This window comes from Medicago truncatula, chromosome 7 (genome assembly GCF_003473485.1).
Source record: "Medicago truncatula cultivar Jemalong A17 chromosome 7, MtrunA17r5.0-ANR, whole genome shotgun sequence".
Taxonomy (NCBI): Eukaryota; Viridiplantae; Streptophyta; class Magnoliopsida; order Fabales; family Fabaceae; genus Medicago; species Medicago truncatula.
The window spans coordinates 47484832-47773189 of NC_053048.1; the positions used below are offsets into that span (position 1 = coordinate 47484832).

A 288358-nucleotide genomic window follows, 5' to 3' on the forward strand; every position below is an offset into this window, starting at 1 on the left:
TGAAATCGTATTTGGTTGGTTCAATTTTTGAAAGGGTTGATAAGGGGAAGAGCAAATATGAAATTTGTCTTTTGTTTTGTCCAAATGACAGTGGTACACACTCATGAGATGAGAAAGAATAACATGAAACAATAACATATACCAAAGTAAGAAGTTAAAAAGAATAAATGCAATAAACAAGTAAATATGGTGCAAAGGCACTGCACTCTCTTGGAGAGTGGACAAGTCAAGCGACGATTCAATACGAATATAAGACTACCTTTGATAATAAATAAATCAGTGACGGTTCACCCAATAATCCAAAAGAGCAACAAACTCTAAATTTTCACTTCTTGTGTAATGGGATCAAACCCAATAAGGATATGCAATCACAAACTAAGTTCTTCTATTCATAACACTTGCAAAATCATCCCTAAAGAGCAATTAAGAATATAAATGCTCAAATACACATTAAAAAAAAAGTTATAATCAACCTCCTCGTTGGGATCTTTATTTCATTTGTGACTTCACTTGGATTATTTAGCCTCAGCCCTCAAGCGTTGCTTCTTTTATATTAGACTTGGGTGAAAGTAAAGCCTCCAAAATTTTGAGCCTTGTCTTTATCATAGACTTCTGCAAATATTTAAGAGGCGTGGCATCTTCAGACATTGAGTTTCATTTGGGCTTCGTTGATCTCCGTCAAAATCCTAATAGAGCTTAAAGTCGCCATTTGCTTCTTACTATATAACTTCTGTATTTTTTAGTTTCTTAGAAAAACAACTTTTGTAGATTTTAATTAGTATTGGCTTTGAATATATGATAAATGTAAATTAAAAAAAAAAATGAGGTGTATTTAAACCTAAATTCACTATCATAACTAGACGTATCAATTAGCAAAAAGAACACTAGTGCAGAAAATATTTTTTAAATCAGGTGAATTTGACTTTTTAAATCGGGTGACCATCCGACTTATAGGTGGCCGATTTAAAAAACTGTCTTTGTTTTTAAGTCTTCCCCCTTTACCCGATTTAAAATAGTTTAATTTAAATCGGTTGAACCCATCTAAAACATTTTAATTTAAATCGGATAAACCCACTTAAAAGGGTGAACAAGGGCATAAAAAATCTAGATTTTAAATCTGTTCAACCCATTTAAAATCTCTTTTTTTTTTTAAACACGATTATGGTGCAGAATTTAATATAATAACCAAAAATTTCATAAACTTAACAACTAATATGAAATATCATATGAGCAAATTTCATATCAGATCTGTCATTGTTACAATATCAAACAAATCCAAAGTTACAATATCATAAAATTAAACAAAAGCTAAACATTGTTTCAAAGCATAGTTATTGACATAATTAAATTACATCAACTCTTTCCAAAATCAAACTTGCACAGCGTTCTTGAACTTTTGTCATTTCATCATCAGTAAACGGAGTTTTGTCTCCAAAAATCTAGAAAAAAAAAAAAAAGTTAAGATAACATATTAGAATATGGAATTAACTTTAAAAAAATATTAAGAAACACAAATGGTTGTAATATTTAGTTACACACCATATTAAAGGAGGCAGATTGTAGATAACTAGGAGAATGGGCCATGAACTATGGTTACTACTTAAGTTTTCAAACGGATTCATTCCATCTGTAGCAAGTCCAAGCCTAAGGTTTCTTTTCTCTTTCCCGAATTCTGGATATAAATCATCAATTTTCTTCCATTGCAAAGAATCAGCCGGATGACGAAGATACCCATCATGTTTCCTCTCATCTGAATGCCATATTAAATTTTTTGCATCACTTGCATTAGCAAACAATCAAGTCTTGGAATTATTGGTAGATACCATAACACCTTCGCAGGAGGACACTTTGAGCTATCATCACAATCGAAATAATTGTCCTTCACTTTGTAGCGTGATAGCCCACACTTAGGACACTTCTTCAACGTTTCAAACTCATTTCGGTACAATATACAATCATTTGGGCAAGCATGTATTTTCTTATAGTCCATACCCATCAGACACAATATCTTCTTAGCCGCATAGTTACGATTGGGCAATGTGTTACCTTCTGGCAGCATTTCTTTCAACAGCTCAAGCAATTCAGTGAAGCTTTTATCTATCCATCCATGTCTTGCTTTCAAGTTGAACAATCTCAGCACCGCAGCCAGCAGTGACATGTTTGTGCACCCCGGATACAAAGGCTCTTCTTTGTCACGACACAAATTGTCATACACATGCGCTTGTTGAAAAGACTCTTGGCCGATATCACAAATCATGTCCTCTAGCCGATAACCATTCATATAAACATCGACTTTCTTTCTTTTTGACCCACCTGTATTGTTTACCGACTCACCATGCCATATCCATTTGGTATAATTTTGGCAAATCCCATCACAAATAAGATGCTCTATTATTAGCTCGAAATGGAATGGGCCTCCGTTGAAACATTTAACACAAGGACAATTAAACCTTCCATTATTCTCAGGAAGTTTTTCAAAAGCAAATTGTATAAACTCTGTCACTCTTTTCCTATACTCTTCACTAGCGCGGTTAGCACTCATCCAACTACGATCCATAACTACTGACTGAAATAACCTACGACCACAAAAACTACATTAAGGTGCTTACTTGGACTAACATAGTTAAAGAGCAGATAGTGAAGGTATTCACTATGTTCTATGAAAGGAGAGGAGACAAAAAGTTAAGAATAGCTAGTAAAGAGCAGTTTTATGTGAAAGTGACTCAAATAAGTCAATGGTGCAGCAACTCACATCAGACTAATATTTGTAATTTTATATACCCAAAAATGCTTGAGTGGAATGCTAGATAGGCTTGATGGCTACTTACAATTATAAAATTACCAAATCATCATAAATGATGGCAGGACTTGTGCACAACACAAGCTAAAATGTTAGAATGTTACACTTTGCTTCACATAGACATGTATGTCAATTTCTCTTGTTTTAGGGTTATGCAGAACTTAACCTTTAGATTGAAGATATGTCGGTGTCCGACATGAAGACAAAACTAGTATAAGTAATTACATTGAATTACTTTTATTTTCTCGAATTATTATTAATGTCGACATGTCAATATCGGTGTTGAATTCGGTGTTTGTGTCTACAGTATCAATGTTCCATAAGTTATGATTCATGCTTGTTTCACTCTAACATTATTCTCTGATGAACCACACTAACTTGACAGTACGAAATGGCAGTTAGCACTGAAAACAAACTACAGCTATGATTGAGAAGGATTGGGTGGTTTGGTGGTTTCACGATGGAGAAGGATTTGGATTTGGTGGTTCACGATTGAAAGGGAAAAGGGAAAGTGAAAAGGGAAAAGTGGAAAAAGGGATAATGAAATGTGAATTTTTTTTAGGAGGGGCACTTGGCGCTTTACATTTGGTTTGGAACTTTGAATTTTGATAAATAGTTTTTAAATGGGGTGAAACAATTTAATATCATTAGAAGTTAAAAATTTCCATTACACCCAGCTTTTTAAGTCATGTGGATAGCAACTCATTTAAAATCCTAGATTTAATAAGTGTTTTTTGTACTAGTGGAAGGAATTAAATATTATTTAAAAAGTTAAAAATGTACTATTTACTTTTGAATTTTTTGTTTTTGTTTTTGTTTTTTGTTTTTTTGGTTTACTATTAATAACAAAACAGTTACCTTTACTTCAAAAGAAAAAAAGATACCTTATTTTCAAATTTTAAAATGTATATAATATACTAAAAAAAGGAGTAAATATTAGTATTTTTTGCAATTTTTTTTTAAAGAATAACATAAATAAATAAAGATGATAGTTTTATAATGAATGGTAAAAAATAAAAATAAAAATATCTTAGAAAACAAATTGGCCCTTGGGTACTTCAAAACTGTTCTTCCAGATTAAGCTAAAAAGTTAAAAATGAGACGTATATGGGCATATAGTTATGGAAGCATTAATGTCACAAACCAACACATCCACGTCGATACCTCACAACTTATTGCTGTGTCGATGGTGACGGTTTCAATATCAACAATAAGCTCTTTATTTTTCTTTCAAAAGAAAAACTTCATACACTCATTTTTTTTAAAAAAAAAATTGGTATTCTTTGTATGTATAACAGTAGATACTAGTCCATCAAGCCTTCTAGCACCTTAATAGACGGCAAATTCTTTTTAAAAGTTAATCGATCTCAAACTTTGGTTAATCTATCTCATTTTCTATCACACGACTAAACTATCACATCAATCACATTATGGGTGTGCACAAGAATTTCCTTTCAATATTGTCAAAAAATATGAAAATATGAAATAATGAAATTTATACTCAACGGTATTTTGCCTCTTGGTTATGCCTTTGACCATGTAGTTATGTTTCTTCCGTGAACTTGCATACATTAGTCCCCACTCCTTAAAACCCCATCTTCTTTTTTCATTTTCTTTCTTTCCACCTTATAAATCACCCAATAATCTTAGTATTTTCTTCTTATACTTCTACTAGTTTTTAGTTAAAAACCCTCAAGAAATTTGTGCATGTCATACATGGATCTAAGACCCTCCATCTTCACCACCAATTGTTTCTTTCTCTTTCTCATACTCACTCTCCCATATTTCTCTAGAGGTTTGTCACCGAATTTTACAAACCCTCTTTCCAATTTTCACCACTCTCATAAATTGTATAATATGTGTGTATGTATGCTTGTTTATAATTTATATTACTCGTATATCATTAGATTTATATAGTACACTATCATTATTACTTTTTTCTACAATATTATTGATTTGTTTCTTGGTGTTATGTTTTTAAATTTGAGGGGGATCAGAAGCATTGGATACAGAAATTTATGAGATCGATTATAGAGGTCCTGAGACTCACTCGTTTGTGCCTCCACCTGATCATTCCCATGGTAAGCCTCATTCAGCTCATGACAAGAGCTCTGCAGCTGCAACAAAAGCTACGGGTTTTACGGGTATTGATCATGCTACCATGAAACAAAAGGTACGATTTGAATTAAATGAACTCCTCATTAGTTCATTATCATCACAGGATCTAGGAGATTTTATTTCGTATAAAATATCAAGGGATCAATTGTGATGTGCAATTTTACTTCGAGTACTTGGTGGTTAGATGTATTGTTCATAAACACACACATATATCTAAAACATGTCGCATAGTTGTATATTTGTAACTCTTACTTCAATGAAACTAAAAAAAGGCTTTCAGATTTATAACCAAGTGATTGATTTCAAGTTGTTAGTTAAAAACGAATCATCAACATCCAAAATCGAACAATTGGAGGGTTAAAGAAGAAAGAAAAATTCTCACTATTGCAAACAAAAAAGTAATAAAAATTCTAGATTTCTTTTGTGCAATGGAGAAAATTCTTACTACATACTTGTAGAAATTTAGGAATTGAAATCAATTTTAAATAGAGCATCAGACATAGCTTTTACTGTTTATGGACAAATGGAAGAGTTTTGGTACAATATTTGTTTTCTTAACTAATGAGTTAGTGATTATTTTTGTTAATCAAATCATTATTTGTGTAAACTCTTATATACTTTAAGAAAAATCATTTCTTATTGAAACCATCATTCATTGTCTATACATTAAACTAATTTTCTATATCTTTGGTACAATATTTGTAACTCAAAGTTTGATCCGATTACCAACAGAAGTTGGGACAAATGATTGAATATTTTGTTCTGCATTAAATGTGATTTGAGTTCAAATTCGAAGTTGTTTTTAATGAATTATACGTAAATTTCATCATGTATATGTTTGTCAATATTAATGGTTATCTCTAGCCTTTCATAGTTTCTCTAGGTAAATAATTCTATGAATTTAAATTCTTTTCAGTTGAAGACATTGGAAGCACTAGTGTAGTGGTATCATGGAGTCTTAAATTAAGCTTTCTCAAATTATTTGTTTGGTCTTTGAATTTTAAACCAAATGATTATAAGTAAACAAAGATCCAATGTTGGGGCTCATTTGCTTGGTCTTTTTTAAAATTGAACTCTTTGGGCTAGAAAGTTTAATTTAACATGCACTATTTTTGCTCAAATGTATTTTATTGTTAACGTTAATTGTTAATGCTTATGTGTTGCAGGTTAAGAAATTCCATGGATGAAAAGCTTTACAAGTGACCTAAGATTTTGTGTTGGTTTATGTATAATCTTTATGATCATACAATATATGAGATTTGGTGTATATTTACGTGTAAAACTATTTTTTTTTTCTCTCGATATAGCTTAATGGAGTGATTGTAACCTTTTATCATGATCCCTTTTTCTTTTTGTGGCAATTTTTTATCATGATCTTCTCTCGTAGCTAGGTTCAATTTTTATTCTATAATATTCCTTTTTTTACCTTTTCAATTTTAGTCCTCGTAGGATTTTATTTGTTTTTCATTTTCAAGCATAGAGGAAATTGTTTTTATCCCTTGTTATTTTTGTTTGACACATTGCAACATTATAGTTTATGTTGGAATTAGTCCATACAGTATATATTCCGTATAAAATAAAATCAATATTCTTCACACAATATATGTACCAACTAAAATAAATTAACGTATAATTCATTAAGAATCATTTTGAATTTGAACTCAAATCACATCTAATGCAAAAGGGCATATGAGCAAGTTAATTTTTTTGTTTTTTATTTGTAGGGTTAAATATGTTTTTCGTCCTCATAAAATTAGCGAATTTTGATTTTCGCCCCTATAAAAAAAAATCCATCGTTTTCGTCCCTACTTAATTTTTAGATTACTGTTTTCGTCCCTCCCGTTAAGTCAACTAACGGAATGCCACCTAAGCATTAAATAAATAAAAAATCTATTTTTTATTTTTAATAAAAGAAACATAAATTGAAAAAAAAAAATCTGATTTTTCAATTTTTTTCGTTTTTAATAGTGAATCTGGAATTGGACAGGCCTGGAACAGGGTTACAGCCCAGATTTGCTAGATTTTATGTGTGCTTTGATGGATGCAAAAAGGCTATAAAAATAGTTGCAGACCATTCATAGGTAGATTTTTTAACCAAAGAAACAGGTAAATTTTTTATTCTCTTCAAATAAATGTATTTCACATACCAAATGAATGTTACATAATAAACTTGTTTGTATGAATAATTAGAGGAGATCTAAGGGTCCTGCTATGAAGTTGCTGCTGAAGTTTCAGTTCCGAAACCTGCTGAAACATCACTTCAATTTTATCAATTTATGTTTCTTTTATTAAAAAAAAACATTAGATAATTTTTTTATATTTAATGTTGACGTGGCATGCTTAGGTGGCATTCCATCAGTCAACAGTTAGTTGACTTAACGGGAGAGACGAAAACAGTAACGAAAAAATTGAGACGAAAACGGTAGATTTGTTTTTATAGGGGTGAAAAACAAAATTGGTTAATTTTACGAGGACGACCTTATTTCTAAAAATGAGCAACGATATCTTAAGGAGGAAGGTAGAGGAATGGGGTTGTTTTGACATGTTGACGCGCTCGAAATAGAAATAGAAATAAAATAAAAGATAGTAATAATTAATTTTCGACACACCGACATCTCTTTTCACCGAAATTTCTCATATCTCTCTCTTCTCCAATATTATATTTTGTTGGTGAAAGTTCTTTCATTCTTTGAATCAATCCATCAATCATCAATGGCGGAAGAGAAGAAACTGAATCACGAACAAGAGGCAAATCCTCTTCTCAAACAACAACCACCTCAACAACCTCCAAAAGCTGAACAAACAACCGAGCAGCAGGATCGTTATCTTGGATGGACTGCCGATGGGCTTCCGATTAGCCATGGAAGCGTCATGGGTCAGCCCATTCCTCGTTCTCCTTGGAATTCCTCCGCCTGCGCTTGTCTTGGCCAAAACGATCATTTCTGCAGCAGCGATCTTGAAGTTTGTATGTCCCTTTCTTTTATTTTATTTTGTTTATATGATTTTGTCACTTGATAAAATTGGGGGGTTTTTGAGGAAAATTTTAGGGTTCAATTTTTCATGTTCTAAGAATACATCCCCTTTGTAAGGACAATAATTCAAAGATTGTTTCTTTCTTTCAATTCAGCTGCAAAGATATTACCTAGAGTTTTTTGTTGATTTGAATTTGGATTATATGTTTATTATGTGCAGCTTAACCTTATTATGTTCTGGATTTTGACTCTGTAAGGATTAAGGACCATAACCCTAAACCAAACGATTTTATAATGTTCATTATACCAAAGGTGAATCCTATTATGGATCACCTTTGTACGTGGTCCACCATGGACAATACATAAAATTATGACTTTTCTCATATTTACGGCTAAGATGCCGACTTGATTGATGTCGGTTCAATGCACGCCACATATTTATTTTCCCATGTTTTGAACAAACTGGTATCAATTAGGTCATTATTTCAATCGTAAAAATGAGAAAAACCATTAACATCTGCTACCAAGAGACGACATCGTTCATCATTGGAGTTTTAATCATTTTTTAGGTACTAGTCCACCTTGGACTGCTTATGAAGGTGTTCCATATTAGAATTTCTCTATATCAAAATAACATTTGTTGGTTTTTATATTTTATTGGGGAAATTGATGAAAGAAAATGGGTGTTATTAGTATGAATCGAAGGTGCTTTGGATATTGAACCCCTTACTTTATTTGACATGATTTCGATATGGATCCCTAAAACATTTATCCGCTTTTACTTATGCTTGAGCTGGATATGTACTAGGTCTTCTTGGGAGTGTGGCTCCTTGTGTGCTGTATGGAAGCAATATGGAGAGACTTCATTCTAATCCTGGGACATTTGGCAATCACTGTTTGCATTATTCTGGACTGTATGTGATTGGGAATTCATGTTTTGGTTGGAATTGTCTTGCACCCTGGCTTTCATATCATAGCCGTACTGAAATTCGTCGCAGGTTCAATTTAGAGGTTAGTTACTGTTTTATTATTTGCCTCTTATTATGTCATGAAACCTATTGTGATTTGTGATGGGGCTTGAGGAAGAATTGTAGCTGACAAGAAGCCCTGAGTGGTAGGGGTGGTCAAAATATGGTTCAAGTAAGATAACCAATCGAATGAACCAAAGTGTAAACTTGTTCGCTCGAACCTAATCCAACTAGTTTCATTACAACATTAACCGAACCAAACCAGTTCTTCAGTTTGGTGCACTGATTTTTAAATGTCATGAACTGAACTATTTTTCAAACTTTTTTTCTGAACATGATCCCGAACTATTTCACTGAACAGTCTGTTTTTCAAACTGTTTCTCAGTTGTATAGTTATAGTTTTCAAATTGTATTTACACTGTTCACTGAATTGTATTATAATGAAGTTTAGGCTCTCAAACTGATTTCAAACTAATAGCTCGGTTCCCAGACTGTGGTCAAAAGTTTGATTATTTTATAATGCAGTGCGGTTCAGTTCAAAATGATTTTTTGAATGCCCGTACTGAGTGGGCAAGGTATTTCCATGACCGTCAGTAACTAACTGTCATAAAAATACCACGGTGATAAATTGGGGGAAATTCTGTGGTAACATGTAAGCTACAAGGAAATGCGAAATAAAAAAGCTGTATAGAGGGCAGGCAAGTAAGCGGTGTCTAAGGAGTAGCATATAGAGGGTAGGTAAGTAAGTGGTGTCTAAGGAGTAGAGTACAGAGGTCAAGGCCTTCAGAATGCCCTATGCTACTATACATTTCTCCCTTCAGTTCAGTATTCTAATTGATTGCAATCCATCTATATGGCTGCTGTTGTCACACATTCGTTTTTTTTTTTTTGAACGGCGTCACACATTCATTTTTATAGGGAAATATTACAGCACATGTACTTATGTCTTTTGGTATTTGATCTGGTCCAGATCCTCTCAAAATGTTAAAAATGTGATAATATGAATACCTTGTTATTGTTGTTTTCTTGACTTCGTTTAAATTGATCAACCCTTGTACTTTAAACCTCTTCATATATAAATTTAACAATAAATCATTGACACTAGCAGCAGACATGCTGTATATCACACAACTAGACACTCGCCAACATGCAAATTCGGTCTTCTACTATGTTAAGCTGGAACATTTGAATTCCTCACATTATTTGTTGTCTTATCTTTTTAAAATATCATAATCCAAATTTTTTCATATGCATAACTGTTTATAAAATGATTTCGGACTTGAAATATTTTTTTGGTAATTTGTTCAGAAGTATGTTGTTAATCTTGTCCAAGTAGTTCCATTACAACGGATATCATATATCAACTGTGGTGAACCTGTACTGAGTCATTTTAGTTTGTGTTCTGTATTGAGAGTAATCTTAATCTGTAGTCTTCTCCATGAAGATATTTTTGTCTGTATTTTTTATGGATTACCATGAAAATAGTCCTATCATTGGGATATTTTTTATCTAAATTTTGTTCAGGCTAAATTCAAGTGTATTCACCATCAACTTTGTATTTGCTTAAATATTTAGTTAGTGTGTCCCAATGTAATTCATAGATGAAAAGGTATACAATTAAATTCCAGATTAGTGGAGAAATGAGATTTGCCTTTCTATCCCCCCCCCCAAAATAAATAAATAAATAATCTGTCTCGGTCCACATTATACTCTTTAAATATGAGAAGGATAATCAATTATTTTATTAACTATTTGTGATCCTTGAAAATCAGGGAAGTTGTGAGGCACTTAATAGGTCATGTGGGTGCTGCGGAAGCTATTTGGAAAATGAGGAGCAGCGTGAACATTATGAGTTGGCATGTGACTTTGCAACTCATGTCTTCTGTCATGTCTGTGCTCTTTGTCAAGAAGGTCGTGAGCTCCGCCGTAGAGTGCCTCATCCTGGCTTCAATGCGCAACCAGTATTGGTTATGATTCCCCCAGGAGAGCAGACCATGGGTCGTGGGGCTTGAAGAAAATTCTTCCTCGTCTTGGAGGTGCTATTCTTGTGTATGTTACTGTTGCCTCTATATGATTTGACGTTGTTGAACCGTCATTTGCTCCCTTTTTTCTCTCCTGATCTTGCTGAAAAGTGCATCATGGTTCTTTGGATTTGGTATAAATAAGAACATATAAAACATCATTATATTTTCAGTTTGTTTCCCTACTGTTCTGTATTATATGTATTTGTTTATTGTGGTCTATGCGTAATCATTTGGTTCAATAAACTGAATGAATCAAAATTTATTATTAAGGGCATGGTTCCTGTATGGTTATGTACTTGTGCTTAGTTTTTTCAGAATTAAAAGGAGTATAACGTGAACCATAGCCAGCTGCTTAAACAATAAGAATGATATTTGCATCGCAAATGCATTTAGCACCTGTTTTATTATAGAACAAGTTGTCTCCGGCCCCTTGTTTTATGACTAGTTTTTTAATTGGAATTCAGCTCACTGCTAGAGATTTGACTTCATTTGATCATTCAGTTGACATTTGTTTGAAAGGTTAATTTGGCTAAAGTCAGTACTTCTCCATATCTTGGGATATAGGTTGACTCCATAGTTAGGGTGCTGGAGTTAAAAGATCGAGTGATAAGAAGATTTTGGGTTCGATCTCTAGTCTAACATAAGAGTATCCGCAATTTAACCCTCCTTTGGATTATGTGGTACACATCACTAATTTATAAATTTCTTATATTAGGATTTATTACCTCAATTTTTTACTAAATAAATTACACCAATTAATTTATATTATTATATTTCAATAATATTTGTCCATTAAAAGTAATAATAAGCTAGACCCGGAAAATGTAAATATATGACGATCCTTCTTTAATAGGCAATAATCACCTTTCTATACAGGCGTCATAATTTTTGGCACCACAACGAAAGTATCTATTTTTTAGCTTGGCATTAAACATGGAAATGATCTACTACTAATATTTGCCATTCAAAAGTTTTCTTCCATCTTCTCATGTTTTTTATGGGGCAATTTTGTCTTACAGTTTTTTCTTTTTTAAGTCGATCAAATTTCTCTATCTTTGGTATTTAACTAATTTAATTAAGTCCTCTTTCAAAACTAATTTATTTAAGTCCAAATTTGTTGTTGGCTAAATGGTTAAAATGCAACCATCATCCAAATGGTTGTATTAAACAAATTGGTTTGTCATTGTCATTCATATAATTCTTTACCCGACAGTCTATCAGTCATTTTTTTTTAAGGTAGAGTTAGTTTATCAGTCACGGAAACAGATAAAACGTACGAGTTATCATGGTAAATAGTAAATTGAAAGATATGGGATCTGCTATCTGCAGAGATGAAAAATTGTAAGTGCGCAGATATACACTCCTCTGATTTCGAAAATAAGAAAAATAGTTTACATCGTTCAGTATCTTTTATTATGTATTGAATAAACTATCTTTCATTAGAACGTGTTTTAAGAGAACAAAAATTAGTTCTTGGAATCTTATATTCTTTTTTTTTTTTTTAGATAGACGAAATGGCAAAGCCATTATAAACTCACACACACAAGTGGAGGTACCGGGGTTCGAACCCCGGTCATGGCATCCGGCCTAACAATATCGGCATTTTTTGCCAGTTGAGCTAGGACTTCTAGATATAACAAAACTTTCTCTGTCCCTAAAAATCGGATGATTAAGTGTATGTTTGAATCCACTTTTTGATGACTCAATTGATTCTAAAAGCGTAAAATTAATATTAACCAAGAAAAGTGGCTTAATTATGATACGATGATAATAAAATTTCGAAGAGATTGCATTTCACATAGTTTAGTTTAATTTGCCAACATTATGTTCTTCATCCAAACATTAGGTAAGCATAATCAATTAGGAAGCAAAATGAAGATTTAAACCACGAAATATTATTGCTAAAGTACTAATTAATATAGCTAAACTTTCTGTCAATACAATAACACACAGGACGAAAACATGAAAGTTAACTTAAACAGAACATAGAATGTTTAAAAAGTACAAGGTAATCCACATTCCGTAGAACATTTGAGTACATTGCCCCTACTCTCCAGGTGCAGAGACTCCTTGCTTCAGTCTCTCTTTTTTCATCTTCTTTTTTGAGATTGGCTTCTTTTTTCTAGGAGGGAGGGCCTTCTGTGCATAAACATAAAGCGCATAATTTCCAATGAGGAATGTCAACAGCAGCCCACCAATAACCAGGAGAACTACTAAGCCTGGGTTGAACCCTTGAGATCCAGCTTTCTAAATATTTCCCAAGATCAACAACAACAAAACTTGAATAAGGTCATATCAGAAAACACAAAGCAATTAAAATAGACATGTTAACAAAGCACATACACAGACACGGGGCATGGCACTGACCTTGACACGCACGCTAACACAATAATAATTTAAGAAAATCACTTAATTCAATATAATTATGTGTCCGTGTCAGACAGCGCATGTCCTGCACAGAGAAACACACCTAATTCAAGGAGTTTATGTGCTTTATTCACCACCATTTACAACCAACCAACCATATATACTAATTAAGAAGATAGAAATGAGATAAAGAATGAAATGATGAAGAATGAGATATAAAAAAAGAAGAGTACCATGCGATCAAAGGAAGGAGGGATTTTATCACCGAATTCAAATTCATCGGCCATGGTTGAAGATGTGAGTGATTGTGCAAAATCTACAAATAAAAACGAATCCAAAGTTTGCACCACGGTTTGTTTTAAATAGGTTGATTGTTACAAATAGTCACCAGTCAATATCCACTAACACGTACAATTCTACTGCTATTGGTTGTTTTTCATTTTCGTGACGCCGAAATCAATTACACGTCAGCTCTCGAAAATCAAATATATAATATACACGTCACTTTTCACTTTTTCTTACTTTTGCTTCTCATAAAATAAAGGTCAACTAGTCTAGAAGTTCTAGCTTCTTAACTAGTAAATGTCAAAATTACAATGTCGAACGTCATAACTCGAGTTCGAATCTGAGACCTCATAGTTATGTGCGAGTTTAATTTCAGTGGATTATCACTTCATCTAAGACAATAAAATAAAGGTCAACTAAAAGTGTTAATGTGATTTGACAGTACCCATACGAGTTTAAAATAGTTATTTTTCGATAGTTTTATGATGAACACTAACATATCCGTCTTTTTTGACAATCCGAACTTAACAAATATCTGAAAGAAACAAGAAAGACAAACAATGTCATGCAAAACATATCCGTCAATGACTTTGGCGTTATCCACGTTGCAGATCCGGAGACATAGTTATTCCGGAGACTTAAATAAATATAATCATATGTGTATGCATTTGTACTCTGTCGTTTTATTAACATGGACGTTGCGAGTCTGTTCACATATTCATCATTTTTGTTTTTAGGAAATTTGCATTATATCGATGTACCCTATCAATTTGAATGAATGAATATAATTTATTTTTGTCTATAAAAAAAATATATCTGTCTTTTCGATGTTATTAATAAAGATGATATAAATTATAAGGTTAAATATATTTTTGATTTTTATAAATATGTCAACTTTTTTATTTTAGTTCATCTAAAAAATTTCTTCAACTTTTAGTCTTTTAAAAGTTTTTCATCTTCACTTTGGTCTCTCATTTAAAGTATATATATAATTCATATTTTTGAATAATATTTCGCAATATTTTTTATAATATTATAGTAATCTCTAAAATAAAATTAGAATTTTTGTACATGAATTAAATATGAATTTTTATATATTTTGCTGTTAAAAATTCATATTAATTTATATTTTGTTAAAAGAATTTATTTTTTTAAAAAAAGATTTTTATAATAATATACTACATATTTCTACACAATTTCATTAAAAAATAAAAAATTTAACTTAAAATTTGAGACAAAAGTAATTATTGAAAATTTTATAGGAATATAAGTTGAAGGAAAATTTTAGAGAGACTAAAACAAAAAGTTAGTATATCTATAGGGACCAAAACCTTATTTAACCCTAAATTATATTAACAGAAAATGATTCGATATTTGGAGGAAAAAAATTAGGTTTAAATTTAGCTTGATCATACAATTTTTTTTTTGTAGTGGCCGGGGTTCGAACTCCGAACTTTGCATATTTTATACATTGTTCCTACCAAGTGAGCTAAGCCCACGAGGACAATAATAAAAGCTTTTGTAATACATATAAGAGATAATAACTCAATGTATTTAATTATTACTAGCGAAAAAACGGGCACCCACATGTCTGTCTTTCCATTATTTTTTATTGTGATAACGCGTGTTGAATATCAATGATGTTTTATAGAAATTTTGTGTGTAAATTACAAATGATATTTTTATATAATTTTTTTGATAATGATTAAAATTACAAGTATAGATATCTTTAGTAAAAAAAAAAAGGCTTAAACGTACTTTTTACCCCCTAAGTTTACAAAAGTTGCAATTTTTGCCCCCTTTTAAAAAAATGACAAAAGTGATCCCTCATGTTTAGCTCCTTTTGTAAAATTTCAATTTTAGCCTGGTCAACACCATGTGGCACCTCACTTGAGTAAGTTGGATGCCACGTGTGTATTTTTTAAATTAAAAAATATACAGCTGACAACTTTTTATGCTGAGTGGCTTGACACATGGCGTTGACCAGGTCAAAATTGGAGTTTTGCAAAATGGGCTAAACATGAAGGGCCACTTTTGCCATTTTTTTTAAAAGGGGGCTAAAATTGCAACTTTTGCAAACATAGGAGGTAAAAATGTGTTTAAGCCAATAAAAAATATTGATATTTGAGACTTTCAAAACGTAATAAACTCAACAAATATTTATCTTTTTCAATGACAAATAATATAAAATATATAATAAAAAATTCTTATCTTTTTTAATAACACCAACAATATAACATTATTATACAATAACAAAAAAGCCAGCACAAAATATCCCTAAAATGGACTATTTTCCTTGTATTTTTCTTATATATAGTATATAGGGTTAATTAAGGAAATGATCCCTATAAATATTCAGAATTTTGTTTTTTGTCCCTACAAAATAAAATAACACTTTTCAGTCCTTGTAAAAAATTTCATCAACAATTTTAGTCCCTGTAAAATGTTTCATCAACATTTTTAGTCCTTGTAAAAATTTTACGTCAACATTTTTGGTCCTTAAGATGCTAAAGGAAAATGTGGGACTAAAAAGTGTGATTTTATTTTAAAACAATAATCGCGAAATTTTGAAAGGGTAAAATAGGAAATCTGGTGACCCTCCTAATAACCCCCAAATCAAGTAATCGCAAAACCTAAAAAGAAATCTGTGATTGCTGCTTCTCCGGCTCGTCCCAAGTTTGATCTCAGGTACCTGGAAGATGGTAGTTAGTAAAAGAAGAAGAGGATTGCTGAATGGAGAGCCAATGGAATTTTTCAAAGAAGGGATTTGGTTGATGATGATTTTTCAAAGATGGTAGTTAGTAAAACAGGATGAAAACATGAAAGTTAACTTAAGACACAGCAAAACATAGAATTCTTCAAATATTTTTGTATTAATAGCATGTTAAATCAACAAATGAATGTTAATTTAGTTTGTAAGAAGTTGACTCATTCGTAAGTTATGAGTTCTTATTGTAAATGTTCGTTGAGTCTTGATGTTTGCTCTGACCTTAGGAGCCTAATTCACCTAAACTTTTCTTTAAAAAAAAAATAGTACACCTAAATCCTACAAGTTTACTAAAACTATATAGGAATGTGTTGTTATCAAACGGGTGGTGGTGCAGTTGGGTAACGCGTAGGTCTTATAGCTTCTTAGGTATACCAAACTCTTCCCTAAAAAAAAAAGGTATACCAAACTCTCCTCATATTTGGCTAGTAGCATTCAAAACTGTGATGAAGATACCAATTGTATTTCAATTTTTTGTTGGGTAAAAGGTAATGGCTGTATAAGATCCAAAAAGAAAAATAAAAAATATGATTCTCGAGATAAAATTGTTGAATTAATATGAGTACTTGGTTGAAATTGGGTTCGTATACGATAGCAATGTGGCAATAGTAAAGTAGTTGAATGCCTCAAGGGTGAAGGGTCGGGCTGGGACAATTTGCAATAGCAGAGACACTGTGTGACTGAAACGTTATGGTGCTACCCGCATCAATTTTTTGGTGCAAGGAAATTCATTTATGCTTTCAGGTAGTGTGGTTGGCCTATCTTTAGGTCATTTGAAAAGAACGTAATTAAAGAATTTTGAACAACAAAATTTCGAGGTACCATCAAACTTTGGAATAGTATTAAGCTTCACTTATGGTGGTGGTTAAAGGCGAATAAGCCGTGATCGACTTTTGCTTTTCACTTTTGGTGCTCTTCACCGTCACTTTGTATAGGGTATACCACAACTTTGTAATTGTGCTTCTTGCTTTTATCATCTCTATTATTTTGACTCATTGTATTGTTTTCCTTTAAGGCACATCTTGTGCGTAATGGGGAGGGTTTTGAATATATATATTTTTTACTTTTGACTTCTTAAAAAAAAAAAATCATGTTGTTGAGGTAAATGAAGGCAGGGTATTCAGCATTAGCATGATACCAGGACTGGGTCTGAGAATCTTGCATGTATATGCCAGCTATGGTTTTTGGTTGATACAAAGGTTAATAGTTTATGAAAGGGGGGAGGATGGTACGAGTTGTTGTTTGATGCAGGAAGAAGAAAGTAGTACTAGTAGCATATGGTGGCATTCAAAACAAAAAGTACTAGTAGTATATGGATCTGCTATGAACATAATATCTTCATTTGATTATAAGAGTAGTTTGGTGTAAGGGTTGATTTTGGATCACAATATTTGCTGATGAATGCTGCAGAATGGTTTGCCTAAGTATAAAATTTTGGGGTGTGTGTTGATGATGGTTACAATTTGTGTGAGTTCATTAGTATGGCAGATTATGTGCACTGGAGGAGTGGGTCCTGGAAGGGTGTTGTACAAGCTGAAAGCATAAGCCAGTCTGTTTTGTGCAGAATCTGCAAGTCTGGTTGAACCAAATTCATTCATATTTTTGCATAACAATCACAGAATATATCTTTGCTCATTTTGCAGCAGGATATATGAAAAAATGGATTTTATTTAAAGTTGAAAATGAGCTACTGTAAGAAAGGGGGTCTAAGAAAAATGATTAACTAAACTGCCAAATAACCTGTCTCAAATATATTGCTAAAGTACTAATTAATATAGCTAAACTTTCTGTCAATAAAACACTTGATGGAAACATGAAAGTTAACTCAAGACACCACAGAACCAGAATTCTTGAAAAAGTACAAGGTAATCCACATTCAACAGAACATTTGAGTACAGTGCCTCTACTCTCCAGGTGCAGAGACTCCTTGCTTCAGCCTCTCCTTTTTCATCTTCTTTTTTGAGACTGGCTTCTTTTTTCTGGGAGGGAGGGCCTTCTGTGCATAGACGTAGACCGCATAATTTCCAATGAGAAATGTCAACAGCAACCCACCAATAACGAGGAGAACAATCAAGTCTGGGTTGAACCCTTGAGATCCAGCATTCTAAACATTTCCCCAAGAGCAACAAAAAAAAAGCACTTAAATAAGGTCATATAAGAGAGCAAAAAGATATTGTAAAAACAATAAAAAATATAATTTCCAAAGGAAAATTGACATGTAAATGTAATTAACCACCACTCACAATCATCCATGTATACAAATAGTAATATGAATTGCAGAGCAAATAAAGAATGGCTACAATGTGCAAGAGCAATCTTCTTAATCAATCAGAGATTCTTTGAAACAAAGGAGAGAAACGGTTATTCCCATTATATTCAAAGTAGAATACTTGGATTTGCAGGACGACCCACAATTCACAAGACTTGTTTCATGATCATGCAAAAGGGACTGAACCACAAATCATGATTCTTTCACTATTTACTTTCTAGAGCATCTTCTGTGTATTCCTATCTTTGATCCTTAGTGTGTGTACAATTTTTTTCCATCACAGACTTATTTGAGAATGACAACATCACAGGTTTTTGATTTACCGAGACAGCAATGTAACAAAAACCTTAAAGTGTCTAATAAATCAAAACAAGCAGACAAGTATCATTAAATTGTTTTTGCATTACAATTGACGAGTAATGCAAAAACAGGTACAGTGGTTTAATGAACATTCACAGAATATTATGATATACTTACATGTCCATTAGACCAGCCGGTATCCTAGATTGGAGTACCGAACCTTCACTTCATCGGAAAGTGCAAAACTGATGGGGGTCCCGATGCCATGCAGTGTTGGTCTTTCAGTTATGATAATGTCCACCAGAAAACGAGATAAGCTATCACAATTATTCAGCCCAATCTTTTGAAGTTTGGTACAGCTTTTCACCAGATAAATAACTCCAACATCAGATATCGAATTACACGCATTAAGCAAGACTACTTTGAGGGCAGGGCAGCAATCCGATATGAACATGAGGGCTTCATCATTAAAAGCAGTGCCCGATATATTCAACTGTTGTAGTTTCAGAACTACAAACCCAATATGAAATGATGTTATGCTAGTATTTGAGATATCCAACCTCCTTATCTCCCTGCACAAACGTAAAACATCCCCAATAACTTGATCTGATATACCAGTGCACCTACTCAGATCAAGATGGTGTAAATTTCTGAAAATGGATGCAATCCTGATGAGCATTACTTCTCCATTTAAAAATTTTTGATGAGATAAACTTAAAGATTGGAGACGAGTGTTGTTGTCAGGACAGAGGAGCAATTGTTCTGGGAAAGTTTCACTGCCTTCGCCAACTTTAGTATCACCCATATATAACTCGGACAAAGAACGGCAAGTGGTGATGAGTATGTAAACAGCATAATCGGTGAGTTTAGAACAAGAAGTGAGGTTAATAGAAATGATATCAGTAACTAAATCAGCTAAAGTCTCAATCTGTTCGTCATGGATATACCAGGGAGCACCGGAAAGGTCCAAATGGCGGATTTGACGCCGCCGAGATAAGAAGTCGGACAAACCATGATAAGTGTATCCCAAGCAAAAGTGTGTGCAACGGGAGTACCTTGATAGATGAGAGGAACTGATTCGAAATATTGCACGAAAAGAGCTTTATCGTAGTTAGAGAATTCAAAAAATATGGCTGCGGAATATTTGGTTGGGAGAGACCGGTGTCGGATAAAACCAAAGACTTCACCCTAGGTGGTGCATCAGGGAAAGAAAATGAGTTAAAGATTATCCCATGTGTGATGTTGGGGCAATTACAAATGAAGACTTCTTCTAAGTTGTGTCTCCAATTGTAGAGTAAATTGTGAAACAGATTATCACTGATGTAGGAATGCGAGGAGAGATTGATTTCTCTCATCCTCGGTGTAGAGAGGGAGAGATTGATCAAAGCCTTAGCGGTGTTGGGATGAGCACCATCAACGAAGAGATTAGGGTGACCTAAATCAAGGACTTCAAGCATCTGAAATGACCGACTTATTGCACTGATGTCTTGTCTAGACATACTACCAACATTAGAGCACACTAGTGAAGTGAGAAATGGAATCGAATTCCCAAAAGCCATCAACCCCGCTCTAGGGATGGTGGGTCGGTCAGAAAGAACCAAAGACCTCAGCTATTGTAGATTTTGACTAGGTTCTTGTGCTAGAAGTGTCAGAGTCTGGTCCAGGTCACCCAAAACGTTGCTGAATTTTAAACACACAATGTTGTGAAACCTTTGCACAATCTGAGGCAGATCCGGAAACATCGGAGCAATAATGTATGGCGAGATAGGGATTTGAAAAGATACAGAATACAATTCTTTGGACAACATCAACAGATGCCTTAAATCATCTCCAGGATGATCATACTAGAATCTCTAGTAAACACAAGAACAAACTAGAATCTACAACTACAAAACCCTTATAAATAGCTTACGCGGTAGGAAACCCTTATAATTTAGACCCTCAAATTGTCTACTTGACACATAATCTTATTTCTGCCACATACACAAAATATCCTATGTGTACCACTCCTCGCCCATTCTCACTGTCTCTCCCACCCTCAAACTGTATTTCACTTTCACATAGAGAGTAAGGGTTTGCAGAAAAATTTTCCTTCTTCTGATTCCCAACCTTCCCTGTTCCCCTCTTCTCTTCTAATCCCTAATCCATATGGTTGCCTAATTTTCATGTTTTCTGAAGAAGAAATTTTCACAAGTTGGAATCCAATATTCTCAAATTTATTCTCTTCTCCCTCTTTTCCAATCCCAATTACTTTTCTAATCCCTGACTTTACCCTTTTCCCGTCTATTACAATTTCAAAAAACATGCCACACGCTTCCCCCTCACATGATCTCCAACCTAAAGTTACACACACATACACTAAAAGGGCGCAGAACATGTCAAAAATCAGCTCATAAATGACACTAAAATAAGAAGCTTACTACCAAAATTTACAGAACCAAATTTAGACAATGATCATGCCAAAAGATAAAAACTTATTCCATTGGGCCAAAATTATGACAGTTATCATCAATTGTCAAAATTATGATACTGTTGTATATACTTATTTTGGCAATCAACTATTTCTATACACGTATAAGCAACAAATTAACAAAAATGAAACAATTGAAAAAACTAAGTTTAACAATGCAATGAGTAAAAATCAGCTCAGAGATCCCATTGACAAGGAAATCTTAAAACATACACACACACACACACAGACAAAATGAGAAGCACGTAGTAATTTAGAAACTCTAGTAAACACATGAACAAACTAGAATCTACAACTACAAAACCCTTATATGAAACAAACGCGGTACGGAAAGGAAAAAGAAAACCATAAGTTTATCACCGTTTCCGGTGGCCGACGATTCAATATAGTAGCTGCTTCGTTTTTGTTGTTTTAGACTTTGTTTGCGAGTTTTGAGGGAAAGAAAAAGAAAGGCTAAGGAGGGGAAGGGAAGGAAAGGGAACACCAACAAGGAAAGGAGAGAAAACCTTCCTCTAGTACAAAAATCCTAGATATAGGGACATTATACTCCCTCCGTCCTTTAATACATGATACAGTTGACTTCATTATTCCAATGCTAGAAAAAATCATGAAAATTTGATATTTTCAAAATACTCATCGAGACGAATCTAACGATATCTTATATGATATTATTTATCTATGTATATTAGCTGAAAAATATGGTCAAAGTAAGCTAAGTCAAAATTACAAATTTTCAAATAAATCATCTATTGCGGAACGGAAGGAGTAATAAATATCAATATAATCCAATTAATTACCCTACTTAATGTAAAAAAGAGAGATCAAACCTAAAAATAGAGTGTTATAGTAAATGTTTTTAACACTATTAGGTGATCAAATATATATAAAAGCTGAGGAATATGCTTTTTCTATAAACCAATAGAAAAGTAAAAATATTGAAGATTTGTTCTAATTACATCTTATGAACTTTGGGTTACACCTTGATTTGATGAAAATTTTCTTCACCTCTTTTTGAATTTTCAACCATGCAATGAACTTTTAATGGAAGCTAATTTGTACTTCAATCTTTAACCTTTCGTCAAATTGGTTCACATTCAATTGATTTTTGCGAGAGAGGTGAATAGTAAGATTAATTTAGGAATGAAAATATAGTATTTGTATAGTTGTTATAAGATTAAGGACTATTTTGGTATTATAATAATTATAATAAAACTTTAAGTGTGACAAAACATTTTAGGAGTGTAAACTAGAAGAAAAAAAATTAAAAAGTGAGTGCAAATGACCTACTCGAAATCAAACAAACAAAGCAGCTTTAAAGAATATATAAAAATAATTAGTCTGAGAAATACAACTAAGATAGTTATAGGAACATTAGATGTGTTTATGCACACTTATCCGTACTTACAATAAAATGATCATTTCTCCATCTTCTCTTTAACCTTTCATAATCTCCAAGCTTTATTTTCCATAAAATTGCTAAAGGAAGAGCATTATTGCCTCTATTTATCCATCTCTCTCTTCTCTTTTACTCATAAATTCATTGTTCTCTATTATTTAATCCTGATCATTTATATAGACGCAAAGGGAAGAAGAACATTCATGCCACTTTCCTCGTGATTTCATCGATCTCTTTTTTTTTTAGTGAAATATCAGTAATTAAATAACTAATTATTTGATTAATTTAGGCTTAATTATTTAATTAAAACATGGTTTTTTGAAAAGAGGTCGTAATAAGCTGTTTTGAATAAGTTGTTTTTTGAAAAGAGGTCGTAATAAGCTGTTTTGCATAAATAAGTTGGTTTGAATAAGTTGTTTTTTAAAAAAGAGGTCGTAATAAGCTGTTTTGTATAAATAAGTTGTTTTGAATAAGCGGTTTTTGAAAATGAGGTCGTAATAAGCAGTTTTGGATAAATAAGTTGTTTTTGAAAAAGATGTCGTAATAAGCTGTTTTGTATAAATAAGTTGTTTTGAATAAGCGGTTTTTGAAAATGAGGTCGTAATAATCTGTTTTGTATAAATAAGTTGTTTTTGAAAAAGATTGTAATAATTCAGTAATGTCTAAAATTGGAATTTTGAATTATTATAAGGGCAAAATTGTCAATTTGTATGTTTAACCCTCCAAACCCCCCCCCCCAATTTGGGGGAACTTTAAAATTTGACAAATGAAGCCCTTCAAAACCTCCCAAAACCTTTCCCTTGTTTTGTTAAAACTCGCAAACAAGGGTTTACCACTCCATAAGTCTTTCCTTCTCTTCCCTTCCCCTCCAAAATCCAACTCGCAAACAAAGCCTTAGAGTGTGTTTGGATGGGAAAATGTTTTGAGGGAATTTAAATACTTTGGGATGAATTTCATTGTTTGGATAATAATTTGAAGCATTTTCAAAATGATGGAAATTTATGAAGTATTTTGTTCAAGTTAAATTTAAAGAATTTCAAATGACACCTAAAAGCTAAGAATTTCAAATTTCTTCATTGTTGTTATTTTTCATATTTTGCATTTTGGTCCTCAATCCAAAAATTTCAAATTGACCCCAAAAAATTTCCAAAAAATTGCAAATTGGTCCCTCAATTTTTTCAAAAATTATAATTTAACCCCTCAAATTTTTGAAATTTGCATTTTGACCCCTAATTTCAATTTTCAAATTTGGCCCAAAAAAATTTAAATTTATAAAAGTTGCCCAAAAATGATGACAATGAATTTTTTTATTACTTCATCCAAACAAAAGAATTGAGAAATGAAATAATTTAATTGAATCATTTAAATTCTTTAAAATTTCTCAATTACCTCATCCAAACACACTCTTAGGATTTTAGTTCTTACAATGATACTAAAGAAATGGAATGGGGTTTTAGTTCGAGTAAATAGTCAATTTCCCCCCTGAAATTGTAAGTTTCATCGATTACCCCCCTGAAATTAACAAAACTTCAATTACCCCCCTGAAATTTCACAACGTTAGTCAATTTACCCCCTCTGTCAAATTTTTCTGTTAGTGAACATGACGTTTTGCAAATACCCCCCTGAAGTTTTGCACTTATGTGCAAAATGCCCCCCAAACTTAAAAATTTATATTATTTTTTTCTTAAAAAGAAACAATTAATAGTTAAATATTAAAACTAACTATTAATTTTGAAATTTGGGAAAACTACATGCATATATACATCAAAATAGGCTCCAAAATGGGGGAAAATATGTATTTTTTAAAGTGACAATAATGGGATGATTTGTGGATTAATATTGGGGGTTATGTAGTTTAAATGGTTTGAGCAAATTGTTGAAGGAGTTGGAGGAGTTAAAAGACTAAGATGGTGAAGGAGAAAATATAAATTTAAATCTGATTATTAATTTGTTTATAAACCTCTAAAAATAATAATTTGTCTATTAGAAATAACCATTATTGTCACTTTAAAAATACACATTTTTTCCTATTTTCATGTATATATGTATGTAGTTTTTCCAAACTCCAAAATTAATAGTTAGCTTTAATATTTAACTATTAATTGTTTGTTTTTAAGAAAAAAGTAATATAAATTTTTAAGTTTGGAGGGCATTTTGCACATAAGTGCAAAACTTCAGGGGTATTTGCAAAACGTAATGTTCACTAACAGAAAAATTTGACGGAGGGGGTAAATTGACTAACGTTGTGAAATTTCAGGGGGGTAATTGAAGTTTTGTTAATTTCAGGAAGGTAATTGATAAAACTTATAATTTCAGGAGAAAAATTGACTATTTACTCGTTTTAATTCTTACAACGAAACTAAAGAAATGGAATGGGCTTTCTGTATTTGTGGTTTTCTTTTTCCATTATACTGACTTTGAATTGACCATTTTACGTCGTTCGGGTATTATTATTAATCAAATATGTACATTGTAATTTTATTGATTAATAATAACTTTGTACATTTGTTTTCTAAATTATGTAGAACTAGCTTTCACGTTTTCTTTATTGTGCATGTAAGTTATGTACTTGAGTTTTGATTGAAATTATTAGTTAAATCTTCTTGACTTTAAAATGGTAATAAATCATGTTTATCTTATATGTTACTCTCCATATCATTGGAGTTACCTGTGTACTTTTTTTAAGTCGAGGTTATATCGAAGATTGTGTGCAGAGAATTGGAGATGCATAATATTCGTTCAATTCAAGTGGTGCATATAGTATTCATTCAGTTCAAGTGGTTGTTGATTAAACAAAATATTTCTTGTAATAAAATGATGAGTTTAGCGGTGCTACATTTTTTGTGTAAAATAGTTTTGCATACATTCCATGAGTTTTTTTTTTTTTATAAATAAAATTAGAAGTGATACTCTATTAAAATGATACGTTTACATCTCAATTATATTGGCACCCTAATGTACCACCTACAACATCTCATAAAGTGAAAAATATACAAGGGTGGGGGGGCATAAATCAAACGCACCAAATTATCTAATTGAACTGAGTAGTTCGTGAGTTTGTATCGGGTTTCAAACTATGTCTATTTAAGTCAACTACAATCTATCATGTTTCAATCAAATTGCATAGTTTTATATATTTGCATCATATTTGTTTATTTTGATTACCCAATAACCACCCCTTATTTGTTTTTGTTTTGATTTGCATCATATTGTTTTGGAAGGTGTTTAAAAAAAGTATGATCATTTTCGTGAGTTGGTCAAAATGGAAGGATCAAAAGTGTAATTAAACCAAAAACTTAAATATAACCAACCACTTGAAAATTCTTCTTTTTTCTTGACGGTGGAATTTCTTCCCTAGTTGAGATCACAATAAGGACCCTTCATCCTCTCCCTTTTTTTTTTTTTTTTTTCTCTTATGAAACTTCATCCAACTTCTTTTTTGTAAAGAGCAAGCACATGGATTAATTGATTTTGAAATGTGAAGTAAAAATAATGTTTGTCATGGTCTCCTGGAAAATGTTTCCGATAATAAATTTACAAATTCCATTGTTGAATCCTTGAACTTGAAGAGACAAGGTTGGGATGTTAAAGTTGGAAGAGGAACAATTTTTTTAAGTTAAAATCCAAATAATATTAACAATAAATAATTAAATCGGTAGCAAGTTAATGAGAAGAAAAAGTAGATGAGATGGCAAGTTATAATTTGAGTGTGTTAGAGGGTGTGACCCTATCATTCCTCTTTTAAAGATACTACACATTCGCAAATGATGCATATAACTCATCATTAAATACCATGCATCAGCTACAAATGGAAAATTTGAACATATTAAAGTGAACTATTTTGTTTTTGTCACGTGATAAATACTCCCTTGAATATTTGCTTTCCCCTGTCGAACATCATTGGTGAATACTCTCGTTCTATCTTGAAAAAATAGATATCAAGTCTCACTGTAATAATCTCCAATTTCTTCACCAACTTCCATTCATCCACAATCATATGACCCTAGATCAATAATTCAACAATATAACTTTTAAGAGACGGCCAAAAAAAATCCATAAATAGTTAAATACACATTGCTACTCATAGATTTATTTATTGGTTTTTTCTAGATTACCTTTGAAGAATGGTGGATAATTTACCAACCAACCAATGAAAATGAGCAATTTATTGGTGGGGTCAAGATAGTTCATGGATACCACTTAAAAATGTGTTTATGTGGCTAATGTGTATTGGTTGGGGTAAATTACCCACCATTCTTCCATGGGTACCTTAGTTGTCACCTTATTTATTATTAATGACTTACCCGGTATTATGGCTCACAAGTTCATCAATCCAAAAATGCCTCCCAAACATTTTCTGTCGTTCCTCAGAACTGCTGCCAACAATCTGCAAACCAAGTTGAACAGCACATTAAGACTATCTTATTAACCTCTGCACAGTTTTATTTCTCTTTCTCAATAACCACATCTAAATATCGAGCACGTGTAAATCAGTGAAATTGGATCATCACTTTTCTATCAATGTAAAAATGTTACTAGTTTATGATAAAACTACAGCTACAAATAAACTTAAAACAGACATTAGTCAATTCTTTTCTTTCTTTTTCAACATCACAATCACAGGCATAAAGGTGTTTTAAATCCATATCTCAAATTCCCTTTATTGGGGTATACTTTTGTGAGTTCAGAGAAGTTTGGTATGTAAAATCCAATTTTAACTCAAGCACATGCATACCTTAATGACTACTTGCTGCCCTTTCTTCGCTTTATCAACCGGTTTAAGGTTATTCTCAATGGAGGCAATGCGGCCAATATCAATGTTCTTTTGTGAAGGAATACAAATTGGATTGCCAATCTGTCAAGCAGACAATATCAGTGCAAGTTTAAAGAAACCAAACAAATTTTGTGCATTTCACACATAACATGACCCTCATCACGACGACCTTATAACCAAAACAGACATCCAAGACGGAACAGTCTGATACATAAGAACACAAAGCATAAAACAGAATGGAAATAAACGTACCCCAAGGCCCAAAAATATAGAATTGCAAATTCCTGTCACTTCAAAATGCCTTGAAGGACATCTACTCCCAAAACAATGGGATCCTTATGGTTGAAGACAAAATTTGGCTTGATCTTGAGAACGCAGGCCTCATCAGCAGAATCTTTCTTTTGCGCCTCCTTAATGTTGTTCATGTAAGTCTTAAATCGATCAAATAGATGATGCATTTTATCGGAGATGAAAATTTTGACACCCAATTTGTGTGCAAGTTGCCAAGCTCCAGGGGTGACCATGGCAGGAAACGCCAACACAACAGCATACTCTGGTTTCTTTTCAAGCATTGCACTGGCCTTCTCCACATCCTTCTTATGAACAGGACCTATGTTTACAGCACTAACAGGAATATTGACTTGTGGAGTTTTCATAATCTTGAGAATTGCTTCCAATGAGTGAAAGTTACATGTTGGAGTCCAAATCATCATTAGGCTTGAGCACAGGTGGACGAATATCATGTTTAAATCTCTGCAATAACAAGAAATGTTATGAAATATGAAGCATTGAATAATAATAATAAGTGGGGAAAAAAGGGCTAACCTGCACAGCTTGTTGACTGTAGGTAAACTTGTGAATAATGGTGTATTGGATCCACTTAAACAATAGAAATAACATATCCGGGATTCCTTCACCACTGAAATATGAAATAGAAAGAATTAATTAAGCAGATATAAATATGGTATAATAATACATACAAATCATTTATTGCACTTGTGGGCACAATGCTGAATGTTTGTCCTCCTCCAATAGTTATGTTTTTATAATACAAATCAGTATTTAGCCCGTGTGTCTTGAACTGAGAAACAACCTTAGAGACCCTGGTATGAAAGTCATCTTGAACACCCTTAGACTGCTGCATCAATGCTTTACGAAATGGAGCATTGGGACATGTTTTCCAGTGATGAATCATGTCGACCATATTCAAGGCAACAATGAATTGTTTGTTGGTAGTTTTTAATAGATTGAGTGAGTCTGGGTGTAAGCCATCATCATGATCATGCATAATGTCAACAACCAAAATAGCAATATCACATAGATATGAACCCCTAATTGGTGCGTTATCAACAACCAGCATACGTCTTTCAGCATCACCAGCAGGAAAATGTGTTGTTGATGATGGAATATGGGGAAGATTGTCTTTACCTCGAATACAACCGAGAAGCATGGTTTTGCCAGTGTATGCATCACCTATGATGCAGGAAACAGGTTTCCGATAACTAGGCGGCGGCGGCTTAACAGTATCACCTGGAAAGAAACATTCAAAGCATCAATCAAAATTCAAGCATAATAATAATCAATCGATTTTAGTTATCATTACCTTCATTCATCTTCTTCTTCGATGCGATTAGGGTTTCTTTTGATCGGACCCTTCTTGTGTTTGTATCTATAGTGATCAATAGAATGTAGCAGATTGTACCCAGTACAATTTGTATAAAATTCAAAGTGCAAAAAGTTGCAATAAAAAGTAAGCAAAACATATATAAAATAGACTTAATTACATTTTTGTCCTCTATCTATTTAATTGGTATCTTGATCCTCTAACTAAAATTTAATTTATTTGAGTTCTGTAAGTTTTTCATTGTTACTACATTTAGTCCTTTCTGTTAGTTTTCAAATAAACACGTTAGGATTTGTGTTATGTGGGTGTCTGACCTCCTGTTTCACACATACATATGAATCATAACACTTACCAATAATATCAGTCACTATTTAATTCTAATACTTTAACAAGGCATATGACTAAAATTACTAATAAATAAAGTTAGAGGACCCACATAACACAAACTCTAACGTTTATTTGAATAAAACTAACATAAATGACTAAATATAGTAACGGTGAGAAACTTAGAGGACCAAAAAGATAATTTAGCCTATAAAATATCAAGCATAATTTGTGTTGAACTATCTTTAAGTTTGTGAGAATTTAAATTACAAAAAAAATAAAAAAATAATTAGGAGATGTTATGTTGTATTTGGATGTTCATACATTTTGGAACACTTCTTTATACACAACATTGGTTGTATTATCGATGCAATCCCCATTTTCATCTGTTATGAGTATTTTCAACCTCTTCTTTGATGTGACCCTCGAAACTGCTACGTACAATTGACCATGAGAAAAGATTGATTGCGGATCATATACATTGTAAATGTAGTAGACAAAAATAAAAATATTAATATTATAATTTGAACTTATAATTTTAATGCAAAAATAAACATATTCTTTAAACACTGCATTCGAGGTACTATCGATGCAATTACCATCTTGATCTATTAGCAATATGTCGAGGAACTATCTTAATATACATAGGTTACCATTGGAAATATCATAGAATGGACAACTTCCCCCATGAACCTTGTGCCTCATGGTGGGCACCATCATGACAAAAATAACTTATACCATTAATGCAATTTTCGCTTTAAAAATTTGATTTGTATTATTGGTGGGGTTGATTGTGCGAATTATAGTGCTGCTCTTTTATGTGCAAGTCAGTTCTTAATTTCAATCTACCATCTATAATTTATAGCACAACATCTTTATTAGTAGTTCCACTTTTATGTGCAAGTCAGTTCTTAATTTCAATCTACCATCTATAATTTATAGCACAACATCTTTATTAGTAGTTCCAGCTATTTCTTATATGATGATTAACTCATAGATTATTGCACTATTTTTGTATCATATACAATGTAAATGTAGTAGGGAAAAGCAAAATTACATTGTATAGTTCCAACTTAATATTCAAATGTCATAACTTTAAATTCAATAGTAATTGAAGTTTTTCGTGTCTACGCATTTCGGAAAATTTCTTTAAACACTACATTCGAAGAACCATCAATGCAAACACCATCTTTATCTATTAGCAAAGTTTTCAGACCATTTCTTAATATAGCCCTTGATATTGCTACATAAAGTTGACCTTGTGAGAACATTGGTTGTACATAAAGTTGACCATGTGAGAACATTGGTTGTGGAAGGTATATACCAACTTGTTGTAGTGACTGCGTTTGACTTTTGTTAATGGCTGTGGAAGGTATATGAAACTGTCTACATTGAATTTAAAAGAAATTCTTGTAACGGATGGTGTCAAAGATAGTATAGGAACATATCGCCCAACCTTTTGTTAAAGGCCTAGTTCATATTTCATACCCTTGGCCGAAGCATGTCCAACATTTCATACACTAAATATATAATGTAGTCACATTTCCATTAATTGATAAGAAATTGCAGGTATATAATTAGATAAAGAAAGCATCAAAATTGTAACATCTAAGAGAGAACAGAATAAGCAGAAAAACATTGTTAACTAACTAAAAGACAGACACAAAAAACTTGCCATTAAGTCTATGATTTCTCAAAAATATAACATGATCTCTTTTGCCACCTGCTAGAAGTTTTCACAGAGTGAAAATCAAATTAATGTATATTTTCAGAATTAGAATAATAAATATTGCAAGACAGCCACAGGCCCAGACCACACATAGTAGTAAAACTGGTACAGAATCACACCATAACAGAAATGCAGGCGGTGAACTGCATAACAGGAACTCCCAAACAGCCGAGACAAACCCCCACAAAAGACCACAGAACCTACCCTATTTGAATACAAACTTTGGGATTCCAACACCTTATATCAATTATCAATATATGCCCTATGTGAAGGCTATATTTGTGTGATCAAAAACACTTAATGTGAAATCTTACTTCAACATCAACAAATCCAAGATGTAATTATGCCATTTTTTCCTATATCTGCCATTTGTTGAAAGAAAAATGATTAACTAAACCACCAAATAACCTGTCCCAAATATGTTGCTAAAGTACTAATTAATATAGCTAAACTTTCTGTCAATAAAACACAGGATGGAAACATGAAAGTACTTAAGACACCACAGAACCAGAATTCTTTAAAAAGTACAAGGTAATCCACATTCAACAGAACATTTGAGTAAAATGCCTTTACTCTCCAGGTGCAGAGACTCCTTGCTTCAGCCTCTCCTTTTTCATCTTCTTTTTCGAGACTGGTTTCTTTTTTCTAGGAGGGAGGGCCTTCTGTGCATAAACGTAGAGCGCGTAATTTCCAATGAGAAATGTCAACAGCAACCCACCAATAACCAGGAGAACAATCAAGCCTGGGTTGAACCCTTGAGATCCAGCATTCTAAACATTTCCCCAAGAGCAACAAAAAAAAAGCACTTAAATAAGGTCATATAACAGAGCAAAAAGCAATAAAAAAATATTTCCAAAGGAAAATTGACATGTAAATGTAATTAACCACCACTCACAATCATCCATGTATACAAATAGTAATATGAATTGCAGAGCAGATAAAGAATGGCTGCAATGTGCAAGTGCAATCTTCTTAATCAACCAGAGAAACTTTGAAACAAAGGAGAGAAGTGGTTTTTCCCATTATATTCAAAGTAGAATCTCTGATTTGCAGGATGATCGACAATTCACAAAACTTGTTTTCTTAATTTGAGAGTGTTTTTGTGGAGACATACAAAAGGGACTGTGAACCATAAATCAGGATTCTTTCACTATTTACTTTCTAGAGCATCTTCTGTGTATTCATATCTTTGATCCTTAACACGTGTACAATACAATCTTGTGTACAATCTTCCAACACAGACTTATTTGAGAATAACAATAAGGGTTACAAATAACATCAATATGGAAAATGCATTTTGATGATAAAACCTTGATGGCATCGGTAAACTTAGCTCAAAAATGAATTTTATGAATAAAAAAATACAAACTTTCAGTATTAATATTCCATTCTGTAGTATCACCATTATCATCATGATCTAAAATCTAAATCATAGATTAGATCAACATTAAACAGCAATGCATTAAATAAAAGTTATATTTTTACAGAGACAGCAATGTAACAAAAACCTTAAAAGTGTCTAATAAATCAAAACAAGCAGATAAATGTGAAATTAACCTTAACCTAAATGTGAATAAAAAAAAATCCTAATTTAATTATGAATAGATCCACAAGTAAGGCGTATATAACTGAAAAACCCAGTGATGGATCTTCATCTGGAAGGTAAAAAATTAAGCAAATTTGATGATGATTGAAAGTATGAAAGAGCAAAGGACATAGAATATGACAAAGGGGCATGCAAGGGTTGATCCATGAATATTTAAGATCTGAAAAAATAAATAATGAAGAATGTGGGAATTGAAGGAAAATTGATTTGAAGAAAATCGGATCTAAGAAGAGGAGAGAAGAATACCGGGGGAACTTTATCGGCCATGGTTGACGCGGAGAAGCTTCAAGCTATGGTTGTTGTGACAAAGAGAAAAAATAAACGCAGACTTGAATCCGAGAGAGAAAGGTTTGAAACGAGATCAATATGCACCAACAATAACTTATTATTTATTTCATTTTTTGGCTAATTTTATTTATTTATAATTTATCTATTATTGTGTATATTTGTATGGGATAATTTTATTTTTACTTTAATTAAAAACTATCTCAATCGTCCACAAGTCCTAGTTCAATTGGCAAAAATGCCAAAATTGTTAGGCCGAACACCATGACCGGGGTTCGAACTCTCGTACCTCTACTTGTGTGTGTGAGTTTATAATAGCTTTGTCATTTCGTCTATCTACAAAAAAAAAACAAGACTATCGCAATCTAACCCCATGAGCTCAGCTCAGCTGGTAGGGACAATACATAATATATACAAAGTTTGAGATTCAAACCCTATCCATCACAAAAAAAGACTATCAACATATTGAGTCAAAGGGTCTTTTGGTCATTTTAATTTTATAGAGGTCTAAACCCCGACCACCATAAAAAATGACTATCCACATCTCATTTTAATTCTTCAGTGGTGTTTCAATCATTAAAATCTAATTTTGAAAAAGTGATATAGGATCAATCTTTTGCAAAGTTAACAATTTAGATATTCATATCTATGACTGAAATAAACTTGTTGTGAGCTTTTTTTTTTAATTACTATGCATCACACTGTCATACCCCAAATTTGGACCATTTGAAATCTTTTTTGTCCACATTTTTTAATAGTTCAGATTCTTTTTTATTCGTTTTTTACCTTTTAAAACTCGTGTTTTTCGTCATTAATCATTTAAAAAAAACTTTCATCTTGCATTTAAGTCCTCGCTTGCATTTTCTACAACATTTAAAATCACTCCATTTGCATTTTTATAAACGCATTTTATAATCCTTTTAGTCATAACAGGCAAGTCATTTTAAAACGGCTAATTGTATGTTAAAAGGCGTATTTTATTAATCATTTCAACCGAAATTTCGGCAGGGAGGATACTTTGAAGTACCTCATGTCAGATTTCGAAGGGACTTTTTATTTTCTTTTTTTTAGGTTAGTTTGTTTATTATTTTTTTATTTTATTTTTTTAAAAAAAAAACAAAGAAGTGAAAGTCACGTGAGTGACTTCCTTCCTTTTCTTTTCTTTTCTTTTTATTTTTATTTATTTATTTTATGCATTTTGTTTTTATTTTATTTATTTATTTATTTATTTGTTAAAATCTTTTTCTCCAAGTCTCAGCTGCAGGGGCATTTTGGTCATTAATATGTACCAGAGCCAACCCTAGTTTGTCTCTATAAATACACTGTCAATCATTGGGAAATGGGTCCGAAAATCACTGTTCACGTCAGAAAATCAGCAGCAATTCACAAACCCTAATTTTCCACTTTTCCAACCCTTTTTCAAATCAAGCCCAAAAATTACAAAGAAAAGAGTATGAGTTTAGGAAGAACATTCATAGGTTCATAGGAAAATCCAGTAACACCAAAACTTTACTAAAACCTCAAAACTATTCATATAACCACACAAATCACAAACAAGCAAACCGAACCAGAACAGCAAGCAGGCCGAACCGGAGCAGAAGCGAACCGGACCAGCAAGGGGGCCGAACCGGAAGGAAAGCGGAACCGGACCGGAAAAGGGAGCAGAAACGAACCGGAAGGAAGGAAGGGGACCAGAAAAAGAGGTAAAAATTTCACATTTTCATTTGTAGATCTAGGATTTTTGGTGCATGTTTTCGAAATTTTGAGCTTGGATTCGAGTAGAGGAAGGGAAGAGGAGTATTTTGATGTAAAAAAATTTCAAAAAAAAGGCAAAAAAAACTCCGGCGCGGCGGCGCTCCGGCCGACCACCGCGCCGGAGCAGCTCCGGCCGCCCCTCTTCATCTTCTCCGGTCGCGTGTTTCTTTGAAGGAGGGGAGAGCTTCTCTCTCTAAGTTTAACTTAGAGAGAGAAGTGTTTTAGTTTTATGTTATTTTTTTGTTAAAATTGCTTTTATAGTGCTTTCTTTTTTTGCTGGATCATACGTGCGCGTATTCATAATCTTACGATGTTCCATCGCGTTAGTAGCCATCAGATCTGGATCGTTCCTTGATCTGACGGCTACCGTATGATCTGTTTTTAAATCAAGTGTGTGTTTTTTCTGCGTGAGTGTGGTGTGGCTTCTGTTTGGACCGTCAGATCGTTGATCTGACGGTCACTGTGTTTTCAGTTTAATCCCTTTGTTTCTATGTTGTTTTTGTGACCCTTGGATCGTTGGATCCAATGGCTGTGATGAATCCAGTGACTGAATCTGGACCATTGATTTAATCCAATGGTCCAGAATTAATCCTGCTGAGCCAATATTTTTTATTCCTTATTTTTAATTGTCTTTATTTTAAATACTATTTTTACTTTTTTTGACATTTTGTGCTTAGAAAAAAATTCCAAAAAATATTGTTCTCATCATTTTAATTTTCTCTAATTGTAAAAATTCATCCTACTTGTTTTCTTTTAAAAAATTTCTTGTTCATTTCATTACTTGCTTTTAATCTCTATATGATGATTTTAATTGTTGCTTGACTTAAATTCTTGCTTATTATTTCTTATGTCTTATTCATCATAATATTTCTTGTGATTACTAACTATTTAATTTTTGTCTTGAATCATAGCATGCACATTTAATTTTCCCATCATTTTATTTTGTCATTGACTTAGTGTGTATAAATAGGAAATTGATGTAATTTTATTTATTGCATTTTTTTATTTTGGCATAAAGGCCTTAGGGTTGTATTTAGGAATTGATGTAATAATGTAGGTAACACAAGCACCGACACTACCACATTTTATTTACCGCTTTCCGTTAGTTTTTTACGACGTTACGTTAGTTTTCACCGTTAGTTTAGAAAAATCATTTTCTCAAAAAAAAACTAAATATGCGAAACTTCAAAAATCATTTTCTTAATAACATTTTCCCTTTATTTTCTTAATCAAATTCTCAATCAATTTTAATTCAACTTCAATCATTTTCAAAATTTAAAATCAATCAACCTCACTCATTTCTTTTATCTCATGCCTTGAGGCCTCTTTCTCTTCTTAAAACCATTTTCAAAAAAATCTTAAAATCAACCTAGCCCACCAAAGAAATTTTTGAGTGGAACTACGTCGGTTTTGATCCCTTTCCCAAAAGGGTACGTAGGCAGAGGACTTGTCCTTCCAAATCAAATAAAAATAACCAAAAACATACTTCTTCTCCCTCCATTCTTTCACTTAGATTTTTAGGTAATAATTTTTCAAGTAAGCAAATGAATTTAGCACAAGATAATCTAGGTAAGCGGTTCCTTCGGAGTACCGAAGTCGTTTAGGGTGCTTAACACCTTCCCTATTCGAAACCAACCCCCGAATCCAAAGTCTCGATAAGGGTTTTTACTCATTTTTTCCCTTCCCACGAATAAAAATTGAGAGTTCAAAGATTGACGATTCAAATCAATCAATGGTTTGATATCCGAAAATCGAGGAGCACACACACCTTGCAATTTTTTCGCCTTTCTTGTTGCTACAGAAATGAAGTCAGAACTTCATTAGCTATTAGCTAAGGTTAATTCAAAATAAAAATAGAAGTTTTTATAAGGGTTTAAATGTTTGGGGCCCTTATAAGGGTTTCTCTCTGTATGAGGTCAAGGCTGCAGTGTGGGACTGTGATAATTATAAATATTCGGGCTCTAATGGTATTATTTTTGGCTTCATTAAAGATTTTTGGGATATTTTGTGTGATCATGTTATGCGTTTTATTGGTGAATTTCATAGGAATGGGAGGCTTACCAAAGGAATCAATAGCACTTTCATTGCTCTTATTCCTAAGGTTAAGAGCCCGCAGGCTAAATGATTTTTGTCTGATCTCTTTGGTGGAAAGTATGTATAAAATTCTTGCGAAGGTTTTGGCTAATCGTCTTCGTTATGTTATTGGGATGGTTATATCAGATTCTCAATCCACTTTTGTTAAAGGTCGTCAAATTCTTGATGGTATTTTGGTGGCAAATGAGGTTGTCGACGACGCCCACAGATGTAAAAAGGAATTGCTTCTTTTCAAAGTAGATTTTGAGGAGGCTTATGATATTGTAGACTGGAGTTATTTAGATGAGGTGATGTACAAGATGGGGTTCCCAGTTCTTTGACAGAAATAGATAAAAGAATGCATAGGTACGGCTACGACATCAATGTTGGTTAATGGGTCCCCAACAGATGAGTTTCCTTTGAAAAGGGGGTGCAAGGCGATCCGCATTCCCCTTTCCTTTTTCTCTTGGCTGCAGAGGCCTTCAATATTTTAACGAGGTCTATGTCCAAAAATTGCTTCTTTCATGGTTATAAGGTGGGCTCGGCTAACCCAACAGTCGTTTCTCACTTACAATTTGCGGATGATACATTAATTATAGTTGAGAAATTGTGGGCCAACGTTCGAGCGATGCGAGCTGCTCTCAGTCTGTTTGAAGCTATATCCGGGTTGAAAGTGAATTTCACAAAGAGTCAGTTGATTGGTGTTAATGTTCGCGAGTCTTGGTTAATCGAGGTAGCATTGGTTTTGAAATGTAAGGTTGGAAATCTTCCTTTTGTGTATTTGGGGATGTCTATTGGTGGGGATGCGCGTCGTTTGTCTTTTTGGGAACCACTGATTAGGCGGATCAAAACTAGATTGCCAGGGTGGAAAGCTAAACATTTATCTTTTGGTGGTCATTTGGTTTTGTTGAAATCTGTCATGTCATCTATCCCTGTTTATGCTCTTTCTTTCTTCAAGACTCCTTCAAGTATTGTCTCCTCTATTGAATCTATTTTAAAATGTTTTTTTTTTTTGCGAGGGGAGTGACAACCACAAAAAAGTAACTTGGGTTGATTGGAATTTTGTTTGTTTGAGTAAGGAGGTTGGTGGTTATGGGGTGAGGAGAATTAGGGAGTTTAATAGTGCATTATTAGGGAAGTGGTGTTGGCAGTTGTTGATTGAAAAGGAGAGTTTGTGGTATAGGGTGTTATCGGCGAGATATAACGAGGAGGGAGGCAGGTTGTTGGATGGTGGGAGGTCAACCTCGGCTTGGTGGCGTGTTATTGCTACCTTGCAGAGGGAGGAGTGGTTTAACTCATGTCGGGAGATTGGTGGGGAATGGGAAAGAAATATTCTTTTGGTCAGATGTTTGGGTTGGTGGGGTGTCTTTTAGGGAAAGGTTTAACAGATTGTTTGAGTTGGCGGTGGACAAATGGGTGTCTGTGTTCGATATGTGTCAGTTGGGGTGGGGTGAGAATGGTGAGGCGTGGAAGTGGAGGAGGAGGTTGTTTGCATGGGAGGAGGAGAAGGTGGGGGAACTTTGTTTATTACTTCAAAATGTAACTTTGCAGGTTGAAAAGGAGGACATATGGCTTTGAAATTTGGAAAAATCTAATGTGTTCTCTGTTCGTAGTGCTTACGATTTTCTGTCTGCTCAGCCTAATGCAGTAGCCCCTATAGGTGTCAATATGTTGTTGCAAAAAAGTATCCCTCTAAAGGTTGTGGTATTTGCTTGGCGTCTGTTTCGGAATATATTACCAACCAAAGATAATTTGTTTCGTCGTAACGTTTTAGATAATAATTATTGTCTGTGTGCTTCTGGATACGGCTCTCTGAAAACTGCTAATCATTTATTCATTCATTGTTCGCTATTTGGATTAGTGTGGAATGGTATTCTTCATTGGGTTGACCTTCTTATGGTGGCTCCGTTCGATGTCTCAGATCATTATACTCAGTTCATTTTTGGTGGCGGAGGATCTCAGAAGCGGAAGACATTGTTAGACGTCATTTGGTTTTCTATAGTTTGGAAAATATGGAAAGAAAGAAATAACATAATTTTCAAGGACAAAGATTGATCGATTATGCGTATAGTGGACAAAATAAAGTCTCTTTCCTTTTCGTGGTTGAAGGAGAAACTTGTTCAATTCTCTTTCTGTGCTCTTTTTGTTGTTTTTTTCTTTTCCCGATTTATAAATATTGTACAGAATGTTTGTTCTTCATCTGCACTCCTTGTGCTAAGAAAAACTTTTTAATATTGATAATATATTCTATTTTAGCTTCTTAAAAAAAAAAAAAGAGTTTAAAATCATTAGAGTCACCTTTAAACGTACATAAATATTTTCTCCATCCATTTACCTAGAGCTGTCAAAACGGGCGGCCCGGCCCTAGCGGACTTCGGGCTTTAGCGGGCCGGACCAAAAAGCCCGGTTGACAAAACGGGCTTGAAATATACTACCCGAGTCCGGCCCTACACGGGCCGCGGGCTAAACGGGCGGGCCCGTATTAATTTTTTTTTATATTTTTTTTTTTAAAAAAAAGTACTATAAAACACTGCTATAATTTTTTTATAAATAATATTTTTAATATGTTTAAATAATGTCTAGCACAAAAGTAAATTGTAATCATTTTCGTACAAACGTCGTAAACTAAAACGACGAGGAAAATGATTTTAAATAAATTAGATATGTTATGGTTATAGATATTTATATATTCGATCTTTAAAACTATAAATAACGAAATGAATAAATATAATTTTATATTACATTTATATTTGTGTTAATTCATTGAATTTTCACTTTTGTTTTTTACTTTGATAATCAACTAAGTAAATAATTATTTGAAAAATATATATAATTTATAGAATTTTTTTTTGTTATACGGGCTAACGGGCTACCCGCGGGCCATTCGGGCTAGCCCTAACGGGTATTGTAACGCCCTAATTATTTATTTAATTAATTTTATACTATGTGGAGCATATATATATATTATTATATATGATGTTGGTGTTTTATGTGGAGTATATGCATGTATTTATATATATGTGATTTTTGGGTGATTTATATGGTGTATCATTTTATTATATGGTTTATTTAATAATAATTAGAATAAGTATGAAATATTAGTTATTTTGGAGTTAGGGGAGTTATTTAATATTTATTAAAATTAATGGGGAGTTAATGGAAATATTAGGGAGTTAAGTTAGAGGGAAGTTGGGAAATAGATGTCAGAAGCAGTTTACGTGAAACCAAGCCAAGGGAGAGAAAACCAGGAACAAGAGAGGAGAACCAAGAGTTGATCATTGCTGTGCATTTCTTCTTCAATTTCTAAGGTAAGGGTGAGGTTTACTTCAATAGTATAGATTTTAAAGTCTGATTTGAGTTTAACAGGTTTTTGGAGTGAAATTGAGGAATTGGGTTTTAATTGAATTTATGGTTTTTGGAGTAGATATTGCTGTTCTGAAGTTAGAATTTGGTTTTGGGTGCATAGAAACATTCATTTCTCATCTGTAAACTGATTTGGGGAGTGATTGGAAGGAAAATGGGATTTTTGGGAAAAACCAGTTTTCTGCCCGTACAGAAGTTCATCGCTCGCCTCGCGAGTAGCTGTGCTCGCCATGGCGAGTGAGCAACTTCATCGCTCGCCTTGCGAGCAGTCCAACTCGCCATGGCGAGTAAGCCCAGATAAAAGTTGATTTTTGAAAAGTTGTTATAAGATGTTTTGGGAATGGTTTAAGGTACCTAGATGATAATAAAGATGAATGGTGGAAGTTTTAGGTTAAAAAGATGAATAGGGAGCTTAGAATTGGAGTTTGAGTGAGAAAATAGCATTTTTTTCCCGAGAGCACCTAATTTTCACTCGCCTCGAGTTCGCCTTGAACTCGCCATGGCGAGCTAGTGTTTTTGTGAACTCGCCATGGTGAGCAGATGTGCTCGCGAGGCGAGCTACTCAGTTCCTGAATGTTGAATTTCGTGCTTGAATGGTAGTACCTTAATGTTGTTGTGTTGAGCATAGTTTCATGTAATTATGCATTATTGTGGTTGTGTTGATTGCTGGATTGATGATTGCTGATGATGAATGAAATGTATGCAAAGTATCGAATCATACATGTTGTTTAAGTTGAGTCACATGGAGTTGCATTGCATGGTCAGTTGTATGTAGATATACACAAGTAGGTCCATTGCATATGCATAAAACAGCGGTGAGGGCTTCGGTCCTGGAGTACTAGTTGCTCAACAGCGGTGAGGGCTTCGGTCCTGATGAATGCTTTAACCATTCAAAAGCGGTGAGGGCCTCGGTCCTGATTGGTACCACATGCATTATTGCATTTCATTTAAGAAGTCTAAGATGGTGTCTTAGCAGTGGTCATGTCATTTGCATGAGTCTTAGTGGATATTCAGTTGTTATCTGATAAAATGGTTCTGGTGTTGAATATGTGATATATATATATATATATTATACTCATTGTGATTATGGTGTGTTGTTGATGTTGTTGTTGCTTGTGGCTTATACCTATATATGTCTACAAGATAATGTGTTGTTGCTTAGAGTGTTAGATTCAATTGATGATTTTTAATATCTATATTTATTGTTGTGAATCTCACCCCTTCTGCTTGAAAACGTTGCCCTTCCTATGGGTAACTTGCAGGTGATCCTGAGTAGTTGGTGGTGGCTCAAAGTCGTGTCTAGGGCTCTGATACGTGGGATGAGATTTATCTTTATTGTTATTGTTGCTTTTCCTTTCCATGTATCAAATTTTGGAACTTGTGGTGTGGAGCCTTTTATTGTCTTTTGAACAATGTTGATGAACTATGCTAAGGCCTTTAATGCCGTAGGATGTTGTTGGATTGAAAACTATTCCGCTGCTATGTTTTCATATTTTATCAAGTGGATTGATTAAATAGTTCTATTTTCTATTTAAGAATTTTGAATTTGCAATGTAGCATGCCCGTTTGGTGAAATACTCTGATGTTTATATGCTATTTAATTGCTTTTGGGTAACGGGGTGTTACAGGTACCGGGCTTTTAAGGGTCGGGCTAAAAAGCCCTATTAAAATTCGGGCTCAATATTTTAGGCCCAAGCCCTATATTTATTCGGGCTAAACGGGCCGACCCATACGGACCGGCCCGTTTTGACAGCTCTACATTTACCTATATACATGCACAATCAAAGCTTTGAAAGTTTAAAACATACTCTCTTGTCAATAACTTATTTGATATTTTATGTCCAAGGTTAATAAGTTTTTTGTCCCTTAAAATTTAATGAATTTTGATTTTAATCTCTAAAAAAATTGACATTTCATCCTCCCAAAAATTTTCTTTTAATTTTTGTTCCTAGTGGACATATATATATATATTTTTTTCAAATAATGGACATAATTTTAACATGTCCTTGACATTTCTAAAACATAATATGAGCATATAAGTGTTGGACATAATAATCCTTCAAAAAAAAAAATGTTGGACATAATAAATAAACATAACTTAGAAACATTATGAACGTAAAATACTTATAACATTGATATCAATATGAACATAAATTAGATTTTTGACACGTACTTCGTTCGGGTTTATTATAAAGGAATTGACATGCGAATAATAAAATGCAATATATAATTGGTAACAGTGAAAAAAATAAATTGTAAGTTCACGTCTTTCCATTTGCAAAGCTCTAAATATCAAAATATACGATTTTTGTGTTGTGTGTGAAATTGTTACACGGTTTATGTTTTTTTTTTTTTTTAGAGAAACACGTTTAGGGCTTGGTATATATAACCAAGTTTACATAGAAATTATGGTGGCCGAGTTTGCATGAAAATTAGGGTATTCTGTTTGTAAACGTATTAAATAAGTGTAGAAAATATTGTCAAACAAAAAAAAAAGACAACATGATAGGAATGAAATAAAGACATGAAATTGGTTTTTTAAAAAAAAAGTGTACAAAATATTGATAAAAAAAAAGGCATGAAATTAGTGCGATGAATTTTTCTAGTATTGTGTACAAAATATTGTTAAAAAAAAAAAAGACAAGAGGATATGAATGAAATTTGTGCAATCCATTTTTTTAGTATCAAATAAGTGTACAAAATATTTCCTTAAAAAAGAAGGTGTACAAAAAATTGTCAAAAAAATAATAATAAAAAAAAGTATAAAATAGAAGGCATCAAATGTGATCATTAAGAAAGTGATCATTATTTGCTCATAGTTTTTAGAACAAATGTGCAATATCAAATAAGTGTAGAAAATTACTTAAGAGAATATGAATAAAATTGGTGCTTTTTAGATGTAATTTGTTAGGTTAAATAATTGCAAACCTAATAAAGCAAATAAACTGAAAAAATTAGCTTAAATTAATATAGTTAACCAAATTAATAAATAAGTATAAGTATATAAGTTCACCCCCTCTTTCTCGCCGGCCACCGTAAGCTTCTCACTCTTGGCTTTCATTTTCATGTTTCACTTTCAGACTTGTTTTCTTTCTTCTCACTTACGATATTATATTGTAAAGTTTCCATTTTTGTAACAATCTCATTGTTTCTTTATTCATATTTTCATTTACTTCTCTTAAATTATGGTTACTATTTCTCAAATCATTCATCATTTGCATTTCATTTGAGATTTTGTGTACTAACTTCCTGTCACTGAATTTATGAGTTAATATATTCATTTTCTCATATTTGATTGCATGCTAAGTGTTTGATGAAATGCCAATTTGGCGGAAAAAAAAAATTCTTGTAAGTTAAATGCTAAAATACTTCGGTCGTGTTTGGATAAAACACTTGATTTGAATTTGAAGCTTCTTATAGCATAAGCATTTATCATATAAGCGGTTATGAATAAACTATATGCCTGTTTTGATTGGCTTATTTTAGCTTATATACTAGCATAATGTTTGTGAGACTGTTTGAGAGAACTTATGAAAAAATCTTATGTTTTTAGCTTATGTTCATAAACTCCAACATAGTTTACGAAAAAACTTATAGCTTGTGCGAAAATAGATTAACATTATTTTAACTTTTGTTATAGAAATAGTTTATAAATGAGTGTTTATTATGATAAGCACCTATGCTATAAGATGACAATTAAGTTGTTTAGCAAACAAGGCTTATTTCTGTTACTCAAAATAAATAAAGTCAAATTATTTTTTGTATAAGATATAAGCTGTTTTATTCAGCTATAAGATTTTATGAAAATAAGCTTGAAATGGCTTAAGAACATGTCATAAGCTCTCCCAAACTGTGTCACAAATGCCTATGCGTAGATAAGCTCAAATAAGCAAATTCAAATAGGCCCTTATTAAGTGTTTGCTTCGGCGGTCATTTCGGTTTCACCTCGTGTTTTGACTAGATACTACAACTAATGGCTATAGTTTCACTGCATGTTTAAGATTTCAAATAGAGTCAGTTTCGATAAACCTTTCTAAAAGCACTTATGCATGAAGAAATATTAAGAGAATCTCATGATAATCATGAGTCCATCAATGCCTTATGTGGAAGAGGTCTAACATCCAATCATTTCTGAGAGTATATTAGGAATGGAAGCTGCAAGTGATTTTTTCCCTTTGAATCCCGATAGTGAAAAAGATTGCTACAACCTATTTGGGAAACCTTGATATGTTTTGAATGAGTAGGAATATCATTGTGCAGTGGATTCAAAAGGACTTTGTTTACTTTACTATTAATTTGCTTCTTCCATTGTCTTATTTTCAGTTTATCATTTTGAAGTTTATCATTTTGAATTGGATTTGAATTTACTCCATTCACTGGCACTTGGTCCCACTACCAACTCCTATCCCATTCACGGAGAATCTTTCTCCGGCGAATCTCCACCACTCAATCTCTCGCTGGAAAAATCCTGACGAACCGAGCCGCCGCATAATCAATACTTTCACCTCATCGCTGCCTCATCTTCAACCTCACTGTAGTCGCGCATCATGCTTCTGCATTTTAAAGCATTTCTAACCTCATCATTCTCACAGAGAGGAATCTTGAAGCAAATGCGTTCGGTGCGAACACTGTGTTCGCACCGAGAGGATTCAGAAATGAAAGATTTAGTTGATTACATTGATTCATTGAAGAATTACGAGAAATATGGTGTTCCTACTGGAGCAGGCACTGATTCGAATGATGGATTTGATCTTGGTAGAATGAGACGGTTATTGGATCGGTTTGGTAATCCTCACTCAAAGTTCAAGGTTCAAATTCTCATTCTCACTCTATTTATCATATAAGCTATGAAACATAGACACATATGCCGGATACAACACTGACACTGCTAATAATTTGATAAAATGAATTAATTAAATGTAATCACATGAATCAACGATGCACGTCGGATACTAGACACGTCTTAGATCAGAAGTGTTGGTGCGACATAATTCATAAGCTGTTTTGAGCTTATTTTCATAAGTTATCCAGGATAGCTTATGAACACAGCTTATAGCTTATATGAAAATAATTTAACTTTATTTTATCTTTTGCTATAGAAATAGCGCTTGTGCTAATAGTTGTAAAGAAGCTGTTTATTGAAACAAGTCCTAAGTGAGAGATAGATGTAAACTGTTACGGTATCTATATTTTGATGTCAAAATAACACAATGTATTTTATTAGCATTTTAAAAAAATTTATGTGATAAAAGAGTCTTGTATATTCAATAAGAATTTTATGTAATCTAAATAACCAGTGGATTTATTCAGTTAGGACAACTATGATTTTTTTAAACTGGGAGTACAAAATTTTAGTTGGGAAATTATATAATCTAAATAAAAATGATAAAGATTTTGTAGTATTAAAAAACTTTCGAATTTTGAAGGGTTGTTTTCTAAAGTGGATTTATTGGATTCTGTTGGCTTTTTAGTGATTAAAAGTGTAATCCTATCACATTGGAATCCTTGATATTGCGGGGGATCAAGATCAAATTTAGTCTCAAACATAGTCACATTGTAGTCTTGAAGAAATCGAAAGCCCTGATAACATGGTCTTGATCTCTGTTGCAGACCTTTATTTAGAACCTTTACTGCTACCAGTGAAACAGTTTGTGGTTTAGTCCTTTGCAGTAATCCACAAGATTGAGCCTCACTCAATATGCCATTAGCGTCTTTCTCATTAGCCTTGGGGGTTCCTTTAAGGGTCATGAATTTGTAGTACTTTGATGTTATGCAGTTGAAGTAAGTAAGTGATAAATAATAAGTGTTTCAGTTTCTGGCAATTGTAGGCCGTTCATATTGCCGGGACTGAAGGTTATTCTGTTGGTTATTCTGAGGACTGAAGGTTATTCTGTTGGTTGTTATTCTAGGTAAAGGTTCTTTATTATTTTAGTTGTTTTTTAATGTTTACTGTTATATAAGTGCAACAGCGTCAGCTTGTAACTTCGTCTACAATCCATAGTTTTTTTACGATTGATGATAGGATCTAATATGTACACATAGGCCCACTTAGAGGGAGAGTTAGTTACATGAGAGAGAGAGAAAGTGAGTTGGTTATATAAAGGAATGAGAATAGAGAGTGAGGATTATCTTAGAAACCTTAGGGTTTAGGCAGAGAGAGAAATGTCTCTTCTCTTGTTCCATCCTGGTTGCTGATTTCTCTTGCTCTTAGGAGTTGTATCCTCTGGAATTGGAATGACTTCATTAGCTCTTATCATTCCACCACGATTTATTTGTGTTGAATATTCACCAACACTCTGAAAATTTTCATTCACCATTGACATATAACCATTAAATGGTGGTGTTTGAGATGGATATCCCATCATAGATCTATGATATGGATTAAAGTTGTTTGGAAAAGAGGATGGGTGATTGAAATTTGATGCAAAACCAAAATTAGGCATGTTTTGAGGATGTTGATTGGGAAATTGATTTGGATTTTGAGGATTTGGGTTGGGAAATTGATTTGGGTTTTGAAGATGTTGGTTGGGAAATTGATTTGGGTGTTGATAATTGTTGGAATTTTGATAGCTAAATGGGTAATCAGAAGAATTTTGGGTGTTAAATTGATTATTATTGGGATCCATTTCACTAAATAAAGACTAAAACTTCAAAAGAAATGCTAATTATAAGATTAAGAGAGTGAAAAATATGGTTTTTTTTTTTCTGTGTCCAAATCAAATGATCCAAGTCTCTATTTATTGAGTAAAAAAAATTACGAATTTTGGTGAAAAAAATAAAAATAAAAAAATTCATTTGCAATGAAATAATTGAGTCCAAATTATTAAGAAGATAAAAATCCAGCCAGCCAATCAGATTGCACCACGTGTCCTGCATTATCCAAAAAACATTTATCTCTCTGCGTCTGCCTGTCTGCGACGCGCCCTGTCGGCGCGTGTGCTGCACGCGCTCTGCCTGGCAAATGGAAACGCGCCGCGTGGCCCCCTCGGTCAGATTTTCAACTAGTTGAAACCATTCATCATCTCTTTCCTCTTCCTTCATTTTCAACAAGGCTTTGCAATGGTTTCAACCTATTGAAAATCATTTTCAATAGGCCATTGGAGATGGTCTTAAACAAGAGTAACAAGCTTACACCAAGGGTTAAAAGTTTAATTGATGAATCAAGTAAGTTCTTAAGCCCTTCTTTGGTAATAAGGTTGGCTACGCTTACTATAAATCTTGTCATGAAACACAAATGGAAAGATGGGAACCCCTTGATGAGTGGGATTAGGCAATAAGTGATACTTTTGGAAGTTTTTAAATACTTCAGGATAATGTTTGATACTGTTATGATTTTAAGTTTGGAAGTTCTCCCTAGTTTTTTATCACCATGTGATGATTCATTGGTGCTGCCAATTGGGGAAAAGATGCATGTATACATGGGATTTTTTTGATGATGAGAGTGCTTTTAGGGAAACTACATTGATTGAGAAAGATAGAAAATATGAGCATGTTTCTCAGACACGAGCTTGTATTCAGATTGGAGCAAAATTACATGACCTTGTGTGGAATGCATTGTTGTGTGGGTATGAAATTAAATTACACTCTGTACCTTCTTTCAACATGATATTCTGGTGTTCATCCTTTTTTATGAGCCAACAAGACTCAAGAGAATTCAGTTTTTCTATGGTAGTTGCTGTTAATGAAATTTGTTGGATAATGTTCTTCACTTTGAATGGATTGCTCAACTTTGTATTTGATAGAGGCAAGTTTTGTTGCAAAGGAAAGATGTTGCAGCAAGGGATGCATATTTCAGCCTTGAAGCTCTTAAATATTTTAGTGATCACATGCTCTTCCATTCCACATTATCTCAGTGATTATTTGCTCTTCATGCATGGACTAGACTTTCAATGGACTCCATTGAGTTCAACAGTATAAAGCAAGCAATTGGGAATTATTTTTTCTCTGCCTTGAGGACAAGGCAGATTTTAAGGGGGTGGCATTGATAGGATCTAATATGTACACATAGGCCCACTTAGAGGGAGAGTTAGTTACATGAGAGAGAGAGAGAAAGTGAGTTGGTTATATAAAGGAATGAGAATAGAGAGTGAGGATTATCTTTGATCATTTTGTTCGGTTAGAAACCTTAGGGTTTAGGCAGAGAGAGAAATGTCTCTTCTCTGAGGAGCTTTTGCTCTGGGGTACAGGGGTTTTCTTCTGTAATACATCTATTTTCAATTCAATAATACAATTTATTTCTGTGTTAATTCGGGTTTCTATCAATGATATATCATTGACGACAGGCTTTATTTTCTCGAGCAGTCCGCATATTCAGACCATCAGGGAACGCATTCTAGGAAGATCTGGCGATCCTGTTTCAGCGAAATTGTTAAACAATCTCTTTCATAGGATCAAGCAGGATCTTGACCAAGCAATTAAAGAGGAAAACGGTTGCATAAGCCATTTTGAGGTATTGAACTGTTGAAAATTGCTATCAAATTGCTGTGCTAACTTAAGGAGTTACTGTGCTGAGATTTTGTTGAAAATTTGGGAGTGAATGCACATTGATTAGGAATATGTTAAGCGTAGACAATGTAAGTGAATAGGATTATTGTTATAATGTCGTTGCAACTTAAATCACTTACGGAGATGTTTCAATTTCAGGTTTTCACTGCCATGGCATTCATCTTGTTTGCAGATGAGAAAGTTGACATTGCGGTTATTGAGGTTAGTTATATATTTTACTTCATCCAACAACTTCTTGTTACAAACTTCATATCAAATAATTCTGCTGATAGTACTGCTGTTATCGCTCTCACCAAGAGAATCTTGAGTTGAATTTCACTTTTCCTTGCTCCAGCGAGTGCATTGGGGCTTGGTTGAGGTTGTTAGCATTGGTCTAATAGAGATCTGAACTAGCTGTGTAGGCAAAATGGAAAGGAGGGGGGATGAAAAGAAACGAATAATCTATCTATCTATTATTATTATTATTTATTAAATTAAATTAAACCAGACCCTCAAATTGTCTTGGTGCCATCTCATCAACTGTCTTTCCACATAAGCTTGGTTTTGCCATGTCAAGAAAAATCCTATGTGTCTACTTTGAAAAATCTTAAATGACAAATAGTAGCAAATTTCATGAAAATGTAAGCCTATTTCCTAACCCAAAAAAAAAAAAATCTATACCTATTTCCTTACCGTTATTCATCTTTCAATAACAACTCATTCTCCTTAAATGCTCAAAGTTACGTTTCATCAGTTTTGCATACCCCACAATAATGATACCGTTACTCAATTTATTCATTTGGTGGACAATTGGCTCCTAGCCTCTTACGTTGATAGGTTTATGATAAAAAGCAATGAAAATCAAGAAACCAAAAATATAAAATTCTACACTACTTCTCCTAATCTGAGCCTTCTGCAGTTAATTAAAAGAGCAATGATATTTGAACAACCATGTGCTAACAACTTCTATGACAACCTCCTTTTTCTCTCTTCTCATTGGTCAAAAACAATAGAGAGAGAAAAAGGAAGAGAGAGAGTAAAAATATAATGTAAGTATGAGAGAGAAAGTTGTCTAAAAGTTGTCAAAAAATAGTTGTACAAATATCATTTCTCTAATTAAAATCACCAATGACATGGTGCAGCTAATATGCATCACACTACAAGAAACCAATCACATCAAGAAAATGACATTATAATTCAAGTGATCTCTAACTCTCTCATGGTTAAGCTTTCTGCAAGGTATCACCTTCACCTTATAAGATTGTTTCAATCTTCAAAATTTGGACGAAGGGAAGCCTTGGAGGATTTTTGGTCTATATGGTTATTGGTTATGGCATCAAAGAGAATTTATCTTTACATTAAAAAATGTTGGTTATGGCATCAAAGCGAATTTATAGTCACATTAAAAAAAAACCAATTTATCTTGAAGTTTCTTAGGGCCTTGAGGCGGTTTGGCAGTGTTGTTGAGTAAGAGATAGCTAATATATACTCTTTGGGAGGACTTTCATCTCATCTCATTATAAGGTACATGGATTACACTTAGGATTTTCTATTCACTGCAATTAGAAATTTACACAATTCACCAAAAAAGGGAAGTTTTTTTTTTTTTTTTTTTTACACATACATAGGACTTGAGTAGTTTTCGTATATTGTTTTTCACACTCAATCCTACGAGTTGAAATATAAACAGGTCCAACTGATTTATATATGGGTTCAACATAAATCCTAGGGATTATATGTATTTCAACCAATAAAATTCACTATGTTTTACCATCAAATTTAGCTGTGTTTTGATATTATGATATTTGAGCTATGTTATTTGGACACACAAAAACCAACACCTCTTTGAGCTTAACAGAGCTTGCTACTATTATAGATTGTGACTATATTTAAGATTAATGTAAACTTATTCTCTACCAAACTTACATTTTCTATTTATTATATTCTCCACCAAACTTACATTTTCTATTTATATATCATCATGATCATTTCATAATTCTTAAATAAGTTAATAAAAGCATATATTCACACGTGCAACCGCACAATTCGCGGGTTAGCATCTAGTGTTGATGAATAGAGACTCTGAATTTGGCTATTATGCAGAGATGCAGGATCAGGGAGTGAATTCCCTTACAACATATGGTCCTTAAAAAAAAGTAACTGAGTTAACTGACATTTATTCCAACCTGTTCCTGATCTTTTCAATGCTGCTACATAAACTCTTAACTCCTAACTAACTACTGCCAAAACCAATTTTATTTACTGACTAACTCGTTAGCCGTCTTAGTGCTTATTCCTTTGTGTACCGATGTTAAAAACCTTATTTTATTATGGACAGGCTGGGTTAGGAGGTGCACGAGATGCAACAAATATTATATCAAGCTCTGGACTTGCTGCAGCAGTCATAACAACTGTAGGTGAGGAACACTTGGCAGCTCTCGGGGGTTCGTTGGAATCTATTGCAATGGCAAAGGCTGGAATTATAAAACAAGGTTGCCCAGTTAGGTGTATCTCTTTGTAGATTTGCAGATCTCATATTCATGTTATTGTGATATGCTGAAATTGACATGGTATATCCATTTGTCTTGGTCATGAATGAATTTTCATAACTACAAGAACTTTCCGAGTGAATTGGCATGTAGATCCATTTTCTCTGGTAAACAAGTTCCATCCAATTCTTATCTACACAAAACTAGCAGTTTTTGTTCTAAAGCCAATAATGATCAATGTAAAATATTTTTTTTTCTTCTAATCTTTAGTCCTGTGGCATTTTTTAATGTTGTGACAGCAACGAAACATTTTTCAAGGATGAAGTCAAACATTTCCTTTTTTGTATTGTTTATATGTAATCTATAAATACAGATTTCGAAGTTCATTTATTGTACAAGCAGAAAAGTAGAAAACCAAAATGAAAATTAAGTGTTCTTTTTTATTTGTTGTATTTGTAAATTACTTTGAAGGAGGTTCATTTTCACCTCTATGTTTTACTGACTAAAATATACATTTCAGTTGGTGTTAGGTGGGCCGTTTCTCCCTCATATTGAGTACATTATTCGAGAAAAAGCAGTGAACATGGATTCCCCTGTAGTATCCGCATCTGACTCTGGGAATAACTTAGCAGTCAAAAGTTTCAGCATACTCAATGGCAAGCCTTGTCAAATTTGTGATATAGAAATACAAACTGTCAAAGACTTGAAACTGGTAAGAGCTTGTGCTCTATAGCTTTCAGTGTTTGTTCAGTTTAGCTAATGCAGTGTAGGCCACTGAAGATTGGCATCTTGGCAATATGATGTGCAATTTTGTAGTTAGCATTCTTCAAATTTGATGTAGTTGGGTGCAAGACATCTTTTGTCTCCATCTAGACCACATTTCTGGGAAATTCATTCTTAGGGATGAAGTTTGTTGGAAAGATTTAACAGTCATGTTTTGTGCCATTAATTCTTTTTGAGAATAATAAACCATATTTGTTACAAAATTTTATTTTCATATTTGATTCAAGTGAATTATTCTCAGGATTATAATCAACCTTTGCCAGAAATACAATTAAATAAAGACGTCAAGGCGAAATTTGTGTGTTTACCAATAAATGAAGATAATATTGAAGTTGCAGTTGTTGTGTCTTGTATTGCCAAGACTTCCAGGCTATGCAGTGCTTATATGTGTTTCGGCACTCTTATCCTTTAAGCTTGCTTTTAGTAGTGAAATCCAAACATATTTAACATAACATCAGAGCTGGTTTTGCAGGCAATGGACCCTGATCCACGCTGTGCGTGTGGGTAGGTATTGAAGTTGCATTTGTTTACCATATTGTTAAGGTTCTAAGGCTGTGAAATGCTGATATGTGCTTGAGCATGAGATCGAAGCATATTTTATAAATAATATAAAAACTTGACAACATATTTTCCTGTTTGCACAGGGAAGTTTTATTTCAACATTAAAGTTTTATTCCTACAAAAGAATGTGGTCAATGAAATTTTATTTTTTATTGACAAATTCTTAACTCTTATGCAGAACATGGAAACTTTTATTTGTTGCTCAATTTTCCCAATGATGTAAAAACATTCTTAATAATACCAAATATCATAACATATTGATAATGTTCTACCATTAAAGCTTTTATTAGGTAATAGTCCACTTGAATGTGATAATCTACAACAAAATTAGGGAGTTCAAAATTATAACAGATTAATAGAGAACTTTTTGAGCTTCAAGTGTCACGGTATCACAAAGAAGTGCAGCCCCCCCCCACCCCACCCACTACCACTTTGCTGTGCTAGTTAACTAATTTTCAATCTTTATTTTATTTTTTACCATGGGAAAGTTTATGAGCAATTCACTAAGTATAGCTATTCACGCAGTCCTGTAAGTTGCATGATTTGAAGCTGCAAATGCCTGGTGCTCACCAACTTCAAAATGCAGCAACTGCTACTTGTGTGACACTCTGTCTTCGTAATTTAGGTACACATTTTCTAACTTATGCTTGGCCTTTGACTTTTCTTTTCTTATGAATATAATATATTGCCGTTCTAGTTCAGAAGCTATAAATCACGTACTCACTTACAAACACAGGACGCAACACGACACGAGGTCACCGGTAATGTAAAAACATAGGACACGGCTGTATATATATATATATTAATAAAATTAATTTATGACCATGATTTATACAAAGTCTAAGACGAGAAGCATAATTTATGTTTATTTAAACTCGGTACTTTCAATCAACAAAAAAAAGACTGAAACACAAACCGAGTACTTTCAATTATGAAAAATATTCTAAAACAAAATGAAAAAAATTATATCCTAGTCACTCCACATTGAGAAAATCAGCCTCTAAGCCTAGCTCATCTAAAACAAGTCAGCAACTTCAGGAAATCCACTATCATCTAATGATCCAAACTCATCTCCAACGACATCCCACATTTTAGTTTCCTCTTGATGATATTAGAGAGTGCTCCTTGATAGAAGTTGAGTTGAAGGTTACTACACACATATACTAAAGTTTCCGCTCTATGTGGTGCCATCTTGTTTCTCTTCAAAGAATAGATGAATGAATATGTGTTCCAATTTCTTTCACAACATGAAGATGAAAAAGGTTGTGCAGTGCAACCTTTTCAACCAATCACCAAGTTTTTGGATCCATCTTATCTTTATCGACAATAGGATCAAGATTGTCAAAACCTTCTCTTCCTTCTGAGAAGCTTGCAAACTCTACATTCATTTTCCTCCTTTCATCAACATCAAGAAACAACCTTCTAAAACATTTTTCTCTTTCCTCAGTGAGTTCAATGTCTTCATGTGAAGGGACTCTACTAGTATCTTCACTTAGCCATTATGTATTATAATACTTCCAATAAAAATATATCTATAAATTTATGTAATCCAAAAGAAGATGTAAAGTTAAAAAGTATCAATTTGAAACTTAATAACCTTGGATTTAAAGAATGAGATGTGCTCCTCTTAGTCTTGTGGTCAATTAATATAGCATGCACTACCTGATGAAAGAGTTGACTCTTGAATATTTGATATTCGTTCATGCTTGTATATGACCTTCCTGTCATCTCCATTCATTGAATCCCACATTTCGTAGAGTAGGTGAAGACATGAAGCTTATTTGTCTTTAGATGAAGACATGAAGACATTGAATCCCACAATTTTGTTCATCTTCATGTTGTGAAAGAAATTAGTGCACATATTCATTTTTCCATTCTTTGATGAGAAACATGATTGCACCACATAGAGCGGAAGCTTTGGTATATTTACATAGTAACCTTCGACTTCTATCAAAGAACACTCCCCAATACCATCAAGAAGAAACTAAAATGTGGGATATCGTTGGAGATGAGTTTGGATGATAGTGGATTTCTTGACTTGTCTTTAGATGAGCTAGGCTTAGAGGCTGATTTTCTCAATGTGGAGTGACTAGGATATGATTTTATCATTTTGTTTTAAAATATTTTTTGTAATTCAAAGTACTCAGTTTGTTTTGGTCGATTTTTGTCTTTTTTTTAGTTGATTGAAAGAACTGAGTTTAAATAAATGTAAATTTTGCTTCTCATGTTAGTCTCTTTATAAATTGTGCTCATAAATTGCTTAATTATATATATATATATATATATATATAGCCGTGTCCTATGTTTTTTACATTAAAAGTGTCCCCATGTCTGTGCTTCATAGGTGTATTCTATTATGCGTGGTATAACGCCTCTTGCATTTTTGTGCATACATTGCTTAAGTATTTTCTATCTCTCCTACTCATTTATTTTTGTAGCTTTCCTCTTGGTCTCAGTCATTTTGACCCTAACCATGACAAATGAAATAAAAGTCTCGTATTGTGTTACACAACATCATTAGTTAGAAACAAATAGATAATTGTAGACAGAGATAAGTAAAGAGGGTAGATAAGGGCACAAAGTATATAAATAATAGAAAAAGGGAAGCAGAGGGTGGCCAGTCTTTTGAGTGGAATTGCAGCCTTTGGACCTTGGGTTATATACCTCCAAAGTTTTGCATTGTTATGTAATCAACCAATTTATATTGCAAGTCTCAATTTTCTTGCTTTGGTAATAACCATCAATATAAATTGTTTATTGGATGATTAGGATGGAGAATTTCTGATGAATCTATAAGGTGTGGGTTAGAGCGTACATACCTCCTTGGAAGGAGTCAGCTCCTAAAATCTGAAGAAGCCAAGGCCTTGGGACTTTCTGGAGCAACAATACTGCTTGATTTGATGAAGGTTGACTGCTCTTCTCTTTTTATTACCATGGGATAACCTGATGATTTGATTTTGTTTAAAAAAATTGGGTTCATTTGCTTTGGAAATTTTTCTAGAAATCCTCTAATTTTTTTAAAGGAAAGATATACATGAAAATATGATAATTCTCTGTTGCAGACTGGACACATTGTTAATATTTCATATTGCTCTCACTTGTGAAAAAAAGGGCCACCAAGATCATGCTCTGGGTGTGATTAATTTCACGTCAGTCAGTCCTTTCAATTTCCATATAAAAATAAGTACACTCCACTTGAAACACATGATTTTTGCTGGTTTGCAATTTAATCATTTTTAAACGAGTCAAATTATTTAATGAAACATGCTAAAGCAGTAGTTTAAACAAAATATGTAAAAGATTTATGAAACATGCCAAATTAAATGGAATTTGATTGTAAAATCATGAACAATATGGTGCAAATTCAAGTGTAACCTGTTTGACAGTTTATGTTTATAAGCACCATAGTTATGATTATGTCTATTCATTCTGTAGCCCACACCAAAGAATCTGCCAAAGCACTGATGAATACAATAAAGATGGCGTCTCCCAAAGCTCGATTAGCTTTTGTTGTTGCAATGGCGTCTGACAAAGACCATGCAGGTTTTGCTAGAGAGATTCTCTCAGGTAAAACTATGCTAATCTGATGTGGTAATTGAATGAAAAATAAAATATCATGTAATCATATTAACTATAGTTTCATAAACTTTGTTGAATGAGGGAATAAAATGTCAACTTGATTTAATTCATTTAGACTTCTAATTTCAGCCTGCCTATAATGCCTTTATTGGTAAAATGATTTAAACTATTAATTCAAAATAAATTAGCATAGATATGTCGAGCTAGTTTAAAATTGTAATTTCATTCAATTTACTCTCCAATTACAATTTATAATTTCGTTTTTTTTTTTTTTTGTTTATTTGAAATTCACTCATTTTATAGAAGTCAAATTACTTGATGCAATATGTAGGCTTTTGTTTAGCTGAACATATAAAACTAGTGTAAATTGCACTCCTAAAACTCTAAATCTGTTGCGGCATTTGTTCAGATGCATATGTGAAGACTGTTATTTTGACTGAAGCTGCTATTGCTGGAGCTGTAACTCGAACAGCACCAGCTTCTTTGTTGAGAGATTCTTGGATTAAAGCTTCTGAAGAGCTTGGCACTGACATTTGTCATGATGGAATGACAGAATACAGAGAATTATTCAAGGAACAGCCAGTAAGCTCAGAAAGCAATTTGACCGATGGTAAGACCATATTGGCTACTGAGTCTTCTTTAAAGGATTGCTTGAGAATGGCAAATGAGATTCTAAACAGAAGAAGAGATGAAAAGGGTGTTATTGTCATCACTGGATCACTGCATATTGTATCCTCAGTCTTAGCTTCTCTTGCTGAATAATAGTATGCTTTTACATAGTGTATGATGTGATCACCATTCAATAGCAATGTACTTATTAAGTCTAGAATGGACATTTATATTTAATAGGAACAGTATGAGGCTTATCTAGTATTTGATTATCAAACCAATGTTTTGTACAATTGGATCGGAAATTATATTTGTATACGTATCATCGGAAACCAGGTTAGGTGGCATTTAGGGAAAATAATCTCTAAACATTCAAGCCCCACTCTCCTTGCGGTGCCGTGCTGCTAGGCTTTATCCCTATTAGGTTCCAGCCGTATAGTGTCATAATCATCCTTTGTTAGTGCCTATTCTTCCCTTGTGTGACTGCCTTCTTTCTCTTTTGTTTTGGTCGTTTTGTAGCTTGGCATCAATGAGTGTCTTATTTTGTCGGTACCGTATTTTGAGCAAAAGAGCTTATTGTGGATATTATCAAATTCAACATTCTTTACGTTTACAATAGACTTGTTGTCAACATATGGTTGATTTGGTCATTTCAAAGACCACCTACCTATAGTTGAAATGGGCAAACATCTACAACACTTTTTTTCCTTGGAGGATAGATGTAACTAAAGACCGTTGATATTTCATTATTCTTTATCATTGATCATTGTTGAGGCAAAATTCCTAATTAATTTTAAAAGATAACGAACCTTGATGATTAAAGAATTAATAAACTTTGATTAATTTTTTGGTATTTAAATTGTGTTCTTTAGTGTTTAACTAAAACAGGAGTAAAGTATAAATCAATTTAAGAAGCAAGCAATCAAAGGACATTAAGAATTTTGAACTTAATCAGAGTTCAGAAAGTTGGACATAGTTCATGTTGTTTTTATGGTTATCAAGAATAAGCTCATAAATTCATGAATATTATCAAGAACATGCAAGACTTGCGTGACATAAATAAAAACTCAGTAAAGTACATTGACTTAGATCAATCAAGGAATAAAAGCATTTATTTGATTAAAGTCAAAAAGACATCTTCAGTGTTCATTCAAGATTTATGAACGAATGAAGTGCAAAATATTAGGAATATTCCATCAAGAATATCATTCTAGATGTTATACACACTGCACTTCAATGATGTTTCATTATTAGGATTTGATTACATCAAATGGTAGTCTTACAAATTATCCTAAGTGAAACAAATGAACATTATGAAGTTCAGAAAGTTCATTTTCAGCACGTGCTTTCAATCTGACACAGACAAGTACAATTGGTGAAAACTAAAAGCAAAAGCAAAAAGCAAGCTCAAGTGTGCCTCAATGAGAATTAGACACGCAAGAGGTTAGGTGATGTACAAGGATCATAAAATCCCCTAAAGCATGGGCATGAAATGACAATTCCACTTTTCTCTTTCCTGCACAAGTTCCAAGACCAGATCTGGAAAGACTTTTGTCCAACAACATTCTAAAGTATGTACGAAGAGCATTACTCATGGACAAGCCCATAAATTCATCTGATACTCATAGGATGAACCCATAAACATATCTGATATTCGTCCATATGAACCCAGAAACATTATCCTAATGAACACAACAACATTCTGATGAACCCAAAAACATTCTTAAGTTCAGAATGTTGATCAGGACTTTCAAGCAAAAGTTGCTGAGTCCCAGGACACGTGGCACAAGGCTATTGGACACGTCCTAACAACTACAAGAGATCCATAAACTCTATAAAAGGAGAGGAAGGCTCTGCATTGGAGCACACAACTAACAAGCATACTTAAACAACTTATTAAAAGTGTTTAAAGCTTCATAGCAGCAATGATTTTACAAATCAACTCTAAAGATTCCTAAAATCTCTTAGAGTGTGAATCAAACTTCTCTTATCTTTTTAAAGATAATCTTCTTCATCTCTTCTTCTTCATCTTGTCCTAATTCTTTCAAACTTCTAAATCAATTGTAAGAGAAAAATATCATCTAACTTTAAAGGTATTAAAGTGTAGGTTGAGTAGAAAGTTGTAAAGTCTTGTGTGACTTAGCAAAAAAAGTTGGGAGCAGGGGCGGATTTACCACCCAGCTAGCCTGGGCACACGCCCGGGCTCAACCCACACTCAGGGGCGGATCTCCTTAGGGACCTATGAGAGCCATGACATCCCCTAGATTTCCTATATATACGATATTAGGCATAGATATATCACAAATTTCCTGCCTATTTTTAACATTTCTAGTATAATTTTTATAGTTTATTCAAAAAAATCACTAGCCTATTAATCACTCATTGTTTTTTAATGAAACTGTTTAATTTATATTACAAATTATTTTGGCCTCAACAAATTATTTTGGCAAGTTATGTTTCATCTCTCTTATTTTAAATTGTACTTTTATCTACAAAATGACAAGTCTATTTTATTTTGATTTATGACTATTTATATATTGTGGCACATGTGAATTTGAGGTCAAAATTTTGCCTAGGCTCGATAAAATTTATGGCTCCGCCACTGGTTGGGAGCCTGCTGAGGCATAGAGAATACATATTGTAATTGTTCCAAGGGAACAAGGTTGTTCGGTGCTAGAGTTGAGAGGTTATCTCAAGCAACATCATAGTGGAAATTCTCACAAGATTGTGAGGAGTGGTATTGAATTTTGGGGTCTAACACATCCTTACAGAACCGACTTGTGAGGTAAGGAGTGTCTCCTCTTTATAAGGGAACAAGGTTGTTCGGTGCAGGAATTGAGAGGTTATCTCAAGCATCATAGTGGAAATTCTCACAAGATTGTGAGGAGTGGTATTGAAATTTGGGGCCTAACTCATCCTTACAAAACCGGCTTGTGAGGTGAGGAGTGCCTCCTCTTTATAAACTCTCATCTATCTGATGTGGCCAATACACCCCCGTCTCGCCCAACACTCTTTGGACTTGGTGCGCGAATAGGTTTAGGCAACCCTTGAATTTTCACAAGATTGTTCGGTGCAGGAATTGAGAAGTTATCTCAAGCATCATAGTGGAAATTCTTACAGGATTGTGAGGGGTGGTGAAATTAGGGGCCTAACTCATCCTTACAAAACCGGCTTGTGAGGTGAGGAGTGTCTCCTCTTTATAAAGTCTCATCAAGAGTCTCATTTATTCGATGTGGGACTTGGTTTTTTCTCAATACACCTCCGTCACACCCAACACTCTTTGGGCTTGGTGCGTGAATAGGTTTAGGCGGCCCTTGAATTCGACAAGCGTTGATACCATATTGAAATTTGGGGCATAACTCATCCTTACAAATCCGACTTGTGAGGTGAGGAGTGTCTCCTCTTTATAAACTCTCATCAAGAGTCTCATCTATCCGATGTGGGACTTGAGCTTTTCCAAATAAGTGAATTAGCCCATATTAGATGAACCACTATAAATTTTATGTGTTCTTCTTCTCTTCCTTATATTCTTTACGTTCAGTAAACACAACACACACAATCATTTACATTTAGTATATTGTTTTTTTTACACTAACACTTCATAACATTATGAATTCAGTTTTCAATTTAATCATTCCAAATTTCAATTTAAGAATTACTCTTTAAAGTACAATACATGATTAAAATTTAAAAGGGTCACAATTCAAACCCCCATTTCTTATGACTATTATATCTACTTTAACCATATGTATGTAGAAGAATTTAGTTTGGTTGATAGGATTAAAAGTTTGGTTTGTTAACGTACTTTTGACTTCTAAATTTTTTTATGTAAATTGATGTATTTAACTTTCAAAATGTAAATGATTAGTGTTCCAGATCATACTCCCTCCGTCCCAAATTGTATATCGCTTTGGAAAAAAAATTTGTCTCAAATTATATGTCGCTTTACAATACCAATGAATATTAATGTTATTTTTCCTATTATATCCTTAACTATTAATTACTCTCTCTTCTTTCAATTATTACATTTATCTTTTCCATACCATTTATTAAGGATAATTTTGTAAAACAACTCATAATTTCTCTTCCCCACACAATATTAATTATATTTCTTAATACGTGTGAAATGGCCAAAACGTCATACAATTTGGGACGGAGGGAGTAATAAATTGGAATCTTGTTGTTTCAAAATTTTAATGAAGCTTAATTTAGAGTTTTTCTATTTACACCCCATGTTTTTCTGGTTACACCCAAATTTTCTTAAAAAAAATTATAATACCAAAATTGCCCTTTTATATAAATTTTCTTAAAACCCTAATTTTATTCATTGTCAGTGAGTTTCACCCTCTTTCACCCCCACAAAGCGATCGATCAAACAATTTGATGTTCAATATCAATCTCCATGAAAATTAAAGAGTGAATCAAAATATTTTTCATCCATACTCAATTGGATATAAGTAAGTGAATTTCTTCTTCTATTTGCTAGTTTCAATTTTTTTCCTTCAACTGCACTGATGCACTGTACCATTACGGTTTTAATTTACATTGGCAAGGTTAACTTAAACTCAATTTAAGTAGGTTCATGTAAACTCAGTTTACATGAACCTACTTAAACTGAGTTTACATGAACCTACTTAAACTGAGTTAACATGAACCTACTTAAACTGAGTTTTACATGAACATACTTAAACTGAGTTTACATGAACCTACTTAAATTGAGTTTACATGAACCTACTTAAACTAAGTTTACAAAATCGCAGAACTGTGAATCGCAGAACAAGGAAAACACAAAATCAGAACTGAGAACCCATAACAAGACAAACACAATCGATTGAAGAACAACACTTGCTAACCTGATTTGCTTCGAATTTTCTTTGAAATCATGAATGGACGTGAGAAAGTATGGTTTTGAAAATCTTCGCAGAACACAATCGATCGATTGGAGAATTATGGTTTTGGAAGAAGGGTTTTGGGGTGTAACCAAAATGAAGGAATAGGCTTTTTGAAAATCAAATTTTATGAAAGGGCAATCTTGTCATTTTGGGGTGCAACCATGATTAACTAGGGTGCAAGTAGAAAAACTCCTTAATTTATTGAAGAAAAAAAAAGTTAGGTGGCCCTTAAATGAGTACAATATGTGATATATACAATATTGTCGGTCCTAATTCACAAACTAAGGTTGTGTCTATGTCAGGTTCACATCAAAACAAAATAAATATTTAGTAAGTAGATTAGATTTTATTTATTTAGTTATTTATCATAAATCCTTTTTATATATAATGTTTTTTTGTATAAATATAGAATATATTTTTATTTATTCCCGTGAGCTTAGTTCAGTTGGTATGGATATTGTATTTTATTTTTATATACAGAGGTTGTGGTTCGAACCCCGGACACTCCACTTCGCCACAATTAAATTGTGTGAGCTCTAGTTATTAGGCTACTTGACAAAAAAAAATTAGATTTTTATTCTTTCACAAACTTATTCGAGCGAATTTTTTAATGGTGTAAATTAAAAGAAAATTGATGAGTTTTTAGTGTCGATAGAAAAGTATCATTTGATATATATATTATTGGACGAAACAAATGTATGAAATGGGCATTTGGTCTAGTTGTATGATTCTCGCTTAAGGTGCGAGAGGTCCCGAGTTCAATTCTCGGAATGCCCCATTTTTGATACCTCAAACATGTCTTTTTTTTTTCTTTTTTTTCTTCTTTTTCTTCTTTTACTTATTTATTACATTTAGTCAATCAATTTTTAAAGTCATAATTTCTTATAACTATAAATTTGGAATAAGAAACTTTACCACCTATGTTTTTTAGTAACTTAACAGTTAACACCACCAATTGAACTGCCTTCTAAATACTTAATAAGCATATAACTTAGTACTATTTAATTAGTATAAATTGACATCGTGAATAAACTTCATTTAAAATCCACGAATAAACTTATACCTATCTCCAATCATACTTTGCTAGTATATAATATTCTTATGAGTTTAACATATATACGATGTTAATGTAAAAAGTTGTGCACATGTATTAAATGATGTATTATTACAATCATTTAATAAGTAAAAAACACAAGATTTATCGTACCTCATTAATTGATGTGGTAACGCATCATTGGATGCATGCACAAATTTTTTATAAACTATATGACATATGTAATGTAGACATCATTAAGATATCAGTCTAGGTATTTTGAAAAATAATATCATAACATAATTTTTAGATGTACGTACGGTTATTAAACTATATGACATATGTAATGTAGACATAATTTGGTGTTCTATGAATTTAACTCAATTGGTAGGGACATTACATTATATATGTAGGGGTTTAAGTTTCAAACCTTAAATTTCCAACTTATTCACTTTAATATATGAATTTTTAACCACTAAACTATTTGACAAAAAATAAATAAACCTAATTAGGTAGTGGAAAAAAACATAATTTGATTAGCACAGATGATAGGTTTCTGTATACAAACAACCAAATATAATGAAGCGGTTATTGACATATTTACTTCCTTTAGAAAATAAATTGTTTGAGTGAACTCGAACTTGAATCCTTTTTTTTTTAGCAAACCCAAACTTGAATCCTAGTTAAAATGATTATTGACTATATTTATTTACTGATCAAATTTTAGATTATCAAAAGCTTGGAGGATTGAGACAACAAAATAATTATAACTTACAATATTTAAATTTTTATAATGTATTACTACAAAAGGACATCATAATAAGATGGTATACGAACCAACGCACATGAAGGCCAAAAAAATAGAACGTGAGTGATTTGGATAAGTAAGAAAAAAGAAGATGCAAGTTAATATTTACGATAAGAATTCATTTAGATGCTAAATGAATTAATTTGAGTAATATAAAAATAAAAAATGAAGCATTTTAGTATGTCGTGCAATAATAACGAAAATATTAGTCGTGCATTAAATCTTTTCCCTAACTACAGAATGTATACCGATTCTATCATAAAATTGAATTTTTTTTGTTTCTTAAGCAAGATCATAATGTGATGTGGTTCCAACCTAACATATATTTTAGAGATTAAATCTTTTTCATTATAAGGTTGAGCAGGTACAAGATGAAATTCAAAAAGTAAAATAGTTATGAATAGAAAGAAAAAAAAAACCTTAATACGAACAGTGTTACAAAACAATAATACAAAAAAATGCATAAAAAATAGAAAATTTGACCAATCAGATTAGAACTAACCATACACATAAAAAACACATGGTTATTATTTAAAAGAGTTAAATACTGCCACATAGAATTATTGTTTCTTGTCAACCTTATCTCTCTTGACAATAAACATTTTCTTACAAGAAAATGTACTTTCCTTTTTTTTTTTTTAAGGAAGAAAATGTACTTTCATGAAAGCCTATGTACTTTCCTTTTTCCTAGAGTTTCAATACTTCCTGGTTTGAACTCTTTCAAGAATATATTTTTTTTTTTGGTAACTTTCAAGAATAGATTTAATAGTTTAAACATATCAATTAGCTAACCATGAATTTTTCAAAGTTGAATCAAAATATTGTGAGAAAGTAAGAAGCACAGAATTTCTTTTAAAATGTTTTTAGACAACAAAATTTAAAACTCATTTTGCAAAAGTAAAACATACGAGCACTTAAACCTACTCGGTTCTCGTGAGTATAGCTCAGCTGGTAGGGACAAATGCATAATATATGCAAGATCCGCGACCACCATAAAAAAAATATAAAAAAAAACCTACTCATATAGTTGATCTTAACTTTAGTTTCTTTTGTTATTAAAAATAGAAGCAAACCAGATCCGTTTCAAATTCACAATGATTTCTAGGCTTCACTAAATTAAGATCGAAGCCAAACAAATACATTGACATGCAGTAGCATTCTTGTTACACCATTTCCAAAAGCCAGTCTGTTTCCTCAATTTGAAGGACGTCCAAATATATGTACAAATGAGATCAATAAATACTATAAATACTATAGTATAAATTATTTATCCTTCTTATCCTCAGGCAAAGCAGAAGATTTGCAGATAGGACATAGTTTCTTCATAGATAACCACTTTTTGATGCAGCTTACATGGTAGTCATGTCCACAAGTTTTAAGTGTCCCAACATCGTCCATGTTCTTGTACTCTTCCTGTAATTGTCAACAAAAACTAGTAAGCACCTGGTTAATGCCATCCAAATACAATAAAATAAATCATTATGAATGTAGGGAAAACATACCAGACAGATCACACAGCTTCCTTCATCCTGACATTGGTCAGATGAACAATATATTGTTTCTGTCACACACTTGGAAAGAACATCCTCAGACAATCCTGTGTTCACTTGGCCAATCCTCTCCCCAAGTGCAAGTAGTTCCTAAAGAAACCGATCATCAAAATAATTAGGATGTAAATAATGCTAATTGTAACACAGGAAAGAATAATAGATTAATAGCTACCTCATAGCTCATGTTATCAATGTCCATCCTCATTTCTCTGTGCTGATCAAGCACATTCCTAGAACCATATAGTGAGGCACGCTCAACAATCATAAAACCCTGAAAACCCAAAATAAATGAATACATTTTGAGCCAATAGAAGTAAGGCCAGAAATAACAAATTTGCAGCTCGTGATGGATAGTGCAAAAAAAATACTACAGTGGAAGTAATTTGCTGAAATTTTGCAAATAAAACAAGCATTCAAGGCTAACTATATGGTGCACACACAAACACATGAGAGCAGGTGTTCCAACTGTCAAGTATTAACAGATGTATCATTCCTTTAATACTGACAAACAAAATTAGAGTTCTCTGATATACTGACCGGTACCTCAGAGGATGATAATCTTGCATGGAGAGCAGCCTGATCAGCCAGTGATCTATATCTTTCACTAGAAATTCTTGACCTTCCATTTCTGTCACTGTTCCGCCAGCCAACAGTGTTCAATGGCCTTGGATGTCTAGAAGGGTAACCTTCAGCTACCATGGGCAACCCATTATCTGAAGGTGTCGCTTGACCCAAGCGCAAGCTTGAAGAAGCCCTATAAGCTGGAGTGGATCTCTGAGAGTAATTACTTCGAGTTCCCCTAGCAGTCTGAGTTAAATTTTGAAAACTTTGAGCAGTAGTAGGGTTTCTGCTTGTGCCAAAATCATGATGGAAGCTTCCAACATCTACAGTAGCATTACTAGCAGCGGCAGCAGCAGCAGCATTTCCAACAGGGAAGTGACTTGTCTCAAGACCAAAAGTACTAGCATCTGTATTGTAAGAAAGATTGTTTAGACATACAAGTGAGGACAATTTAATGTTTATGTTTCGATTCTAAGACATTAACCACAAACTAACCTGGTAATAACACTCTTCCATTAGCAGGAGTTACGTTCATTTGGCTCCAATCCCTTGTCAGAGAGGTGGAAACCTGAGAAAGATCCGCCAAGCTAGAATGGCTGACTGGTGGGACAGTAGGATACGAGTTGTGTGAATGGCTACTTGATAAATGGGTCCTACACAGGTTGGATTCCAAATCAAGTGAAGAACGGCTCCTAACATTCCTTACAGAACTCTCACCCTTCATTGAGAGACCAGCACCTCTGAATGTGGGTGCCATAGCAGCATGATCCCAAGGCATATATTGAGGATCCATATTTGGTTTCTCTGGCCATGATTCTGGAGGTATCGGAAGATCACTTGAAGTCCCAGCATTGAAATACCCACTTGAACTGCCTCTCTCATAGACTGAAGGAATTCCAGGGCTCTTCCTCTTGTGATGCGCTCGTCCACTCCCCATTGTAAGATCAATAAAACCACTATCAACATGAAATGCTTGTCTGTCATAATTGGAAGAAGAAGGCTGGTGTACAAAGTTTTCAGATACTGCAAAGAAAGGTCCAGCACTAGACGAATGCATAAAATGATCATTAGTAGAAGTGCCCGATGTGTCCAATTGATGAGGAGGTGGTACTTCAATATTGGGGCCTGAGGATGCATATCCATTTGACCTTGTGTTGGCGTTCCAATGAGAAGGGAAATAAATGTTATCTATAGACATATTTTCCACAGGATAAATAAAAGAACCATTTTCTGAAGAGCTGGTCCCACCTGCAATGGATGTTCGTTCAATAAGTAATATGGTTTGTTGCAAGCAATGCAGTTATTTGCAACGGAAAAACGGCTAATGAAACAAAATCGAAGTGAAAACAAAGCATTTAAATTTAACATTACCATGGTTCACATGATGTTGATCAGTCAGCATATTATTCCAATTCGGGTCAGCCTCGCCCTCAAACATTGGAGATGCATTGAATAAGTGTCTATGCCCCATAATTGCACTTGCAACCCCCAATAGTAAAAAATAGTGTAATTGAGTCAGATATGCAAATAATTCAACCTACAACGCAAAAAAGCATTCAACAATTCAATATTAAAAAACAACTAATAATCCACAAAATTTTATAAGATGCCAGAGCTTCACAATGGGTACAGCTTATGAAGAAAAAGAAACTGCTATTAAATACTCAATTGAATCTAAACTATTATGATTCCAACATACTCTATTGGTCCTGTTCGGCCCTGCATTATCAGTGATACATACCAACATACTCTTTTGACTAGATAAGTAAAAAATAGTACACGAGCTTTATGAATATTACGATTTAGGTGATATGTTTAATTGGCCAACAAACAGTTCAATGCTACCATTCAAAGGACATTGACACTATCAAAAATTGCATGCAAAATGAAGATTTAAATAAGCTTGGTGAGTTAAAATGTCATCAATATGCATGAATGAAAATAGAAGCATAAACAACAGCTACAACAATTCGACCAAAGAGGATAATCACCACAGGCAATTATTTGTGGAAGATCAAAGGAATTCGCAACCAATCTACTAACTAGACCGTAAACACTAAACACTAGCCACTCAAGTCTCCTTAATAATAATGGATAATCATCAGCCCAAATAAGTCACTAACTTGAAGCCAATATACTCAGGCCCTATTTCCACTGATACAGAAAGAGCAGCTTCTAGTCTAAGGCAAGAAAACAGAGGAGGGAAATGTGAACAACAAGAAAGAAATATGACATTGTTGAGATTTAAATTATATGATGGATCCTCACTCTAAGTTTTTAATAATGGAAGCATGAATTCAGATTTGACTTAATAAAAAGAGGAGGGATTGGAAAATAGGATGACTAACGCATCAGATATTACCTGGCTAGGTTTACCAAGTGTTAGAAGGTGTTAGCATTTTATAACCATTTCCTGCATCCGAACAAGATAATTAATTGTGCAGAGGCCACAAGCAAAGAGTGGGGAAACACTCATATCTGTGCCTTCTAATCTAATCAGTAAACAAGACAAGACCAAAGAACCACACACACATTAAGTAAATTCCAGAGACCAGCAAAAAAAATACAAATAGTTCAAGACAAAAACCTTTTTGTATAAAATAGGAGGAAAAAATACAGTGTAATAGGCTTTGAGAACAAAAAAGAAATATTTCCCCTTTGAAAAAGACATGTATATTTGGAAGAAAAGGAAAATGTAGGAAATGCATTGATAAAGGCATACAGAACAGAGTACGAAAAAGCGGCTTACTTCTAGACAAAATGTTGACAGGAGAAATATTAACATAGAAAACTTACATTGATGCGATAGCAGATCAAATAATAGCATTAATATGGACTAGGATCATCTCCAACAAAAAAAAAAATAGAGTGACAGGAGAGAGAAGATTGAGGTAAAATGAGGTGATTAGGAGAGAAAATAATTGAGAGAGAGAGAGATAGAAAACAGATGTTGTAGGAGGGATATATAGAAATTGTGGGAGAGGATCCAAATCTACATTAATGTATAGTAAGTTAAAATAAAAATAAAACATCTCATTATTTTATAAGCCGAAGATTCAGAACCCAGCTTTCTTTGAGAAAGGAGAGAAGGCTTCACAGAATTCCTTACCCTTAATATGCCCAGATAATTCTAAATAAACTTATTCACAAAAGGTGGGTCAAATTAAAGCAAATGTATGTGTTATAGATTCTGATTTGTTTATATGCCAAAAACAATAATCTTGAGCATTTTGACATACTCAAAAATAAGTCATTCCAAACATACTGACAACTCACTTAGCCATGAAGCTTTATCAGATCATTAGTTATTGAAAACGGGGAACTTAAGAAAATAATACAGATTGACGGGCTTTTCCTTAACATAAATTAAATTCAGTTTCAGATTTCTCTAAGAACCAAACACTAAATAGTTCAAAAAATCAAGTTAGAGATTAAATCATTGTATGATTTCAAATTATAAAGGTTTTGTATATGACATTTTCTTTCTAGTAAATACATTCCTACACATTCTTGTGCATATTGGCTTTACACTAAAATGATGGAAAAGCTTCAAAGAAAGTAGTATGGCTTTCTCCTTGTGGAAATTTTTCCTTTTACCAGAAAATTAACGATTAAAACATGTTGCCCATATCCAAGTCTAATCAATTTTCTTCATAATCAAACACAAGTTTGTGTCCTCATAAGACCCTCCATTGTCCCCCACAATAAGGCAAGAAGTTTAAATTAGGATATGTACGCTTGAACATTGAAGTAAGATATTATGCATCCCTCATCTGCAATCTGGTTAGACTACCAAAACCTTGACACTAGTTTCACTTCATTCCACAACCTCCAGAAATCATAAGTGAAGATTATGACCAGCTCATGACAGCTTGCATGTCAGCAAACTTAAAGGTCCAAGTCCAAAATATAGCATCATCCAGCACAAAACAAATCCCAACCACTGGATGTTGAATTATTGGAGAACTAACTGTTAGCACTAGCAGAATCAGAAACTGCACCAACAAAAAGGGCAGTTAATGTTAAGAGTGGAGGCACAGTCCTACAGCAGTCACCATCAATGGTATGTACTAAAGGTTCAAATTACCAATCTGCATAGCCGTAGTGCATACTTGTCTACTGCGAATGCTACATGACAATCATACAGGGTAAAGCTAAACTCATTATACCCAACCCCACTAAGAAGCGCCATCTCCAGAGCAGATCCCAAACTAAGAACAATACGAATTTGACTAGAGCATTAACAAGTCACGGGGCAGATATTACTACTGAGGTTTGCCAACATCCATATCTTAGAACCTTAAAGCACATACTAGAACAATGATATGTATAAAGTTCCACGGCCCTCCTTAAAATTCCTGTAACAGCCCAAATCAACATCTCGCATCACTAGACATTGGTAGTCACTAGTCAGCATACCTATAGCCACGGTATCTCCAGCATAATTACTAGGGCATCTCATGCCAAACAAGAATCCGATCACAGAAGATGGATGTATCTTGGATGACAAATATCTAAAGGACACAACCCAGATGAACGGGGCCTATACAATCTTCCAACTAACAGAGATTCTTTGGTACAATACTCTTTCTTCATCCTATATGAAAAGTGGGCTCACCACTCCTTAATTGCGGCATATCATCATGCTAATAAATCCTGAGAAAATAGAACATGCCAATATCATCACTTATGAGTTCTAAGGATTTCCCCATTAAACTAAGATTCAAATGGACCTACAACACCATCTGTAATTCAGACAATGTAATGGAATGGGCCAAATGAAGAAAAGACCACCCGGTCCCATAACCCGCACAACGCAAATGCGAAGGCAAAACCATTTTTTGCAAATGACAACAATAATAAACTTTTAATGCGTAAACCCAAAGGAGGGTGCAAATTATTAGAACTTTTTTAAATTTTCTATCAGATATAAGAATAAATTATATTACAAAAGGCAGGGAAGAGAGGAAATGAAGTTAGAATTTCCAATTAACTCGCATCTCACCAGTGGATGTAGATGTGATATGTACAACACACCAACAGCAACAAGAAACCTGCATGATAAAAAAAAAACCATCTAAACCTAATTGATTCTAAGAATACCTAATAAATAACTATTATTTTTGATATACAACTGGTATAAAATATCAAACCATGGACAAAAATACAGAGTAAAAATCATGAACTATGATATAAACACAGACCAAAATAATATTTTCCCATTCCATATACGAGTCAATTGATGAATTTCTAACGAAGAGTTAGTATATGAAGTATAAACTGCATAAAATGAACATCATGTACATTCTGTAGCGTAAACGACATTAATAATTAATTGTTTTTCCACTTCTCTGACAAAGAGATATCAAGTAAAAAGCTTTATGTGCTGTCCTTCCATCACATAGCAAAATCAGCCAAAATTGGGTGATTCACAGCAAAATATATCAACACTTAAAAACAAAATCAGCACCCAATTAGCAATTGTAATGGGGCAGGAAAATATATAAAGACTTAAACAACCCACTACCACAATGAGATTCCTTTATGAACAAATAAACAAGCACACCAAACATACATATAAAGATGGCATCAAAACGATGTCTTTGTAGCACCGACACCTCTGATCAAAGGCGTGTCAGATGTAATTGTATTCCAATAGTTCATTTTCTCAAATTATTAACGGTTTCGACATGTAAGTGTGTTTCAGCTATAATAAAAATAAAAATAAATAATAATAATAAACGATTAGATTTCCTGGGAAATCCAAAAATCTCAATCAACCAAACAAGCAATCGGAGGGTCAGTAACATCATCAATTCACAAAAATATTAAAAAAAATAAAAAAGGTGAAAACGGTGATTGATTATGCAGATGAAACAATATAATCGAAAATCTGAAAGTGATCAAGATATGCATACCAAAAAACAAAGAAACAGAAAACGATGATCGTCGAGAATATAGAATAATTGATAGAATAGAATAGAATCAGAAAGATAAAGGTGACTTACGAATCGGTGAAGAAGCGGAAGCGGTTGAGTAACGATCTGGAACACGCAACGCAAGAAGAAGGTGAGAAGGGTTTGTTTGATTTATTTGAAGAATAAGAAGAAGAAGAAGAAGGAGACAATGTAATAAAGCGGTTGCTATAAAACATAAACAAATAACCCAACAAGAAGAGGATGTGATATGACAAAGAAAATATAATTGAAATTTTTATTGCATTGCACGGCCCGATTCACCGGTTACCGATTTAATGCGTTAACTGCTCCTTCAATTTTCAAACTTCCTTTTTCTTCTTTCTTATGGGATTTCATTGCATAAAAGTATCAAATCTTATTTATTAATATAAATATAATCAATTTTCTAAATATATTCTTTACTTTTTATCATTACTCCTAAAATATATTGGAATCAATAATAATAATTTAGCATCATGGTTGATCGATCAAGATTAGAGAAACAATATTAAATAATATCTTAATTTGGCGGTTCGAAATCGGATCATAGACGTGCAACAACGTTAAAATTTATAAGGAGGGTTTGTTGCCTTTTGGGTTCCACGAGCCTCGAAGGATAAGATTTTCCGCGTGGATCATATTTGTTTTATGCAAAATAACATCTTAATGTAGTAAGTCATTATTATATCAACAACAATATAATCATCATTTGAAATATACGTGATAAAACTTTCTTTTTTTGAAAAATTGTTAAGTGAACAAAAATTCATCTTTAAAGTAAATACATGGAAAATCAGGATTCAAACGCCAAACTTTATATATATATACACACACGTTGTCTCTAAAAACTGAGCATATGTATGATAAAACTTTAACTTATAAAAAAAAATTATATTCTAATATTTTAACACACACATAAATATAATATTATATACCTTGTTAAAAAAAATACTCGTATATTCTACTAAAAACTTGTCAAAGAAATATCATTTTAGTAGAATATCTATAGAAAAATACACATATTTGTAATATATATATATATATATATATATATATATATATATATATATAAAATAATAATAACAATTACTTGTAAAAAAATACTCAATTCCACTTTTATTTTTTAACAAAATATTCGACTAAAAAAAGTAGTAAGCCATCATATTGGTAAAGATTAAAGAAAAAATTTATAGTTCATCATAAAATATCGTTTTATGCAGATTTACCATAGAATATCTCAATTTAATGAATCGCCATGATCTTATCATCAACACAAACCACTTTATTCACAAGCCCGTCAAAACCCATGGGCGGATGCATTGCATGGTCATGTGTGGCTAAAGCCACGCATCAACTTCCCAATTTTATTTTATTTTAAATAAATAAAGCACGTATCTATATCAAAATATTTTTTCTTTTCACGTGAAACAAATAAGTGCAACACATTTATTATGGTTTATAAGTTTTTTAAAGTTAGCTTTTCTCCCGTGGGTAGCAATTGCAAATGTTAAACATATTTTTTTAGCTATAAAAGTTACGAATAGTCAACTATATGACAAAATAAGTTATCAGTGGCTAAATGACAGTTTTGTAATTTATACAGAAAGAAATGTTCTTTTAAAAGTTAGTACCACTGTTATTTTACCTCATTTTCAACAAATGGATATGAGACAATTTTTATTGTAATTGTATTGTATGAGACGTTATTTTATTTACATATAGTTTGCATTATTTAAAAAAAAATTAAACACGCATACACCGAATGATGTCTAAATTCGTCCCTGCCAAAACCATAGTTTTAGACTTATATTCTATGAGTAGTGATATTTGAACAACCATTTCATACAACTTTTTGTGACAACTTCTTTTTTCTCTCTTTTTATTGGTTAAAAATAATGATGAGAAAAAAAAAGATAATAAGAGAAAAATAATGTGAGTATGAGAAATAAAGTTATTAAAAAGTTGTCATAAAGTGGATGTACAAGTATCATTTCTCATATTCTATTATCATATCTCAATAGTTAAAATCTTATATTGGATTGGATCTAAGTTGGGTTTTGCAATCAAATCATCATGATTTGACAGGAGAAAAATCATATGGGCTTTGACCCTCTTTTTATCCAAAAGAAGAAAGAAAAAATTCACTATTTTACCTTTATAAAAAAAATATAACATAAAAAATGGAATTGGTCTCTTATTTTAAAATTTGATAATTTTGGTCCCCCATCATATTTTTAATTGATAAAAGATAATGTGATAAGCTTTAAATATCGTATGAAGATGAGAAAATGTCAACATTGATGAAATCTAAAGAAAATTCTATTAAAAACTTTATTTAAAACATGTTATATCATCATATTTTAGATAAAATATTAAACATAGGAAACCAAAACAAACAAATTTTATAATAGAGAGACCAATTTTACAAAACGATAAAAATAGGAAAAACAAAACTGTAATTAAGTTTTTTTTTTTTTTTTGAAAAAGCTAATAATGCCAAATTGGACCACTAGAGGAGAAATGAAACATTTGACAAAAAAAAATTGTGAAATATCAAAATGGATATTTCACCACCACAATGGAAAATGAGAAATTTCATGGAGGAGAGTAAAGGTGCATTATTCTTTAGCCCGCATCGCGGGATACCATATGATACTACGCGCCAGCGGGCTCGACAGTTTTGGTGTTCCTTAGATGCGTGTGTTGACTCTATACCTCAAAAACATAAATTTGTTACGTGTTTCATATGATGATTCAACGCATGCATGTGTGCAAGAAATTTATTTGTATACATGTTTTTGAAGTGATTCGACTTTTAAGTTGTTACAATTCTTCATCTATTAATTGAAGTAGTTAAGTTAAAGTGGTTAACAACATTTATCTAGACAAATTGTTTCAGCAGCATGCATTAGTTCGTGATTTGCATGCACATTTTGCTGAAGCTTTTTTTTTTTTTTTTTTTTTTAATTTTCATAGTCTTTTAATCATATTCAAGATATTGCATTTAAGAGAAATAGAGAAGAAATAGAGAAAAGAGAAATAAGGGAGAGAGAGTATAATAACAGAGAAAGACAAGAGAAATATAGTAGATTTGAGGTATTGTTTGGTTTAAGAGAAAGAGAAGAGAGAAGTGTTGATGATTATTGAAAGTACTAAAATATCCTTTTATTATAAACCCATCAAGCTCATTTTTTTTTAATATATATATATATAGTTTAAATTTAAATCCATCAATTTCAAGTAATTATTTGATTTGAGAATTTAAAATATAGTCAAATTAATTAAATTATTCAAACTGCATTAGGTAATTTATTTTATTTAAAAAATAATGAATTTATTAAAAGCTAAATTAACATATGAACTACCAAGAACAAAATTCGGTTGAGAACAATTTTTTTAGAAAACTGAGAAGTGGGTCCGAGGGTATTAATGGAAATTGAGCTTTTCTCTTAGCATTTTTCAGATTTCTTCGCACCTCAGAGAAGAAAAGCAAAAGTGGTAGATCCCACCATAATTCTATCTCTCTTCTATATTTCTTGGCATACCAAACAAGAGAAGTTGGGTCTCTCTCCAATTTCTCTCTTGGCAATCTCTCTCTCCCCTATTTATCTGATACCAAACAGAGTGTAAAAGTAAATATATATCTCGAGTGAAACTGCACCTCAGGTTCTAGGGATCATTCTATTTAAGTTTTATTTTGAGTTAAATGTTGAAATGAAGATACATTTTTCATCACACGTTGAATATCTATATACGCACGCATACATTCTTAATCACATAATGTTGCAATCGATGATTTTTTCATTGCAGTTTTTATTTTAGTTTAGTACGTGGCCCCTTTCCCTCACAATGAATAACACGTTCTTTGGCTGAAATTAAAACGAAAATTATTAGAGCCATGGCATGTCGACACATTACTTTGTCTCTTATTCGGATTTTTTCAAAGTACTGTTTAAATTCGGTGAGGTGTTGAACTTTCTCTTTTTCTTCTTTAATTCCCTCTCTAGATAATAATAGGAAGAAGAAAAAAAAAAAGAAGCAAGTTCTTGACTTTCAGATGGATAAAAAACAAAATCAAAAGGGCAATAAAGGTAGAATGGTAAATAATTGAAGAATGTACGTACAATGCACTAAGAGGAAAAAGATAGATGAAGTTAAAGGAAAAGGGACATAAGCGTGGACAATGGACCTAACTCACCAATAAAAGTCCAATGCGTAACAAGAGCATATGCATTGGATTAGGCTTTGGCTAATGCCCCCAATTTGACAATATTTATTATATATATATATGCAGCATAAATTCACTTGCTAGGTCCCCCACTTACTTTGATCCTTTGTGAATTCACAATGCACTTAATTATTGGTACACCGATTAGACTATATTTCACACAAAGAGGTGATGTATTTTGACCACATATAGTATCAACGAAGCATCTTATAAACATCAAAAGATGCATGTTTCAATTCTTTATCATCAACTTAAAAGAAACATCAATTAGACCATCACTTATTTTGGACTGTTGTTAAATAATGCTAAAAGCAACGACCATTTTGTTAATAGTCTTTAATTACTATTTTGTTTTCTTTTTTGTTCATAAACAAAGTGATAACACAGTTGAAACTGACACACAACTCCAAAATTTTAAGTTTGAATTTAGATAAATGTGTTTAAGCTAGCAATTTCAATATTATCATTTAAACTAAGTTTTAGGAACAATTACTGTTTTAATTTCTAGATGATGAGAATTGACGAATGCTATTTTATTTAACAATTTCACAATTGTCCATCTAGAAATATAGCTAGTGAAATCACTTAAATAATCCACTATTCTTTGTCCTCTTACCATTGTGTTATTCCACTTTTTTTCTTTCAAAAAGACAAATGTTTTATATTCGGGGGATACAAATACAATGCCTCTATCATCCCCTTACGTCGAGTGATTGGTGAGGCAATAAAAATGAGCGGATTCCAATTCTTCGGGACTAGTTTTCCTTATCCTCTTACCATTGTGTTAATCGTGTTGAAATCCTTCTCATTTATAAAAATAAACAGGGGAAATGTTAACTTGTGCGCTTGGGGCATAAATTAAGAAGCTAAATATGGAACTTTTATTTTGAAAATTATGCATTTAATATCTTAAAAGTTTTAAAAATTATATTTTCAATCTCTATTTTAAATAAATAGAGATTATTATTATCAAAGAGATAAACACAAAAAATAGGTAGTGGATACCCGTTAAATGAGTTTCAATATTATTAATTATTTTTAATATTTTTTGTCTTTATCTCTCCAAACAAAAGAAATAGAAAATAGTTAAATGGAAAGGATCCTAACTCGTGTTAATCACTTTCTTTCGTGAATTTTATATGTCATACCTTAGAGTTGATATGGTTTTTAGTTATGGGAGGCCGCACCAAAGACTAAGTATGATGTGGTTTTTAATTAAAAACATCTTTATTTATGTCCTTCAGCGTTCCTTCCATTTGAGAATATAAGGATATTTTTTTATAAAATAAAATAATAATTAATGATGATGAGATTCACTTAATGATAGAATCCACAACCTAATTTTTTGTGTATCTCCTTCTAAATGACAACCTCCATTTATTTCTATTAATGGAGAGTATTCTGACTCGTCAAAACATAGAAATAAACCAGGTCGACTCACAACACTTTCTAACTTAAACTGCATTGAAGTTTAGTAGTATCATGGGTTAGAATTCACAACCTATTTTTTGTGTGTATCTCTTTCTAAATGATATCCTCCACTTAATTTTATAAATAGAGAGAATTCTGACTCGTCAAAAATATATTGATACAAATAAATCAGGTCGACTCGCAACACTTTTTAACTTGAACTGCATTTGAATTTGGATGAATGTGTCTAATATAATAGTTTTAATGTTATCAATTGAGCTAGGTTTCAAAGATAAATGATTTAATTCTTTGATATAATAAAAATTGTAAAGTGCGTTGAAAATGTGTTGACAACCTTTTCTTAAAATTTTACAAAAAATTAAAAACATTTTTCTATAAATTTCTTTAAGAATGTTAGACGGTACCCCAAGATATTGATTAAGCAAGCAAAACAAATAATTTTTTTTATAAAAAATGGTGTAATTACTACTTAATCAAAAAGTTAAAACTTATATTTTTATGACAAATTTTCTATTTATAAATTCTTTAATCATTACCCAGAAACACGGATTAGCAAGACATTTTCTTTAAATATTGAGATCTCTTTTTCTCGATCAACGAAGAGAAAGGCGATAGAGTTGCTATGAGTTGTGATTCAAGTGGATGTCTTTCTTCTTGGAAAAACACCGGTGTTGTGCGATGTGTTAGAGAATCCAATGCAAGTGCATGGTTGTGCGACATTTCACGATCAAATTGTTAAGCGGTGTGATTACTTGTAATAACAGATAGCTTGCGCATCATGTTATCTTGCCATTCCATAAAACTTTACTATGTTATCTTACTCTATAGTCTATATGATTCTAATCCTTGCTAATAGTTAGTTACAGTTAGTTAAGATTATATGCAGCTATATATAACTATGTTGTAACAAATTCTTTTCAGTTGAATGAATCTAGAGATTTTCTCTCACTTATTTTCTCTTTTTTCTTCATTAAACTTATGCATTTTCTCTGATTCCACCAAGGATACGGTGAAGTTTATGACAAATAACTTTGGAGTGTTTAGTTTTTTTGAATCAAAAGGGATGAAAGGAGCATCACCCAAATTCATCAAGCAAAAAGAAAGAACTACATACAATAAAATGGGGCTAAGCCTTTGTTTGGTTCAACTTCTTGTTGCCTTAAAAGCACTCTTTAGTAATCTCAATTCTCAAGAGTGAAATCGAGCAATTCCAACATATTTGATTTAACTTCTTAAAATCTATTCTCATCCTCAAAAATAATTTCGATTCAAACTATAGTTCCTAACTATTGAGTTAACCGATCAATTATGCATTAAATTTTGTAATTTGGTTGTTACAATCCATTATTTTCCGTGAGTATTGTTAACGAGTGCCCCCGATGCACTTTTTAAGCAATCTGAAATAAGAATTTATTCTTTAAGAAAGTCAAATATTTCAATTTTCAATGCATTAATTACACAAATTACCATAAAAACTTACTATTTAAAACTCTTAAAAGAGTGCCCCGGAAACGGTCATTAACATTTCCCATTTTTCTTTAGTGTCCTTCATCAATTCCTTTCCTTTAATTTCATACCAACATACCATTATTTTTTTCTCCATAAATCCAACCATTTTCCTCCCTAATCTCTTACTCCTAAATTTTATTAGGTTGCAACAACTTAACCCTAGAAATTTGGCTCCAAAATTGCAGCATTAAATGCTAAGTGAGATAATCCTAAAAAAAAATTGGCTCTAAAGTGTTTGGAAATTTGAATTTCAAATTATTTTATTCGAACAAACCTACTAGCATTTACCAATATATATTATTAATAACAATGATATTTTCCAAAGCAAAAATTTAACAACAAAAAATTGACCCTAAATCATATAGAGGAGTCATAAAAAGTGATCTATTATCTCTTATTTTGTTTTGCATCGCCGAGGAGGTTCTGCAGAAGTATATATCTCTTTGTTGATATCCTAATGGGACCTAGAGGCACGATGATATACCTAATCAAGTTTTTTTTTCTTCTTCTAATGATATAGGCAACAGAGAAGAAGGATGGTTGCAGCAGTGAAGGTTTCTGCCGACATGGTTTAATTTTTTCACAGGTAATATTTACATTCCTTCTTCTCATTCGGTTTACACGTTCTCCTAATTTATTATTGTACATGTTTCAATTTTATTCTGCATTTGATTATTTTTTTGGGTTATTTTTTTTATTAAAGTGGTGATTATTTTGTCTTTCAAGGTTCAGATTAAAAAAATTGGAAAAATCAACGGAGGTTAGGATTTGTGAGTTTGATATGTAATTTTGTGTTTGATAATATATGGAGGAATTGATAGAGATATCTGAGAAAGGAAGTTACAAGGGCAATTAGAGACTCTTTTTCTTTGTTGTGATTGTTGCTACTTCCTCTTCCGATGTTGGCATCACCGCCCTTGTTGCCATTATCAATCTCTCCAATTTATCCGGCCGTGACAGGTATATCTAGCCGCGAAAATTATGATTCAACTACTTAAGTCTGTTAAAAAACATTATACTTTGTGGAAGTGTTATTTCTCTTTCAATCTGTTTCTATAACTATGCTGAAAAAAACATTTTGAATATTACTTTTCTTCATTAAAATGGAAATCCTTTATATCTTTTGTTGTGATTGTAGCTAAGTTGTAACAAGCATTTTGGCTATCTGAGGTGAGAGATAAATTTATCCCCATATTTTGAAGTTGATTATCTAAAATCTAAATGTATGCAGTCATCATAACTACTAATTGTTATACAGTTTAAAAATGATTGTAATCACCATGGATCTCTTTTGACGTTTTAACTAATCAAATGATAGTGTGAATGAATCTTTCTTACGCACTTATGGAACATACAAAGCAAATTTTTCATTGGTCTTTGCCCAATCATATACAGATGTTAATGTGAATAAAGTTTGCTTGATTTAAAATTATGGTGCTTATTTTTAATGTCTTTGTAACAGCTTAACTATAACCTTATGCATTATTAACATTCCCTTTTAGTTCATTAATATATTATTATGTTTCCTTGCTAATAACCTTAAAATAAGGCTTTCAGCCATTTCACTCCTTTAGATTGCGCGTTAAAAAAAAATGCAGATTTCTATATTTTCGTATTTCCTTGCTAATAGCCTTAAAATAAGGCTTTCAGCCAGCTTACAATTAGATTGTAGGTTTTTAAAAAATTACGTTTATATCTGCTTCTATGCGTTTTAAAATGACTAATATTATTCCCATTTGTTTTTTCACAAAGGCTGACAAGATTCATGCTACCGTAAGAAAGTCTCTGGTGATAAGTTATTGCAGTATATAATGGGCCATGACATGTCAACGCCAACTATCTTAATGCAGTATGCAAGCAACGGAAATACTTGGGTATAGATTGATCTGAGTTAGTTTATATTGTTTATTATTTATAAAAAAAAAAAAAAAGGTTTTCATACCAATGATCATGTGTCATTTTGTTGGAAAGGTATGATGGGAGTTTCAAATTCCTTTTTTGGAACAAATTTGATCATTAACGTGGATTATCCTGAATTTGCTGATTACAAATCTAAGTAAGAACTTAAAATTATGTCTTTAGATTTTCATATTTTTATAACAAATGATTTGCATGTATTTTCTGATGGATGTTTTTCTATATTCTATTAGGATGCAAAATGCAGAAATTCGTGTGACACATGATGTTAGTAGTATATCTGGACATAATTTTGTTCCTTTGAGCAATGATTTTCTCAACACTAGGAGGGATGTAGATTGAGGACCTTATTGAAGCTAACGAGGTTTGTGTTGGAGGTTTTAGTTTTTTTGACAGTTTAGGTTTCGTCTGATTGCATATTGATAATAAAATTAAATTTGAAAGGATGACTAAGTCCAACTTTGTGTTGCTTTTACAAGCCATCTGGTTTAACAATAGAATCGGAGTAATGAAGCACAATATTAAGGTGATAGTTTCCGCTAATGTAAAATGGCTTGGAGCAAGATAATAACGCAATGAACATGGTAGCTTAATGTCGGAGATGGAAAGAAGACTGAGTTTTGATGAAGTAAAAGCCTTACAAAAGAGCTTTAAGTTGAACAAGCTAGATCAAACGTGATATTAGAGATTTTGATGTTTTTAAGTTTGAGTATAGTAATATCAATCACTTTGATTGCACAAATAAATAACCCATTTGAAATCCTTTTTATTTTCTTCGAGGAAACCCACTTGAAATGCATTAGTTATGTGATAATCTGTAACTACATTTACATATAACTTTTTTTTTGCATTTCATTATAATTAGATAGCATTGTAAAAAAAAATATAGATAGCTAAACAATAAACACATTAAACCAATAGAACTAAATGCTAATGTGATTTAGCTTATGTTTTGTCCATCTGTCTCTAATTATAAGCTTTTTTTTTATTATAAATTGCATACTTAAATATAAGTTCCTATTTTTTTTAAACGTAATATGTGTTTTGATTTTTTTCTCTTCAAACATACCTGTTGATAGTAATATAAATTTATCTTTGATGAAGGGAACAATTGTTCATGGTACCCATGTAAATGCTAGAATAAGGGTAATTGAAGCACCTATCCATATATTAATACACTTACAACAAATATGATCGATCAAGTCTGATAAGATTATTTTTTTTATTTGATTATTTCACACATTAAAAAAGAATGGTAAATTTTGTCAAAAAATTGCAAAATTAAAGAAAGTGAATGGTAAATTTTGAAATGATTTTAGCTCATAAGACCCGTGCGGCGCACGGGTTATCAATCTAGTACACTTTAAATTAGTTTTGTAATGATATTTTAGTACTATATTACACTATAAATTCTATTATCCATTATCTATTTATTTGTAATTAACTATGTCCATTATATTGTAAAACAAAACTATGTACATTTTAATAATTATACATTCAAAAACAATTTTGATCAAAATAATCCAAACATAAATCAATTTTGTTTAACTAAATGTTAACAAGAATCAATTTTATCCACAACAAAACCAAAAAGAAATAAATAAGTCAGGCAATCTAAATCTGTTCCTAGATTGTCAATTCTATATGCACACCGAATTTGTTCCTAGATTGTCAATTCTATCTGCACAAACCTTTTCTATGTGTGAGTAACCAAGAATCTCATCTCATCTCATTTTTTTTTTAATCGGCAAATATTATTAAATGTCATCCCCGCAAGACGCAAGGTATGGACGAAACAAGATACACGAAACAAAATACAAATGATGCTACATATAGACGGTACACCATAACCACCTAAAAACACCCCTGGAGATAAACCCACCAAAACACATTACCACCTAAAACAGACTCCAAAAAAATCAAGCACGGTAAACACGGTATCCACCACCGCCTATCATCACTACTCACCACAAAGAACACCCTCAAAATAAAACTTTCATCTCATATTTCTAATTAGAAGTAAGCAACTTTGCCATCTATTTATTACATTAAGAAAACTACAAATATTGATTATGCATAGCAAAGTGGCCAAACATAATAAAATGTGTTCTGACAATCAACATGTTTTTATACCATTTGTTTTTGACACTTTCGGCTTCATAGCATCAGAGGTTGTTGACCTTCTACATAGAGTCCAAAGGGTTATGCATAACAATGCTATGTCTCCTAGATCCATGAATGTTGTGTTTATGAGGATTGATTTTGCCATCCAAAAATGTCTAACATCGCAGCTTGTTGCCCGCTTGCCTCCTATTCATGTGTAAGTAAAATATTGATGGTAAAAAAATAAAATTTGAAGGTCAATGATACAAGTTGTGAATCAGTTTCCAACCATACAATTAATTCAGCAAATAAAACATTTTCAAGTCTTGTTCTGAGTAGGGATGGGAATAGGCCAGACCAGACTATTTTGTTAAATAGAGAAGGCATAGACTTTTTTTTAAGCCTATTTAGCTTAAAAGGTCAGGCCACGGGTCTCTCAAAAAGCCTCTTAAGCCTATTAGGCCGACCTATTTATTTAAATAACATGAATAATATTATTTATTATTATATTAAATTTTATACTTTGAATTAAAATATAAATTTGTAAACCTTTTCAATAATTTAAGCTTTATTAGTATACATTATTTTTTTAAATATATAAATGTATTATTATAAACTAAAATAGAAATATGATACAATAAATAGTCGAATTTCCTAAACCTCGTGTTGATTATCAAAAGAGAGTTTAATTTAATTGAACTATTAGTTCGTTAGTCCATTTAAACTTAGATCACATTGCTTATTTAAAGATGTTCATAAAATATAGGCTTTTAAACATGTTAACAGACCGTATCAAGCTTTTAGAAGACCAGACTCGGACCTAAAAAGTAGGCCTATGACAGGCCGCAGACCAGACCAGGCTTTAAGAAAATATGGTAGACCAGACTTAGACCTTGCAAAGCCTAACTCGGCCTAGCCTATTTCCATCCCTAGTTCTGAGCAAAACATCTGGCACAAATACCATTTGCATTCCTAAAAATTCCACCAACAACATATTTACTCTGATCATCTCTAAATCGAAGAATTCCATAAGGCTTATTTAATAATATGAGCTCTGGCAGGGTGTATGTTCATTTTACAAGCTTTCATGACAATGAACTCATAAATGCTAACCGCAAAGAACTTCTTTATGTTGTTGTTGTATAGTTGTACATTTTTAGGTTATGATGATATTCATATGAGGTTTCTGCTACAGTTTAACATTGACTCATTTTTGATGAAACACGTAAAGTTGATTCTCACTTTTTAACTGTTATTTTTTTCCTTCTCTCAATATGTATGAGTAAAAAATCGAATTCACGACTATTTGCTTAAAGAGTCTAAACCCCTTCCAACTTTGGTAAAAATTAAAATAGTGTACACTCCAAATAGTGTATATTAATTAAAATTAAAAATAAAATAAATAACACAAGAAAGAAAATAGAATACGTTGAGAGATGGTTGGTATTGTTACCGTCGACAGTTGTTCCTTCGATGAGGCTGGACGATGTTTCTATGTTGATAGTAACAACAATGACGACGTTATCAACCTCTACGCACTCATCTCTTACTGTTAGAGGATCGCATTTCGATCCCAAAGTAACAACAACAGCATGAGCGTTATCGAAATTCTAACCCGAGTCGATACCATTTGTAAAAAATACGACAGATACGACGTCGTTAAACATAACGATGCCAATGTCTCCGCCGACGACGCATTCGCCAAACTCTACGCCATTTTCGACGCCAACATCGAGGCCGCGCTACAGGTCTTCAATTTAATTTTCATTCTACACTAACTGATTTGATGAGAATTTTTTATTTTGAGTTTCTTCTGAAATTTTGTGTAGAAAGCAGAAACTGCTTCAAAGGAGAAAAATAGGGCTTCAACTGTAGCGATTAATGCTGAAATTCGTCGTACTAAGGCTAGGTTACTGGAAGAGATTCCCAAGTTGCAGAGGTTGGCTGTAAAAAAGGTTGCTTTTTTTGGTTTCTATGATCGCTGTTAGTGTTTTGTTTCATTTTTATTTGGGGGGTGGTCTATTAATTTTCTGGGATTTGTCATTTGAGTGTTTTTAATTTTGGGTATTGTAATGATGAATTGAATTCATTATATTTACATATGACATATGTCTTAGTCCATGTTTGGTTCCACTTTTGTAGGAGCAGAGCTGGTGTAGAATTGATTCTAACTTGAAGCTAGCTATAGTATTACAGAATTGATTTTTACACTCACTTTTAGATGTATGTATCCAAATTCCAAACATAAATCACTTTACCTTCAACTCACATTTAGCCAAAATTGGTTAAACAGAATCAATTCAATCAAAAGCAATTTTTGTCCCCACAAAATCAAACACACACTTAGTGTATGTTTGGTTTGACTATATCACCATGGTTTTGACAAAAGTTACACTACAAAACTTTAACAAAATCACAATGCCACCTTGATTTGTGATTTTTTCGTTAAATTTCGTTTTCGATCCTAACATGCACTTAGTTCCGATGTCCGATTGATTGAATTTGCAAATTATTGAAATGCAATTGTGATTATGAGTTGTTAATAGTCTTGCACCTGCTAATGTCAACTGATTTACCCTATTAAATAAAGGCTTAAATATGGAAATGGTCCCTGCAAATATCTGGCGTTTTTGTTTTAGTCCCTGCAAATATAGAATATTTGGTTTTGGTCCTTGGTATTTTGTTTTAATCCTTGTAAAATCATTTCATATTAAAATTGGTCCCTATAATATTCATTTTAGTTCTCATTTTGAGGGACTAAAATTAAATATTCTACATATTACAAGGACCAAATCGAATATGAATCAATTTTACAAGGACTAAAACAAAACACCAAGGACCAAAACCAAATTTTTTATATTTGCAGGGACTAAAACCAAAAAAATATTTTTACAGGGACTAAAACCAAAATGTCAGATATTTGCAAAGACTATTTTCATATTTAAGCCTTAAATAAATCTAGCTAGTAACATGTTATCAGAAAAGATCTTTCGTTCAATCTGCTTTGACTGGGAATGGGGCAGATTTGTTGTTGTTTCTGTATGCGGTTCTGAACCTTCTGATTATTTTTCAAAAACTGTTGACATGTGTTATTATCTCAATACCTTGATTGATTGTCCCTGGCTCCCTGCACAATTGGTAACTTGGTGGCATACAATACAAGTGTTTAGAAATAATGACATTATTATACATCTCTTTAATTGGTACTCTGGATTCACAGGTAAAGGGGCTTTCGTTGCAAGAATTTTCCACTCGTAATGATTTGGTTCTTTCATTGCCGGAGAGAATCCAAGCAATCCCAGATGGCACTCCTGCTGCACCCAAACAAACTGGAGGTTGGGGAGCTTCTGCCACACGTCCTGAAATTAAATTTGATTCAGGTAATTGAAATTTTCCAAGTCTAACATACAGGTATAATAGTTCATGAAAGTGATGCTTTGTAATTGACTGTTTCTATTCATTTCTGTGTATTGTTTCAATCACAGATGGCCGACTGGATGATGGATACTTTGAACCAACCAAAGAATCAAGTCAGTTTAGGCAGGAGTATGAAATGCGTAAAATGAAACAGGCAAGTCGCTTTTGGAAGTTGTAACCAGAGAACTTTTATCTTTTGCATGATGTTATATGTAGAATGTTAACTTGGACATCATTTCAAATCTAATTATATGAATCTTTTAGGATGAAGGTTTGGATGTGATTGCAGAAGGATTGGATACTTTGAAAAACATGGCACACGATATGAACGAGGTCAGATTGCCTATTGTGTTTGTCTTTCATCCTTTGCGTGTGTGATATATTTATTTGAATGTTTAAGTTTGTCAAATGCAGGAATTTGATAGGCAAGTTCCACTGATGGATGAGATTGATACTAAGGTGAGATTCCTGTAAATTGAAGACTCTGGAAACACTAAAATTGAAGTTCTCAAAACTCTGTAAATAGGAAGCTGAAGTTAACACAATGCTATTATTTTTTGTTTTATATAGGTAGACAAGGCATCTTCTGACCTTAAGAATACCAACGTTAGACTTAAAGACACAGTTACCCAGGTTACTAACTCATTCAGTCCTAGATTTCCATCAATTTCTGGTTGCATTAGTGGTCAATTTCTTGTTGAATCTTATATGATCTTTTGTTTTCATCCAGCTTCGATCCAGTCGAAACTTTTGTATTGATATTGTTTTGTTGATTATAATTTTGGGAATCGCTGCCTATTTGTACAAGTAAGGCTTCTTTATCTCTTGTAGAACTCAAGAATATGCCAAAACTCTGTCGAATTCTAGTCCAGTTATTCTGTAACTGCCACATGTCTCTCTTTTTCTGCTTGAATATTAGAAATGTAGGTGTTGACTAATATGCTAAAGTCTGAAAAACTAAAGGTCCATGTTTAACTGTTTTTTCCCCTATGAAGACTTTAAAATGTCAAATTTCATTTGGTAGCTTTAATAAGCTGCACCGGAAGTTAGAAATTAGGTGAGTGGTTAATCAAAAAAAAGCATGAGGTCTTTACTAGGTTGGCTACAAAGTACAGACAGATAAAAAAGCTTAATGAGAGGGATTATAATTCTTCTGACATGTTATCGTTTCATATAATCTATGCATCCCCCATGCCTTCTTTCGCGCGTATTCTCTCTTTTAAATACAGTATGAATCAATTTTCAATAAATTTATTGAAACATTGTGTCCTGTTGTACTTGAAAATTGAAATAAGGATGCTATTGCCAATTTAAGGTATTGTTTTTAAACTTATGGAATGGTAGCTTTTTGTCTCTTTATGGTGACATACTAGCATGTTTTAGATGGTGCATACTATTACTTTTTTTTCATTTCTGTTTTGTTCAGGTGATGCTTACTATTATCAGTCATGTATATTTCGTTTTTGCTTCAAGAGATATACGAATATCATTCTGATTTTGCTGTGCTTTTGTTGCAGTGTGCTAAAATGATACGACATACAAGACTATTGTATTTATTCTATTGGTATACGTGTGTTTCTTGTATTTTGTTGAGAATATTCTGTCATATATTTTTTAAAATATATTGGTGTGAATTTTTCCTTCCACTTGAGAGATTCCATCTGTCCTTTATGAACAGACTATATATGCCCTTATGTTACGTGTCATATTATCATATAGTTGCGGGTATTCTTTTCTGGGATTTATCGAGATTTATTCTGGCTCTTTTGCAACCCATCTTTATATGGAATCTACATTCAATGGCCTTGAGAACATCTTAATTTATCTATTTTTATTAGGAACAAAGCAGAGACGGGGCAATAAAAATTAGTCTGCCTAGAAATTATCTAGCTAAAAACAAGACTAGATAAGAAAATGTAGAATCTCTTAATATACAAGTAACTTTTTGTGATTGTTTTGGGCACGCAATATTTGTTTTTGACTTTAAAATAGGTGATCTGATCCATCGTACCTTTCTATGTGAAAACAACTCTGTCCAAAAAAACTTTGGAAGTATATTTTTGGATGGGACAAGAACTAAATTTTCGTTCTAAAGTACATTTTTGGACGACACAAAAACTGAGCTTTTTCATATGTGATTTTAGGGTTGAAAAAGTTTATGATTCCTAGCTTGTCCACTTAAAATACACATTAACCAAGTTTGCAGGGGTATGCCAGGTTGCTGCTAAATTCTATCCAATTCCCATATAAGATATTCCTGATATATATAACCCCTTCAAGATACAAACATGAAACAATGCTGCAATTTCTTTTCAAGTATATCTTCAGACCCCTCAAGATACCAACATAAAACTCTGTGTGTATCTTTGCTTTAGAAGGCTGGGACATGGTAGTTTTCGATTCCAATTCCAAGGCATTGTTTGAACTATGTTAACTTACATTCCAAGTTACAAGTATATAACATTCCCAAATCCTAAACCCTCACTGCAATGCAACTCTGGATGCTTTCAGTGCAGTTGATTTTCAGTACTTTCAAATAACTTTTTATTAGTCACGTAAAATAAAAAGAAAGCAATAACTACTTAAATCTTCATAAATCAATTTTAAAGGTATAATACATATATACAATCAACAATTCAGTTCCACTATGATGGCCCTTTATTCTTCAAATTGTATCTCACATATACCTATACACATATTGAAATAATACCCTATTCTTTCAGCTATGTACTACTACTATGTCCTGTAAAGAATAATCACACAGCACACCAATTCTTCCTTATTTACATATAGAATTAACTTTCCATCTAGCACATGAGCTCTACAGGTTCTATATATGCACACAAATAACCATGTAAGTGTACTCCTAAGTTACTTATGTATATCCAGTGAAGGTTAAGCTATTAAGCTCTTGAGGTTGTATAATTGAAGTCCACTGATCAAAGCTGTAGAAATTATATCCTTTGCTTAAATCTTTTTCAAGACTTTGCTTCCTACCATCAACTTCTCTGCTTAAACTTTTATTGAGGACATCATAAAAGTCCATGGCAACATTATCTTCGACAGCTTTTCTCTTCAGTGGTTTATTAAACAATCCCTCAGTTGTAGCTGATAAGAACTGTGCTCCTATCACGTTTAAGTCGTCATCATAAGATGAAGCTTGTATATTTACATTGTCTGAGGTCATACCAATGGAATTAGGAAGAGCACTCTTAGAAGCCAAAATATAAGGTAACATTGGATATTCATTCTGTACATAGTTTTTGACTGGTTCAGGATTAGAGTTCACAGTCATTTGCTGAAATTGACTAGTTGATTCATAGCTAAGTTCATTTGAATCTTCCCAACTGCTTCTTGGGCTGCCCATTTTTTGTCGAACACGACATAGCACCCACTCATCTAGCTGAAGCAAAAGAAGGAAAATAAAATAAAATTGTCAAATACCAAAACTTCATATTAACATGCCAGCTTAAAAACCACAATTTTTTTTTAAACTATGTCGTACTAAATCTTCAGTTTAAAGGCGTGTCCGATGTTCGACGTGTGTCAGTGTCGAACACCAACACATGTAGTTACATTTAATTTCTTTTGGTTTTCAAATTATTGAGATGTCAGTGTCGTGTTTGGTTTTTTGTTAGTGCTTCATATATTTAAAAAGATGAAAAATTGAACTCATGGAATTGACCTACTCTCATAGAGCCACTATGATTGGAATTTGAGATCATCGAATCATGCAACCTATATTCATGCATGATCCACTCAGTTTTAGATCCTTTTGGTGGACGTCCCTTATAGAACACAAGAGCTTTCTTCACTCCAATGCTTTTCAACCCACATGAAGTAAGAATAGGTTTGTCAGTTCCAGTTGCTTTCCAATAACCTACACCAGCTGCTCTATTAGGCCTCAATCCTTTGGGATACTTTCTGTCCCTTGGAGTAAAGAAATACCATTCTTCCTCACCAAACAAAGCCTTACCTGTTAAAATGAAAAGCTTCCATTCCTTTAATTAACATTCCTTCAAAATAATAAGAATGAAAAGAATACTAGCATAAAATTAGTGAAGTTGTTAAAGACAGACTTGGAAGCTCCCACGGATTGTACTTGTAAAGATTTATTTCTGCTATGAATGAAGCAGGAAGAGGAGATGAAGTCACTTTGTTTCTTAGATAGTGAACAATGAGTTCTTCATCAGAAGGGTGGAATCTAAATCCAGGAGGGAGTTGAATTTCTGAATGAGGATTTTTGTCCATGAAGATGAAGGTAGAATGTCGACGTAGGAAACTAGGAAATTTATTGTTCAGTTGCCGATATTATCGACCAAAATGGTTGTAAGCTTGAAATCACTGTGCATAGGTTATATATATATGAGTGTGCTGTTTGATCATGCAGATAAGGACAATTATCTTCTAATATAATACTAGGTTGGTGGTAGGTGCATCAGTGTGAAAACAGATGAGGAAAACAACCTTTTTGTCCCATGTTATATGACAACATTCTTCAAAGGATATTTTTAATCAGCATGATTACTTTGAAATTTAGGCAAAAGATTGAGTCTTGTGGTGACCAAAATCAGGTTATATTACAGGATATACAGCTCGGTTTCAAATCAGAACGACCAAGTTTGTCAGTTTTATGCATTAAACTATCAAATATTTCTAAATCAAAATGCTTATCTGCTTCAAGTTGCAAGCAATATAGTTTCATTTCAAAATTAAAATATATGATGGTGGGTCAGAACTTCATATAATTGTAGATTCGTAGGACTCTCTGGGCATATGAAATGGGTGGCGCAGAGTTCATGTAGAATGATATAGGGCCTGTTTGCATCGACTTACTTGAGCTTATCTACTAATATAAATACTTGTGAGATTGTTTGAGAGAGCATACAGGCTTATGACATATCCCTAAGTTATTTTCAGCTTATTTCTATAATCTCTCCAGTATAGCTCAATTATCCCCTCATATCCAAATATATTGACTAGCTAAAGAGGCTTATACTTGGTTCTAATTTTTGAAACACTTTTCATTTGGAGTTGCTAGAATTAAGGAGAAACATATGCAGATGAAACTATAATGATCTGTCAACTTGTGATTTTATTAAGACAAGATAATTCCAAGCTGTATTTAATCAGAAAACAATTATACAAGATTTTTTAGGCAAATGTGTGAAATTGTTTGAGCAGATCATTGGTGGCTTGGTCTGAAAACTCTTGAACTTCTAAAATCTTAAGCAATTTACAGTAACATGTAGCAAAAGCATAAAGTCCTACAAGGGAAAAGTGAGGACTTAGAGCAATTAGTTAAGAATAATGACAATTGAGATTCAAGACAACTTAACTTATTATTATATGCATACATATAGTCATGATTTCAATGGTTGATTTTCTAATCCTTGCTATAACTTCTCATATTTTCATGTAAAATGAATCTATTACTTTAGTAGAATCAGATCCAAAAATAAAATGTATAACTCTTCCAAGGGATAGAGCAATATTTTGGTAGCTTCATCCCTTGAGTTACCAGCTGGTGTACTCTCTCCGGTCTCAAATATAAGACAAAAATCTACATATTTGGCCTAAATATAGTGTTAATTTTTGCAATTTCCCACCCTTTCCTTACTATCAGACTTTGTAATAGTAGACTGTTCACTATATTCATTCCTAAAATAAGATAAATGTTATGTCCCTTCAAACTTATGAAATCAGATTGTTGTAACTCAATCTTTATTGGCTTCAGATTTCGGTTTCAAGATGAACTTTTTCTAATCAAAACCAGCTTTGATAGTTATAGTTCTAAAAAATTTAGTGCATTAAATTCTGGTTACCTTTTATATAGTAGTAGGATTATTGATACATAATAGAACTTTGAAACGGTAAATCTTAGAATAGCCAATCTGGCTCTAAATAGATAAATAAATGTACAAGAACATAGCATTTGATCATAAGGTTCGGTCAATCGTGTATACTTCTCTCACAATAGCGTGACCATTGAGTCAAGTTGTGTTTAAATATTACGATCCAGATTACAAGTTTATCCCTAAATCATAGTTTTGAGGGTTCCACTATGCTCATTGCAATTTTAGGTCCACTATGCTTGTGCATCTGCATACTTATCAATGAATATGAGCCATACTCATTAGTTACGGGCCGGTTACACCGAAGTAGAACTCAGTTATAAAAGGGTTACAAAAAATGTACTCAAGGAAAACTTCAGACATATAGCTTAGGGCGTGTGTATACCTGCGAGGACTTGCAAGGTTACATCAGAAAAAATAATATAGAGGTACCGAATTGAAAGAAAAAATGGGCATGTCGGAGAAGGATGTGCTTGTATTTGCTGTTATTCCTATCGTATAGTTGATGATAGTTCCATCCATTGCACAAAACTCCAAGAAATGGAACATGAATGAAAGCTGAATAAGCATAATAAGACCAACTTGATTCTGTAATTTGGCTTCTTCTTCTTGTAATTAATCAATTTAACTCAATGTCTCAATTTATGTTCTCCTCTTATTGGACAGGCTGTTTTCACACTATATGCCCCCATATAATTCAATCAATGAACATGATTATGATCATTGTGGTCAGCATTATGATTAATTATATTGATTATTGTTGCTATATTGTTAGTATTATTTTTTAGCAAATATTGTTAGTATTATTATTGTTATTATGGTTTATGGAAATCTTGCGTGTGAAATGGGAATTAATTAGAATTCAAAATGTTCAAACCGAGGCTTCAATTTGTTTGGTATAACCAAAGGCATCGAGTTCTACACCCGGTTATGAACAATTTATGTAACATACAAAATACTCCATCGTGTGCTATATATAAACAAATAAAAATTTAAGAAAAACCAAGACGTTTTATGTAGTCAAATATATACCATAAATTAAAAACTGTTTTGGCAGGTACCCTGCTACTTCTTTGGATATTTTTGTGAAAAAAAATCCTTAAACGTATCCATTTTCATGGAGTGGATGGTTTTTTCGTTTAAATAAAAACACACTAAAATATAGCTATAAAAGAAATTTAAATAGCAGTATACTTTTTTGAAGGAAGATAATATACTTAAAAGTCATCCTATATTTTTTTTATATCAATTGATAATAAAAATTCATGGACGGATGCAAAAAATTTAGCTTGTGGAGGCGCATTTTTTTTCTTTTCTTTTTCAATAGACATTTTATGCAAAATATATATACACATAAGCAATAAAATAATGACATCATTGTTATTAAGTAAAATATTGGAGATTACAAAAAGTTTGGCATTGTCCTTTTCAAAAAAAAAAAGTATAGCACTGTATAACTAAAAATACCTAACATCTATGAATTATAACTGTTCTCTACTTAGTTCATATTTTAAAAGTGTTGTAATATATTTTTTTCCTCTTGATTTTCAACACTATCAAACATATTCTTCATGTATGTGATCAGACAGTCATTCAAAAGTTTATGCTCATGGACACTAAATTTCTTACAAAATTCAATAGAGAGAACCTCTCAAAAAAATTCAATATAGAAACATTTTATAACCTCGTGGTCATCGATAATTGATTATATAGACAACATAGATTGACCACGTACCAAGCCAAGAGAATAATTTAAACATGACAATCAACCAAACCAATTTAAATATAGTTCAAAACTACTCAATAATTGGTTTGTTAAATTTATTTCATAAATTAAATGATGTTAATTTGAGTTAAAAATTAAGTCCATTAATTAAATAACTTTAACTTAAACTATATGTAATCGACTTGTTTGATTTGAGTTGACTCAATCATATGTATATGCCAGGGGCTTTTGGAGTGTGAGGCACTGCCGTTCCTATGAAATTATGAAATAGGAGGCTCGGTTCTATTTTTAAAATAGATTCGAGTAAAATAAAAACGCTTTTTTTTTTTGTGTGTAGCTAAGCTTCATTAAAAAGTCAGAATCAAAAGAACTTTTAAAATGAAACAAAATAAAATAAAATAAAGTGAAAGAGAGGTGAAATTTACCTAACGGTGTCATTTGAAATGTCACTCCTACGTCGTAGGAAAGGGGAAAACGAATAGTTTATGCGAAAAAGTTGTGATTCTTTCAATAAAATAGCTTTTTAAATTGACTGATTAAGTAATTATACAAATTGATGGTGGTTTGATAGCATCAAATTTATGTCAAAAAAGTAGAACTAGAGTTTAGAAAAAACTCATACGCGTACCGAATAAAAAAAAAACGTAACATGTAATTTTTTAATTTAAGTGGGGGTGGGTATTATATTTTTTTTGGCTTAATTGCTATTTTCGTCCCTCAACTAATTAATTAGTATCGCTTTGGTCCCTTAATTAAAATTTGTTCTGTTTTGGTATTTTAAGTTAATTTTCGTTACACAATTTGGCCCCTTCCATTAATATATTAACTTCAAATGTCTTAAGTGGGCCAAGATTTAGGTGGTCCACCGTAAATCATATTAAAAAATTTAATTTTAACCATTTGATGTTTTTTCTTAAAAGAGGGTCGTTGGATCATGAAAGCCTATTTTATCTTATAGGAAATCATCACCAACTAATTTTTTTCTCATTTCTTCATCTTCTTCCTTTCTCATCTTCATCATAATAATGGAATGATGGATGGAGGGAGAGACACGCCCAACCCATCAATTTTTTCCCACCCTCTTTTGTGTGATCAAGGATTTTTGTTTGTTGAATGAGATGTTTTGAAGGTTATGAAAGAGAAAGAGAAAGAGAAAAAGAAAGGGATCGACAGACAGAGAAGGGAAATTGGAAAGGGTAGGGAAGTTGTTTGTTTGATGAAATTTTTTTTTTTCTTCATAAATCCTATGAAGATGATGAAGAACACAAAGAAAGAAGCCAAATTTCCGGGTTATTTTTGCCACGTGAGCTTTTATTAACGGAAGTGTTAATTATTTGACAGAATGGATTTATTTGGCAAACAGAGCAAAAAGTGAGGGACTAAAACGCCTGTTTTTATTAATTATGGGACCAAAATAAAAACATGAAATTGTTTAGGGGACCAAACGATCTAATAAGCCAAAATTAAAAAACCAGAAATTTTAAATTCAACAAAAATGGTTCATCTTCCTCCCTCCCTCATATTCTTCATCATCTTTACTAGACAAATTAAAAACACATTAAATCAAAAATTTAAAATTCAAATTATGTTTTTAAAAACCCAATCTTCATGTCTTCTTCTCTCAAAAAACCATTATTTCGATGCCCATTTATGAATTTCCATCTTGGATCTTTGCTTCTTCCTTCATCATGTTTTTGCAGCAAATCCCTAAATCATTCAACACCTAATATTCAAGCAAAAGTGCAGTAATTCTCTCCTAACTCTTTTTCTCTGATTGTCCTTCACCAAAAAATCATATCATTCCAATTCTTTTATCCCAACTCTTCTTCCTCTTCCATTCATCAATTCCATATTCAATGAAGAAAAAAGATGATGGATGTTAAGAAGAAACACGGAGATCCACTCCTAATTCTAATTCCAAAATGCTTGCTACAGTAAATTGAAATTCTCCTTCTAAACTGTCAGCTATGACGAGGATCTCGGAAATGTGTTGTGTTGATTCATGGATTCAATTGTTGTTGTTGTTGATTCATGGATTCAATCAATTTCATTTGGGTTTGAGGATTTTCTTATGGATTTAATCAATTGTTGTTTGTTGCTGGATTTCATTGAGGGAAACAACGCTCAATGTTCCTACGATGAAGGTTTGGATTTATGAAGATTTATGCATAATTTTAACTCAATGTTTTGTGTTGTTGTTAGAAGATTTATGGGTATGATGATATTATGTGTTTCTGTTAAAGGTAGTGATGAGAGGGTGAAGATGATGTAGTGATTTAAGAAGAAAACGCTAGGTTGTATTTTTACTAGTTTTATGAGGAAGGTTTTTGTTTGGTTACATGAGAAAAGTTGTATGATGAATTAGGTTTTAATGAAGATGATGAAGATGTGGAAAAAAAATATAAAATTTTCAGATCCAATGAAATAATGACACGTGTATAGCATTTAATATTTTTTATTACACCCTAACGTTTTTGAATTAAATTTAACGAAAAGGACCAAAATATATAACGGAGATAAACTTAAAATACCAAAACGGAACGTATTTTAATTAAGGGACCAAAGCGATACTAAATAAATAATTAAGGGACTAAAATAACAATTAAACCTTTTTTTTAGGCCCATAATTTTTTGAGGCTCGGTTCGGTAGAGCCTCTTGCACTCCCCAGGGTCCAGCCCTGGTGTGAGGTGAGAGGCTAGTGAATTGTGAGAGTGAGCGAGTGTTCATTAGAGCAAGAAAAATAAACTGTGAGAAAACAATGTAGTGCTGTACAAAAGTATTACTATATATAGCCTTAGACAGGTAAGTGATGTAATGTAACGATTTATTTAACATCACTGGGATTGATTCCTATTTACCCAATTGATATCGATTGGGTCACCCGCTAAATCCGTCCAACGTTATATACCTCATATCGGAAATTTTACTCTATACCCCTATATATTTACCTTCAACATTACAAATTACAAAGAATTCAAGTTTTACCCTTTTATCATTTAATTTTTTAAACCTTAATTTTCACCCTCACTTTCATCTTTTGCGAGTTCAGAGTTCACCCCTACATCACTTTTTTTTTCTTTCCGGAATACTCCAAAAAACAGTTCCTTTTGGCATTATTTTTCACAAAACTTATGTTTATTTCTCCCTAGAATAAAATTGGGGTGATGTTTAGCATGGGAAAGGAAAATTGTTTCCCATGATGGGAAAATCTATCCAGGACCATAGATATAATAATATTTTATTTCAATAGTTGAGATTTTTTACCGATTAATGGCAATAACTTTTTGTTCGCAACCAAAAAACAAAAATAGGACCCCACCAATTCATTAAATAACATTATGTCATTTGTTTGCAGCATTAGGCTCTTGACAATAATTATGGGTTAGTAAGCACCAATTAGCCCATTTTAACTACTCCCTCCGTCCCTATATATAACCCCTTTTATCTTTTTCACATTTCTTAAGAAAAGTTGTTAATGTAATTAATATGTCTATTTTGTGTGTTAATATTACCAAATTATCATTTCTTTGTATATGTGTGTTAAATTTGACTTTTCATATTTCAAGATAAGTTAGCAGTATTAATTAGGGGTATGTTTAGGAAAAAATAATAAATGCGTCTAGTAATTTTAAAAGGGGTTTATATTTAGGAACAATTTTTTTTGTCAAATGGGAGGTTATATATAGGGACGGAGGGAGTATCCTTAAAAAAAAATAAAAAAAATATAGGGACGGAGGGAGTAATTTGGTTCTTCCTATTTTTTACTTTATTATTGAATATTAATTATGCACGACATCTTAAAAAAATTATGATCAAATTAAATATTTTTTTTGAAAGATGATTAGATTAAAAATATTAAAAGCAATAATGCACGGCACAAAATGATTTAGTTTTACCCTTAAAAAATGATAATTTATTTTTATGAGAATAATATGAAAATTAAATTAGGAAAATGTTTATGAATGTTCTTCGAACATTGGTTAAAATTTTAAAACAGGTAAGTTTACATTAAAAAATGGTATAATTATTGATAAAACGAAAGTACAATCTTGTATTTTCAAGATAAATTTTTTTATTAAAGGTAAACCAAAAAAAAAAAATTTATTAAATGATTCTTTAACTAATGTCCGATATTCGTTAGCAAGATCTATTAAATTAAATATTAAAATAAGATAAGTAATATTTATTAAAGAGCTGTAAATTTTGATGACATTATGTCGTTATATACTATTAACTTGTATGTTTCCTTAAAAAAAACAAAAAAACTTGTATGTTGTGAGTTTGTTCGTAGATTCATTATCTACGCTTTTTACGATGTTAAATGATGTACTATATCAATTTGAATGAATTAATATCATTTTATTTTTGTAAAAAAAAATAACTAAGAATATTTTGTTCCATTTTTTAAATTAAAAATTAACACATGACAATTAAATAGATACAACACAACATTAATAAAAACTTACAATACATTAGAAAGGACTTTGGTCCACTGATTAATATACATACAACACGATAGAACTAGATTAACATTAACAACAAGGAACAAAAATATAGTTTGATAACAAAACAATTAAATCTTGTCATAAAAAACAATTAAATATTTATTTTGTCGGATTAAAATTATTCACGATTTTATTTTGTTTGAAAGAAGAAGCTTTGCTGTTTTTCTTCTTTCTTCACCATCCAGCTTCAAACGTTGTTGTTGTTGATAAAAGGGGTGAACTAGCAAAGCACAAACAATAGTAAAATATGAAAGTCAGATTTTTATTTTGTTTTGAGTTAACCTGCCACGTGTCCTTAAAAAGTGGAAGTTTCCCATTATGGGAAAAACATGCCTTTCCCAGGCTAAACGTTACCTAAAATTGGACAACTCTTGGTATTGTTTTCGGTGTGACTTGTGAGAACATCTACGTACGGAAACCACAAATAGCACATTTCTGGAATTGCAGTTAGATAAGAGAGTCTGATAAAAAAGTAATTGGTCGAATCATGGTGGACAGATTCCAAAAACAAAAACAAATTATAGTTTTTTTTAAAGCAATAAATCGAAATTAAATATTATAATTTTCCGATGAACAACAAATTGAACCCGAAAAATCCAGTCAGAGATTTCTATGTATCACATCGAAATAGAGATCTCTGAACCCACCGATCTGAAATTTCTAAGCCAACCGATCGAATCTGAAAAGCCCAGTATGAGTTTTCGAACAAACAGAATTAACCTGAAAGAAGGATATGAATTTTTCGAATGAAACGGTGAATTGGAAACCATGCTTGAGCGTTTCCGAACACAAAACTTAACCGGTAACGATTGTTTGCATTTTCCGGCAACAAAAGACACACGGGGAAAGTTTGTTTCAAGCTTTAAGAGAAAAAATGATTAATCAGCTTTCTAATATGTTTATATAGGAAGGTATAATAGGAAGTTTGTGTAAAATGTAGGGGTGAAAGTATAAGTGTATGGGTACAAGGTAAAATTTCCCCTCATATCTTCCATAATTTCTTACTGTTTTCGCCGGTTCCTTACTGTTTTCGCCGGTTTGGATCGGGTGAGACCCATTTGTCCACCTATGTCCATACCATAGTTAAAGATTACTTAGCTTTTAGAACCAACAGAAGAAAATAACTTAGTTTCGAAAATGTATGCACCAACGACCGTATTTATATGTCTAATATGCGTACATTTTTTCCATCACAAGTAACAACATATCTTGTCAAAAAAAAAAAAAGTAACAACATATATTGACTTTTTCTTTAATTTTCCAGCCTCAACCCAACCGCCACTTCTAAATTGTATGGTTAATATGTGGACCACATACTCAGAAGCATGTTTAATTTTCTTCCACATATGATTAAATATAAATAGAGTAGTGTTTATAGATACGCACATCCTCATCGACTTGGCCCTTTTATAGACCAGTTGACTTTCATTGCAACAAAGTAGGTGAGGATGAGCTTTTAGCCTTTTACCATAAACTAATATGCACATATAAACGAGTTACGATCCTCTCCAAATAAATATAGCTAGCTAGCACGTTAATTATTGTTAAATTATAGGAGGATCAGTGACCATCCTTCCTTAGCTTGATGTCCATTTTAAAATCTACAGTATTATAATCCTATTTTGGCTGTGTTGATGTTCAACAACTAGCTTAGTTAGATTTCTAAGATACTCACCTAATGGGAATTTAAACATTAATTCAGCTCAATATTGACCGACCTATTACGTAATAGACAATTCAACTGTTTTTGTCTTCAACTATTTGGAGCTTCTCACGATCTAATCTAGACTTGATGGTATTTTTCTTCATCCCTATGCTTACTTCCCACACATTTACAAACCCAACTACTTTATGCTCACAAATAAATAATTATATGTTTTTAATGTACAAAAGTTCTGTCTCAAATTATAACTTGTTTTGCAAAAAAATAATAATCACATATTATAAATTATTTACAATATCAATCAAACAATAGTGTTATTTTTCTATTATAGACCTAAATATTTAATAGTCCCTCTTCTTTCAATTCTTTGATTTATATTTCTCATACCATCATTGAAGGGTAATTTTATTAAATAATGCATAATTTCTCTTTCTCATATAAAATTAATTACATTTTTAATTAATTTGTGTGAAATAGTCGGAACAATTTATAATTTGGGGAGGATGAAGTACTTGATTTGCATTACACTTCCTTGTAAAGAAATGAATTTGAAAACCAAGTGATGCATTAAAAAAATAAATTATATGTTTAATTGCAATTTCTTTTGATAGATGAAATGATAGCAACCATTGAAAACTCTCTCACACACACATATAAGTCGAGGAGCGGGGTTCGAACTTCCATTGTGGTATTCGACTTAGGAAATGTAGGTTTAATTGTAATTTTAGTCCACATATTTTCACATTTTGTGGATTTGGCTCTCCTATTTTGAAATCTGACAATTTTGGTTCCTTCGTCATATTTTTTAACTAAAAAAAATTAGTGACGTGATATATTTAAAATGAAGTGGTATATATGATGATGAAAAAATATCAGCATTGATGAAATCATAAAACAATTTCCTAAAAAACACTTCATTTAAAACATGTCATATCACCATATTTTAAACCAAATATTTGATGAAAGGGTCAAACCTTTGAAATTTTAAAACAGGGAGATCAATTTCATAAAATGGTGAAAATATGGAGATTAGAATTGAAAAATGTATTAAAATAACAAAAAAGAGAAACAAACTTGGAGGATTAGGCTAAAACAAAAAAAAATAGCATTACAAAATCAACCACCTCATTAAGAATTCTTAAGCCGAAAAACTTACTGGGTTAAAATGAAATTAAACTAGGGATTTGGTAGTTCAACCGGTTTGAGTTAAAGATTAAAAAGTTGAAAATTCAAGATTCAAGTTATGATAAAGAGAAAAAAATTAACATAACAATCAACACACTAATATTTTTCATTAAAAAAAAGTGAGGGAAAGAGTGTGGTAAATTAAATGAAGTAGATTGACAAAATCTAAAACTTAAAACTAGACAATAGAAAAAATAAATAAATCTTATACTTATAGACGGAGTAATGATTAGTTTTGAAATATAAAATCAAACATTTTATAGCGATAGTGTTATTAGATTTTTTTTATGAGAAATAAATTTTATTTATATATTTCACAATAGAAATGATATTTGTACGAATAATTTTTGGAACAATTTTTAACTCTTTTTTTGGGAGAAAAATAATAGCAATAAAGAAGGTGAAAAAAATAAGAATACAAGAGACATAATTGTTCCAAAAATTATATTTATACAAATATTAGAAAAATTTGTGCAAAAACAAGAGTAAAAAGACATTTTTAGTACAAAAATGTAGTCTCATGATCTCAAAGATTTTGGGATGAATTAGGACAGTGAAGCAAGGACCCACAGAGTTCAATTTTGGGACCCTGACGAAGACTATGACAGAGACAGAGTATCACGGACGGTCCTATCAGTCTTGCATTGGGAAAAGATTGGTCCACCATAACACTGTCACTGTGTGTGCATGAATGCTCCTCTGACGCTGACCTACAATCTGTTACAGTGTCTCGCATGCTAAAAAGGAACCTTCACTGTAATTATGGCTTAATCATTCAATACTAGCTTATAAAGGCAAGTAGCTTTTCTGTTACCCCTCGTATTCAAGAACACCGTCGTTGTTTTAACCTTTTTATGTACAAACAGTGCTGGTACTACTATTCACTTTTCAACGTGTACACATGACCATTGATGCAACTTTATTTACTTCTTCGAGTTTGGTGTATAGATAGACCAAATTTAATAAAAGTTCATGTAGAAGAGGAAGTTTTGTTTGGGCACATATCCGACACCTCAATTTTGGGAACATACTTACATAAAACTAACAAAATTAAATAAAAAGTATTTAATTATATCAATTGATATATTATAATTTTATTTTCTATTAACTTTTTATTGCTTTTGTGTGTGTGCCCAAAATTGAGGTGTTAGGTTTGTGCCCAACCAAGACTTTCTCCTCTTAGAAATTGTGGTTGGGTCTAACACAATCCCACAAAATCGGTTTGTGAGGTGAAGATTGTCCCTTCTTATAAACACATTGTCTAGCCATGTCCTATCCGATGTGGGACTCTTAACACACCCCTCACGACCAGCACTATTGGGCTTGGTTCGTGGACATAAATGGTGGGTGGTTCGATAACGAAAACCTGATAGCAGGTGGCCCAACTCCCACATTGGTTAGGAGTTGGCCTGACAATTTGTTTATAAGTGAGGGCAATCCTCACCTCATAAGCCGATTTTGTGGGGTTGTGTTAGGCCCAACCACAATTTCTAATATGGTATTAGAGCCTCTTCACGAATCTTTGGGGCAACTGTTATCAGGTTTCCGTTATCGGGCCACCCGTCATTTATGTTCACGCTTCAGATGTGCAATCCAGAGCGTGAGGGGTGTGTTAAGAGTCCCACATTGGTTAGGAGTTGGCCTGACAATTTGTTTATAAGTGGGGGAAATCCACACCTCACAAGCCAGTTTTGTGAGGTTGTGTTAGGCCCAACCATGATTTCTAATAATAACAAATGCCATAGGTACGGAGTAAAATATGAAAATAACAAATTTTTAAATAAAATTTCTAATTTTGTTTTGTTAACAATGTCTTAAGACACTCTTCCTTTTTATATTTAATTAAGGAAAATGCTAATTTATGTTCTAAAAGCAAATGCTAACAAATTACTCATGTGGCGCAAATGTTGGGGTGGGATGAGGGAGAGGAGGCTTGGAAGTGGAGAAGGAGATTACGAGCTTGGGAGAGGGAGCAGTTAGTGTAATGCATGTTGTTATTACTGACTGTTGTGTTGCAGTTTAACATTAATGATGTCTGGTCCAGGTCACTTGATTCAGTAGCAGGATATACAGTTAGAGGGGCTTATCATTCACTTCTGACTGAGATGACTGTCACGCCTAATGCACCATCAGTATCTACACATGTTATTTGGAGGAAAGACGTCTCGTTTAAGGTTTCAGTCTTTGCTTGGAGGCTTTTTCGTGATAGATTGCCCACATATCAACTTTTGGAAAATATTAATCTCCTTTCCTTTTCATGGTTTAAAGCTTATTTTGTTTCCTTGTATTATAAATTCCATGAATGGTGTCAGAGCCCTTTTATTGTTTGGGTAATGGTTAACTGTTTTTTGTGGTTCGTATACTTTGCACGATGAAACATTGATGTAATTATTTTCTATTTCTTCGACACACCTTGTGCTGGATGGGTAGTCTTGTAAGTTTAATATATTCCATTCTGATTTCTTAAATTTTTTTATTATATTTTTAAGATTTTTTAACTTATGTGCTTGGAGCTTGTTTAAAAAAAAAAAAACTTATGTGCTTGGAGGAGCATAAGTTCAACAAGACCCATTAATTAATTAAGTCTTTGAATTTTTTTCAAAGTAGTACTAGCTAGTTGGAGTTTGTGCTCTACGTGTAACGAAATGCAGAGGGGTAATGTGTGTTGTCTTGGACTTGGTTGGTTGTATTTGTTCTGAGAAAATTTCTCGTAAATTTGTGTGTCTGCAAAAGAGAGAGAATGTGTGTCTTTGTGGTGGCCCATTCAAAATTTATGGCTGAGGCTGACAGTTCCCTTTGAGGATACCATTAAGCAACACCACCAAAAAAATACTTCCTCCTTTTATCACAAGAACAATCACCACTGTTATGAAAAGTATTTGGAGTAAATTTTTTATTAGAGTTATGTTACAATTATTAATTGATATCATATGATAAAAACATAATATATAATATACAATGATATCATATGATAAAAACATAATATACAATGTTCAATAGTACTTTCCGTAAAAAAAAAGTTCAATAGTACTTTAAATATATGCATTTCTGTAAAGAAATTATTAATTTATATTAAATTTTAAAAAGAGTTATATATTATATATTAAGGGACAAATAAACGTATGAAAAAGATCTTACAGTTAAGAATGAAAGAAGTAACATTAATTATGATATTCTCAAACTTTACTTATTTCTTTTGTTAGAACTTCAAATTATCAAGGCTTCTTCATCTAAAATCAGCGGATAAAAAAAATGTATAAATCAATTAAGCATGTTACAACTATTTTTTTTTTAAAGGAAACGTGTTACAACTATTGGTACTATATATGTTATTTTCCCAGATGCTATATTTGTTTTTGGATTAGTTTATTTAAATTGGGTAAATTTTATTGTTGATCTATTAAATAAATCTCACAATTGTGTTACATCTCTAAAAGATTCAAGTCCATTATTTATTTCTTTATAAACATTCTCCTAATTATGTTAATCTCTTTTTGCAATACACAATGAAATATATCTTTTTGTGAGAGTGAGATCAATAAAATTAATTACACTTGAATAAGTTGTTTAGTAAATGTAAAGTTAGTTTTATTTATTTATAATGAATCCATGGGTCGTACTCTTTTCTCCTGAAAATATATCTATCGAGTAAAGACTAAAGAGACCAGGCATGTGACCAAGGATAGAGATGAGGTTAAAAGCTGACATATTATATTCTCTACTTTATTATAAGAACTTTTGGTTTTATCTTTCACATATAGCAAGTGAAATCAATAGAAAGCAAACCAGATCACCACTCCAGCTATAACAATTAGCTCATGCACAACCTCATAAACTATATGGCTACTTTTTCTTGTCTTTTAACAGAATAATCACTTATCTCTTACAGCATTTAGGTACCCTCCAAAAGAATTTTTGTTGATTTCTTAGCTTTAGTTGTGTTACTCCAATAAACCTTTGTTTTCTTCCTTGTACTTTGTGAAAACCTTTGAAATTTAGCTGTTTTAATTTCTTCTGCTCACAAATGAATATTCTTGGTGACCCCTTTTCACCATCCTCTTCCACCGGAGGTTTTGACAAACTTCAAAACACAAACCCTAACCCTAACCGACCACAAACCAACAAGAAGAAGAGAAATCTACCAGGAACACCAGGTAATATTAGTCAAACTTTTTCCTTTTGATAATTAACAAATAAATTGGTTTTGCTATATATTTTTTTTCTTCCAAATGTGTACTAAATTTGGATTGAAATATTACAGATCCAGATGCTGAAGTCATTGCTCTTTCTCCCAAGACTCTAATGGCCACGAACCGATTCGTCTGCGAAATATGCAACAAAGGATTCCAAAGAGATCAGAATCTTCAGCTTCATAGAAGAGGTCACAACCTACCATGGAAGCTAAAGCAAAGATCCAACAAAGAACCAAGGAAAAAGGTATACATCTGCCCGGAGAATACTTGTGTCCACCACGACGCGGCTAGGGCCTTGGGTGACCTCACCGGAATAAAGAAACATTTTAGTAGAAAACATGGCGAGAAGAAATGGAAGTGTGATAAGTGTTCCAAGAAATATGCAGTCCAATCTGATTGGAAAGCTCACACTAAAACTTGTGGTACTAGAGAATATAAGTGTGATTGTGGTACACTCTTCTCAAGGTAATTCAATTCACTTTTTTTTTTAGTATAAAAAAATTTAGGTGACTTTGGTTTCAAAGACCAAAGTCATGCAAATTTAAACATTCAATTCCTTCATACTGATTTTTTATAAATAAAGAAGTTTCTGAAAATTTCTTGTTTTTGATGTGGATGAAAAAACTGTTTTTCTTTTCAATTACTTCTCATTTGCATTATGTATGAATTTAATGCATACTTCCTCATAATTTAATTATTCACAAATTAAGACAATGATCTAGTACTACTGCATAGTGTAAATGATTAGGTTTCTAATGGTACATTTTATTTCACAGGAAGGATAGCTTTATTACACACAGAGCTTTCTGCGACGCATTAGCCGTAGAAAGTGCAAGACACTCATCTCCTACAACTCTAAATTTCCAGAATGAAGAGTCCAATATGATGAACACACAAACTAGTTTGGCCCATGGATTGATATCATCTCAAGGACTTCAAAATATTCAACAATTTAGTCCACATGCAGGATTTCATCATGAGCAAAGACCAAATTTGTCACTGTGGTTGAACCAAGAAAATCAACAGATTAATCATCATTCATATTCACTTGATCATGTTTCATCAGGTTTTTCCGATGTTATACAAATGGCTCAAACTAATACTCCAATGTCAGCTACTGCACTTCTTCAGAAAGCAGCTCAAATAGGTTCAACAAGAAGCAGTACTAATCCTTCCATATTTAGTGGAAGTTTTGGTGTAATGAGTTCATCCTCTACACAAACAACGAGTTTAAACAAAAACCATGATGAGGTTAATATGGTCATTAATCAGAAAATGAAGCAGCATGAGAATTTTGATCCAAGTAGTAGTAGAAGTGCAACTATGGTTGGTAATTCTAGTGGGTTTAGAGATTTTCTTGGAGTGAGTAACCATCAATTTCTACCTCAAGAGCTTGCAAAGTTTGCTTCCATAAATTCAACGATGATGAGTTTAAATCAATTCAATGCTGGGTGCATCAATGAAAATTAATTAGTCCTTAATTAAGTGTTGACTATAATTGATATTTTTGGAACTGCATGTGAATAGATAATGTTTGTGATAGTAATGCATGGGACCCAGTGCATGTTTGAGATGAATACTGAATTTCTCGAGTCGTGCATAATAGTTGTTGGTTTTGTTGTTCTGTCTTAACGTTGTTATCGTTTTTGGCTTCTCTTACTTGAAACAGTGGGAAAAGAATAGAATAAACTGCAAAAATGGATAATTCGAAAATAAAAAGTTTTGTTATAGTCACATAGGATTAGGATAAAAAGAAGTTATAATTTAATAGGTAATCTATTTTTTCAAAGGATAGAATAAACTATTTATTGCTCCTTTTCAAATAAAAAAACTCTTTATTGTTGACCATCGGTGAAAATCCGAGTCATGGTCAAACCTTGGTGTTGATAGCAGAACAAAAAGTACCACCATTACTAGTATTAGCGACTCCCATTGTTAACAAACTTTTTACTATTTTAAGAGAATCTTAGGCCATATAAATTAGTATAATTTTTTATTTTTTTAAAAAAAAAAACTAGATCTAGAAAGCAAAAATTCTCTCGCAAAATCTAACGGTCTACTCATTTGTTGTACAATACAAATAGTATAAAGGAACCAAGGTTCATAGTACTAACATGTAACAACAATTATCTTGATCCGACATGAGTCATGTTATTAGAAATGTTTGAAGTATATTGGTTAAAGAAGAAATTTATATTTCTACCAGAGGAGATAATAATTTTAAGTGTCTTAATTGATTTCCTTTTTGACGAGCATCAAATGCTACACGTATAGTTTTATGTAGCCATAATCTAAGCTAGATTTGGATTCAGTAATTTTCTGGCGGAAAAATTATCGTGATTTTATTGTATTTTGTTGTATTTAATAAAAGAAAGATTAAAGCAATGACAGATAAGATGAGTGTTTTCTTCCTTAAAAAAAAAAAAAGATAGTGGTTTCTGGTGCATGTGTGTATCATTTTGTTTAGTCCACTACATACGTTTTGTACGGGTATGATATGATATTATATGTTTGCAGTTGCTACAAAATTATAAGCTTTTAAATTTAGTTTCCGTAATTAATTTTATTTATTTTTTAGTCTCTATTTGCATTTATTTTGGAAGATTAAAAATATTCAGTTTTTGTAATCAATTTTTAAAATAGGGATTATTCTTACAAACTAAAATATTATGAAGGACAATAATTAGCATTAAAATTTTATAGGAACTAAACTTGAAAACTTATAATTTTGTACAGATTAAAAATATATTTAAACCTTAATATTATTTGTTGATTAGAAAAATAATCTAAAGAAATGTAATTAACTGTTTCCATGCAAGGTCTCTATCTTTGTATGGGTGAAGGAAGCTCCGCTTAAGGTCTCTATCTTTGTTTGGCGACTTCTCTGCAATCGAATTCCAACTAAAGATAACCTCTTCCGTCGGCGCATCATTCCTTTCGACGACATATCTTGCATTGCTGGCTGTGATTCTCCTGAGACTGTGGATCATCTCCTATTTCTTTGTCCTCAATATTTTGGAGTAGTGTGAAATCGCATCTTTCAGTGGCTAGGCATTTCTTTTATTGTTCCAGTGTCTATCTCCGATCATCTTCATCAGTTTTGTCATTTGGCGGGGTTTCCGAGGGTTATTCACTCTTTTCTAACGGTAATCTGGATGGCTACTGTCTGGGTTATTTAGAAGGAAAGAAACAACAAGATTTTTAACTAGAAGATTGATACTTTGGATCACTTAGTAGATAATATTAAATTGATGTCGTTTTCTTGGTTAAAGGCAAACAAGCCTACTTATGCTTTTAGTTACCACGACCGGTGGCGGCACCCTTTACCTTGTATGGGTGTTTTATTGTAGCTTTGTGTTGCTTTGTTTTTCTTCAGGAGTGCTCATTTATGGCACCAGACATTTAGCTGTATTTTTTTGGTGGGTGATTCTCTTTTACACACCTTGTGCGAGATGAATCATCTTTAGTGATATAATATATTCCATTTTGACTTGTTCAAAAAAACAAACTGTTTCCATGCAAAATGCATAATCAGATGGGCAGACAAGGCTAAAAACAATGTTTAATATATCTGACATTTTCTGTTCAAATATAAAACATTTTTGCATGTAAAGTTTAATGAAAATATTTTTTTTTTGGTAGATTTAAGAGGGGAGGATTTAATAGTTTTATCCTATATTAGTAATTCGATTCCAATACTCTTTCGGTCACATTTATAAATAAAAAACAACTTTAATCTGTAGGTTCATTAAATAATCTATGTATTTGATTTTTATTTTTATGGTGGCCGGGGTTCGAACCCCGGACATTGCATATATTATGTATTGTCCATACTAACTGAGCTAAGCTCACGAGGACATTTATGTATTTGATCTATAAAAGTGATTAGATACGTTAGTTATTCAATGAATCTAAAAAAATGTATTTTGCTTATATATATATATATATATATATATATATACACACACTCCATCGTTTCAAAACGAATGTCGTTTAGGGTGTGTTTGGTTTGCAAAACAGTAAGTACTGGACAGAACAGTACAACACAAAGCAGAACAACACAGGACAAATTTTTTATGGCATTGAGTAATTTTTTGTTTTATACGATTTTTGAGGGACAAAATGCTATTTTGGTATTTTAGACAACTTGTACGTGGGACAAAAAGTTGTGCTGTGATTTGGTGAGGGACAAAAATATGAGTTTTTGTCCTGTCCCTTGCCTCCAGTTTGTCCTGTACCTGAAACAGTTTTACAAATCAAACATTGGACAACGAGAGTTGTTCTGTCATGTCCCTTATTTTTTAGCAAATCAAACGCACCCTTAAGGTTTTTACACACATATTAAGAAATGCATTAATTAAAAAAAAAAAGATATTATTTTACCAAATTATTCTAATCAACTATTGGTTTGTTTTTCATTAAAGAAAAATAATACTTTGAAAGTAGTGTATATAGTATTAATTGAATGGTACAATTGAAAAGAAAAAATTATTATTACATTGAAAACTGAAAATGACATTCATTTTATAACAATTTTTTTCGCTTAAAACAACACACATTTTAAAACACGAATGAGTATATATATAAGCTTTAGCGATCATTACAACTTACAAGACAGTAAGTTTGACCTTCTAATAGGGTATCTAGTGAAAAAGGCTCTAGCCTTTATGCTTTGAAAATGATATGAATTGAGCTTGTGCATAACCAATGGTTAATTGGTGTAATAAGAAGAAAAAAAATTCCTTAGCTAGGTCTCCATTGGTAGCGTGTCCTTAAACATGCACCAAGAAAAGGCAAAGCATTTTTAAATTGCTTAACAAGATTAGGAAACGAGATTGTATTCAACTCTTTCCCTTAAAATAAAAGAAAAGATTTTCGAGGGCCCAAGGCACTCTTTAAACATTTTAAATGATAAGTTTTTAATGAAAAGTTGTGTATTAAATGTATTGAAAATGTAATAGTTGATTTTTTTAAAAAATAATTATTAAATTTATGATGTTTAAAGAGTGGTCAAATAGCACTCGTTAACAAGACCTTAAAATAAAATAAAACCGTATATCACTTTTTATCTGTAGTTGTCCCAACCAACTTTTTGAGACCCGAGTCCGGAGTAGTAGCAATTTCTGGGGAGTTTGAACCCCTTCTTTCAATACTGTTGTCTAATGTTATGCACTCCTCCTTGTTTTTTTAATTTTGGACAAGAGTTATGTTCTCATAACTTCTCCACCTTAAATAAAATTCTAGTCATTGTAAATTGGCTTTTGTCATAGGGCAATGTAGCTCCAAAGTAAGTTTTTAATTCGACATATTTTAGACACTACATTAGCAACTCATTGATATTCGGTGTCTGCGTTTGATCAAGACAACACATGTTGTCTTTTTACGAACTACGACATTAAATTATCACTAAAATATACATAATAACCCGAGATAGATTCAAGTGTATGAAAATCTAGCCCAATATGTGTCTTTATAAGAGACGAGCTTGTCGAGGGAGGAGGGATACATAGGGAGGTCAAACTCAATGGTACCATGAATGTAACAAAAGATCTGTTTCAATGCAAACATGTGCTGTGTGTTTTGTGTCACTGTACAAACACATTTGTTGAACTACATAAGAGACATCCGGTATTGTAAATGTCAAGAATTGTAATGCTTCGGCAAGGCTAGAATTTTTTTTTTTTCTAACCCTTTTTGCCAAAAAAAATCCAGATATGACCCCCTTTGAAAAAAAAAATACCGAAATGACCCACTTTTTTTTTTTTTTTTTTTTTTTTTGTCTTCTAGCGCGTTCCCGCCATCTGAAATGGCGGGACTGGCCGCCGGTCAGACTGCAGTCGCCTCAGCCGTCGCGTCATGACTGCAGGTGGCTTTTTTTTTAATTTTTTTTTCGTTCCCGCCGTTTGATCTGACGGGACTGATTATTTTATTTTATTTTTTCGTTTTTTTTTTTACATTAAATAATGATGATGATAATAATGATAAATAATAATAATGATAAATATTTAATAAAAAAACTACTTTCTCCGCGGAAACCAATTACGCCAATGTAAACTATGACCTCCCGTAGCACATAATTTATCTTTTTTGTTCCGTACGGGTCGTTGGTGTTGCCCTTCCTCTTCCTCTTCCTCTTCCTCTTCGTCTTCCACATCCTCGTCAAGAATTTCAGCATCATCGTTAGTTTCCATAGCGACTTCATTTTGCACTTGTGAAGCTGAGTTGGTCCAGATTTCATTAACGAAGTCATCGTCATTAAACCCTGCTGCCAGATTTTCCATGGTATTTGTTTGTGAATTTGGCCATTGAGGTGCATAGCTTGTTTGGGGATAGTTGACAAAGTGTGGAGGGGCTGGTAGGTTGAACGAGGAGTATTGTGATTGGTCTGGATAACTGGTTTGTGTGGTGTATTGAGTTGGATTGTAGTCATCAAATGAATAGTTTGATGTTCGAGAGCTTTCTCCATGATGACTTTGTTGAGAGTAGCTTGGATATGAGATTGGGGTGTTATGTAAGATTTGGTTTGTGGGTTGTGGCGGTGATTGGTAAGTTTGGTAAGTTTGATCAATAATATGGGTAAGAATATTATGTTACAGTTTTTTTTATATCGTCTTATTATTAAATAGGTTCACTATCTAACTAATTGTTTTTTCTTAACATGCAGGATATGCCCTAAACGTACCCTTGTTCAATTACTATCGTGGTGTAATCCAGGAGGCAAATCAGCGTGCATTAGATTGGGTGGACAATATTCCGAAAGAAAAGTGGACTCAAGCATATGATGAGGGTCGACGATGGGGCCACATGACAAGCAACATCGTTGAGTCGTGGAACTCTGTGTTTAAGGGAACACGCAACCTACCAGTTACACCTATAGTTCAATCAACCTACTATAGGCTGGCATGTCTCTTTGCTGATAGGGCTCAAAAAGCGTTTGCAAGGGTAGGTTCCGGAGATTTGTTCAGTGAATATTGCCAAAATGCGATTCAGGATGACATTGTTAAGTCCAACACCCATCATGTCGAACAGTTTGACCGAGAAAGGTATACCTTCTCAGTCCGTGAGACCGTCAACTACAGGGAAGGAAGGCCAATGGGAACTTTCAAGGTGGACCTACGAGCGAGGTGGTGTGATTGTGGGAAATTTCAAGCTTTACATTTGCCATGTTCTCATGTCATAGCCGCGTGTTCTTCATTTCGCCATGACTACACAACCCTTATTCCACCTGTGTTCAAAAACGAGAGTGTTTACTCCATCTACAACACAACCTTCAAAGTAGTCCACGACAAGAGTTATTGGCTTCCATACGACGGTCCCGTGCTTTGCCATAATCCAAACATGCGAAGACTAAAGAAAGGTCGACCCAATAGTACCCGCATAAGGACTGAAATGGACGAGGAGGTGGTGGAGAGGACTCCGACACCGAGACGGTGTGGGTTGTGTCGGCATACCGGTCATATTAGGAGAAATTGTCCGAGTTTAAATAATCGGTAGTTAATAACGTTATGTATTATGTGTTCAAATAAATTAATATATTTTTATCTATCATTATTATTTGTTGTGTTTTATTTTATGTAAAAAAATGCTATTTGTTCAAAAAAAAAATGTAAAACAATGCTGCCAAAAAAATAAAAAGAAAAAACGAAAAAAAGATAAATTATGTGCTACGGGAGGTCATAGTTTACATTGGCGTAATTGGTTTCCGCGGAGAAAGTAGTTTTTTTTATTAAATATTTATCATTATTATTATTATTTATTATTATTTATCATTATTATTATCATCATTATTTAATGTAAAAAAAAAAACGAAAAAATAAAATAAAATAATCAGTCCCGCCAGATCAAACGGCGGGAACGAAAAAAAAAATTAAAAAAAAAGCCACTTGCCGTCATGACGCGACGGCTGACGCGACTGCAGTCTGACCGGCGGCCAGTCCCGCCATTTCAGATGGCGGGAATGCGCTAGAAGACAAAAAAAAAATAAAAAAATTTCAAAAGTGGGTCATTTCGGTATTTTTTTTTCAAAGGGGGTCATATCTGGATTTTTTTTGGCAAAAAGGGTTAGAAAAAAAAAATTCGCAAGGCTAGTGTATTTGTTGGATCATGATTTGAGTTTCCTGATGAACCACTAAGTTTTTCCTTTGTATACGTCAACTGGTGTAGGTGATACCTTGCAATGTTCAATAATTTCTTCTACATATTTCTTTTGCGAAAGAAAAATACCTCCTAAATGGCATGTAAGTTGTAACAAATATAACCAAAAAATAACTGAGAGAACTTAGATCTTTCCGTGACAAATTCGAGATGAGCTAGACATAATATAAGGTGAAATGAGAGAACCTGGATCTTGTGACATAATATAAGCCGGTGGTATTTTTCCTAGGTGAAACAAACACCTCTAAAATAGATCCCTTTGTGTTTACAACAAGACTGATAATGAGTTGGTGTGAATTTGAAGTAACTCAATAGAGTATGAATATGATTATGATGTTGAATACATATGGGTTTGTTGAGTTTGTTATATAATTTAAAATTTTCAAACATCTATATTCTATATTTTTTCAATCAAAATTAAAATTCATAAAAAATACTGTTTATAATTCCAAACGTTAACGCAAAAAAGAAAAAGAAAATACAGAAAAACGGACACATGAGTGTCTGTCTTTCGACTAGTATATTATAAGGTGAATTGATCGTGGATTGTTTTTGTTTATTTTGGATAACTATTATGATACAGAAGAAACTACTTAGAAATGGTCCTTACACATTTAACATGACAAAAGGCATAGGAACCCTTTTTTTTTTTTTGGTACAACGATCCCTTTCTCTAAACCAGTTTAGAAACTAACAAGTAGGTGATTTAGTGATTAGACTTGTTTATAAGCCAGTAGTGTACTTCATATACGTGGAAAATTCACGAAATTTCTATCCCAAAACATTTCACTGCTTCACAAATCACAAAACATACACCAAACTGCTACCTATTTTGAGCTTTTAACATATAACTTTTGTAGGGTCATATGCTAACGTGTGCTCTTAGAAGTTAAGGATTCCAATATATACAAATCAAATTACAATCAAATTTTAATACAAAATGACCTATCACGTTGTCTCTTCTTGTAGGCACACTGCAATATGAATGATCAGCCACCATCATGAATATAATATGAATCATAGAGACATCAGACATGAGATGAATGATCAAACCACTGCCTTTTCAACTTTTTAATTTACTTTTGTGTTTTCATTTTACCATTTTTATCTGTAAGCATTGTGATATTATTGATGTTGAAAGAATTGTTATGCTGATGTTATTTATACTGAAAGAATAATGTATACACAAGGAATCTATTTTCAATAGATTTAACATTAAAATATTACAATGGAAAATCCAGTCAAATTTTGTGCAAGACCGCAGTAGTAACTATAGCAGAAAAAGCGCAGCAACATCCTCAAGCACAAGACTGCAGCAGCCAAATTCTACACCAGAAGCAAAAAAGCAGCTGCCGAAGCTTCTGTTAACATTATGATAAGAAAGTAACGCAGAAACCCGATGAAAAAAGCCAAAACAGACAGCAAAAGAGACATAATCACAGCTGATCTGAACAGAGGCTAAAACATCCAAAAGCACAACAAAGCGAGGCACACCATAGAGCATTAAATGATTATCCTTTCCAAACAACTCCAAGAGTCCCAAGACCATTCATAATACATACGCAAATTCGATTCCACTCTTCCAAGATACCAAGGCCAAGCCAACACCTTAGTTCTATCTATCACCTCTTCAGCAGACACGACAGTATTATTGAAAAGGCAATCATTCCTTGCCCTCCATATCAACCAGAAGACTACGTATCAAATTAGCTTCAACCCGCCTTAGATTATTGAAAAGGCGATCATTCCAACCCTATTAAATTAGTAAAGGATATGAAAAGGTTTGGTGGGATAATGAGGACTATCCCTGACCAACGAGACGCTGCACGCCAAATATCTGACCCAAAATGACAATTTAAAAATAAACGGAAAAAATTTTCCACCGACTGACCACACATCAAACAGTTGTTTAACTCAAAGTTGCCAAGAAAAGCCTAAACCTTGGATGGAGCCAAACTCTTCCAAATATTTTGAAAAAAATAGTACTCTAGAGGGGACCTATCCAGTTGGGACAAATGAAGTTTTTCAAGCAGTAGTTAGGTAGATTTAACCGCAAACCCACAATCGTTCTCCTTCCCATTTGTCTTCTTCACTACCACTCCTTCGATTATAATGCTATATTTGTCTTCTTGTAATGTCTTTATGATTCAGCATTGATCACTTCACTAAATTCCTTCTTCAACATCAATTTTTTAAGCCAAATGCTGACTTTAATTTTCATTCTGGTATCACATGTGAAGCGATGTGGATATGGCTTCTATGAGCTTTGATATCATCCAGCTTTTTACGCCCACCATTACAAAAACATAATATCACATTATGCATACGGTATTTTTCACCCATCTCTACTTAATTGCAGTCTCTCGGATGATTGCAGAACATTCTACTCACAACCTATTTTTCAAAAATCCCTATTATTGTATCATTCTAACACAAACTTCCCAACCTAACACATCCAAGCAAGCAACCAAAATAAGCTTCTTATTCAAACAGAAGCATACTCCAATGAACAGATGCTTTTTTAGTTCACGGATCAGATTGAAATGATTAGGAAAATTGATTTACTCTACTTCGAGGGTAGAGAAGCCTCCTAAGAAGAAGAAAAGACTAATTTCTCAGTTCATAATCATTTTCATTGTCAATACAAAATTATATAGCCTTATGCAATAACTGAATTTAGTAACAAACTAGCAAGAGAATGTAAATAACACTAACAAACTTAATCTAGATTTTAGGTGAGTCACCGCATCAGTCCATCTTTGGCTTCGACATTGTATTTGGCTTACCGAATCATAACACAGATGTAAAATAAATAACATACAAGGAACTAAAACAACTACAAACCTGCTACATCTTTTTCGTCAATCAGCTGTTGAACTTCATTTGTATGTGAACAATACTGGTAATAGTGGAGAATCTGAAACTGAAAAAGCAAAAAAATATAGACATAATGATGACTTTATATTTTTTTTAACGTGCCAACTATACCAGCAACAAATTGACACACACACCAGATCCTCTATACTCAAATGCACTTCAAGTTCAAAGCTAGAATATCCACACTTCCATCTTCATAACCAATTTCAAACTGGTAACAGAACAAGAACCAAACTTTAGAGAGTAAAAAAAAGAGAGGTATTTTGAAATACCTCATATGTTTGAAGTTGGTGCCTAAAGAGCAATTTCCTTCATGTTTCTTTTCTTTCACTTTCTTCTCTTCACCCAGTGCCCAAGTCTCGAACCGAGTTCCTCAAGGCTGAAAAGTTAGACTACAACCAAGTGACCTCTCGGGAGACAGGCATTTTGAAGTGTAACACAATTGTATTTAACCAGTATTACAGCCTTGTTGTCTTTGGTGTGTTGGATTTTTATGTTATGTGCTAGTATTAAAAAGTCCATACTGCTTTTTCTCTCTAGTTCTAGATGGAAACTAATCTCAACTCCTATGTAAGTTTTTTCCTACGTGTCAAGGACAACCTATTTGCATTGATGATATTTTGTAAAACTATTTTGAGACAACTTTCTTTTTCTCTTCTTTTATTGATTAAAAACAGTAGAGAAAGTAAAAATACAATGTAAATATGAAAGAAAGTTGTTCAAAAGTTATCACAAAATAGTTGTATAAATATCATTTTTCAAATACAATGAGAGTATGAAAAAAGTTGTTTAAAAATTATCTCAAAATGGTTATACGAATATAATTTTTCTTCTAAAAACCATTTAAACTTCTCAACTCAACTATACGTCATTTATAAAATATTAAATCGTGAAAAACTTATACTCAACTAATTCTACCTCAACTAATTTTTTTTTTTTGAACAATACCTCAACTAATTATTAAAAGATGGTTGACGAACTTGAGGTCAGAATAGTATCTATCAAAGAAATAATGTTAAACGTAAAAATATTCTAGGATTGAAAAAAATGCATTTCATCAAATAGTTTATTACATAAAAGTAATACGGGTTTGATTTCATCTTATTTGACTTAAGATAAAAATTATATACATGTCTTGTAAATTGTAATATGAAAAAGAATTTCTATATCACCAATTGGTCATTTTTTTTCATATTTATTTTCCTCTAAAACCAAATAATTAGTGATATAAAAACCAAGGATAAACATGTTTTGAGTTGTTACATATTCTTATTCTTATTATAAGTTTCTTTTTTTACCGAAAAAAATAATCTTACGAATTACGAAATTTTGTAGTTAATTTTCTATAAAAAAAAATTTATTTTCGGTCCATATCTTTTTAACCAAGGTAATCAAAATCGGACCGGTTTAACAAGACCAAATCATTCCCTTTCTTCCTCTCTCTTCTCTCCTTCCCAAACCCTAGCCGTCGCCCCTTTCTTCTTTTCAGAGGGATGATTTAGGGTCAATTTTGACCCAAAAATCACCCCTCCGAACTGTTTTTCCTTTTAGGCCCCCTGTTCTTCTTTTTCCTTTTATGTGAATAAGTGATTTCACATATTTTATGTTTTCTTTCGTTTGAACGACTCTGTTTGTTTTGATTTACCTACATTATGCGGTGTGTTTTTTATTTCTCGTATTAGTGCGGTGTTTATTTGATTAAGGTTGAAATATTAGCTTTGAACAAGTGCAGATCCGATCAATGACAATGACTTTGGCATCGTCAACGTTACAGATCCGGAGACATGAGTATTCCGGAGACATAAATATAGTCATATTAGTCATATTTGTAAGCATAGGTACTTTGCCGTTTTATGCTATTAACATGGATGATATGAGTTTGTTCACAGATTCATCCTTTTCTTTTTTAGCGAATTTGGATTTGTACTGTATCGATATACTCTATCAATTTGAATAAATGAATATCGTTTTTTTTTGTCAAAAAAAAACCTCCCCGATTTAGCCAGAAACCGAACACCAATCCGGTCCAGATGCACGTAAAAATCGGACTATCTAGTAACCGGTAGAAAAACTGTTAAAATAAGTTGTCCGAATTTTCTTCTAGTAAATTTTTTTTTTTTATGGCCGGAGTTCGAACCCTATACCTTGCATATATTATGCATTGTCCTTACCATCTGAGCTAAGCTCACGAGAGTACAAACTTATTGTTACCCGCGTATCTCAAGCCCAAGTCAATAGTAGAGAAGGGTAACTTGGGTTTCAAGTTACCCGAGTATATATTCTTCACTCACTAACAGAAGAGAAGGGTTTCTCTACCAAAAAAAAAAAAAGAAGAGAAGGGTTTCAAAACACAATTTCGTATTGGGGTTTCGCTTTCTCTTAAAAACTCTGAGTATCCATCGCCACCTCATAACAACAATGTCAGACCTCTCATCACCACCGTCCGATCAATTATCCACCGTAACCCTCTCCCTTGACGAGGTTCCCAAAGCCGAATTCTCAGACCGCGTCCCTATCCAATCCATCATCCGCCGTGAAGACGGTGGATCAGGTTTAGCAGGCAAGAAAGCAAGAATCGGAGGATGGGTGAAAACCGGAAGAAAAGCTGATAAAGACGCTTTTGCTTTTTTGCAGCTGAACGACGGAACCTGCGCCGGTAACCTTCAAGTTATCGTGGAAGCTTCGCTTGCTGATCTTGGACAACTTGTTCTTACTGGAACTTGTGTTGTTGTTGATGGATATCTCAAACTTCCTCCTTCTGGTGAGAAACAGAATAAGAAGATCGAGCTTCGCGCTGATAAGGTTCTTCATGTTGGTCCTGTTGATCCTGCTAAATATCCTTTGCCTAAATTAAGACTCACTCCTGATAAGAATCTTGAGTTCTTGCGTAACTTCGTTCACCTTCGTTCCAGAACCAACACGGTACGCTTCTTTTTATTTATATGCAGGAGTATTTAAATTACTATAGTCCTAGCTCCTAAGTGTATTGAAATTACAAAATAGTATATGAGTATGTTTTTTTTGGTACCAAACTAATAAACGGAAAACATATTTGACTTTGAGTGTGTCAAAACCGAATGTCACTTTTATCCGCCTATTTTAATCAATATACTGATAGAACAACAGAATTAAGATACATCTTTATTGGAAATTACCAAATAAAAAGTAGCATATTTGCATTGGTTTCAACAACATTTTAACTTTTAAAAAGTTAAATTTATCACTTTTCACCATTTTTCAATGTTATATTTCTATTTTTATCCCCTTATCCAATGCCCCAAGGGCAATGGTTAGCATTCTCGATACTTTATAAACCATCCATCAACATTTTTATTCTTAACATTTTTGATGTTTTCAGGGACAATTGAAACATCAATTTCGTTTTTGAAAATGTAGAGTCAAACAATTACATCCTTAAAATTAACAAAATTTAGAAATGATCTCTAAAGTTCATACTTCCCTGTCTCACGTGTCCCTTAGAGACAAATTCAAAAACTAAATTGATCAATCCAAATAGACTAATTGATTTATGCTTCTGAAGCTAGTACATTTTATGCATGTTATTATTGGGTGGTGTGAATGCAGATATCTGCTGTTGCTCGGATTGGGAATGCTCTTGCTTATGCTACACATACATTTTTCAACAAGCATGGGTTTCTTTATGTGCGCACGCCAATTGTCACGACAAGTGATTGTGAGGGTGCTGGTGAAATGTTTCAAGTGACAACTCTGTTCAGTGAAGCAGAGAGGTTGGAGAAGGAACTGATACAGAATCCTCCTCCTACTGAATCTGATGTTGAAGCTGCTAAGCTTGTTGTTCAGGAGAAGGGGGAGGTTGTTTCACAATTAAAAACTGCAGAAGCAGAAAGGTTGGAGAAGGAACAGATACAGAATCCTCCTCCTACTGAATCTGATGTTGAAGCTGCTAAGCTTGTTGCTCAGGAGAAGGAGAAGGAGATTACTGCTGCTGTGGATGAACTTAAAAAAGCTAAACGGAATGTATCCAAGCTGGAAGAAAGATCTAAACTTCAGCCCAGTATTCCTCGAAAGGATGGAAAGATAGATTATGCTAAAGATTTCTTTGCCCGTCAAGCATTTTTGACTGTTTCTGGTCAGCTTCAAGTTGAGTCTTATGCGTGTGCTCTTAGTAGTGTGTATACATTTGGCCCAACATTTCGTGCAGAGAATTCTCACACTTCCAGGCATTTGGCTGAATTTTGGATGGTAGAACCTGAAATTGCGTTTGCAGACTTGGAGGTATATAAAAAGGAACACACTATCTGGTTATGATTATTCTCATCGATAGCTGTTTGAAGTTTTTTGAAATACAATGTTTTCTCACACCTTTCTCCCTATCAAATTAGTCACTATTAACCACATTATCAGCTGAATGCCAATTCAAATACTTTGTTTTTTAGGGTAATAAACTTATTTTTCTAGTGCGTGCAATCTTGAACTGCCAACTTCACTCCTACTCCTATGGTTGGTGCTTTTGCTTTTGTTGTGGCAGAAAGAATAACTTATTATCTGCATTATTGTGTAGGATGATATGAAGTGCGCCGAGGCATATGTGAAATTTTTGTGTCAGTGGTTACTCGACAACTGCCTTGAGGATATGGAATTTATGGCTGACAAAGGTTGCATTGATCGTTTGAAAATGGTTGCCTCCACCCCCTTCATTCGACTTACATATACAGAAGCTGTGGAAATACTGGAAGAAGCTGTGAAGAATGGTACGGAATTTGAGAATGAAGTAAAATGGGGAATTGATTTAGCTTCTGAGCATGAAAGGTACTTCTACAGTTGTTTTTTCAAGTTCTTGTTCTTATCGTATCGTGTTTTTTCTCTATTGATAAATGTTGGTTGTTACTTTTGTGTGTTGTATTGTGTTTTTTCTTCAATGATAAATGTTGGTTGTTACTTTAGTGAATGTGTGGAGTTGAACCATGGTCCTTGCTGCTCTGCCCTATGTAACCACCAAGCCAGCTTATCACTCCTCTTATTAAGTTGTGTTGTTTCATCTCATGCCTTTGGGTTATGATATGCAGATACCTAACAGAGGTGAAGTATCAGAAGAAGCCTGTCATAGTCTATAATTATCCAAAAGGTGAAGATATCAAAGGCAAAGCATTCTACATGCGCCTCAATGATGACTTAAAGACAGTGGCTGCTATGGATGTTCTTGTCCCAAATGTATGTATTCTGTTTGTTTTATTTTAACATGTCTATGGTGCTTGGGAAAAGAACTATAGAAGTCCTATCATCATAGTAAGCAGTGTAGACGAGAATTAGAAATAAAGAGAGATCGAGAAATGTGATTTACTCATTATGATACTGAGCGGGGGTACAGATGAGTTGTATATGTTATACCTAGTTGCTTTTGTGGTTGGCGTAATTGGAATTTGTAACTGTAATTTCAGGTGGGAGAGTTAATTGGTGGAGGCCAAAGGGAGGAGCGTTATGATGTCATTCAACAAAGGTAAATTATAATTTCCGCTTATCCTGATTCATAAATAAATGTGCTCTTGTTAAGGATTCTTTGCTTTATTTTCCTTGTTTCTATTGTTATAATGTTACAGACTAAAGGAGATGGATTTGCCTGTTGAGCCATATGAATGGTACATTGACCTTAGGCGGTATGGAACGGTGAAACATGCTGGATTCGGTCTTGGCTTTGAAAGGATGATTCTTTTTGCCACTGGCCTGAAAAATATTAGAGATGTGATTCCCTTCCCACGATATCCTGGCAGAGCAGATTTATGATAACTATAACTGATTACTAAAATAGCTACTATAATTCCCTTGCTGAAGTAGAGTTGAAAACAGAGAAATTGTTTCCATGTAGAGCATAAATTTCAGTCTTATCTCCTGGGTTACACTCTTCTACCAACTAATTTACTTTTGAGAGAATCTGGGTTTTGGGTGGTAAATCCTATTTTATTTATTTCCGCATTTGTTTTATTTCATTATATAGGATTGAAACAACTTATTATAGGCACATGATTCTACCAACTATTTATAGGCACACGATTGATTCAATGAGTTGTAGTTGGTTTTATGGTTGATAATTATATACAAGTCTCCTTAGAAGCTCCTCGAATTGCAATATAAACATGCAATAGCTTAATTCCTTTCGGCAAGCAACGAAATTTCAAAAACTATGTAAATCCTTAGTCTAGTGGGAGAAAATAAATTGCAGCAATCATCAATTCACAAAGCTGTCTGGGTGAAGTTTGACGGCAATGATTTTTTGAGTTGAAAAAGGCACATCCACACAAGCATAGTAAAGTTTTCTCAATGTTTTCCCAAATCTTCTTGTTCCGTCTCTTCCATATCATCCACACAAGCATAGCATAGTACTAACACTTTTGTTCACTCAGAAATCAACAGCTTACAAAAGATAGATCTGAACAAGGCACCAGGCCGCGGCATTCTTGTTATTGCATTTCACAAACCAACTTCACGCCAAACCTTCACCGCGTGTGTGCACTCCAAAAACCAAGTGTCTTTCATCCTCATTTCCTTCACAATATGGGGTGTACACGCGCAATCCACGTTCTTTTTTAGAAGATATATTCGCGTAGAAAGATTTGCCTTTTTCACCCATCTACTTAATCGTCGTCTCTCGGATGAATGCACAACATTCTTCTCATAATCTTTTCAAAAAGCCTTATTATTGTTCCATTCTAACATAATCTTCCCAACCTTGCACATCAAAGCAAGCAACACAAATAAACTCCTTATCAAAACAGAAGCATACTCCAATGAGCAGATGTTTTATTTCAGTTCTCAGGTGTAAAGTAAATAACATATAGGGACTTAAACCAACAACAGACCTCTGAACAAGAAATCTCATCAAGGGATGCTACATCTTTTTCTTCAACCAGCTGCTGGACTTTGTCTATAAGTGAAGAATACTGGTATTAATGGTGAAACTGAAAATGAAAAAGCAAAAAAATATCGATAAATGGTGTACCAAGAAAAGTTCACTTAACTATATATTTTTTAAGACATTAAGCTAACTTGTGTAATTATAATTCTCAACCTATATAGTCTTCGGGGAATAATTATAATACTGCTCCTTTCCAAAGACGGGAAAAAGCTTCTTCTAGTTCTTTCTAAGCATCATAACCTTGTCTTTAACTACATCTTTAAAATTACTATAAGTTCTCATCTTTATCTTTGGTTAGACATTCTCAGAAGTTATCAATTCATCTTTATCTTCAACTTTCCAACGCAAGATGTCAGACGGAGCAGTTTTAGTCTTAACCTCGTTTTTATCTTTAATATTCTCATAAGTTCTCATCTTTATATATCTTTAAGATGCAAATTACTACCGCTGCCGGTCTTTTTATCCCCCTTCATATTAGAGAACCGATCCACTGCTGAACACCAACACACTGAATTGGGAATGCAAATATATGGTAACAACAGACTGCCGTAATTAAAAAAACCAAGCAAGTGGTACCATATGAACAGGTAAAATAGTTACTGTATGTGGTGTGTCCAAATTAATCATGAAAATAGCAGACAAAGAAATACAAGCATGAATAACTGACCTTCAACTCCATCAATCTTATCCGGAAATTTATCATCGACTACAAGCGTATCAACATCGAAAGTACGTTTGAAAAAGAAATCTGCTCTCTTTAACTCTATTTCAGATGGTTTGGGATACTACATTTTCCAATAATTGATTCCTGAAAACAAAATTTGAATGAATGAAATAGTACTTTCAAACTAACTTTGTGCGCAATGACAAATTTACTTTTCAACTACATCAAATTTACACACAACGAAACTACCATTCAGAAGAAGCAGCATTAGATATTCTGTAGATGAAATTAGAAATTATTCGTTAATTCAAAAGTTTCATAAGCTTGTTAACTTACTTTATTTCTCTGGTTGCGTAAGTAATTCAAATGAAATTTCAATCAAATAAATGACACATTTCCATGAGGTTATCATAAAGTAAGTCAAAATCAATACACTGCATAAATATATAGCTAACAATAGTTTTAGACTACGCTATCAAGCTAAAACAGGAGGTTATCAATATTAAAATATAGTTCCATCATCCCCCACAGTGCTTTAGCGTTCATAATTCTGACACACCGATCCTCTAAACAGAGGAGAACTAGTTTGTTCAAATTCAGTTACACTACAATGCATTTATTTCATTGATTCAAATTATTACCAACATTCAAAGCAAATAAAAATAAATCTGAATTTTGGTAACAGAACAAGAAACCCAACCTAATGAAGAAGAGAATAAAAGAGTGGTAGGAAACAAAAAGGGAAGGGAGGTATTTTGAAATACCTCATATTTTATCTTCTTTCTCTCTCGCCCAAGTCTCGAACCAAGTGACTTCACGGGAGAGACAGACAACAATAATGACTACGCAATTGTATTTAACTACTCGTGATGGGCTGCTCTGGCATTTACTCCCTCCGTCCCAAATTGTATGGGAAAGAGATATTATGAGTTGTTTTACAAAATTGTCTTCAATAAATGATATGGGAAAGATAAATGAAGGAATTGAAATAAGAGAGAGTAATAAATAGTTAAGGATATAATAGGAAAAGTAACATTAATTTTTCATTGGTATTGTAAAGCGACATACAATTTGGGACAAATATTTTTTCTAAAGTGACATACAATTTGGGACGGAGGAAGTATTTATTTAGAGAATAAATTGACTTGAATCATGTTTAATTGTTAGCTTTATATTTATACTACTACTAATTAGAGGATATTTTGGCCATATTTTTGTCGAGAAAAAAGTTTTCATTTTTTTATAAATTTTTTGACAGAGAATATTTTTTAACAAAACTTTAAATAAAAGATTGATTCAAACAACTTCTCATAAAAAGTTATTTTTAAGTATATCATCATTTTCTCCTAAAAAAAAGTATTTCATCATTTTAATATGATTATTTTGGATAAATTTTTTAAAAAAAAAAGCTTAAAATGATAAGCTATATTGAATAGTATGTCATAAAAACCATTTTTAAGAAATATCTTTTGATTTTGTCAAAAAAATAAATAAATATCTTTTGAAAAAATATGTGTTTTTTATCATGTTAAATCTCTAACAATGAATATCAAAATTACTCTTTTGATTTATAAAAATTCAGTTCGAAATAGTTATCATAAAAATCATTTCTAAAAATAAAAGGAAAACTTTTTTTTTTTAATTTGTAGCTAACGAACTCTTTATTGATCTCACATTTCATCCACTGCATTTTGTTTTCCATCAAATAGAAATTTAGACAACGTTAGGAGTTTAATCTATCTATAAAAAGATGGATCGTGTATCCAAAGATTTAAAGTTCAAGCTCTAGTATTATTGAAGGGATTTGAATATAAATTTTATAAGTGTTATCAGAGATCCAAAATCTTTATATTTTAGATTGAGATACTATCAAATCACCCTAAGATTTTTCCCAGAAAAAGAAATAGAAGCTAGGACAAAAGGAAATATAACAGAGGCACAATTTAATGCCGTGGTTGCTGGAGATGAAATTAATACAAATTATTTATATTCAAAAGTTCGTAAGCTTGTGAAATATAGTACCTTCTCTAAGTAATTCAAAGGAAATACTGGGAAATAGATAAGAAATTCAATTCATATATTAAATTTTCTTTCTCATTATTTATTTTATTTTTAAAATTAATTGATTTAAATAAAATATAAATAATGTCGATAAATGTTACACTGCTCAACCTTAAAAATGGTCATACAAAATATAAACTATATATATAAATCCATGAAGTGAAATAATACTCGTGATATAAAAGACTCAAGAAAATCTTTCTTCTCACTCAATGCAAGAGCTTTATCAATATCAATAGTCATCTTCATTTCATTAAACACTTCTTGCACCACTACTTGGGCATTTTCTTCCATTATTTGTTTAGTAACATGTACAAAGTCTTTCAATCACTTGGTCTCTTCTCTCATAGAGTTGATTATCCATTCTTTGTCTCTACTCTCTACCCATGATAGCAGGAGTAATTGTACTTTTTTCTTTGTTGCAAAACTTGGTTCCCCTAAATCAATATGCACATTGAAACCTTCTTCCTCTACATTTACCTCTTTGCTCGAGACATCATCAGAACTCATTGCATGTTCTGGTCCAATTTCATTGACTTCAAAACAAAATAAAACAGCAATAATGAACAGAATCTCATCAGAATCAAGAAAATTAGAAGACTTGAAGCTAGTACAAAAGACAACACAGTGCCTAAAAAGTAAACAAGCAGCGAGGACACATGAGCAAAACCAGCATTTCTAACTTAATGGTACTTGGCACCCTTGCTCTGCAAATACTTGGACAAAGCATAAATAACAGACCCAAAATCAGGCTTGACCTGCAGTAGAGGATAGGCAAATTGGGCAAGTCAAGTACTTGATAACCTTTGAATGGTGGTAATTCATTTTGGACAGAGTAAACTTCAAGCCATGAGCAGTGCTCACCATCACTGTCCTATCAGTAGAATTTAAGTTAATAACCCTAGTTTTTCTCAGCAAGTTAGCACACGCTACTTTAAGTCCAACTCAACAAGATAGCATACATCATTCTAAAACCATTGACCCTTTTTAGAAACATCACCAGTAGTTGTGGCTGCCAGAACAAGGCATCGATAAAAATAGTTAAGAGCCTAATTGTATTGGTTAATCCTAAGAGAGCCTATCCATATTTCTATTCCAATCTAACTATCCACGAGAAAATAAATTACGTAACATAAAAATTAAATCAGTCAAATTGCAAAAAGTTGCTTCTGAAGTCTGAATAACAAGACAATTGAGACTCCATAGAAGAGAGCCTACAAGTGAGGTTCCTTTTCTACATATGCAGCTCCTTATTCAACCTTCTCAACCCAACAACTTCAAGCACAAGATTCTGCATCAAACAATCCTTATTTTCCCCCTTCACCACTTCCTCTTGTCTTTCCAATCCACAGCTCCTACTCAATGCAGCCGATTGCTCAGAGAGGCTGGTTTTCTCTTCTAACAAAGCAACTTTCTTCTCAAGCTCATCAACCTCATTCTGATTCTTCCTATGTTGGATTAATTATTGAATTATGGATTGACGATAATCAATTATTATAAGTTAATCTCAATATAAATTATGGTCTATTGTGTTAAACACTAATTAGTTGATGAATATGTGTGATTGGGCTATTGTTTCTAAATGGAACGTGATAGGTTGGTCCCCGCCCTTAGCGGTTTAGCTATTTAAACGTCATCCCATCAGACGGTTAAGCATTCTAAACAGTATGGTAAAAACCTAGATAACCTAAACGGAGATGAGGGTAGTCCTCCATACTTGTTGGCGGTCGTCCTCCATGAACCTAAACCTACAGTACACAATTTCTTTTTCCTGCTTTGTCATAATCACTAGATACAAATTATAGCATATCATTAGTAACAAAGCAGGAATAAGAAATTGTGTTCCTTTAGGTTTAAGTTCATGAAAGACAACCACCAACAAGTATGAGAGGGATGACTACCCTCACCACCGTTATCTAGGTTTTCACCATACTGTTCATAATGCTTAATTGTCTGATGGAATGATGTTTAAATAGCTAAACGGCTGAGGGCAAGGACCTCTCATTGAGCTTAGCTAAATGAGTCAATTCATCACGGTCCATTTAGAAACAATAGCTCAATCACACATATTCACTAGCTAATTAGTGCTCAACACAATAGACCATAATTTATATTAAGATTAACTTATAATAATTGATTGTCGTCAATCCATAATTCATTAATTCAACAATTAATCCAACATCCTACACTCAGCCGACTCGACGACAAGATTGGACTCTGTCTTTTTAACTCCTCCAACGCCGTGAACAAATCTGTGGGTGATTGTCTCCTATGTGTTGTAAAAACATGTGGGTGAACCTGAGAAATGTTCAAGGAGCACGCTAAGTCACCCATAATTCACTCACAAATAAGCAAAGTATCATTAATAAAACCTAGAACTCAATCCAATATAGATAGTAGTCATCAAGGAACTGATTTCAATATTCAGAATCCTCATCATGAAATATTTTCCTGTTAACACATTGTTTAGTAAAATTATTGGTGTCAAATGAAAACAAACTTGAACTAGCAAATTTGTTTGCTATATGCCAGAATTGCTAACCACTCTAACTTATGGTTGAAATAAAAACCTGGCGGTGCACTCCCACTTAGTCCTATGCATAATCAAAACTTACAACTTCATCTATCAAACATTGTTAAATATTTAAATCACATTTTCTGTTATTCAAAAAACAAAGCAGTGTTCACATTCAGAATGCTAAAACGTTTTGAATTACAATCACGACATTGAGTCTATCCTTAAAAATCATTCTTCAACTATTTATGAAAAACAATTGTAACTTCCTAAAGCGAGAATAAAGAGGAATCAATTTCCATTGTCAATTCAATAACTGTAAACTAGTCAGATGGATTAAAACATCTGTGTTAGTCAGATGGACTAACACAATCCCAAGTGAGGACTTACTGGTGTCTGGTATATACAAATCCTTGAGCAGATTTTTCCCATCTGCACCTCCAAGCACAAACAGTTTATCACCAACAGTCCCTTGGAGTAGGAGGGTTGGCCCCAAGTTTGATTCACTACAAATGAGTCAGCAGCAAACAGGAATGAGCAATTGGGCCCAACAGCCAGAGACAACAACAGAATATATGCTTAAAATGAAAAAACACCATAAAAGTACAGTCTATAAAGTTAAAACACCGTTCAATAATCACATGATTAAGTTACCAAAATGTTAGTAAACATCATATACAAGGAAGGAATGAGAGAAAACTCAAATAATGTTTGTATTGATGATAAAAGTGAATATTACAAATGATGAAGTTATCCCACTAATGGGATTATTACAAGTATATATACTACTACAAACTAGTATCTAACATATATCTCTAATACAAAATTCCCATTCCAACATTCCTAATCCTAACAAAACAAGAAAAGCTCTTGGGTACTAAATAAATCGAGGCCCCCAACTGCATTTGTAGCTGCATTTTATGTCCATAAATTTCAGAAGAAACCATAAATTTCAATTGTGGTATTGGCACACACCACAAAAGTAGCTAGCAGGAACGGTAATTTGGTACTAATACCGTTGTACAGTAAACAAGAATCTCATAAACCCGTTTAAAATATGAAATTGTAAACAGAAGAAGAAAGCAAACCTATCAACGAGAAGGAGAAGTGTAGCAGGAACAAAAAAAAGAGCAGCAACAAAAGAGAGGTATTTTGAAATACCTCATGTTTTTCTTCTTTCCCTCTTCTTCTCTTCTCTCGGTGCCGGGTCTCGAACCAAGTTCCTCGAGGTCGAAGAGAGTTTCTCTCAACCACGTGACTTCTCGGGAGACAGGCGATATAAAGCGCAAGACAATTGTACTTAATCCCTTCAGCCTTGTTGTGTTGGGTTGCTGTGCTATGGGCTGGGATTAAAAAAGAGGTCCACACTCCACATTGATTTTTCTTTCTACTTCTAGATAATGATCTCAAAGGATAATATTTGCATCATGAAAAATGTTTCTATGATAATGATTAAAATAGGAAAAAATATTGATTTTTTTTTTTTGACAAAACAATATTGATGTTAATAATAATATCACTATTTTATAGAAAGAAACTCATGAGTGTTCTACATTTTGAAAATTTCACATAAAGTGTGAAACATGCATAATGTTTCGTCCAATAAGAGGATAGTGTTGAAAAAAGAGTATTCTTAGCATTATTCTTAAAGAAAATGTTTTTTTTTTTAATAAACTAAAATGATATATTATAAACATCAATGAATCATCCCGCACAAGATGTGCAAAAGATGATACAACCAAAAGTATTTACAAAGGAAGGTGCCCCAACATCACAAGCACCAACAACAAAACAAGAAACTAGTGGACGCCCATACACAAAAGATGTTGTTTCTACCAATCATGATAACTGCAACTGAAAGCTGTCTGTTTTGATTTCAACCAAAGGTAAGAATTAAACTTAACTTTTTCTAGGAGAGAAGTAGGATTATAGGCTGCATCGTTAAATATGCAGTTGTTCCTATCCTTCCATATCACCCAAACAGAAACAAATCAAATTACCGTTAGGTGAAAATGTTAAAGAGTGTCATTGGGACATTGATTAAGAAGATACAAATAGAAATATTGCATTGAAAAATGATGAAAATTGATGAATTTAACTTTTTAAAAGTTAAAATATTGATGAATTCTATGAAAACCAACCACTTTTTCCTTAAGGGCAATTGTTAGTCTAACATTTTTTTCTTAATATAATATTTATCAACTTCAAGAGTTTGGTTAGTGAAAAAAAAGCCAGACATTGAATCAGGAGGTCACGAGTTCGAATTGTTTGAGGTAAATGTAAATATTTTTGTAAGTATTCTTTGAGTCTAATGTTCTTCATTGTCTTGAATTGTGACACCATTCACTCATCCTAAATTTAAAGTTCATCATGGATTAACAAAAACTTAATAAAAGTATCAATTTTCTTAATTTTCATGTTTTGCGTTCTCTGTCCTACAATATAACTCGTTTGATCGAAAAAAATTACGCATCATAAAAAGATAATCTCATTTAATATGTCTTTTTACAATAGTAATGAAGTATTAATTTTAATTTTTCTATTATAATCCAAATAATTGTTATTGTTTTTTTTTCCTAACATTTGTAATTTATTTTTTCATAGTATTAATGAATGATAATTCATAATTATTCTTTTTTGTATAAAATTTACGTTTATTAATTAGTATTTTGTGTGACAATGCCACTTATATTTGAAACCGACGGAGCAGTTAATATAATTTTATCTCTCAGGCTGAATGTAATAAAATAGAAATTAACAACTTCATCTAAAAATACATCATTGTTTCCTCGGTACAACTTAAATGGTAGCCACATGAACATTTATACATTAAAGTACGAGCTCGAAAATGTGATTATCCGTTTTTCCGCTTTTCAACATGAAAGGCGGAAAACTTTGAATTTATCAAAAGGTGTTGGTGAACAATAATTGATTTTGTCTAAGAACTCTATCTAAGGACTTGTTTTTTCTTTTTCTTTCTCTTTTCCCTTTCTCTCTTGTGAGTCGTCACCAAAACCCTAATTTCTTCTCCTTCATCCATCAAAGAGGGGTGATTTAGGGTCAATTTTTGATCCAAAATCACCCCTATAACTCGTTTTTCCTTTTCCCTTTTATTGAAATAAGTGATTTTCACATCTATTTTGTTTTTTATTTTGTGATTTCGTCGTCTTCGTGCGACGTTGGTTTGTTCGTCGTCTTTGTGCGACGTTGTTTGTTTTTCTTGTTTCTCTCAGGTATTTGATCGGTTCAGATTGTCAGATCAGCTTCGATCTAGTGCAGATCCAATCAATGACTTTGGCGTCATCCACGTTGCAGATCCAGAGACATGGTTATTCCGGAGATTTAAATATAGTCATATGTGTAGACAATTGTACTTTGCCGTTTTATGCTATTAACATGGATGTTGTGAGCATGTTCACATATTCATCCTTTTTTTTAGCGAATTTGCATTATATCGATGTACTCTATCAATTTGGATGAATGAATATCTTTTATTTTGTAAAAAAAAAAAAAAAAAAAAAAATTTAGTGTATGTGGTGGTGGATAGGGAAAAAACATTTAGTGTCTTTGAGTTTGACGAATAGTCTATTTAAATGAACAAAACTAAAAAGAATAAATTATAACTAAAATTAAAAATAAATCAATTTCTACCAAAAAAAAAATTAATAGACTAAACATAAACAAAATTAAAATTATCTAAAACATGAAACTTCCTTCCTATTCCCGTAGTGAGACGCAGTGGAGGTGGCAGATTGTGATTAGTGCATGATTTGCATCAAGCAAGTCGTGGCAAGTTCTGATTAGTGGCTAGTTTTACACGTGGCAATAATCGAGAAAGAGTATCGTAAAATAAATTCCACGTGTGATATAATCATTGGTAGAAACTACGTGTGATGACATGTCAACGTGGAAAGCTACAACGTTTTTATTTTCCCCTTTCCAAATGTTTCAATTTTTAAGAATCAAATAACAGTGTCTTCTTCTTCTTCCTACGCGAATGTGTTAACATCAAAATATAGAATTTCGAATCATTGAGGAAAATCTCAATGCTTAATCTTATTGGTTTTTCGTTGTTGACTATGGATTCGGTGCCTTATAGGGGATTGCTTCAGACATTCTTCATACTCAATTATGTTTTGGTTTGCCAACTTGTCATTATTCAACCCTTTGTTTCTGCTTCAGGTATACCTTCATCTGTTTACACCCATTTTGATTTAATGTTCATTTTCGCTTTTCTCCTATTAAATTTCATATCTTGAATGCTTTGATCGAACTTTGTTGTGTGGGTCGATCTTAAATTTTATTTTCATCACTCTCAGCCTTAGGTTTTTATTTGTGTTGTAAATTTATGTGTTTATTTTAAAGGAAATGAGTGCATTTGATATAGTAGAATGTTATTGACAAAATTACACAATTTTACTTAGATGTATTTGTATAATGTCTATAGATTTTAAACTGTGCAGTATTCTGTATGACTTGGTTGAATTTATTAAGGATTTTAGACCTTTTATTTTTTGGGAACTTATGGTTCTAGTGTAGTTTGAAAATTGGAAACTAGAGAGGATTTAATATGACCTGTTTGAATGGTATATAAAAAGAGTTAGGAACCCAAAAATAAAATCTGAATTTGTGAGTGAAAGAATGCTGTTAGACTGAATGGCAAAATAAATAAATAATAGAACTCTAGTTTCAAGGTTTTATCCCCTTTACAAATGTGCTAGTGTTGGTTTCTTCAATATTAACAGTTTAGAATGAACCATCTTCTACTTCATCCTACTGTTTTAGGTAACATACTAATCTATTATGTGATACTCCTGGGTCGTGACCTGTGATGAACTTACTAATTCTATAACTACTTTCAAGTTTCATTCATGTGTCCTGAATGATTTCCTTGTGTATCCTCCACAATGACATCATATGAGATTTTTTTCCAATCTCCTGGAATGCATTAATGTTTTCCGTTGTTTTATGCTATGGTTTATCCTTTCTTTTTCTCCATCAGTCGATCTTGCGTATATCTTTTCCATTAATCATAAAATGAAAAGGATAAGTGGCATCACATAATAGTGGGCCAATCAAAATACTGTATTTCATTGATAGGTATTATGGTTTGAGTTCATCAAAAAGAGGATAGAAGGGTGAATTAAATCTCTTTCCATATATCTTTTATTAGACCATAGTGAGAAATTAGAAACTAAGATAGTAATAGTATCACTACAAAGTGAAGTTGGTCTGCCATACATCATCAAGTTGCATGTCCAAGTTTTTTAATTGCACTATGTTGTGGTATATGCAGTATAGTATATACTATATAAGGTCTTCTTGTATTGGCGTTGAAGCTGGTCAAAATTGCCTCTTAGCAAGTTTATTCAGTTTGTAGTAAATATAATCTAATTCAAACAGGTTGATGGTAGTTTCCGTCTTCATTTTCAACTTTTCATTTGAATTAAAGTTTTTGCACACAATCCCACTAAAAATTATTACTCCTAAGTCCTAACTTTATTACTTCTCTAGAAGTCCTGTGAATGTGATGATTCAGTGTTCAATTGAAATTTGTTTCCTGAACAATCGTTTTTGGTTGTGATCTGGTGGAAAACCAGGAAATGCAGCTGAGTTGTTTGAGAAAGCATCCCGAAGTATAAAAGGGAAACATTATACTGAGGCACTTAATGATCTAGATGCTGCAATAGAAGCAGATCCAAACCTTTCAGAAGCATACCTTTCCCAGGCTTCAGTTCTTCGCAAGTTATGCAGGTGTGGTTCATTTACGAGTATTACCCCATCCCCGTGCTTTTTGAAAGTTTGGTAAATAATATAAAAATGCACATAATTTTTGTTTCCAATTTCGGTTTCATAAGGGTAGAAGATATGTAAAAGATAATCTAAGATGTGAGACCAGAAGCAACATTTTGCCCCTTATCGTTATTGAAGTTAGCAAATAATGTGAACACTATACTTTTTCCGTTGAATGCCAAATGTTATTAATTAGTTGTTCGATTAGTTTTTCTCCTTTGTTCGGGTTTTGAGAGCTCCAACTCCTTATCCCTTAGTTCAAACCAGTTCAGCTACCCAACCCCTCATGAATCCTATACTTTAAGATATTAGTTTCAGAAAATGACCATTGCGCCACTCATCCCCCTCCTTCCCTCACACTTCTCATCTCCTCCCCCCATCACCCCAAGTCACTCAAACTCCTAATTGGATAGTGATATCATTCAGGTGCTTTTTGGCTAATGTAGATATGAGCAATCTGAGAGGAGCTACAAAAAGTTTCTGGAGTTAAAACCCGGACATTCAATTGCAGAAAAGGAGCTCTCTCAGCTATTGCAGGCTCAAAGTGCGCTCCAAACAGCTCAGTCCCTCTATGAGTCAGCCAACTTCACAAAATCTTTGGAATACATTGATAAAGTTGTTCTTGTTTTCTCTCCAGCCTGCACTAAGGTAACAACTTTATGCTCTTCCTCATCCATAAATTTACTTTCTATTCCTCTATTAGTAGTTACACAAGTCTGAAAGTTAATGCCTAAGTATTGGGTTTGTGCTGTGTGAAGTCATTTTAGCAACTAGAATGATAACCAACTTTATATGCATTATTTTCTTCAGGCTAAGCTTCTAAAAGTGAGGTTGTTGATAGCTGATAAAGAGTATGAGGGTGCAATTGCTGAGTCTGGTTTTCTTCTCAAGGAAGATGAAAACAATTTAGAGGCATTGTTGTTACGTGGTCGTGCATATTACTATTTAGCTGATCATGATGTTTCTACAAGGTTTGTCTTGTGGAAATGATGTTGAACTCTTAGAATTCTTACAATTTTTTCTAATATTATCCTTCTTATATGTGGGCATATATATTCAGGCATTACCAGAAAGGTCTTCGCCTAGATCCTGAGCATAGTGAACTGAAAAAAGCATACTTTGGACTGAAAAATCTACTCAAAAAGAGTAAAAGTGTAAGCCCTGATATATTGTTCAAAATTCTTTTTGCATTCCTTCTCAAGTTTTTCATCATTCTTTCTTTTGGGTGTTGATGATTCGTTATTTCTTTGTTTTCCATAAAGGCTGAAGATAACGCGAGTAAGGGCAAGCTACGGGTGGCAGTGGAGGAATTCAAGGCTGCACTTGCTGTTGACCCTGACCATCTTGCACATAATGTACATCTTCATCTTGGCCTGTGTAAAGTGCTAGTCAGGCTTGGCAGAGGAAAAGACGCCTTGAACAGTTGTAGTGAAGCTCTTAAGATCGATGAGGAACTTATTGATGCTCTTGTTCAGGTTCACTATAATTTTGAACATCCTTGTGTCTTGTGTTTCATTTGTCTTTTACAAAATTACAAGTTTTTTTTCTGGGCCATGGTCTCCTAGCAAAAAGAATTCTTTTTTGATCGAAGTCTTGTTTGAGTAGGATGGAAAAATGTTATTGCAAGTAGTTTTTTTTTAAGAAAGTTATTGCACATAATTACTTATCTTGGTGTTCTTTGTTGTAGAGGGGAGAAGCTAAACTCTTGACGGAAGACTGGGAGGGAGCTGTTGAAGATCTGAAATCAGCTGCTCAAAAATCTCCTCAGGTAATATATATTGAATTCATATAGCATGTTTCATATTGGTATGATTAAATTAGAATATTGGAGTAGTTTTTGGGAGGAACAAATATTCCAAGCTCCATGTTGAGTTCTTCCTCAAAATCATAAGTCTTTGAAAAAGATGGAAGACTTGAGAGTAGTGGAGTTACACTGATTGAGGATAAGTTATCCTTGAAAAAAGATACAGGGAAACACAATAGTTCAAGCACTCAAAATAAAATAAAAGCTCATTATCATCTATTCATATATCTAAATTTTAAAAGAAAAGCTTATACCAATATACATATTTTGATTCCTACTTTCCTTAACAGTACTGTACCAATAACCATTTTTGTCGATCCTGAGTTACAAATTTGTTTTTAATTTGTTACAAATGAAGTCCCCTCAGCCTCTTGGTTAATTGATTAATATGATGCAGTGATTTAACTTTTATCGAGATGATTATACTCTTGACTCAAACCTTGTTATTTATTTCTTGCATTTGTGTGTTTATTAGAGGTTTGGAGAATTCAGAATTGTGTATAGTGGAGTTAGTTTAAAGAAGTGAAAAATACTTTGCCCCTTGAAGCTTTTCGAATTTGTGTTTTCTCCATGTTTCATTTCAGGCTCCTGGTAGTTTTTTTTTTCCATAGTTTAAATCTGATCATTATATTAGAAAATACCTGGCCCGGTTAACATTGTCGTTGACGAAGTTTTAGATTTGCAATAAAACTTTGGGTTTTAATAGATTTTTTAACACATGTCATCATATGATTCACTAATATGATAACATTAATATTTTGGCTGTGTTTGATTAGTAGTTGTCTATAACTGCAGGATATGAATATTCGTGAAGCATTAATGAGGGCTGAAAAAGCTTTAAAGATCAGCAAACGCAAGGATTATTACAAGATTTTGGAAATTTCAAAACATGCTTCCGCTGCTGAGATAAAACGCGCATACAAGAAACTTGCCTTACAATGGCACCCGGATAAGAATGTGGACAAAAGGGAAGAAGCAGAGGCTAAATTCCGAGAAATCGCTGCTGCATACGAGGTTTTAGTCTCAAATAAAATACCTTATTTCTTTTCCTTGTTCAGATTTCAATCAGGAAACATGCTTGTGTGATTTTTGCATATATTATATTATACCATGCTTTTTTTTGCTAGTTTTGGATGCAAATAATTTTTGCATATATTACATACCATGTTTTTTTTTGCGTAAGTGCGGAGTTGTAATAGGATTCTAAATATTATTGATGATATGATCGCACCTAGATATGAATATTTTGTTGAATAACGGGTCGTTGCATTGTGTTTTAGGTTCTAAGTGATGAAGACAAACGCACAAGATACGACCAAGGGGAGGACCTTGAAGAATCAGGAATGGGTGGTGGCGGCGGCGGTGGAGGTTTCAATCCATTCGGCGGTGGTGGACAGCAATTTCACTTTACTTTTGATGGTGGCTTCCCTGGTGGAGGCTTTCCCGGAGGCGGCGGCGGCGGTTACGAATTTCATTTTTGATTGGAAAAGTCTTAATCCTTAAATTTTTCTTAGGGAAAGCTATAGCCTTGATTTCCTCAAGGGACCACATCTATAATGTTGACTAATCACTTGCTAACGGTTGTTGAGGTAAATACTTAGGCCATCCCCAAGTTGCTTGCAAGACAAGACTTTGTACTTTACAGAAAATTTTGCTTTGTGATAAAGTGATGGGGATAGGTGTTAGTTAAGGAGGCACATTTTGATGTAGCCCCGTAAAGTTTTATGCGGTGGTTGATACTTTGTAAGGATGATTTTAAATTCCAGCAACCATTTCACAATTTGTTTACATACTTTTAAGTTTATTCAATTGCTTCAGAGTTAATACCATGAAAATTTGAGTTACTACATTTTAGGTGCATCTGTCGCATGAATTTTTTTACTCTAGAAAATAGGCAGTAGCTGGATCTGCCATTCTGCATGTGCATCTCTACTGTTATACTGAAAATTTGGTATTATTCACTCTCGATATTAATTTGTCCCCTCTTAAATTTTTAGCTTCCATGCTTATAATAATAGGGATGAAGTAAAAAACGATTTGAGTAGTTGGTGAAGTAAAAATAAATAAATATTGATCACTCTTTATTTATTATGCATACGTGTGTATAATATCAACCATTAATTTTGATTAAAAAAAATAAAAAATATATCAACATTAACTTCTCGGATACAATAGTTGACATTACTTTACCATTTACACTTGAAAATGGGTTGTATATTTTCAAGAGTCGTGTTCATATACTTTACCGGTTTATTTACAAATTTGAACATGTTAGTTTACATGTCTTATCTAAAGCTAGTCATTAGTCTTTTCATTTGCATCCTTGCGTTGCAATTTTTTTTTCTAGTTATATGAGAAGGTTGCTTCTGTATATAAAAAAATAAAAAATATGTTAAATTATTAAAAATATCTTATCAGGTCTTAAAAAAGTATACCAAATAAGCAAATGATGTCCAAGTCTTTTAAAACCCAAGTTAGAGTTGAAGTTCAGAACATAAAAAATTACCAGCTTACAAGCATATTATCGCACTAAGCTCCAATGACAGCATCATTTCTAATCCAATTCCAAACTTGAAACAATTTTTTTTTAAAACATGGTTAGTTTTGATCTATAAAGTACACAAGTATTGGCATGACAATGTGATACATGTGGACACAGGGATAATAATTTAAGAAAATAAAAGGGATTAAATGTGGCTATATGTATCTTGTTGTACGAGTGTCGAACACTCAAACCGACGCTTTGAACATGAAAGTTGAACTTATATGAAAAACAATAAACAAATGGTTTCAGTTCTAATTACAGATTCCAATTATAAAAAATTCATTTATATTACACTCAAAATTTTCTTCACATTGTAACAACAAGAGTACAAGAGATCACCATCATCATCATCAATCAACTCAAACTGGCTCAAGGAAAGAAAATAAAAAAATAGGAAAAAATAAAAGAAAACAAGAAAATGCACATTCTATAAGACTTACATCCACAAACAAGAAACAACAACATTGGCAAAAACAGCAACAAACAATGTAGCACCATTAACTATGTAGCCATTCAAACCAACAGCACTCGAATCATCAGCCGGACTATCCGAAGACCCTTTTGGAGCATCAGAAGCCCGAACACTTTTCTCCGGCTTAGTCGGTGCAGGAGCCTCCGCAGGCGCAGCGGTTGGACCTTGTCCAAAAAGTGCCATAGGAAGAAGCACTTGATCAACCTGATACACTGCAAGCTGATTATCACTATAAATAGTATTAGAAACAGTTGTATCAATCACACCAGTTGTTACATTAACTTGATTTCCAGAAGTAGTAACATTAAGAGGATACTCTCCATCATCACTGTTTCCAGCTTGTGTGTGTAGAGGGTTACTTGCAGTTTGAAACTGTGATATTGTGTAAAGTGTTGGTAGAATATGAAACTGTAGAAGTTGAAGTTGGTTTTGTGTGCTGATTGAGTTTAGTGTTCCTGATTTTAGACTCGAGAAGGCATTATCTGTTGGTGCAAAAATTGTTAGGCCTTGATTTGAGTTGTTGAGTTGTGAGTTGATTCGGTCGGATACTTGTGTTGCTTTTAGTAGCTTGATGAATGTTGTGAATTGTCCTGCCTTTTCTAGGACTTTGGTTATGTTTAATGGTCCTGATGGTGCTGGTGATATAGCTGGTTGAGCTGAAATTCTTTGAAACAATGTCACAATGATGAATACGTTGAGAAAAAAGAGAGGAAAGAAATTGAATAGCTTAGCCATTGGTATGAAAAAACTAGAAGATTAGAAGAATGTGTTTTGTTTGAAGTGGAATGAAGGGTATGTGGTACACATATTATATAGCATCTTGTTAGGAAAAACTTGGATTGATAATTAAATGTTTGGTGAAAGGTTGCAATTAGTATAAGGTGGAAAGAGGCTCTCAAACTATTGATTTTTCTTTCTAAAGGCAAGACATTACAGGGTGGGAGGTAGACTTTGTTTGAAATTCATTTTCTTAGACTTTCTTTGAATTCTTGTAGGGACCATGGTAATAATTTTGACTTGATATTTGCCAAAGATTGTTGAGGTAAGGCATCTTGATCATATGCTTGGAATGTAAGAAACGTGCTTTACAGAAATTTTTGCTTTGTGTAGAAGTGATTGGGTGGGTGTTGGTTAAGGAGGCTCGTTTTGATGTATGCCAATGCCAGTCATATTTTTATGGGAAATGCTAACCAGTGCTTTAACGATTTTTATTTTTATTTTGACATCCTTAACCACTGCCCTTAGGACACTGGTTAGCAAAACCATATTTTTATTTGTTAACTACACAAGGTAACATTTTTTTTATCACTAAATATAAGTGTGAATTACTTTGTCAAAAATAAAGTGTGAATTACATGCTTAAACACGCGCTCCAACAAATTAAATGTTTATGCAATATTTTATTATTTGAGATGTAGTTATGAGACTATGCAACATTTTTTTTTCTTAGTCACCAGACTTATCAAACACGTGGGTGTAATAACTAACATCAAAGATTTCATTCATAAGTTCGAGAATCGAGTGAACCATCAAATTCGTTCTTGAATTTTTACGCGTCAGCTAAATTCATCCTTCAATTATGCGAAATATCAACTTAGTCTTTGAATTTGTCAGACATCCATCAAAAAGGTCCCTCCGTCCAAATGCGCTGTTAATCATGCTGATCTGTCGTCCTGCATGTTGTGTTGTCTTATACACGTGGCAAGAAGGAAGCCACATGTTCAAGGACTAATTTGATTGAATTGGAAAAGGTCAAATTTTCACTTTTCAGTTTATTTTTTTTCTGCTTTTCCCATTTTGCCCCTGCATTACTCATACCTCCTTCTTCACATTTCACTTAGAAACATAAAAAATATCATTGACCCTTCTCCTTCCCGCTAAAACTTTCTCCATTCTCACCCCTCCAAAATCATCACCATCTTTGGCGATTCTCACGTGTTTGAAGTTTTTGTGTTCGGTTGTGGTTAAAGGTAACGCATTTTCTGTAGTTTATCAAATTTCTGTGTACATATGACTTTTGCCTATGTAATACTTCAGTTTCAATTTTTGTGTTCTGGCTCATTTAGTTTATTTTGTACACATATCCTTCAAGGATAAATTTGATATCTGATTAAACAATTCAGAGAGTTATTTGATGGTTTTTAATATACTGTATGAATCTATTTGATGAATAGAGCAATAACTCAGGGACTAATTTGATGGAAATATTATTATAGAAAGGTTACAATTCCTCAATCATCTTCAACCTCTTTTCTCACATCACCATTAAACTTGGAGCTTGAAGAAGAAGCTCGACTTTCATAATTGTTTTTTTCCATATTCCCACCCCCCATCATTTTTGCTTCAAAACTTTTTGAGGATTTTGACTTTCATATTCAATGCGAAAAAGTTAGGGTTTGAAGATTTTTGAATTGGGGAAGAACTGGACCACTTATTAGTGGAGGAAATTTTGGTGATTTTGGAGTGTAGATTGCAGATTGTACAATTAGGGTTACAATTTTATACAATTGGGGAAAAAGAGTCGTTGGGGAAGAAAAAAGTCGTTTGGAAATAAAGCCAAAACATTTTCTACAAATCAATCAGTTTAGTCCTATGAAATGTTTGTTTTTATCGGCCAAATTAGTCCCTACCTACGTGGCGTCTGACATGTGAGATGTTAACGGCCACGTCAGTCCCGTTAATGCTCCATTTGAACAGAAAGACTAACTTGATTGACATTTAACAAATTCAGGGATTAGATTGATATTTCACATAATTGAGAGATGAATTTGGCCGACCCGTGAAAATTCAAGGACGAAATTGATGATTCACTCTTCGAGAATCTCATTCAAACTAATTAATTATTTTTTATGCTTGGAGTCAAACCAAAACAAATAACGATTGGTTCAGGTATGAGGTTACGTATGCTGTTTAAGGTCGATCATTCGAAACTCAAAATAAACCTTGCATTTACACTGTGTTTGTTTGAAGAGAAATTGGAAAGAGAGAAGTTGTGAAGAGAGAAATACAAGAGAGATAATGCACTTCTTTTATTTGGTATGTAGAGAAATAGGGAAGAGATATCACAATTATGTGGGACCTACCACTTATTGTGGTCTTCTCTCATCTGCGAAGAAATGGAAGAGAGATTCCTATCTTTTTTATATTTTCATCTATGCCCCTTGTTCTTTCCCAAAATCAACAATAATAAAGGTCATCTCACCACTTACCACACTACTGTGTGCTGAATAAGTAGAACTTGGTGGGTGCAAACAAAATTTGGTACAATAATAATAAAAGACAACGAGAAGAATTATTAATAATAAAGTAATCGACTGAAAAAAATTTTAAAATAAAATGTATAGTAAATTAATTTAATAATACGCTTAACAAAGACTATTAAATTTGTAGCAGAAAGAATATTAAAATTTGTTTTTTTTCCCTACCATATGTTCTAAGTTTTATTTTTTATAGATGGGCTTTTTTGTCAATTCATAAATTCATTCAACTTCTTTCTCTTCTATTTGTATCTTTTCTCTCTTATACCAAACAATACATCAAATCTACTCTATTTCTCACATACTTCTCTCTTCTCGAACTCTCTCTCACGTATTTCTCTCTTCACAACTTCTCTTCTAAACCAAACACACCTTTAATGATTTTTATTTTTTTTTGGAAAATTACAGTCAACTCTGTAAGGTTTTGTCAAATGCCACACACCCTCTCCGGTTTTTAAAAATCATTTACCTCTCCTGAAAATTCACCCGCTTATCTACCGTTTGCCACCTCTATTGAATCAGAAACGGCTGAACTACTTCCTCTTCCTATTACTATTAGAGTTTTTTTCATAGTTCTATGAGAACCCATAGTTTCAATTTTTGTTAGACTTGGTCCTTGTTTAAAAAAGAATGACCGATCTTTACAATTTCTTATTTTGACAATTTATACGTGTAAAATGGTTGGTGAAATATGGAAAGTGTTTAAATGAGGAGCAGTGAAGTATGGACATAGAAGTACCATTTTCCATTTTCTCAACACAAGACCAACTTTGCGTTTATTGCGTTGTGCGGTATGCGAGCATATTACTCTTGTAATTCAAGTGAACAAGACTAATGATTATTTTCCTTAAAAAAAAAATGACTAATGAATATTTATCTAATACTCCAAGAAAAAAATTATTCCATACAGAAAGATGGTCACTCACATGTCCGTTTTTCCGCTCTTTTTATTGCACCAATGTGTATAGATTATCAACGATATTTTATATAGATTTTGCGTGTAAATTAAAAATGATGTTTTATATAAAAAAATTGATATAGATTAAATAAATTACACATCAGTAAACACAATTAAAACTCACTCGTTCTTGAATTTTTTTAGTACCTTCATTATACAATAACTACTATATCAAATCATAATTTATTTATTACATACATAAAATTAAATCCTATATTAAAAGTTCATAAATTCTTCTATTTCAGCTTTAGTATTGTTGAATTTATTTTGTTTTTAACATACTCTTCCAATTTGAATGATTCGATATCTTTTTTATAAAAAAATAAAATAAAATAAAAAATACATTTGAACTTAACTATCAAAATGATTTTTATAGATTGTGAGGTTGAAAAAAAAGTGTGATATGTATGGATTTCATGCCATGTTAATAACTAAAAGTATACCAAGATAAGGAGACATTGTAAATAAAACTATTTGCTTCTATATTTCATTTTACTGCCATAATTTTAGAGTACACAATTACAACTTCGAAGGTCGATGTAATTAAAGAAAAAATACAATGTATTCAATGCATGCACAAAAACTTATTGATGACTTGTGGAATATTTTAAAATAAGGAATATTATACAATTATTTTGTTAGTGCAATAACTCGTTAGTATTAACCAATAATATTTACACAATAGTATTTACGACACCTAATATTACTTATGCTGGATTGTGGAGGTGGACAATCTTTATCAGTAACACAAGGAGGATCTATATGGTAATAAACATTATCATATATCGTCAGGACAATAAGTATAGAAAGAAATAGAATCTGAACATAAACAAACTTTAGTATTTTAGCTAGGGATGACAATTGGACTCAGACCCGATGGGCACCCGCAAAAAATACCCACAATGGGTAGGGTAAAACCCCGCTTTCATGGGTATGGACACGGGTAGGGTAATTACCAGCAAATTTTAATGGGTATGGACACGGGTAAGGGTACTATACTACCCAGCCCCGCAACCCGCATGTACATATTTATATAATATAATAAATACTTTATTTATTTTTGGTGTACAATTATTTAATTTATTTAGCTATTTAAGTCTAAGGTACCGTTTGGCCCGGCTTTTTTTCAGCTTTTTTACGTTTTTAAGGAGAAGCTAGGCCAAACACAATATCAATAAAGTACCTTCGAAAAAAAGTACTTTTTTTAGAATGCATAAAATTGAATGGAATGAGCTTTAACCAAAAGTTGTTGAATGCTACTTCAAAAAACTATTTCTCGCCAATTTATTTCTCAAGCACCTCTCTTCAACTCCCGCCGGCAACCTTTTGTTTTATTTTTTCAATATGCTTTTTTCTTCCATTTTATTTTTTTTTATTTTTTTTAACCAGTCCATTTAATTTTTTAATGAGGTTCCATTTAAGTTTATTATCTATTTTTTAAAGGAATTTTATTATTTTTTTATCACTTATATATTAATTTCAATATCTTTTGATCATCACAACCTCGCAAATATTTGTATTCACGCTGTCAATGAATGACACCGAATATTTTTATTCCCTTTCTTCAACCACGGAAATACACACACGTTAGCGTTTAGAGTAATACTTTATGTTCCTCTTTCTGTTTTTTTTTGTTATGCTAATGCGTATAATTATTTTTATAAAATTTTGATTTTAATTAAAAGTACAAGCATAGTTGCCTAAAAAAATTATACTTATATATAATTTACACATTTGTATTGTAACAAACTATTCATATCTTTTTCTTATTAAAAAAACAAAACATATCTTTTTCAATGACACCAACAATGTAACAAATATAATATTATATAATATAAATTCCTATCTTTTTGACCAACACTGAAAATATGGTATTCTTATAACAAAATTTGTTATAGAGTATAATTGGAAAAGATATTGTACAAATTTGTATTCATGTTACACAAAATAAACGTCATTGAGTAAATATAGTATTGGTAAAAATATATCTTTTATATTTTAAACATTTTTTCCCTTCAAAAAATATTTTAGACATTTTTTTATTTATTATGTTAATTCATAATGAATTCAAAGTTTTTTTATTTATAGACAATGCATAAATATATGCAAGGTCCCGGGTTCGAACCCAGACACCACCAAAAAATAATAAATTCAAAGTTTTGTACAATATTTTGCCAAACAGCTTTTAACTCAAAAATAACTTTATAACTAAAAAAAAATAAAGAAACCAAACAGCTTTAACCTTTTTCTTAAAGAACTTTATTTTAACTTTGTTTTAAAGTTGCTTTTAGACCGAAAAAAAGTCTGGTCAAACGGTACCTAAACCTAAACCTAAAATCTAAGCTATTTAAGTTTAAACCTAAATACTATGGTTATTTGAATGTTTTTATTTTAATTTTTGAAGGATATTTTGGATGTTTTTTTATTTGACTAAATATTACGATTTGTACTATTTTATTAGTTGATTTAAATAATTTTGGATCATAGTTTTATTTCAATTGTGATGTTTTTTATTGTTTTTTCATAGAGAAAGTGCGGGTAATGAGTGCGGGTATGGGCACTTAAGTGCCCATAGGGTATGGGAAAGGGCACTAAAGTTGTTGTCCACGAGGGTACGGGTTCGGGTACAGACATTTTTTACAAATGAGGGTATGGGGATGGGTACTATAATACCCTATCTATTGGGTACCCATTACCATCCCTAATTTTAGCCATGTTTTTCCCCTCTTCATATAAATGATAGGATATGATTTGATCTATTTATAATGTATAAATTCCATATTAATATCATTATTAAATCTCTATATTAAATTAAGAATTTTTGAAGTTTTAAAAACCGTTCATAAAATTATAATCATTATTATATGTCTATATTAGTGTGTTGTATTTGTCCCTTTGCATTTATATAGGGGTTAATATCATAAATTATATAATTATAATAATTTAATATTACTTCACTAACTAATCAATGCTTTTTTAACCTTTCATGATAGTACAGGGTAATTTTTATTTTTATTTTTTTTTATCAATTGTAAGGTTTGTTAGAACCACGTAGATTCAAAGAACAATCCATGTATTATGTTTTGAAGATAATGATAACAAATTTAGAAAGTGGACCAAACCTAACAAATATAAAGCACTAAGTTATCTTCTCCAGAAGAATGTTGTCAACAAAGAATTTCACTATAAAAGAGATTAAAGGGGTTGTATTTTTTAATTGTGTGCTCAATGCAAGCAGTGGTTTGAAGAAAAGTAAAATACTTCAATTCATAGGTTAGATGACGATTAAGATTCTTAAAATCCCCTCTATCTTTTTTGTCAGATTAATGTAACAATCAATACCAATTATGATTAAAGTGCTTTATAAACAATGTGTCAATTGAAAAATAGTAATTAATATGTAGACTCATCTATGTGTAACTATGCTTATCTAAAGAGGTGTTAAGTGAATTTTGTAGTGATGAATCATGAATCTATAATCATACTTATAAAACCATAATTTGTCATATTAAAATAAAGGCTTAATTAAAATACAAAACAGTCCCCTATGTATTGGATATTTGGTAGTTTTGACCCCCAAGACAAATTTTGACTTGGTCTTCGCTGATGTGACAATTTAAAATAAATAAATATTTAAAAAAATTAAATTAAATTTAAAAAATAAAAAAAATATCTTTTTTATTTTTTAATTTAAAAATATACAATTTAAATAATTAAAAAATAAAAAAATAATTTTTTTAATTACAAAAATAAAAAATAATTTTTAAAATAATTTAAAAAAATACATGTGGCGTCCACGTGTGCGTTGACCAAGTCAACATTGACCCTGGGGCCAAAACTGCCAAAGATCCAATACATAGGGGGCTGTTTTGTATTTTAATTAGTTAGGGGGCCAAAATCGCAACTTTTGGAAAGATAGGGGCCAAAAGTGCAATTAAGCCTAAAGTAAATGATCAATTCTCAATTTTAGTTCTTGTTCGGAACAAAGCAAGGTAAGTCGGTAAAACATATACATCCATACTAGAGGTCCAAAAGAATTACAATGGTCGTAACAATCAGAATAAATAAGAACTTAAATCATAAAAAAAATAAAGAAAATATATCATTATTAAGTTCCAACAAATTAACAAAAAGTTCGTCTTAGAACCCTAATAAAATTGAGAAACTTTGTCGATGCACAAGAGAGATACAAGCTTCTACTCAAGCGATGTTCGATACACATTTTATGAGATGGAGATCACCTTGATTTTCACCAATGGTCTAAATAAACAAGATTGAATGTTCATAGACACACTTGCATGAGGTACCATGAAGAACAAAACAACCGTAAAAATCCAAGAGCTTATTGATTACATGTCCTTAAACGAGTATCGCTCCCAAAGCATAAATAAGGTTGTTCATAAGAAACAAGAAGTTCCAAGTTTAGAACCGAATGACATCTTACTAGCAAGCAACACACTTCTCAACGTCCATTTGGAAGCAATGAGGTGGCCAAGTTATTATCTAATTGTGTGATTTGTGACTATTGTGAGCAAGCTCATGAATGTGGGGCATGCCTTCGAACAAGTCCGAAGTTTTTCAAGGAGTAAGTGAAGTACACGGGTATTTTTAACATGCAACAAAGGAATCTCTACTCCAACAATTTCAATTCCAGTTGTTCAAATTGTCAAAAAAATTCATGGGGAGGAAATAATAGTTCCAACCACCACAAGCAACCAACCAATAACAACCCAAGAAAAATCTTGAGGAAGTTTTAACCCACTACATGAAGACTACTCAAAATCACATTAAAGCCGCCTCAGAGAATCGTGAGGAGTCTCAAAGAAACACCAAAGCTTCAATCAAGACCTAGCCATACTGCCTCAGAACCTGCTTCGGAAAGTGATGGCACATCCTGTCTTTGCCAGCCATGATCCATCCGGAGTACCAACATATGTCTCGAAAAAGTGTTAGGTCTCACCGAGTCTCGTACAGCCTCTAGATGACATTAACATTTTTCATCAAATTAATGAGGCCTCTGTAGTGTTGAGCATCAACATTAGCCTCTGAGAGGTTTCCATTTACCCACAAGCGGGTCAACACGCTTGTACTCTGGCTCAGGATACCTCGGAATGATCTTCTTGAAGCGCGCCAAAACCCATCCCTACAAACACAGAGAGATAAATTATATCAGCACAAATATCATACAAACAAATATACATTTATGATTCACTAAAAAAACAAGGAAAACATATATTACCACAAGCAAGGTCATGGAACCACCAATGACTTTAACATCTGAGTCGGAGGTAAGAGAAAACTCCTCATACGGGAAAGCAAGTGCCATCCCACCCAACGACCATTCACCCAACCTGTCCAAGTCCTGAAGCGTAAGCAGTCATAGCAAATCAACGCTTCTACTGTTCTTGCCGGCAAAAATGGTGTAGCCAAGCAATAGCAGCAAAAACGCCTTAATGCAGACGGTCTTAACAACACTAAGCTCCTTTGCCTCCTCCTCAGATGCAGGGTCCTCCAACTGATTACACTTGTTCAACAGTCTTTCATAACACCTCTTTAGGTCAGTGTAACTAACATACGGACCCTACTGATTATTTACCTCTTTTATCACATCCTCCTCCGTTAAACACAACTCATCTTCCAGCAGCTCTAAGCCCCGCTGGCTTGTAAGGTGAGGATTGCTCCTCTTCATATACTCTTCTCAAGAGTATTGTGCATGAATAGGTTTAGGCAGCCCTTGAATTCGACAAGCTCTGTTATCATGTTAAAATTTGGGGTCTAACTCATCCTTACAAAATCGGCTTGTGAGGTGAGGACTACCGCCACTTATAAACACATTGTCATGATATCTTCGATCCAATGTGAGACTTTTAACCTACATTGACACCCCAATGTCACACAAGTACTACCCTTGTTGAAAATTCCTTTTTTTACAATGAAATTTTCCCATTGACACAAGTAAAATACGTAAATGCCCCCAGCGGCAGTTAACAACCATTGGAAGAACCGCCAACAGTTTACTGCCGCTGGGACTCAGCGGTTGTTAACAACCGTTACTTTTTTCCCCCAAAACCAAAAAACCTCTACCTCTCCTATTCACTCATCACCTTACCTAAAAAAATCCCATTTCAAAATTGTGTCAAAATCTTGCTTCCAACTCACTGCTGATCGATTGCTAGGACGTTTCTACACACAATATGCATCAAAAAACACGTATTACAACGTTAAAATCCATTACATTTGATTGATTTTTCTGGTTTTTTTTTTGTACTGTCATGAGCTGTAGCGGCATTTAACTACCGCTGGTAACTTAGAATATTTTGAAAAAAATTTCAAATTCAAATTTTTTTTTTTCACAATTTTTTTCTTTTGTTTTTTTGGTTTGTTTATGTTATTAGATACATGTTTATTAATTAGTTTACAAATTATATGTTGTTTATTTATTGATACGGTTGAGAATGCGGATGATGATCCGGGTGATCAAAAACCTAATGTTGATTCTGTTAGGGTTGAAGCTCCCATTAAGGTCGAAGCTTCCGTGAAGGTTGAAGCTTCCGTTAAAGTAGAGGCTTCAAGCGTCAATTCCGATGTGTGTAAACTTCGCGACAACGAAGGGGACACGGCTCATTTATTTTTGACACAAGATACATGGAAAGATAAAGAGGAATTGCTCGGTTGGGTCCGTCGACAAGCAAATAGGGCTGGATTTACGGTTATCATTAGAAGATCTTGTGAAGGTAGAAATGCCATGTTGGTGTTGGTTTGTGAACTGAGCGGCGAGCACAAATTACCGAAGACAAAAGTGTAGCATGAAGCAACGGGATCAAGAAAATGTGTGTGTTTGTTCAAGGTGTGTGAATATGTCGTTAGGGAAAACAATGCTTGGAAGTTGGCTATTCTTAATGGCGTTCACAACCATGAGATGATGCGGTATGTAGTAGGGCACCTTCTTGCAGGAAAATTAATGGAGGACGACAAGAAGATTGTACATGACTTGGCCGATTCTTCGGTGAAACCAAAAAATATTTTGACTAATTTGAAGAAGAAAAGGAAAGAGTGCATCACAAATATCAAGCAAGTCTACAATGAACATCAGAAATTCAAAAAGGCAAAAAGGAGCGACTTGACGAAGATGCAATATCTAATCTCAGAGTTGGAAGAGAATAGATATGTTCATTACGTAAGAGAAAAATCGGAAAGTCAAACCGTTCAAGACATATTTTGGACTCATCCAACATCGGTAAAGTTGTTTAACACTTTTCCGACTATTTTGAGAATGGATTCCACGTACAAAATCAACTTGTATAGAATGCCATTGTTTTAAATAGTTGGAGTCACCTCAACCTATTTGACATATTCGGTTGGTTTTGCATTTATGACGTCGGAGAAGGAGGATAATTTTACTTGGGCTTTGCAAATGTTGCTTAAACTTCTTGAACCAAATAGTGATATGTCTAAGGTGGTAGTGACCGATAGGGACCCGAGTATGATGAAGGCCGTAGCAAATGTTCTTTCCGATAGTAGTGCAATACTTTGTTATTTCCATGTTGGCAAAAATGTTAGATCAAGAATCATCACCGATTGCAAAGTTAAACAAAAATGTTGTTACGCGCCGACGTATTTTTTGGGATATATAATGTAATGACCAATTTTTTGAGTGATATGTAACTAATCTTTAACTAACTAACTAACTAACTAACTATATATATATATATATATATATATATATATATATATATATATATATTTGAGTTTCACATTTATTAGTAATTAATGTACATTACGTGTAATATGTTGCATAATATGGAAAATTTGACGAATTTCAAACAATTATGAAACGTTAACGCATTATTGGTTTTGTGTAATGTTATCGAATAATTAATAACCTATGAAATGTTGATGTTTTGCCGTTTAAAATTATAGGTAAAACATGACAAATTTCCTGGGTTAAATCAGTGCAGATTGCACTGGTTCTGTTAACGACAGTTAACTGACGCTGAGGACAAATATATAAATTACTTGTGTCATTGTGAAGTTTTCCGCATGAAAAACAATTTTGTTTATCCGGGCCTTTGACGTCCAACTCTACGGGCTTGGGTATTTAACACCAGCCAAGGCACACACAACAAAGCACCCTGTCCCTGAGAGCGAAATCTTAGAACACCACTTTACACAACATTTAATCATTTTCTATTGCTACTTTCTAGTTTCTCATCTTCTTAAGTTGAGTTTTACACGACCAAAAAAAAAAAAAACCGAAAATGATGAGATAGAAACTAATTTTCAATTTCAATCGTGACCGTCTATTTCGTTGACTTATGTAATAAGATTTTATTGTCACACCAAAACCATATAACTATATATTTACATCTGAATTTAATTGTAATTTTCTTGTTTTTTCCTATTTGATTTGATCTACAGTGTGGAAAAGAAAAAGAAACGAAAGCGAAAGCGAAGCCATTGTTGAAGTTTTGAAACCCTAACAAAGTGGTAACTGTGATGATCGTTAATCGACGATGATAAATACAACAACAAACGGTAACATGACGGCGGCGTCATCTTCATCTTCATCGGGTCCTACAACAACTACACAGTCGCAACAACAAGGTCTCAAAACCTATTTCAAAACCCCTGAAGGAAGATATAAACTTCAATTCGATAAAACTCATCCTTCTGGTCTTCTTCAATTCAATCATGGCAAAACCGTTTCTATGGTTTGTTTCTCTAATTCAATTCTATTTCATTCATTTTTAGGGTTTTCATGTTTTTGTTATTATTTAGTTCAATTGTTTCTGATTTTCACTCTAATTGCACTTTCTGCATTAAGTTCTGTATGTAATTTTATTCTGCTATATGTTTGGTTTTGCTTTGACAAAAATTGATTTTGTAAAATTGATGTTAGGTAAAAATGAATTGAAGGTAAAGTGGTTTATGATTGGATACATTCATGTAAAAGTGATTTGAATAGTAAATTTGAGTGTTAAAATCAATTCTACAATCGAAAGCTTCAAGTAGAATAAATACTGGAGGCAAAATCAATTTTGCTCGAGAGCAACCAAACATGTCAGAATCAATCTTGGCCCCTATATAAGTGAAACCAAACATACACTTTGTAATAAATTTATAACTTTTTTGCAGAATTGGTTTTGGCATAATTTGTATTACTTTCCATGACAAATTCTAGAGTTTTATTTTATTTTAAATATATTAGGAATTGTGGAGTTAATGGAATTAAATTAATATATTTGTTTCATTGGGTGAGCAGGTAACCCTAGCACATCTGAAGGAGAAGCCGGCGCCTTTGACTCCAACTGCATCGTCTTCGAGTTTTAGTGCGAGCAGTGGAGTACGGTCAGCCGCGGCTAGATTGTTAGGAGGAAGTAATGGAAACCGGGCGCTTAGTTTTGTTGGTGGAAACGGTAGTAGCAAAAGCAATGGTGGAGCCAGTAGGATTGGTTCAATTGGTTCCTCGAGCTTGAGTAGTTCGGTGGCTAATCCAAATTTTGATGGGAAAGGGTCTTACTTGGTGTTCAATGCTGGGGATGCGATTTTGATAAGTGATTTGAATTCTCAAGATAAGGTATACTTGTTAGGTTTTGATGTGTTCTGGTATTTTGGGTTCGCCGCTTCATCCAAGGTTTCTTGTTGTTTGTAGGACCCCATAAAGTCTATCCACTTCAGTAATTCGAATCCCGTGTGCCACGCATTTGATCAGGATGCTAAGGACGGGCATGATTTACTCATAGGGTTGTTCTCTGGCGATGGTAAACGAACGTTGACTGACATTTAAATTTGAATTATCATTTCAGTAGGGGAATTTAAGATTTACGAATTTATTGTTCCTGTGTGTATTATTGCAGTTTACTCGGTGTCACTGAGACAGCAATTACAGGATGTTGGTAAAAAGATTGTTGGGGCCCACCATTACAACAAAGATGGAATTCTCAATAACAGGCAAGATTTTATGATCTCATCTCATGTGATGTTTCAACTATGAGTGACTTGTGTTAGGTTTCTCAAAATTGCTGCATGACCTAAATGTGTATAAATAAATTGACATGTACACGTACTGCTGCCAAAGGGGATTCATTCTCTAATGTGGATTGAATGACTATTGCATACTAGCCTTTTTGTTCTTCTTTAGATTCCTGTTCATTAATTGAGTTTATCGTGTCAATCTATGATAGTAGGTTATAAGGAAAACATATGCCGAGATGGTTGAACTTTAATAACTTTTATAACCTGAATGTCACTCCATAATCAAAATCAATTGGTTATTCATTTATTTATTCTTTTCATAGTAGCTGTTAATAATTAATTGCGTATATGCTGATTATAAGTTATCTATGATAGTTTTCAACAAATGAGCCCGTTTCAAGAGTAAAACAGTTGCTTGTGATGGTAGTGGACACTTTTCTATTATTAACTTTTTCTTCCAAACTTCTATGTTTCCTAAGAGTTCTAGTATCCTGAAGGCTAAAATGGATGTTATATCACTTTGTCTAAACCTGTTGAGATCCTTACCTTGTCGGTAATCTCTCTGTTATATGAATGAAGGTTTGAATATACCCGTGATTTGGCTATCCGTGTCATTTAATGTAGAGGGAACTATGTTGGCCTTGTAGATATATACATACAACTTCTTGATGTTTAAACTGAAACCTGTAGTGCTTGATTAACCTTCAAAATCTTGTATTAATGGTTTTGGTATTCAATATTTTTTCAGTCAGCCTTGCTTTTTTTAGATTTTATTTAAGAAGAACTTTCAATATGAATGCTGATTGTCATTAACATTTTTGTTAAAATGGTTATGCTTGCCGACAATTTATTATTCTTAAATCTCGTGATTTATTATGGATAGGGGTTTCGATCAAATCCAGAAGCTTGTTAGTTGTTAGGTTAGATAAAAGCTAGGAATCAAGCCAAACATTAGCAGTTGATGTTTCTAGTCAATGGAAAATTTAATTAAATTGTTATACAAGAATACATCTGGTTTTATCTGGGTAAAGTATGTGAATGTTGATGTCATTGTCTTCTATGGTTATAATTCATGGGATTAATTAGTGGAGAAGTTAGACGCCGTTTCTCTAAATTGTTATGTTTTATTAATTTCTCTAGGTTCCCTGTAGAACTTTAATGTATTGCAATGTTACTATGTCAAAAACACTAATTGTAATCTATCTTGATTGATGCATTTTGATTTAAACAGTCGTTGTACATGTATTTCTTGGGTGCCTGGAGGTGATGGTGCTTTTGTTGTTGCTCATGCTGATGGGAATTTGTACGTATATGAAAAGGCAAGACTCAGTTATCAAGAAAGAAGCTAGGTTTATGGTTAACTTATTTTGATCTTTTTTATGGTATTTAGAAGCTAAACTATTTACCTTTTCTTTCCTATTTCAGAATAAAGATGGTGCCGGCGAGTCTTCATTCCCAATCCTTAAAGATCAAACTCTGTTTTCTGTTGCTCATGCACGGTACAGTAAGGTAATGAGTTTGATGCTCATTTGGTTTCTTGACAAAGTGCTGATATGCTACTTCTATCTATGTTTTGTGGTCCTATCTTTTATAATCTTGTTGTAGTTAAATTCATACTTATTAGTAATGATTGTCTAGTTCTTGAATTTTGCACCAATCTCGCTGGTCATTTGATTGATTGCTCCAATAACACATTTAAGTCATATATATATTTTTGGATTAAATAACCTGTATTGTTTGTACTTCTGGAGAGTTATTTCGTATTATATTATATATACTCTATCATATTGTTTTTTTTCTAAAAAAATTGACTTTTGCAGAGTAATCCAATAGCCAGATGGCATATATGCCAGGGTTCGATTAACAGTATTTCTTTCTCAGCAGATGGTGCATACTTGGCAACTGTTGGACGAGATGGTACGTGTTTTACATATTGCCATTCTCATTGTATGTTATGCATGTTATTTCTACCTATTTATTTTTCTTTGCAAAAAAGTTAAACAGAATCTTGGATTTATTTTACTTAATGCATCCAGGTTACTTGCGAGTGTTCGATTATACAAAAGAACACCTTGTATGCGGTGGGAAAAGTTATTATGGTGGTTTATTATGTTGTGCTTGGAGGTGAGATATGTTTGGTTTTAGTCAATTTATTAGAGATTGGCATATTTGGATTTGCTTCCGACTTTCTCACTCTAGAACTTGTAAAACAATGATGCTTAGCTAAGTTATTGTACACTAGCTTGTTATTATCTTCTTTTTTACTTTTTAAAATATTTCATTTAAACTTTTGAGAAAACAATACCATCACAAAAACTCTGTTTTGGCAGCATGGACGGAAAGTATATTTTGACGGGAGGAGAAGACGATTTAGTTCAAGTTTGGAGCATGGAAGATCGCAAAGTTGTTGCATGGGGTGAGGGACATAACTCATGGGTAAGTTGCTTGGTAATTTTGAGTTGGCAAATTATCCTACCATAATGTTGATTTAGTTTATGTCAAATGCTGTGATCAGGTCAGTGGAGTGGCTTTTGATTCATATTGGTCATCACCAAATTCAAATGACAATGGAGAGACAATTACATATCGATTTGGTTCAGTTGGTCAGGTACTCGGACAAATGTTTTCACTATATTTTTCATGTGTCTGTGTAGATCCGGCTCTCTGCTTAAAATCTTCTAAATGATTTACATCCTATTGGCCTTTGTTATGGTTGACAGATGGAAATAAAACTGCTGTATCTGCTTGCTTAGAAGTTGACTGATTAGTTGATAGTTTTAATTTTGAATGTGTTGATAGAGTGGTACAGTGGGAAATATTCAGATTCAGTCATGTTTTTCAAATGTTGGGTCTTTGACTGGTTTTTGATGAAACAGGCGTATCAATAACATGCCTAGTAAGGCACCATGGAAACTGAAATAAAAATTACTCCCTCCGTTTCAAAATGAGTGTCACTTTAGCAAAAATAATTTGTTTCAAAATGAATGTCATTCTCACTTTTCAATGTACTACTCCCTCCCTCCGGTCCTAAATATAAGAGAAGAATCTTTTTTTAGGTTCATTGAATAATCAATGTATTTAGACTATAATGTAATCTAAATACATCATTTATTCAATGAACCTAAAAAAAGAATCTTCTCTTATATGGACCGGAGGGAGTATTATTTACTTTTTTCCAATAGTACCCTTAATTATTATTATGCATACAACTTTCAAAGTGTCATTTTCTACTTTAATTTATAATGATGAGAAATGCACCAATAGTTAACAAGGTTGTTTTAGTAAAAGTGTCATATCTTTAGACAACATTATTGTATTTCTTAATATGTGTGTAACAACCTTAAACGACTTTCATTTTGAAACGGAGGGAGTATTTGATTTAGGAAGACTTGAATAGATATTTTACCAGACACAGTATCTTAGTTTGATGGTTTAGCAGCTTTCATATGATGATGTTAGGAAATTTTAATTCCTTACGGTACGTTGGAATTGAGGACTTGGAAGACTTTGGGCAGGGGAGGGGGTAATGTTCGTTTTCGGTTTAGAGAGTTTTATATACAATACTGTTTTCAAAATTATAAGTTATTTAATTAGAAGGTTGATGCTTGAAGTAAAAATGTATTCCTCTTTCTTTTCCCCAAAACCCTTCATTCAAACACACTCTTAGAGTATGTACTCCACCAAATTTATAAAAAAAAAGTGTTTTACCAAAATAAGATAATGCTTTGATGCATGGTAGTATTATTTATGAAACTTGATGTAGGTAAGACAGTTGAATCCCTTTCGTTCCCAACCAATTTGGAGAGGGAAAAGGCTTTACTGTCTGTAGCTTCATTTATAATATGTTATGCTGTGGTGTTGAAAGGAAGTATGATTATAATCAGTTGCCAGAGACTGTTATTGTTTGGGGATCTGTCGAATCGTCAATTTTTTTTTAAACAACATTGTTCTACAAAAAATCCCAACTTTTTTATAGTATATGGATATGTGCCAAACTTACTTTATGCATGGAACTAAGATGTTTTGTTGGTCAGGATACACAATTGCTTCTATGGGAACTGGAAATGGACGAGATTGTAGTGCCCTTGAGGCGAGGTCCCCCTGGTGGATCCCCAACATTTGGATCCCCAACTTTTAGTGCTGGAAGCCAGTCTTCGCATTGGGACAATGCAGTCCCGTTGGGTACCTTACAGCCTGCTCCAAGTATGCGGGATGTTCCGAAAATCTCTCCGCTGGTAGCTCACCGTGTGCATACCGAGCCACTTTCTAGCTTAATATTTACCCAAGAATCTGTACTCACAGCCTGCCGGGAGGGGCACATTAAAATCTGGACGAGACCTGGTGTAGCTGAGAGCCAGCCAAGCAACTCCGAAACCTTGTTAGCAACTAGTCTCAAGGAGAAGCCTTCACTTTCTAGCAAGATCAGCAATTCTATCTACAAACAATAACCAAATCTTAATCTAAAGAGAGTTTTAAGCATTTTTTTTTTATGGTTTGTTGATCTTTTACCTGGCTGGTTTAGTTTTAACATCTTGATTTAAGTAAAGATGAACCAGCTGGTTTATTGTATATTCAGTTATTAACGGATGAGCATGCCATTGATAGAACTATAAGAGGATGGGAGAGAGAGTTCTCTCCAACCGCCTCCTGTAATTACAGAACGGCTGTTACTAGGATATCTGATTAGTGATTACAGGAATAATGTGAAATTGGTCCTTGGAGATCGGTACTTTTGAAGTGCATACATACAAGCCATTATTTATTGTTCTTGTATACTAAGCAACTTGTATTGCATAAATCTGGGGAGTGAGCTATGTGTCCTTGTATACTGTTAATGCATGCCCTAAAATGTGATTGAATATATAATATCTCGTGATATCAGAATTGCAAAAACAAAAAAAAATGTTAAATATGATTTTTTATCACTGATGTTGGACAAATTCAATCTTTCTCTATAAAATCATTATTTGTTTTTAGTGCTTGCATTTAGAATGTGTTTTTAGTTATTACCAGTCTTTTATCACCGGTGTAGTAGTACACGCGGTTTAGTATTTTGGAGACTGAAAATTAGGAATTTTTTAAGATTAGAAACAATTTTTGCCAGTATTTTAGAAATCTAAGGTGCTGTTACTGTCATTGGTGATGTTAGCAGGACTTTGGAAGGGGTGGGCAATATTCAAGAACACTACTTCCACTATCTAAATAGTCTCTTGCTGTCATTAGTGGACACATGTAATTATTTGCCCAAATTTGACTAGTATCTAAGTACTAGTAGGTTTGCTCTCACAATCAAAAAATATAAGTTAGCTTATTTGGTTTGAATTTATATATCACTTTCATTCTCCAGAAAACCATTATGTTTCTGATTCAAAATAGAAAATATAAAACAAGGGGGCTCATAGTTTTTTATTTTAAGCAATAGTTGCAACTATATAGAAATTCACTGATTTAAGCATCAGCTCACGATATCATTATCTTATGAATGATAGCTAGTACGATGAAACGACATATCTATGTGCATATGTGATACGTCCATTATTTCACTTCAGTTACTTAGCTGGTGTCAACAACGGATGATTTGAAACTGGTAGGAGCTCATGTAACACCATGCATATCAAGTATTGAGTGAACACGTTCATGTCATCTTCAAAAACTCAGTCCCTCAAAGAGTTGGATCTTTGAGAGGTCTCGAGTAGGTGAACCATTGTTCTCGTAAGCAATAGCGTTGTTGGCCATAATTAATTTTTGAGACTGTTTGCATTGATGGCGACAATCAAACAACAAACACCAAAGCGATGCGAGTAGAAAAATGGTCGTAAATTTTGGAATTGAGAGATCAAATTTGTAGATTTAAAATTAGAGGAAGAAAATCATAAATGAGAAAAAAATATGATGTATTTAAGCCTTAATTTTTTTAACAGTATATGATACAAAATGTGTGTCTTATGGAGTCCAAAAAGAAGACTTCCAAATTGTAGTTGAAGTCAGCTATGAAAAATTATTGCACTGTCGTTATATCATCATGGGTGGGGGCAATCTTCGTATGACAATTCAATGAAAGCATTTCTTATGACCGTTATATGACAAACTGCGTATATTTAGTTGAGGAATACTAGCAACACATATTCTAACACATATTTTTTAATATTATTTTATTAGTTAAAATTTATATGAGATCCACCAAATCATGCAGATCCATATAAGTTTGGTGGATCCCATGTGAATTTTAACCAATAAAAAATAGTGTTTTAAAAAGTGTATGTTAGAATGTGTGTTTCTAGTTAGTTTATGTAAACTAAAATATTTATCACCCTACCTTTGCCGATGCCATATTGAATGATTGAACATAATGTAGTACTAGTAGATCAATTCCCAATTGAATGCATTTTGATTTTTGGCAAACAATGAACCCGTACTTATACAACGCACCGACGGACTGAACCAATGGAAGAGTCGCAGGTGTATGTAGACATATGTTATCTTGAATTTTATGATAAAGATAGTGTATTTATTTTTGATGAAAAATACTCCCTTCGTCCCAAATTAATTGAGTCAAAAATTCATTTCGCACGTATTAAGAAAAATTTATAAATGAAGGAGAGAGAAAAATAATTTTAGTGTACTTGTTAAATATTGGTGTTTTCTCCACTATCATAAATGTAAAATGAATTATATTGAATTGGGAATGATAAAAGTGGTATTAACTAGAGTTATAAAAGAAAAAAAATAATTAATATTGTATTAAAAAGTGAAACGACTCGATTATTTTAGGACTTTTTTTTGTTGTTGTAAATGACTCAGTTATTATAGGTTCATAATTGAATAGATGAATATTTTTTTCTCATAATTGATAGTGCATTTGTTTTTTATGAGGAAAAAAAAACTCATCTATTCAATCATGAATGATATATATTTGCGAATAAAAATTATCTCTAAATACCAACCATAGATTTATTCAAGGGACAAGGGATTTAGACATCCTAATCAAGTAGTAAAGAGTTCAATTTTTTGATTCATACGTAAGAAAACAAATCGATTTAGATAACTTGGTTTTGAGCCCGTAAACGGGTTCGCTGCGTTGCGCCCATGACAAGAGTTCATTTTGTTAGAATTGATTAGAGTCGTATCTTTTTTCTGTTTTTATCAAGATGTATCCCCAATTGAGTTATTTCTAGGTCAGGTCTAATGTTCACTCAACTTTGTACCTCTTTTCTTTTATGTTAGTTTATCAACTGAATTATACTTTTTAATTATATTGAAGTGCAATCATTATATTAAGTTATCATGTTCAATCCCTTATTGGTTTAACAAATCAAATATATCCTTAAATTTGATCATTATATTAAGTTATGGGTTAAATATGTCTTTTGTCCCTATAAATATACAAATTTTTCGTTTTAATCTCTCTAAAATTTTCTCTTAATTTTTAATCCCTATAAAATTTTCAACCATTACTTATGGTCCTTATATTTAAGTAAATTTTTGTATTTTTTTAATGAAATTGTGCAGAAATGTATAGAATATTGTAAAAATCTCTCCAAAAAAATTAGAACTTTTTAACACAACATGAATTATATATGATTTTTTAGATTTTTTTCGGTTAAAAATTCATATTTAATTATGTTTTTTTAAAAAAATTTAATTTTTAGAGAGAGATTTTTACATTATTCTACACATTTCATAGGAAAAGTACAAAAATTAACTTAAAAATAGGGACTAAAAATAATGATTGAAAATTTTATAGAGACTAAAAATTGAAAGAAAATTTTATAGGACTAAAACGAAAAATTGATTTACTTATAAGATCACAAACATATTTAACCCTAAATTATATAACAACTTATGTGTAAAATTAGCCATAAAAACACATGTAATTTTTATTTGAAAAGACATGTGTAAAATTATTCAGGGTAATTTTATTTTATCTATTCGATAACGTGGAAATTACTTTTTTTTCTTTCTACTTCTTCCGTTTTAAAATGAGTGTCACTCTAGATAAAAAATTTATTTTAAAATAAATGTCACTTTACATTTACAATACAACTTTAATTTTTTTTTTATGACACGACATAATCTGAAAGTGAATCATAAGATTACTTCATAAGCTTAATCGTTGGTAATTTTTTACTAGTGGAAAAAGTGGTAGAAGGTTCGATAAAATGCCACGCAAGTTAGAGATCCCACCTTAGCTGGCTACTATCCCTCCCTCCCAACAGCATCAGTAATATCGCATCTGTCAGTCAGTCCTATATCTTCCTTTTCTTTCTTCCCTCTCACTCACATCACATCACATGCTTCACTTCCTTCTTCTTTTACTTCTTTCCTTTCAGATCTAAACACCCATTTTCAAACCAAAAACCTTTTAATAATTTTCACATCAAATCAAACCCAGAATTTGAAGAATGAAATGAAGTAGTTTCTATCTTGTAAAGTTTTCACAATGATGGGTTTCAACCCATCATCCAAAATGGGTACCAAAAACTTGCATGAAACTTCAAACAAGAAAAGAGTTCCAACAAGAGTCTGGTTAAGCTTCCAAATATCAATGGCTGTCCTCGTGGGTGGAAATCATACTTCATCTAGGTTTTGTACTCGCTAAATTCTTCTCTCATTCTCTCTCTGGCTTTTCAATTTCCCCCTCTCTCTCTAAATTTCTCAAAAATCTTGTCTTTTTTGACTAATTCAAACAACCCTTCTGTTCTAATCTCTTGCAAAAAAATTCATGGATACGAAGATCCTGAATTTCCAGATCCTTAATGGGTCAACGATTCGACGCTTGTTCTTTCGATCAATCGTGCTTGCAGCTACCATTTCAATGATTGCGCTTCTTCGCGCTTTATCAAACTATGATTTGGAAAGTTTTGCATCAAATTTGAACTGTTTTGCATATTTAGAAAACAACGTCACTTCAAACCCCACTTCGTATTTCTTTCAGAATCGAATCTGGGGTTCCATGAATTGCGAAAAAGACGTTAACTTGACAGTGAATGTGGTCACTGAGTTAATGGGTAAGCAGTTTTTGAACTGTGAAGCAAATACCCTTTGTGTTGGTGAAGGTTCTTCAATGGCTGTTAAAGCAATGAAACAGTTGGGCTTTTCAACTGTTAGTGGTGTTTATACCAACCGTTTTTTCTCCCTCAAGATGAAGAATATCGTTTATGAGCTAGATTATCAAGATTCTTCATTTGATTTCGTTTTGTCTAGGGACCTTGATAAGGTTTCTGTCCCTGCTTTGCTTGTTCTTGAGGTTGAACGTGTTCTTAAGCCTAATGGAATTGGTGCACTTCTCGTTCGTGCTAAAAGTTCACATCACAATGATTTGATTAGATCAGCTACACCAGTTTCATCATTGTTGAGATCTTCTAGTGTTGTTCATGTTGATTCTGTTGATGATGACCTTAACCTTGTTGTTTTCAAGAAAAGATCCGAAAATGCAACAACTTTTTTCAATCATAATCAGTATAGTTTGCCTGCTGATTGTCCTAGTTTGACATTAACCAAACCTCTCATAGATCTGATGGAACCTCTTGTGAGTGAAAAACCATATATCACGACGCCGATGCCGGTTTCATATTTGCCTAAGTTTGTAGATGTTTCTACTAGGAAGAGGTTGGTTTATATTGATATTGGGGTAGGAGAGCTTTTGAATGCAAATGTTAGTGATTGGTTCATACCTTCATATCCTATTGATCAGAAAGCTTTCAATGTGTATTTTGTTCACTACAACACTTCTATAATGTTGTCTTATGTGAAAAGACCTGGTATCACGTTTGTTTATCACCCTGGATTAGCCGGTAAGGTCGCTGATGCGGCTGATAATGTCGGAGACGAACAGCTGGATCCTTTTGTTGGGGAGGAAGAGTTTGATTTCCTTGCTTGGTTCAAAGAAACTGTGCAATATGCTGATTTTGTTGTACTGAAGATGAATGCAGGAGAAGTTGAACTCAAGTTCTTATCTGATGTATTTGACAGTGGAGCTATATGCTTCGTTGATGAATTGTTTCTAAGATGTCCTGAGAAAGAAGACGGTGATAAAACTAATGCCTTGACAAAGAAGGAAAATTGCATGGAGATTTACACTAGTCTCAGAAGCAGTGGTGTGTATGTGCATCAATTGTGGGGAGACTAAATTGCATACAAGACTAAACCTTGGGTGTTCAGCCTTAGGTGATTATGGTGTGATAATAAATTATGTGTGCTTATTAGAACTTTTATGTGTTTGATGTATTTGGACTATAGTCCAATTATCTTGTGTGTTGTTGTATGTTAGTTAAGGTTATGTAGGATGCTATGAACATCCCAGTGCTTTATGGTTTGGTGCTTAAGACTAAAATAAACAACCATTGTTGTTGTGGTTTGCTAGTAAAATATGTGTGGATTGTTTGAGGAAGTTGTTAAGTTATTTTAATTGGTGATTGGTTTGAGTTGTTGACATTTAAAAATTGGCTTGATCTTGACAGACAAATAGAAAGCCATAGAAAATTAGTAATAGAAAAGAATGATCCAATTTGTGATTGGATCTATAATCATTGCCATACTTGAATCATATTGTTGCCACGCCACTAAAATTAACAAAAAGTATAGTTCATTGTATCTTGAACAGACAAATCTTTATGTTCATCCCCCACACTTGATTTTTATAATTTAAAAATCTTAATGTTTGTTGACAGTAAAACAGTGGTTGAAAGCAAAACTGAACCTTCCCATTTTCAGATTTGAGATAATAGAAGGGAATCTAAAAAGTTTGGTTGTACTATATAAGGAAAGACAACTACTTGCTAGCAAAGGCACGAAAAGTGTTTATATAAAAACTGAACCTTAATTATAAACACGATTGATTTCAATAATAATTTTTTTTTTTTACACGATTTTAATAATAATTATAAATCTAGATTTATTGCATTCATTCAATTCATCTTTACACATCACGGACTTAGTTAAGAGTCATAGTCAACAATTCAACATCAGGGAGCTCTTAAATCCGTCGCTTTATGGCAACGTGCACCTCCGTTCAATTAATTTTTTCACATGCTGTTAATACTAATAATAGTTGACAAATGCTAACAATGCTCTAAAAACACTCTTTACAAATTTTAAATAATACTACTTTCAGTTTCAATTTTTTTCTTTTTTGGTGGGCGGGTTTGAACCCCGGACCTTGCATATTTTATGCACTGTCCAAACCAACTGAGTTAAGCTCACGAGGACTTTCATTTTCAATTATAACATAAGCGAGTTTTTATTTTTTAGATTCATTTTGTTGTAATTGATTCAAAATTGATATTGAAGTTTGTCAAAATTTCGTGGCAAAAAGGGGAGGCATCGTTGCACGATTTGAAGATAATGTTTGTACTGTGATGTGTACTAACGTGAAATCGTGGCACGATACCTCATAACTTGTGCTCTATATAGAACTTCATTCTTCATGTTATAAGTAGGACTTAAAGAGAGATAAACTTAGAGAATCAAAGGAGGTAACTTTAGGGTTGAGTGTCTTTGGTGAAAGGTTATTAGGTTGGGAACCATTTGTGAACACCTTGGGTTAGTGAAATCATTGCGCCTCTTGTTCATGGGAAGAGATCGGAAAATCAGTATAAATTAGACTTTTTCTTGAAGAACTTGTTGAAGCTAATTCTCGTTACCATTTTGTATCTCTTTGTAAAGAATTCGTTGATAGTGAAACAAAGTGATCACTCTCCCCTAGAGTATGTCATTGTTGGACCGAACTGAGTAAATATTTTTTGGTGTGTTTGTTTCTTTTCTCTCTATATCTTTTGCTTGTGGTTTTGTGTTTTACACTTGGGTCCTAGATTAAACCTAGGTCTGTTATTATTGTTGTTGCTTGAGAATACTTTGATATTTGTTACTACTTTCCTTTTGCTCCACACATCTAAGTTTCGTTGGTGAATTCACAACACATTCTTAACACGTATGAAATAAATAAAACGATTTATAATTTAGGACGGATGAAATAAGCTTTTATAAAAACTTACGTATTCAATGCATAGATAAATAATTTCTTAACATCCAGAAGTCCTAGCTCAACTGGCAAAATGCCGAATTTGTTAGGCCGGATGTCATGACCAGGGTTCGAACCCTGGTACCTCCACTTGTGTGTGTGAGTTTATAATGACTTTGCCATTTCGTCTATCTACAAAAAAAAAATAAAAATTCTTAACTTAAAATCATTAAAAAATATTCTTAGACCATTGGTTAACAAGACTTAATAATTTACGTCCTACATTTTGATATGCGACTAATCATGATTTGGAAGTATGAAACTGAGTTTTTTTTTTTTCTTGGTACAAAAACTGTCTTGTTTTTTAAAAGTAATTGTGTCTGATACGAACCACATTTATAATCTATTTGATTGATTACACAAAAAATGCAAAAAATGGACATTGTGCAAACGTAATTTTTTTTTTTTGAGGATTCAAAAGTAAAACTTATAACAGCCCAATTTGTGCATGAAAATATATTGTAAATTGTAATTTTTAAAAACATATGAAATGATTTTATTACAATTATTAAAAATATATAAATTTAATTTATATGCATGTCAACGTAAAATATTTTATAAGTATGAAACCCAAATATGCAGTATGAGTGCAATACAATACTGATAAATGAATAAATAAAATTTAGGATACCATACAACCTAGGTACATTATAAAATTTTTATAAAAAAAAGTTAAATCTTTTTTTTTTTTAAAAAAGAAATTACATCCTTGTAAAGAAAAACACATTGATAATTCTTCTTATTACTCCTAATTATAATATCATTTTTCACTTTTTCTTTATTCCTTATAGTTAAGATAATTATCAAAATTCCACATGCATTGATGATTTCTTTACAAAAATGACTTTAATTTACCATTGAAGAATGTAAATTATTTTTGTCTCTGTTATGATATCAAGACGATTCTCTGAAGAAGAGGTTGAAATTAACAGAACTTGGGGAAAAAACTATGACTAAAGCTCTTGCTACTTGCTAGATATATCACATATTTTGGTAAATTGACTACTGTACCTTTTGTATCTTTATCACACCAATACATTACACAATTAACAAATCATTCATTTCATCACTTATTTTGATTATTGTAGCAATTGCCACAACGAATAATAGAGGATGTTTTTAACCCAACCACAGACTCCATTATGGTAATTGGGCAGCCACATGATAACTGTAGTACTTGAACTTTCGGTCAAACATAGATTTAAAAAGTATTTTGTATACATTTGCAAACGAAAACAATTTTTTTGAAGAAGGGTGACAAACTTATATTTACATTCTTTAAATCTCCATGTTTTACAAAAGTTAAAATTATGCATGGTGGTATATTAGATGTTGTGTAATACTATTTTCTTAATGGTACTACATTAATACCAGTACTTAATTAAGCAGTTCCATGTTCTATGTATTTGTTCAAAGGTTAACTATCGACGAGGATTGCTGTTGACATATTGAAGAGGGCTAAGACACACCAGTATATTACTTAAATGCCCCCTCAGCAGTTAACTGCCGCCGAAATTAACCGACGGCAGGTAACTTCCGAAATCCAATTTAATCCATCGGCACTTAATCATACCTTCATTTTCTTAGATACTTCTTCTTCTAAAAGTGCTGCATATGCGGCAATTTGGGTACTTCTTCTCACAAAATTCATTCTTCCTTTGCTGAGCATACACATCCACTAACAAATACTCAATTACATCATAATCTCCTGTTCTCACTCGATTCATCCTTTATGAGATGCATTTCATTTTATTTTTCTCAATATTTTCTTTCTAAATTCATATCAAGAACTTCCCTCTCACACCCAATTTCTTTAATCTATGTTCATCTTCGTTTCTCTAATTAATCTTCATCCATTATTATCTCAACAATCTCACTGTTGTTTTTCTATGTAAAAAGGCACAAAAGTAGAAGTAGAAAGAGAAGAATGAAGAACAACAAATGAGAGATTGAACTATAACTTCCAATAAGAAGAAAGTGAGTGAGAAACGGTACTATATAATGCAAAGAACCTTTAAACCACTGGATCTAGAAAAGCAAAATAAATAAATGATGGAACTCCAAAGAAACAAATGAACCGTACTGCACATGCAGCACTTTTAGAAGAAGAAGCATCGAAGAAAATGAAGGTATAATTTCCTCGGCACTTAAGTGCCGATGGATTAAATTGGATTTTGGCAGTTAATTGTCGAGGAGACATTTGAGTAATTTACTGTGTGTCTTAGGCTCTTAGCCCTCATCAATGTGTCAACAACAATCCTCAAAGCATAATGGGGCAAAGTTGCATTACTGAATTTTAAGGCTTATTTGATCCAATGGTCCCTCAAATAATTTCAAGTTTTCATTTTGGTCCCACATTTCCCTCATATTTTCCTCCGTATACTAAATAAATCCTGACGGTTAACTTTAACCCAAATGATGTCTATGGTGGACCAACCTTAAGAGTGGTCCACCATAGATTCTATTAATATTTTTAATTTAAACCGTTTGATCTTTTTTATTAAAAGATAATTGTTAGATCATGAATGTCTATTGTATCTTCCTGTGAGTCAACAACACTTAACTTTTTTTCCCATTTCTTCATCTTCATTCCTCTCATCTTTATCATCTTCTTCATACAAACTCATCAATCTTCAAACTCAACCCAGAAAATCCAGCAAATCATTAAAAAACAAAATTAAAAAAGATCCTCTTAGTTGACTATTAACATGAAAATTGATGTAAAGTCCTCTTAGTTGAAAATTATTTGAAGCCAATCATTGGACATTGACATATCGGCCCCCAAACATCACAATTCATGAAGTTAAAGAAAAAGAAACTATATAGATAAAGCAATAACAACAAACATTACAGATGAATGATCTTGGTGCTTCAAGCCGAACTTGGATGCAAAATGGATACTTAGCTGAAGTGGAATGGAATAGAATCTATCAACAGTAATTGACCACTATCAAGACAATAATTATAAACTTGATTCAGTAATGGAATAGGACATGACATGATATACTTAGTTTAAAAAGTGACAGAAGAAAACAACAGAGAGTGTGTGAGAATGGGAACTCGTCGTCGAAGGAGAACCGAAGAAGAATCAGCTTCTTCTGACGGTGAAGATGGCAGCGCAACCACCAACGAAACCAAAACGGCGAAAACTGACGGTGACGAAGGTGTTGCCGTTTCTGGTTCATCATCACATTACGAACAGATTAGGGAAACATCACCATTAAAAATGATGAAGTGGATTCGATTTTGGAGAAGGAGAGAAGAGGGAACTTGAAGGAGAGGATGAATGGAGGAAGAGGAACTGAGGAACCCTAATTTCTGGGTTTTGGATTGCAAAGAAGAAGAGGAAGAAGATGGAAGTTCAGTTTTGGATATGAAGAAGAAAGGGGTAAATCGGTAATTACCCACATGTTTGGTCTCATTAAGGGCAAAACAGTCCATTCACGTGTGAAAATCTAACGGTCCCTTTTAAGATAAATAGATCGAACGATTAAAATTAACAAAAAAATTAATAAGATCTACGATGGATCACTTTTAAGGTTGGTCCACCATGGTTATTTGGAGTTAAAGTAAACAGTCGGGATATATTTGACAAACAGAGGAAAATATGAGGGAGCAAAACGTACGTTTTATTAATTATGGAACCAAAATGAAAACATGAAATTAAATAAGGGATCAAACGATCTAATAAGCCGAATTTTAAATATGAATAGATCTTGAACATCCATTATTTTAATATTATATTGTACCGTGAAAAGCAGGTCATGGACGGTACATGACTTGATATGATATGGTCATCCACCCTAGACTGAGCCTTTTAAAGGGGTATCACACTACGAGCAACCACCAGATTCAATCCTCCATTTGAACTATCGTAAGACACAATTTATTTTACAGTCGGTCTTTACCTTGGAGATAGGGTGTAGAGATTTGGAATTTTTTCCCCATCCAAACTATACGTATGACTCTCGCAGAATTGTTGGATAATGGATATCATTTTATTTTTGGGCAAAAAGTTCATTAAAAAAAGTGATCCCAAGAGAAAATTGAAGCAATCTAAAAGTAACGACAAACAAGCTTGTTTGAGGCATTGTCGTGTACAATAAGTCTGTAGCTGATTTTAGACCAAGTGTCATATAAATTCCATTCCCCTTCTCTCTTTTTTCCCCTCATTGAAAATACCAGAATAAATGAGGGAGAAACCATAAAAAATGAAAAGAAAGCAGGGGTAAGTATAAGTATAATTATTACAGTTGGGCTGTACAGGAAGTTTATGGAATTAACAGTATATTTTGTTCACTCCTCAGTCCCTACTTTTATCTCCAAAAGCCTCTCAACTGGTTGTCTGCAAATCGGGCATCTATTTGTCTGGAATCTCAATACCTTTGCACATCCACTACACATGCACTGCAAAAAGAGTAGAAATTCAGCCAAAGTATGTCACAGACTCAGACCAAATAAGTAATTTTCAGCAGTTAAATTTGCAAAACTATCATGAGTTTGTTTAGAACCTAAAACTGAAATTGTTTCAAAAGAAGGTAAAGGTTATTTTTATAAACAAGAAATTCACCAAGATTGGTCATAATATTGATTGGTATTGATGACAACCATCAGTATCAATAAATCAACTAATCAAAGAAAAATTTCAACTCAAAATTGGATGCTGAATATACCATATGTCGGCAGGGGTGAACAATTGTGTCGCGAGGTTCTGACAAGCAGATCACACACTCTTTTCCTTGTTCATTGTCATCCACGTCACTCTCCACTGAGTTTCCAATACCATATATCTCCTGCAGCTCATACCGCATTCCATTCACTGACAAGATCTGCTTAACAACTTTTACCCGGAATTCTCCTTTTTCCTTCTCAAACACCGCTTGAGTTATCTGAGAGTTTGGTTTACTAGATGTCTCAGTTTCATTTGATCCATCATGATTATCGGATGATGCATCTGCCTTCACTGCTAGAGGGTAAACATCCACGTCACCCACCTTTACTAAATCTGACTCCTCAAACATTGAAAAGTTAATACCAGTTCCAGCTTGCTGTCTAAACTTCTGTCCAAGACCTTGCTGGAATTGTACAGTCACAGGTGCAAGATGGGTTTCCTTGGTCGGTGTGAGGATGCAGCCTTCATCTTCTTTTGCAAAGAAAAATATGGTGATGCTGTCAAAAAGATGCAAGTAAATAAAACCTTCAGAACAACTAAATGAAGAACTAAAGTAAAGATATCCACATCCATAACCATCATTATGATTTTATGACAATCACTCACACTCACACATGGCAATTAGCATCAAAAAAATAATAAGCACTAAACTGACATGCATTTATCTGCTTCCAGCTTACATAATGCTCCTTAATATGGGAGAGCAAAGAGCAATAAGTACTTATAACTAAATCTATCAATTAATCCCCAAGCAAACACTCACTTGTTAGTTTTAAGGATGCGGGTCAGGGGGCTTTGTAGCTCCATCTCAAAAAAATTCACATTATGAAGACTGAAGACTCACAAGAGAATTTTTTTGGCAAAATAAACCTCCTAGAAAATGAGAAAACGATAAAAAAAAAAAAAAGAGAGTGAAAAATGGTCAGATAGAATGACCTTGTTGGAGCTAGATTCAACTCGGTTGATCTAGATTTCAACAGATCAGAATTGGGTTCTCACTCACTACTCATTGGCATATTGAGTTCATTGCAAACTTTCAATAATAGGTCTGGTTATAGGTTTGTGACATCGTTTATGCTATGAACCAAGGTTGAGATGGCTATCACTATCTTACCATATATATATGTGCGTTGTATCTTGATTTGATACAAAACTGAAATCAATTGCTACAAACCCTAGTGTGTATCTATTTTGGACATGAATCATATCTTGAACATGCTGCTATACATAATTCTATGTTGTTAATCTCATATAGCGGCGTGGAGTGCTGAACCCCAAAACTGCTATAGCCTATAGCAGATGGCTGCTTTTGCAAGACTAAGAAACAGTGTACAAACTAAAATAAATCTCAACAAGATACAAAATACACAAAAATAGCAAAATACGGAAAATTAAAGGAGCAGTCATACTTAATAACTATAATGAACTTTTTGGTGGGCTAGTTTGGCTTAAGAAAAATAAAAATATAATGAACTTCGGTCAATGTTAAAAAAAAAACATGAACAACAACAATAAAGGAAACAAGAATAACAGAGTAAAGAAAACCAACAGAACAGAGCAGCATCCTTCGTGCATAGAAGGAGAGGAAAGCAACAGAACAGAGAATGACACTTCATGCAGAAGGAAAAAAATGAGGCTTCGTATGGAAGCTCTCACAGGACGAAGAAGGATGTGTCGCACGGAGAAGAAGAAAGTTTTTTTTTCTTCCTTAAACGTGTTTGCAAAGAATTAATAAATAAATTGGCCATTTAATTTTTTTACAAGACCGATATGCCCCAAACAGAGCATTTAAAATAGGGTTAATTCAGGGATTTCAGATGGAAACCCTAATAGCGCCTGGGAAACTCACGAACAGGGCGTGATTTCGGTGCTATGCACGGCCATGATAGCCACGACTCTTTAATGCGCATCGCTGGATGAACGTGTCACCCGCGATTGTCCGCTATAGCGGTGCGATTGACAACATAGACATTGTTACATTAAAAAGATCTATAACTTGTATATATACATAATATAATAGGATTAATCAAATATACTTTAACATTCCAGCTTCCTTGACAAAGTAAGTAGCAAAATATTTCAAAGTTCTAAACAAGTATGTTTACAGTTTTCTATGTTAGAATGCGTTAAATTGGAAATTGTACTTTTATAATGAAGGAGGAAATCGGCATATGAAAAAAAAAATCAAGATCTAACCAATTATAAATGCTCACAATGTTAGACAATTAAGATACATATATAGGAAAGGAAACAAAACAAGGTAGAGCCTTTCCAGCCCAACTCACACACAATCTCACTAGTCACTCCCCCCTTTAATCAAGAAAAAAAACTAGCCCCTTCTTTCTCCAATCAGCCGCCACCTCCTCCATCCCTTCCAAACTCGCCCTTCACTGCAACTCACCAACCAACTTAATACAAACACTAATTCCTATAAGCACACAAACTTGCCTTTTTCTCTCCCTTTAGCTACCCTCTCCACTTCTTACTCTCCATCTTCTCTTTAGTAGTCACCTTTCACTTAGACTTTTTAGCGTACTTTTACGTCTAATTACACCTTTCCATTCAATTAGCTTACTTGGCCATATGCTTGTCATTATGAGTGATTCAAATTTGAATGAGTCCATATTATAAGTTCAAGAGAGTTTACAAAACGACTCTAATAGTGATTCAACTCAATTTACTTACTTTGAAACATAAACTCGAACAAAGTTTATCTTATGACTCTACAAGTGAGTTTGACAACCACGCATTCATATCATCCTCAAACATGCGATTCTATGCATATCTATGAGCCGATGTGAGTTCAGAGTTTACATAGAAATGATTTGGAAGTGAGTTAACTTAACTTTGATACCTAAAGTCGTAAACTCTGGCTATTCAATGAGTTGACATGATGAAATATAAAGTCACTATTTTTTGCTACTACTTAGCGCTATTTTTAGTAATCGGGATGAATAAAATTAGCACCATAGTCTTTCCAATGGTTTTATTTGCCAAAATTAAGACTATAATTAAGCAGGATTTTCCAACAATATCTTTTGTCATTCAAATTGTCGTAATTGGGCCACGTCATCTAGAGATACGACATTTGTAGTGCTTATAAAGCTATAAGACTACGTGGATGTTTGCTTCCACGCCAAGTAGCTAGCTTACTGTGCGATAAACATAAAACTACAACATGTAGCTTCATTCTTGACACATGTCAAATGCCGACGCAGTTCCAAAAACTTGCTTAGACAGTCCTCACATTATGAACTGATTTTATAGGGTTTAGTAGGCCCTAACCCTAACTTCTATGAGATATTAAGGGTAGAAAAGGAAGTTAATTCAAAATCAAAGATCATGCTAGTTATGGTAAACCACCCCCGAATACCGCCAACAGCATAAAACCCTAAAACAGACTGCCAAACTATATTGGAGGTAACCACTTCCTCTTTTAACATGCCTCCCCATCCATTCTTAAACAAAACAGACAAGACGAATAACTATATCTCTAACTCTTATTTTGAAACCATTAATAAAATCCTCAAGTAACATTTGGGACGTGAACAAAACGGAACCAAACATTACCGATTATTCTGTCTTTTATCGATCTACAATCTTAATCAAACCAAAACATATATATCATTTTCTCAACCTCATATCCTGTCCACTCCTATTCTAGTGTCCTACCATACCACCTGTAAACTTTAAGCCAATGTCCACACAAGAAAAACCGCGTCTTTGAAACACTTAGCTAAACACAAAAATATAAAAAGAGGGTGTCATCAAAATCACAAAACACTAAAAAGACATCAACAATCAAAAAACCAAAACACCAAAATAATGCATTGATCAATGATCATATTCATTCACGAAACAAGAAGAAAAACTAACCTCCCAGAAACAGCAGCATCAAAGGTAAACGAAACAAGAAAAAAACCAGGATTTTCCTCATCAGGCGAAATGACAATGGTCTCCTTCTTAATATTAACATCATTTCTAATAGTAACAGCTTTCTGGTGCTCAACAAAAGGTGCAGGTTGATTGACCACAGGTCCACAAGGGTAATACCGAGAAACCCAAGCAGGATCCATATGAGGATGAGGATGAGGATGGGGGTGATGATGATGAGGCATAGGTATGGGTGGTGGATAATAACCAGGGTAATGATATTGAGGATAATGCATGGGTGGGTTAGGGTACGGTGCGGCACCAGGGTAGACGAATTGATGAGGTGCGATTTCGGGTTGTGGTGTTACAGGAGGTGGTGGTGGTGGGTGAGTTCGTCGGGAAGCGGTGGCGTGTCGACGACGGTTGTGGGCGCCGGTGCTTGAGATATTACCCATTGATAGATGAAAACCCTAATTTTGAAATGATGATCGTTATTGCTGCATAGGTTGTGGTTTTGTAGAAAGAGCAGAAAAGGAATAATAATAATGAAATTGAATTAATTAATTAATGTAAAGGAAGAAAGGAATATAGAAATAGGGTTTTTTACTTTCTTTCTGTTGGGATGATGATGGTGGTTGCGTATATTTCAACTCAGGAGAAACGCCATTGATGAATTGAGCACTTTTTCATTATTTTTTAATTAATTAATTGAATATTATTATGTTGTTGAGTGTTTTACAGTTATGATTTTCCAACGAGGCACTACTTTACGCGCCACTTATATTGCAATAAAATGATGCTTTAGATTAGTTATACTTATCAATTTGCGTCCGTCTATGGGGATCTGGGACTGCCCAACTAAATTAGGTATTAGTTTTTTTTTTTTTTTTTTTTTTTTTTTTTTTTAAGGATAAGTTATCCCTTCGGTCTCATAATACATGACACAGTTGACCCTATTACATATACCAATGCATAATTTTGAGCTTCAATATATCTTGAATAATATATTAGAAAAAATTATGAAAATTTGATATTTTGAAAATACTCATTGAGACGAATCTAACGACATCTTCTATAAGATTATTTATCTTTGTATATTAGTAGAAAAATATGGTCAGAGTAAGTTAGATCAAAATTGCACATTTTCAAATAGATCATCTATTACGGGACGGAAGAAGTAGGTATCCGTTAATGTTTCGGATTTTTCTATTTTTTAATAATAAAATAAGATAAGATTTTAAAATTGCGCACAATAGAAAAATTCTTAAAATTATTATAAACAACATTTGATAGATCTATGTAGTAAGGGAATTGAGCCTCAGTATGGAGAAATTTTAGTTGAGATGAAAGAATCTACATTATATGTCTCACAAATTTTTCGATGAAGATTAATTATTGTTAAATGATGGTGGAGATTTCATACCTATAATATGGTAACAAAATACAATAGATTTTAATATCTTCTTTATTAAAAAAAAAAATGAAAATATTATTAAAAATCTAACGTTGCATGAGATATGACATGAACATGTATTTATAAGTGAGAGTTATTTTCATCTTATAAGTCAATTTTATAAAGTTGAATCAATTAAACCAAAATTTTATGATGGCATTCAAAGCCTACTCAGATGCAACCATACACCGTGTATCCAGTGGACCCATTGTCCTTCAGATTGATCTTTTTTTTTTTGGGCAAATTGTATTTCAACTCCAATTTGTCTCTCTCTTCGTTGCCTCCATCCTATGAAGTTCCGATACCTGACACGATATCGATACGGGAAAATTTTCAAAATTCCCGATACAATACAGCCTCGATACGTTATTAAAAAATTAAATTTAAAATTAATAGTATAAGTGCACAATGTATAAACATAACTAAAAATGATGATAAACAAACATTCACATTAATGAAATGATCAAAACAAGTGACAATTACATATTTTTTCCGCACAAATTAGATAGAATATAGCTAAACATCATTAGTATCATCCAAAGAGAACATCATAAGTACTATAAAAAAAAGAACATCTTTATCTAATGTTGACTACTTAACTGTTATCACTAATTTATATCGAAAACAAACAGCAGAAGAAACATAACATTAGAGAGAAGAGAAACAGAGTAGAATTCAATAAGTGGTAATGGTTAGAAGAGAGAATAGCTATTGCTATGTGGTGACGAGAAACATGATTTTGATAGCGCTGCCAGACTTGATAAGTGTCGGAGTATAAGTAAGCTGTGTTGGAGTACAAGTTAGTCGTATCCGACACGTATCGGTCATTTTTTTCTTCAAAAAATAAATATTAACTGTCCGATACTTCTCCGATACGCGTATCGGGACGTATCCGACACGTATCGGTCATTGTTTTTCAAAAAAATAAATATTAATTTCCCGATACTTTTCCGATACCCGTATCGGGACGTATCGGTATCGCATACGTGTCGGATACGATACTTCACCATTTTTGGAGTATCGGGGCTTTAGAGCCTCCACCTATACCGACACTTATTTCAACTTTTTCCAACCACACACGCCACTGTTGTCACCAAGGTTTTAAATAACAGTTGAGGTCGTAGTCGCGTTAAGGTTGTCGCGATTTCGGCTGTAACGGACGCTATGACTGCCGAAATCGCGACAACCTTAATGCGATCGCGACTGCGACTGCGACCGTTATTTAAAACCTTGCTTCGCCTCTCCGTAACGTGTCACCCCTCTCTTGCGCAGAGATCTCATGTTTATAAGTCAGAGCAATCATCCCTTTATAGGCTGATTTTGTACGTTTGAATTAGTTCAACCCAAATTTTAAGAAATATTATAAGGCATTAAGAAAAAAAGGAAGGAATTGGTGGAAGAAGAAATAGAATACATTAAAAAGATGTATGCTGTGAATAGAGATGTACCTTATAAGAGGAATATGCTGTGATAATCATGTACCTTATTCGGAGTGTTCCAAATGTTTAAAAGATGAGAATAGATAGAGATGTCATGTGAGGATTTTGTGCCAAACAACATCTCGAATAAATCTCTATTGTTTGATAATCGAATATAAGAATCTTGTACCTGCAAAGACAATATTTTAAGTTCAAAATAACATGTAGCATTAATTCGAGAATGATTGCAATGAAATGTATTTCCATGTATTTCTATTTCTTCAACTTCCATGCATATTATATGTATATCATTCCATCAAATTGAAACATATTATTAATCCATCCTCCAAACATAAACCTTTCAAACCTTTACTAATCCAACTCCAAAACATGGTATAGAAACAAACATTAGGAAATTATAACTGGATTTAGTAGGCATAATAATAAACTCTATTTAGTAGAAGATATAAACCAAACTACTTCAGCTTTTTCTATTTCACAGCATGCATGACTCCGAGTACGCCATTCACTAAGTTCATCACTGTCGTGATGGACTCTACAAATGGCATACAGGGAGCCAGGCACACTAAGCATGATAGTATACAAAAACCAAATTAAATGTAAATTCACCCTATTTCTCTCCATGCATGTAAGATGTTATAAGATGTCATTTGAGCTGACCAAATTTAATTTATGTTCTTTGACAATCAGTATTGCTATTTATAATCCTTTGTGAGGGTTATAAACACTTTAAAGAAAGTAGGATAGTAGGGTTACATGGTTGAGAGGGTTAGAAGGATGAAAGGGGACAGAAAATGAAAGCCTTGTCCTGTATTCTGCTGGATGAGATGGCTCTAGGGATGTCTTAGTGTTCAAACTTCTTTCTCATTATAACAACATAAAGGGTGTAAGTCAGTCAGTTTTGTCTTGAGAAACTCATTTGTCTACAAGTGTTTGGATTGGATCCCTTTAGATTCCTATTCCCACACCACTGAGTACACTTTGTGTTGTTTCTTTCTCGGAGTAAACAACCATTTTGTTGTTTGAAATCATAAAATGTTGTCACAATAGTCCAAGAATTTATTGAAATTATAAAAACCTACCTAAATGTGTATTTCGTTAGTTAATTCTGTGTTCAAATGAGCCTTTGTTAATTAGTTTGATCTTTATATATACAAAAAAAGACACATTCAAAGATGTTTTTGTGATTTCGATATGTTTATGTACTATTGTGAAAACGCCTCACACAAATAGATATACATGATGATGTGTGAATGTATATATAACACAGTATTAAGTATATTAAGGCATGTCCTTTCAGGTAGCATTTAGGTACTGTTTGTCTTTTGTTTTGTTCAATTTTATTCCCCCTCTTTTTAGTCTAATTAGCCTCTGCAGGCACTTTTTACAGTTGTTACAAAGATTAAAAACAGTTTAAGCAAGGAAACAGCTAGCATAAATATCTCTCATTTTCTTTACCCCGAGTAAACTGGAAATCAATTAGTACAATCATCTTATTAATTACTAGTTTGTTATTCTGGCTAATTAATCTCCGAAGACTCTCATTAGTAAGAAGATATTTGATCTGTGAGCATGAACTGACACATTCATTTTAATTAAAAAAACACAAACAGAGATTTTTAAAGGCACGTGCATAAGCAATGTAGCTAAGGAGAGATGGGGTTCCCTTGCTGTAAGACAGGAATCTCTCAAGTAGAACTGCAACTAAAGCTGCAGATTTTTCAAATAAGAATCTTGTGGAGAATGGTCGTTTAGCTTTCAAATATCCAAGTGTCTGTTTGGATATACGTCTAAGCCTTCAAATGCGCGAAAACATGAAAGCTACAATTTGGAGAGTCTAGCTTTTGCGTTGAAAAATGCATTAGGAAACGTGAGAAAACACGAGTCTCTTAGTGTAAACAGTAGGGTAAACCAAACACATAAGCTTAAAAAATAAAAATTTGGAATATTTAAAAAACATAATGTATGAATTAATATGATTGGAGCTAGTACTGTACTATGCTACTCGTTTTGCATGATTGGAGGGAACTTCAAATATTCCTTTATTTCCTTTACTCTGACATATTTGGCAACGTCTGTGTGTTTGGAATAGCCTTGTTATCCTTCCTTTTGTAGATTCTATTCTCCTGCTCTTCTTATATAGCAGGTTTAGTTTAGTGCACATGCATTCTGCTCCTCGGGTAACTCAATATGAAACACCACCGTCTAAAAAGAATTTTAAGCACTTTTTTGTTTCCTTTTATCAAAGAATCCTTACATGAATAGCTGTGAAATTGACTATTGTGACTAAAGCTGATGTTCTCACAATTTGGTCACTCAACATTTCAAAGATAATGTTGTTATTGCAAATTTTATGGCATGTTATGAATGAAAAGGGATCACTTCCCATCTCATTAAACTCCCACGAACTAGAAAAACAACAGTAGAATAGTAGTAGCTCTTTCAAAAAAATAGCAGCTAAAATTTTGATCCTCCCCATTTCATTTATTTTGTAGGGAGTCTCCCGTATGAAACAATAATTGTGTTGCTTATGACCGTTGGCAGTTGGGTGCCAACATACTTGAGATGTAAGTTGTTTATGTGATGTCTCTGCATGCCAATCTTTGCTTAAAAAAAGTTTGAAGAAACTAACAAATTCACATTTAGCATAAAACTATATCGAATTTTCACGAGATAAATGATCAATTTAGTACCTTCCACATTTTCCAAACAAAGTTTTAATTTTCACGAGATAAATGATCAATTTAGTTCATTCCACATTTTCCGTTGTATCTAATCATTTTCCAAACAAAATTTTAATGTCTTGCTCACGTTTACATCAAGAAACAGAACACCTATGAAAAACCAAGATTTGGTATAATATGAGTGGTGTTATAAAAGAATAAACCATTCATTCCAGCATTATTCAATACACACTGACATAATGATCTTGACACACCTCTTTTGAAACAGTGATACATATGGGCATGTCTATGAATGATAAACAATTTATTTTAACGAATTTTGAATAATGTTGAATGCATGGCAGCATAATACTACGCATCATAACCTAAACAAGAATCTTCTCTGCACCAGAATCTAGAGTGATCAATAAACACGACAATATTCAGCATAGCTTGAGAGCTCGCAACACCAATATATCACCAAGGAGTCTAGTTCTTCACGGTTGTTACATACTTGAGAAGTGTGCTGACAACATCCCCCGAAATTCTACTAGCCTCAGTCTTCAGCTGATGGATCTTTGTATCAGTCTCTTGCTCAAGTCGCTTGACATTAGCACCAGAATCTCCACTGCTCTGTATTCATTGAAAGCATGCACACAAGCTTATAATGAGATAGAAAGGTAGTCTAACAGCAACATTGCCATTTATTACTGCAGTAAATAATTAACATACCGCTGTTACTTTGTTTTGGAACTGATTTTCCAAATGAGCTCGATGTTTGGTGATCTCTTTTTCAGCCTCTTCTTTGGCTTGTTTCAGCCTAGCATATTTTTCTAACAGTAGAGATGCAGAATACTGATTAGTGTACAGTGATTCAGCGTAACTACATTACTGGTCGGAGTTACAATAAAAAGAACAGTAAAATTAAAAAGTGGAAGCGATGGGGAAGGAAGACTGGTTTATCATAGCAATGTAATTTTTTATATGACATATATGAGGAGCGAGGACACAAGAAAACCCATTCCCATCATAAGACCAGTAGCCCAGTTTCCATGTGAAAATGAAAAGATCAACACGAGAAGGATAAAGAAGAGATGAAAATTTGGTTAACATAAAATGACATTATAAGAAGTCTTAAATGAAAACATATAAATGGACCAAGAATCAGATAACATTATTGTAAACAACACGAAGAAATAAAAAATGAAGATCGCCTATAATACCATTTTTCGCAGCATTCACAATATGTTGTGCTTCTTGTTCTGCAGCCAACAATTGTTGAATTCCACCTTGACCACTGTTGGATGCCATTCTGCGATAAAATAAGTTTGTAACTATTAACAGTTATAAAAAATTACCAGAGAGTAAACATAAATCTAAGTCCATCAGCTACAGAGGTGATTTCTTTAGCAAACAAAACAAGATAAAAACTCCTTTAATTTGTAACACCAAGATATTAGACTCAACAAATTAGACAAATAATTGACTGGGAGATTTTCCTCTTCTATCTCCAAAATGAGGAAGAGAAAAATCATAACACTAATTTTGCATGATAGCATGACCCGGAATGCGCGAGAATGCAACCACACATTCTAACAGTATGTTTATCACACTACAATTTCACATACAAGTGTACCTATCCATTTCCTCCAGTTCTCCTTTGATGGAGTGATCAAATTTTAATATTATTCCACACAAACCACCAATTTAATCATGAAACTTTAGGCGTCAAATAATATATTTTGGTATCCATGTCATTGATGTGAAGTATTCATCAACTTTGCCGATGAGTCGATGACTGATCCCCGTTGGGGAATATGGTTGGCCACCTCTCTCTCTCTCTCTCTCTCTCTCCTAACAACCACATTTATTCAATCCAAAAGGTTAGAACCCCATACCTTGCTTAAGGGGATAGTCAAATTCCACTCGGACCAATGTAATGCTGGCAGGCGTCAAATAATTTGGTCTTGAAATTAACGAAATTCCACATTGATAATCCTCAATCACATCAGTCCTTTGGATGGTCAATCTAGTTATTAAATTGTTCCAGATGAACTAAGGTGATCAAATATTGTTAATTTGACGATCATGCTGTATAAATATCATCAATTTCAATGACCAGATTGTGTGGCCTAAAATATCTAAAAAAACTTTAGGTTTACTCTATGAACTTAAAAAGAGTCCATAATCCATATTAATTACATGATCCTTCCATCAATTCCATTTGTTAGCAATAACCAACACTGTTAATATTATGCACTACAATTACTGAGAATATGGCCACTACCACACAAATACAATTGATCACATTCACAGGAATATAAAAATTAAATCATCAATTATGTAATAAACGCAGTGGAGAAACCAAAATGGTGAAATCATAAGAACAATGAGCAAAAGCTAAATGCAAATTGAGGCAAGTACAAAAGCGCATCAAATTAAAAAATGGTTGCATTGTTATTGGAATTGCAGATCGGAAGAACCGAAGGAGAAAAAAGAGATGCATACCTATCGAGTGTTAAATTCAGGGAAAGACAGAGAGAGAGCCCTGAAGATCTGTGTAAATTTGATATTAGTTTATCTCTCTTCCAGTCCCTACATATTTTTATTATAACTAGTATTTTTTACATTAAATATTAAAAAATATAGTTAATTTTGTATTTGAAAAATGAAATTATGATTAATTTTTCTTTATTAATGCAATGAAAAAAAAAAAAGTTAAAAGAATCACTAGAAGATAAATTAACAACAGTTGCGCCCAGACTCCCCTAAGCTTCTGTTGCCGCCGCGGCTCAGCTTATTCGACCGCCGTAATTTATTAACTTTTCTCCTTTCATCAAAACCTCAAAGCGCCAGAAAAGTGCGACTCCGGCCATCTATGCCACGGCGTAGGACAAATTCTGTTCCGTTACTACATTATTATGATAAGCTCTTGTATGAAGAGAATGAAAGACATAGCAACAACAACAACAACACCGTCATAAGCTTCTGATACTATAAGCAACTCAAACCGGCAATGCATTGGATGCTGCTGAACGTCTTGCTCGTGAAGCTGAACGAAGAGCTTGCCCCATCAATCTTCTTTCTCTTGATCAATATCATCCTGTATGTATGTTTTCTTTACTTTATAACATTTTTCATTCTTGGCTTTTCTTCAAAATCCTTTTTTGATATTAAAGTTTTAATTTTTGTTGCTAATAGGTTGCTTTGTTTGTTTACAGAGCTTATTACCTCAGGAAGAATATTTGGTTTTGTTTTTTCTACTACAGGCCAGGGTGATACCCCTGATTCCATGAAGGTAGCCACCATCTTCCTTAAAAGCCTCATATATTTTATTTAGGAGAGGTGTGTTACTATGGACCACTTAGACATACATGACACTGGTGATAATTTGAGAAAATGAATTAATTGAATATAATCACAGGCCATCGGACACACTTTCAATCAGATGTGTTTTTGGTACAGAGTTTGTTAGCTTATTATAAAAAATCAATATTTTTGTTCTCTTTTAGAGTCTTTTTTCGATTAGTTGGATAAAGCTTAGTTGATGTTGCTGCAATCACTTTTAGAGTTTTTCAACCATTTATTAGGGAAATGAGAATACGAAAATAATATAAATACTGCTTCAAGTACGAATCTGCCTTGATTAGTTTCTCTTAAAAGTAATTCTAGATATATGTTTTTCTTAAAAGCGATTTTTATTACGGTAAACATACACACAATAGTTTAGACTTTTCTTGAAAATCTAAAAAAAATCTTCTTTTTTTAATCTGTTACGAACGAATCCTCATTTACTTTTTTGTTTGTTTTTCCTTGCAATATTTGAGGTTGGTTTTAATCTATAGTTTTGCTGTTTTCAGGTCTTTTGGAGGTTTCTTCTTCAGAAAAGCCTAAGCCAACATTGGCTGAAAAGGGTACATTACGCCGTTTTCGGTTTGGGCGATTCTTGTTATCAGAAGTACAATGTAATCATGTTTATTGAATTGTGACTTTTGTGTTTGAAAAGTCTCGTGTGTCTTTCATTTTGTCTGATTAAGAGTATTGTAATACTTTTCAGTTTTATATCGTTTACTGATTTTGTACTTCTTGATGCTGAATCACTGTGTGCAAAATAGGCACTGAATGAAATTTTATTGTATTAAACGCAGGTTTATTTTCTTTAGCTTCATGTTTTGAATTAAATCTTATTTGTGAACTGATGCAGTTTGTTACAAAGAAGCTGGACAAAAGATTAATGGACCTTGGAGGAAAAGCTATTCTAGAAAGAGGTTTGGGAGATGATCAGCAACCTTCAGGTATAATTAGACTATTCTGCTTGATTTTGTAGAAACATGTAACCTTTGTGCTTGTGGAATATGAAAAGGTTTAATGTGATCAATTTATTGATTTATCGAGAGTGTAGTCCTTGTGTTTTTGTATTCTTGTTTCTAATAGTTGGTATTCAAGTGTGTGAATACATCTAATAGTACATCCTAGGATAATATGAATATACGCTGCCCATATTTATACCTTGTTACTACTTGCTATGGAGAACTAGGTTATACACAATAAGTACCTTACTCTTTCCAGTTAATAATTTTTCAAATAATGCTATTTATTACTTTATTTTTATCAAATTTAATTCTTCTTCTTTGATATTGGATTATAGAGATTTTATTTAAGGGACTAAAGATGGTATAACTATTTGCAGCTATGAAGGTACTCTTGATCCTTGGCTGTCTTCTCTATGGAGAATGTTAAACATGATCAAACCAGAACTCTTACCTAGTGGTCCAGATGTTTTGATTCAAGATACAACGTTGATTGACCAACCTAAAGTCCAAATCACATATCACAATATTGAAAATGTCGTGTCTCATTCCTCAGGTATCACAAACTCAGTAATTTCTTGGTTGGCTTGCAATGTTCCATCAGTAATTATTGTGACCTCAGACAGTCTATTTATGTATGTTTCTTTTGTTGTCTATAATCTACCACTTATATGAATATAAAAATACGATGCATATTATTTGCAATTTTGTATACCAAGTATTAGGTTGTAAAAAATTGGTTGAACCTTTGTTTTCATTACTTCACCACCACAGACATTTTGTAAAGTCGATGGCAAGTTAATGGCTGTGCGATGTTTGTTTGGATTACTTATTGTACATCCTTGTAAGCTATTGATGCGTAAATTCTTGTCATATTTGGGCAAAAACACCTTACACTACAGTGACGTAGTCTCTAATTGTTTTCTTTTTTAGTGTGTAAATTTTTTGCTAGTGTTTTCAATGCGTGACAGACCGTGGTTGAGTTTTGCTTGTAAATTGTCATGGTTTTATTTTGAGTTGCACATGATTACCCTCATCGTTGATTATAAAAGCTTTGTTGCTCTTTTATATTTGACTAGCTTGTCACATGATTCCTACAGACACTGGCAGTGTTCGTTCAATGCATCCTGGAAAATCATCTTCCAACAGAAATGGATATCCTGACTGCTTTCTTAAGTTGGTACTAGATAATACACCTCATCTTGGGCAGTTTGTAAACTATATTTAGAATATGCTCATTCTATTTGTATGCGTTGCACATGCACTGACCAACATGTATAACAATAAATCAAATTCACCAGGTCTTTCAAAGTAAAGAATAAGAATTTGATGTGTAGTTTTGTATTGGTTTCTGTCCATTAAGAGTGACATATGGAATGTTATTATTTATTTATGTATCAATAATATATGAAAGTATGTAGGGATGTGGATGATTGTGTTTGCCATAACTCGGTTATCTGTTTTTTGTTGCATGCCTTAATTTATTTGATTCGGAACATGCAGGTGAAGAATCTTCCTTTAACCAAACCAAACTCTGGAAAAGATGTTCGTCATTTTGAATTTGAATTTGTTTCACATGTAAGTGATCCTTTTTCTTTAACCTTGTTGTACCTGTACATATGTTTCAACATTTTTTGAAAGATACGAAAGGCCTATGTTGAAATTTGTATGTATTATTCAATAGAGCTCTTTTATATATATAGAATCACAATTTACTGTGATTTGGATTCTATTTTATATACATCACTTGTCAAATTAGCTATGAAGTTATTCATCTTCCTTCTTTGAATTGATGTAAGAATTTTGGGTTCCTCAGGCTATTGAGTATGACACTGGTGATATTCTTGAAGTTCTCCCTGGTCAAGATTCAGCTGCAGTTGATGCTTTCATACGACGATGTAATTTGGATCCCGATTCACTCATCACTGTAAGTCTTTTAAGATTAGTTAATGTTAGATTATATATTAAAAATATCTTGATCTTAACATATATTGAAAAGTACCGCTCAAGCTGAAGGGAAAACTTTGGGAGAAAACTTACATACAATTTTGTTGGTGCCGTTCTTGCTGTTATCTAATTAAAATAGGACACTTGGACTAAAATGTCCACATCAGACCATTAGCTCTCACACAAACGTTAAACTTGTTAAATCTTATTTTTCCGTTACTTGCAAACTTTTTTCCATTAATAACAAATTTCCGCACTCTCCTATTCTCATGTGTTTTTTCGTACACCCATACCCATATAAAACGAAGGCCTCAAGAACCTTCACAAGTGCTGCGAACACCAAACCAGCAAACTTCAAAAAGTACTTTAGCTATTTCCTTTGCAATTGGTTTTTTCGGGGTGAATAACAATTCACTGATTTCTACCGCTTCATAGTTTCATTGTTCTATTTGATTTTTTGTGTGATTTAGACGGTCTGTGCAGTAATTTGTTATGCGATAGAAAAGAGGAGAGTAGTTTTGGGGAAAAAGTTTAACGGGGAGAGAACATAGCGGTTATCATGTGAGAGTTAACGGGTCTCATGTGTAAAATTTAATCTAGGTATTGTATTTTAATAGGAGAACAGTAATAACAGTGTGTGGAATTTTGTATAAGTTTTGTCCAAAATTTTATCGTACAACTATAAGACTGACAATGTTGTATGGAACTGAGTGTTGGACGGTAAAGAACGAACATGAGTAAAATAAGCGTAGCAGAGATAAGGATGTTGTGTTGAATGTGCTAAAAGTAGACATGATAGAATTAGAAATGACAATATTAGAAAGAGTTGGGTAGCACCTATTGAAGAAAAGATGGTAGAAACTCTACTTAGGTGGTTTGGGCATGAAGAGAGAAGACCTGCAAATTCTATAGTAAGTAGTGAAATCACTAGAGACAGAGGAAGACCTAGAAAATCTATAAGAGAAACTATTAAGAAGGATCTAGAAATTAATGAGTTGTATATGATATGATATATGATAGAACATTACGGAGGCGTTTGATCCATGTAGCCAACCCCTCCTAGTGGGATAAGGCTTGATTGTTGTTTTTTTAACATAGAACATCTTAGATTATCCTAGTTTTCATGTTAGTTTATATTTCATGATTTGTTCCCTTATTTCATTATGATCAGGAGTCTAGTGATTAAATGATTATCATGATTAGTTTCAGTATTTGGTTAGTATTACAAGTCTAATATTAGAATAAATAAGGGGCAGTTCATATCAAAACAATATAATTCTATTATTTCAAGTATTCCTTTTCCTCTTTCTATTATTAATATGGTTCTTTGACCCTCTTCGGCATTGAGTTCACACCATACTGCCTTGTTCACCAGATAAATGCATTCTTGAAACCTTGTTTGAACAATTAATCTGCTAAAAGAACTTGTCTCAAAGTGATTTTGAAATAAAAGAAACAAGGGATCCCCTTGCGTAGATCTGATTTATACTTGACCATATAGTAGCCATAATTTTGTGTTTGAACTTTTGAGTTTAAGAGGACATGCCTTCAACAAGAAATCCCCTATATTTCAGGTTAGTCCTAAAGGAATGGATTGCAATGGACATGGCTCTAGAATGCCTGTAAAATTAAGAACTTTTGTGGAATTGACTATGGATGTAGCTTCAGCTTCCCCTCGGCGGTATTTCTTCGAGGCAAGATGCTGTATGTTTAACTTTCCTTTTATTCTGGCATTTTAGAGATAATTACATAATGAGTAAATTATCATTTTGGTCCTTGAATGTGAGTTTCTGTCACTATATTCACTGAATTAAATGCATCAAAATTACAAAAATACCTTAACGTCTTTTGTTAGTCAGGTTTGTCGTCATATGCGTCTTCTGTTGGTTAGTTTAGTCCTCGGATATGTTTTCATTTGTCAGCTTGATTCATGAAATTACTAGAAGAATATACACTGCCTCACTCTTATAGAAACCAAAATGACTCTTTCCTCTTAATGCTGGCAAACATCTTTCTAGAACATCTAGGATGATAATGGGCCTGTTAGGTTTGGAGTGGCGTTTATTTATTGCTCACTTTTACATAGAAATTGGATGTACTGTTCACTTATACAGATGCTGGTGTTAATTTATGAAAAACCTATTATACCTCATTCTAGAAAACTGGACTACTTTTTGGATTAGTTTTGTGGTTCTGCATGAATAAAAAGTTCTATAAACATCCGTTTAATATTCCTTTAACTTCGTCATTAAAAGCTAACTTAGCAAAAATTTGATGTCTCAGGTTATGAGGTTTTTTGCAACAGCTGAACATGAGAGGGAAAGACTTGAGTATTTTGCTTCACCTGAAGGAAGAGATGATCTGTACCAATACAACCAGAAAGAGAGGAGAACTGTTCTTGAGGTGAGGTCAATGGCTTGTTAATTTTTTTTCTTTATTTCTTGTCTGTTTAGATATTCGTTGATTATATGCTTTCATTTTCTTCTTTGTATCATTAAATCAATTTTATGCATATACATGTTCTGTTTTTTTGGGTTAAAAAAGGTACTGAAGGATTTTCCTTCTGTACAAATGCCACTTGAGTGGCTAATCCAATTGGTTCCTATGCTAAAAAAGAGAGAATTCTCCATATCTTCTTCTCAATCATCTCATCCAAATCAAGTACACTTGACTGTGAGTGTGGTGTCCTGGACAACACCTTACAAGAGGAAAAAGAAAGGACTATGCTCCTCATGGCTAGCCGCATTAGATCCCCGCGATGGTATGCACAAAAAATTAGGCACTTATTGCAGTTTAATTTAGGGTCTGTTTATCACTTATTATTATAAATGAAAAGTAAATTTGAATTCAATAATTTAGAGAATTTTAAGAAAAGAAGGTCCTATTTTGTTTGTCTACTGTAATGGAAATCACATTTTTTATATAAAAAAATTATTCAAGAGAAGCTGGTAAAAAGTTATTATTTCTCAAGAGAAGATTTTTTTTCTTCTTTTCTGATTCTCATTCTTCTATAAAGTTGTAACAAATAGATAAAAACTTTCCAAAGTGATTTTTTTATTTTTTTTTATAAAGTGCTTTTAAAAACAGAGCTGTAACTAGCAGACCCTTATTCAAGTAACTTATTTGTGTCTCTTGTTTTACACAGCCGTCAGCCTTCCCGTCTGGTTCCAAAAAGGCTCCCTTCCTACACCATCACCTTCACTTCCCCTCATACTTGTTGGACCGGGAACAGGATGTGCACCTTTTCGCGGATTTATAGAGGAAAGGGCATTGCAAAGTAAAACTATTTCCATTGCTCCAATTATATTCTTCTTTGGCTGTTGGAATGAAGATGGAGACTTTTTATACAAAGACTTCTGGTTGAATCATTCACAGAACAATGGTGTGCTTTCAGAATCAACAGGTGGAGGTTTCTATGTTGCTTTCTCTAGAGACCAGCCAGAAAAGGTTTATGTTCAGCATAAGTTGAGGGAACACAGTGGAAGGGTTTGGAACTTATTAGCTGAGGGAGCTTCTGTTTATATAGCAGGTTCATTAACCAAAATGCCTACAGATGTAACATCAGCTTTTGAGGAAATTGTATCTAAAGAAAATGATGTTTCAAAAGAAGATGCAGTTAGATGGATTAGGGCATTAGAAAAGTGTGGTAAATATCACATTGAAGCATGGTCTTGAGAAATTTACTTGGGTCAACTAGGAAGTTATTTTCCCACTTAATCCAACTGTTTAGGAGGTCCAATAATACAGTTTTTTTTAAAGTCTAGTATGATGGAATGTATCAAATTGGTGCAAATTTTGTGGTTCCAAAATTGGACATTTGATAGGGGTATGTTAGCCGGTATTTATTGGAAATTATTTAGATTGTTATTTCATGTGGTTTAAGAAAGTGAGCTTTATTATTCTATTTATACATTGTAAATACTTGCTTCCTTGGTCTACGAAGAATGTTGGAATCTTTTGTCAAAAAAAAAAAAAAAAAAGAATGTTGGAATCTTTGTGATTTTTTCCTAGAAGAATCCATGTGATTCTTTTATCCAACAAAAAATACCATCTTTTCAATATTATTACCATCTTTTCAGCTCTATATTCAATCTATAGTTTCTTGTGTAATTATTTATTTATTTATCATCTTTTATTTTGAAATATTTCTCAGTAATGGGGAATGAAATTTTTCTTAGCCTAAAAAATAAAGTTTAAAAAACATCAATTTTTCTTTGCCTAAACAAATATTTATATTTGATCCTCTCCTAAAATCTACTCTAACTTCATCATTGACTACTTGACAAAAAAGAAAATTGCATGAAATAAGAAAAGAAATGCACTGTGATATCCTGCCAAAGAAGCAGAGTACAACCAGAGAGGAAATTAAAGACCCGGTTCATACATACTTGCTCTGTTCCTTCATTCCTCCATAAATGTCCATTTTTAAGAAAAATTTTGTTTCTATTTATCAGTCATGTTAAAATTTTAAATAATAACTAAATTGAATTTTTGTCAATACATTTTTTAATGTATAACAGAGACAATGAAGTTTAAGCCTAAGAAAGACCTTAGGCCGGCTAGATCAATTCTAACAGCTTTTAACATATTCTTACCTTAGCGAGTAAACCAATAAAACATAAAGATATATTCAAAATTATCTTATAAACTAAAGCTGTTATACAAAAACAAAGTAGTAATTTGCAAGGAAGTATGTATGTTGCCTGTCATGACATTTAAAAGAGAATATGCATGATTATTTCAAATTCAAACTCTGGTCCCCCTATGATACTCGTTCATATTAAATGCATAATAGTAAACTAACAAAGATAGACATCATCCTCAAGAGAGGATACCCTAAACCCCATAAGGATCACCATGGGACCACCTTCAATTCCAACAGAAAAATTTAATCAAAGCATGCATGGACCACCTAGTTGTACAGTACTGATAACATTAGATAAATCCATTAAATGCAACACAACTAAAACCAGACACAACACAACGGTCTTGCCATTATAGACTACACGTCAATTCAATTCTCAACAACATCCATCCTTATTCAAATTTACCAAGAAATGAAATCAAATTTAACACAAAAATTAAAGTACATAAATCAATTAATTAAACAATGTCGATACATAATGATGAGGATATGTCTAACCATACAATTAATTATTCAAGCCTATGTTACTTGGCAACTTGCAGGAAATTCCATTACAGATTTGAAGAGCTCCTGAAAGAACCCAAAGCCTTTGCAGCTTGTGCTCTCAACACAAACTGGTGGTAGATTGCAGCAATGGCAGCACCAATAAAGGGTCCAACCCAGAAGATCCACTACAACATTCAATATAATTACACACAAACAACGTTAACATTTCACTAGCATTTGTACACTTTAATTAATATAATTTCCTCGACAAAAATGTTTTAATAATGTAAAGAGTATAGATAGAAAATAGAAAGAGATGCATACTTGGTCATCCCATGCTTTCTCATTGTTGTAAATCACAGCAGCTCCAAAGCTTCTAGCAGGGTTAATACCAGTTCCAGTGATAGGAATAGTAGCAAGGTGAACCATAAACACTGCAAACCCAATTGGAAGTGGTGCCAAAACCTATACACAACAAAACCAAACAATAAAAATACACAACATTAAACTTTAAAGTACTATTTTCTTTTCTTAGTCTAAAAAAGAATTAGAAAAGAAGGAAAGTACAAAAATAAGAATTAAGGAGTACGTAACATACTGGAACATGAGAGTCTCTAGCATTTCTTTTGGGATCTGTGGCAGAGAACACGGTGTAAACAAGAACAAAGGTTCCAATTATTTCAGCACCTAACCCAGTTCCTTTGCTATAACCAGCACTTAACATGTTAGCACCACCTTTGTACCTATTATAGTAACCTTTCTGAAAAGCCTTAACCAGTCCAACACCACATATTGCTCCTAAACACTGAGCTACCATGTATAATACAGCTCTAATCAATGACACCTTCCTCGCCAGAAATAGCCCAAATGTCACCGCCGGATTTATGTGTCCTCCTGCCACCCATCACATAATTAAATTAATAAACTTTATTTAAAAATAAAAAATAAAATTGTAACACAATCATAGTTTCATCTCAAATATTTGATATAAATGTTAGTTAAGCTAGTTGTAACTAACCAACTAGTATAACTAACATCTATATCTAGAATATGAAATAATTTTTTACCAGACTTTACTTACCAGATATGCCGGCAGTGCAGTAGACAAGAACAAAGATCATGCCACCAAAGGCCCAAGCGATGCCGAGGATGCCGACACCGTCACAGTTGGTGCCATTATGAGCTGGATCAGTTTGAGCGTTGTAGCCAATGACGGTTAAAACGGTGACATAGAGGAAGAGGAGAGTGGCGACGAACTCTGCGATGAGGGCTCTGTAGAAAGACCACTGACCAAGTTCAGCGGTGTCAAAGAGTGGAGCTGGTGGTGGGTCATGGTAGTCCTTGTGTGGTACACCACCTTGAGGTTCGGCTTCAATGTCTTTTGCCATTGTGACACAGAGAGTGGAGTTTGTGAGTGTTGTTATGTTCAAGGATAACGTTGAGAGAATGAAGTATGTGTTTTTTTATACAACCATACATGTGAGCTGTTGCGTTGCGTAAGAAATAGGGAATTAAACTGAAGTTAAATTTTTTTGGTGTGAACTAAAGTTATCTTAAGAGCTCAACTAGCAAAAATATCAAAATTGTTAGGTCGAATATTATGACCGAGTTTCGAACCCTTGATACATCCATTTTGTATGTGTGAGTTTATTATGGCTTTGACATCTCATCTATGAAGCTCAGATACTCAAAAACGGAGACGTACTCGTATCGGATACCGATACTCCAGGATACTCAAAATTACGCACCCACGAAGTATCGGAATTAATTATTTAAATTTTAAAAAATATTTTAACAGATACTATACGATACTCCGCAGATACACAAACATACTTATAAGGTACTTCACAGATACGTATCATAGAAAAAGATGAGGAGTAAAAAAGTGAGACAACGTTGTAAACATCTAGTAGAGATCTATATGATTCAATTTTAGATATGCATCACTAGAATTGTTTCTCGATGAACCACTTAAAATTATACTTCTTATGGATGAAGGTAACGAGAGAGAGGTGATTCAGTTAATCAACATTCGATAAAATTTGTGTTAAGTTCTTGTTGCGAATTCGATCGAAAAATCACACCAATAACAACTTGATGTGTGGAGCAAGGGATAATCAAACAACCAAAACAAAGTGTATGGAACAATTAAATACAAGCCAAAAGTAGAAAACAACGGCGAGAAGAACAAAAAGAAGAGAAGAACACAAAAGAATTTGTTGACCCAGTTCGGTCCAAATTGACCTAGTCTGGGGGAGAGAGCAGCCCTCCGATCCACTATATGATGAGTATCGTTACAAAGAGAAATCAATGGGTTACAAGAATAAGTCTCCCGCCTAATTCTACCCAAAGTCTCAGCCTCTTCCCGTAACCAAGAGACTCAATCCTAATAGTGTTTCCCAAGGTGAATCAACCCACAAACCCTAGTGTTTGTTCCGAAGAGACAAACTCTATACAAACCCTAGTTTTGTTGTTGCCTTTCTAAACCCTTCTTTCAGCCCCCTCAATCTCCAAATTTGCTCTGATACAAGGTCTATATTTATAGTAAAAGTTTCCCTTAAAATTTGGAACAAATCTGCACTCAAAAAATATGTTTCTATTTTTCGCTGCCAGCACACCATCGTGCCACGATTTTTCCAGTGCCTTGCCTAAAAAACTGAAACCTCCATCGTGCCACGTTGTCCGACCATCGTGCCACGATTCTGCAGAAACCTGATTTTAAGTTAACTCTCACAGTTCTTTTAACCAATGTTTATTTTCTTCAAGTATTTTTACATACATATAAGTTTTAGTATAAATTTTTTGTTAATGTATCTTAACCGTATCGTATCCTAAATTTAAAAAAATTTGTATATTTACATATCCGTATCGTATCGTACCCGTGCCTCTATTCATATTCGGGCTTCATAGCATCTCATCTATCTAAAAAACAAGTTAACTTAATTGATAAAAAATTGAATCATATGCATTAGTTCAATTTTCGCTATATGGAAATACATCTATTAATGTAGTACACTTTGAGATCCTAAACCAATACTTTCAAACCAATCAAGTGGGTTCACACAAATTAATGTTAGTTTTATATGATATCTATTTTTTTTTTGTTTTTTTTTTGTTTTTAGTAAATTAGTGAACGAAAACTATGTTACGTAAGAATTTGAAAATTGATGCCTTTTTGCCCCTTTTGGAGTGCTTTTAGGCTCACCCTATGGTTATGGCTTTGTTTTACTCTTGAGTCTTGATTCTTTCTCTACTCTAGCCACCGCTTTGTCTCTTGTTTTGGTCCCACTCACGTGCTAATCCTTCTCATTTCCATCGTGTCATGCGTCTACAGAAGATTCCCAAAATACATTCTTTGTATATTATGCCACATACATCTAAACTGACAGCTTTTAGAATCAAAACTGATTGAATATTCGAGAAGCTAATTGCATGAAATGAAATGGGATATAGATGAGTTAACTAGGTTATGCAACTTCAAGTTCAAGATATTACTAAAAAAAATACAAACTTAAATGCTGAAGAATTACGGTCGAGTAGGGGGGGTGGGGGTACATAAATCAGTTAATTAGATTTAAGTGACAAATTTCTGCCGTAGGTGTAACTAATTGCAGTACTATCTCAACTTTGAACTATAGTTCGTTAAAAAGAAAAGAAAAAATGATATTGATCCAACAAATAAAGGAACGAAACAATTCAAAGTCATTGATCCATTATGGACAATATGTATGGTTGCAAAACAGATATGATCTGTTAGACTGATCTGATTTATCTATCATTTTAGACGAACCGTGCTAAAGTTCTGAGTCTACCGTTTACAGTTGGTCCGTTTTATTTAACCCGCTGAAAAAGCGGGTTGTGATGGGCTGACCTGCAAGCTTATTAGAAAAATTTTATTTAATTTTTATTGTTCTAATAAATAATAAATGACCAAATTTTTTTCTTCAAAAAAAGCAACCAATTTTTAAATTTTTATCCTTAAAAGCAATTGGACAATTCTTTAAGGCACAAAATAATTGTACAATTCTTTATTAGACGATTGTTTTTCTCTTTAAGTGGGATTATAATTAAAATAAAAAGATTATAAGAAAATAAAAATGACCTTTTTTTTTTATAAAGGTGGCATAGATTTTATATAACATTTGTGACAAAAAAAAGATTTTGAAGGAAAAAAGTTGTTAGACGGGCCAATCTGCTAGTCCTCATTTTGGTGGGGTGGAGTGTGTGTTTGAACCCACTACCTCAAATTGATATGCCTCGTCCCACCCCGTTTTCGGCAGGCTTATAGTGGGTCAGACCTAGATGGGGGGGGGGGGGGGGGGGGGGTAGTACTATCTCAACTTTGAACTATAGTTCGTTTTAAAAAGAAAAGAAAAAATGATATTGATCCAACAAATAAAGGAACGAAACAATTCAAAGTCATTGACCCATTATGGGCAATATGTATGGTTGCAAAACAGATATGATCTGTTAGACTGATCCGTTTTACCTATCATTTTAGACGAACTGTGCTAAGGTTCTGAGTCTACCGTTTACAGTTGGTCTGTTTTATTTAACCCGCTGAAAAAGCGGGTTGTGATGGGCTGACCTGCAAGCTTATTAGAAAATATTTATTTAATTTTTATTGTTCTAATAAATAATAAATGACCAAATTTTTTTCTTCAAAAAAAGCGACCAATTTTTAAATTTTTATCCTTAAAAGCAATTGGACAATTCTTTAAGGCACAAAATAATTGTACAATTTTTTATTAGACGATTGTTTTTCTCTTTAAGTGGGATTATAATTAAAATAAAAATGACCTTTTTTTTTTTATAAAGGTGGCATAGATTTTATATAACATTTGTGACAAAAAAAAGATTTTGAAGGAAAAAAGTTGTTAGACGGGCCAATCTGCTAGTCCTCATTTTGGTGGGGTGGAGTGTGTGTTTGAACCCACTACCTCAAATTGATATACCTCATCCCACCCCGTTTTCGGCAGGCTTATAGTAGGTCAGACCTAGATGGAGCGGGCTAGCTCGCATTACCATCCCTAACCATATGGACACATCCTAGATGCAAGTCAAATTAGATCTAGAGATTAAATCATGACCGCATGACGGAGATCACGACTCCAGATATGTTTGCATCTCTCGTCCAAGACAGTTGTCCAATAAGAATTTTCACTCCATAAGTCTTGATCCTCCTCATATAATTGTTAAAATATATGACTCAAATTCATGTACCCTATTTCCAAACCTAAAAATCTCACACTCATGACAATTTGCTGATTTGATTGACATAGTGCTTACAACACCACATTATTTGTGGATTAGTCGTCGTCCTAAGCCATTCAATTGTCTCCCAAACAATCAATCTAGGTTTGGTTCAGATAATTATGTCGTGATATATAATTATGTATTGAAAAGGTAAAAAAAGTATAAATATTTGTTCATATTTATAAGTCTCTCTCTCCCTCTCCCTCTCTCCCTATATAACCTTCCTTTACGCAGCTACTCCCAAAGAGATTAACGGCTCTATATACCGTTATGATCCTTCGCCATGCTTTCGGGAATATATAATCGCTATACATATCATTTCCCATATCAAACTAGTACTTTTTCCGGTCCTATTTATAAGAGAAATTTTTGTCAACAAAAGTTGATGTACTTAGTTAAAAATTCAGTCCAAATACATTGATTTTTGTTAACTTAACTTTCTCTTCTAAATAGGACCGGAGAGAGTAACTTATATTTGATGACCACAAACATTCTAAAAGCAAGGTGTACTAACGAATGGAGTTATAAGTGGTGTGCATGAGAAATAGCTAGGATATATGTGAATCTTTTGGAGGAGTCCCGAAGAAAATGGCTCTATATACCGTTATGATACTACGGCTCAGACAAGAATGACGAAATGTGCGTATGGTCACGATCTTCTTTGTTAATAATAGGAGAGGAATGAAGGATATGGTGCCGGGAGGGAGTATCAATGCGTGGCTGAGACGACAGGTGTAATGTATGTCACGTGAAAACGTGGTCCCTGTCCTGGTTATGGTGGATCTAATTGACATGCCACATATTGAGGATGACGTGAAGGAAGAAAAAAGGGACCAAAGATATGCATGGATAATGAATGAACATGAGTATGTATTTTTTTTTTTTTTTTTTTTTTGAAGGAATGAGTATGTATGGATGATGATAGAAAAACGCACAAAGTAAACAACAAATCTCCAGTCCTGCACAGCCTGCACTATCCAGCTCACCTACATCTATTTGTAGCCCCCACCATCAACATAAATATGCATGGATATCTAACAAAAATACACACGATGATCTTGAGTCTTGATATGTTTGTATATTTTTTTTTTCAAATTTGTGAAGTGCCATTTCTTATAGGCAAAGTAAAATGTTTTTTTTATTTTATTTTGAATTTATCATACAAAGACTATTTGTTACGTTAGATTCATTAAATATCCAATGTATTTGGTTAGGACCGTTCCTATAAAATATGAGGTTCGACTCTCATTTTAAAATAGGTCACAATAAAATAAAAATGCAATTTTTTGTGTAGCTAAGCTTTATTAAAAAAAATCAGAATTAGAAGAACTTCTAAACATGAAACGAAATAAAAAAAAAATAATTGAAAGATAGGTGAAATTTTCCTAATGGTCTCGTTTGGATTTGTCACTTCTCCGTTGTAGGAAAGGGGAAAACGAATGGTTTATGCGAAAAAGAAATGAGTGTTGTAATTCTTTTAATAGAATAACTTTATAAATTGATTAGTTAAGTAATTATACAAATTAGGAGGTGGTTTGATAACATCATATTTATGTCCAAAAAGAATAATTAGAGTCTAGAAAAAACTCAAACATGTACTGAAGAAAGAAAAAGAAGAAACATATATTTTTTATTTTATTTCAGTGGGGTGTGGGTATTAAACTTAATTTTTTTTAGGCCCATAGTATTTGGAGGCCCGGCTTAGTTGAACTGCCTGTACACCCCCAAAGTCAGACCTATAATTGGTCTATAAAACACACAAAATATATTAGGTATTTAAGGAACTTAAAAAATAGTTTTATACTTATAAATATGATTTCAAAAGTATTTAAATAATTACACATTATATTTTCCCCTTAAAAAAACTAAACATCATTATTTTGGGAAATGCTGGATATATATATACCGAAACCATACATGGGGAGATGACATGGACGGGTCTCAACTTATTTGAGATACATACACATATTTCAAGGAATGATTCACTCTTTTTTTTTTTGAGGGGAGGGAATGATTCACTCTTCTTACACACCCTTCTTGGACAAAGGTAAACTACTATTCACTTTTGACCTAGAACTTCCCTTGTGATGTTTCATAACTATTGTGATTATACGTAATAGGTTGATAAAACTGGGCTACACTACAATATGGACGAACACATCAACTTTAACGTTAGTAGCCTTATTCACCCTTTTGAAAAGTTTATAATTTGAGGGTATGGGCCATAGGGTAAATTGAACCATGCATGCCTCATCCCGTTCTCTCTTGGATGTAAGTTTCTTAATAAATTATACTTTTTAGTTTTTTTATTACCTTCTTCGCATTTTAAAATACGTACTACTTACTTCTCACACGTCCTCTGAATCGACAATTTCACCACTGTTTTGATTTTATATTCCAAAGCTGATCAACAAATTTTAGGCTGTTAATTATATGAAGATGCATTATGAAATGAAAGTATTCGTTTTTTCCTTTAGGCTGTTATATGTTGCAGGCTGTTAATTATATGAAGATGCGTTATGAAATGAAAGTATTTTGTTAAAGTCAATGGTTTGAAAAAGTTGTAGTCCAACAACTAAAATAAACAAGGCAACTTTATAATCTTCTTAGTTGATTCATTTTGAGAAATGATATTTGTACATCCACTTTGTGACAATCTTTTGACAACTTTCTCTCTCATACTCACATTATCCTCTTATTCTCTCTCTTCCTTTTTCTCTCTCCATTGTTTTTAACCAATGAAAAATGAGAGAAAAAGAAGTTGTCACCAAAAGTTGTATGAAATGGTTGTTCAAATATCATTACTCATTCATTTTACCTGCATTGTTAGGTTTGCAGCAGAAAGTTACAAGCCTATATATATAATTAAGTGCTTATAAAAAAATGCTTGCATATAAACAAGTCAATGCTTGCATATACCTAATTCTATGTCACCCAAGTGTTATCCCAGAAACATGGTACGAAGTATATGCTTCGTTTTCAAGAATAAAATATATATAATTAAGTTCAAGCAGTGATTTTTCACTTTTATAATCATCTAAAGTTTCTCAAACATGAGACAATTACTTGATAAACGATGGACATTTAACAAAATATAACATGGGAAGTTTACAATCCATTTATTACAAAAATAAATAAATCATAACACTCATCTATTTAGTACTAGTTCCTAATAACCATAATCTTCAACCTCTTGGATAAAGCTTTAGGCATAGGAAAACAATTAACCATGCATTCCTCCGGAAGAAGGCTCTCATTATAGATAACCATTTGACAACATTCATGTCTTCCTTTAACACCAACCTTCTCAATCATGTCGGTATTCAAATTAAACCTTTCCACTTCTTCGTTTCCATTTTATGTAAAATATATCCCCGTTCTTCCCAAATCCAATAGGTTCCACCATGCTAAAAAGCCTCGTCCATGATTCTGCCACACCAAATTCACCCAAAATTGATATGAAGAAACATATAGGATGTCCATACTCGATCATAGCAATGGATTCTTTCAACACAACAAAGTGTTTAGGAAATTTAACATTATTTTGGCTCAAGGGGAAGGGTGTTTTAACGAAGTCATCGTCACTCAAGTTAAATGATACCAACATCTGTTCCCCAAAATAATCTTCGTAGCCCCACCAATGACACATCCCATGAAGGTGTACTGCATAACCGGTGTCTTGCCACCCGTCATACCGTGAATGATTTGGCATTTCAACTTGAAGATCCCTCCAATAATTACTTTTTAGGCTATAAACCTGCCATAAAGTCACATCATTCGGACCGTGCTTCATAACATCGTTACATAAACAAAAACATCGAATCAGCTTGTAGTCATCTGTCACAGGTCATAATCAAAACCATGAATGTTAACAAAAGTAGGTATAAGAGGGAGATCTTCAAAAACAGAGCCAGGAGGAAAGGCTTTGAGAATTGTACGTTCAAAAGAGCCACTAGGAATGACTTTGAATTCCTCTGTATACGGATTCCACAATACTAATTTTTGCACATAATCCAAGTGGTGTTGCCTCCTAAACATGCTCATAAATTGAGGTTTTTCAAATAAATTAGCCCAAAATTTACATAAACATGTAAATCTCTTGAGAGATTTCATGGGCAATTGGATAGAATGTCAAAAGAAGTATCATGAGGTATATAATTGCTAACCTTTTTTTTAGTGATACAATAGAAGAAAAGGGAAATGCAAATCAAATTTTAAGAGCACAATTGAATGGACAGCGTCTTTTTATGGTGTTTGTGATTATTTTTGGTGGTGAATTGAGAGTGAGTAACAAAGATATAAATGTGCATTGATGTAAAAAAAAATGCCAGCTAAAATTGTTTAATATGGACAGCGTATAAAAAACTAAAAGGAAATAAAAATCAAATTTTTACAGAAACAAGTCTTGCACATTATTGATAAAAAAAAAAAATAATAAAAAAAAAATCTTGCACATTAAGCGTTAGCATTTACTTTAGTTAAATGCTAACTTAATTCATTCTGCAATACCAAAAGTCAAGAGGAATTTGTTTTTCCTGATTTAATGGAGATGATTGGGCTTATGATTAGTCTCACTCTCATATGTTCATAATTTTGTCATTTTTTTTTTTTTCTATTGGATCCTTTCACTTTGATTTGTTTAAATTTAAATATACATTTCAGTTGAAATATATGTAAACTACCTTGTAGGAATGATAGATGCAAGTGTAGAATAGCCAATTTAAAATATACAGATTTCTTTCACTGTATAAGATATGTCGATTTCTTTTACTGTGGGTATAACCATGTGCTTGTGATATTTGTGTTGAAAAGTAAAGATAGAAACATGTATCTCTCATATGCTTATGGAACCGAAAGGACAAATACTTACTAGGACTGCTGAACTTGCTGGACGTTCATCATGGACTTGTATAAAATAAATAAGCAGAAAACTACTACTCCCTCCGTTTATCGAGTACTTGAATGTGATAGTTATATGACTGTAAATACGAGGCCATTTAAAGTTTGACAGCTGAGGACCTACAAAAAATTCATAGCTTGTATGGATAGATCGGATCGAAAATTTAGTTTGGCTGATCCGTGATCTTGTTTATGTTTAATTATTTTTTATTTATTTTTTGGTAGTGATTTAATTATTTTGTTTAACGTTGTTATGTTTAATTTATGTTTATGTTTAATTTCTTTCAAAAAATTCAATTATTTTTTGGTAGTGATTTAATTATTATGTTTAATTTACTTTCTTTCAAAAAAAAAAATTGAATTGTTGAAATTGTTATGTTTAATTTATCTTGTTGTTGTATATTTTGATTTAATGGGAGTTTTTTTCAATTTCCAATACATGGTTCAGATTATATAATTTAAAACGTATGAAACTCTTCAAAACACAAGTTTTAACACACTCTAAACAAGTTTCAGATTATATAACACATACCAATTTCGGAATGAATTCGGATTATATATTTCAAACCAGATTAGAATGTGGACGATGACATTACAAGTTGTATTTAGATGGTTTGTGGTATGTTTAATTTATTTTAGGTCATTTTAAGTGTTTCCTTTAACTGTAGTTATAGTCTAGGATGATTTTGTGGCTATAAATAGTCTTGCATTCTTTTAAAGTTTCGTTGTAAATCCCATCTTTCCTTCCTTCTTCTCTTCTATTTCTTACTTATCCGTTGCGAGTGAGTTATAATACCATGATCACTACTAGCCATTCATACCATCCCCAAAACTCTTGTGCGATTTTTGTGAAGGAGGTAAGGTGGTTAGCAGAGACCTTCATATCAACTATAAAATATTTATAAGATTTGACAGGATTGATATTGTATAATTCAAACGAGGGCAAAATGAGTATTCCAGAGGACGCGCGAGAAATTGATAGGAAGGAAAAAGAAATTCTCAAATAACAAAACCTCAAACCCTTTTCTAATTGGAGCTATCATTTTGTGCAGTAGGCTAACTCAATAAGACATATCCTGTAGAGTTGTCTGACTAGGAAAGTACAAAGACTCAACGATTATTCACAATAATGTTATGACATTTTTCCAAACAAAGAGACTATGTAAAATATTAAAGTACATTTTTCCAATACACTTACGCGATATAACTATTATTAATGGCCTATCAACAATAATATCTTTGTTAAAAAAAAAAATTCTTAGCAGTAAAATTTAATCACTTATCATATGTTTTGCTACCATAATTTTCTAAAGAAAGCGAATAAAAACAAAGCGAAGGCATTACGAAAAGGAAAATGTTACATAGATACCTTTTAATTGCATACACCCTTGTACATCTCATCTTTTAGGAAGAGAGAAGAGAAGAAGAAAGAGAAAGTGTATTTGTGCGGGGTCCATATAACTACATGTTAGATTTTTGTGTGGATGTCAAGGGGTGTATTGCCACCTAAGGATGTTTATGTATCATAACTCCTTTAGAACTTTTTTCGGACTACACCACTTATTTGAAAAAGTGCTGCTAGCACGTGGAAGTAACGAAGGAATCAAAGAAAATTCAACCATATGTGTGAAAAAAGGAGAATGTTTGTGGAGCTTGATGAATCAGTAAGTGGCAATGTCTCATTTGGCGATGATCCCAAGGTTCTAATGAAAGTGTCTCATTTAATTTGGTTAACGATGCGGTGTATTTGATGGAGTGTAACAACCTCAATTTAAAGTTCTTTGAAGATGCATTATGGAAATCTGTTATATGTTGCAGGGTATTTCTCGTGTTAGTGTTGAGGAAGGCACTGTCTTCACATTGAACTGTGTGATGGTCTTAGAGCTACTTTGCACATCTTGTGCTAGTTTAGTCTCTTTCAATAAAAATTATGCTTATAAAAATAAAGTCAATGGTTTGAAGAAGTTGTAATCTAGACTGTAATAATTATCCAACAGCTTAAAAAAAACAACGCAACTTTATAATCTTGTCAGCTGATTCGTTTTACCTGCATTGTTAGGTTTGCACTTTGCAGTAGTAAGTTACAAGCCAATATTGGTTGCTCAGTTCTAAGGTACTATCGAAGGAAAAGGACTTCAAGAAACTATTTACATGTTTGACAGCTATAACTAATTCATTTGAAACACAAACAAAAGAGTTAAGCTTAACAAATGTATTGAACAAAAACATGGTATGGAGTATATGCTTCATTTTCAAAAATAAAATATACTTCAATTAAGTTCAAGCAGTGATTTTTCACTTTTAAAATCATCTATAAAAGTTTCTCAAACATGAGACAATTACTTGATAAAACGATGGAAATTTAACAAAATATGTCTTGGGAAGTTTACAATCCATTTATTATAAAAATAAATAAATCAAAACACTCATCTATTTGGTAGTTCTTAATAACCATAATCTTCAACCTCTTAGATAAAGCTTTACGCATAGAAAAACAATTAACTATATATGTATTTCTCCGATTGGAAGAAGACTTTCATTATAAATAACCATTTGACAACATTCATGTCTTTCTTTAACACCAACCTTTCCACTTCTTCGTCTATATTTAAATAAAATATATCCCTATTCTTCACAACTCCAATAGGTTCCACCACTTCTGGTAGAGGTTCAATGCCATAAAGCCTCGTCCATGAGTCTGCCACACCAAATTCACCCAAAATTGATATCAAGAAACAAAGAGGATCTCCATACACTACTAGGAAAAGTAAAATTAGGGAGGGAAATTTGTGACGGAAAACATAAAATTCGTCACAAATTCTTTGGTCGCAAAATTTAGTGACGGAATTAGAGAGGGATTTCATGTTTTCCCTCACTAAATTTCCCTCACTAATTTTTGTTTTTTTAGCAGTGATACTCGATCGTAGCAATGGATTCTTTCAACACCACCAAGTGTTTATAAAATTTATCATAATTTTGGCTCAAGGGGTGTTTTAACGAAGTCCTCGTCACTCAAGTTAATGATACCAACACATGTACCCCAAAATAATCTTCGAAGCCCCACGAATGACACATTCCATGAAAGTAAACTGCATAACCGGTGTCTTGCCACCCTTGACGTCGTACATGATTTGGCATTTAGAATATATACCCTATCGTTGATATTTAGGGAAATCGTAAAATAGTCCAACATTTTAAAAGTGGAACACGTGCCATGTTTCACCCATTCATGTCTCCAAAAGGAGAGAAATTTGTGCTACAAAATTGCATGCATAAAAAGGTCTTAGAGGAATCACATGCATACTACATTCCCTAAATATCAAGGTATTCTCTTCACACATATATATATATATATATATATATATATATATATATATATATATATATATATATATGTGTGTGTGTGTGTGAGAGATAGTTGGACATACATAATTTAATGTAAGTATATATATACACACTACACACTTAAAAACACTTTTGAATTTTTTTGATAGAAAAAACACGTGTGAATTTAATGTAAATAATATAATATATAGTAGATAATAGAGATTATAGAGTATTAGTATGTGACAGTTGGACATACATAATTTAATATTACTAAAGTACTCACCATTGTACTTTTAAATAGTGGGTGGGGGGCGGGGCATGGGGAGGCCAGCAGTTCATGGATTAGTGCCAGTGGTGTTAGTAGGCCATAGCCCATGGACAGTGAAATTATTTTGGTGTCTTGTGCATGGTTTTTTAAGACATGTAGTTGGAGGCCATTGTAGGACCAGTTTGAGGAAATCATATTGTGCTACAGAATGATTGGGTGCATAAAACAAAGATCATAAGGAAGCAAAGTATGATCGGTTTCATGGTTAAAGTATGGATAATGTTGATTAGAGAGCAAGTGATAGTAAGTAAAATGATCAAGGATGAAAAATGAGTGACAATAGAAAAGAGCAATGATAGTGTCAAACGCTTTAAAAGGTTAATGGTTTCATTATGTAAATTTTTTATTTGGAATCATTAGTCATTCATGAATGAAAGCAACAATTTTTTACTAAAACATCCACTACTAGAAGTGGCAAAACGGGTTTGGTCCGCAATACCAACATGTTTAACTAGGGTGTTCGCGGTGCGGTTTGGTTCGGTTTTGAGGGTAAAAGTCATTCGAATTGTAAGGTAAAAAAACATACGGTTTGGTTTGGTTCGGTTGACTTTTAAAATAAAATCCGAACCAAATAAAACCAAACTAATGCGGTTTGGGTTGAATCGGTTGGTGCGGTTTTTTTGGGACAATACAATTTTTTTGTTTTCAACATTAAAATCGAGTTAAAAAGATAAAACACAACATATTTCCAGCAATGTTTCGACAATGTTTTTAATTTCATTCCACATTACACTTTCATTTTCTCCGAACAACATAAACCAAATTAAAAATGTGGACATAAAGTAATTATATTATGAAAGAAATGTAAAATACTATTTTATCATTCTCTAAAAGTTCAAGGAACACATAAATACATTTTTGAAATAAAAAGCAAAAAAGAAACTTAACAACAGAAAAAAAATATGTCGTTTTATAAAAGTTTCCATTGAGTTTCTATGAGTATTGGTCTCGATGACATAGATTTAATTAGAGTTGTTCTTATGTTGCGGTTTGGTTTGGTTTGGTTCGGTTGGTAAAATGAAAACCGCAAACCAAACCAAACCATGCGGTTGAGTAAAAAAGTGATCCGAATACATCCAAATCAAATGTGGTTTTTTGCGGTTTCGGTTTGGGTTAGTTCAGTTTGCGGTTTTTCTATTGGATTGGTTCGATTTTGAACACCGCTATGTTTAACCATCTATTGACGAGTTGCGCTAAGGTTTTGAGCTCACTCTATAGTTGCTCTGCCCTGTTTAACCCCCCAAAAAAGTGGGGCGTGAAGGGGTGGTATTGGCTGTCCCTCAGGCTTAATAAAAAGTATTTGTTTAATATTTAGTGTACCAATAAATAATAAGTGACCTATTTTTTTTAAGAATTTCTCCCTTAAAAACTATTAGATAATTCTTTATTAGACAAGTGTTTTTCTCTTTAGGTGGGATTAGAATGAGAATAAAATGATTATGAGAAAATAAAAATGACTTTTTACCATAGTAACATATTTTTTTAACTACATTTGTCACAAAAATATGAAGATTTTTTATAGATGAATCGGCACGCCAACTCGTGAGTCTATATCTTAACGGGGGCAGGGTGTGTTTTGAATCCACCATCTCAAGTTGGTTCGCCCTATCCCACCCCTTTTTTTTTTTGGACTAATTGTGGATTGAGCCTAAACAGGATAGGTTGTCTGGTGTTGTCATCCCTGACCACAACCCAATTTTAATGTAAAAAAGGGACAATAATACATTTGAGGTTAATTCTCCATAGATATAATTCATATTATATCATGATGTTTCTAATCATATACTTATGTTATATGTTATTACTACTCAATTTTTTTAAGTTTTTTTTTTTTGTGAAAGGTTACTACTACTCACATTTTGATTGACAATTAATTATTTTCTTGTGAAAGCGGACGATAATAAGTTTGATGTTAATTCTCCATAAATATAAATCCTATTATGTCGTGATGTTTATTTTTTGTTTTAACAAATAAAAATGGTGATGTTTTTAATTTCTAATTATATATCATATCTCTTAATAGAAACTGCACGTGAGAGATGCAGCTTGCACGTGTTTGTCACGTGAGATATAAAACTAAACTAAATCAAATAAATCAAATCTCAATATCATTCTTGGATACATATATATTTTTCTAAAAAAAGTGAACAACTTATATGTCATAATAATTTATTTCTATACTATCAATTTGCTACACTAATTAACTAAGTGGAAAATGAAAACACAAACAAATATATTAATACAGATAAAACATTTATGAATATAATATAAAAAATTGAGATGTTACATTTTGGTTGAAAAATAAAAATAATTTGAGACGTATTTAGAATGCTACAATTTCTTTTAAATACTCTATGTACTTTTATATAGGTAACCACAAAAAACCAACTCAAAATTTCATTTTTTGGTAGATATTTACGTTGTTTTGTATTCTGAGTTTTTCGTGCTTTAAAAATTCATACTTAATATGTGCCTTGTCAGAAAATTTTAATTTTTGCTGATCGTCATATTTTAACATCCTGAACACAGTTTGTAAAAAATCATAAAAAAAAAAATAAAAAAAAAAACTCAACATATATATCACGTTTATGGACCTTATGTCTATTGGAAAAAATATGAGGTCAAAAGTAGGAAGAAATTCAATTTAAAAGGGTAGAATCTGTGTTTTTTTTTTACAAAAATATTTTTCAAACTTCGTGTGTATATTACATAGTCAATTTGAACAATTAACCCTATTTTTAATAGATCATTTCATAAAATTCTGATTTGAATATGTAGTAAAAACTTGGTCAAATGCATCTAAAGGTCCTTTAAGTTTTTCGTTTTTCCCAAAGTCGTCCTTTAAGTTTCAAAAGTCTCAAACAAGTCCTTTTAGTTTTTGAATCGTTTCAAACAAGTCCTTTTAGAGGATGATGGTGATGATAGCAACAAAGAGCATTATCCACCATTTGTCGTGCCTAAAAAGATGACTAATTTTAAGTGGGTGTTAGGAGCCAGATTTGGTACCAAAGATTAGTTCAAGGAAGCAATTACCAACTATTCTACCTACAATAGGACTTGTTTGAAACGATTCAAAAGCTAAAAGGACTTGTTTGAAATTTTTGAAACTTAAAGGACGACTTTAAAAAAAATGAAAAACTTAAAGGACATTTAGATGCATTTGACAAACTTATAGGAAACTTAAAGGCTAGACTTTGTTTGTTACTTTATCCATAAAAAAATTGTTCATTTCAAATTGTAACAAATTATGTTTATCTTTTATCAATGGTATAATTAGATAATGAAAAATTCATCTCAAAATTATCTATCCCCTTTATATATTGTTACGGTTATAGAGTAGATGCAATCCATTATCTCTTTGTGCTTTGCTTCTTTCTTTTTTCAAGAGAATGAGTTACATGTTTTATTAAATCAACCATTTATTTTAGGCTTAAATGCTCTTTTGGTCCCTTAACTATTTAATTGGTATCGCTTTGGTTCCTTAACTAAAAAAAAGATCGTTTGAGGATTTTAAGTTTTTTTTAGTCTCGTTTTGGTCCCTTCTGTTAGGTTTCCGTTAGGGTTTTAAAAAAAAGTTAACTCCTGGACACGTGTCACCTTGTCATTGGCTCTGAGTTTTTTTTTTTTACAAAAAAAAATTATTATTATTTTTAAAATAATTTTTTTTTTGTAAAAAATAAAATAAAATCTCAGAGCCAATGACAAGGTGACATGTGTCCACACTTAACGTTTTTAATTAAAACTAACGGAAATCTAACAGAATGGACCAAAACGAGACTAAAAAAAAACTTAAAATCCTCAAACAATCTTTTTTTTAGTTAAGGGACCAAAGCGATACCAATTAAATAGTTAAGGGACCAAAAGAGCATTTAAGCCTTTATTTTAATAGTGAGTGGAGTGATCAATAAAAGTTTAGCCTAAAAATAAAAGGAGTTTTTACTAATCACCCATTTACATACTTGAAGAACAAACAAAAACATGATTTGGATCTAATCTTTTCAATTCTCTATGTTTGGCAAACACCACAACTATTATTTGTGAAAAGTGCTTTCTACACAACATAACACATATAAAAGTTTCATAACTTTTATTTATGACGTTATTCCCCTGCAAAGTCACCACTTTTATAATACAAGACTGATGACTTGAGGGCCAATTATTCTGGACTGCCCAAACAGATGTGCTCGATAGTCCAATAGATGTGTTCGAAGGTCCATATGTTGGACACATATATCTTCTGAACTGCTCAAAAGTCCTTGCTCTTGGTCCAAGACCAAAACATTAGGTCCAGTTGGTTTGGGCCCAACAACACAGTTCACACCCTCTTTTCATCAGGGATGTGTGCTTATAATGACAGGGGACATCTGACTCAACAGAGAAATGTAACGCCTCTTACCTCATTCAATTTGTAACACTCAACGGTTATAAACCACACCATCTGTAATCGTCGATTAATGGCTACACAACCATAATTACTGGCAACATGCACCAATAATATATAAGAGGGTCATTTGATCCTCCAATGTACGATATATTCTAACTCTTAACCCCCTGAACGTAGGAGTGTCTGTAGGTATTGACATCCATTTTCTCCAACGTTCATCGTAGAAACTCATCTTTTTCAAAGTGGTTCGTAAGTAGTTCTAATCAACTTTTACCAAATCAGCTTTAAAGATAAAAGTCTTACTCTTTCTTTTCTTTACCTGGCCTACTATCTCATTAGGAATTAAAAATTCCATCAAATATTTGTCTATCTTTGATGCACGCTGATTGATTTTTCGATATGACTTAGTTATTCAATCCCTTCAACCTGATTGATGACAATTTCTCCAGGACTTTTATACATTCAATTAGGTATCTATACGGTGAATGAGTTGTTGACCCATCTAACAATGCAACTATTGATGTGAAATTTAGTAATGAATTTGATGACATCCACTTTAATATCTTCCCAGTTTTTTTTTTTTTTTTAGAATTCGTAGGAAACCCCATTACGCATGTGCATTTTCAAGACCTCATTATCCTTATTCCCATTTTGTTTAAAGTTTAAATTCATCAAAGATGGTCTGTCCCCAACTCTACCTCGAAAATGCTCTTCAAAGTGGTTCTTGACACCACTCAACACATCCTCCACCACTTACAATGCAAACCTCCTACCTCTAAACTTAAGATTTCATTGCTTCTTCTTCATCCAATGCAACCATATACATATTTTGAAATAAGAATTTAAGTGTTTGCATTCTCTCATTGCAACAATTTCAAACTTAACATCATTCCCTCCATTTCTTTTTAATTACTTGTCGCATTTGTAAGAATTTTTTGTTATTGCTTGTCATTTTCGCAGAGAGAAATAAATGAAGAGATGATAAATGACTAAGGATAGGTGAGTAAGTAAAGTTTGACAAAAAATTGTTGTATCCAGAAATGAATTTAGGTTCTCATAAACAATTCGTTTTTTGATGGAACTCATTCACCACCTGAACCTAATTTTTGGTTAAAGATATTATTATATGAAAAGAGAAATAATAATATCAAAAGTAAGTAAATTTATTGGTTATCTTTGCATGTGTAAAACATCCAAAACAAGTATAAAAAAATAGAGGGAGTAATATTTCTATCTTGAACTTTTCAACATGTACCCTTAGAGTGTGTTTGGATGGGGGAATGTTTTGAGGGAATTCAACTACTTTAAGGTGAATTCTATTGTTTGAATTCAACTCAAAGTAGTTGAATTCCCCTCAAAATATTACATTCCCTCAGAACATTTCCCCATCCAAACACACTCTTAGGATATTTGTTAGCAAACCCTATTTTTTATTTGCAAAAAGCAGAGATCAGTCGATTAATTCATTTTCCAACAAACCAACAATTCATTTGCATGGTGAGCCATTATGAGCTTAACTTGGCCACCGATTTTATTTTCTTGATTATATCGTACTTTGAGCACCTCATTCGCATGCATCAAAATTTTCACGCATTGTGGTCATGAATGGCCATTTCTTAACAAAGTTGATTATTTTTGTTTATATAAGTGTATATTAAACTTGTTTTTTTTTTTGGAGCAGATTTATCAAACGTTATTACCATACAATTTTTTGTTTAAAAAGAATAAAGAATAATGTGAATACATGTGTGTGAAAACTTAAAAAGTGAGTGTTAGAAATAATGTTTCTAATACTTCTCGAAAACATATACTATTATAAAATTTTTGAGCAATGTTATTTGAACATCAATTTGGTTGACAACCATATTTTTACAAAGAAAAGTATGTGTTGGCACAAAAATCAAAGCAATAGAGAGAGAAAGTAAAAATATAATGTGAGTATGAGAGAGAAAATTGTCACAAAAGTTGTTAGAAAATGGATGTACAGATATCATTTCTCAAAATTTTTAGAGACTTAACTATGAAGGCAATACCAATAATGCAAAGGAAAATGTTTTATATGGGCACCCAAATTCATTATACACCTAGAGAGAATAATAGAAAGATTAAGGTAGTAGACTCACTTGATATGTTAATGATACGATAGGAAGTGAGAAACATAAAGAAAACAAGGAATTAAATAGGTGTTATCCTATAAGTGTAACTTTCTTGATAAGGAAAATGCATAATATATGTAAGGTTTGAGATTCGAACTCCGGACATCACAAAAATAAGAAAATCGAAGTGTTCAAATATAATCAAATCGGCTCAATCTTTTTTACATGATCCTTTTTTTTTATAGTAAAATGATTGTTAGACCACTTATATTTTCATACCACCCATACACCCCCACATATTTGAGAGGAGAGAGATGAATGAAAGGGAAAAGAGACAAAGTGTTTGTGAGGTCTAGACCCACAGGTCACATGTTTGTGTAGAGGTTTAAGTGTATATACCACATATGGATATGCATGCATCATCACTCTTTTTTATACAATATCTTTCCATGCTTATATCACGCAATAATATATCCTATAGGCTATAGTAATAGTAATAATCTACAAAGAATACATAATTAAGTTCATTTAGCATAGTACTATTTCATTGCAACCAAATGTGTTGAATTGGACTCTGATCATTGTTATTTTTTAATTAACTGTTACTATTATCTTGAATCTCCTTTGCAGATGAGCAAATTTGCTGTAGCCACGTCTCATGCACCAAAGAGTAGAGGTGGCAATTAGATCCAGATTTGATGGGCATCCGTAAAAAATACCCACAATGGGTAAGGTAAAACCCGCTTTCATAGATATGGGCATGGGTTCGGGTAATTACCCGCAAACTTAGAACGGTACGGACACGGATATGGGCACTATACTACCCAACCTTGCAACCCGCATATATATTTTTATATAATATAATAAATAATTTATATATTAATTAATTAATCAATTTACCTAACTATTTAAGCTTAAACCTAAACCTAAAAATTGCTTATTACAGTAACCTAAACCTAGCCTCTTGTTGCGTTGAATCTCTGCTGCTTGCCTGCCTTTCGTTGCTTTTTGTTATCCATCTCTTATGTTTTCAGGTAACTATTTCGTGAATCTCATATTTTAAAGGGATGTCAATGGACCTAAGCCTGATGGGTACCGGCAAAATACTTCGATTCATATTTTTTTTATTTGGTTAAATACTACCATTCATACTATTTTATGAGTTGATTTGAAATTTTCTGGATAATAGCTGTATTTCAGTTGTGGTGCTTTTTTATTGTCTTTTCAGAGTTAAACTGCAAGTAATGGATGCGCTTGCGCAAAGTTCCCATTGGATATGGGGAATGACACTAAAATTATTGCCCACAAAGGTACGGATCCGAGTACGGGTATTTTTTACAAACGTGAATATAAGGATGAATATTATAGTACCTTATCCATTGGGTACCCGTTACCATTACGGATTCAAAGAGATCAAAATTTCCTTCTTTGTAATGCTTAATAATGACCATGTCACGACAAAACTTTCTCATGACGTGTCAAGATATGAACATACTGATCATCACTTATTGGTGATCAAAGTGGACCCACAGCTTTAACTTTCACTCAATGGACAGTTGAATGGGATACCACTTATGTATCATTAAGGTACTAATGATATATATTATTGATCAATTAGAGTGTGTCACCTACCTTGTACCAAAAAAAAAAAAAAAAGAGTGTGTCACCTACCAATGTTATTTTATAGATGTTTTATTTGATGTATTTTTTTAAGGGAACTTTCTACGGTACACCTCACAAATTGAGGTGTACCGATACTCTCGCTCTATAAATTTATAAATTAAGGATTATTTTATGAAATAAAAAGCTATTAGTTAATATTTATATTTTAGAAAACATCATTTCATATATAAAAAACATCATTTTATTGTTTATAAGAATCATATTAAATTTTTAACATTTTTTCATAAAAAATTATCAATATTCTTTATTATAAGTAATAAAAATTAAAAAAAAAAAAATTATTTCATCGAACCTTTTGGTAAATAAGATTTAATTATTATAATTGTTAATGATAAAAAATAATTCTTTTTCTTAAAAACAAAACTCATTTAATCATTAATTATCGATTTGGTGTACCGGTATACTCAAATTTTTAGATGTACCATAGAATTTGCCTTTTTTTAAAGGGTGTGCCACATGACACATTCTAATTGGACAATGATATATACCATTATAGTTTATGGTACACAAGTGCTATCCATTTATGCGATAAAATTTCAAGAATAGATGCATGCAGTAGTTTTTACTTCTACAATACAATGTATCATAGGCAATTTCTTTTACGGGATCATAAGCAAATTTTTATGTTTAATTGTTTTAATTAAATGGATTTAATTATTCAAATTATTACATTCTAACATTAACTAAATGGATTCCTTAAACAAGTATTATGAGTTCAATCAATAACTCTTCATATACATACATGACTTGATAATAAAAAGAACGATGTTATTATCGATTTAAGAAAATTACTATTCTTTCCTCAAATAAAAAAAAAATTACTATTCTTTTTTTTGATAGATAGACGAAATGACAAAGTTATTATAAATTCACACATAAGTGGAGGTACCGGGGTTCGAACCCCGATCATGGCATCCGACCTAACAATTTCGACATTTTACCATTTGAGCTAGGACTTCTGGATAAAATTACTATTCTTTTTGGACTGTTAAGATAAAACAATAATACATATATATCTCTAATTCTTCTAAATCTATTTAACATTTTATTTTATTTTCATGTTTTTTTTTCTTTGTCGCATCAATAAATAACACATGGCATTATCACATCACTCACTCTTTCTATCTTAGTTAGTTTTTCTGTTATCAAGGTGTCAAAAGGATTTTGGTTGTCCAAAAATCTTTTTCTCTCTACTAAGCAAAATGCATCACTCAGCGAGCATGGTTGAAATTTCAACAACAAATTATTGCACTTTTCTCCTTTCTTAAAAAAACATTTTTTGTCGCCGAACGAAGATCCCATTGGTCCAAGTGTCTCATCTAGAAACTCCATAATTCTGCCCTTATCTCCTTCTGTTTTGTCCAGATTAAATTAAAAGAGAAGAAAAAGACAAGAATTTGCTTCTTTACCTTAATCATATGAATTATGATACATGAGTTTTTATGATGAACTTTTTTTAAAAGGAAATTAACTAATACACAAATGACTGAGTCAAAAAAATAGTAAATTTTTTTAAGAAGCTAAAATGGAATATATTACTGAACGCTTGAATATTTCAGTATAAGGAGTGCTAAAAACACAGCTGAATAGTATCAAATACAATCAAAAAAATTCGGGCAACAAAAACAGAAAAAACCAAAAAAGAGAGCTACCCTGTTACATAAAAATTCCCAAGCAAGGTAGAGGATTTAACCACTAAGAATGGAAGGAGAAAACAAAACTAGGACGATTAGCTTTCAGCCATCAGTAAGATTGAAGCTTAACTTTATCTAGCAATTGATTAATCGAAGCTTCTGTTTGGTGAAAAACCCGAGCATTCATTTCAAGCCAAATCACCCACACACAAGATAACCATATAAGATGAAAAGCGGAGCGATTGTTTTTTGAGAAGCCTCCTAAGGTGCCAAATTGATACAAATGGTCTGACACATGTTCAGGAAACACTATGTGGTAACTAAGCCAATGAGAAATATCATACCAAAGTTTACCAAAAAAATCACAAGAGAGGAATAAGTGTTTTGCATCCTCCATCATGCCGCATCCACCCAGGCATAATCGAGCATTTGGAAGTAAAATGTGTCTTTTAATTAGATTGTCCGTTGTTGGTAATCTATCCCGCAATAGACGCCAAGCAAAGAGACTAATTTTCAGGGGCACTTCCTTGTTCCAGATTTCTGACGTGTGAGTTGCTGACAAGTTGTTGCTGATTGGTGTTAACAGATGGTTACAAGCACTTGTGACATTATATAGTTGTTGGAAGCATGTAAGTGCCAAATCCACCTGTCAGAATGATTAGGCTGCAAAACAATATTAGTTAAAATATCACAACACTCCCGCACCTTCTCCTCCTCCCAAGCAAACAAACGACGCCGCCACTTCCAAGCTTCCCCCTCTTCTCCCCACCCAAGCGAATACATTTCAGCCACCGTTGCCATTTTATTATTAGCAAGATCAAAAAAGGCAGCCAAAACTATTCTTCAAAACTAACCCATCAATCCAACGATCCCACCAAAATAAAGTATGAGCACCGTCGCCTACCTCCCACCCAACATTATCATCAAACCACCGTCCACCTCCCACACCAGCACCATTTTTTATATTTATTAAATTATTTCACCAAACAGAATTAAACCGTCCCTCCTCTGCGATTATACCTCCTACCTCCCCATATCTACCTGATAGAACTCGAGTAAATAATTATTATTTTTGACTAGAGTAAATAAATTTATTAACTTCTAAATATAAAATGACAATATATTTGGATTAAGTAATAGAATAATAATATTATAATTTTTTTTTATACTTTTTAATAATCACAATTCATAACTTTTAAATGTTCAAAGTGATTTTTGTTGAGACAACCTCGTGTGAATAATGTGAAAATCTTGATGTGTGCGTGCATCACTCTGGTGTGATCTCATGTATCATGAGGGTTTTCCCCCTACTTGATGTGTTCAGAAACTTTTGTGTGTGCATACATTACATCACAATTAAATATGTATCTCGTGTGAATGCATTTATCGGGTTGAGTTTTTTTTTTTTTTTTGAATGCATATATTAAATATTACTTTCAACATATATTATTAATTAAATTAATTTTTTGGTTTTAGAAAGTTCTTGCATGCATTTATATTGAGTTTTTTTTTTTGTCGGAGTTTAAACCCTAGACATTTCATATATTATGCATATTAGGTTGAGTCTAATGGAAGAGATTAGACTCTCACAACCTTATGAATCAATATTTGAATATTGAACATGAATGATAACTGTATTTTTAAATAAAATTACAAATTTAATATTTTTAATCTTAATGTTTTCATATCAACACACTTAAAAGGCCTTGATTATAGTTTGTTTTAGGTCTACAAATACATTGAGCGGGTCATGTTTAAACAATTGTGTAAAGGATATCATATTAATTGAGAGAGAAGCATCATCTCATCCATTTGAATTATGTTAGAAACTTTAAGATTGGATTGAATTAAGGTTGCGGTCCCATATTGATGTTCACGAGGTACGTACTACTATTCACTATTGGTGCATCTCCATCGTTAACATAATTGACCAAATTAACAAGTGCCCCATGCTAAAGCACGTGAGGTCCATTACATTAAATCCCACTCAACTCAACCCATTCTAGTTCAATACTTATCATTATATTTGTTTAATTCTAACGCGTAGTGTGAGACCAACCACATTGTAGAATATAGGGATCAAAAACAGAACCAAATGAAAACATAGTAACAAAAGAAAAACATAGATTTATTAGCTAGATCAATTTCACACCTCAAATCAAAGTCAATCAATGGCTTCTTCTAGGAAGAGTTTCCTTTCAAGAACAAGTTACATTTTTCCAGAAACAAATTTCAATCAAAAATCATCACAAGGAAAAGAATTGGAGTTTGATGAAGCTGATGTATGGAACATGTCATATTCAAATTCCAACACAAATATAGAGCCAAAAAAGGGTGTACCAGGTTTGAAGAGAGTTTCTAGAAAAATGGAAGCTAATAATAAAGTTAATCCTTTAGCTTCATCTTCATTACCAATGAATATACCAGATTGGTCAAAGATTTTGAAGGAAGAATACAAAAAGAAGAAAGAGAGTAGTGATGATGAAGATGAAGGTGATTATGATGGAGTGGTTCAGTTACCTCCTCATGAATATCTTGCTAGAACTAGAGGAGCTTCTCTTTCTGTTCATGAAGGGAAAGGAAGGACTTTGAAAGGAAGAGACTTGCGTAGTGTAAGGAATGCTATTTGGAAGAAAGTTGGGTTTGAAGATTGATTTTGTTTTGTTTAATTATTATGATCATTGCATAATCATAATCAAAGTAATGAGACTCCTTTCATTTTGAGTGTCTAAGAGTTTTGTTAACATTTAAGATTTGGATCACTCATCATGTTTATAATTGTAATTAACTGTATTAAACTTTTTTAATGCATAATTATGTATGATCTTCTATGGTTTTATGGCCATGTTTCTTGTTGTTTTTGTTCTATTTTCATCCCCTAATTACTTGCAATGTTTTTTTTTTTTTAATAAAAGAAAAAATAGCAACCATTAATTAAGCTCTAACACTATAATTTGTAGTTTTATTTTTAATATGAATACGATTATCTTCAATTGTATTTTTTGTTTTTTGGATTTCACTAGCTAATCTATAATGAATAGTTAATAAAATGGAAAAAAAATAGTGACCACCACAATTTATTTTGTTTGTGCAAAAAATATCAAACATTAACTTGTTTGTGTCCAATTGATATTACCCACTTTCCTCTTTAAAGACGTAAACATAGCTATATCATTTCACCATAAATAATGGAAGAAATAGTAGAAAATAAATAATCAAACTAGTCATAATAATATTAACAATCACATTTTCTCACTAGCAATTGTGATTTAAAACCTTGATTATCTAATCTTGTTGGGTTTAGACTATGAGATTAGCTACATGGTATGTTGAAGAGATGAAGAAAGCAAAGCATGATACGTAAGGAATGGGATGAGAATTTGATTGATGGGTTGAAAATAGAATGTTGAAAAACGATATCGTGTGAGAAATGAAAGACGTAATAATTGAAGTCTGTGGGTAATAATAAACAAACCGGTTGGTGAGAAAATAAAACAATGGTATCCATCAATAGTTCTTCATCAAAGAGTAGCGTTATTTACACGTTATTTTTATTATAATAATAAAGCTACAAAAACATGAATTTTTTTAAATAAAATACATATTCTAAATACCAGCATATTCTTTCTCTGATTATTTTTTCTCAGATAAAGAAGTTTAAATAATGGCATGTATATAACTCTTAATAATGCACATAGCTAGTTGTCAAGGATAGGCTTAGTTTTGTTGTATAATATATCCATAAAATATACGGATCAATACCAGTACAGTACCACTATGTAAATTCTATTTAAAAAAATTTATAAGAAAATTTGAGTTTGTTGAAGCTTCCTTTGACCATAAAACAGGATAACCTTAGACCAAAAAAAAAAAAAACAGGATAACCTTATCAATACCATTTGTTTCAACCGTTATCTACATTACTCTTTTTCTTGACTTTTTTCTTATTGCTGTCATTTCTTGATTTATGTTCCATATGCTTCCATAAACACATTTTCTCTTCCTTGATCTTCAATCTCTTCTTGATTTTACTGTTCCAATTTTGCCATGATGATGAGCAATTTACACAAAAAAACATCTCAACTTCACCTTTTTCCATGGAGACGTAAATAATTTTTTGATTTATAAATTATTGTGATAAAGGTGGACACAAGGATGAACTTAGAAGGGGGGTTAACATAGACCACAGTTCCCCCAACTTTTAATAAAAATATTAAAGAGTTTTTCTAATTATATCCTGTTTAATCCTGATTGCACCCTAAAATGACAAAATTATCCTTTCATAAAATTTAATTTTCAAAAAGCATCTTCCTTTTTTCTTGGTTACACCCTAAAATTCCTCTTCAGTTTAAGTAGGTCGTGTAAACTTAATTTCAGTAGGTCATGTAAACTGAGTTTAAGTGTACATACTTAAACTCAGTTTAAGTAGGTCATGTAAACCGAGTTTAAGTGTACATTTAAAAGTTCAACCTTGTTCAATGATTCTACGTAATCTCAGTTTAAGTATGTACATGTAAACTTATTTTAAGTAGGTCATGTAAACTAAATTTAAGTGTACATACTTAAACTCAGTTTAAGTAGATCATGTAAACTTAGTTTAAGTAGCTCATGTAAACTGAGTTTAAGTATACATACTTAAACTCAGTTTAAGTAGGTCATGTAAACTGAGTTTAAGTGTACACCTAAAAGTTCAACCTTGCTCAATGATTATAAGTAATATCAGTTTAAGTATGTACATGTAAACTTAGTTTAAGTAGGTCATGTAAACTGAGTTTAAGTGTACATACTTAAACTCAGTTTAAGTAGGTTATGTAAACTAAGTTTAAGTAGATTATGTAAACTAAGTTTACATGAACCTACTTAAACTGAATTTAAGTTAACCTCAACAATGTAAAACTGAAACTGTCGTACAATGCAGTTGAACAAGAAGAAGAAAATTGAAACCCGCGTTATTGAAAAAGAAGAAAAAATTCACTTATTTATATGCAATCGAGTATGAATGAAAGATGTTTTGATTCACGCTTTAATCTTCCATAGAGATTAATTGAACATCAGGATTGTTTGATCGTTGGTGGGTGAAAGAGTGTGAAATTTTAGAGTGACAATGAATGAAATCAAGATTTTAAGAAAATTTATATAAAAGGACAATTTTGGTATCATTATTTTAACATTATAATGTCACGTAGAAATATTGAATCATTGCCTACGATTTTGTGTGCACACTCTTAGCCACTATCAACGACTCATTGGCCGCGATTGCATCCTCCTATATATGTTTATATTTTCGTTGTTTCATATTTTCTTTATGTGCTTTTCAAATCGTTTTAATCTTGTCATTCTTAGAATCACTTGTAATCCAAAAAATTACTTATAATTTTGGATATGTATATATTAATTTTAAATATATATTATAATTTTTTAAATATCTTGTATGTATAGTGTATTTGAAAATTTATTATTTCGGTCCTCCTAAACTAAATTCCTGGCTCCGTTCCCTAGGTGGGAATACGCTAACATAAGAATGCGTTCATTTTATAAAAATTCAACAAAATTTTAATCGAGCATTTGGCCGAGTACAAAGAGAGTAATGTCTAAAACACTATCAATAAATCATTCTTCGATTTCGTTGAATATCTTTCCGTAACAAATAGCATTTTCCTTTCTTGAAGGATCTAGATAGGTCTCTTATGGTAAGTTAACGATTGTTCGATTCATTTATTTTAAACTATTTAAATATAGCTTGAAACTGTTTTGCCTTTTTAAAAAAATATATATGTTTGACTGTACTCCTAGTCTTTACCGTTGACTACGTTTGTTATTGTTGGAACATATGTGGAAATTGAGTAATTGACTAAACACAAATTCCCACAATGGGTAGAACTAGTGTAGTGTGAATTGAAAAAAGAGTAATGTCTAAAACACTATCAATAAATCATTCTTCGATTTCGTTGAATATCTTTCCGTAACAACTAGCATTTTCCTTTCTTGAAGGATCTAGATAGGTCTCTTATGGTAAGTTAACGATTGTTCGATTCGTTTATTTTAAACTATTTAAATATAGCTTGAACTGTTTTGCCTTTTTAAAAAAATATATATGTTTGACTGTACTCCTAGTCTTTACCGTTGACTACCTTTGTTATTGTTGGAACATATGTGGAAATTGAGTAATTGACTAAACACAAATTCCCACAATGGGTAGAACTAGTGTAGTGTGAATTGAAAAAAAAATGGAAGTCCCAGATCGGATGGATCACACATTAGTAGTGTTTATATAGTGGAGGTGTACCTCTAATTAATGGGGGTACATAATTATGTGAACGAAGTAAGCACTAGAAAAAAAAAATATATTGATATATATTTTATTATATGGAAATGATAAATTAAATAATTAATTTAATCATTATTAGAAAGTGTTTTCTTAGTCCCCAAGTTTTGCTAAAAATATTTTGGAACGCAATCTAGAATATTTAGAACGCAATCTAAAATATTTTAGTACATGATCTGAAATATATTTTGATACTCAATAATATATTTTTTTTTGCTCAATATGATATATTTTGAGACTCAATTTGAGATATTTTTGTACTAAATCTAATATGAGAATTACTTGCTCCCAAAGTTACTCACTTATTAGTTGTGAACTTTCTCTATAAATAGAGAGCTCACACAGTACTTTCGATACACCGAAATTCACAGTTGATGCTTCCTGTGCTTTTCCTCTCTTCTCCCTCCTTCGACTTGTGTTGACAAGTCCTTCTCTTTTTTTTCTACTCCTTTCTGTCCCTTCGGAATTAAGAGTGTTCTTAAGACCATAGTCCATCGTCGGTTTATTATCCTTTCGGAAATAAGAATGGTCTTAAGAGCATAGTCCCTTCAATTATTTATGTCTCTTTAGAAAAAATAATATTCTAAGATCATGGTCCCTTTTTCGGTATAATAAAGATGATCTTAAATATATTCTTCTTCAATTCTTGGAGAAGTTGAATGTTAGAATGGTAGAAATATCATATATGAGTGGTCATAGTACCATAGTTGGAGAAGTAATTAGAATGGTGGTAACACCATATTTGAGTGGTCTTAACACCATAATAGAATGGTAACAATACCATATTGGTTTCAGTATTAAAGAGTGGTCTTAGTACCATATTAGAGGGTGTTATTTCTCGAACGATCATATATGGTGCAATATTCAATCGAATAGGTGAACTGCGCTGTTTTATCCTGGAGGCACACGGTTGTTAGTCTACCTTGCACAATTTCGAGTAGTGCCGTGATTTATCTTAAAGAAAGCAACCTGGTTGTGACTCAACCCGGTAGGACTTCAAGAAGACTCAACATGGTAATATCTTCGGTGGTGATTTCGACTTTATTAAATAGGTACTCTTCTGAACCCGAAAAACAACAATTTACAACAGTTATATCTGGTAAAGGTCGGGCGATGGTGGTGTTGCACAAAAGAAGAGATAAAATTTAGGGCAAAAGATGAAGGAATAATGTATAGGTAATGTTAATATGTCAAATATGAGTTATTAGATTTTACATTTACATTGGATGTGAGTGTAGAAGTTAGGCTACATGTATGTAAGAAAACTCAAATATCTAATGGCTTAACATTTGAGCTGAAAATGTGGCATACAAAGTACAAACACAATTGTATGGTTGTTCTTTGTAAACAGATAAAGGAAAATGTTCCAACTATCTATAGCAACAATAATATATAGTCTCCTTTGTAACAAATTTACTATCTATCAATCTTTTTTGACGCTTAAAAAATATCTTTATTTGATCCCACTCTAGCAAGTGCAACATATTTTCATCCACATTACAAGCTGGTTCAGTTAATTATGAAAGCATTATCTACATGATTATTATAATGCAATTTTCATTTAGTTTCTTGATCTAAACTTCATGTGTCAGAATCTGTAGGGTTAGATCCTAGCTCATGCAAAAATTTGGTCACCGTCTTCAGTAGGACTTCATTGTTTTCACGTTGGTGCGAAGAAGAACTTGTGTTTGCACCGGAACTACCGGGTCTTTGTCTCTATTTACAATACAAGAAAGTAAGATGAGATTGAATTAGGGAAGTTATATGATTTATAAGAATTAATTTAATAAATATATGATCCCTAATGATATATCCACATTTACTTTTGGTACACCCACACAACACTTGGTTTATCAGGTGTCACAAGTGTAGAGTGGATGATCATGAAACAAATTTTATATTCATTAGGATGTACCTTGCGGCCCTTCATAGTTGTGCTATCGGATGTCATTATTTCCATCAACTCATCGAACTGGGAAAATATTAGTAAATCCACAGTAATTAACATCGGTTTGTAAGACATAATCAGTACTCTCGTGACACTATTTATTTACTTCAAAAAAGAAAACACGATTTTTATTTTACAAAAAGAAGGAAATTAAAGCACCTCAACTGTGAGTTTTCTTTCATAATACAAAAAATATACCTGTCTCACTATGATTTCGTATTTTTTTGCACAAATACGTAGTCTTCTTTCATCATCTTCCTCCTCAGATATTATCTCTGCAGCTTTGTGTTCTTTGTGGGACATTTTTTTAGTTCACAGAAGATAATACAAAATTGACTAAGGATCATATATATATATATATATATATATATATATATATATATATATATATATATATATATATATATATATATATAGTATTATAGTATTATAGTTCACATTCTTCTCGTGATAGAGAGGGCCTTCCATCATGACTCATTGACGGAAAAGGATGGCTGACTCTATAATATTTATTAATCTTATTATAATTATTATTATCATTCAATCAATTTTTAATTCATGCTTTTTGTTTTAGGTCACACCATTATATATTAGCAATATTTTACAAATCTCGTAAGCTTAACTCCGTTGGTAAAGACAATGCATAGTATATGCAAGGTCCGGGGTTCAAACTGTGGACTCAAAAAAAGAAGCAACATTTTGCATATTGATCTCTTAACTAGTGTCACAAACACATTTATTGATTGATTTAGAGACCAATTTTAATATTTTGGTGTAAAAGTGAGAAAAAAAATCGGTGTAATTTAAAAAAAAGAAAAATTAGTAAGAAAATAATGAGCGGGTTTTAAAATAAAAGAATTATGATCTTCTTGTGACTCAATTAGTTTATTTTCTTGACTAAAAAAAAACTCTTCTAGAATTTTAAATTCGAATTGACTAAATTACGAGAATTAGAAAAAATTGTTTACAAAAAGATGATAATTCAAATTTTTTATAGCAATATTAAAAAAAATTTCAAGTTTATCCTACGAGAAATAGTTAATTTATCTTCAAGATGATTTTTTTTTATTGACTTCCGCGTCAAAACATCATTGTATCTTCAATGACTAGCTTCTAGATCACTCGCGTCCAGTTATCAAGTCTATCACATTTTTTCAAATTTTGTAAAATTGATTTCAAGATTTTTGAATTCAAATTTAGTAAAATTGATTTCAAGAAACTTTTTTGAAGTAGTCAAGTTAATCCATCGAAATTGATATTTAGGATAATTGAATTTGAAATTTTAAGAGAAACACACCGACTTTTACATATATAATGCAATGTTCTTACCAGCTGAATTATACTTCCTTTCACAAATTCCTCATCATTCTAAACATCCTTTGAGTATACTTTTCCTTTTATGGACTCAGATGATGTGCTTTAATGATTGGATCCAACCACGCATGCCGTGATTTCTTTGAATGTCATGTCGTGGGACAAATTAAACTTGCCTCAATAGCATGAGCGGATCTCACCAAGGTAGCATCTAGTTGCACTCTTGCAAGATAACATGCCTTTTCATTGGGTTCAACCATGCAAGTCGTGATTTTTTAATATCCTGGGATGAATTGAAACAAATCAATAGCATGAACGAATCTAACCAATGTAGTTTCTAGTTCAATCAGTCATTTGGAGCTATAATGATCGGATATAGATATCATGATTTTTGAGTTGGAGTTATTTAGAAGTTTCATTGTGACAAACCATTATTTATAGTATTGCAATTGGTACGAATACAACCGTGATTTGTACTATTACAGTAGTTAAAAAGATGACACATTCAATGCTTATCCTAGAATGATGCAACTATGCACCAATTTCCTAACAATCAACTACATGAATACCTGCATCGGAATAAATTGTCAAAGAGTTGGAACACATAGCCAAATTCCTATAAAACTAATCATATTTAAAGTGATATTATATAATCCTAAAGAAAAGGGATTTTTTTTTCAAAATTCTTGCTACAGGAAGGGTAATGTGTCAAATTGGTAATAGAGTAATTTGATCATTCAGCTCTAAGTTTAACTGGTGGTTTTTTTTTCTTCTTGTTGATCCTCCATCGTCAACCTGCATTGTCGCTCCGCTAGTGGACTCTATTAAAATTGTCAACCTCCTAGCCTTTCAGATGAAGTCTCTGAAAGAGCATCAAATATATTAATAACACATATCATATATCAATTTCTAGTAGAAAGATTCTCAATTTTATTCATTCATACCAGAATGTTTCATCTGCTAATGTTTCTCCTGCCAAAGTTTATTCGCATTGGTTCTTAGGATTCCACTCAAATCTCTCATCAGAGGAACGTGTCGGCAGGCCTTGTAGATGAAGATCAGACAAATGATTAGTCATTTTCTTCTCGGAAGTTTCATTTCCAGCGTCAATTTGTATTGTTTGGCCAAAAAGCACGAGCTGGTGCGGCTTTGCATGATCCGGTTTCTTTAAAGATTGTGTAGAAGTTGATATCGAATGCGAGCAAACGTTCTCGCTGGTGTTCGGCTTTTGCAATACCGAGTTATTAGTGAGAGTCATCAGCATTGTAGAAATGTTATTAAACGGTTGTTGGAAACTAGGCTGAAATAGACCTAATGGAAATTTATGAAAATCTGGTAAGGAGTAGTTTCGGGTAAATGAAAATTTGGAATATTAGGACTTAGAAGGTTGTTTGGAAAAGTTGGCATTGAAAATTGGCTGTCAAGTGGGAAATTTGGGAGTTGAGGTAATCTCAATTTCGTCCTTGGCGGGATACATAATGAATGACAGCAATGCATGTATAGGATTTTTTTTTTACCAAATTCTCATGTTAGGAAGTTGCTAATACTGATGAAAACTTAAAAACATTCTGCTCTGGAAAAAAGAAAATGTTGCAATAATACACATTGTACAAAAAGGAAAAACTTCTTTAAAGGGCTTAGCTGATCAAAACACATGTCACTATTTCTCAGTACTACATCATAGATTGAAAGATACTATTACGGACTCAAATAAACAAAAAAGTTGTCATATTTGACGGGCCAAACGGAGTTGTCAATCTCGCAAAAAGTAGTTGTTTCATCAAATTTTGCCATGCGATAGTGCTATAGCTTTGTTATAGCCGCTATTTGACAACATTTTGTACTAAATACTGTATGCTGGAGCCTGGAGTAATAGTGATTTGTTCAAATTCCACTACACCTTAGAACCATAGCGCCACTATAGCCGCTATTTGACAGTATTGACAAAAATATAACTAACTTTGCCGTATTTAATGTTATTATTCTCCAATCATTCATCAATAAAACAAGTTCTCGTGCAAATTAAGTCCAGAGGGAGTATGTAATACACGTGTCTATACCTGGAGAAGTCTCCACAGAGAATCAGGCCATGACGGATCAGCAGCCTGCACAGAAGCAACAGTTCCGATAAACCAACTTATCCTTGATGAGTCCTCGGTTTCAATGGGCATCTTGAACCTCATTCCAGGACACCACCTAATCTGAAGTGTGATTCCAATTAAAGAAGTTTTCACAAAAAACTCAGGAGTACCCGACCGAGGATAATAAACCACATCAAACGGCTGCATATTAGTACCGAGTCTTACTGCTTCAATAACTTCTAGAACTTTCACCTTCCCCCTACCCATCATTCCATCACTTATTAGTAATCCATTGCCTTTACCATTTCTTCTAAGTTTATTATCTTCCTCTTCTGAAAACGATGTAAATCCTCCGTAAGGTGGCGCAGGACAAATTCCAATTCCACTACCATATTTCCACCCTGACGACTCCAACATTATTTCGCCTTTTTTCCCTCCAAATTCCAACACGTAGTTCGCCGTTTTCAGATCTCAAAAACACGACTGAATCCCCAGAAGCAAGTTTCTTGTCACTGACAAATGGACTCCATCCAGTTGTCAATAAATGCCTCTTCGGCGTGCCCCTATAAACATGCCTGAAATGCCACTTTTCACCATGAACATCCTTGGGATATATGCCCTGAAAAGGAGGGTTACCTGAATAGTCCATACGAGGAAAAATCATTTCTGCACAATATCTAGGACAAGAAAAGCCACCACCATTGTTTGCATCAGATTGTGTCAAGGTTTTCGCAAAAGATTGATGTTTATCCTTTGTTTCGGACACGTTGATGCCAGCAACACCATCATTATCAAAACTAACCTGGTTAATATTCATAGGGACAAGTCTGAGTTTTGCATACACTTCATCGGTCTCATGATTAGCCATATATCTTATATCTTCAACTCTACATGGAATGAAAGATGGAATTTTGGAGTAAGCACTGAAATTCACCGGCTCACAAGCATGCTCGGCGTGACCCTGAGGGAAGTAAAAGACCTGTGAGTTAACTTCTGGCATTTGCACCATTCCTCCTGCAATGGCATGCCACACTCTTGTTCACATTTTTCAATTTCTTTTTTGACTCCATATTCATCTCAGTTGCACCTAGATTGCAACCTTTTCTTTTTTCTTTCATTGTTAATTCATGTAAGATTTTTAAAAATTATGCACATCACTAAAAATCAATGAAGAATGATAGGGAATGGATTTTCATTAAATAAAATCCATCACTTTCAAGTATATGTAAAATGCATAAAATCATATGAATAGAAAAGTTTTCAGTTGTGATCTCTTAATTTCTGTTAGGATATAGATGATAGATAATAGAGTAGTTAGAGAAGTTATACTGTTATTTGGATTAGTTACAGAGTATGTGTATAATTAGGAGAGCACAAATTTTAGTGAGTATTTATCCCGTTATATTAAAGGCAACTTTAAGGTTAACCATTAATAAAGTACGTTTTTGTCCGACTTTTTTCTAGACACAATTACTTTTTTTTTTTTTTGAAGAAGCTAAAATGGATTATATTATTAAAAGCCTGGAGATTTCAGCACAAGGAGTGCCAAAATCCCAGCTGAAAGAGTCAAAATACAAGAAATAACAAAGAGTTGGAGCCTAAACAAGCTCAAAAAAATAAGAATGCTGCCCTGTTACAAAAATATTCTCAAGCAAGGTAAATGATTCAACCACCATGAATGGTAGGAGAAAACAAAACTAGGACGATTTGCCTTCAGCCACCAGTAAGATTGAAGCTTGACTTTATCTAGCAATTGATTAAAAGAAGCTTCTTTTTGGTGAAAGATCCGATCATTCCTTTCAAGCCAAATCACCCACACAAATGATAGCCAAATAAGGTTAAGAGCTGAGTGTTAGACAAAATTACATTTAACAATCCAATTCTTTTTTAAATGAATTTAAATATATACCTAAATTAAAGAAAAATTGAAAACTATCTATCTTTTATTAGAAATTTTTTTTGCTATAAAACTTTCTATAACAATCTAATATCTTTTTTAAAATTTAAATTATCAAATAATATAAATGACAGACACAATGAAGTTCAATAGTAAATTATAGATAGTATGGCACATAGTGTCCGTCTTTCAGCCGGTCTTTAAATAATTATAATTGTGAACAGAGTATATTCTATTGTAAAAGGGAAATTGTTGAGGATAGATTATCTCTTATTCTATTCTATTTCTTATTAATTTTTTTTTAGGTGTTTCTTTAAAGTTTAAATCTTTTTTTTAGGAGGATTTAAAGTTTAAATCTCGGGTTCCCAATAATCTCTCAAAATAAACTATTTAGAGATAGACACGTAATAAAAGTAGATAGTAGGTTTCACCATCAAGTGAGACCAACCATATTTAATAAATTTTCTTTTATAATATTTTGGCTTAATAGGAAGTTGCGATTTTGACCCCCTAAGAAAAAAAACTACAAAACCGTCCCATAAGTTTTGTAACTGTAGCAGTTTAGGCCCTCCAATGCCAATTTTTGGTATAAAAAATAACACGTAGTACCTCACTTAGGGTGCCACGTCAGCGTAGACCGAGTCAAAACTGCCACATATGCAAAACTTAGGGGACGGTTTTGTAGTTTTTTTTTCTTAGAGGGCTAAAACTGCAATTAAGCCTAATATTTTTCAAATGTTTGCATCTCTTTCTAAATAGAACTCTATTTCTTTCGGGCTAATGCTTGATATCGTGACAACTTTTATCAAGAATGCTTCACCGACTGCACAAAACAAGCTGCCTTTTTTTTTCTCTTCCCGCCAAAATCGGAATTTATGTGATTGAGCGGTTTAGCCACGTTTTATTAAGGCAAAATGCACTTCGTGGAATTTTCGGGAAAAGAATTGTCGCTGGATTTAGCAGCGCTCTTTCGAGAAATGGAGAGATCCTAACCGGTTTTTTTTTTTTTTTTTTGAGCAAAAGATCCTAACCGGTTAGTAACACCAACTTTAACATTTTGTTGACAATTACAAAATTGTCCCAACATTTTGGGAACAAGTTTCATATAAAGTGGTAGGACGGCATGAACCGTACTCAATAAAAAATGATAATCTCTCAAGTCATCCCTCATTAGCTTGCTAGAAGGGTCATTGCGGTAGTATATTTTGGCTGAAATTAGTAGTGTATTTTAAGAGGCATGTGAATATAGGGGGGCGGATTGCAAAACCAATTCTAATTTAAAAAGCTTAAACAACTTGGGTTTGTTCCCAATTTTGTTACCACAAAAATAGAAACCATAATTTGAATGTTTAATCATCACTAACTAATCTTGATTAATACTAGAAATGAATATGAATATGGAGATATATTCTAATAATTAATTAACTTTGTATAAAAAAAAATTAATTTAGTTTCAAAACTAAAATATCGATCTTACAATGAAGACCTAGCTCAACCGGTAAAATGCCGAAATTATTAGGCTGGATGCCATGACCGGGGTTCGAACCCCGGTACCTCCCACTTGTGTGTGAGTTTATAATGCCTTTGTCATTCCGTCTATCTATAAAAAAAATAAAAAAAAAATTAATTTCAAAACTAAAATATCTCACAATGAAGTAAATGATAAAGCACATCAAAGATCGTAATACAGATAGAATAATAGGGAACAAATAAGAACCAGTTAATAAATTGAAAAGAGTTGAAATGAAGAGTTGAGTGTGAAAATCATAACTAAATCATACACTCACGTGGACAAACATTAACTTAGCTTCAGTGCACACAAAAACCTGCATCTACATTCTTAAACGAATCCTTTTCCAGTACCTTGGTCACGCACCTCCTAAACTATTAACTGTTAACTATTAAGCCAAAATTTTAGGATTTAAACAACTAAAAGTCCAACACCGAACATATAATATATATCTCAATATTTCATCCAAAACCTAATCAAAATTTATCTAATAATTCTACAATCATACACACGTCACATTTAGCACAAACGACCAAGATATTTCAGCCAACAAAATTTGCAAACAATTTATTAAACACATCAAGAACATCAAAGAAAAAAATCTCTCCCCTTACCTCAAAGATCAAAGTGCACGATCAAATGCTTGAAATCGAAACTCAAGAGAATGACAACGGCACTGTAAAATTATGATGAGTAAATATTAGAGTATAATTTAAATAAAGTTATAATTTTAAAATGAAAGTTGAGAACATCTCACCATCGCAACGGTAACGGTGGAGTAGAACTGAGGAGAAGATATATGTAACAACTGTGTTCTTGTTTAAAGGAGTGAGGGAAGATATACCATGGATTGAGTGGAAGAAGTGTATGAAGATACCAAAAATTGGAAAAGAGTTGTTGTTAAGTTTAGGGTTTAGTATAGCTGCACAGCATGAAAAGAAAGAAATAACATAAACCCTAATTGCATGCATATTGTTACGAGACAGTCAACACATGAAAAGCACGAGCATCATGACTTCCACCTTTCTTCTCTTTCAGCACTGCTTGTATAAGAGAGACAGCTAGCGTATTGTTTAAAAAAGAAAAAGACACAAACCACTTCTTTTAATTGTTTTCTTTCATTTTTATTTTGGCATAAATTCTTATAATAAAAATAAACTAGTACATATGCCGAAGCTTTTTGGCAATTTCTAAACACATGTATGGTAACACCAATTCATCCAAAGAAAAATGAATAGTTTCAGTTAATACCTTTCATTAGATTTTTAGTGTACAATTTAGCACTACTCAGCAGCAAAGCTAGCCAATTTTATACGAGGCGGCCAAATATAAGAAGAAGAAAAATTAAATTATTCATAAGAAAAAAATCTCAATAGTTTTTTTACTTATATAAAATATAAATTAAAGTAGCACCACAAAAATAAAAACTAAAAATAGCTATTTAATTAAAAATAAATTAGTTCAACAACACTTCAAAGAGTCATATCATCTGTAATTGAACTTGTATAGGTTTACAATGGAAACAATGAAGTGATTTTTTTTTTTAGTTTTATCTTTACAATTTTCATTGCTAACAATGCTCTCCTTTTAGTTGTTTGAAATACCAAAAATGTCAGAATAAGAAAAAATAAATCTATTAAATGAGTATTTTATTTCTCTTAATTTTACACAAATAAACTTATCTGAAGTGGCTAAATATATTTTAAAGGGGTAGCTAAACATAAATTACATTTAATAATACAAATAAAAAGATAATTTTTTGGTAGCCAAAGCTACCCCTCTCTGACATGTAACTACACCCTTGGCAGCTAGCGTTGATCTCGTGAGCTTAACTCGGTTGACATAAACAATGCATAATATATGCAATGTCCGGGGTTCGAACCTCGACCGCTGAAAAAAAAAAAAAAAAAAAAAAAACAGAAGAAAAACATCAATTTAGCACTTTTCATATAAAAAGGGTAGAGTTATATAATTAGTGTATATATAATGGTAGGAAAAGAGCAACATTGTGAAAAAAATTCCTTAAAAACTTCATTTAAAACAAGTCACATCACCATATTTGACTAAATATTTGATGGAATACTAAAACCGTCATATTTTAAAATAGGAGAACTAATTTCATGAAAATAGTAAAACTGCAATTAGAAAACCAATTTTTTCCACATATTTCGCATCATGATCGAAACTTTCTTTGGTTGAACGTTGAGAATGTTGTTGTGTGTGAAAACACCTAGTATTAATGGTTCCAATCAAGCCCACCTATGTTTCTATCTATCTGATAATTAGACATTCAACAAACAAACTTTTTAATTTTTGTTCTTTTTCTTTCTTCTACTTATTAATTTCTAGGACCTAGGTCAAGCAAGAAAGTTTATTTGCAATACAAAAAATAGAATTATATTTCCAACAATAACTATTCCAATCAGGTATAAATCTCGATCATTCGATCTAAATAAATAATCGAGATTGAATAAAATTGATTTAATGAATGTGTTTTCGAATCAAATCAACGATCAATATTCTTTGCCGTGTCTTTTTATTATCATGGACAATCTGAATCCATAGAAGAAAAAAAACATAACCTGTTTCAAATTACCAAAAGTTGTCCACATTGCTTCCTTTTGGCTCACTCTTAATGACTCATTTCTAGTGTCATATAACATTGGGAATTCATACAAAAATGATGCAACTATGCACCAACTTCCTAACAATCAACTACATGAATGCCGAATAGGTAGATACAAAATTACATTAAAAATTGAAACTAACAAAGCTTAGATCCGTTCTTGTTGCCTATTGAAATGGAAGCTGAGTATTGGACAATTCTTTGGAACATGAACCAATATTTTCAGTGACATGATATAAAATTTCAGCCTTACATTGCACATAATACAAGATAAAACAGAATCGGAGTAATTTCTTAAAGAGATATTGGATCTCTAGTCTCTACTCTCTAGTATTCCTTCTCTCCCTCACATCTATTCCCAACAAAATTTTGCAACAAAGTAAAAAATTAATCCTAAAGAAAAGGGCAAAAATTTCAAAATTCTTGCTATAGGAAGGGTAATGTGTCAAAATGGTAATAGAGGAATTTGATCATCCAGCTCTACAATTGAACTGGTGGTTTTCTTTTTTTTCTTGCTGATCCTCCGTTGTCGCGCCGCTAGTGGAATCCATTAAAATTGTCAACCTCCTAGCTTTTCTGATGAAGTCTCTGAAAGAGAAACAAATAGATTATTATCATATATCATAAATCAATTTCTAGTAGAAAGATACTAAATTTTATTCATTCTTACCTGAATGTTTCATCTCTAATGTTTCTCCTGCCAATGTTTCTTCGTGTTGGTTCTCAGCATTCCACTCGAACCTCGCATCAGATGATCTTGACGACAGGCCTTGTAGATGAAGATCAGACAAATGATTAGACATTTTCTTCTCGGAATTTTCATTTCCAGCGTCAACTTGTATTGTTTGGCCAAAAAGCACAAGTTGGTGCGGCTTTGCATGATCCGGTTTCTCTGAAGATTGTGCAGAAGTTGATATCGAATGCGAGCATGAAACGTTCTCACTGGTGTTCGGCTTTTGCAATGCCGGGTTATTAGGGACAGTCATCGGCATTGTCGCAATATTATTAAACGGTTGTTGGAAACTAGGCTGAAAGAGACCTAATGGAAGATTATGAAAATCTGGTAAGGTAACACCGAAATGACCATGCCTGGCTCCCTGCATGCCGGCAGGACTAGTTTCGGGTAAATAAAAAATTGGAATATTAGGACTTAGAAGGTTGTTTGGAAAAGTTGGCATTGGAAATTGGCCATCAATTGGGAAATCTGGGAGTTGAGGCAATCTCAATTTCTTCCTTGGCGGTATGAAAGGCGAAAGAGGGATCGAAGGCATGTTCGATACTATTTCAACTTGCCACGGATTCACTCTTTTCACATTTTTAAGTAACTCAGGTTCATCCCATGTAACCTAAAAAGTATGACATCAGAAAATTATTCACAGCTGAAACAAAGTTCAAAATGTAATTCAAAATGACAGTAATATGCAATAAAAAGGACATTGTGAAATTCATTAGTATGAAATACTAATCTAATTCACTTCTTACAATTTTATTAGGTACCAACAATGTTCCATTGTATCTATATTACTACTAACAAATACTATTTACATTAACTTGCTAATTTTGAATGTATTGAAAGTAAAATATGTGAAGGCCCTGATGGATACCTAATGTATGATAGCGGTGTAGGTATAAGATTTTTAGCAAATTCTAATTATAGGAAGCTTCCAATTTATGGTACTGATGAAAACTTAAAAGGATTATGCTTTGGAAAAAGAAAATGTTGCAAGAATACACACATTCTATGGTGGAACAATAGTGATTTGTATAAATTCCACAAGGCATAGCTAGCACTATAGTGCCACTATAGCCGCTATATGACAACGTTGACCAAAATGTAAGTAAAATCTAACTAACTTCACCGTATTTACCGCTATTATTCTCAAAACATTCATCAATAAAACAAGCTCTCATGTAAATTAGTTCTAGAGGGAGTATATAATAAACATGTCTATACCTCGAGAAGTCTCCACATAGAATCAGACCATGACGGATCAGCAGCCTGAACAGAAGCAACAGTTCCGATAAACCAACTTATCCTTGATGAGTCCTCGGTTTCAATGGCCATCTTGAACCTCATTCCAGGACACCACCTAATCTGAAGTGCCATTCCAATTAAAGAAGTTTTCACAAAAAACTCAGGAGTACCCGACCGAGGATAATAAACCACATCAAACGGCTGCATATTAGTACCGAGTCTTACTGCTTCAATAACTTCTAGAGCTTTCACCTTCCCCCTACCCATCATTCCATCACTTATTAGCAATCCATTACCTTTACCGTTTCTTCGAAGTTTATTATCTTCCTCTCCCGAAAACGATGGAAATCCTCCGTAAGGTGGTGCAGCACAAATTCCAATTCCACTACCAGATTTCCACCCTGACAAAGGATCGACTCCAACATTATTTCGCCTTTTAGCCCTCCGAATTCCAACATGAAGATCGCCGTTTTCAGATCTCAAAAACACAATCGAATCCCCAGACGCAAGTTTCTTGTCGCTGACAAAAGGACTCCATCCAGTTGTCAACAAATGCCTCTTCGGCGTGCCCCTATAAACGTGCCTGAAATGCCACTTTTCGCCATGAACATCCTTGGGAAAAATATCCTGAAGAGGAGGGTTAGCTGAATAGTCCAAACGAGGAAAAAGCGTTTCTGCACAATATCTAGGACAAGAAAAGCCACCACCATTGTTTGCATCAGATTGTGTCAAGGTTTTCGCAAAAGATTGATGTTTATCCTTTGTTTCGGACACGTTGATGCCAGCAACACCATCATTATCAAAACTAACCTGGTTAATATTCATAGGGACAAGTCTGAGTTTTGCATACACTTCATCGGTCTCATGATTAGCCATATATCTTATAGCTTCAACTCTACATGGAATGAAAGACGGAATTTTGGAGTAAGAACTGAAATTCACAGGCTCACAAGCATGCTCGGCGTGACCCTGAGGGAAGTAGAAGACCTGTGAGTTAACTTCTGGCATTTGAACCATTCCTCCTGCAACGGCATGCCATAGCTGAGGGTCCACACTCTTGTTCACATTTTTCAATTTCTTCTTTGACTCCATATTCATCTCAGTTGGACTGCAACCTTTTCTCTTTTCTTTCATTGTCAATTCCTGTAAAATATTTTAAAATTATGCACATCACTTCCAAGTATGTAAAATGCATTTTATGAATGGAAAAGTGCTTAGTTCGGATCTCAATTTCTGTTGGGATATAGAATAATATATATTTGAGTAGTTAGAGAAGTTTGTTAGTTTGTTATTTGGATTAGTTAGAGAGCATGTGTAACTCCTTTTTGTTCTTCCCTTTTTCCTCAACAAAAGTACACTTAACACTTCAATTCTTTTTTAAAATTTTTAATATTAGTCTATGCTTAAGTTATAGAAAATTTGAAAACTAATATCTTTTAGCTCAACTTTTTTTGCTACAAAGTTGACTATTGACAATTTATTTATTTTTCTTCAAAATTAAAATAAAAGCCAACATAGAATATAAATATAACAAACACAAACTCTAACATTCCCCATTTATTTACAACATTACCCCTACATTTTGAAAACTAGATTCACATAAAGCTGTGGAATGTACATGAATTTTATCCGATGAAAAATGAGAATTTCCAAACCTCCCCTAGTAGTGTATTTTGAGAACTATGAGAATATAAGAGTGTGGAATGAGAAATTATTTGAAAAAGTGAACGTAAAAAACATAGTGTTATATAGTTGGTGTTGCTATCACTTTTCTAATGAATTTATTACCTAAAAACCATACATGATCATAACAAAACTAAAAACCCCCAACAATAATTCCTATAATTCCTCACCAACGTGATTTCACAGGTTTAAGCCCACAATTACAATGGTCTCAAAATTTGATGCAAAACCAATTCTAATTTGAGAAGCTTATTTGTTTTCTTTATTATCTACCGACCAAACTTGGTTTTGTTCTCAATTTGGATACCACAAAAATAGAAAGTAGAAGGTTTTGTAATTTTATTTTCAAAACTAAAAAAAGTCTCACTCACACTGAAGTAAATGATAAAGTAAAATAATTGTTGTAATAATAGAGAAAATAAGAAAGAACCTGTTAATAAAATGAAGAGAGTTGAAATGGAAGGTTGATCATGCGAGAGTCACTAGTGTCTGTGTCTGCGGAGGAAGAAGAGGAACAAACATCGTAAAAACATAAATGAATAAATATACAAAACACAAAAATCCTTAACTGACTTGACGATAAGGTTTCCATTTCCAACAATATCTCCACAAAAATAGTTCAAGTCAAAAAACCTAGCGTAAAACATGTTTTATATGTTAAAAAAACATGGTTATGTACTTGGTACGGTGAATGTTGGCGTTCAAATAGGGATTCTATAGAATATATATTAGACACCGATGCACACGAATAAAATGGAAAACAGCATTGTGTGTTTACGTGTTTGTTTTTATCTTTTACTAACAAAATAAAAAAGAGCAGCATTGTGAGTCAAAACAAACAAAAAAAATACAATTTTCCCAAGATCTATATGGTATAAATTTGGATTAAAATTAAATAGTCTACGTGTTCTTGTTCGACTGAAAAAAATATTAAAATTGGTAACTCCAACACCGTGATCGATGTTTGAATCCGAATTCTTCCACTTATGAGTAAAATTGGACTAAATATATGGTGTAGTATATGTTCTCTTTGTCTCATTTTTTCTTTTTCTTATATGTACAAATTCTTACGTAAATCTAAAATCATTTAACATGTCTGATAATGACTTATGCATTTTTGTTGAACATTGTTAATTGGAAAATGCTAGATATCAAGAATGATTTGATTGAAAGATTAAAAAATAACATGGCACAATAATCACTCCATGACCCCATGATTTTCGACCAGGCTAAGATTTTATTGGCTAACATTAATTTCAGGATAATTTCTTCATAAAATTTAAGGATGATTATTCTGCCATGTCATTCTTGAGTTTTTCTTGATAAATTTTTTAGCATTGCTCTAATTAATTTTGATGGGTCTCGTTGACAAAACAAATGATTTAGATCTGTGCAAAATTTTACATATGGTTGATCTATATGAAATAAATTTAACATCTAAGTGTAAAATTTGAAAATATGTATCGAGTAAAATGATATGAAAGGGTGTAACATTGTTGTAACATTCAATCAGTATAATTTGATCTATTTTCTTTTCATTGGATACTTAACTATTGAAATTCATTCCACTTAATTAATTAAGGCTTAATACATCCCCCGGTCCCTTAACTTATTTTAATTTCTCAGTGTGGTCCCTTAACTATTAACCGTTTCAATTTGGTCCTTATCTTTATTTTTGTCATCAATTTGGTCATATTTTATTAATTTTAAATCCCTAAAAAAGAAGACCGTTGGATAAAAGAAGTTCATCATATCTAACCGTGTACCACCAACACCTAACTATCTGATTCAGGAATTTTTTCTAAAAAAAAATCTGGAAAATTACTTTTAATTTGGATAGAAAAATCTGAACTTTTTCAAAATACATTTTCTAATAATTAGCCAAAATGAATTTTTGTTAATTATAATTCAGATTTTTTTCGAAAATAAAAAGATTTTAAAAAATCCAAGAATTTAATTTTCAAAATACAAAAAAAGCAAAAATCGTATTCTTCAAGCTTAAATTTAGTTTTGGACTCCCTATTTTGACAAAATCGAAATTTTTGTCCTCCCATTTTTAATTGCACAATTTTGTTATCATATTTCAAAAAAATCACCATAATTTTTTGATTTGGCACTGGATTGGTCTGGTTGTGTTGCCTTGAGACTTTGGAGTGTGTTCTTCTTATGATATAAGTATTGATTCTCTCTGATGTCAATTTCGATGGGCTAGTTTGCCATTTTCAACAACAAAAATTATGATTTCGCATTATATTAGGTTACTCAACGTGAAAACAAATGGCCTAATTGTCGATTCTTAAAAAATATGGTGTTAAATTGAGTCGTAACCAAGTTTACGATGGCAAAAGAAGATCAATTAAAATGATACAAGGAAAAGAAAGGGAATAATTTACTACCATATCATCAAATTGGGTGGTCAAAATCAAGGATTGATTTTTTTTTTCTCTTGAAATAACATGCCAAAATTGAACAATTAAAAAAAATAAAAATTACTGTTTTGCCAAACTAGAAAGCTGAAAGTGCATTTAAACCTAAAAACTATGTACAACTTAAATGTATCATTTAATCTAAGATAGAGGAAGTATTTTGCCAAAATAGGGGGCTAAAAGTGATTTAGATGATTGTTACGGAGACTCCAACACTAAAAATTACATGCTTGTCTGGGGCAACCACAGACGCAAAATTAACTAATCGAATTAAGAAGGGGAAAAAAATTGTGTGGAGGGTGTGGAAGCAACAAAGGGAGAAGTAAAACCGAGTGGGCTTACTTTGTAGCAGTTTTCTATATATGATAATGCGGGTCTGAGAACACCTTGATTTGTGGTTTTAACCGTTTTGTCGATTATACCGCCTTTATCTATTGGAATCTCATCTCGTTCGAAGAAAAAAAAAATAAAGCACCTTAAAAGTTAGGGAAGTCAATTGGAGTTGTGATGGAGATAAGACCTAAGGTGTTGATGGTTCAATTTTAAATTTAGTAAAGATTGTTGAAGCTTTATAAAAGAAGATTTAGTGGATTTTGTAAGAGAATTTCATAGTAATTCAATGTTGCCTAAATCAAGTCATCTAGAAAACAGACCTATTTATATAGTGGGTTATATGTACAAAATCATCTAGAAAATTCTTGTAAACAAATTGAAAGAAGATCATTGGAAATTTATCAACAAAAAAAAAAAAACTGCATTTGTGTCTGGGATACAATTGTTAGATAGAGTTGTGGTTGTTAACAAAATAATTCGTTTGGCAAATATGAAGGTTGATTACGAAATGGCTTCATGTTGTATCATTAATCCAACATTGTTTTTATATATGAGTAATTATGTATTATGGATTGTCACTTAAGTTAAGCGTAATTTAAGTGATCTAATAAATTTTGGTTAAAGTGAACTTATGAATATCTAATATGTACGAGTATCTAATGTGTAGATACTAAAGGGTAGTTCTATTTTTATGATGGGTTAAAATAGAAATATTAATAGTTGATCCTAATTTGGATTCTATAAATAGAAATGTTATAATCCCTAAGTCAAACACACAAGTCGCCTCACCGTTGTTATTGACATCACATGATCACAATCGATAGAGAGAACATCAAAAGAGTTCTCCTAGAGTGTGCGAGATTTTATACACTTTTCTAATCATGAATTCATATATGCTTCTGCATATTATGATTCTTGAAAAGACAAGATACAATATAATTACAATAGTTGTAAGTCGCACTTGCTTGAATGAAAATAGGATTCAAACAGTCGACCTTACAATCACAGCCAACATCCACAAGGCTACAACTAGAGGTAGAGCTCTTCTTGGGCTAGGGTTCGGAAAATTTAAAAGATTAACGACTATAGGTCTATTATGCGAGATTTTATACACTTTTGTGTCGGTTTTAGTTTTCGGCAGATCCAAATCTCCCCAAAGTGGCGTAGTGGTCCACCCGAAAAAAAATTAAAAAAAAATATAGGTCTATTTTGCGAGACTTTAAACAATTTTTCAACGATTTTAGTTTTCGGTGATTTCAAAAGTGGCATACATAATTTTTGTCGTGTTTATACTTAATTGATAGCGAAGGCTTATATTTTAGTGGCTCACCCAACCTTTTTTTCTTACTCCGCTACTAGCTACAACCACTTTACCCAAGAGGTACATTGTATTTTTTACAATCTTCCAAATTTATATTTTGGAAATTCCTCTCTTACACTATTCCATCATTTTACAGATATAGAAACCTTATTTTTGGTTCATGGTACTGAGAAATATGCACATAAGAACATGTTACGGTTTAAAAAATTGCCATTAATACGATTATCGACAGAAGCTAGGTGATGCAACAATACCTATCACTTTAGCTTAAGAAAACTGAAAACAGATTTGAATGGTAGTATAGAAGAACCATGTGACCTAACATAACAATAAAATATCCCCTGGAAATGCAACAATACCTATCACTTTAGCTTAAGAAAACTGAAAACAGATTTGAATGGTAGTATAGAAGAACCATGTGACCTAACATAACAATAAAATATCCCCTGGAAGTTACGTTTGCAAGGTAGAGTGGTCCTAGACATTTTTATGTTTGCCAAAATAAGCACTGCATGATGCACATTCAACCGTTTATACTAGAGTCAATGACCTAGAACAGCTCTTGAATTAGGGCAAGTTGACTGATATGAATAAAGAGAGTTTTTCCTCTGACCCTACTCTCCTTCCTCTTTTACTCATTGCTTAAATATCAACAGTTGTCAGATTCCTTTCTTAGACAAGAAGCTCTCTATGTACTACTCCTACAACATTACTTTCACCTTCTATTTTTATGTCATTGTTCCCTTCCTTAGTCCTTACTTAATTAAAACAATATTTGGTGTGTATTTGGTTTTACTTATAAAATTATTAGAATTTATTATTTTTGGCGGAACTCACACATTTTAAATGAGAAGAAATTAGATGTTTGGAGTTCGAACCTGCCTCAGGAGAATAAATTATTAGTATTTTCTATCAAACACAATTTTGTCAACAAATGTCTAACAAATACTAACCATGAGATCAAGACTTCAAAGCATGAAAACCACACAAACCATGAAATTTGTCTAACAAAAATAAATAAATAAATTTTGACAACAAATACATATGTTTTACTTTAACCTTCATTGTAAGTTAATCAAATTTTATTCAAAATCATATTTTGACAAGTACTGATCTAAAAACACACAACAAACATTTTACTTTTTTTTTAGGAACACACCGAAACATTTTACATTTGAATGTACAAAAGTTAAAAAAGAAGAAAAACTCATAATGGGAATTTGTTACATACTTATAGTTTTGTAACCACCTCCCACTTTCCCATACAGCACAGGGAAGGCATCTTTTTCTTTTTTTCTTTTCTAAAATTAGTTCTAATAATAAGAACTTCTGAAGGAATCAAAAGGGTATATTCACCACCTTGATTAGAACGGTTGCCTATAATTCCTCTTTGCAATGCCCTCTTCGGATAGATTATGTATTTTGTGTCAAACATGAACTAGCATCTGACACCGCTACATGTGATTACATATAATCAATTTTATTATAAATGTTTACGAGTCAGTGTTAGTATTATATCTAGCGCGTTTGTGCCTCATATATCTCAACCTATAGTTCCATTTGTAGAAAGGAAGTTCTTTCAACCACTAGCAATTGTTAGATGAAACCTGGGACCAAAGATAGCTATTGTATTGTCTTCAGATAGATGCATGTGCCACATGACCCCTTAAACATTTCTTTGAATACCATGTTGTCCTTGAAAACACATGGCATTGTCTCATTTGTTGGAGAATAAATGGCCTACAAAATTCAATCTCTTTGTGCAACATGAATGAGCCTAGGAAGAATACTATCTATCCAAAATGCACTTCCACTATCATGAAATTGGCCCCGTTCACCTAGTCCCTCTCTTGTCTCTTGTCTTTAGTTCTCTGGACGTTTTGAACTCTAAATTTAGTTACTTCGTGACAAGCCTTGAACATCACTGTTTTATAATCGGTCCCATTCTTTATTATTGCCACTTACCAATATTTAACTTGGACCATAGTTCAATACATTTCCACCATCAATTCATGTACCATGTATGTCCCAGTTTATATCTTAATTAAACTCTTATGCCTTCTTTTTTTGATGAAATATGTTTCTGTTTTTGATACTTAACACTAATGTTTTTAAAAAACAGGCATGCAACCACAAAATTAGTTGCAATTTAAAGTTTTTCTATTTATCTGCAACTACTTTGAAATTAAGGACAAATTGTTCATGAAAACTCAAATTCGTATCATGATTGAAAGTATTACTAGTTAAACTTCATTTACCTATCAACCGAACTCTAAATTACCAGAACACTCATCCTTGAGAGCTAGAAGGTTAAGAGAAAAAAAAAGTACATTGCGTTTGTAAGTTGTAATTGTCATCGCAACAACGGAAATTGGCAACAATTTACTATAATATTATCAATAATTGTGATACAGCCATGATAACAATTTAAAATCTTGATCAACACAAAAGATGAGATGACTCTTAAGGCCAGTTAAATATAAAAACTACTAATCAACATTGAATAATAGGTTAAGAGAGTGCTTACTTACAAGTTACAACTTTAATAAAATCAAAGTTTATAACAAGGTACTAATAAGTAATTTAACTTTCATAAGTTCAGGTCAATCACAGTAATTTACATAAGAAATTAAAGGATTAAATAAAAAAGCAGAACACTGATAGTTGAAAATAGCTTCTTCTTCCACCTCCAAAATTCTACTATATCATATGGTCTCGTATTCCGTGCAAGTGAAGTAAACATAGCTAACAGCTACCTTGAGATGTCATAATCTTGAGGGTATGCTAGCTGCTGTTCCATCTGCCAGCTCAACTTGGAAGCAACACCCTCATGACATGGAACATACTCCTGTAAATTAATTTCAAATCTTATAGTTAGTAGCTGCATAACTTTACAGATGAGAAATTAATTAATAAGTATACAATTGGTTTCAAAAAGCTAAATGACATAAATGAGCTTATTGTTTTTATCTTTTTCAATTATCTACTTATATAGTATAAAATCACTAAAATCAAAGAAACATCTCTTTGATGTGACTTTTCTATTGAAAAATCAAAGATAGTGATTTCACATGGGACATTTGTTACAACTTTGTGAGAATTAGATTGAAAAGGAGTTGTAACTGTAATAGTGCCAACAAACACTTTGCAAGAACTTCTTGGATAAACTAGAGGATATTTGATTGATTAATATTATTTTTTTGACAATGGACTGATAAATACTTGATATGTCAATTTTTGTTTCATTGCAATAAGATGCAAATACCTATAGTTTTTTTAGTTAGGACAAATTAGTTACCTCCAATTTCTTGACCAACTCTTTTGCAGTTGGTGCTGATACAATTATGTGACGAGCATTTGGACTAATAAACCCTTCTTCCACAGCTTTGTCAATGAATGACAACAAGGAGTTAAAGTATCCATCAACATTTACTAATCCAACCTACATATTTGGAATTTTAAGCCAGATTAATTCATAAATAATAAAAATTATAATATACATAAAAGATATAGATTCCTGAAAATTGGACATGTCAATTATTACCGGCTTGTCATGAATTCCAAGTTGAGCCCATGTTATGACTTCAAGAAGTTCCTCCAGAGTTCCATATCCCCCTGCATAAGTTAATTCAGAAAATTCAATATTGAGAAACATAAAATACACCATCCATGATTATAATCTGAATTGTAACATCAATGTTTTTTAGGTCTATGTGACGGCAATGCGACCACAATTGAAGCTACATCAAACAAATTTGACCGCAATTCTCGACAATATCATAGACCACAATGCGACCTTGATTTAAATAAATCCTTGGTATTTAGTTAGTATAGTATCACTTTGTGTCCAAATGTAGGTATGGATGTGGCAGTGTCAGGGGAAGGTTATAATTATAATTTATATAAGTCATTCCTTGGGAATCAATTTTCATAGGAGGATCCCAAGAAAGAGTGATTGAAAACTCTGTCTTTTCTTTGCGTGCCTCCACTCTCTCTGTCACTAATTTTCAATACTCAAAATAAATTACAAAGGAATCAAAATGATAAATAAAATAACAACTAGTACTAGCAGTAGAAAGGTTATTGAAAAGGATGAAACAATGTCAGGTGCAGGTGCTAATTGGAAATGTTATCTTATGAAAGTTCCTTTTCTTTACTTTCCCTCATTATCAAATGAAGCAAGTTTTGCAGAATCACACCACTGTTCAAACAAAAGTAGTGGAAAAAATGGCATATAACCTGAACCATATAGTTGATCAGAGCCACAGAAGCTATGATTTTCAGTCCAATATTTTATATTTTAAAGGATAAGGTAAGGTAAGGTCACTATCATTATTCATTATAAGTAAGCTTTGAAGGGTTGTTTGTTCTTCCTTATTAATCATAAACATTGGAATGTGTGAAAGAAAGCCATGAAAGTTGTTTAGGAATTAGTAGTAATTTGAAGCAATGAGAAAAGAGGCACATAACACATAATAACATTTTCAAACAACATGATTTAAGGTACTTTCTTCTTATTATAATTAAGAAATTCCTTTCTTGTCCTCAGTGAATGGACCATACTAGTCAAAGTTATTCATTACTTGTGGTTGTGACTTCCAAATCAAATCAAGAAAAACATTTTTTAATTAAACATTTTAAAAATGAAATATAAAAAGGTTTAGCAAAGAAATAAACCCCACAAAACACAACAATACTTGGATTAGTCTAGAAAGTTAAACAACTTTACTAGACAAAAAGAAACCATTCTGTCTAAAAAGCAACCAAGTAAACAACAAAAAATCAATATGAAAATGTCGGTGAAACAATTGTTTTTTCAAATGAATCAAACAATGAGATATGGTAATTTCTTCACGCTAAAACTAGAAATTAACACACAAATTGCATGCTAATTGCTAACCTGGTAAGGCAATAAAAGCATCTGAATGTTTGGCCATCTCAGCTTTCCTTTGATGCATATCAGCAACAGCCTTAACTTCTCCTACTGTTTCACCAGTTAGCTGCAAAATGGTTTTTATAAATTATTTACCCGTCTCTCTCTGGTTCTAAATATAAGAGAAAATCATGTCAATAAAAGTTGATGTATCTGATACAACAACTTTTGAGCGAGTAATTAGTACACTTTATTAGGAGAATGTAAAAGGGGTTAAGCTTTTACTAGACAAATACCTCTCGAGGCATGAGTGTCTTGGGAATAACTCTGCAACAACAGACAATAAAATGACAAAGATAGTGTTAATTAATGAGTAAAAGAGGTTAACAAAAGCATGCTAGTTACTCATTGACCAAACACAACTTTGGGGGAAAAAGAGATTTTTTTTTTTTTTTTTTTTGAGATAAACAAAAATGATGATGAAAAGAGAAAAAAAGAGTGTTACATACCCAATGACATGGCGACCACCATCATGAACAGCTTGAGAAACTAAACCCATGAGACCAATGCTTCCTCCTCCATACACAAGATCAATGTTCCTTGAAACCTTCACATAACAAACAACATCATTAGTATAAAATAATGGTGGTGACTATGATTATGTATGATGTCAAATATGAAACAATGAATGACCCATGTGATGAAAGAAAAGAAAAACATTTACATTAGTACAAGTACATTTTTAACCGTTACTTTGAAATGCAAACAGTGAAGGTAAAAAGTGAGATGAAGATAAAAAAGCACAAAAAATGATTCTTCAACAGACAGCATTTTTTAGTCCGTACAAATGTTTGGTTCAGAGTGATGCTTAACTAAAAACCTTAATATGAAACAAAAATGGAGATTCCAATTTAATTAAACACTTTAATTAATGTTTTTGGGCTTAATGTATATGATGGAATGAAAAAAACAATTCATGACCAAATACAGAGTATATAACCTTACAAAAACTGAAATTCACTATAGAAGCAGAATAATAAAGATGTCATGTCACATCATAAAGTTAGTTTAACTTTTATGAATATTCTCATAAGATCCATGTACACCATTTCAACTCACTTATTGAAAAATGTAGCTAGAAAAACAAAAATTAGTATATAGATTATTAAAATTGATATGTGTATAATATATACATACCAATTCATTGCCAAGGTTCATGGCAGCATCTTGGTAGGTAGTTTTTTTACCAGGACTACTTCCACAGAAAACACAAATTCTTTTGAACTTTGAAAGCTTTATCTCACCATTGCGTGAGTCCATTTGTTAGTTGGAATAAAAAGGTAACTAACTTAGTAAACAGTGAAAGACAAAGATAAAGGATAATGAAGAAAAAGAAGAAAAGGTTTGAAACAGTATAGAGTGACTGAGTCTCTTCTATGCTTTGTTGCTTTGCTTTGGTGTCTCATCTCATCTTATGTCTTTATATATATAAACACAATTGGTCTTCGCACGTGACTGCCTAGGTAGCACGCTTCTACTACTATTGTATTGACTATTGCGGTCCCAACTCCCACCTATTATTAGGCTATCAAAAATAATAAAAACTATGGTTTTCATTTTATTTTTAAAATAGATAAAAATAAAAACTAAGAGTATAGTGGTATGGTAGTGTCTTTTTTTTTTTTTTTTTTCTTTTTCTAAGAGAATATAGAAATAAATTTGGTTTTTCTTTATAATTTTAAAGCATAGGAATGTTGATCCCCGTGAGTGTAGCTCAGTTGGTAAGGACAATGCATAATAATATATGTAAGGTTCAGGTTCGAATCTCAGACACCACCAAAAAAGCTTAGGAATGTTGGTTTTAAGAATTCAAAACATCAATGAATATTTCACTATTCAAAGATTTTTACAAAAGTTTTTATATTGTTGACGAAATTTGAACTAATTGACATTTGAATATGAATCTCATTATTATTAACTAAATTAACTTTTTTTTGGCGGTTATCAAAGTTTTCATCACCGTTTAGTAGTATTAATCTTTGTTGGTGAATTTGTGGAGTAAATAAAATGGATTCTTTCTTCTCATCCGATTATTTTGTACGCGAGAGTTAAAAATCAAACCTCTGATCACTTATTTAAAGATTCAAATCTCTTACCTTTTAAACCAATCTATTGTTGGTCAACTAAATTGACTTTAGTTGGTGATAAATTTGTCTTTCTAAAACTTATTTTAAAATTATTTTAAATGTAAGAAAAAATAATTTAAAATATAGTTATCGAAATAAAGTGTTAAACTAAATAAAAAAATATATGTTTAAATTACTTTATGGTTGCTTTTAAATATTTTAAGTTTTTGATTTGTAGTTTTACCGACAAATAATCAAAAGATATCAAAGAGGTATTTTATTAATGAATTTTTGACATTATATGCTTTTCAATGTTCACATCTAGGAGATAATATATGTTTCTCTTGTTAATTTTTTATTCTTTACATTCCCTTTCACTAACTTAAGAGTAAAGTCAAAAAACATGCGTTGTGACGTTGTCTCTTCTAATTGTTCAACATTAACATCAACTGAAATTTGATATAAGGCTAAGGCACATGCCTGGTCATCATTTGTAAAAAATCTCCGTTATGTTTTCACAATGTTGCATGTTTCTTTGTTTATAATGGTGTTGTGTTTCTCTTGGATCAAATGAGATAATATTTATTTGAATAAGGAGAATGGGGTTTGGGGTGAAAAGATTGCGGGAGTTCAATATTTCTTTGTTGGGAAAATGGGTGTGGAGGGTGTTGGAGGATAGGGAGAGTTTGTGGAATGTAGTGTTGCGCGCGAAATACGGAGAGGTTGGAGGGAGGGTGCGCTTTTGTGAGGGAGTTGGGTCAATTTGGTGGAGTCATTTAAATCAAATTAGATCTGGTGTGGGGTTGGCAGAGACTACGTGGTTGGTTGATAACATAGTTAGAAAGGTAGAAGATGAGAGTACCACCATGTTTTGGGAGGATCCTTGGTTGTTAGATGTTCCGTTGGCAGTGTCTTTTTCTAGACTTTTTGAGTTGTCGGAAAATAAAGATGTCACAGTGAGGGAGATGTTTTTGTTGGGGTGGGGGGCCGATGGGGGTGCGTGGAGGTGGAGGCGGAGATTATTTGCGTGGGAGGAAGAGTTGGTGGGGGAGTGTGTGGAGCGGTTGGTTAACTTTGTTTTGCAGGTAGACATGACTAATAGGTGGGTGTGGAGACTCCACTCGTCACAATTATATATGGTGCATTCAGCTTACTCTTACTTAACAGCGGTGGACACTAACATCACTGCAGAGTTTGATCAATTTTTATGGCTTAAAGCGGTTCCCTTAAAAGTTAACATTTTTGTTTGGCGTCTCTTTCTGAATAGACTTGCTACAAAGGACAACCTTCGCAAGAGGAATGTCCTTGAGGCTACCTATGTTTCTTGTGGGGCCTTGTGTGGTAAGGAGGAGGAAATGGACCATTTGTTTTTCCAATGTGATTATTATGGTCAGTTATGGCTTTTGATATCAAATTGGCTTGGTTTTGTTACAGTGTTTCATGGCAATTTATATACACATGATAATCAGTTTTGCGCTCTAAGAGACTTCTCAAAGAATTCTATGAAAGCTTTTACTATTATTTGGATTTCGGTCTTATTTACTATATGGAAAGATCGCAACAGGAGGATTTTCCAAAACCAAATTGATCATCTGGAAGCTCTTCTTGAAAGGGTTAAACTTCAAACGTTTTGGTGGTTGAAAGCTAACTACATCACGTTCGCTTTTGACTATCCCTTTTGGAGACAAAATCCCTTATGTTGTTTACAGACTGTCTTGTAAAGTCTGTTTTGGTTTTTGATTTATGGCTGTTTTAGCCTTACTATAATGTAATTAACTCTTTTCAGCTTCCTTTGACACACATTGTGCTTGAGGGACTGATTATCTCTTTTATATATTTCTCTTAGCTTCTTCAAAAAAAAATTATGTATAGTGCATTGAATCATCATGAAATAGTTTTTTTTATTTTTTATTTTGATTTAGCAAAAACAAGTTAAAACAATTTTATATTTCAACATACAAAGTATGACTTTTAAGTAGAATCAGTGTATGAGGTATTTGGGTTTGTGATTACAAATGACATGATGACGTGTATGTATTATGTGAAGGAGGGAAATTGTACTTTTCTCGTATGAGGTATGCCTGTATACACACATTGCTATGAAGCCGTAAATAAAAAATTGGATACAACAAAAAGATATTTTTTTTAGAGGAAACAACAAAAATATTGTATAATGAAGATTTTAGTATTTTTTTGCTCTTACTATGATTCGAACCTTTACAAAATATGTGCATGTGTCATTTAAGCATACATGAGAGGATGTTAATGCATTGAGTGAAAAATAAAATGATTTTATTGCATTTATTATTTGTATAAAATACGTGTAATTGACAAAATTACTTGTGTCTCTCGACAAATGGTGAAAGGTGTTTCATAGTTTGATGGTAGTGAAGGATGATATTAGACGACAATGTAACAGTGAAGGTGTTGGACTTGGATGTAGATAAACTCACGGTAGCTATAGCGTTGATAATGATGCCAAATGGCAAACAAACAATAAGAATGCCAAGTAGAGATGGTGACAGAGGCAATATATCAAATAAAAGCATTTATAAAGTAACATTGATAGATGAGACATTCTAATTGACCAATGGTATATACCATTAATACTTTGATGGTATACAAGTGGTATCCACCCATGGTCGATACGTGGTGGTGGTGAAGGATTTCGTATACTTTGGGATTAAATTGATAGTTTTTTTTTTTTTTTCTTTTGCAAAAAATTGATAGATTTCTTATAGTTTAGATATTAACGATTGTCTATTTAAGGTTTGTTTGGTAAACCCACTAAATTAGTTTATAGCTTATAAGTTCGTTTGACAAAAAAAGTTCTGTTTGGTAATGATCTCTTTACCACGAGCTTATAGCTTATTTCACAAGCTTATAAGCTATTTTTTAGAACCTATTTCAAGTAGCGTTTGAGCTTATAGCTTATAGCTTATCATTTTTTCTTCCATCTTTACCCTTGCTATTTTCTCTAAAAAAACCAATTCTACACCTATAGTTTTTAAATAAAATATCAATATTTTAAATGCTCACAAATGAAAGATCTTTTTTTTTTTTCTTAAAATATTCGTTTTTACTGTTACATTCAATTTTATAGTTTTTTAAGGACATTTAATTGTATATAATTACGTTAATTTTTTTTGTTCGGTTAAATTCTTTGCACATAAACTCTGCCCATTATATTAAACTTGCTCGCATCTAGTTTTTTTTTTTTTTATTCAGAAAGACTCACGTCTAGTTTAATTGTTTTTTTACAAATAGTTTTATTGTTATTTTTTACGTCTATATAATTTACTTTTTTGTTATGTTGTATCATATATTTATTTTTTTACAAAGTATACTGAAATGAAAATAAATACTAAAATATAAAATAAAGATATATTAAATTAATAATTTAAATTAGCAAATTTTAAATACTTAAATATTAATGGATGTTAATTTTGTTATAAATTAAGAATGTCTTTTTATGTCATTCTACATTTATCAGTTAATTGAACCGTTAATTTTACCAAACACTTCAATTAGCTTATCAGTTATAAGTCATCAGCTAACAGCTATAAGCTATCAGTCATCAGCTATAAGCTATCAACTAACTTATCAGTTATCCGCTATTTTTACCAAACATAGCCAATATTATAAGATTCAAGAAGTAAATGGTTTATGTTAAGGGTCTCTCACTAGATGATAAAAAGCTTAAAAAATTATAATTATAAATGGTTTTTTTTCTTGTAAAAAAAAAGTGAGAATATAGTCCTCGTTTTATAAATCAATTTTGTAGAGTTTTTTTTTTAAGAGATCAATTTTGTAGAGTTAAGTTAGTCACAACCTGAATTATAAGATGGTAAAAAAAAAAATCAAGATTTGTTGGATTACCGCTATTAGGTCATGCTCTATATGTACATTTGTAGGTGTGAAAAGGGTGTGTTATGAGTATTGAGTCTCTTAATAAATAAGATAATGTATGAACAAATATTTATAAGTGACAATAGTTCTAATCTTAGCCAATTTTGTAGAACTGAATTGGGCCAAAAAGATCATTTGAGTCGGCAACTTGGTCACGCTCTAGCTATATGTCCAATCATAGACGTGGGTGTGGGTGTTAAGAATCTCACATCTTTTTTTTTTTTTTTTGAGCAAAAGAATCTCACATCTTATATAAGATAATGTCTAAACATGTATTAATAAATGGCATCAATCCATATCTTACAAATCAATATTATAGGGTTGCGTTATGTTTAATATAAAATTCTAAAACTAGATATTTAAAACGTAACCTGACTTGACACAATAGATGTGACTCGATAACAGGTGGTCCGGTGTATCATGAGCAAGCTCTAATACCATTTTAAAATTTGAGTTGGACTTAACACACAAAATTAATTTATAAATTTAGAAGTGTATTTCTTTATAAACTCGTTTCAAAACTCATCTTTATTCTAAAACTTGGAGTTTTTTTATTAATTTATTCATAACTAAATTTGGCTGGCCCATTGGCTTCACAAGATCATGAAAACTTACTTTATTTAATTTCTGTTATCTTGGCCAACAAGTATGCTTTAAAGTTAATAACAAATTTTTGCTAAATTAAAATGAGTGAGGTTTCATTCAGTTAAAAGAATTAGTACTACTCGGTTCAAATCAAATACATTGGTACCTATTAGGTGTTTATAGAGACAATTAAGTTACTACTAAAATATATTTACATTTTTTATACTCTAATACATTACTTAAATCCTATCTATTTCATGTCAATACTTATGTACACTCACTCTATGTGCACTCATCGACTAGCTCAAAGTTTAAACAATCTTCATTTTCTTAAGCCCTCTTACCTAATGTATGTATGTTTATATATTACCACCTTGTTTTCTTTCATTATAGATGTTGAGTAAGTGTGAATGATTAGCCACATGTTAATTACAAGTGTACAAAATTTTGAATATTTAAAAGATAGTGACTCGTATATTTAATGACTTTAAGATTTTATGTGGATTGTAGATCTTGATATATTGATAGTTTTGAATCATTTGTTGTTGCTCACGTTGTTCTCCGTGACTCCCCCAATAAGTAGTATTAGAGTCTTGATCCAGCTTGATGGGCAACCATGAGTGGATCTTGGTACATTAGATCGTGATGTAATTAAGAGGCTCAATGTTTTGATAGTCCTAAATCATTAATTTATTGTTGTTTCTTGCGCTTCTTCCGACTTGCCAACAATAATATCTTTCATTACACTTTTTTTTTCCTTCTTTTTTCTCTTTGATTTCCTATATTTTACTTTAAATCCTCTTTGTCATTACATTTAAATAAAGGTCGGCAGAAAGATGTTGCATGTCTCTAACTCTTGTGGGCGAGAATTTGAATCGTTTGTATACCAAAGATTCTTGGTCTAAAAGGAGTTTGGAATGGTGGTAGATTTGAGGTCACATTCACTTATGGTACCAGTCCACTATTGCCCTTATCTCTTGTTGAATGAGAAACTTTTTTACCGGGTCATGAGAATCATTGAATTCCACCACCTGAAAAATTGATTATGTGTGTGGTGAGTCTTGATACTCGTGATATAAACCAATACAACTCTCACTCTGCATCCTCTCCACCCTTTCCACTTGTTTTGCTCTGTATTGGTCCTTTACTGCTTGGTTCTTTAGCCAAAAGTATGTGGAAGAAATCATTAACATGGCTTTATCTGGAAGAAGACTTTGTCAACACAAAAAGTGATTTCATACATGACTTTTCAACCAACAAAAATAACGATGTACTAGTAAAACTAATAATCCTTCTAACCACCATAAAAGAAGAAAGTAAAACATAATTCTGCCCTCAAAAATGAAAAAGGAGTGTGGGGATCACCAATGTCTTTGATTTACCCTGCAAGACCTCAACACCATAAGAATTTTACCATTGTACAGTTTAGAATATCTGCCGCCGCATTATAGATGCAATAGTCACACTAAAATTCTATCTTGCTCTTGGTTTGAAATAAATGTTTTTTTTATATAGAAAAATGTTAATATATTTATGTTTGTTTCCATGTAAACCCTAAACCTCATGTTTAGTACTCATTGAACATTCCTCAACTCATCATTTCAATTGTCTCCTTGAGACTAATTTAAAAGGGAAATGCTAACAAGTTTCCGCATAACATTCTTTAAGGACTTTAAAAGATGAATTTTTATAAAAGTTTTTGTATTCAATGTACACGTGTGTAGTGTTACATGCATTTTTATTACATTGGTGTGTTTGTCATATTGAAATGTATAAAATAATATCGTTAATTTGGCTAATATTTAGCCTTTGGTTGGTTCTTCAACGATATTTCTGCATTTTCACAAAACTACGGAAAGACTTCCGCATGAAGGTAAAAGTTTCATTTTGTAGCTTCTTGAAATCACAGTTATTTTTATTCGATGAACTTACCGACGTGCGTCTCTTGCCACCAAACACACACTTAGTCTTTTTTTTAGTATGATTTGGAGTAAGAATAATATAATTAATTAATTTTCTTGAATGGGCACTCCTGACAAAAATAATTCTTACTATTTGGTTGGTGATACAAATTTTGTTTATAGTGAAACAAGTTATGGGTAATCTCTGATGTTGCTCCAGTGATATTGAGCATTGTGCATTGATGATTGAAAATAAAAATGTAAATGGGTAATGTCTTATACTACCTTGTAGCCTTATCTACCTTCCCTAATTCGACACCCTTGTTGTCACATAGGAAACATTTGATTTTTAATTTACACGCTCCTTTCCTTTCCCCATATTCTTTCTCCCTCAATTCTTCAACCATCTTGTCCCTAATCCCATTCTTTGTCTCACTTGATTCCATTCTCTCTTCTCTACTACCTCCGGGTTTATATTCTTACATTCCAATGACCCATAACATTCAAACCATTCTTGTAAAAACATGTGATATTTTTCTAAACAATGAAATTATGAATATGTTATGTGTCATGTGTTAGGCTTAATATACACAAATTCAGTTGGTCAGGGACACCAAATGAATTATAAGAAGAATTGTGTTACTTTGACACAAAAATTGACATTGAATTTCAACAGAGAAATCATAAGCTAACAAAATTTAAATAGATGGTTGATTAAATTTAGAATATGGTTAATAAATATAAGGCATGACAACTTATTAATCATCCATCGAACACAATCAACCGCAATTTATTATGAGTTCAAATATATATGACTTCCATTATAATCATCCAAATTTTGTGTTAGAAAATACATTTTTTTGAGTGTTAGAAAATACACGAATTTCATATTTTATAATATACATGATATATTGGTAAAAGAAAATACATGATATATTTTTATTTTTATTTTGAGAAAAATATACATGATATATATTTATCACAATTTGTATTCAAAATCACGGTTAATTTTATTTATATAGATGGTTAATAAACTGTGATACCTTTTACAAGTCATTAGTCATCTACTAAAAAGAAAAAAATCGTAAATTTGGATTAAAGTCTTATCGAATTTAATATCCGATTTATTTGTGTGTCAAAATATCATTTTTTTCGTCTTTTAAAAATGAGGTCCAAAGTTCAAACCCTTCAAACTAATATAATCACTAACTTATTGATATTTACCTATAAAATTACGAATACACAACAATTTCTTAACTGAAGTTATGGGGTATAGTTATGACTTAAGCTTAAATTAATTGTTGACATTTTGTTTGTATCTGTTTTGACACGATTATATATAATGACAAGAACTGAACACCCATGCCTTTAAGCTAGTATTGGTTGTTATGTTGAGTTCCAATCCCAAAATAGCTTCTGGCTGTTCTTGTTTAGCTTTATTATCATTTGTCTAGTTCTTGTCCTCCTCTATTTTGGATATTATAAACGCATAATCACTCTTTCTTAATTGGGGAATGAACTTATGTATAAAAATTGAAGTGAACCTCCTGCATGCTTGCACGCGCGTTTAAAGCATGTTTTCGTGTGTTAGTGCAAAATGGATATTAAGTGCATTGCTTGTCTTATTATCTAAATATGGGAGTAACAAACTAGTACCAAGTAACATGCATAACCTTAAGACAATGACAGTAGAAGAACTAATTAATTAAGGGACTTAATTGAGTTGTTAATACTCTTAAAAATTGTGGTTGGACCAAACACAACTCCACAAAATCGGTTTGTAAGGTGAGGATTGCCCCCACTTATAAACACATATTTATGTCATCTTTTATTTGATGTAAGACTCTTAACACACACCGTCACAGCCAACACTATTGAGCTTGGTTCGTGGACATAAATGGTGGGTGGTCCAACGGATCTTGAAGGAGACTCGGATACAATCTTAGAATTCGTGATTGAGCCTAACACAATCCCATAAAACCAGCTTGTGAGGTGATGATTGCCCCCACTTATAAACACATGTTCAGATCATATTTTATTTGATGCGAGACTTTTTTTTTTTTTAGCAATGATGCGAGACTCTTAACAAATACAGACAAAGGACAAGGAATATTTCAATTTGTCTAGAAGAACTACTAATCTGTTTTAAAACACTATTGAAATTTTGTGTTAATCTTCTTATTCTTATGAGAATGTGACTTTAGTAATCCTTCTGCGCATATTTAATAGGAGCATCTATTTTTTGTACGGTTGGGCTATTATACTAGTAGTAGTTTTCTATTAAAAAAAATAAAAATACTCCCAAAATCTTCACGAATTTTAAATGTTAGCTTATCTGAAAAATAATGTAGACCATACACGATAAAGCGCTCAATTTTGGTTTTTTTGTGTGTTTAAATAGATCTCGATCGCATTGTCACATCCCTAATATTATGTTACTAAAAACTCGGTCTATCCAACTCAACACCTAAAAAATATAAAATGAGTTATATCAATAACTTAATTATCATTCAATTTCTATGAAATTGATTTACTGTAATAAAATTTATTAAATGGTGTCAACAAAAAGTAAATATAAAGGATGCTTTGCACACCATTGTAGATGTTTAAAGTACTTTTGACTTGAATCGGATATGATATGTGTGCACTTGTATCAACTAGCTAACTCATCGTCTATCTGTTGTCAGCAAAAAAAAAAATCTCATCTATCAACTAATCAGCTTATCACCTATCCGTTATAAGTTCTTATTTGTAAGCTAATTTATTAGCGATCCGATTTTTTTGCAAACATAGTCTATATCTTGCTTATGTTTGTGAAATTCATTAAAAACAAGTAGGAAATGTTATTGGAAATCCAAAAAAAAAAATAGAATTAGTGCTGCATTAGGAAACGAATAGTGAAGATATTTCGATTATGAGTAGACTGAATGTAGGCCAAGATAAGACAATAGCAGCAATATAACGCTGTAAAGTGTCTTACAAATTGGTGTCACGAAATCGTGCACAACATAAATAGCCAGAAAAGAAACTAATGGGGAACAAGTTGATGAATATGTGAAGCTTATACAGAGTGTAAATGTATGTGAACGTGTGTTATGAATTTATCTGAAACATGATAGTGTTAGAGAGCAAGACAGTGTCATTCATCACTATCCAGTACTACCAACGCCCGACCTATTTCTTTACTGTTTTCATTCATTTTCCAATGCTTATCTTCTAAGCCATGATTTCTCCATAACTCTCTGGCTTTTCTCTGCTGTGAACAGTATGGTGAAATAATGAAAATTAATTATATATTTAAGGGCACCACTATTATACCTTGTTTGATTATCTAGATAAATGATTTTGATTCTAAATTTTAAGTAAATATGAAATCGAGTTATATGTGTTACTAAAGTCGGTTAAAATTGACATTTAATTGGACACAAACTCAAATAAAAATTGGACATGCACTCAAAACTAAAGAATAAATAAAAGAGAATAAAATTAAATGATATCAATTCATGACGCGATGTGTGTGTCTAAATAATTTTTATTTTTTTTTATCTTCGTGAGCTTAACTCGGTTGGTTGGAACAACACATAAAATATATATTTTTTGAAATAACATATTCAATTGAAAGGCCAAGCACAAGCTCTACAAGTGGCAGAATTGTATCTAAATAATATTAATTTGGGATTGTGTTCGTGGAAGACTTCCTCTTTGTTCCGACTTCAAGTCTCTTTCCCCACTTTTAGGAGGTATTGTTTGTTTTGGATTTTGCTTAAACTTTCACAATATTTTCAATAGTTAAAAGGTATTTTGGTAGATAGAGGGGTGTATGTTTATAAACTACTTTTAACCTCAACTTCTAAACCATATGTGACTTTTTAGTGCACCAAAACATGTCTCAATGACATAAAAAATAGTTTTATGAGAAATGATATTTGTATAATCATTTTACGATAATTTTTAGAATACCTCAGTATCATACTCTCATTATGTTTGTACTCTCTCTTTCATATTTGTCTAACCTTGCATTGCATGGTGGTGTGCTTCTCTTAATAAAAATAAGTTCACGTTTCACAATTTGATTCTAGTTCAAATTTTGCATAATACCATTATACCACTAATTTTGTAAAGAGTGTAATGATGCATAATGATGAGAGTTGAATGAGACTGGAAGCATCATATCATATCATGTAAGATAATGGTTGGTCAGATTCTGAAGCACTCATTCATGTCTGTGATATTGTGGTGTTCTTGCTAGCTACCACAAAACTATGTCCAGTATTATAGTAACCCGTATAAGTATAAACGCGGCATAATCACTTCTTAGTTGCCCAGTGTTTCTGACACACTCAGCCCCTCTACTTTGAGTGTTCCAAATCTTTTTGTTTTTGCATTTATTTATGTACATATTGATATTAAGGACCTGTTATGTATTTTTGTTTTGGTTACCTCTTTCCCCTAACAAGATGCGACGTTTTATGGTTCCACCTTAGTCCTCATGTCTGTCTACTTAAATTTCCAGAACTTTCATTTTCATTGTCTTCTTTACTTTGTTTTCGTTATAATAGTAAAAATCATCATCATAATATGACTAATTCATACCAAACAATTTTCCCAGTTTTTTTGCTATAAGAATACAGATGGCCCCTTAAAAGGTGGAACTTATGTGGGGTAACGTTTGGCAAACATGTTAAGTTAGTTTATAAGTTGTACGTTCTTATGATAAAAAAATATCCGTTCAATAATCGTTCATTTTCTCATGAGTTTATAGTTTTTTTTATGGAAGAAATTCATTGCCTTTCATTATCAATCGAAGTTCGGATACAAGATGGGACATCATCATAGATATGGGAGCTAGCATGAGATGGAGCTACCTGTGTTAATTCATGAGCGACCATATTAGTTTGCCTCCTATTCAACTCGACATGAGAGTTCTGCAAACTATCGATAAAAAATTGTAAGGAGATATAATACAACCAAATTCACTCTGATCATCTATATCCGGCTTAAAATGATCTACGACTCTTTTAGAATCAAGAGTGAAATCCACGTTATCAAAATTAAGCACAGCCATCCATTGCAACGTCATGTGAAGGCCAACAACCTCTCACACATTAACATCACGAAGAGGAGAAAAACAGTCTGTCTTCACGAGAACAAGCGCACCTGAATCGATTCGAAGACATATTCCAATACGTACCTACCATATTTGAAGAAGAGGAGAATGAGGTATCAATGTTAAATTAATAAATTTATACCTACCTCGTGCCGGTTTTGTCCACTCCAGCGCTTCTCCGTTGTTGGTGTCATCTTGTGACATAGAGATACATGTTTTTTATAGCTTATTTTATTTTTTTTCCCTTCCATGAAAATAGATTTTATGATTTTATCTAAGGTGATCCAATGAACTGAACTTAGAAAAAAAAAATGGATGAATCGCCAACAATCTTACTATCAAGATGATTTGAATTGGATTTAGCGTATGTTTGTTTACGTGGTGTCACAGTAATTGATTTTGAATGAGTTGGTAATAAGTACTCTTTCTTTTTTTGAGAGTTTAGTGACAAAATTTACACACATAAAATATTGAGAAGTAGATAATTGTAAATTTGAACGCTCACCTTAACATATCATATATTCAAGTAATATTTTATCATTTGAATTGTATTATGAATCAAATTAATAGTATTTTTTTTCTTACTTTTTTCTACACTTTCTTTTTACCTTATTACAAACAGAAATGATGGATGTTGTTTAATTTGGTCATTTGGTACCTTTTGACCTTGTTTTCTAACCAATATAAGCATGAGTGATTAGTTTTCAAGTGAAGCAAAAACTGGCTAATGGGTCATGTTTTTCAAAAGTATGTTTGGCTTCTGAGTCTTACTTTGGAGCGTAATTACAGATCAAAGTGGTCCATATGGATGTGATGTGAAATGGGGTTTCATGTGAATTAATGATATATAGACAGGGTAGTTAAGGTTACAAATCAACCTTTCTTTTGTCTACAACTCTACTTCAACGACCAAAAGGACAATTTAACTTTTATTTTGTTCCTTTATACTCTCAGAATCCTATGGACCCGCCCTATATTTCAAAGAGTTTAATTCTTTTCATATTAGTTTTCGGTAGGTTATTAGGTGTGTGTTTGGTTTTCCAGTGGCGAAAATTGATTTTGACATAATTGATTTTGATAGAATTGATTTTGCCTAAAAGTGAGTTGAACTTAATTGGTTTATGTTTGGATATATTAAAGTAAAAGTGATTTTTATCAATTCATGTTGTTTGGATAGTTCAAATCAAAATTGATTTTGGATGTATAATTACCAAAATGAGTATGCATTATTAAAATTTAATTTAATTTCTATTGTATTAATATATTTAATTATTTATAAATTATTTTGACAAAATTATTAATAGATTATTAATTTAATTATTTAATTTATTTTGTTTTCTTTTGAAAGTTTATCTCATAATTTATTAAATATAAAAAATACAAATATTTAAAGGCAATAACATAATATTTTTAAAAAATAATTAGTGCATAACGTTGGTGCACTAATTTACAAAGTATAGAAGCATATTTAACTATCATTGCTATTGCTAATAAAAAGAAAATGGTGTATGCGTTAAATAAAACTCATTTCTAATAAAACAAAAGTAAAAATCGAAAATATACAAGGACAGTAGGGGAAGAAAAGTAATAATCGATTTACATTGCCGCAGAAGCTACTATTCTTTGCTTCTGCTGGAATTGATTTTGATGGCCACAGTTGATTTTCCAAAAAGACACCCAAACACATATTTAGCAAAACAGGCTCACATTTAGTCTTGCAAACGTACGTTTGCTACATTTCAACGTGCAACCAAACAATAGCTAACAAAAATATAAAAAAATGTAGCGTAAACGTCACCATTATTTGTGTAGGAATAATTTAATTTGATTTATATGTTTTCTCTTAACACAATATTTCGAGTGTTTTTGCTGTAGGATGAGAGAATTGATTTTGGTTAAAAGTAATTATAAATAAAAGTGATTGTGTTTGAATACATTCTTGTAAAATTGAATTGAACACAAAATTTATGTGAAAATTAATTCTAAATTAATCAAAGGCTATAAATCTTAACTTTAAATAAAATCAATTCTTGAAGCATAATCAATTCTAAGACAACAACCAAATATACCAAAAATCAATTTTGCATCTCCAAAATCAATTTTAATCGTAAGTGAATTAAACATACATGTTGGTATTACTTTTATGAGATAAGCCATATTCAATTCTAGAGTAGGTGGATATGTTTCTTTTTCTTATTTGCATTTTGTCCGTTGAATTATATCAAATCTTTTATCTAACATTTAAACTTTACCGGAACTTTGATTACCTTTTTATACTTTTTTATGGCATGAAAAACCTTTACTTCTTTTTTTGACTTAAAACCTTTTTTTTTCTTATTTAAAAAAGTATAAAAATATGCATAATAGTGAGTATAATTTTAAACAAATGTTATAGGAGATCCATTTGCATGTAGCATCTCAGGAAAACACATTTTCACGTAAGAGGTTTAGTCGTCCGCTTATCTTCTATTTATATGTCATTTCTATATGTATGAAATATAATATATAATTAATACAAAAGATAAAAGATAAACTCTTACAACTTGCCACCTAATGGAGATTTCTGTTAAACTCTTTATAGTAATTATAAGGTCAAATACCACTTTGGTCCTTTTGGTTTGACATAATTCTCAAGTTAGTCTTTTAAGTTTTAAAAGTTTCAATTAGGTCCTTTTAGTTTGACATAATTTTCAAATTAGTCATTTAAGTTTTAAAAGTTTCAAATAGATCCTTTTAATTTGACAGAATTCTCAAATCCTCCTTATTAACCCATGTTCAACATTTGACCTCAACAAAGCTTGATTTATTTTATTTTTATACGTCTCGTATTATATGTTTTTATTTTATTTTAAAGACTTGACAAGAAAGATTTACTTAGGCCTCAAGATTTTTGGGCTTGCCCTGTATTTGTCTCCAATCTAAAGTCTCTATTTTTTGAAGAGGGGTGGCATTTAGGGTGGGTGAGGCAAAGAGTTTCCTACTATGGGAAAGTTAATTTTGATCCTTAGATCAAGTAAAGAACATATTTTTACCATGGACTCTCAACATTATATCTAACTACCCATCTTCTGCAAACTCATTTCCCTACTTTCTCCCCACCAGATACCTCATTGCAAAAACCATTTTCATAATTAGAAAACCCATTGCACAGAGATACCCATTTTAGCACGGTTCATACATTGAAAGCCATTTAATTACAAAATCCAAAAGTCACCTCTCTGTGGAGAGGTGCAAGCAAAAAACGGCCAGATCTAAAAAATTGTATTGTAAATTTATATTTTTGGTTGATTTGAATTTATTTTGTTAAATTCAATCAGGTTGATAATTTATTTGTTAATTTCTTAACTTTGGGTGTTCCTAAAAAACAATGTTGGTTCATAGCTTCGAGAAAAGAACAGTGAATTAAATTTAGACACTCGCACTACAGCTTTGAGAGGTATACTTTTGTTTGCATAATAATGTTGAGCATAATAATTCCATGAACTTTTGTTAGATTTAAACGGGGTTTTCACCTAATTGTCAGCATTGGTGGAGGACCAAAGTCCAGAGGTAACAGTCGGAGTTGGGGATGTAAAGAGAAGGTCTGGTGAGGTGGTGGGGGAAACGGAAAAGTTGTTGTAGAAGATGAGTGGTTAGATATAGTGTTGAGAGTCTATGATAAAAATGTGTTCTTTATTTGATCTAAGGGTCAAAATTAACTTTCCTATAATGGGAAACTCTTTGCCTCACCCACCCTAAATGCCACCTTGAAGAGGATAAAGTCTTCAATTATTGAACAAAAAAAAAAGTCTTGAATTGCAATTGTAACCGTACATGTCGTGACTCGGGACGGGACCATTATGGGACAAGGAGAATCTTCTATATTATGGAATATGAAAATGATATAGTAGTAAGTAACTACTAAAACTGCCATCCTAACTAATATTGTCACCAAAACCGACTTCTAAATTTTCACAGTCCTTAGACTAAATACAACACGTTAATTATTACTTTCTTTTTTTTTTAATAGAAAACGCGTTATTACTTTTTTCGAATTTGAAAGGGACATATACAGGGACAAAACAAGTATAATTTTTCTGATACTTTATAATAATATAATGATAAATTGAGAATAAAAGGATTTCCATCACCGTATATTTACATCGTGTTGGGTATTATTTAATTTTTTGATTGCTTTAGCTCATCTTAGTTTTTATATGTTTATCAAATAAGTTGTCAATGTCTAAAATTTCAAATAACATTGATCTTTGATCTTTATATTATGTACAGTCTACAGCAAAAAAGATTGAAGGTGCTACTCTATCCCATTCATTACAAGTGTCTCGGTCAAGAAAAATTACAAGTTTGTCATACAAAATTGTGGGTTTAAATACAATTTTGTTCGGCAAACATGCCATTTTTTAATCATGATAAATAGGTGAGGCCTAGCCTACCTTTACAAATACATGGGCAATTTACCAATGTAACTTAACAATAATAAAAAGCAGTCACGTATACTCATTGTATTTACTTATTATTTAGTTTTATAAATTGTAACCATATATTTTTGTTATTTTGCAAATTTACCCAAGCATTAATTAAGTTTTATCTTCTCAAAAAGATTGTCCAAACTACATTCTGCTTCTGCGTTTTCATCTTTCAATTTTTCAACCTAACCATTACTTCCTTCAATCCATTCGTAATTTGGGAAAAAATTGATTCATCAACATCAAATTCATCCATCGTATTTACTCTCCACTCATACTGTTTCTTCTCTCTCATCTTTGGGGAAAATGCCCTAAGAAACTCATCTCTGTCACGAAACCCTCGCGGATTTGCAAGTAAGTAAGCCTTTCATCCCTTTCATTCAACTTATTCCTCGCGAATTTGCAAGTAAGTAAGTTTTCTTGTTTTAATTGCTATTTAAATGGTTCAAATTGTTTTGTTTGATTTGGGGGTTTAGGGTTCTCCATGTTTTAATGAATATTGAATTATTCATTGGTTGTGATTGTTTGATTTGGGGTTTATGAATCATGTTTGGTCTGATACAAATATGTTATAATCCTTCTGCATTTTTTTTATTCACTCCTCATGCTTTGTGCTACTTTGTTTTGTGTTATAAATGGAGAAGTTGCTTGAAATCTGTCCCATTAGTTGTTTTATTAAGTAATTTTTTTAGTTGGAGTTCTAGCAGAACATGATTGACTTTTTAATTCCTTTTAGAGGCTATACAATAGGGATATTAATAGCAATAGCAAGATCTTATTCTTGTTTAGATCTTAAATGCAGAAGGATTATAACATATTTGTATCAGACCAAGCATGATTCATAAACCCCAAATCAAACAATCACAGCCAGTGAATAATTCAATATTCATTAAAACATGGAGAACCCTAAACCCCCAAATCAAACAAAACAATTTGAACCATTTAAATAGCAATTAAAACAAGAAAACTTACTTACTTGCAAATTCGCGAGGAATAAGTTGAATGAGAGGGATGAAAGGCTTACTTACTTGCAAATCCGCGAGGGTTTCGTGACAGAGATGAGTTTCTTAGGGCATTTTCCCCAAAGATGAGAGAGAAGAAATGGTATGAGTGGAGAGTAAATACGATGGATGAATTTGATGTTGATGAATCAATTTTTGTTCCCAAATTATGAATGGATTGAAGGAATAAATGGTTGGGTTGAAAAACTAAAAGAAAACGTAGAAGAAGAAAGCAGTTATTTGATATTGGAGAAGAAAGCAGTTATGCAGAAGAAGAAAATAATCTGAAAATTTTTTTTTGAAAATTAATTAATGGATTAATCTGCTAATAACAAAAGTATACCGGGTCAATATATCAAACCCATCTCCTCGTCCATTTTTTATTGTGGATTACTGCTGTCCATGTTATAGTGATGCCACGTCAAGATGGGCAGTTTACCCACCTCTTTCCCAAGGCAATTTAGAAAAAACCTGATAAATATACAATTTTTTGTTTTTGGTCTTTGCTATTTTTTCAATTTCTTATAATATGTGTGTAATACTTATTTTGGTCCTATTTGAGGGATTAAAATCAAATATCTTACATATTACCATGAATAATATCAGGTAAAAATTAAGAATATTTGAAAGGACTAAAGAAATTAACAATAATGAACAAAAACAAATATAAGACAAAACACACCTACTCACTTAGGCTTTACTTTGATGGAAACTTCACGTTTTGTACATCATAATACTATATGATGAAATATTTTAACGTGGGATTTGTCTTGAACTTGTCCTAATGCTTATAGACAGCATTAATCTGCTAAGTAACGTCTCGTTTCTTCGTATGAAAATAATTTTTTTTGTTGCCTCTTTGTATAAAATTAAGTGATACATAAAAGTTAGGAACACACGGCTTTGATTTAAACTGCTGCAACATTTTGAACAAAATCACAGCCGAAAGTTTATGGAAATTAAGAAGAAGAAAAAAAGTCAAATTCTATGTCTTGTGGAGAAGATCCTACAAATATAACAGTAGTCGCTTTCTGTCCCTTCTCTACTGCTCAATTTAGGATTTGTATTTATTTAAATTTTAAAGTGTATTAGTATATTCTATATGGATTTATATATATATGTGGTCCTCTATTAAACAGATAGTCATATATTCGATTTCTTACTCTTTATCTATGGAGGAAAATCTGATTTGGAGTGTAAAAAATAATAAACCAATAGAGTGTGTCTTTGTGTGTATTCATGCTTGGGCGGCACTAATGTCAATGTGATCAATGTTCATTCATATAGTTTCTAGCAATAAATTACGGATTTGCTTTTGTCACGTTGTGAAATATCAACTAATTAAGTTTGCATGGTTAAGAATAAGTATATCTACAAATTACAATAATCTCTGTCGGCTGCCTAGCTAATATAAGCTTATTGGAGTGGGCATATGTCATAGGAGCCTATGACCTAATCTATTTAAGTTCATACTTCTTTTTTTTTAAATTAAAATAGAAGTCATCTAAGGTTTTTTAGAAATCTATTTAGTTAAAAGTGTCCAAATTGCATCGAAAAACTTCTTTAAGTCTATTTAAGTAATATGAATATTAACCCACTTGAGTTGATCTGATGTTTAGGGTTTTAAGCATGAATTGTTATGTCAATTTTTTCCTTCATTTTTTACATTAACATTGAATTGGTTTATTTTGGATCTATTTGCTAGGTATATAGATGACAAAACTCGTGGCTTTGCCTTTTCATGTCTAGATATAGATATAGGATCATGCATCAACAAGTTGATGGATGAAATGGAAAGTAGTCTTCTCTTCTCCACCGAATACGAATATGAATATGATCAATTGATGATGATGATGAGTGTGAATATGATAAGGTAGCATAGCCATATTGTGATCAGTCACAAATCCCTAGGGGGAGTGTATTCTTTGTTTTCCTTTTTCTGAAAAATGTTTAGACAAAGATAAGAGGTGCGAAAGTTGTTTGGAAAGGAGTGTTTGTGCTTGGCATCTTTTACCAACAAACGAAGGAACATGGTCGTTTGTTGGATAGGATAGAAAAAGAACACGACAAAGACTGCTACATATGCAATACTTTGTATTCATTGTCATTGGCTTGACTTTGACATTTTTAGGTCCCCATACCATACCATAACATAGCTGATAGATCTATTAATGCCTTGTGCTACGGTGGTAACCCTCCCTGATCATATTCCTTTATTCAATGGGGTTATTACACGTGTCATCCCACTAGGACTCTGTCTCTGCTGCCAACCTCATCATCAATTACTGTTACAATCATGATTCATGATTAGCATTTATCTTTGGATGAAAAAATGCAGACTGCAATGCAGGCTCTCTGCAGAGTACGATTTTCCCATTACAATGGAAAATCAAAGGCTATACTATAGGGTTTCGTTTTACCTAGCTTAGCTTGCATAAGGTTGCAATTTACTTGCATGTTTCATCTAGGGAGTGTCATGTTTGTCCAAAGTGGATTTTTAGTTAAAATGATTTAAGTCTTTCGGTAGTCACGCCTAAAATCATTATTTAAAAAATATACAAAAAAATAATTGTTATATAAATACAGATTAAAATAGTCTCAAAGTAATTATACATCATTTTTATATAAAAGTTAGACATTTTAGTTGCTTATTAAACAATATCTTAAGAGCATTTGTTAACATTTTTTTCTTTTTGCGGTTTTTTAGAAAAATTTATGAGATTTTTTAATCTGTTTGAAATTGTTAATTGACTCGTAAGATGTGATAGTAATTTATTATTTTACTTTTTCGTAAAATTTAAATACGACCATGCAGAATGCAGGTGGCACACTTATATGAGAGACAGGATGCTTCTATAAGCATATATTTCTTCAAATGAGTTCCTAATGGAAATAACTAGCTAGTACTTCCTCTTTCCAACAAAAATTGTCACATTTACCATTTCGCACAAATTAAGGTTAAGTTATAAATAAAAGAAAATAATAACAATCTTAACAAGTTAATTTTATCAATCAATGATCTTTGTTGTTATTGTAATGTATGAATATTACGTTTTGCTAAAAAGAAAAGAAAATGCATGTGATGAACTTTTGTTTTTAAATTTTAGCTAAAAAAAATTAACAAATTTTTTATTATTTTTAAAAATGTTATCCATGAATATTTGTATTAACCATCAAATACCTTAAAATCTGTGAATTACCCGCTAAATAGATATCCTCACGGATATAAATAAAATATAAATTTCATATTTATCCAACAAAACGGACACAGATATCACAATATATGTATCTATATCTCTATTGGATATAGTATAATAGTATAAGCTCCCATGTTAGGTTGTTGGTGTTTTTGATTTAGCTTTTCACTCGTTTTGCATTTTTTTTTTTTCCGTCTAACTTTTTGGTTGGATGGTATCAATAAATTCTCAATTATCCAAAAATATAAAACGTACTCCTACTATTAGTGTGATTCCTTCCTTCATTAATTAGTCATGAATTAATGCACACAAAGCCTAATTTCTAGCAGTCAGAGTCGTATAGTATGAGTGGAGTGAGAACATAATAATCTGGATTGCATTGTTTTTTGGAGCAACTTGGTCAATTTTGTCTACTTGTTGAATTTGATGTTGTGTGTTAGTACAACGATAAACATGGCTTTCTCTAGCAAATTTCGGCGTCGACAAAAAGCATAGCATTAAATGAAAAGATTATTACTCCATTAGCTTGATTTTCTGCTTGAGAGAGACAACACAATTACACACGGCATAAACACATGCAGTAATCTTCTCATGTTTAAATTCTTTACGTAAATGCGGTTGTTAGAAAAGCTCATGATTAAAGCCAATTCTTTGAGTTTAACTTCTTTTTAGGCATATTCGAGTTGAAGTTATTCTTTCTACTAATAACATGAGTGATTCGTCTAACTTCTAATACTATCTAGGACAGAGTATCCCAAATTAAATGCTTAATTGAATTTTTTTTATGATAAATTATTTTATTTTAAGTTTTAAACGATTTTCAAATAGGTATATAATAAACCACGATCAAACTTCCCTTTGTTTTGCAAACTTCATTTTCAAACATAAATGAATATTAAGCTTCTTTTAAATTGTAAAAAGTTTGGGAGGAAACTCCTTTTTTATTTCAATTCAACAAACTAACAACTTTTCAAAAGGAACATTATTTTCAAAAGTATACATTCACAATGGATATTAGTTTACTTTATTGGTTTTTTCACCTATTTTATAGTATTAAAATCTCAAGATTCGAAACTACTACTCCAAAGCTATAATTTTGAACTGGTAGGTTTTTTTAGTCAAAAAAAAAGTACTCCAAAGCTAGGAACAAATGATTTGCAATCAATTACGTTGCATGTGCTTTATTGCTTTGTGAAGAACATTTGAAAACTATAACTATAGCGTGATCCCTTGTATGTATACCCACATTTTTGGATCAGTTGGAACATTAACTAATGATCCATCACAACACAAATTCAAAAGCATCTCGATCTGAGTTATTTAATTGAATTTCTTAATTCATTAAAACGGACGATTGTTTTAAATGGAAAAATGAAAATTAAACCACAAAAATAAATTGTTCAACATCAAATATTCACAAACTTTGCAGCCAACATGACACAAATAAGACCTAATATAACACCATAAATAGATCGGCAGGTGCATCGAATCTGTCATGTACTCCTTTTTTTTATACTAGTTTTTTTGTGACCATCATAGTACGTATTTCTTTTTGGAGCATTATATATTGTCATGCACAATAAAATTTTCACGTGTATTAATTAAAAGATGTTAATATTGTAGTATATATTTTGATGAATCGCTTATTTCAGACTAAAAAGACAAAAGAAGGATGCATTTGAACATGGAATGTAGTCGATAATGATATGGCGTCCTTAAAGACTATTTGTTATTTCAACGTGATAGTAACTTTCATCCTCAACACCACCGCCAAAGCTGCCTTTCGGAACTTTCTTTAATTACTTTTTTTCTTCTTCTTTCTCTTTAGCTAGAAATTTGTGTAATTTTTTTAACACAAAAATATAGTATAGATAAAGAACCAAGAAAAATACCTTGAGTAGAGTGTAACAGTTCGGTTTGATTCGATTTTCAGTTATAAAAATATTCAAACCGATTAAATATATATATATATATATATATATATATATATATATATATATATATATATATATATCGGTTTAGTTTGGTCTTCAATATTTTCTAGAAATATAATTAAATCAAAGTGAATCAACGATATTTAATTTGGTTTCGGTTCGGTTGATCGGTTTGTTTGTGTATGTCGCACAATAATCTAATGAGTTATATTGAATATTGCATATATAATGCACAATAACGGTCACAACTCACAACAATCTTACGATGCATAGGATACTACATATTAAATTTCAAATTATAAACTTTAGTACACACAACTTTAAATCTCAAATTAAACCAATTTTACTTGAATGTGTCCAAGATACAGACACTAAATAAGTTATAAATACAAACTAAATGATGGTTCACTTAAATCACTTAATAGTTCACTCAAATGACTTGATAAATAAAATAAATTTGAACTTCAAACAACTTCATTGACTTGAGTAAAAGTTAAAATTGAAAAAAATAACTTCAAACAACTTCAAACAACTTAATGGTTCACTTTTATGGGGGTTTGGCTAGTAGATATTGCAAAAAATAACAAGTTAGTTTTATGGTTCATTGGATTTTAAAATTGAAAATCTAGAATCAAATCAATCCATTTGGTTCAGTTGGAATCATTTACATCCCTAATTAACCATGAGTATAAGGACTAAGTGATGAATTACAACCAAACAAAAAAGACGAAAAACATAAAACTAATCGGAAGTTCAGAATTGCATGCAATAAACAAGTACAAACAAGGATAAGACAACCAAAATAACCACACGAGCAGAGTCGGCTGAATAATTTTCAATAGCAAGTGAGGTCAGCAGTAATTTTAGTTGATAATTTTTTTAGTTGCTAGCCACTTAGCACAAGAGATAACCTGAAGCATACCCCCATCCAAGTAGGGCATGTAAGAATTGGACAATCAACAAACCAATTAAGCACAAACGAGTTACTCAACAGTCCACCCGCACAAAACAAAACAAAAAATCAAGAGGAGAATTTTATCGTGTTCACCCAACCTGTTACACAACAGTCTCCGTCTTTCTTGATAAAATAGATTAAGAGAAATGCTAGGGTCACACTCCCTAACACACTTCAATAAAAAATAGACACATCATCCTTTTTTTTTGTTCCTTTAACCTGCAACCGATACAAACAAAAGTACTTTAACTTTGAAAAAAACATTTTTTTTTTGTTCACCGTCTTCCTGCACTGGCTTTTTTTTTTTTTTTTGCCGATGGTGGTTGTGGTGCTATAGACATCAGCAATATCCTCCTCCTTCAAAAGTAACGGTGCTATACTAAGAATACCCATTTCTAATTTGCTTCAATTTGTGTCCCTTGTACACCCTTTTTCAAGAAGAGCCATGGAAACATGTCATCATCCTCAACTTTCATCTTTTCTTTTAGGTTGCAATTCCAAAAATTGATAAGAGGGGTTGTTGTTAGAAATTGAAAACGAAATTGAATCGAAACCGGAGAAATAGGGTATTGAAATTGAGAACGAGAATGAGGGAGAAATGGAAATGGATCCTTCAAAATTCTATTTTATTAGATGAATTAAACTCATATGTAATAATCATAATCCATAACCCAGATCTATTTTATGAGAGGAATGAAACCCATATATAAAAATCGATTTAACTCCCCCATCAACAGGAAAGCTCACAACAATGAAATATGTTGGCCAGAAAAATGGGTTGTGGTTGCAGCTCATGACCCCTTAGAGATGACGAACCAACACTTAATTCATTAAAAAGAAAGAAATAAATAATGTTATTTTCCTTCCACCTGTAGAACCGGTTACCAGGTAAAGAAGTTAAGAAAATGGATGACGTGACTTTATGTTATTGGAGTGTGTTAGAGAGTGTGATGGTAGCATTTCTCATAGATTAATTATGAGACATCCATCGTGTAAATAATGTTAACATATAGTTAGTATTCTTGTTAGTATATTTTTCTATTTTTTTAATCTTGAAGTAATTGCAAGTCCAGTGCTAAGATTATGAGTAATTAAGTAGTCGTTGAAATCATATATCATCAATTTCATTCATTCATATGTGTATATTGTCCATTCCATCCAAGGTATATCAAATTGAATGTAGGCAAGCATGCAAGAACTATGATATCAAAGCAATAGTCCATCATGGTAATGAATAATTTTTGTGTATCGATTAGCAATGTATGAAAGCCTGCTTAATTAATTTCTGTTTGTTTTCTGTTTGGCTTAGCTTGCAAGATAGGAGGTAATATGATGTTACAGTATATAGGAAGTCTAATTAAGTAGTATAAAAAATGTATGTCTCTTACATGCATGCACTCTCTAATCATTACGGTTTTAATTTATTAATTATCCAAAACTTATGACTGTGATCACAACTTGAACAAATTTGCACGACATATATACACGAGCTAGCTTGGACTCAATAAGGTAGAATCAAATCACTATAAATCAAATGGGGAACACATTGGTACACTGAAGTTTAGTTTGGTATATACTCATTGTCCAATCATTCAATATTATGTCATATTTTTATATCAATTTATTTTAAAATAAATTTAAATTTTGAATGAATTTTACCTACAAGATATAAATACTCAATCAAACTTCAAAATATTTAAGTATTTACCTAAATGAATATTGATGGCAACTAAATTATAAAAAAAATTGGTACAAACTAAGTTAATTATTAAATACTACTAACTTATAACTAGTAGAAGCATTCAAAAGTTTGATACACGAGATGCAAAAAATAATAATAATTACAGATGAGATAAAATATGTTTTACCTTTCTTTCTATGAAAAATAAATTGGAGAACCTGCGTTGTCTTTGAAAAAATGTGGTTAATTTTACTCAACGTCTAATGAAACTTATCCTTCTTTCAAAAACAAAAAACGTCTAATGAAACCTGTTATCCATATAATAAGTTTGCAGGTGATACTCACAAACTAATTCTTACTTACAAATTTTCTCATCTAGTTGATTAATTATCCACAATTTTTAAAACAATATACTCCAATAAATCTTTGATGTTGCCAAAGAGAAAGAGGGATACGAAAAATAAAAAAAGTCAATTTGGTTCGCTATACTTGGCAGTGGCACTATTCTTTGTAATATCATTTGTGAAAGACAACTTAGTTGAACAATATATATGTTGGTCAAAAGGAATATGTTCATGATTCCTATGTTACGATGATTCTATTTATTGAGGGAGGGTCGTTTAAACTTTAAACCATCTCAAGTATCATCTACTCTTGAGACCTACATTAACGGTAGTATAATTTTTAATTATGAATAGAGTATAATTTGACAAGTTAGGAGATACAAATGTACGTAAAATAGTTTTACATATCTTGGTTCTAAAAATGATAATTTTTGGTTTCAAAATTAGTGATTTTTTTTCCTCAAAAGCCGTATTTCTATTCATAACTAAAATAGGGAAGATAAATTACCTTGTTTGGAGCAAAAAGATCACCATTGTTTTGACTAAAAATTTGGGTTATGACCAAATTGACAACATGCAGATGCGACTGGATGGACCAAAATAATGATTTTAAAAATGAAGACTATTTTTGTGAGGGTAATAAAATAGGGAATTAAAAATTTTAGCAAAAGTCAATTAGTTATTAATAATTATATTGATTTGAATTAATATTTATATATTTTTAATTTTAATAACATTTTCTTTTCTTTTTATTATAAAGAGGGCTAAAAGCCCAGCATTTTCTTATTCTTTTTTTTTTTTTTTTTGTCAAGAACATTTTCTTATTCAATATTTGTTTTAACCCAATTTAAGAGTTGAATTCTGCTCTTCTCTCCCAGCACATTTCGTTCCCGTCCAGATGAAAAGACATTAATGCCCCTGCGTTAGTTAAATTATGTTGTGTGACTTAACTAACGCACGTTGCAATTGATGTGTTACTTAAGTAGCGTTGTGTGAGTTAAGTCACACAGCGTGACTTAAGTCATATAACAGCAAAACAAACCCCATTTCCATCATTTCTTAAACTTCCCAACTTCGAATATTTTCACCCCAAATCCGTTGTTTTATTCCGTTATTTTTTGCAATATAATTATGAGTTAATGCTTGATTGAAACAAAGTTTGAATGAATGGTGAAAAATGTATGCAAATGACTAAATGTATGAAAGAAGGATTGAAAAATTAGGGAAAATGGAGGTTTCAGCCTCTTCTAGTTTTTTACACAGACTGAGCGTGAGTTAACTCACGCGTGTCTAAATGGTTGCATGAGTTAACTCAAGCAGGACTTTATGCATGTGTATCTTAAGTGACACAATGTTTGTTAACTAACGCATAAATTTACATTTACGTTAGTTAACTAACGCATGGGCATTTTCAGCAAAGCTACTGGATGGAAGCGAAATGTGTAGGGGAATAGCAGAATTCCTAAAAGTTTGATAGTTTATCACATTCTAATTATCTCATGTCCATTAAACGGTCCTAATATATGAGAACATGGTTAAACAAACCCAAAGAACACACTTTTGTAACAACCATTTTATATCTATATTATAAATTAAGAAAATGAGATCACAATGCATTTATTTATGCATATTTCATAAAACAAAGTGTTTATGCAAGTGCAGTAGATTCATTTGCATGTGTCATCATTATAGATCAGCAATTTTTTATTTTTTTTAGAGCAGATCATCAATTCTGGTTACTTGTATTTGGGACACATTTGGGCTAAAGTTATTTGGGTCTAAACCTTTTGAATTCCACAAACAGGCCTTTATCTGCATGTTCTGTAGGAAGGCATTTTTAATCAAAAAATAATTTTCACTGTTCGGATTTTAAAATCTGAATTGTTTGACGTAATTTAAAGGATTTTATGGGTTTCTTTTTTCATTGGGATCTTATAATTTAAACTGTATAAGGTACGCGAGAAATTAAATAGAGTGAAAAAAAAAAGTTTCAAAATGAAATTAAATGGTAATTTTCATTATGGGCCGAATAATGATTTGCAAAATTTGTTGAATTCTGCTCATTACCCAAATAGTATCGCTCATTCCCAGATTTACAAAAACCATAATAAAGAGTACAAGTTAATTAGCGATTTTGATGTTGAGATTGATCTTCTTCAAATGGTTGTAAATGGAGGGGTTAGTTAGTTGAATTGAATGTGAACAACTGAACAAAGAATGCTTCTTGATACATTGTCTTATTGCTATTGGAACTCCAGAACCGATTTTGGCTATATTTTAATGTGAATTGTTAGATTTTATATATTTTGATAAATTGAATTGTTAAATTACACTAGTATTACGTTTTTGGCCCCATTCAGAACAAAATCTTAGGTGATAAATTTGATAAATGAGTGTTAGTTTTGATTATGAGTTAAATGATACTGATGTTGTTAATTATAGATTTAAAGGTTTGATTATGTGGTTTTTGTTGAAGTTGAAATCATGAATTTTTTAAGAATTTTTTTTTGGCTTTTTTTATGAAGAAGATGAAGATTGATGAATGTTGTATGAAGATGAAGATCAGAGAAGAAGATGAAGTAAAGTAAAATAAATTAAGTGTTACTGATATGCTGTAAGATCTAATAGTCCTCCTATATCCAACGGTCTCCTTGAGAGAATCAAAATTAACGAAATAGTACCAAATTGATAGACCAAAACACACATAAAGGACCAAATTGAAAATTTTAATAGTTATAGAACCAATTTAAATAAAAGAATTAAGTTAAGGGATTGACAAATTAATTAAGCCAACAAACTAATTTGAATGCTAATATAAAACCAAGGAAAAAATCCCTTCTGAAACGATTATTGATCAATGAGAGGTCAAACGCATCCAATTTCATTACAACATTTTAAACTTTTTAAATAGTATATAGATAAATAAAAACGTCAAATATTATCCTATTTTATTTACACATCATGATGAATGCATTATTTGGATCAACCTTAAACTAGAGCAGCTAATGTTGTTAACTTGTGTTATTAATATACACATACACAATTACAATTTTACTACAATTTTTTTTTTTGGTCAAACAATTTTACTACATTATTGACACCACTATAGAACGAAATGAAAGTACAAGATAAAACCAACATAAGACAAAAATGAAAAATTCTTAAATCAAAAACAACAAAACAAGTTTAAATTCGTCACAGAGAAATATTGTAAGTGATAAATCACACACTGACAATCCAAATTTGTGCACACCAAAACTTTAATATGTTATATACTGAATTATCTATAAAATAAACTAAAATAGCCACGGCAAATAAATAATTCCAACTAATATTGTAGCAAAAAGAACAATCATTCCAAAGCCAAACCAAACCAAACCGTAAAATCAACTCTTCATTTAGTGAATCTTTCAATCCATGGATAGATTAACAAGATTTGTTAAACGAATTGGAAATATACATATAAGTAGCTGATACATCCCTTCAGCTCCTAAACTCTCTTAACACAATAAAGGGCGTGATGGACAACAATCACTCTAACTAGATCGCCGACCGTGCGATGCACGGGTCCTACCCATAATTATAGAGATAAAAAAGTTATAGTATAATATATTTTCATTGAGTATAAATACTCTTTCTCGTTACATTTATAACCAAAGACAACTTTTGAGGTTCGTTGAATAACTAAAGTAACTGGTTTATAAATTTTCGACAAACGATAAATTAATTATGAATTTTTAAAGTGTCAAAAACTCAAAAAACAAAATAATGGAAATCTCGACCTATAAATCGAATTTTGAGCTCATTATTTGCAGAGACATTTATAAAAATATATAAAAAGGATATGTAAAGTTTCATAGCATTTCGAAGTCGTTTAAATTTATTATGATTTTTCAACCAAAACGTGCAAAATTGAAATTTTGTTCCGCGTAAGTGTATACTCACAAGTCAAATTTAGTTCCCTAATTTTGTAGGCATGACTAGAGCATGATAAGAACCTTCACAGTGAAATTTTGTAGTCTTTAAACGAGATACAAATTAATTATAAATTGTTTAAGAAATTCATAATTATGAGGGAATGAAAATTCATAATCAATTTATCTCTGGTCGAAGAAATTTAATTTTTTATGTACTAATCATGTATGAAAAAAATAATGAAAAAATTCAACATGTAGGTCACATTTTTAGACTACACGTATATTATAGGGTGGTCAAAAATAAGAAGAAATTCAAGTTATAATGCTAGAATATATGTTTTGTATTTTTAAGGGTCATTTTTCAAACATAAGATATATTACAGAGTCAATTTGAACAATTAATCCGTTAAAATAAGAGAGATGAACCCGTCAATAGTGTGCTAAATAAAATTCCGAGACCTATTTGCATGTGAGAATTTTCAGATTGTCCAAATTTTTCTTTTTGTAAATGTGTTAATTGGCTTTTGGGTTAAATCTAATGTGCAAAAATTATCGATCGAGCCCGGACGGTGAAACCGCCCTGAGTACAAAAGAAAGCAGACTTAATAGGATACGTAACATCTATAACAAGAACTATATAATTATATTCTCTCAAAATGCAAAAAAATAAAAATAATAATTGTTTCACATGAAGGAAAAAAGCGCACTTGCAACAGACACATACACAATTTATTTACATAAAAAAATTAGTTCGTATTATAACAAAATGTGATTATGTGGAATTCGTCCCATACACATTTGTGTATATGAAGCCATGTCTAAAGTAGGTCAACATATTGATGTCCTCAAAATCATAAAGAGTAGCAGCTAGCTGACGTCTTGCAGCACGTCTTAAGCCTTCTATTTTCGATAGACTTCCAAAGCCGTCACCACCATCATCACTTTTCCCACTGATACTCGTGAATGATAGAGGTACTTCTGATGTTGATGATGGGGCATTTGTCAAGATTGATTTGGATGATTTTTCAATTTCCCATGAGTCTACATCGTCATCGTCCCTTTCAACATTAGAATCATCTTTAATTTCCACAATCTTTTCAATTGGGCTATTTGTTTCAATTATAGTTTTTCGTGTCTTCAAGTTTAGAATCAGAACTAGAACAATCATCATTTATAGTTTTTTATATTGTCCCTGAATCATATGTGGAAATTGATGGTGCAACAAAATGATTTTTCTTTAAAGCATTCTCCTGGGGATTAGGTTCCATCACAATTTCAGGTAAATTAGGACGAAAACTAACAAGTGATAATTATGGGTACTCTAATGACCTTGCTAAAGCTGCTTTTGGTTCGACGGTTTGGAAAGATGCACCTTCATGATCCATTGTTTCAATTACATATGATTCTTTGATATCAACTAGCGGATTCGGCACAACCTCTATCATATCCCAGTTTAAGACATGATTTAATTGAATGATGGCAGATCTTAAAGGTGTGGTAGCTGACCGAAGCATCAAACATATTGATACAAAACCAGCAATGAGAAGAACTAAATACGAAATAGACACGCCATTCCCCACATTCCACCTCAAATCACCTGCCCAATCAATATTGCTAAATATCATTTATACCAAAAGGAGGATATTCAAGCCATCTAGAGCTGTCAAAACGGGCGGCCCGACCCGTTTAGGGCCGGCCCTAACGGGCTTCGGGCTTTATCGGGCAGGGCCAAAAAGTCCGGTTGAAAAATGAGCTTAAAATATACTACCCATGCCTAGAACAAAAATAAATTGTAAACATTTTCGTACAAACGTCGTAAACTAAAACGGCGAGGAAAACAAATTTAAATAAATTAGATACGTTATGGTTATAGATATTTATATATTCGATCTTCAAAATTATAAATAACGAAACGAGTAAATATAATTTTATATTACATGTATATTTGTGTTAATTCATTGAATTTTTACTTTTATTTATTACTTTGATAATCAACTAAGTAAAGAATTATTTGAAAAATATATATAATCTATAGGATTTTTTTTGTTATGCGGGCTAGCGGGCTACCCTCAGCCCGTTCAGGCTAGCCCTAATGTAACGCCCTAGTTATTTATTTAATTATTTTAAACTATGTGGAGTATATATATATATTTATATATGATGTTTGGTGATTTATGCGGAGTATATATATGCATATATTTGTATATATGTGATTTTTGGGTGATTTATGTGGTGTATTATTTTATTATATGGTTTATTTAATAATAATTAGAATAAGTATGAAATATTAATTATTTTGGTGCTTGGGGAATTAATTGGAGTTATTAGGAATTTGGGGGAGTTAAGTGTAATTAGGAGGGAGTTACTCTTAAGTGGGAAGTTAAGAAAATAGAAGTTAGAATTATTGTACGTGAGAAAACAGTTTTACGTGAAACCAAACCAAGGAAGAGAAAACCAGGAGCAAGAGAGAGGAACCAGAGGAATCCCTTTTTGCTGTGCATTTTTCATTCTGAACTAAGGTAAGGGTGGGGTTTACTTCAATAGTGTAGAATTTAAAGTCTGATTTTGAGTTTAACAGGTTTGGGTAAAAATTGGGGATTTTGGGTTTTATGTTGAAATTGTGGGTTTTGATGTTGTAAACATGAATTTAATGTTAGAAATAGGTTCTAAGTGTATACAGAAAGTTAATTTCCATCTGTAAACTGATTTGGGGAGTGATTGGAAGAAAAATGGGATTTTGGGGAAAAACCAGATTTCTGCCCGTACAGAAGTTCATCGCTCGCCTCGCGAGCATTCATGCTTCGCCTCGCGAGTGAGCAACTTCATCACTCGCCTCGCGAGCAGTCTAACTCGCCATGGCGAGTAAGCCTGGATAAAACTTGATTTTTGAAAAGTTGTTATAAGATATTTTGGGGATGGTTTAAGGTACCTAGATGATATTAATGATGAATGGTGAAAGTTTTAGATTAAAAAGATGAATAGAGAGTTTAGAATTGGAGTTTGAGTGAGAAAATGTCACTTTTTCCCGAGAGTACCTGATTTTTACTCGCCTCGAGTTCGCCTTGAACTCGCCATGGCGAGCTAGTGTTTTTGCGAACTCGCCATGGCGAGCAGATGTGCTCGCGAGGCGAGCTACTCAGTTCCTGAGTGTTGATTTTCGTGCATGGATAGTAGTAACTTATTGTTGATGTGTTGAGCATAGTTTTATGTAATTGTGCATTATTATGGATTGATGAATTGCTGGTTGTTGTTATTGCTGATGGCTATGATGTATGATTTATTTATTAAACCATACATGTTGTATTAATTGGAGTCACATGGAGTTGCATTGCATGGTCAGTTGTATGTAGATATACACAAGTAGGTCCATTGCATATGCATAAAACAGCGGTGAGGGCTTCGGTCCTGGAGTACTAGTTGCTCAACATCGGTGAGGGCTTCGGTCCTGATGAATGCTTTAACCATTCAAAAGCGGTGAGGGCTCCGGTCCTGATTGGTACCACATGCATAATGCATCTCATTCAGAAGTCTAAGATGGTGTCTTAGCAATGGTCATGTCATTTGCATGAGTCTCGGTTGTTATTTCAGTTATTATCTGGTTGATGTTGATGTTGGATATACATTCATATATATATGTATTCATTGTGGTCTTGGTGTATTGTTGATGTTGTTGATATTATGTACATTGTATACATACTTGTTAAGTGGATGATTATGATGATGTTGTTGTGGCTTGTGAATAATTATGGATATTTGCAAAATGATATATTTGAAGTTATAGGGTGTTAGATTCAATTGAAGATTTAATATCTATATTGTTGTTGTGAATCTCACCCCTTCTGCTTGAAAATGTTGCCCTTCCTATGGGTAACTTGCAGGTGATCCTGAGTAGTTGGTGGTGGCTCAATGTCGTGTCTAGGGCTCTGATACGTGGGATGGGAACTGTTATTCATTTTACTGTTGTTTTCCTCCTATGTATCAATTTTTGGAACTTGATGATGTGGCCCTTTGATGGTTGATATTGTTGTTAGGCGTTATGCCAAGATATTATTTGGAGAATTTTAACCGTTGTTGTGGTTGTTTGAAATGCAAACTTTCCGCTACATAATCTTTGAAGTTAATAAACATGTTGAATTAAATAGCTTTATTTTCTATTTAAAAATTTTGAAATGACGTGTAACATGCCGTTGTGAAATTACTCTGATGTATTTATGCTATTTTATTGCTTTTGGGTAACGGGGTGTTACAATTTGGTATCAGAGCAGGTTGGTCCGTCCGGCCAAGTAGTTGAGTCGTGTTGAGCCACCTAGGATAGAGTGTCAACTTTAATGTTGCTTTTTGTTGTTGTTCTGAGTTGTTGTTTGTCGTGTAGAATCTCGAGATGACTGGAAGTAGTGATGCTGCTCTTGTTGCTGCGCTTGAGGCTGTAGCTCAAGCTGTTCAACAGCAACCTAAGGTTGAGACTGGTACTGATGGAACCAGGATGCTAGAGACTTTCTTGAGGAATCATCCACCAACTTTCAAGGGTAGGTATGCTCCTGATGGTGCTCAAAAGTGGCTGAAGGAGATTGAAAGAATATTCTGAGTCATGCAGTGTTCTGAGACACAGAAGGTGCGGTTTGGGACGCACATGTTAGCTGAGGAGGCCGATGATTGGTGGATTAGTTTGTTGCCTGTTCTGGAGCAGGATGATGCTGTGGTAACCTGGGCCATGTTCAGGAAGGAGTTTCTGGGCAGGTATTTTCCAGAGGATGTCAGAGGTAAGAAGGAGATTGAATTTCTGGAGTTGAAACAGGGTGACATGTCTGTCACAGAGTATGCTGCAAAGTTTGTGGAGCTTGCCACATTCTACCCTCATTATAGTGCGGAGACAGCTGAGTTCTCCAAGTGTATTAAGTTTGAGAATGGGCTGAGGGCTGACATCAAAAGAGCTATTGGGTATCAGCAGATCAAAGTCTTCTCTGAGTTGGTTAATAGGTGCAGAATCTATGAAGAAGACACCAAAGCTCATTATAAGATTATGAGTGAGAGGAGGGGTAAGGGACAACAGAATCGTCCTAAGCCTTACAGTGCTCCTGCTGACAAAGGAAAGCAGAAGATGGGTGATGATAGGAGGCCCAAGAGGAGAGATGCTCCTGTTGAGATTGTTTGCTACAAGTGTGGTGAGAAAGGCCACAAGAGTAATGTTTGTGGAAGAGATGATAGGAAGTGCTTCAGGTGTGGTCAGAAGGGTCACAGTTTAGCTGAATGCAAGCGTGGGGACATTGTCTGTTACAACTGCAATGGGGAAGGTCATATCAGTTCACAGTGTCCTGAGCCGAAGAAGACTAGAATTGGGGGAAAGGTGTTTGCTTTGACTGGTACGCAGACTCCTAATGAGGACCGACTTATCAGAGGTACTTGTTTCTTTAATAGTACTCCTTTAATTGCTATTATTGATACTGGTGCTACTCATTGTTTTATTGCTATTGAATGTGCTTATAAGTTGGGTTTGGATATATCTGATATGAAAGGGGAAATGGTTGTTGAAACTCCAGCTAAGGGTTCAGTAACCACTTCTCTTGTTTGTCTGCGGTGTCCCATATCCATGTTTGGTAGGGATTTTGTGATTGATTTAGTTTGTCTGCCGTTGACGGGTATGGATGTTATCTTTGGTATGAATTGGTTAGAATATAATCGAGTTCATATCAACTGCTTTAGTAAGACGGTACATTTCTCTTCTGCTGATAATATATGTTCCCCTTGGACCTTCAATTCCGTGATCCCTGGCTGTGATTATGATCCAACATTCACGTATTTGAACAGAAAAGATGTGCAAAATGCTCTGCATGCCGGGCTCTTTGGGAAGAAGTCTTGGTCATCTTGCACATTTCTTGATGATTACGACCCTCATGATTATGAGATTTCGATGATCTCAAATCTAGGAACCCTTCTAAAGGCTGGTTTAAGGGTCCTAGCTTACAGGTAATATTCTTTTATTTTTCCTCCAACTCCTAACATATTAAAATGACAAAATATCTACTAATTTTTCTTTTGCCATGTAGTGGGGATTTGTACTTTGACCTTCCATTTACCGGGACACAGTCCATGGTAAAAAAATTAGCCGAAGATAGTGGGTTGAACTTAACCCTGCCCCATAGATCTTGGGGGAAACCATATCAGGTATTTTCTAGATTTATTGTTTTTGCCTAAGAACATCTAATCTGCATCTTTTAACACTAGACAATTTTTATAATTGGTTTTGTAGACTGATGGATGGATAGAAGGATATGGGGATGGCATGCTATCTTTTGCCTTGATCAAAGGATCGGGTCATGCTGCAAATTTTCAACCTAAGAGGAGTCTTGTACTCCTCGAAGCCTTCCTTGAAGGAAAGCTACTCCTCAAAGCCTTCCTTGAAGGAAAGCAGGCTCCACCAAAACTCATATATTTTTGAACAGTGGTTATTATGGTTACAACTAGTGTATATGTCACACGGGTTAAATTTCCCTGTAGAATAAATGTATCTTTGGATTAACATTTGTAGATATGCACTCGTACTTGAATAAATTTAATTTTGCAGACTTCTTAAGCTTGCTTAAAAGTAACTTCAATTCCATTAAAAAAAGCAAGTCAATGATGCGTTGAGACCTGTTTGACTTGGGTGAGTCTTTAGAGATCAAGACATCTCAAATTTATCTTATTAAAAAGAGGAAGTTCAATGGAACATGGTTTATGTCTAAATGATTTTTTTTCTTAAAAGTATGCTTGATTATTTTTGAAAGACATCGATTTTATAACATGACGTTCATAGTATATTTTTAGTTTATTTCAAAAAATCTAAGTATATGGAAAGTTATTTTTCATTAAGAAAACCCCATAACAGAAGAGCCAATGAAAATTTTCAAAAGCCATACTATAAGTCTAAGATTGTGATTCATGGTATAATTTGTACAGTATAAGCAAATGTGGTTCTACGACAGAGTGGGCAATTTCTGCGTTGGAACAATTCAACATTAATTCGGGTGCTGCGTTGTAATTGTCACTTGCTTAATTTTCAGGTTCTAAGAGCAGTTGTAGGGACAAATACTATTTAAGTTTCTTGCATTATTATGAGAAACTTGTTTATGGGATTCATCCAAATGTTATTTAATATGAGAAAGAGAAAAGCCTAAACCCCATGCAAAATGAAAATCATATGAAGAAGGCCTATAACAACGGTTCACTCTGTTCCAAATAAACATAAGTAACTAAGGAAATAAACAAACATCCAAAAGACAAATAAAATAGAAAACAACCATCTACTCAATTGACTCCTTTTTAAATCCTACCAAGTCCCATAGTCATTAATGGTGCTGGACAAATCAATATCTTCCAAATTTGCTTGACCTTTTTCAAATTGCTTGGAGTTTTATCCTCAATATCACTGTGCATGGTTGACATGAGATTGAAGTCAGAATTAAAATTTTCATATCATGTTTAACGCTAATGCATTATATATTGGATTTATGAGTAGTTACCGTGTGGGACTTCATTGTTATCAATATAAACATAAAAGAAATTCCTCAAGAGTGATTGAAAAACAAATCCAATACCAACTTACCAAGACATGAAAACCTATAACAAAACAACCTAATCTCAACCACACCTTATTTTGGTCATCAACATCCTCGTCATATGTAGACACGTTGAACACAGTAAAAGAAGAATGGGAGTTTAGGACTAAAAACTTCTACCCAAAAAAGAGGAAGAACTAACTTGTTGCCTTGAAGTTTATTTTTCTGATTGAGATAGTTGTAATAAACCAAAGTGTTCTTTTTTGGTATAAGGATCTTTCACAAAAAGATAAGTTGCTATTGCTGGGTTCATTATCAACTAAATTGTATACATAAACATAAAGAGAAAGCAAAAAAAATGGAAGTAAGTATTTTACTTGCAGTTATGCTTACCTCAGATTAGACATTTGAGCTTAGTCGAGTGTAATGTAGTTAAGCTACTTGGATTGAACTTTGAAATCTCGAGGTGTTGAACTTGACATTTACAAAGGTTAATGATGAAACACTTTATGTGATCTCAAAGAGTTGTAGTGGGCTTTTGCACCTGATACTGGAAAAATGTTCTCGTGTCACAATGAAGGGAGTGAAACATGTGGTAAACAACTGCACGCAACTGAGAGAGATTAATTGAGGGGTTGTGATAACTGATAAAGTGCTGATGAATGCTAATACCGTTGCTTTGATGGTATTTTCAAGGCCACTACAAAGCTCCTATCTAGTTTCTCTTTCAGTGAAAGAAAAAAGCTCCTATCGCGTCAAGTATGCATTGTTTGCTAGCATTATAAAAATACCTTGCTCTGAAATGTAAGATTTTCTGTTTTCAGATTTACTTCTATGAAAAATTACCTGTATTTTTTAGATAGTCTTACAAATGTATATTTGGTCATCAGTCTATGATAATTGCCTAAGTTAGTTGATCATGTGTGTTACTATAGATATTTAATGTCACTGTGAACAACTAAAATAAGAAGGCTTAATTGCACTTTTTCCCCCTATAGTTTGCCAATTGTGCGATTTTGCACCCCATAGTCTTAAACGAACGATTTTGCCCCCTATAGTTTTCCCCCTTTCTGATTTTATAGTCTCCATGACATTTAGTGCTGATATGTGTGTTTTTTATTAATTAATGTGTGCCACATGTGTAATTCCATTTTTTAAAAAATAAAAAAATAGTATTTTTCAGATTTTGAGAGAAGGAGGCACGTGATATTTCTTCTTAAAATCTGAAAAATCACGTGTTCCCTTCTCTCAAAATCTGAAAAATATCATTTTTTTAAAAAAAATAAAAATTGAATTACACACGTGGCACACATTAATTGATAAAAAACAGACATATCAGCACTAAATGTCATGGGGACCATAAAATCAGAAAGAGGGAAAACTATAGGGGGCAAAATCGCTCATTTAAAACTATGGGATGCAAAATCGCACAATTGAAGGGGAAAAGTGCAATTAAGCCAAATAAGAAATATAATTTTTTTTGTTTTGATTTATCCCCTAATAGGCCAACAAAAACCAATTTTTTTTTACAAGAAATTTTCGTTTTTGTTTAGCCTATTAGGGGGTAAATCAAAACAAAAATATTTTACACGGGGTGAATCAAAATAAAAATTTTGCAGGGGGAAAATCAGAAATGACCTATATTACAGAGAGTAAAGACCTATTAATCCTAAAATTATATGCATGAAGATTGATGGTTAAATTGACAAACTTGTTTATATAAAACTATGATTTTGTTTAGGAGGCTTAATGATAATGTTGTTCATTTTTGTTGTTTGTTATGGTTCTCAATTTGTTGCTTCATCATGCTTTCTATGTAAACTTTGTTGTGTTTCACATTCTGTACAATGGTTGTACCAATTCTTGTTGGTTCTGTTTTGTACACTTTGTTGTAAGTAAAAGAAGATAGCGAAAGATAATATCAACAAGAACGATCGTATATTTAGAAATCATAAGGAAAACTAGGCAGAAGATAAAAATGTAAACACATTTAATTATATGAAGTTTTTTTATTTATTTCTTACACCCAACACAGTGAAGTTCACTCTGGGAACACAATTATGTAAGGATAGTAGTCATTTTCGTCCCTTAATATGTAACGAATAGTTACAATAGTTTCTGATTGTTCACTTTTAGTAAAAATAGTATTTGATGTTAAAATGTTTTGTTAATACTCTCAAATCAGTCTCTCAATGTAATAACTTACTTACTCTCATATCAATTCATATAAGTATTTGTTGTCATATCTATCTGTATAAGAAAAGTTACTGTCAACATTGAGTGACTATTTTAACGTCAGAGAATACTTTGACTAACGAAGCGCACAAGCATGGACTATTTTAGAATTTTGATACATTTCACGATTATTAAGACTATTTGTTACACGTTCAAAGACGAAAATCGCTATTACCCCATTATGTTAAGGAAAATGAAAAGAAACATAGGAAAACCAAAACAAAACAGAAATATTCCATGTATGTGATGTATTTAACTTCCTCAACTATCCTATTCTGTTGTATCTAATTCTATGATTAATTGTAATTACTTGTATGTGATCATCTCTAATTTGTGGTTATAATACTTTGTTACTTTTGATCCTGCCGTGCATGCATGCCTTGGAAAGCATATTGGCTCTTGAAGTTTTGTTCAACAACAGTCGAATCAAATATGATGAATAGTGAGAGTCCTGCCAGAGATCGAAGACTTGAAAAGTTACAAGAAATTAAATCCTTAAGGAATGAGTCAATCAAAGATTGGTTTGGGTTCTGATTTTGGTTTTACATTGCCTTTCCATTTATTTTTGCAAACTGTTATTCCTAGGATAAAGACCATTTTTATGCTATCCTATGCTTTCCCTGATTTACATTTGAAATTTTTTATGTATTTTATGGCCGACTTCATTTAGTGGGATAACGCTTGGTTGTTATTGTATGTATTTTATAACTAAAGATATACTGTGTATTTCTACATTTGAAATATTTCATGTATTTTATAACTATAGATGATGATGCCTCTTTTTCAATGTTTCTGACAACAAATAGAAGCATAGCCTATGCACATTTAAAATTGTAAGTGCTTCACCAATATATGGTAGTTGTGCTAATAGATAGGATCAAGTAAGGTAGGACATTTGCCCTTCAAAATATCAAAGGGTGTATAATCATTTCAAAAAGTGGGGTAAGAATGAAAGGCATTTTATGGTGCAACAATGCTCTGTCTTAGTTATGGGATGAACGAAAAATAGTAAATGTCTCATAGAATACAAAAACTGAAATTGCTTATCTATGGAAGTGGAACCTTTCAAAATGCTCACAAAATGCGAATAAACGGGTACTGCCCTGTATGGATGTGTTATATATAAAATTTTCTTCATCATTTTAGTTCATTGAATATGATTCTAGGTACCCAAGTTTTCGACATAAGCATCAGGGAACAAAGTCCGAAGTAGAATTACTCAAAGCTCAATCCAGACGCTTAGCAATCTTGTGAACTCCAACCACTTTTCTGTACAAAGCGTATAAGCTTCTTGTAGCTCCAAGGTCAATAAGACATCACTTCTGAATGACCTCGAAATTTATCAGCAGAATTCACAGGAAAAGCACCACCCTCCACTTGAAAGAGCAAAATAATTTCATTAAAGTCCTCTATAAGGAGCAAAGGACCATCTATATGTATTCGGAGATTAGCCAAGTAATCTCATAGTTGTTGACGGCCACAAGTAAGAGGGCAAGCATAGATGGCACATAAATACCAAAGCCTACATTATCGAATAAATATTCATAACATCAAATATCGTAAGGACTGTCCTGCGATTTCAACAACCAAACACCCCTAGCATGGTCTTGAGCTTCTGAAACACACATTGTTGTAAATTGTTGTTTTTCGGGTTCATAAGCGTACCTTTTTAATAAAGTCGAAATCACCACCGAAGATATTACCATGTTGAGTCTTCTTAAAGTCCTACCGGGTTGAGTCACGATCAGGGCGCTTTCTTTAAGACAAATGACAGCACTATCGAAATTGTGCAAGGTAGACTAACAACCATGTGCCTACAGGATAAAACAGTCAAATTCACCTGTACGATTAAATATTGCACCATATATGATCGTTCGAGAAATAACACCCTCTAATATGGTACTAAGACCATTTTGTGTTGAGACTGCTCAAATATGGTGTTACCACCATTCTAATTTTAACTTCTCCAACTATGGTACTATGACCACTCATATATGATATTGCTACCATTTTAACATCCAACTTCTCCAAGAATTGAAGAAGAATATATATTTAAGATCATCTTTATTATACCGAAAAAGGGACCATGATCTTAAAATATTATTTATTCTAAACATACATAAATAATTGAAGGGACTATGCTCTTAAGACCATTTTTATTTCCGAAAGGATAATAAAACGACGATGGATTATGGTCTTAAGAACACTCTTAATTCCGAAGGGATAGAAAGGAGTAGAAAAAAGGAGAAGGACTTGTCAACATAAGTCGAAGGAGGGAGAAGAGAGGAAAAGCACAGGAAGCATCAACTGTGAATTTCGGTGTATCGAAAGCACTGTGTGAGCTCTCTATTTATAGAGAAAGTTCACAACTAATAAGTGACAAGCTTTGGGAGCAAGTAATTCTCATATTAGATATAGTACAAAAATATCTCAAATTGAGTCTCAAAATATATCATATTGAGTACAAAAATATATTATTTAGTACAAAAATATATTATTGAGTATCAAAATATATTTCAGATCATGTACTAAAATATTTTAGATTGCGTTCTAAAATATTCTAGATTGCGTTCCAAAATATTTTTAGCAAAACTTGGGGACTAAGAAAACACTTTCTAATAATGATTAAATTAATTATTTAATTTATCATTTCCATATAATAAAATATATATCAATATATATTTTTTCTCTAGTGCTTACTTCGTTCACATAATTATGTACCCCCATTAATTAGAGGTACACCCCCACTATATAAACACTATTA

The 288358-nt window shown here is 32.6% G+C and overlaps 23 protein-coding genes, 5 long non-coding RNA genes, 1 other non-coding gene and 2 pseudogenes across 43 annotated transcripts; 14 read left to right on the forward strand and 17 right to left on the reverse strand.

Annotated features, from left to right (window-relative positions):
• Window positions 1-4349: 4349 nt before the first annotated feature.
• On the forward strand, window positions 4350-6289 carry LOC11436339 (uncharacterized). The gene is made up of 3 exons (XM_003625547.4): window positions 4350-4595; window positions 4798-4973; window positions 6085-6289. The coding sequence occupies exons 1-3, from the start codon at window positions 4508-4510 to the stop codon at window positions 6103-6105; spliced, it is 285 nt and encodes a 94-aa protein (XP_003625595.2). The 5' UTR covers window positions 4350-4507; the 3' UTR covers window positions 6106-6289.
• A 1171-nt stretch (window positions 6290-7460) lies between these two features.
• LOC11434752 (cell number regulator 8) lies at window positions 7461-11266 on the forward strand. The gene is made up of 3 exons (XM_003625548.3): window positions 7461-7883; window positions 8699-8901; window positions 10631-11266. The coding sequence occupies exons 1-3, from the start codon at window positions 7631-7633 to the stop codon at window positions 10868-10870; spliced, it is 696 nt and encodes a 231-aa protein (XP_003625596.1). The 5' UTR covers window positions 7461-7630; the 3' UTR covers window positions 10871-11266.
• Window positions 11267-12755: 1489 nt separating this feature from the next.
• Window positions 12756-13641, reverse strand: LOC11436340 (DNA-binding protein S1FA). The gene is made up of 2 exons (XM_003625549.4): window positions 13483-13641; window positions 12756-13129 (listed from the first exon to the last, which is right to left on the reverse strand). The coding sequence occupies exons 1-2, from the start codon at window positions 13534-13536 to the stop codon at window positions 12929-12931; spliced, it is 255 nt and encodes an 84-aa protein (XP_003625597.1). The 5' UTR covers window positions 13537-13641; the 3' UTR covers window positions 12756-12928.
• Window positions 13642-18008: 4367 nt separating this feature from the next.
• On the reverse strand, window positions 18009-21694 carry LOC11432936 (uncharacterized). The gene is made up of 2 exons (XR_003006888.2): window positions 19048-21694; window positions 18009-18405 (listed from the first exon to the last, which is right to left on the reverse strand). It is a non-coding gene; the product is annotated as an uncharacterized lncRNA (long non-coding RNA).
• Window positions 21695-26397: 4703 nt separating this feature from the next.
• On the reverse strand, window positions 26398-29230 carry LOC11430657 (eukaryotic translation initiation factor 5B). Its single transcript, XM_039827437.1, has 7 exons — window positions 29114-29230; window positions 28939-29040; window positions 28336-28429; window positions 27763-28263; window positions 27472-27591; window positions 27041-27123; window positions 26398-26739 (listed from the first exon to the last, which is right to left on the reverse strand). The coding sequence occupies exons 1-4, from the start codon at window positions 29121-29123 to the stop codon at window positions 27798-27800; spliced, it is 672 nt and encodes a 223-aa protein (XP_039683371.1). The 5' UTR covers window positions 29124-29230; the 3' UTR covers window positions 26398-26739; window positions 27041-27123; window positions 27472-27591; window positions 27763-27797.
• Window positions 29231-31191: 1961 nt separating this feature from the next.
• On the reverse strand, window positions 31192-33191 carry LOC25499308 (DNA-binding protein S1FA). Its single transcript, XM_013594526.3, has 2 exons — window positions 33040-33191; window positions 31192-31957 (listed from the first exon to the last, which is right to left on the reverse strand). Exons 1-2 carry the CDS (start codon window positions 33058-33060, stop codon window positions 31757-31759), a joined length of 222 nt encoding a protein of 73 aa, XP_013449980.1. The 5' UTR covers window positions 33061-33191; the 3' UTR covers window positions 31192-31756.
• A 10224-nt stretch (window positions 33192-43415) lies between these two features.
• LOC11430658 (dihydrofolate synthetase-like) lies at window positions 43416-57197 on the forward strand (annotated as a pseudogene).
• Window positions 57198-62371: 5174 nt separating this feature from the next.
• On the forward strand, window positions 62372-62443 carry TRNAL-AAG (transfer RNA leucine (anticodon AAG)). Its single transcript has one exon. It is a non-coding gene; the product is annotated as a tRNA-Leu (tRNA).
• Window positions 62444-64534: 2091 nt separating this feature from the next.
• On the reverse strand, window positions 64535-71861 carry LOC11432972 (probable E3 ubiquitin-protein ligase RHG1A). 6 transcript variants are annotated; one of them, XM_039827775.1, is made up of 9 exons: window positions 71627-71766; window positions 70624-70672; window positions 69706-70274; window positions 66990-69613; window positions 66114-66866; window positions 65595-66025; window positions 65230-65328; window positions 65010-65147; window positions 64535-64920 (listed from the first exon to the last, which is right to left on the reverse strand). In XM_039827775.1, the coding sequence occupies exons 4-9, from the start codon at window positions 67087-67089 to the stop codon at window positions 64771-64773; spliced, it is 1671 nt and encodes a 556-aa protein (XP_039683709.1). In that variant the 5' UTR covers window positions 67090-69613; window positions 69706-70274; window positions 70624-70672; window positions 71627-71766; the 3' UTR covers window positions 64535-64770. The 6 variants fall into 6 exon arrangements, with proteins under 6 accessions (XP_039683709.1, XP_039683708.1, XP_024627171.1 ...); XM_039827774.1 differs by having other exon boundaries at window positions 66990-67155; window positions 67981-70274; XM_024771403.2 differs by lacking the exon at window positions 69706-70274 and having other exon boundaries at window positions 66990-67155; window positions 71627-71861.
• Window positions 71862-84190: 12329 nt separating this feature from the next.
• On the forward strand, window positions 84191-87925 carry LOC11423274 (syntaxin-71). Its single transcript, XM_003625557.4, has 9 exons — window positions 84191-84511; window positions 84593-84718; window positions 85984-86143; window positions 86249-86334; window positions 86445-86513; window positions 86595-86639; window positions 86751-86813; window positions 86911-86987; window positions 87698-87925. Exons 1-9 carry the CDS (start codon window positions 84356-84358, stop codon window positions 87708-87710), a joined length of 795 nt encoding a protein of 264 aa, XP_003625605.3. The 5' UTR covers window positions 84191-84355; the 3' UTR covers window positions 87711-87925.
• A 900-nt stretch (window positions 87926-88825) lies between these two features.
• On the reverse strand, window positions 88826-90544 carry LOC11427145 (NAC transcription factor 32). The gene is made up of 3 exons (XM_003625558.4): window positions 90260-90544; window positions 89870-90156; window positions 88826-89583 (listed from the first exon to the last, which is right to left on the reverse strand). The coding sequence occupies exons 1-3, from the start codon at window positions 90429-90431 to the stop codon at window positions 89056-89058; spliced, it is 987 nt and encodes a 328-aa protein (XP_003625606.1). The 5' UTR covers window positions 90432-90544; the 3' UTR covers window positions 88826-89055.
• Window positions 90545-104776: 14232 nt separating this feature from the next.
• On the forward strand, window positions 104777-106911 carry LOC112416352 (zinc finger protein JACKDAW). The gene is made up of 3 exons (XM_024769903.2): window positions 104777-105269; window positions 105377-105773; window positions 106085-106911. Exons 1-3 carry the CDS (start codon window positions 105140-105142, stop codon window positions 106776-106778), a joined length of 1221 nt encoding a protein of 406 aa, XP_024625671.1. The 5' UTR covers window positions 104777-105139; the 3' UTR covers window positions 106779-106911.
• A 4830-nt stretch (window positions 106912-111741) lies between these two features.
• LOC112416723 (uncharacterized) lies at window positions 111742-112802 on the forward strand. Its single transcript, XM_024771077.1, has 2 exons — window positions 111742-111853; window positions 111973-112802. Exons 1-2 carry the CDS (start codon window positions 111742-111744, stop codon window positions 112800-112802), a joined length of 942 nt encoding a protein of 313 aa, XP_024626845.1.
• Window positions 112803-118642: 5840 nt separating this feature from the next.
• On the forward strand, window positions 118643-122249 carry LOC11434753 (asparagine--tRNA ligase, cytoplasmic 1). The gene is made up of 6 exons (XM_024771479.2): window positions 118643-119261; window positions 119925-120596; window positions 120883-121130; window positions 121388-121532; window positions 121760-121818; window positions 121919-122249. The coding sequence occupies exons 1-6, from the start codon at window positions 118758-118760 to the stop codon at window positions 122100-122102; spliced, it is 1812 nt and encodes a 603-aa protein (XP_024627247.1). The 5' UTR covers window positions 118643-118757; the 3' UTR covers window positions 122103-122249.
• A 131-nt stretch (window positions 122250-122380) lies between these two features.
• Window positions 122381-124708, reverse strand: LOC112416786 (uncharacterized). 2 transcript variants are annotated; one of them, XR_005643237.1, is made up of 4 exons: window positions 124660-124708; window positions 123899-124039; window positions 123176-123240; window positions 122381-123044 (listed from the first exon to the last, which is right to left on the reverse strand). It is a non-coding gene; the product is annotated as an uncharacterized lncRNA (long non-coding RNA). The 2 variants fall into 2 exon arrangements; XR_003007272.2 differs by having other exon boundaries at window positions 122385-123240.
• A 1343-nt stretch (window positions 124709-126051) lies between these two features.
• LOC11436341 (uncharacterized) lies at window positions 126052-129765 on the reverse strand. Its single transcript, XR_003006931.2, has 3 exons — window positions 129560-129765; window positions 128862-128977; window positions 126052-128254 (listed from the first exon to the last, which is right to left on the reverse strand). It is a non-coding gene; the product is annotated as an uncharacterized lncRNA (long non-coding RNA).
• Window positions 129766-132422: 2657 nt separating this feature from the next.
• On the forward strand, window positions 132423-137903 carry LOC11434754 (dnaJ protein P58IPK homolog). The gene is made up of 9 exons (XM_003625566.3): window positions 132423-132653; window positions 134072-134225; window positions 134711-134912; window positions 135075-135235; window positions 135325-135418; window positions 135527-135739; window positions 135952-136032; window positions 136864-137082; window positions 137349-137903. The coding sequence occupies exons 1-9, from the start codon at window positions 132518-132520 to the stop codon at window positions 137547-137549; spliced, it is 1461 nt and encodes a 486-aa protein (XP_003625614.2). The 5' UTR covers window positions 132423-132517; the 3' UTR covers window positions 137550-137903.
• Window positions 137904-138875: 972 nt separating this feature from the next.
• Window positions 138876-139878, reverse strand: LOC11427146 (fasciclin-like arabinogalactan protein 11). Its single transcript, XM_003625567.4, has one exon. It carries the CDS (start codon window positions 139818-139820, stop codon window positions 139050-139052), a length of 771 nt encoding a protein of 256 aa, XP_003625615.2. The 5' UTR covers window positions 139821-139878; the 3' UTR covers window positions 138876-139049.
• An 11585-nt stretch (window positions 139879-151463) lies between these two features.
• Window positions 151464-158073, forward strand: LOC11430659 (WD repeat-containing protein 20). 2 transcript variants are annotated; one of them, XM_024770541.2, is made up of 12 exons: window positions 151464-151617; window positions 151719-152011; window positions 152563-152877; window positions 152953-153061; window positions 153158-153251; window positions 154507-154594; window positions 154701-154784; window positions 155096-155192; window positions 155312-155399; window positions 155606-155711; window positions 155791-155883; window positions 157310-158073. In XM_024770541.2, exons 2-12 carry the CDS (start codon window positions 151814-151816, stop codon window positions 157721-157723), a joined length of 1686 nt encoding a protein of 561 aa, XP_024626309.1. In that variant the 5' UTR covers window positions 151464-151617; window positions 151719-151813; the 3' UTR covers window positions 157724-158073. The 2 variants fall into 2 exon arrangements, with proteins under 2 accessions (XP_024626309.1, XP_003625618.2); XM_003625570.4 differs by lacking the exon at window positions 151464-151617 and having other exon boundaries at window positions 151640-152011; window positions 155768-155883; window positions 157310-157508.
• A 3344-nt stretch (window positions 158074-161417) lies between these two features.
• Window positions 161418-163699, forward strand: LOC11431884 (uncharacterized). Its single transcript, XM_003625572.4, has one exon. It carries the CDS (start codon window positions 161998-162000, stop codon window positions 163402-163404), a length of 1407 nt encoding a protein of 468 aa, XP_003625620.1. The 5' UTR covers window positions 161418-161997; the 3' UTR covers window positions 163405-163699.
• Window positions 163700-169314: 5615 nt separating this feature from the next.
• On the reverse strand, window positions 169315-174615 carry LOC11423275 (probable E3 ubiquitin-protein ligase LOG2). The gene is made up of 3 exons (XM_003625574.4): window positions 173843-174615; window positions 169968-170463; window positions 169315-169701 (listed from the first exon to the last, which is right to left on the reverse strand). The coding sequence occupies exons 1-3, from the start codon at window positions 174292-174294 to the stop codon at window positions 169591-169593; spliced, it is 1059 nt and encodes a 352-aa protein (XP_003625622.1). The 5' UTR covers window positions 174295-174615; the 3' UTR covers window positions 169315-169590.
• Window positions 174616-179566: 4951 nt separating this feature from the next.
• On the reverse strand, window positions 179567-182003 carry LOC11432938 (V-type proton ATPase subunit G1). 2 transcript variants are annotated; one of them, XM_003625577.4, is made up of 4 exons: window positions 181903-182003; window positions 180618-180706; window positions 180127-180227; window positions 179567-180027 (listed from the first exon to the last, which is right to left on the reverse strand). In XM_003625577.4, the coding sequence occupies exons 2-4, from the start codon at window positions 180703-180705 to the stop codon at window positions 179884-179886; spliced, it is 333 nt and encodes a 110-aa protein (XP_003625625.1). In that variant the 5' UTR covers window position 180706; window positions 181903-182003; the 3' UTR covers window positions 179567-179883. The 2 variants fall into 2 exon arrangements, with proteins under 2 accessions (XP_003625625.1, XP_024625217.1); XM_024769449.2 differs by lacking the exon at window positions 181903-182003 and adding an exon at window positions 181293-181418.
• A 131-nt stretch (window positions 182004-182134) lies between these two features.
• Window positions 182135-189503, forward strand: LOC11421486 (NADPH-dependent diflavin oxidoreductase 1). 6 transcript variants are annotated; one of them, XM_039827677.1, is made up of 12 exons: window positions 182135-182503; window positions 182616-182692; window positions 183255-183359; window positions 183599-183689; window positions 184084-184260; window positions 184805-184884; window positions 185208-185282; window positions 185521-185631; window positions 187226-187345; window positions 187935-188054; window positions 188196-188412; window positions 188797-189503. In XM_039827677.1, exons 2-12 carry the CDS (start codon window positions 182687-182689, stop codon window positions 189324-189326), a joined length of 1632 nt encoding a protein of 543 aa, XP_039683611.1. In that variant the 5' UTR covers window positions 182135-182503; window positions 182616-182686; the 3' UTR covers window positions 189327-189503. The 6 variants fall into 6 exon arrangements, with proteins under 6 accessions (XP_039683611.1, XP_039683612.1, XP_039683613.1 ...); XM_039827678.1 differs by having other exon boundaries at window positions 182135-182499; window positions 183611-183689; XM_039827679.1 differs by having other exon boundaries at window positions 182135-182499; window positions 183614-183689.
• A 1161-nt stretch (window positions 189504-190664) lies between these two features.
• Window positions 190665-192275, reverse strand: LOC11429897 (aquaporin PIP2-1). Of its 2 annotated transcripts, none has more exons than XM_003625579.4 (4): window positions 191864-192272; window positions 191381-191676; window positions 191107-191247; window positions 190665-190967 (listed from the first exon to the last, which is right to left on the reverse strand). In XM_003625579.4, exons 1-4 carry the CDS (start codon window positions 192168-192170, stop codon window positions 190848-190850), a joined length of 864 nt encoding a protein of 287 aa, XP_003625627.1. In that variant the 5' UTR covers window positions 192171-192272; the 3' UTR covers window positions 190665-190847. The 2 variants fall into 2 exon arrangements, with proteins under 2 accessions (XP_003625627.1, XP_039683614.1); XM_039827680.1 differs by lacking the exon at window positions 190665-190967 and adding an exon at window positions 190998-191037 and having other exon boundaries at window positions 191069-191247; window positions 191864-192275.
• A 23958-nt stretch (window positions 192276-216233) lies between these two features.
• Window positions 216234-217234, forward strand: LOC11420955 (uncharacterized). Its single transcript, XM_003625584.4, has one exon. It carries the CDS (start codon window positions 216561-216563, stop codon window positions 217041-217043), a length of 483 nt encoding a protein of 160 aa, XP_003625632.1. The 5' UTR covers window positions 216234-216560; the 3' UTR covers window positions 217044-217234.
• Window positions 217235-221969: 4735 nt separating this feature from the next.
• LOC11420956 (uncharacterized) lies at window positions 221970-222995 on the reverse strand. Its single transcript, XR_003007286.1, has 3 exons — window positions 222861-222995; window positions 222630-222686; window positions 221970-222430 (listed from the first exon to the last, which is right to left on the reverse strand). It is a non-coding gene; the product is annotated as an uncharacterized lncRNA (long non-coding RNA).
• A 3035-nt stretch (window positions 222996-226030) lies between these two features.
• LOC112416724 (auxin response factor 22-like) lies at window positions 226031-229041 on the reverse strand (annotated as a pseudogene).
• Window positions 229042-229360: 319 nt separating this feature from the next.
• On the reverse strand, window positions 229361-230423 carry LOC112416260 (uncharacterized). Its single transcript, XR_003006574.2, has 3 exons — window positions 230222-230423; window positions 230079-230140; window positions 229361-229554 (listed from the first exon to the last, which is right to left on the reverse strand). It is a non-coding gene; the product is annotated as an uncharacterized lncRNA (long non-coding RNA).
• Window positions 230424-232316: 1893 nt separating this feature from the next.
• On the reverse strand, window positions 232317-235259 carry LOC11441970 (auxin response factor 18). The gene is made up of 3 exons (XM_024769413.2): window positions 234045-235259; window positions 232761-233436; window positions 232317-232678 (listed from the first exon to the last, which is right to left on the reverse strand). The coding sequence occupies exons 1-3, from the start codon at window positions 235197-235199 to the stop codon at window positions 232650-232652; spliced, it is 1860 nt and encodes a 619-aa protein (XP_024625181.1). The 5' UTR covers window positions 235200-235259; the 3' UTR covers window positions 232317-232649.
• A 7021-nt stretch (window positions 235260-242280) lies between these two features.
• On the reverse strand, window positions 242281-246167 carry LOC11441971 (cytokinin riboside 5'-monophosphate phosphoribohydrolase LOG3). Its single transcript, XM_003625588.4, has 7 exons — window positions 245899-246167; window positions 245211-245308; window positions 244998-245028; window positions 244729-244828; window positions 243373-243443; window positions 243127-243270; window positions 242281-242676 (listed from the first exon to the last, which is right to left on the reverse strand). The coding sequence occupies exons 1-7, from the start codon at window positions 246019-246021 to the stop codon at window positions 242581-242583; spliced, it is 663 nt and encodes a 220-aa protein (XP_003625636.2). The 5' UTR covers window positions 246022-246167; the 3' UTR covers window positions 242281-242580.
• A 28745-nt stretch (window positions 246168-274912) lies between these two features.
• On the forward strand, window positions 274913-282407 carry LOC120577108 (serine carboxypeptidase-like 46). The gene is made up of 5 exons (XM_039828063.1): window positions 274913-274917; window positions 276308-276310; window positions 281630-281788; window positions 281869-281986; window positions 282072-282407. The coding sequence occupies exons 1-5, from the start codon at window positions 274913-274915 to the stop codon at window positions 282258-282260; spliced, it is 474 nt and encodes a 157-aa protein (XP_039683997.1). The 3' UTR covers window positions 282261-282407.
• The last annotated feature ends 5951 nt before the right edge of the window (window positions 282408-288358 follow it).

Excerpts from the sequence above, each read along its gene's own strand:
- LOC11436339 (XM_003625547.4), top strand. The coding sequence starts at position 4,508 with ATGTCATACATGGATCTAAGACCCTCCATCTTCACCACCAATTGTTTC. Across the intron at positions 4,596-4,797 it reads TCTCCCATATTTCTCTAGAG|AAGCATTGGATACAGAAATT; the intron begins GTTTGTCACCGA and ends GAGGGGGATCAG. Across the intron at positions 4,974-6,084 it reads ATGCTACCATGAAACAAAAG|GTTAAGAAATTCCATGGATG; the intron begins GTACGATTTGAA and ends TATGTGTTGCAG.
- LOC11434752 (XM_003625548.3), top strand. The coding sequence starts at position 7,631 with ATGGCGGAAGAGAAGAAACTGAATCACGAACAAGAGGCAAATCCTCTT. Across the intron at positions 7,884-8,698 it reads CAGCAGCGATCTTGAAGTTT|GTCTTCTTGGGAGTGTGGCT; the intron begins GTATGTCCCTTT and ends GATATGTACTAG. Across the intron at positions 8,902-10,630 it reads GTCGCAGGTTCAATTTAGAG|GGAAGTTGTGAGGCACTTAA; the intron begins GTTAGTTACTGT and ends CTTGAAAATCAG.
- LOC11436340 (XM_003625549.4), bottom strand. The coding sequence starts at position 13,536 with ATGGCCGATGAATTTGAATTCGGTGATAAAATCCCTCCTTCCTTTGAT. Across the intron at positions 13,130-13,482 it reads CTCCTTCCTTTGATCGCATG|AAAGCTGGATCTCAAGGGTT; the intron begins GTACTCTTCTTT and ends GGAAATATTTAG.
- LOC11430657 (XM_039827437.1), bottom strand. Across the intron at positions 28,430-28,938 it reads GCTTCTCGGTTGTATTCGAG|TGGTGAAGGAATCCCGGATA; the intron begins GTAAAGACAATC and ends TTCATATTTCAG. Across the intron at positions 28,264-28,335 it reads ACAGTCAACAAGCTGTGCAG|AGATTTAAACATGATATTCG; the intron begins GTTAGCCCTTTT and ends TTGTTATTGCAG.
- LOC25499308 (XM_013594526.3), bottom strand. The coding sequence starts at position 33,060 with ATGGCCGATAAAGTTCCCCCG. Across the intron at positions 31,958-33,039 it reads TGGCCGATAAAGTTCCCCCG|AATGCTGGATCTCAAGGGTT; the intron begins GTATTCTTCTCT and ends GGAAATGTTTAG.
- LOC11432972 (XM_024771403.2), bottom strand. The coding sequence starts at position 71,772 with ATGTTTTATAGCAACCGCTTTATTACATTGTCTCCTTCTTCTTCTTCT. Across the intron at positions 66,026-66,113 it reads TGGAAGAGTGTTATTACCAG|ATGCTAGTACTTTTGGTCTT; the intron begins GTTAGTTTGTGG and ends CTTACAATACAG. Across the intron at positions 65,329-65,594 it reads TATCATCCTCTGAGGTACCG|GGTTTTATGATTGTTGAGCG; the intron begins GTCAGTATATCA and ends TTGGGTTTTCAG.
- LOC11423274 (XM_003625557.4), top strand. The coding sequence starts at position 84,356 with ATGAGCGTTATCGAAATTCTAACCCGAGTCGATACCATTTGTAAAAAA. Across the intron at positions 86,144-86,248 it reads TGAAATTAAATTTGATTCAG|ATGGCCGACTGGATGATGGA; the intron begins GTAATTGAAATT and ends TTTCAATCACAG. Across the intron at positions 86,814-86,910 it reads TTAAAGACACAGTTACCCAG|CTTCGATCCAGTCGAAACTT; the intron begins GTTACTAACTCA and ends GTTTTCATCCAG.
- LOC11427145 (XM_003625558.4), bottom strand. The coding sequence starts at position 90,431 with ATGGACAAAAATCCTCATTCAGAAATTCAACTCCCTCCTGGATTTAGA. Across the intron at positions 90,157-90,259 it reads CAATCCGTGGGAGCTTCCAA|GTAAGGCTTTGTTTGGTGAG; the intron begins GTCTGTCTTTAA and ends TCATTTTAACAG. Across the intron at positions 89,584-89,869 it reads ATCATAGTGGCTCTATGAGA|CTAGATGAGTGGGTGCTATG; the intron begins GTAGGTCAATTC and ends CTTTTGCTTCAG.
- LOC112416352 (XM_024769903.2), top strand. The coding sequence starts at position 105,140 with ATGAATATTCTTGGTGACCCCTTTTCACCATCCTCTTCCACCGGAGGT. Across the intron at positions 105,270-105,376 it reads AAATCTACCAGGAACACCAG|ATCCAGATGCTGAAGTCATT; the intron begins GTAATATTAGTC and ends GAAATATTACAG. Across the intron at positions 105,774-106,084 it reads TGTGGTACACTCTTCTCAAG|GAAGGATAGCTTTATTACAC; the intron begins GTAATTCAATTC and ends TTTATTTCACAG.
- LOC112416723 (XM_024771077.1), top strand. The coding sequence starts at position 111,742 with ATGAATAGTTTGATGTTCGAGAGCTTTCTCCATGATGACTTTGTTGAG. Across the intron at positions 111,854-111,972 it reads GTGGGTTGTGGCGGTGATTG|GATATGCCCTAAACGTACCC; the intron begins GTAAGTTTGGTA and ends CTTAACATGCAG.
- LOC11434753 (XM_024771479.2), top strand. The coding sequence starts at position 118,758 with ATGTCAGACCTCTCATCACCACCGTCCGATCAATTATCCACCGTAACC. Across the intron at positions 120,597-120,882 it reads TTGCGTTTGCAGACTTGGAG|GATGATATGAAGTGCGCCGA; the intron begins GTATATAAAAAG and ends ATTATTGTGTAG. Across the intron at positions 121,819-121,918 it reads TATGATGTCATTCAACAAAG|ACTAAAGGAGATGGATTTGC; the intron begins GTAAATTATAAT and ends ATAATGTTACAG.
- LOC11434754 (XM_003625566.3), top strand. The coding sequence starts at position 132,518 with ATGCTTAATCTTATTGGTTTTTCGTTGTTGACTATGGATTCGGTGCCT. Across the intron at positions 135,740-135,951 it reads TTATTGATGCTCTTGTTCAG|AGGGGAGAAGCTAAACTCTT; the intron begins GTTCACTATAAT and ends TCTTTGTTGTAG. Across the intron at positions 137,083-137,348 it reads AAATCGCTGCTGCATACGAG|GTTCTAAGTGATGAAGACAA; the intron begins GTTTTAGTCTCA and ends ATTGTGTTTTAG.
- LOC11427146 (XM_003625567.4), bottom strand. The coding sequence starts at position 139,820 with ATGGCTAAGCTATTCAATTTCTTTCCTCTCTTTTTTCTCAACGTATTC.
- LOC11430659 (XM_024770541.2), top strand. The coding sequence starts at position 151,814 with ATGATAAATACAACAACAAACGGTAACATGACGGCGGCGTCATCTTCA. Across the intron at positions 154,595-154,700 it reads ATTTGTACGTATATGAAAAG|AATAAAGATGGTGCCGGCGA; the intron begins GCAAGACTCAGT and ends TTCCTATTTCAG. Across the intron at positions 155,712-155,790 it reads GTGAGGGACATAACTCATGG|GTCAGTGGAGTGGCTTTTGA; the intron begins GTAAGTTGCTTG and ends TGCTGTGATCAG.
- LOC11431884 (XM_003625572.4), top strand. The coding sequence starts at position 161,998 with ATGGATACGAAGATCCTGAATTTCCAGATCCTTAATGGGTCAACGATT.
- LOC11423275 (XM_003625574.4), bottom strand. The coding sequence starts at position 174,294 with ATGGGTAATATCTCAAGCACCGGCGCCCACAACCGTCGTCGACACGCC. Across the intron at positions 170,464-173,842 it reads GATGCTGCTGTTTCTGGGAG|CATCACCATATTTTTCTTTG; the intron begins GTTAGTTTTTCT and ends TCTTTTTGACAG. Across the intron at positions 169,702-169,967 it reads TTCACCCCTGCCGACATATG|TGCATGTGTAGTGGATGTGC; the intron begins GTATATTCAGCA and ends CTCTTTTTGCAG.
- LOC11432938 (XM_003625577.4), bottom strand. The coding sequence starts at position 180,705 with ATGGCATCCAACAGTGGTCAAGGTGGAATTCAACAATTGTTGGCTGCA. Across the intron at positions 180,228-180,617 it reads TGTGAATGCTGCGAAAAATG|AAAAATATGCTAGGCTGAAA; the intron begins GTATTATAGGCG and ends CTCTACTGTTAG. Across the intron at positions 180,028-180,126 it reads TCCAAAACAAAGTAACAGCG|AGCAGTGGAGATTCTGGTGC; the intron begins GTATGTTAATTA and ends CAATGAATACAG.
- LOC11421486 (XM_039827677.1), top strand. Across the intron at positions 184,261-184,804 it reads TGTCGTGTCTCATTCCTCAG|ACACTGGCAGTGTTCGTTCA; the intron begins GTATCACAAACT and ends TGATTCCTACAG. Across the intron at positions 184,885-185,207 it reads CTGACTGCTTTCTTAAGTTG|GTGAAGAATCTTCCTTTAAC; the intron begins GTACTAGATAAT and ends CGGAACATGCAG.
- LOC11429897 (XM_003625579.4), bottom strand. The coding sequence starts at position 192,170 with ATGGCAAAAGACATTGAAGCCGAACCTCAAGGTGGTGTACCACACAAG. Across the intron at positions 191,677-191,863 it reads CTGCACTGCCGGCATATCTG|GAGGACACATAAATCCGGCG; the intron begins GTAAGTAAAGTC and ends GATGGGTGGCAG. Across the intron at positions 190,968-191,106 it reads AGAAAGCATGGGATGACCAA|TGGATCTTCTGGGTTGGACC; the intron begins GTATGCATCTCT and ends TGAATGTTGTAG.
- LOC11420955 (XM_003625584.4), top strand. The coding sequence starts at position 216,561 with ATGGCTTCTTCTAGGAAGAGTTTCCTTTCAAGAACAAGTTACATTTTT.
- LOC11441970 (XM_024769413.2), bottom strand. The coding sequence starts at position 235,199 with ATGAAAGAAAAGAGAAAAGGTTGCAGTCCAACTGAGATGAATATGGAG. Across the intron at positions 233,437-234,044 it reads CTATGTGGAGACTTCTCGAG|GTTACATGGGATGAACCTGA; the intron begins GTATAGACATGT and ends CATACTTTTTAG. Across the intron at positions 232,679-232,760 it reads ATTAGAGATGAAACATTCAG|AGACTTCATCAGAAAAGCTA; the intron begins GTAAGAATGAAT and ends TTTCTCTTTCAG.
- LOC11441971 (XM_003625588.4), bottom strand. The coding sequence starts at position 246,021 with ATGGACTCACGCAATGGTGAGATAAAGCTTTCAAAGTTCAAAAGAATT. Across the intron at positions 244,829-244,997 it reads AGACACTCATGCCTCGAGAG|CTAACTGGTGAAACAGTAGG; the intron begins GTATTTGTCTAG and ends ACCATTTTGCAG. Across the intron at positions 242,677-243,126 it reads AGTTGGTCAAGAAATTGGAG|GAGTATGTTCCATGTCATGA; the intron begins GTAACTAATTTG and ends ATTAATTTACAG.
- LOC120577108 (XM_039828063.1), top strand. Across the intron at positions 281,789-281,868 it reads TTAAGGGTCCTAGCTTACAG|TGGGGATTTGTACTTTGACC; the intron begins GTAATATTCTTT and ends TTTGCCATGTAG. Across the intron at positions 281,987-282,071 it reads CTTGGGGGAAACCATATCAG|ACTGATGGATGGATAGAAGG; the intron begins GTATTTTCTAGA and ends TTGGTTTTGTAG.